The sequence below is a fragment of the Lepus europaeus genome, chromosome 9 (assembly GCF_033115175.1).
Source record: "Lepus europaeus isolate LE1 chromosome 9, mLepTim1.pri, whole genome shotgun sequence".
NCBI classification, from domain to species: Eukaryota; Metazoa; Chordata; class Mammalia; order Lagomorpha; family Leporidae; genus Lepus; species Lepus europaeus.
Window position 1 is genome coordinate 102,474,409 of NC_084835.1, and position 288,358 is coordinate 102,762,766.

The following is a 288,358-nucleotide window of genomic DNA, read 5'->3' on the forward strand; positions in this document are numbered from 1 at the left end:
CCTGTTCCTGTGTTGGGAGTCCTGGTTCCTCTTCTAATTCCAGCTTCCTAGTAATATATACTCTGGAAGACAGAAGGTGATGGTTGAAGCAGTTGGGTCTCTACCACCTGTGTGGGAGACCAAGATTGAGTTCTGGGATCCTGGTTTTTAGCCTCACCTAGGTTGGGTTGTTGTGGGCATTTGGGGAAAGAACAAGTAGAGGGAGGAACTCTATATATTTTTCTGTCTCTGTTTCCTTCTCTCTCTCTCTCTCTCTCTCTCCTTATAAATAAATTTTTCAATTAATAAGTTAAATAAATTAATGAATAAATATTGTCCTGGAAGTATTTAAAATTTTTCAATAATCCACAACTTTGGTAAAACATTTTAGCTGTGAAAGAATTATCTTCAAGGTTTATTTTTGAACCACAAGAGAATGACATAAGTCAACTTCTCCAACTCCTATATTTGCCACACTTGGTTCGTAATAGTTTTTGCCTTTTTCTAAATATCAAATTCAGCATCAAAGTACCAAGATTTCCCTAATGCTAAGAACATTACAAAGATACATACAGCAATTTTAGGAGTAGAATTTCAAAAACTTCTTGAACAGGAACATTGCAATAAGAATGTGTCTCAGATGACTAACTTAAGAAAGTATCATTTGTCATTTAGACTTTAAAATCCCATACTGTTTTTTATAAAGTTCTTTCTATTACTGAATCACCTTATTTCATAATAAAGTGATTTAAAAGAATTTCTTAAAATGAAACTTAAAATCTATATTGATAAAAATATCAGACTCATAAACAAATTTTGACTATGCACCCCAAATTTGTTCTCCCTACATGATCAAATAAATAACAATCTAAACCCCCTTATTAAACTGCAGAAACTGAAAAAAGGCAAGAGATAGTAACTTAGATGATTACCTGTATTAATGAGCAAGAAGAAATATATTTACACATATAAGCGAATAGATAAGTTAAATAGATCCCGGTTCTGGAAATTCCATTTGTTTCCAATTTTTTTTACTATAATTGATATTTCTGTATTAATTTATATTCAAAATAAGAAATAATTTTTCATCAGTGCTCTATTGAATAGTACCCTTTACTCTGTATGGAACCCATTTATCCTCCATTGCATTACTGCCAGAAAGAAATTTATTCTACAAGTCTCTAACAGAAAGTGGGCATTCTAAAGTATTGGTAGTAAGTACAAAAAAGAAAAATACTTTGCATAAGAGCTTTGTAAAATTGTCACTGGTGTTAATGGCATATATAGTTGTCTTTTTTATTGACAGCAACATAATGACTTCTGACATTATTACATGAAAATTGAGATAATCTCAGTTCCTGGTACAAGTGCAGCAGATACTTGGTAAGTTAATGGACATTTAAAATACCCTTAGCCTTTGAACAAAAAACTCTCAGCAGAAAAAAAAATAGAAGCAGAATCCTTTGTATTTAAGATGTTTTAACTCTGTTACCAAGAGAGTTGGGAAAAGCCAGTGGACATGACTCTCCATTTTCTCCTCTGAGAATCATCTGTTAGGATGGACAGGCTCCTTCAGTGAGTGCTCAGTATGATGAGAAAGAGGTATAGACAAGTGACAAAGGAAGGGGATTCCCATTTACACAGATTCAGTGCTCAATGGAGAGGTAGATATTCTGCTTCTCCCTTGTATTCCCAAAGTTCTCAACTGAGAGCAGTCTGAGCCAGATGATCTTTATGGTCTTCTGGTTTTTGTTTCTTGGGATTTTTTGGAAATATTTGAAAGGACATAGCAAGTGAGTCAATTAAGTATTATCATGAAGAAATCAAGTCTCCCTTATGTGGCAGTTTGGACTGAAACCCCAGCAATGATTTGTACAGGATTCAGAAGACGATACACTGTAATGGCCCAATCAAGTTAAGAACTAGTTAGTGGTTTATCTATTTATGGCATTATGGAAATGCTGAGTCTGTTATGATTACCATGGTTCACACAAAGATGTGCAATCATTCGGCTATTTAGTAACTTAAATTTGGAAAGTGGATGGAAGAGGGATTGACATTGAACTCCAGAGAAATCCCGCTTGAGCTGGGACATGTGCTAGCTATGTGAGATATTGGACAAAATACTGAAATTTCTATGACTCAGTTTTTGTATATGAATGAGGATGAAACCCATACCTATGCCAGGTGGTCATGAGAACTAAATTAATATATACAAAGTAGTATAGTACCTGGAATCCTGAATATATATTAGTTATGATCACACACTCTAGCCCTATTAAACTCCCTATAAAGTTTAAGTGCTAGATGCACACATTGTATATCTTTCTGAATGCCATTATCAATGACATTTCAGTAGTGTTGCATTTTCATTAAATAAAAGTTGAGAATAATCAACGTGAGCTTCTGTAGCTGTGTTAAAAGGCATGCCTTTTGCACGTAATTAATTAGGAATAGTGAAATGCCACCTAACTTTTGCATGAGCTATTCTGGAGTAAAAAATTCTGTAGTCTTTTTGAGGGATGAGATTTGAGTCTTACATGTAAGGTAGTTCTCAGTTGAAAAGTATTAAAATGATTTTGATAGAGGTCACACACCAAGGTGTGTGTTTGAGCCTCATAATGCTGGAAAAATCATTGGAATGGCTGTTATCATTGATTTAATGGTTCACATAACAATCTTGATTCCTGGCTTTTCAGAGAGAAGGAAAGACCTCATAATACACCTCACAACAGTGGTCAGGTAGAATTGAGCAGAGGTGACCCCTTTAGAGTGTAGGAATTTTCTCCAGAACTCCACAGTCTCCAGCATTCCCCATTGCGTTTATGTCTGTGGCTCCTTATTTTGTATAAAATAATGAAAAGGTAGAGACAAATGACCAGCAACCCTGTCGTATGATACACAAGTGGTAACTTCCTCTGAATTACATGGATGACTATTAAATATGTTTGTTATTATTTTGGCTATTTCTATTTATTAGCAATTTTAAGGTTTTTTTTTTTTTTACTTTTTTTTTTTCAAGATAAGGCTTTCCATTCCTTACTGCAGCATAGCAATCTGGTCTGTTTCTTGGACCAGCTTCCAAAATTTCTATCTTTATATGAGGGTAGAAACTGAGCTTTTCAATAATTTTTTAAACTTCGCCAGTTTGTGTTAATATTAGAGAATTTCTGATGTTACTGTGATATGATTGTCACTTGCCTGAGGCCCCTTCTGGCTGGGCTGCAACTATTCTAGGTCCCCAGTGCTGATGAGAGAATTTCATCATTCACTGGTAAATCCAGCCCATAGCTACAAGGCCAATATTATATTGTGTTTGTACACGTATGGATGGGAGCATAACATAAAAGTTAATATTTCACATTGGGATCCAATGTGAAAGTGAGTTCCTACAGAAAACCTACATTTGTTATTGTTGACCTTTTTATTTAAATAGCTTTACTGAGGTATAATTGAAGTACAACACACTGTGCATATTTAAAACACACAACTTGATTATGTTTTCAAAGGCATGTATACCATGCAACTATCACATAATCAAGATAATGACTACCGTCATAAGCGCAAAAGTTTCCTTGTGTCCCTCTGTCCTCAGGCAAACCTTGGTCTGCTTTCTAACACTACTGATTAGTTGGCATTTTCTCAGATATCACAGTATGGACTATGAAATCATATAGTATGGACTATGGAAACACAGTATGGACTAGTTTTTTGGCCCCATCCCTTTCACTCAATACATGTATGAGATTCATCTAATGTAGCATTGTGTATCACTAGTTAATTTCTTCTTATTTCTGAGTAGCATTCCATTGTATGAATGTTACCGATTAGCTGATCCACTTTCCTATTAGTATGTATTTGAATTATTTCCATTTTTTGGTGCAGTGAAAAATATTACTATGATCATCCATGTCCATTTCTAACTATAGATGAATGCAAGCTTATAGTAGTATCTCAACTTCATTCCAACATATAGGAATCCTCCTGGCCTTCACCAAGTTCATACCTGTTAATCTTTCTCCAATGCTTAGGGGAAAAAAAAAAAAAAAAACCAAACTAGACCAGTTTTTCAAATCTGGCCTAAATTCAAAATTATTAACTAAATTCTTGTTTTCATTAATGCTAGTGTCATCCTTGTCCAGATCTAATATCATGTTCTAATAAAAAAATTATTGTGTTGACTGATCAAAAAAAAATGGGTCAAGGTAAGCATCTAGCTTAGCATTTAATACATGAAATATGAAGCTCTGTATCCCTTATCTCAGTGTCTGGGTTTGCTTCCTGCCCCCAGCTCCTGATTCTAGCTTTCTGCCACAGCAGACCCTAGGAAGCTCAGTTATGTGGTTCCTGCTATCCACAAAAAGACTCTTGGGTTCCAGGACCGGTGCTGTGGTGCAGCGGGTTAAAGCCCTGCCCTGAAGTGGGCACCGGTTGTAGTCCTGGCTGCTCCTCTTCCAATCCAACTCTCTCCTGTGGCCTGGGAAGGCAGTAGAAAATGGCCCAAGTCCTTGGGCTCTGCACCCAGAAGAAGCTCCTGGCTCCTAGCTTCAGATTGGCGCAGCTCCAGCCATCTGGGACCATCTGGGGAGTGAGCCAACGAATGGATGACCTCTCTCTCTGTCTCTACCTCACTCTGTAACTTTAACTTTCAAATAAATAAAATAAATCTTTAGGGGAAAAAAAAGGATTTTTGGGTTCCATTCCTGGCTCTCGACTTTGGTCCTATCCCAGTCATGGCAATTGAGGGCATTTGGGGAATGAACCAGAGGATAGGCACTCACTCTGTCTCTCTGCCTCTCCATTTTTTTTTCTTTAAAAAAAAAACAGGTAAGTTCAACGTAAGAAGTTGAGTTCAAATATCTGTTCCCAGGTATTTTATCTTTTAAAGTTTATTTGTTTTAATTTATTTGAGAGCAAGAGCAAGCTCTTCCATTAGTTGGTTCACATCCCAAAGGCCCATAGCAACTGGGGCTGCGCCAGGCTGAACTCAAGACCCCAGAATTCAATCCAGATCTCCCACGTGGTTCAGGGACCCAAGTACTTGAGGTGTTACTTGCTGCATTCCAGGGTGTTCATTAGCAGAAAGCTGGATTGGAAGAGGAAGGGGGACTCAGCCTCAGGCAGTTCAAAATGGGACGCAGACATCCAAAGGGGTGGCTTAATCCACTGTCACACGATCTCTACCCCATTAAAAATCATTTTTTGTATCTGAAAGGCAGAGTGGTAATAAGAGGCAGAGAGAGAATAAGTGAGATGTTTTAAACAATCAGAATAGTGCTTGGTGGAAACATGGTCTCACACAGCCCTTCAGTCTGTACCTATCGTGTAGAAATTCAGTTATTTCAGAGGCTCTGAAAATGTGACAGAATAGAGGAGTGTGGTAGTTAAGGTAACAGCTTTGCCACAGCCGCAAGATAGTAGTCCTGAGCAGGGTAGAGTGACAGTTATGTTCTACGATATCAGAGTCTGAGGGGAATTACTGCAGCCTTTGCTCTGTTTTAGAAACAAGGAGGTAGACTTTTATCTACCCTGCCCATTTTCTAATATGAATAATACCTTTGATCGTAACCACATCAGGAGAATATATTCCAGGCCCATAAAACTGTGTGCAAATGACTCATAGACACATAAAAGCAAGCAGGCATTTGAGTGTGCAAGTCCATAGGGACTGAAATTGCTTATAGGGACACACCGCTTCTTAAAAATGTGGAAATGTTTGATTCATTCCTTCGTTCTGAACAGTTAAGTGTAAAGTACAGCCTTTACTCATTTATGGTGACAGACTAAATAATCTGTCTGTACTTTCCAAAGGCCTAAATCTAGAATCTAATAAGGAGCAAATGTTAAAGTCCTGTATGTTGCCAAATGGTCTGTTGGTTCTCAGTATTGACTGCCCAAAATACTGATTTAAGGAATGTAATAGAGTTTCCCTATAACTCAAAAATAGCTAGGGGCCGGCACTGTGGCATAGCCAATAAAGCCACTGCCTGCAGTGCTGGCATCCCATATGAGTGCCGGTTCGAGTCCCAACTGCTCCACTTCTGATTCAACTCTGCTATGGCCTGGGAAAGCAGTGGAAGATGATCCAATTCCTTTGGCCCCTGAACACACGTGGGAGATCTGGAAGAAGTTTCTGTCTCCTGGCTTCGGATCGGTCCAGGTCCGGCCATTGCAGCCATCTGGGGAATGAAGCAGTTGATGGAAAACTCTCTCCACCTCTGCCTTTCAAATAAATAATCTTGAAAGCAAGCAAACAAGAATGGAAGGAAGGAAGGGAGGGAGGGAGGGAGGGAGGGAGGGAGGGAGGGAGGGAGGAAGGAAGGAAGGAAGGAAGGAAGGAAGGAAGGAAGGATAACTGACATTTCTAAATTCAGTGATTTTTTAAAAACACTCTATTTACATAGTGATATTTCTGAATAGATTGATTTACTTCTTGCCTCAGATAATACTCTATCATCTGCCTTGCAATTCTCAATACTGCCCATGCAATAGAAATACATGGGAGACTTATGTTTATTCTTGTTATAAAAATTACTGTTAGCCGTCCCCTTATAGATTCTTGTTTGATTGATTGGAATAAAGCTGAGCATTGCTGGCCTTCTCACCAGTGCCTCGGGGGCTCTACTGTGAGATCCACTGATCTATCCTGTAATTGAACAACTGATTTCTCTTCTGATTTTTCTTTCTTGTTTCTGCTTCTCTTTCCCATTAATGTTCATATCAAGTGCTTATTTGCCTTACACATTGCTCAGGAATTCCTTTCCTGTTTCCTGAGAAAGCGTCAGAAGCCTACTACACAACCACCCATCTCAAAGGATGTTGAATTTGGGTGATCCTCTGGAAGGCTGAGAGATGCTGAGAAGGTCTGAGGAATACAGCATCCGTGTGAATTCCTGGACCTGGCCGAGGAGCTGCAGAGTTCCAGGGCTTCAGGGACCTCAGCTAGGCTGTTATGGCACTCAGGGGTTTTGCAGAGGATGGACTGAAGCATGAAGATGTAGGGAATACAGAACTAGTGATAGGAGAGCCTAGACAAGAACCGTGGTCACAGAGCAGCCAGGCTTTCAATACCTCTCTTCCATCCTGGGGCCAGCCCTGCCACAGGACAGTATATGGGTCTATTCATATTTGTGTCCACGCAGAGAAAAGTCATTTTGCTCAGTGTATGTGTGATTCAACCCATGTTGGTAGTGTTTTTCTCTGTGTCGAGGTTTCTAAGAAAGTAGAAAAAGTATTTTGACAGTCGCAACATTTCAAAGCACCATTTGCTGTGAAGTAGATAGGTCTTGTATGTTATGAAACTTCCAAGTTTTATATTATTCTATGATCCAAAGTTAATATTAAGGAGCCACCCAGTGTTTGAACACTTGTCACTAGTATTTATTTATAATTCCAGTGTTTTCACCCATGTTATTAGGTATAATTGTAGTAAATCTCTAAAACATAAATTTCAAAATATTAAATATCTATTTCTTGAGTGAATTATTGAAATTAAGAGGTTACAAAAACATGAAACTGATCAAAAAAATTAGATGAAAGCAAAAATTAAATTGTACATTTTTTCAAAGTTGCATCTAGTCACTATAGGATTAATTACTTAAGAAATGATTTTGTTCATTTTTTCTAGCTATTGACAGGTAATTTCTCTTTTGAAGTAATTTCTTATTTTAGTTTACATTCAACACTAATTTAAAAATTAGCCTTTTCTTAGTAATAGATTGAAACTCATTTTTAGGCTGAAATTGTGACTCATTCACTTCTAAACTGATGTTTATTGATGTCGCTAGAATTGTGGGGGGAAATATCATATTTATTTTGTTTTCTTTGGACCACTTAATTTATCATCAAGGACAGAAAAACTTTCCTTTTCTAACTTAATGACACTTTAGCTTTTACTAACCATGTGTTTTTCTTGTACTTAGAGAGACACAGATAAATCAACTAGAATTTTCTTAATTCTTAAGAGACCAAATGAAGTCTGTTGTTGTTAATTTTTTTTTTCTTTTTTCTTGACAGGCAGACTGGATAGTGAGAGAGAGAGACAGAGAGAAAGGTCTTCCTTTGCCGTTGGTTCACCCTCCAATGGCCGCTGCGGCCGGTGCATCTCGCTGATCCGAAGCCAGGAGCCAGGTGCTTCTCCTGGTCTCCCATGCAAGTGCAGGGCCCAAGGACTTGGACCATCCTCCACTGCCTTCCCGGGCCATAGCAGAGAGCTGGCCTGGAAGAGGGGCAACCGGGATAGAATCCGGCGCCCCAACCGGGACTAGAACCCGGTGTGCCGGCGCCGCAAGGCGGAGGATTAGCCTGTTAAGCCACAGCGCCAGCCCTGTTGTTAATTTTATAGATCATAAATACAACTTAATATAAAAATTACTACATAAATTTTCCTTTACCTTTAAATATATATTGTGCTTCAGATTGATTTATGCATGAAAATAATTATTTGTTTATCTGAAAAGCAACTCATTATTTTTTATTACAAAAGCAAGGTATAGTTTAAATATATGCAGGAAAAATAACATAGAATGGAGAAAGTTATTTTTTTAAAGATGTATTTATTTGAAAGTCCAAGTTACGGGCCAGCGCCGTGGCTTAACAGGCTAATCCTCCCCCTTGCGGCGCCGGCACACCGGGTTCTAGTCCCGGTTGGGGCCTTGGATTCTGTCCCAGTTGCCCCTCTTCCAGGCCAGCTCTCTGCTATGGCCCGGGAAGGCAGTGGAGGATGGTCCAAGTCCTTGGGCCCTGCACCCGCATGGGAGACCAGGAGAAGCACCTGGCTCCTGGCTTCAGATCAGCACGATGTGCCGTCCGCAGCGGCCATTGGAGGGTGAACCAACAGCAAAAAGGAAGACCTTTCTCTCTGTCTCTCTCTCACTATCCACTCTGCCTGTCAAAAAAAAAAAAAAAAAAAAGTCCGAGTTACACAGAGAGAGAGAGAGAGAGAGAGAGTGAGAGAGAGAGAGAGAAAGGTCTTCTGTTTGTTGATTCACTCCCCAATGGCTGCAGTGACCAGAGCTGCACCGATATAAAGCCAGGAGCCAGGCGCTTCTTCCTGGTCTCCTATGTGGGTGCAGGGACCCAAGGACTTGGGCCATCTTCTACTGCTTTCCCAGGCTGTAGCAGAGAGCTGGATTGGAAGAGGAGCATCCAGGACTGGAATCCGGTGCCCATATGGGATGCCAGCACTGCAGGCAGTGGCTTTACCCACTATGCCACAGCACCAGCCTTGAGAAAATTATTTTTAAGTTGGAATATTATCCTACTACCAAGAGAAAGCAGTGAGAACATCAACCAGCTGGAGTATAAATGAGTAAGAATTTCTCTTTCAAAGACCTTTCATTCACTTTCTCAGATTTTCCCATTGATTATATTAATTTTTTAAGATTTATTTATTTGGAAGGCAGAGTTACAGAGAGGCAGAGGTAGAGAAAGAGAGAGAAAGAAAGAAAGAGACAGAGAGAGAGGTATTCCATCACTGGTTCACTCCCCAGTTGGCTGCAATGTCTGGAACTCTGTCAATTTGAAGGCAGAAGCCAGGAGCTTCTTCCGGGTCTCTCTTCTGGGTATAGGGTCCTAACAACTTGGGCCATCTTCTACTGTTCTCCCGGGCCATAGCAAAGAGCTGGATTGGAAGTGGAGCAGACAGCACTTGAACCGGCGCCCACATGGGATGCCAGTGCTGCAGGTGGCAGCTTTACCTGCTGTGCCACAGCGCCAGCCCTTGATTATATTCATTTATAATATTTTATCTTTTTCTTTTACTTAAGAAAAGATTATAATCTCTCTTCCCACCTTACATGTATTACCTTAATGTCTTTCACAGCAGTATAACATTACACTGTGCAATTGTTTATTCTATTTAACCCAATTTTTATAAATGGACATTTGTTTTTTCCAATTATTTGTTGTTATAAACCAAGTTATAATGAGCAGAATTGTGTGTTTGTTTCTATTCACCAGTACAATTATTTCCTTAAGATAACTGAAAGATATGAACTTCAGCCTGAAAAAATGTATAGAAGATTTCTAAATCTAAATTTCTTTATTTATTTAAAAGAGAGAGAGTGCACTACCATCTGCTGGCTCACTCTCCAAATGCCTGTACCAAAGCGAGGAGCCAGGAACACAATCCAGGTCTCTCATGTGGGTGGTAGGGACCCGGATATTGGAGCCATCACTGCTGCTTCCCAACGTCTGCATCAGCATGAGACTGAAATAAAGAACTGGGGTCGTATGGGGCAATATGAATGCAGGCATCTTAAGCAGTAGATTAGCATTCCCATATTTTAAAGTTGATACAAATTCTACATTGCAAAGAGAGCTTATATTTGCCAAAAGTGTATTAGTGTGCGCCGGTCTCTGTCTCTCCCCATCTCAACAATACTGTGTTCTACTTTCTACTTCACCTAATTTATGAAGACTTTCTTGTTTTAACTTGTATCTACTAGAGTGTCACTGCAAAGTTCGCCGTTTGCAGCTGTTTGAAATCTTTGAGATACATCATTTTGTATTTGTGTCCGCTATTCTATTGGTGTCTGCCTTGCCGTATCTATCTGAAATACTGTTGTAGATGACAGATGTTATGGCTTTGGCCCACGCTTACCTCCCCAGAGTCATCCATAATCTCCCTAAAAATATGATGTTGTTTAAATTCGTCTCTTGTTTATATGAGTAGTTTTTCAGTTGTAGTCATTTTCTCTGGTTATTACTCAGATTGATGCCCACTTTTAAATGACTATCTATTCTCATAGGTGCTCGGACTTTATCGCATGGTTATTGTTAGCTCATACATAATAAATAAAATACTGAATCTGCAGCAGCAGACCAGAAATCCATCAGCTGACCCAGGCCATTGACCTTTTTCTGGCTCAGAATGGTTTAATTTTTTAATTCATTTTGCTTCTGTATTTTAATTTGGTTTGTTTTTGTATTATAAAATTAATTTTCAACATTTATAAACATCATTATAAAACTAGTTAAGAACAATATAAATTCCTATTAAAAATCTGGAGCCTTCCCCTCTCTTCAAAAATTAGAAAATCTGTCATCATTGTGTTCACTGCTGTCCCCAAGTGCCCTATTGCTTCATGAACAGCTTCATATTTCTATTGCACACATGGGCCCATTGACCTTGGAGCAGAGTTTCTCAGCCTCAGAACTATTGACATTTTGAGCCAGATAATTCATTGTTGAGGTTAAGGAGGTTGTCCAGTACATTTTGAGATGACTAGCAGCACCCCTGGCTTTTACCCACTAGATGCCAGTAGCACAGCCTCTAGCACTCAGTACTGATGACCAAACGTGTTTCCAGACTTTGCCAAAATTCCCGGAGAAGGACTCTGGTCTGTCTACGAGAACCAGTGCTTCCAAGTTAGGACTTCTACTATAGACTCCTTAAAACCTGCACAAGTTAAAGGCTCAGTCAGTCGTTTTTTCTTATGCTCCATTAAACAGATCTCCCTTGGCACTTTGTGAAGTAGGGTCTCAGGGAACTGAGGATGAGCTCTGATTTGGGAAGGGAGAGTATGTAGAGAGCCAAGTGCCAATGGACTTTCCTTCAGAATACCTAAGCCAGGAACAATCAACTATTAGGCATCCTGGTGTTTCTCATTAAGATACTTTTTAGAACTTTTTATTGCCGGCGCTGTGGCTCACTAGGCTAATCCTTTGCCTGCGGCGCCGGCACCCTGGGTTCTAGTGCCGGTTGGGGTGCCGGTTCTGTCCTGGTTGCTCCTCTTCCAGTTCAGCTCTCTGCTGTGGCCTGGGAGTGCAGTGGAGCATGGCCCAGGTCCTTGGGCCCTGCACCTGCGTGGGAGATCAGGAGGAAGCACCTGGCTCCTGCCTTTGGATTGGCGCAGTGTACCGGCCATAGCGGCCATTTTGGGGGTGAACCAACGGAAGGAAGACCTTTCTCTCTGTCTCTCTCTCTCACTAACTCTGCCTGTCCAAAAAAAAACCTTTTTATTACTATATAGAAGACATATGTTATGTACTTCATAGATACAATTCTAAGACAACTATACTTCCCTCCCTTAATCCTCCCTTCTTCTTTCCTTTTTTTCCCTTAATTTTTGCAATAGCATATTTTCAATTTACTCTATAGTCACAGACTTAATACACCACTAACAGTAATGTACAACTGGTAAAAAGTAAGAAGACCAAGAATATAGACAAGGGTTATAAACAATAATCAAAACACAAGATGTCCATTTATTCTTATATGTTGTGTGTTTTTTTTGTGTTCTATATTAACAACCACAAATCAGAAAGCATGTGATATTTGTCTTTTGGAAACTGGATTATTTTATTAACATAATGGTCTCCAGTTGTATCTATTTTCTTACAAAGATAGGATTTTGTGTGTTTTTTTATGGCTTAGTAGTATTCTATCATGTAAATATACCACACAAATTACTTTCACATGCTAATTTTGTTTCTTTTTGGTAAATTCTCAGGAGTGGGATGGCTGGATAATATGGAAGATCTCTTTGTAGGTTTCTAAAGAATCTCCATTCTGTCTTGACTTAAAAATTCTCTAACCTGCAACCTCTGTGTCAATCAGCAGGTCTACCACAAAGAGGAAAGCCAAGGATCAAAGTTATTCAAGGTACAATGCAGTCAGGCCCTGGCGAAGTTCATGGAATCCTTCATTGTTAGTGGATAATTAGTCCATTTTAACAGAATCACAGGGAAATATGTTTTCCTTTCCAGCAAGAGTTTCCAGTGTTAGTTAAGATATTGCCAAAGAGGGAGAAAACTGAGGGCTTTACCCCTGGGTTGAGTTGAGTTGCCTTCTTTACTCCTTAACCTTGGGACATTGACTTTTGTTCTTATTTGGGAGATAGTCACTATGATCTCATTTCTGGTGGTCTTTGCCCACCAGTGTGGTGCCTGCTCTTACATCAGGTGTGTGGTGATTCAAGATTTAACTCTTTCCTAGGACTTTTGTTCCAGGAGAATCCTTTTTTGTGTTGATTGGATGTACAGATGGGTCAGCATCTGTGAAATTTCCTCTCAGGCCAAATCCATCATCTCTATATGTTTTTCCAATATCTGAAGGTTTCTTGTGCAATTTTACCCTTCCTTGTTTTCTTATTTCTAAATTCTTTAGTTATTTCACTATACAAAATATAAAGCCAAAACATAATGCAAAGCCCAAAATAAGTTGAAATGTGTAGGCTCAATTCACCACCTTGAAACCAGGAGAAGTTAGAGGAAATTCCCTGTCTGGCATGGGAGACACAAGGATGTTTTCCCTTTGGATTATGAAAGCCAGCTGGACTAGAATCAGACTAACTCCTAAACATAGCAAAGATATTGATTATGGATTGTACAGTACTCGATGTTGTTCCAATCTAAAATCTATATTGATGGGGCATGTGCTGATTTGGAAAGGATATGTTGATAGTAAGAAATCATGTGAGGAGAGATATCATTACCAGTTTTTCAACATCAGTCCTTTGCTCACATAAGCATTTTAATTTAAGGCAGCACTCATTTATTCATTGATTTACTTAATTAATATTTATTGAGTGTTTATGTTATACTTGGCATAAGAGCTGAAATACCTGAAAGAAAAAAGAAATACAATGTTCCTTGTCTTATGAATTTACATCTGGAAGGGGAAGAAATACTAATCAAGTATGCAAATAAATAAATAGCATAATTTCACATAGTGACAATGGTTATGATGAACATATAGGTTGGGGAGATGAAACACAGAAACTAGGGAAGAGGCTATTTCAGAGAAGGCATCCGGACATCCACCTAACAGATGACTTTGGAGTGAAGCTGTGAATGACAGGAAATAGCGAGCTAAATAAAGATAAGAAGGAAACACATCCAAGATAGAAAAAGCATGGACTTGGTTGATCAGAGAACAGATAAGTAGACCAGTTTGACCAGGATAGAGTGAGAAGGGACAGGAGATGAGAGAAATCTCAAGCTGACAGAAGAAGTCAAAAGTTTTGGGGTATGTTTTGGAGATAGACCAATGCTGTAGGTTGATAGGGAACTGATGATTGGGGTGACATCTTGGTTTTGGACTTAAACTGGTTGGATGATGAAACCCTTCACTGTGATGATGGCGATTTGATCAGGGTAGCATTGGAAGTCCAGTTAAGAATGGGGGTATCAGTACTCCTGGAAGTTTGGGATTTCCGTTGGTAAAATCAAACACTTTTGGAAGGTTGGATTTCTGGAAATGACTGCATTAAACTGTCATCAAGTTTTGATGAAAGGGAGGGTGGGTAGTCAGTCTTATTTGGATCCTACTCTTCTTCCTTGGTGTCTTTGGGATCTTCCTATTCAAAACATAAGCAGCATCATTCATGACCTGGGGGCTTGTTAGAAATGCAGAACTTTGTATCTCACCATAATCTTATTGAATCAGAATTTGCATAATAACACAATTCCCCCTTGAGATTTCTATGTACATTTTAAGTTTGACTAGTAAGAACTGAATTTCATAAACTGGAAGCATCAGACAAATCCAAATAGAGGAAGATTCTCCAAAACAACTGTCTGCTCTCCAAAAATGTCAAGGTCATGAGGAGTCTACAGAGCAGTTCTAGATTTTACAAAGCGATGTAATAACTTTATGCAATACATGATCCTGAATTCAAAATGCATCCATTTGTGCTCAAAAATATTTCTGAGACAGCTCACCAAACTTGAATGGGGCCTCTGTGCAGAGGCAAATGATGCTTACTTCTTTTATATCCACTCTTCTTAGACTGAAGGACTCTAAAAAGTTTGTGGAAAAAAAGAATTGAAAGAAAATTGTATTTTATTGCAAACATTTTTGAAACCCATGCATAGTTTTTTCATAATATGCATTTTATGTGAATTTTCTAAAGATCTCTTGTACACACTTGAAGAGTATTTTTGGAAATTTGTGTTTGTTTGTTCTTAGTTTTGACATCTATGGGGCATTACATGTGCCAGAGTCAACAGGATGAAGGTTTCTGGAGGACTCTTCATTTCCAGGATGGGCACTTTGAGCTAGTGGGAAGCAAAGCATGTCCAGGATCATAAGGCACTCCGGCATAAGCCACCCTCACATTCTATCCTGGTAGTGTCCCAAAAAGTGAAAGGAGATCATATTAAGTGTAAGAGACATAACCAGAAAAAAAATCATATAAACTTAGGGATCACTGGGGTATTCATTTCCAGAGAAGAATACACCAGAAAATACTTTAAGAACACGTACAACTCTGTATCCCTTTGTGTTGTGATTCATTTTGTAAGATAGAAGATGGTATAATGTTAAAAACTTTATAATTGCCTTTTACTGTGCTAGTCAGAATTTGTGTCTTTCTATTTAAAAATCATCATAGTACTAACCAGATATATCTCCAAAGCACAAAGATAATGTTTAGAAGCCAATAGTACTAGAACAACAACAACAAAAAAATACTGACAGGGATAAAGTATTGGTGATTCCATATGCTTTTGGAATCCATAGCATATTTGTCCTGACCTCAGTGTGGTTGAAAACCAGTTTCTGAAAAAAAAAAAAATCCTACAATTCAATAAGGTTGATCTGAAAAATTCTACCATAAATTATTTGTAAGTTTAAGGATCATGCATTATAACACACTGAAAAATGGAGGGCAGAGAATTCTTAGGAATCATTCATAGAGCTGATTATTATCAACAGGTTAATCCCATATTTTCTAAGCAGGTACTTTTAGCTATTGGGTGAAATTTAAGTTCCTAAATTGACAATGAGACTTCAAGAGACTAGATCTCATGTTGAATAATAAAAGCCCTTCACTGATGTATTTAAGTTATACTCTCCTGGAAATTATAATTCTGATTCCTAAATAAACAGATTGGATCAAAGTCAGGCATTTATTACTTATAAGTTGTGGAAAACTCACTACATGTGAAAGTGCGTGCTCCTTTTTTCCAAGTTGCCAACTGCGAACCATCTGATTTAGCTGCTTCATCATGACCCATGGTGATAAACACAAATGATGTATTCAGTCCATCTGATTTGCTTACAAGCTGCGGATTTCCTTCAAAGATATGAGACACTTTTTTGCAGCTTCCCTTTTTGTTCTGATGCCCACATCCTGTGCTCTGTAGAGAGTCAGTTTTTGAAATATTTTACCAACCGGCACAGATAAGCAATGCACTCAGCCTTAGGTCAAGCACTAGAGACTGTGACCAGTGTTTGAATCATCTTTGAAAGGCAGAATCCACCTCTGGGAGCCCCATTGTGCGAGACCTTAGGAGGGGTAAAGAAGGCTTTGCATAAAGGAGCAGTGTATCTTTTTTTTCTCCTTGCTGCATTTTGATTTCAAATATACAAACATTGAGCACCCAGGTGAAACACAAAACATGACAACATCCCTAACCCTCTTGGACACTGATATTTATTTCTCATTCATATTTTTAAAAGCTTTATTTCTTGCCTAATTCAAAAGTTATTATTACAGGCATTATCAGAATGAAAGCTATTATAATGATGGTTCTGCAGTTCCAGTTCTTTCTTTTTTGTTGAGTCTAAGCAGCTTAGCTATTTAAAATGCATGCGTTTCTTTCATCAGATACTTGAAATGTTGGGTGACCCAGACATGCAGAATGTGGTAGGAACAGGGTCACAGTCACCTGCATGTACCTAAAGAAAAATAAATATTTTCTGAGACTTCTATCAAAAAAAGAGAGAAGTTATAAGGGACTTGTGGCATGGCTGATGGGATCCACTTGGTGTCATAACTGCTTCTGCTTATTTAATGTAATTTTAAACATATTGAAAAGTTTTATGTGAAAAGTTTCAAAGATTTCTTGCTTAATCAAATGGTTGAAAGAGCCTATTAAAAATTATTTGAAAGATAGAAAAACAGAGAAGGAAAGAGAGAGAGAGAGAGAGAGAGAGCGCTTCCATCTGGTGATTCACTGCCCAAATGTTCACAACAGCCAGGGTTGGGTCAGGCAGACGCTGAGAACCAGGAAGTTAATCCCATACTTGCGCCATCCCAGGTTGTCTCCCATGGTACACATTAACAGGAAGTTAGAACCAGAAGCGGAGCCCAGACTCAAACCCAAGCACTCTGATATAGGATGTGGGCATGCCAACTAGCATCTTAACTGCTGCACCAAGCATCCTGCCCAAGTCCTGAGAATAAACTGCTGAAGTAAAGATATTTAAAATATTGTATATTTTAAGAATCTGTGGCTTTTTAATGATTGACTAACAAAATTCCCAATAGTAATGATTAAAATTCTTGCAAAAAAAAGTGTGTGATTTTCACACAGCCATATCTAAGCATTTCATTTTGATTGATATACTTGGCTTTTGGCCACATTGATAAGCTGATATGCGTTCCCTTGGAGTCTGAGGGAACAATTGATAATTAAGACTGAATTGACTTTTTCTTGGAATAACTAGTTCAGCTACTGCTTCTGATAGACCTCAAAAGAAATTCAATTTTTTTGCATTCTTATATCCAGAAATAATATTCATTTAATGATTTTTTTTTTTTGCATCTTTTGCTGCTCAGTGAAGAAAGAGCCTGGCATTCTCCCTCTATTTACTAAGTCTTGGGAAAACAAGAAGTCACCAGAGGTGGCTCAGGCAATCAATGAATCAATGAGCAATAGTAATTCTATTCCCAATCAGCTTCCCAAAGTCATACCAATTAAACATACTGTCTACAGAAAAGGCAGTGTCCCATTTTGCATGCTCAATGGGGGAACTGGTATAATAGCTCACTCTTCCAGAACAACAGTTGATTATGTTTACTCAGGCATACAAGATAAGTGCTCTGCTCTGTTTCTGATAACTCTTCCTAAGTATTCTCACATCACCCCTTTGAGCAGCTATGGCTGCTCCTGCTAGGGCCATCTATTGCTCTCAGAGTCTGTATAACCTGGAAGGGGAGAAAACCCAAGTAAGCCTGAAATAATTCAGATATTACATGATCAGTTTAACATAGGGTCTGTTATTGTCAGCCTCTTCCAGAGAAAACTGTTTTAGAAGGCAGGACTTGATCTGAAGCTATAGGAGTAAAGGGATGAATCGAGTTTAGTATTATGAAGGGGAAAGCAACCTGGACATGACATAAGATATCAAAGAGGAAATGAATGTACTCTAGTAGCTCTGAGGAGATGGGTCTGATTGATGTGCATTTGCATTAGAAATTACAGTATAAAGAACAACCTATTTTAAAAATGGAATGCAAATTGTGTTTAATGTAGGAACTAAGAAATCATATTCTCAGTAGTGACGGAAAATTATAAAAATTACAATCAAATACTAAGATAGCTGAAGAAAACCACAATGAAATTTATATATTGTATTTATTTATTCATTTGAAAGTCTAAGCTAAACAGATAAGTCATTGCTGTAAGGATGGGGTAAGATACCATGGAGGGATTTGGGGGGAAGAATAGACTGTTCTATCTTGATTGTGGTGGTGCTAAATGACTATATACATTTAGCAAAACTTGCAGAATTGTACATTAAGATGAATGAATTTTATTGTGTTTTAGTTATTAAAAAGTAGAAAAATAATATTTGCCAACACATTTGAGGTGAAAATGGAAGGATTACTAAAATTTAAACCTTCAAAACATGAACCAAAACTATCAAGGAAGACAACATAAATAGAAGAAACTGTATAGGGGCTGACGCTATGGCATAGCAGGCAAAGCCAGCGCCTGCAATGCTGGCATCCCATATGGGCACCACTTCTAGTCCTGGATACGCCACTTCCAATTTAGCTCTCTGCTATGGCCTGAAAAATCAGTAGAAGATGGCCCAGGTGCTTGGGCCCCTGCACTCACGTGGGAGACCCAGAAGAAACTCCCGGCTCCTGGCTTCAGATCTATGCAGCTCGGACCATTGTGGCCAATTGCAGACTGAAGCAGAGGCTGGAAGACACCCCACCCCTTCCCTTCTCTCTGTGTAATTCTGACTTCAAATAAATAAATAAATCTTAAAAAAAGAGAAACTGTATAGAAGTGTCTCAGAACTACATTCATGTAATTTTGTGTCATAACATCTTTCTGATATAAAAAGGACAGATTAGTTTCCAAGATGTTTTGCTACTTATTATCAAACTGAGAGATGGTTAAATGAATGGGAAATATGAGTCACTAACACCCTGTTTAAAGTGTTAACAACTAGAAAACATAACATAACATGAAAGAATTGCACAAATGCAACTCAATATGAAGATAAGCATCCTGAATTGTTTAATAGCAAAACTGAGTAAGTTTAAGCCAAGTTTTATAATCAGTTAGATATTAAAACTCATTCTGAAATGCAGGACCACTATTGTGGTTTTGAAAATTTAAGAAGCATTTGATTCTATTTTAACTCTCCTTTTCCTGCCTTAAGATATCATCCATCACACCAGTGTCTGTATTCAGGAGTCTCTGCCAAAGTTTGTGGGCACTGATTTTGAAGCTAAGCCTTTCCTTGAGGGTTAAACTTCTCTTTGCAGAAGTTGTGGTAAGTTTCATTAAGTCTTCACATTGATGCTCTAAGAACATAATCTCTGGAAGTAGAAGCTTTATAGAACTGACCAAAAAAACTTGACTGGACTCACTAAGTCCCCAGACTTGGATAAAACCAGCTGATTTATTTCTTCCATCAATATGAGTATCATTTGACTGCAAGCTACTACAGGCCCATGTGACTGGTGGTGAACACGTGGAGGTAATGCTACCTTTGAGAGGTTCACATAACACCTGTGATTTCTTGTTAGTGATGTTTCTGTAGCTTCAATGTTGAGTGAGAAACTGACCAAGTTTATCACACCCTGGATACCAACCTCCACTTAAAGGCGAATCCGAACATGGGATATTTCAATGCTGGCTGAGCACACCAATTGTGTAAACCACTTTCTCTGAGCTAGTGGGGAAAGAGTTCATAAAATGAGTGAGACATTAAAATGTGCCTTTTTTACTTCATCACCTCGGGAGATATCATCTATCTCTGAACACAGGAATATATGGTACTTGGTGTTGATTGTTTAGATTCTTTTTCTTGAACCCAGTCTTAATAATTTGAAACTTCTTGATTTTCAGCATTTCTTAAATTAAAGCTTTAAGAATAATTGATCTGAAAATATGCAATGTGAGAACAAATAGGTATCTTCAAAATAAAAATGGAACTAGGGGCCACAATGGGGGAGAGGAGTTAAATGGAGGGAGAGGAGTTAAATTAAAAAATGATGGTGTCTTTCCTTTAAAGTGTTGATATTATGCCTCATTTTATGTCTGTATTTTTTGTGACAGCTTTATTGAAATATAATTGACATATAATAAGCTGCAGGTCATTAAAATGTACAGTTTGATATTGTTATCACATGAACATACTCATGAGGCTGTCACCACAATCAAGATAGTGAACATATTCATTATCCCTAAATTTTTCTCCTGTCCATTTGTAATCCCTCACCCATTCTCTGTTCACTTTTGGTAGAACTTACATTTTCAGATTCCATTGTGAAGCCTATCATTTAGTATGCTCCGAATCCCTTTGTTTAAATGAAACTTAATTCTACAGAAAATTGTGTGTGTTTATTTATTTTCTTATCAAAAATACCTGTCAAAGTGTATCTGTGACAAGTCACCCAATGAAGTAGTCGTTATTATAATTATCCTTTTTATGTAAAAGGGAAAACAAGGAATTAGGTTATAGTACTTTTCTGATCTAGTATCTTTCTGAAATTGGAACTCAGCCCCTCATAAAGTTTGTAGGTACACATCAAATACCTATGGAATGAATGACAGAAACAATCAAAAATACTCTAGGATCCCTCCGCTGTAGTTGTAAATTCCTCCACTAGGAATCATGACTTCCACAGGAACTTTGCTATTGGATAGCCTCTGTATCTCTAGCATCTAGTCATTTTTACATAGTTATTGCTTTAAATGGTACCTGACACCAGTGCGTCTCCTAAGGAAAAAACATTGATTAGAATCTGCACTGTTTTATCACTTTTCAGTTAGCTTAATGCATTCTATCACCCACCTCAGTTGTTTCCTAACATGTTAAGTGGGGGAGGAGGCATGCTACATAAATATGTTCACTCAAACCTGTATTTCAACATCCTATCCCACCTGAGAGTTTTTGAGGCACATGGTGTTTCCAGAGCTTGAGCTTTTGTGTGGATTCTGAGTGAATCTGTCCCTCTCCTCTGTGTCTTCCTTGCAGGGTCTTCATGTGAATCTCTTATGGTCTGCTAAGGTAGAAAGCACTCTCGCACCTGCTTCCTGGTGTCAAAACACCTGCTACACCTTTATCCTGCTATGGCCTTCCTGAATAAACACCTTTCCATTTTCTTCATTGACAGATTCTGGAGTTCAAGAATGGGGAAAAAATAAACATGTGGTCTTCAATAGGATTTTAGAATTTGGGTAGCACTTAGATCAGTGGTTGACGAATAGAAATGAATTGAGAATATGAGTTCCTGAGTTCAATGTTTTATTACATATCTTATATTTCCTCATCTATAGAATGAGTGCCTTACAAGAGATGGAAATTTACAGAGGTTCTGGGAATAATAATTTTAGTCGTTGAATTTTTGTAAGTAAAAAATTTTATTACCAAATTACTAGGATGAGACAGGTTAAATAAGAAGAGAGAGGTCTCGTGACTTCAGAAACTTTAGTCTACTGCTGTTTGTTGTGGATTCTAATAGGTAGTAGTGGGAGGAGCACTCCCTGAAGTAATCTGACCATGAACCATTCACAGGCACATAGAGTTATTACTACCTCTCAGATGTATTGTTCCTGAGTTTGGAAAATCAGTCCTAAATGGTTGTTTTAAAATTTTGAGATTCTGTGGCTCCAAATTAAGCAGTAAGGACATTTTAGGAATTAATTTTGTTAATAACTTTTATTTTTAAAAAAGACATTTATTTATTTGCAAGTCAGAGCTACAGAGAAAGGGAGAAACAAGGAGAGAGATAGATCGTCCATCCACTTGTTTACTCTCCAAATGGCCACAATAACCAGGCCTGGGCCAGGCTGAAACCAGGAGCCAGGAGCTTCATCTGTGTCTTCCACTTGGGTGACAGGGATCAAGTAGTTGAACCATCTTCTACTGCTTTCCCATGTTTTTAGCGGGGAGCTGGGCTAAAAGAATAGCCAGGACAGGAACGGGTGCCCATGTGGGATGCTGCCATTGCTGGCAGTGGCTCAACTTTCTGTGCCACGATGTGGACCCTTGCAGATTTTGTTTTGTTTTGTTTTACTGTATCCTATTGCCTATTGCAAGCAGAGGTAGGAGGAGCATTTTAAAATATGGTATATCTTGATAAGTATTGGACATCATATTATAACTTTTTCACCCTTCATTTTATAATTAAATCTCTACATAAGACAGAAATTATTATGCTAATTTATCTCAACAGGTTCTGGAAGGGGACAAGAGAGATCTATATTTTAACTTCTTTAGGTTATAAAAAATTACATAGAGCAGTAGAGTAAAATAAGTTATATTCTCTCTTTTTTTAATTTTGCAAGTGATTTTTAATTTAATTTTCCCAGTTCTTTACATTATGACATCTTTCTTACATACTTTTAAAGCATCGGACACATAACTCATTAGAAGTTTAAAAGGAAAAACACATTCTTTCTTTGCAATAACATGACATAACATTCTCATATAAGTCATGGATAAGGCCATAAATGGAACTTGGGACTCTCAGACCTGACAGCGGAATCTTTCCTCTCTAGGCACCAAACACAGTGCTGTGCGACCCTGTGTGTATTTAACAAAAACTGGCTTATACCTTCCATGCTCTTTTTAATCGCTTAGTTCATATGCATTATGAATCTATTTTCATTTAATTAAGTATTCTTTTACAGTGATACTTTAATAGATTCAGTCTGTGCTTACTGGATGAACAGTATTTAATTGAACCAAATCCTCTATTGTTAGAGCTGCCAGCTTTCACTGGAGAGGGCCAGAGAGTAAATGTTTCAGACTTCTGTGCCGTGGGCAACCACATAGTCACAGCAATCCTCAACTCTGTCATTGCAGTGGGAAAGCAAAGATGCAGATGGACAATTCAGATCTATTTTGGGGGTATTAAGAAGACTGTGAAAATATTTTTGATTGAACTCAGGATATAGGGTTGAACAGAGTAGGGGCATGTGGAATTCTTTATGTGTTTTTGCTTTGTTTCGTCAGTTACGGTAAGAAGACTGTTCAAATCAATCCTGCACAGTGATCCCACCTCATTTGAGCAACTCAGTACTTCAGAGAAGCTTACCCTTGCTGGATGTTTTTAAAAAAATTTTAACAACTAACAAGACATGCTTCTTGAGTAAGCTATATCCATTCCTACTGCAGAAATAAAAAGACAAGGATTGCTTAGCATCGGGTACAATTTCTTTTCCTGTCATAGGAATGGCATTAATAGAACAGCTGCCAAGTCAAAATGTTAATATTCTAACAACAAATTCACCTTTTACTAATTTATTTTTTGACAGGCAGAGTTAGACAGTGAGAGAGAGAGAGACAGAGAGAAAAGTCTTCCTTTTCCGTTGGTTCACCCTCCAAATGGCCGCTACGGCTGGTGCGCTGTTCCAATCTGAAGCCAGGAGCCAGGTGTTTCCTCCTGGTCTCCCATGCAGGTGCAGGGCCCAAGTACCTGGGCCATCCTCCACTGCCTTCCTGGGCCACAGCAAAGAGATGGACTGGAAGAGGAGCAACCGAAACAGAATCCGGTGCCCCAACGGGGACTAGATCCCCGGGTGCCGGTGCCACAGGCAGAGGATTCACCAAGTGAGCCGCGACACCGGCCGAAATTCACCTTTTAAATATGCATCTTCCTAACATTTAACAGAGTTAACCCATCGTCTTGCCTGAGAATATATTCTTCAAATAGTTTATATTAGAGGATATTGGATGAGGTTATGCTGAGCAAGTTAAAATGTTTACATGTCTGTGAATGCTTCTCTGAGTAGGGAATGAAGGAGAAGTTATGTTATTGTTTTGTTCTTGGCATTTATTCAGTTATATCAGTGTTTCTCAGCCTTTGCCACCACCATCTTGTGCCCCCATCACTACCCACTTTAGACATTTTTTCCCAATTAAATTTTTATATCAGATATATTATATGTTTATGCACCATATGTATATCTGTGCTTTATACATAAAAAGAGTAAGATTTTTTTCACCCTCCAAAAACAAATTTTATCTCCTGAAAGGCAATATCATTCCCATTAAAAATCCATGGATTATGCTTATCTCAATTTTTTTCAAGAGATTGGACTAATACTCCATGATGCAGAACTTCAGCAGTGGGATCACTGCTGAGAGGACCCCAGAGTGCTTGCAGATCCTCCCTTTGTGTAACTGGGATGAGAAACAGGAGCTCTTCTATGTACACACGTAATCAATGTCACACTTCTCAGCTGTCATGACATGACATCATAGTACCTCCATTGGCTAGAAGACATAGATTTGCATTTCACCAGCAGCACATAGTGGCTGCTTTCCAAGCACTAATGGGAAATTTCCTTGCCTCTGGGTCTAACAAAATCTTTTTCGAAAGGGGCCCATGTTGTGGCATAGTGGGTAAAGACACTGCCTGCAATGTTGGGATCCCATTTATGGGCACTCGTTCATGTTCTAGCTGTTCCATTTCCAATCCAGCTCACTGCTGGGAAAAGCATCAGAAGGTGACCCAAGTGTTTGGGCCCCTGCCACCCATGTGGGAGACCCAGATGAAGCTTTGGCTCCTGGATTTAGCGTGGCCCAGCCCTGACCACTGCAGTCAGCTGGGGAGTGAACCAGCTTATTATGGGTGCAGTGAATCCAATCTATTTGATTGCCTAAACTTAACAAACGTAACTAAGTTTATAGAAGGTTTTTTTTTTTTTTTTGTAACAATCTAACTTCAGAATTAAACCAGTCTTTCACATTCTTTTTTGCCTTAATTGGATTTTGACTTTGTATTTCTGTTAAATTATATTTAATATACTTAGGAAAATTTTGATGAAAACAAAAATACAACGAAGTATATACCAATCATAAGTGTAAGGCTACAACTTCTTAAAACAAACACACCTATGTAACCAGTACAAAAGAAGAACTAGAACATTACCAGAAGTCCTCTTGCGCCTCTTCTTGGTCATTACCATCTGACTCCGCAAGATAACCACTATCTCAAGGTCTAATGCCATGGACTACTATTGCCTGACTGTAAAATTTATATTTATGAATACTGACAGAATGCATTGTTTTGTATCTGGATTTTGCCATTCCATAATACTCCTATGAAACTCAATAATATTTTTGCAGGAAGGAAGAGTTTATTTTCATTACTGTATGATATTCCTTCTGAATATATGTTAACTTAAATTTTATTTTATTTTTAATGCACATAGCTATTGTATTCAGTTTGCAGTTAATACATACCTTTTTACATATTACAAAGTTCTGGAGACCATTTATTTAAGATAAGCCATATCGCTGCTTGAATTCAGTTGTCCAAAACAGTCAAATCAATTGACACTCCTGCTGGCAGTGAACGAACGTTTTAGTTGCTCCGTGTCCTAGCCAGTGAATAGCTGTGTGGCTCCAGCTTTAGCCACCCATTGGGGAATTTCGTAAAATTTACTCTGAGTAAGCTAAGAACTGTCGAACCTCATTTGAGAAACACAATCAGTAACAATAATCTTACCTCCAGTATTCCACAGAATTTTTATTATATAAATTGCTATTCTTTTAAAAATATTTATGTGCTGAAGGATAAGTAGCAGCAGCTATGTTTTTACTTAACTTGATAACTTGTTTAAAATGTCATTTACATTTCCTTCTGCAGATTAGTCACAACATAGATTGGGTGTCCTAAATTATGGCTTTAGTAAAATTAATCAGTGTAGAACTAGGAACTCTGGTTATAAATGAGTTGAAATAGCTAACCATAATGTAACAGATAACTACACAGAACTATTTAATAGAATGGAATACATCCTATGTTAATAGAGAAAACATGTACGCATGAAAAACGGTCCAAAGCAATTCCGAGGACTCCAGAAGACAGCAATGATGACACTCAGAACATTTCCAAAAAGAAAATTTATCCATTATTCTTAACAAAGAAGTAGTTATTAAAAATGGTATTTCTTCCTTACAAAAACTTGAAAATCACAGGAAGTAGTCACTCAAATTTAACTGAATTTCTAAAAACTGCAAGTAGATATTGAGTAAAGAACATTACAAAGGGATACTTTAAAGAACAAACAAAGAAACAAAATGTTTTTTGTGGAGGATGAATAAATAAAGGATTTAGATCAATATTTTAGCCAATGAGATTCAAAATGTAAATTTTAATTTTCAAGGCTAAATTGTATGTTTGACTTCCATTACATCATTTAGGGGTTTGATATTCTATGTAATATAATTAATTTATCAGCTAATTAAAATGCACTCATATAAGTATTAAATTTGAATGTTTTTATTATATTTGAATATCTAATTCCTGATCTTTAATTGGTTTAGTAGATATAATTTAATTATTTATGTGATGTCATAAACTCATCAATGTGAAATCCACTATTTTAATATGCTAAGATGTAAGTAGCAAACAACTGTGGAATTACTGTGTGTAATAGAATTCGTTGTTTCATAATGTGACCCAAAAGTATTACCGCAGATTGCAAGAGCATTCTTTAATTAAGGTGTTTAAGATGCTTTCTGGTCACCAAGGACCAAACTGAGGGTAAAAAGCCCAAACCAAATCAAGAACAGATGAACTATAACAATAGTCGGTAGGCATGAAACATGGGATCATGAGTACTATAGGTGGATTCAAATTTGGGATTTTTCACAATTTTTCAATATTTTTTAAGAACTTTATGATATTTTAAAATCGGTAACTATATGTCAAAATGACCGAAGGATTAATGTGTAAGGAGTTGTGTATTAATTTTTTTTTAATTTTATTGCATGGCTATAATAAACTATTAAATAAAACATGTCATTTGTATTTTATTTTAAACTCTAAAACAGAACAGATTTAAGAACAACTTTATTTTGACAGTGATAATCTCAAGGAAGAAGATGAGGTAAAGTTAAAAACTCATGCAGTTGGAAAAAGTGGAGTTCAAATTGTGGTAACCAATGATTAAAAATCTTAAAGGCAGCTTTGTTAAGTGCAAGACTGAGTCTTGTATTTTCTGAGTATTACTAGTCCAGTTTCACCAGTAATGAGCTGAGACAAAGCCAACAGGGTCCAACAATAGCCAGATCACTCCTGTGATTTTTTTTTTTTTATCTCTTATGTTGAATAGTAGGAGAGAGGCTGCATTATGTATATTTTAAAGTGTGACATAAGGCTATAATAACAAGTGAAAAGCAGTCAAACTTTGTTTTCCAAATTTTCACTGAGAAAACATATGCACATTTATACCCTTGCATGCCTCAAGGAATTCCCTTTATTTGCTTGTAGACACTCTCATTGAAAATCACATCTGTTTTGAGAATCCCTTTTATACAGAGCTTTGAATAATTTTCACTAATCCTTATTTCCAACTTTAATATCTCAGTTATAAAAATTAGATATACTGAACTATAAAGCAAAGAATGGATGAGAGGCTTTAATTCCCTCTCCTATGAAATCTTCCTTGTTAAGAATTTTAGGTAATTAACAGATTTATTCATTTGCTAACTTATTAAATAAACATTTATTCTTGGGACAACAGTAATGGCATTAGTCATGGGGAACTTTTACAATCAGAGTATGTTAAACCTCTCTGTTTTTAACATGTAAGATCAAACAATTCACCACAAATGTCTTTGGATAAAGTTTGAAGTAAAATCCAAGCCTTTAGATTTAAAGTTTGTATCCAGTTTAATCTATCGAGACTTTGAGAAACCATCAATTCTATAATTTTACATATCCAGGTTTCAAAATGATATGTCCATTCTACTACAGGTAAATCTTTTATCATAGCTCCTTGGCATAGAGTTTAAGAAGTAGAGGTGTTTGAAACCTGGATTGGTAAGAAAACCTTACACCTATCCAAGTATCCCACTTATTAGAATCCTTATCTAGGGGGCAATCTTTGTGATGCAGTGGTAAGCTAATGTTTGTGATGCCCACATCCCATATCGTAGTGACTAGTTCAAGTTCTAGCTACTCTGTTTATGATCCAGCTTCCTGCTAATGCACTTGAGAAAGCAGCCTGGGTGGATGGATGCCACCCACGTGGGACACCTGAATGGAGTTCCTGGCTCCTGTCTTCAGCCTGGCCCAGCCCTGCCTGTTGTGGGCATTTGGAGAGTGAATCAATAAACGGAAGATCTCTTTCTTTGTCTTTCCTTCCGTATGTGACTCTGCCTTTCAAATAAAATTTTATGTAAAACTAAAGAAAAAAAAACACAATATATCTATTTGGTTAGTTGTATTAGTTACCATTGAAGTATTCATTTGATAGATCTTATAGATATCATTGTCATTCCTGAATACCCATCTACCTTCTATATGAAACAATGTGGAGAATCCTGTAGGGATGTGTTAGGGTTCATCATGCTTGAATCATTCAGTTCCTAACGCTGTCACTATTCCACTAATCTCCGCAGTATTTTCAGAGAATGTCTGTTCTATTGGATATATTCTCTTTGGTTATGTTCCATAGTTTCCATATCTCTAAATTCACTCTCGTATCATAGTTTCCATCTATTTATAGGTCAGGGTGGAATGACAAAAAACAAAAACAAAAAATAGAAAAATATGACATGAATCAGAGTCTCCTATTGGTTCCACCATGGGGAACAATTTGGTCAAGGCATAAATCCTCACTCTAATCTTTGGATTGTAATGACTTTCTTGTTACACAGCTATTGGTGGTATCTCAGCATCAATATTCTATTATTCTAGAAATGTTCAACTTGTTGGGAGGGAGCCATTCTGATGTGCAGAATCCCACATCACCCATGATAAGGTGGCCCCATTGGAAGTTGTTGATCAAAACCAATTGTTTACAATGTATGATTCTGTCAGTTTGATGTGTCCCAGGAGAGGTGCTTGTAATAGTTAGTGTTAGTCTGGTGGAATATCAGGCAGTGAAATTATCAGATTTGAGATTATTGGTGCCCAAATGGCCTAACAAATCCAGCATTTCTATATGTGTAAATGTATGTGTGTGTATGCGTGTGTGTATAAATAAAACTTTTGGTGTTCTATAAAAAAAAGTCTTGGGGGAGGGGAGCCAGGGAACAGGGATGAAGACGGTCTCAATTGCTACTACCTTCTGAAAGGGGCATACACAGGAGAGTGGTTCCTTTTTTCTTCAGTGCGGAGACTGTGGTCATTGGAACAGTGGCCGGTATTGGATGCCTCTGAGCAGGAAGATGATATGGATATGGGTTTGAACAAATCATCTCAGTGACTGAGGGAGGCATGGCCCTAGAGCTATAAGAATTGTTATGAGGGGAGTGACAAGGGGCACAAGCCAAGGTAGCCATGAGGATTTTTGAAACCTATTGTTTCAAAGATCATCCACTGTCAAATGTTGGATGCTCTGTCAAACAGCTTGCAAACAGCATGCCAGAGGAGACTGGATTGTTTGACGTAGAAACAAGACTCTTCCTCTAAGAATAAACAGACTTCCCCCCCTTTTCTGTTGTTAACATATCAAAGCCCCATCAATTTGGTAAGGTTACTACTGCCAAGGAGTTGATTTTGTCTTGAACCTGGAAAGATCTTGAGATATTTCATTTAAGCTGTCTTGCATATCTTTAAAAAGTGTATGCTAGTAGGAGTTGGATGTGATAAGTCCTCCTACCCATCAAGCCTAACCCAGTGGCATTCCTAAGCTGGCTAGGAGAGTATAAGGTGACAGCTCTTTTATGGTGAATATTTGTAGTTAAAGGAACTGGTAGAGATTAGTTATTGGGAGCTTCCTTAACATTGGGAGACAGAAAGGAGTGCAAGTTTCAGTCCAGTGAGTGGAGAGAGGCAGAGGTAAGTGTTTATTTCCACAAGGGAAAAAGGTACCCTCTTTATGTAAACAAGTTGTCAGCTGAGTGGAAAACAATTTTTGAAATACATAAGTGCCTCATGCTGTTCTCGGTTTGTTCTCCCAGAAGTTGAGAGTTGCAGTGAAAGGTTGTAGTGGGTTGTTAGGGTTAACTTGGATAGCTCCTGATGATTTATTTTCATAAATAATAAAATGTTTGTAGGTATTTTATGAGGAGCCAATTAGAAGAATTTTTATATATGTTTGGAAGAAGACATTATGTCATCTGAGTTCCTGAGATGGGTTATTAAGGAAAAAACCCAGAGTGATGGCCTGCACAGAACTGGGAGTTAGGTTTGGAGGACTCAGACACAGAGTGTGGGAGCCTGAGAACACAACTGCTTTTATGAATTTGCCAGTAGCCTGGGGGGGGGGAGATTTAGTAATTTACTCTGTGTTCAGAGGGGACAATAATCTTGATCATGACTTCATAAAGCTCAAGAGAAATATCCAGCAGAGTGGCACTGCCCTGGAAGGGAGTCCTTGTGCTGCAAAAAGGAAACTTGGCTAGGAATGGTGTATGATGGTAACTGGGCCAAGGATCGGCACTTTGATATAAATTTAGAGATTCAGAGATGCTTGAAATATTGTCCTCAAGAAGCCTAAAGGTCCATTCCACTTGGACTGTGGGATAATTTTGGAGGAGATTTCTGCTACATCAGAAAATGCTTCTCTTTTTCCATTTCAGCAGAGAAGTGTGCTATGGTGTTCACGCAAGTGGGCTGTGAGGCAGAGACCATAATATAGGTGGGGGAGGATAGGCAGAGGCATAGCCAGCAATCCGTTGGGAGATTTGCATTTGTATTACTTAAAAGTGAGAAGATGAAACTGAGTGTTGAGACTAAGAGGTGTGTGGCAAGAAAAGTTCTGTAAGGGGACTGGACAGGAGGGTGATAAGGCAGAGGTCAGGAGAAGCTGCATGAGAATCTTCTTTGGGTATGAAAGTTAAAATTGGTGGAACAACTCATTGAGACAGAAAGGTACTCGGGAGTATAATCACGAAAATCGCCCTAAAGGAGAGTCCCAAAGGAAAGCGGAGATTTCTTGTTATGGTTAGAGGGGGAAATGTCAGCTTTTGAGGAGGGCTGGGACAAGATCATAAAACTGTCCTGGAGGAGGAATGGGTGGGTCTCATGATTTTTTGAGCAGTTGTGTCTTCCTCTCTAGAGTCCACTGGAATCGTTGGAGCTTGTGATCACCACCTCCTCAGGGCCTTGCCCTGGTTGTTACCTTCCTGGGTCAGGGTGAGTTTTAACTTGGAAAAGTGAATCCAGGAGGGAAATCCTTACAATTGGCAGCTGTGGGGATGGTTAAAAGGACCAGCAAGGCCCACTCCAAGAAGGCTGAGTTACAGTGACTTTGGGGTGATGGCTTTTACATAAGCCCAATCCTCTGGGCTAACTTGTAAGAGTGTTAGGGTAGGGTTTAGGGAGCGAAGAATCCATGAAGCAGTATAGGAGTTGGTGTGTCAGAATTGATGCTGAAATGTACTCCCCAAGAGAAGATGAATAAGGAAAGTTCCCTAAGATGAAGGTGTGCACTTATGTGGGTTTGAAAGGACTTGTCTGGTGCAGGAAGCAGGGTGTTATAAGGGAAGTTAGTTGGCTTAAGTAGTCATGAGGATAATGGTCTAGTAATTATAGGTTGAAGCCCTTGTAAGACGTGTAGTTTGATGAAATATTGAGGTTTGTTGTGGAATAAGAAGTCTTTAAGGGATATTTTTATAGGGTATGATAAAGGCAACCAAAAGATATTGAGTGTCCCAGATGCAGGGGTCTACCTGGTTGGAAAGAATATCTGAAAGTAGTAAAATGTTTGGGGTCTCAGGAGAGGAGGCTAGCAGTAGGAGAGTACAGATATTTACAGTTCTATCTGCAATTCCAACAATCATCCTAGGCTATCCCCTTAATATAGGTGCCCTGGTGCCCCAGCTGAAGGAAAGGTTTCTTTAGCTCAGGGCCAAAAGGTTTTGTGATTCTAATCCAAGAGTCCTTCAACCCTCTGGCAGTCTCATCGTCCTTTTTTGTGAGTTAAGACAGTGCCCATGAGGAAAGTTATATTCTTTTAGTTACGATAGAACATGTCATTCATATTATACCATCATCTATCCATTTAACAGGGTCCTCGTGGACATTCCATCTCTCCCTTTATCTGATTTAGGTCTTGCATTGCAAAGGAGATTCCTATTTTGTTGGGGGCATTTGGTTTTGCAGTCTCCTGTATGTAGGTGGTACATTGTAACAGCTTCTATGCTCAGAGCTGAGGGCTGATTTTAACAAAGAATATACTGGCCCTAAGCACAGAACACAAAGATCTTAAGTAGGTTGACAGAGAAACTTTTATAGTTTAGCAAGCAAGAAAATACAAACCCTCTGGGTCAGAGAGTCCAGGAGATTTGCCCTTGTTAGTCTAGAAAAAGCTTAAGAGGGAGTTGAAAACATGGACTTGTAGGGGGTCTATGCAGTGGTAAAAATAGCAGTCTAAGACAAACCATCTTAAGATCATTTTTGGGCAGGTTTTTTTTTTATTTTTTTCAAATAGTGACAAAAGGGGTAGGGGGAAAGAAGCAGGTGGCATCCTTTAGTAGGGAAAAGGTAAAGATCCTATAGAGACAAATGGAGACCAGGCACTGGGCCTCCTCTGTGGAATATACATGACTTTCCCTCCCTGTCTCACCCTTGCTGGCATTTGAGACTGAGTGAGAAGGAGTGATGAATGGGAAGGAGAGAGAGTGAATGAGTGTGTACAGCTCTTGTGAGATATTCCTGACAGTGGGTGAGTGTGGCAAAAAGACACTCAAGAAAGGCCAATAGATTAGGGAAAGGCGAGGGTGATTAGTTGAAAGGAAGAAGTGGACAAGCCTCAGTCTCCATGAAATATTGGCAAAGGGATTTTGGCTGCCTCTAGAGAAGACAGGAGAAAGGATAGAAGTAGGCTAGGCATGGAGCATTTCTCAGTATGAGGTTGCCCAGGACTTATCACTGGTCTCATTTCTTTTTCCTGGATGGCTCTGCCAAATATGTTATGAGAGAGAGAAAGAGAAAGAAAGGTATCATTTAGACTGGGATAAGCAAGGTTGCATAGTGTAATGGAAAGAATACACCTGACAGGACAGTCAGGCATCTTAGCAAAGGATTGAAGGTGGCCGCAGCCCAGATGTGGGTTTGTTTCTTTTGGGTGTAGTGGAAGAAGAAATAATAACATAAACATCAGATGGGTGAGGCCATAGGAGTGAGTGAGGTACAGGATTGCCTTGTTGTATTGGAAGGAACCCGAGGTATAGAAGTGTTAGCAGTTTTCAAGTTGAGGCAGATCAGAAAGAGAATGGGTCATGGACATTAATGATACCCTCCATCTTAGCCACCTGATGCAGGGGCAAGATAGAGATGGGTGCTGGGGGATGGGCAGCTGGAAGCTGCTGTTCTGAGTGTGACCAGGTGGGAGGGAAAGAGGGCAGTAGAGAGAAGGGGATTCAGAAGGAGAGAAGGATTCTTCTAGGGCAATTTTTGGGAGCACAGATAGGTAGTAGGGGGAGAGAAGGGGAGGGAGCAGGGAGAAGAAGGAGGCTGAGATGAAGATGAGAAAGACTTTACAGAGGGTGCAGAGGTAGGGGGCCATAAGGAAGAGGACAGGGTTGAGGCTATGATCAGCAAGACCAAAGTCAGGCTCAAACTGTAGATGCTTAGGGGCTAGAGGTTTGTTCTTTTCCCTAAGAGGTTCAGAGGTTGGAGGTTTAATCTTTTCCCTGAGTTAGTGGTGCAGGATGGACAGGGTGAAGGGTAATTACAGAGAGAGGAGAAGCCCATACATAGGGAACCTCAGACCACATTCCACTGCTAAAAGGGGGATAGGGAGTGTCAGGTATCCCCAGATCTCTCAGTCCACTCAAACATGAGGAAACCAGACATCCATGGACAGAGAGAGAGAGGTTGGGCCAGAAAGGCACAGTTCCCCTGGCTGGAGGAGGGACCTTGACTAAGCTGTAGGATTTTAGAGATGAAATGACAGATGAAAACACCAAGTCCTCCAGGGAAAACTCAAAAGAACTCACCTGGACTCCCAGAAATGTGACTGGTGTGGTGTGTTGAAGGAGCCATGGAGAGGCAGATTAACCATGCTCCAGTTGCTTCAAACATCACCTTCTGGGTTTCGGCACCAAATGTTAGGTTTGGAATTTTTGGGTCTGAAGAAAGGAGTGATAACCAGTTAACAAAGCACACCTGTTAGAAAGAACAGCATAGTAGAACAAAGTAAGGATTCGGCCTACATGGATAGCAGGAGCGGGGGTCTGAAGTGAGTCCTTAGCCTGCCATGCAGCAGGCAGAGGTCCTATTTAAGCTGCTTGTTGACTTGCAGACTTGCAAGACTTGCAGAATGGCACATTGTCTGTAATAAGGTGGACTTGAATGTGCAGACAGCTCCGCTGCCACAATTTATAAAATATGGCTCTGTCAATCTGGTGTGTCCTGGTAGAGGGTCTTGTAGAAATTGGTGCTGGTGTGATGGAATACCAGCAGTCAAATGATCACATTGGAGATTAACTATTTGTACCACAACAGCCTAACAGATCCTAACAGCAGCAGTGGAGATTTTAGGAAGCTTTGTTTCATAATATTATTTAGATTTTTCATGCAGTTTTGAAAATAGTACATTTAAAAGTATTTATTGTAAATATTGTGCAAATTCATTATGGGTCTATAAACTTTTACCATACTGACATAAAGACTAGTAAATGTTGCACAAAATTATACTAAAAGACTAATTATTAACAAACTCTTACTATTTCTTGGAAAAACAGTTTTAAAAAGTAACCATAAGGCATGTGAATCTTGACTATGATCAAACTTTTGTCTACTACTTGTTATTTTTATATTTTCACCTCATTTAACAGTACCTCAAAAAGTTTGTGGAAATGCAAGTTTGAAAATCATGCAGAATTTTTTCATAATATGCATTTTCCATGAACTTTTTGAAGACTCCTCATACTTGTGAATTTCCCGATTTTATGCACCAAAATAATATAATCTTTTAATTCTGTTTCTCTGTGAACTTTTGAAGTATCTTCAGATCTGATCAAATATGTCAAGATCATTTTTTAAATTATATTTTTAAAAAGAGATGATTATCTTATGTTGGAGTCTACATAGAGCTCATTGAAGGGAAAATTCAAGAAAAGTATTTTCATCTGATTAAAGTATATTTTGGGGGAAGAGAGAAGACATGAGCGTGATATTGTATCAATCAGTCCTAGTTTCCATGCCTGGAAAGATCATCCTATAATTCATTAAAAGGCAGACAATAGGATTTAGGGAATATTTACTAGTCGTTTCTGAGTATATGCCATCACAATTTAAAGTGTTTGTAATTAAATAGTTAGCTCAAATAACAAAAACACTGATGTTCAGTAATAACCTTTGGAAAAATGAGGGAATCACCTTATATTTGTTTACACTCATACATAGGTGTACCGTTATACTTCATTTTGTAGTTCACTGTGAAATTAGCAACAAAGCCAATCTAGTCATATGTTTTATTATGTGCTTTTTTATGTGTTTTATACTTATGTTTCTCATACAGTTATATATATTGAGACCGCATGTATGTGTGTGTCTATGTATTGGCATAGTGTCTGCTAGAAAATACATGATGTTTTTTCCTATGTGCTTAGTTTTAATTAATATGATGATTTTCTTTTTCTAAACAATTTGAGACATTGGTTAGACATGTTATGATTATTCCATCATTACAGCATTTTGTCTTTATAAAGGTCGACTATCAGTCACAGACAAATCATGGCATAGCCACCCTACCATGCTTCTTGGCAAGTCTGGACTTGCATGAGGGCTATGTGTGAACACACTCTTGAAACCATTTAGACCTCTTCCATAGCATGTTCATTAACACAGGAAGAAACAATGAGACTAAATTGCGATAATCTCTTCATAAGGTAGAAGTATATCTTCAAGTCACATTCCAAGAAACTGAGACAAAATGAGGTTAGAAAAGTGGGAAGGTTAAGACCTCACCATTGAGTAAATATTCTAGATAAAATGTGGGCATATTTCCAGTTTAATACACAGATGACTGAAGTAGGCCTTCATGTGGAACACATTTAAAGCAATTTTCTAGAAGCATGTCTCCTAGCAGATACACTTGTTGAAGTGACATCTTTGAAAGTAGGAAAGCTAGCGTGACCTGGCAGTCCAGTCTCATGCCTTGTTAGTCATGCTTCCTGGTTTCTTCAGATGGGGAGGGGTTGATTTTATTTGTGATTAGAAAGACTGCACATGAACTGAAAATCAGCAGGAGGTGAAGGCATACTCCTTGGCTTGACTACCAGGCAAAGCCTTCTCGGCAATCACAGGAAATGGGTCAATTAGGAAACCTCTGATCCTATCAATGTGGGGGCTCAGGGAAAGAGACATTTTGGAAAGCATTTTGAAGGATGAAAGACAGTATCATGAATGAAATGTCAGTAGCTTATGCCACCAAGAACAAGAGGGAAAATTCCCAATGCATTTGTTGTTTAAAGCTTAGACATGCTCCTGTCTCTGACAGCACATCTGTTTTTCCCTTGTGCTTTAGACTGGATCCCCATGCCTTGCAGAGTACCAGGCAGAGGATGCTTAATAAATCTTTGCTGAATGAGTAAATCATTGTGCTAACCACTCAAATCTATCTTCATTCTGTATCCCAACTTCATTTTCTCCATTATTTATAGATTGCTATATTAATATATACAAATGCTTTGATATAATATGAGGCTTTCTCTATTAAGCGAGCACCCTTGGTTTCCTATGTATATTTTAAAGCTATTTTTAGCATGAAATCTATTTTTATGAAGGTAATACAGCTCATATTTTGAAACAAAATAGTGTTAAAGCAGCCACAGATCTACTCAAAAGCCCTGGTCTCAAACATTTGATTCATCATTTCTTACTGTTCTTGCACATTTCTAAATGTTTTACTTATCATGCTATTTCTCTGTCAATTTCACACATTATTTATGGACATTATTTTATAATTGTTGAGGATTTATCTATCTTCCACACACATCTACAGGGCCAGTCTCGCTTTCTCTGCACCTTCCATGTCCAGTTTTACTGCACTTGAGAGTTATTTCAACTGTCGGTGTTCTCATTATTGTGATTATAGCCACATCTGAACAAAGTGGCATGCTTTATTTCTCTCATAACTTTTTGTTTTTCTGGGAATTCCTTTTAAAATTTGTTTAGCACATGTTGTACCTCCTGTAAATTATTCACAACTGCCTCCAAATGATCATTCAAACCCGAACAGTCAAAATAGCTCAACTGCTGTTAACAAAGAAACCCTACAACCTCAGTGACTCCATGCAAGTTCATTTCTTGCTCATGTCACAGTCCAGTGTGGCAGCTGGGGTTTCTATGTCACAGAATCAACCTCAGCTCCCCTAAAGCCTCACAGCTCTTCATGGAGTCTTTGCATCTAGATATTAATAAGCGCCAATAGAAAGAACACAGGCTGGGGCCGGTGTTTAGCCCGGTAAGTAAGATGCCCACATTTCATATCAGAATGTCTGGGTTCAAATCTCTGCTCTGCTTCTGATTTCAGGATTCTTAATAAGGTGCACCCTTGGTGGCAGCAGTGATGGGTCAAGAAGTTGGGTCTCTGCCACCCACATGGGCTCCCCTCCTGCCCAGCTCCATCATTGCTGGCATTTGGGGAGTGAACCAGTAGAAAGGAGCTCTGTTTAACTTGCTCGCTCTCTGTCTCTGTCTTTCTCTCTCTCTGTGTCTCTCTTTCTCATGTGTGTGTCTGTGTGTGTGTGTGTACCAAACAAATGAGAATTTAGACAGCATGGAGGCTGGCACAAGTCATTTTACGGGCATGTTCAATCCGGTCACATTCCACCAGTTGGAACTCATTACATGCCTGTGCACCTGCATGGGGCTCAGAAATGAACATTAGTAGGGTGCTCATGAAAAGCACTGGCAGTCTGCACTGTACAAACACTTATCAATTTTTAAATACACCCTTATTTCAAATAACCTGTCATTCCCACCCCGCCCCCTGCTTTTTTTTTTTTTTTTTTCCCTCTCTCTCTCTCTTGGAGAACTTCCTATTGCCAGCCATTCCTCTGCTTCTCTTTGGTCCTGCCCCACAGTCACTGCTCTGGAGAATTCCTTTACTGTCTCCTATTTGCACCTGAGTTTTCTGGGTTTTCAGCTCTTCTGTCGCTTGATTTATCATCTCGTTTGGAGGACCTATTCTTAAAAATGGCACACGGAAAGTGTATCTTTTTGCGTCCTTGCATGTCTGAACGTGTCTTTGAATACATTAGACTGACAATTTGATTGGATATACAATTCTAAATTCAAAATAATTTCATTTGAGAAATGGGAAGGCATTCATAGACACTTCTGGATCCGTGATTGTGCTTGAGAAATCTCTTACTATTCTCATCCTTCATCTGATCTGTTTCTAGAAGATGGTCGGCTTCCTCTCCTGGTTCTTGTGTTTCTGTTATTGAAGAATGATGTAGGTTGGTATGTTTAATTAATGCATTAATTCATTTAAAATTTTATTCTCCTGGAATTTTAGGGGGGTTTTGATCTTTAAATTTTATGGTATTTATTTCTGGAATAATGTTTACATTGTTTCTTTTATTTAATTTTTCCATCTCTTTCAACACAAAAAATAACTCTTTTCTGGAACTTTCTGGTATTTTCAAGCATCAGAAAACATTTTTCTCCACTATTTTTTATTTATGTAACTTTTAATTATATTTTCCTGAAGACTTTTTCAACTTAATATTCAATACTGTCAAAAATATACTTTCAATTTCAAGAGCTTTTTTTCTTGTCTTTGTATAAGTTATGTTTCTTTTATTTTCTCTACAAATGGAGTAAAAAGGCATGTGTTCTGTTCATCTTGTTGAACCACAAATTACTCTAGTTTATTTTCTCCAGAAAATAAACCTCTCGTCTCCTGGAATCTAGATTTAGCAGATGGAGGAACTTATGGTTGGTTGATTGAATGGCAGTGGGAATGGAGTTTTCTGTACACAGACATCTAACGAAACCCCTGTGTTTACCCCACCACCTGGCCTCCTTCTATGCTGGTATTTCTGCTCAGGTTTTGCAGGGGGAATTAGTTTCTTCTTGTTCATAACCCTTCCTGCAAGGCACACAGTGTGTAAAGTCTGCTCTTGCAGATTAGGAACCGAGCAAGCCTCCATCTGATGCATGCTCTTCCAAACATCATCTATTGATGTCTCCTCTCCTTTTAATTGTCTTTATGGCTTATTTAATTTTTAAAAATTCCTTTATTGTAGTCCTACAGGATTTTGGGGAAAGGGAAAGAACACATATCGTCCATGTGTCATTTTTAACTGGAAGTCCTCTGTGTCCATTTATATATCTGTTTATTACCTCAATGCTATATTTATTGAATTGGAAATTACATCTATTTAATTAGTGTACATAAACTCCAGACACAGGAAGCCATTACTATTATTATGACACATAATATTGTCACCTTGTTTTCTCTGGTTCTCCAGGATGCTTTTTGTGCTCTCTCACTGGGTTAAGGTAGCCTTTGTGAAGCAGCTAAGCCATATCTTCTCATAGGCTCCCACCTTGTTCCCTTCCCAGGAACCCCTCTTCCCACAGGGAGGGACATGTTCCACCACTCCTGGGTGGTGTCACAGCATTCCTGGCTCTTAGCCTCGCAACCTGAAAGACAGGACTGTGTGTGGCAAGGCCTCCATGAGACCTGTCTCTGCATAAGCAGAGCCTAGAAGATAGGTGACACACCTACCTGGGGAAAAGGGACAAGGAAAGTAGATGATAAATGTGTGTGTGTGTGTGTGTGTTGGACTTTTCTCATAGCAGGAATTTTTCCAGAAATAGTAGGGAGGCAGCACAATACAGTGACTGCCAAGGGCACAGCGTCAAGATCAGTAAGTTTTACCTTTACTGGCCTTCATGAGAGTAGGTGAGTTGTCGGGATTTTCTCAACCTAGCTTTCCTCATTTTTTAAATGGAGACTAAAAATAGACTCTTTGCCTATTTCAAAGCAATATTGTGAAAGTCACATGCGATGATCTATGAGAAAGGGCTTTATAAACACTATTGACATAGAAACAATAGATTTTTGGATTAAATTGAGTAGTAGATACATTACCTAGGTTAGGAATATAATTATTGTTGCATAGCACTGAGAATCATTTTAAATCAGTGTGATAACAGCGGAATAAAGTCAAGAGGCAGTTATGCTATCTTCTATCTCTCCCAAGGCCCATGGACACATACTTGTAATACACATAGATATGGCTGATGGTTGCAAGCTGTCATCAGTATGGATTCCCAGTGTGTACCTTTTGAAAACCTACAGCCTGAGTCAGCTGTACTTTCACCTACTAGAGCTAAAACAAGTTTTACAATTTAGACTGCACTTTGTCAGACTGGAGTAGATTGAGAGGCACCAAAGTACCAGGGACGGCCCATAAGTCTGTAGAACGTAAAGGCGTGCTTCTTTACTGATATGAACTCATTACTCACAGAAACACCAGGAAGGCATTGGTACGATGCCTACTGTCAAGATAGGAACATTGGCGGTACATAAAACAGGACTTCTCCGTAATTGTCTAACAGAATAGACAGATTTCTGTAGGAGCCAATGTTTTCTCGAAGACTCCTCTAGCTTGCGTTGCTGCTGTTTGAGTGTATGATTGAGGCTTGGTTTGGGCTGCTCCCTTGCCCCTTCCACAAGAAATGCCCTGGGAGATGCTGGCTAGCTGGTAAGGTCAACCCCCCCTCCCCCCCCATGCTACGCTGCTAGGGCATCAGGTCAGAACTGAGGTAAACCGTTGACATTTAGGCAGTCATCTCATTCTTTTTCAAGGCAAACGCAAGCAACAGGTTTGGAACTTCTAAGTTTTCTCCCCATGGCTATTAAACTGCTCTGTATTCAAGCTTGTTTTCTTACATTTCCCATCCATCTATAAATTAGAGATGGTGGAATATGCCCACAATGTGATCCCAAGACGGGCAGCCAGGGTCTTTGATTTGTGGGCAAATCTAAAATGTTCAGAACAGGGCTGCCACCCACTAGGCACCCTGGACGTGTTTGTGTGTGCTCATTATTCTGTTTAATGGTAACCTCTTGATCTCTGAAGTGAATTCAGGAAGCAAGGCTAAAGATGATGCATAGTGATTAATGGGCTCTTGTGAACACATCCTAACTTTGAAAACACTAGTGTCTTACCAGCTCCCCTTTTATTTCCTGGAGGCCCTTCTCTACCCTCCACTTGCAATTTAACTTCTTGCTGTCTGCGTAGATGAGACACCCGCTCCGAGGAAAGGAGAGCATGGCCGGGTCCCCTTGAATAAGAGATATCCAAGAAGACATGAATAAAAACGAGCTCGCTGCAAGGGTTAGAAATCCCACAGTGTGTGTCTTATTGCAGCGGCTGAGTCACTGGCCAGATTAGCCCGAGGTGAGCTCGGCACATCCGCGTTAGGACTCGGGACACGCCTTCTTCTCACACAAACCTCCCAGAGCCCAGTCGCCTTGGCGGACTCCGAGGGGTGGTGCTACCAGCCCTGCCACTTACAGTCCGAACGCGAAGGGGCTGGGGACTGACCGGCGTTGGGCCGATAGGGCGCCACAGGTTGGAAAAAGAAGGAGCTGACCCCATGACTGTCGCCCTGTGAGGCAGATCCTGGGTCTTGGCTGCAGGCAAAGCGCAAGGAGTCGCGGGGCTCTGCAATTTGCCCCCAGCCCTCTCGGCGCGGAAACTTCGCAGGCTGGTGAGTCCGGGAGGGCGGCCGCCGCCGCTGGAATGCGCTGCCACCCCCGCCGGGGCCCCAGCGCCGCCTGCGCCCGGCGGGCCTGGGTCGGTGCCTCGGGCGCCCGGGCTTGTGGGCGGGCGTGCGCGCGTGGAGCGCGGTTTCCTGCAGAAAGCCCCGGGGGGGAGGCAGGGGCGGTGTGCGCCGACGCTGGCAAACTCGAGCTGGCCCTCTTTGTTTTAGGGTTTGCTTACCCAACAGCTGGCCGGGACACAAAGCAAAGCAAAGCAAAACTGGGCACAGCCATGCGAATTTGCGTCCATTGCTTCTCAAAACACAACCACAATAATGCTAAGAATAAGAGTGATGATGATGTGTTTAGAGTTTCATTCAAGGAGAGGTGACTTGGTGAGGCAAGGCAAGCAGCTGACAGGTCGTTTCTTTAGCCACGAGAAATCATAGAGCAATTCTTGTGTTCCAATTTCTTGCTCTTCTACTATCTGATTCCAAGTGTTGCAATGCCTAGGCTGTGAAGGTGTGTGTGCTTGTTCAAATGGTCACAATAAATTAGCTTCCAAGGTATTCCCACCCAGTGGAGCGCTACCTAATTAAGCCTCTGAAAACTACTGTAGCAGGTGAGCTGCGAGCAGACTGGGTTCCTAAGAAAAACTCGTGTTTGCTTAAAGCCATCATGCATGTTTACCAGCCTTTATGTCCAAATCTAAAACTAAAGGTGTAGCATTCCAGTTGTTTAAATGGCACATCGCTACATGAAGCCCAAATGCATGATACAGAGTTTACCAGCAAGAAAAATATTATTTAATATAATATAGCAGTGAAATTTTCTTTAGTTCTGTTTAAAAGAAAAGTATTTATGGTTCTTAATATTTAAATTCAGGCACTCAGCTTAAGATATGTATAAACAGATTTAGATTAATTTTATGGTTACAAGTTTTGAAAAATTGATGGAGAAAGTGAACTTCTGCATGTTTATAAAGTCAGATATTTAAGTTTATTGACTTTCCAGGCTATTATAAAGTCCAAATTATAGAGTGAGAGCTATATTTGTACCCTTCCAACACCCCCTCCCCCCAGTATTTATTTTTCATAGTTTCCTAGTATAATTGTCTGCCCAGACAGCTTGAGCCGTTCTTGAAGGCAAGAAGGGATTCTTATGGATGACCAAAAAAGGGGAATCTTAAATTGTCTTGACAGATATTGGGACAAATAGTTTGATATTAATGAGTTTTTTCCTCTTAAGAACTGACTGTGGACTCCCAGTGTTATCATTATTGCTTTCAAAAGGAAAACAAAACATTGCAGATGAAACTGGATGAGCCTGTTCTCATGGTTGCCAAGAGGGAATAAAGAGAATCTGTCGAATGTTAGCAAACCACAACTCTCCTTTCTGGGAGGCATTTCTGAAATAGGCATGTTTGACCTGAGAGAGTAACTCTAATAGAAGAGAACTGATCTAGTGGGCTCTTTGGAATCCAGCTGAATCGCAAACTACCTGCTGGGTTCTGAATTGCTGTTTATTCATTGAACTCTTCTTCTTCTGGAAAAAGTGGAAGATATCTGAAGTCCCTGGTGGTTCAGAATAGAAATCTGCTCTTTGCTCACTCACACCCTTAGACACCTTCGATTAGGTTTCTGGTCTCACTAACCAGTGGAGCATGAAGCATAGATAAAATATTCACATAAAGCTCATCTCACAATTAGTCCAGTTTCTTGTGTTGATTCATCAAGGCAGGTTAGTCAATAGTTCAGCTCTTGAGCAACTGGTTGTAATGTTGAGATGCAAGAAAATAATGACAGTGAAAATCAGTACAAGCCAGGTGTTTGCCATGAGAGTATGTCACTTTCTAAAGATTGATGCCACTGAATGCCAAAATGGGTGGTGATTCCTTATTCATTTATATATATATATATAGATATATGCATGTATATATATATAAAAGAAATATTTTGTGTGCATATATAGGACTTAAGTTTATACTATAGTAGTAAGAAACAGCTATATCTCTAAGCATAATATGAATCTTAGTGTAAGCCTCCTATTATGAAAGCACTACTTAATTTGTTTCACACCCTTGGCAGCCAATTATTCATGTTCTCCAAATATGTTTTCCAGCCTTTTCTCACCAGCTTTATTTAAATGACTGGGACTTGTCTATATTACCAGTAATAACATTCAACTTAACAAATAGCCCCCAAAAAGCTGTTTTCAACTAATCAACTGCTCAGTATCTGGAGAAAAATGATACTATATTAACTTGTTTGTTCATTTATTCAATAAATATTTATGAAGAGTGTCAAACACCATTCTTGGCTTTATTGTGGACAAAAACGAACAAAATAGATAAATTCCTGCTGCCATTGAGCTTGCCTTTTATTTGGGAGGGAAAGAGTAGGTAAGATGTGCTAGTTAAAGCTATGAAACAATAGCAGTAAGTGCTATGGAGAGAGTAGAAAGTAGAGAAGGCCTGCAGAAAGTGTAGGTGAAATGGAACAGAGGGTATAGACTTGTGGTCAAGTGCCCCTAGAAAGCCTTGTTGAAATGGTATCTCAGTCTTGTTCTAAAGCAAGAAAGGGAGTGAGCTATGTGAACACAAGGAGGAAGAGCATTACAGAATGAAGGAATAGCAAGCAGAGGATTACCTGGTACCCTCCAGCAACGGCAAAGAAGCCTGCGCACCTGCAACACTAAAAGTGAGGAGAGGGGGCCAAGAAACGGAGAAGAGGCCATAATGAGGGATGCTTTAAGGCTTTTGGTTTTTATTATGAAGGAAATAAGAAATCATTATGGTTTAGAGATAGCCTGTTGAACATTTTTCAGTGAGTAGTTATTGAGTATGCTACAAATTTTAATAGTCTAAGTACTATGGATGAGATGCCAATATAACATGTAAAAGCTGTGTTATCACAGGAATCCCCTTCTAGTGTCGGGAAGTAGACACATACATACATAAACAAATGAGCACTCTGCAAATTTCAATGTTCTTAAGGAAGCCATGTTAAAGATTTATTTATTTATTTGAAAGGCAGAGTTGCAGAAAAAGAGAGGGAGAGACACAGAGAGATCTTCCGTTCATTGATTCACTCCCCAAATGGTCACAATGGCCAGGAGCTCCTTCCAGATCTCCTGTTTGCGTGGCAGGGGCCCAAGTACTTGGACCATCTTCTGTTACTTTCCCAGGCACATTAGTAGAGAGCCGAATTGGAGTGGCACAGCTGAGACTTGAACCGGTGCCCAAATGGGATGCCAGCATCTCTGGCAGCAACTTAACCTGCTAAGCCACAATACCAGCTCCAGGAAAACATGTTAAAAGGTTAAAATATTAAGTGACCTAGAGGAACTGCTTGTGATTCAGTGAGTAGGAAAAATCTCAGGGGAGGTGATACTTTTTCTTTTCAGTTTGATTTTATTTTAAATTAACATGGAATAATTCAGTACTAGTGGGGTTTTTTTTGTGTGTGTGTATGTATGATAGTTTAACACATGTATACAGGCAGTCTTCTGTGTCTGTGGGTTCTGGATCTGTCAATTCAACCAACTTCAGATTTTTTTTTTACTTTTATTTAATAAATGTAAATTTCCAAAGTACAGCTTTTTTTTTGGATTACAATGGCTTTCCCCACCCCATAACTTCCTTCCCACCCGCAACCCTCCCATCTCCTGCTCCCTCTCCCATCCCATTCACATCAAGATTCATTTTCAATTATCTTTATATACTGAAGATCAATTTAGTATATATTAAGTAAAGATTTCAACAGTTTGCACTCACCCAGAAACACAAAGTATAAAGTACTGTTTGAGTACTAGTTATACCATTGATTCACATAGTACAACACATTAAGGACAGAGATCCTACATGGGGAGAAAGTGCACAGTGACTCCTATTGTTGGTTTAACAATTGGCACTCTTGTTTATGGTGTCAGTAATCACCTGAGGCTCTTGTCATGAGTTGCCAGGGCTATGGAAGCCTTTTGAGTTCGCCAACTCCGATCTTATTTACACAAGGTTGTAGTCAAAGTGGAAGTTCTCTCCTCCCTTCAGAGAAAGGTACCTCCTTCTTTGATGGCCCATTCTTTCTGCTGGGATCTCACTCACACAGATCTTCCATTTAGGGTTTTGTTTGTTTGTTTGTTTTTGTCACAGTGTCTTGGCTTTCCATGCCTGAAATACTCTCATGGGCTTTTTAGCCTGCTCAAATGCCTTAAGGGCTAATTCTGAGGCCAGAGTGCTGCTTAGGATGTCTGCCATTCTATGGGTCTGCTGTGTATCCCGCTTCCCATGTTGTATTGTTCTCTCCTTTTTAATTCTATCAGTTAGTATTAGCAGAAAATAGTCTTGTTGATGTGATCCCTTTGACTCTTAATCCTATCATTATGATCAATTGTGAACAGAAATTGATCACTTGGACTAGTGAGATGGCATTGGTACCTGCCACCTTGATGGGATTGAATTGGAGTCCCCAATTCTACCGTTTGGGGCAAGTCTGATTGAGCATGTGCCAAATTGTACATCTCCTCTCTCTCTTATTCTCACTCTTATATTTAACAGGGATCACTTTTCAGTTAAATTTAAACACCTAAGAATAATTGTGTCCAACCTCAGATTTCATCCATTTGAGTAAGATTGTGTCTATACTGAAGATATACAGACATTTTTCCCTTGTTGCTATTCCCTGGACAATACAATATAACAACATTGTATTCTATATGATAAGTAAGATGTAGATGGTTTGAAGCATGGGTCTGCATCTTTATATCTAAAGGGGTCCTGAAACCAATCTGTACATTGTGTAATGATCAGATGAGGATGTTTAGCATATTAATCATCTCTTATTGTTTCTTTGTGGTAAGAATAGTCAAAAGCTAAGAAAAAAAATTTTTTTTTGACAGGCAGAGTGGACAGTGAGAGAGAGAGACAGAGAGAAAGGTCTTCCTTTTTTCCGTTGGTTCACCCTCCAATGGCCGCTGCGGCCAGTGCGCTGCTGCCGGCGCATCACGCTGATCCGAAGCCAGGAGCCAGGTGCTTCTCCTGGTCTCCCATCTGGGTGCAGGACCCAAGGACTTGGGCCATCTTCCACTGCACTCCCGGGCACAGCAGAGAGCTGGCCTGGAAGAGGAGCAACCAGGACAGAATCTGGCCCCCCGACTGGGACTAGAACCTGGGGTGCCGTCGCCAAAGGCGGAGGATTAGCCTATTGAGCTGTGGCACCGGCCAAGAAAATTTTTTTAAAAGACCATTCCATTACTTGGCTGGCCTGGGAGGAGAGCTGGCCAGGTAAAGGCAGGGGGCATCTCTAACAAGAAATTTACAGTTCTGCCTGCAATGTTGCTGACCCTACTTGACCACACCCTCAGCTGCAGTGGTCACTTTGGAAGTTGGGCTGAGTGAAGGGCTTTTCAGCTTAGAGCCAATAAGATCTGTGGCTCTGACCTGGGCATCCTTCGACTCCAGGGCAGGTCCATTTCCAGTGATCCAACTCTTGGCAGAGCTGCCAGGGCTCTTCACAAGCTGACTTCTGCTGAAGCCCAGGCTTACCACATTGAAAGCCACTGCAGTGGACTGGCCTGTTGGGTCTCCTTGAGGGCAGATCACTGTATAGATCAGCCATTAATAGGCCTGCCACCCATTGCTTCTGATGCCTAGCTTTCTTTTCCTCCTGGTTTGTGTTAAAGCAGACCAGAGGATGCAAGTCAAGGGAGTGCCCGTGTCCCATCTCTAATCTTCGGTGGCCTGAACTACAAGTCTATAGTCACAGGCATGTTCTGTAGTAGTTTTTCTAAGGTAGACAATGCCCATGAGGAAAATTATATTCTCACTTTAACACTTTCTTTCCCTTTGGTCTGAAAGGGAGGTTTTTTCTACTTACTGTATACTTTGCTGATGGCGAAGTGAATCTAGCTATGAGATTATTATTTAAGTTCTTATTTTGGCTATGCTATTACAGAAAAATGTTAGCCATCTCTTTTATAAGGTCTAAAGATTAAATTGTGCGTCCTACAGATTCCTTCATAATAGATTTAGTTTCCTATCTTGAAGAGAATAGAGAAATGAAAGAACAAGTTGGGCTTAGAAAAGAGAAATGAGGGAGCAAGTCCTAGATCGCTTGCTGACAATAGCAATATTACATGAATACTTAGCAAACCGTTTCAATCATTAGATAACAACTTAAGAAAACATTTACCAGAAGGTCCAATGCCTTCTATAAATTTTAAGAATCATGTATTTGAAAACACCTCTTAAATATCTAACATGGTGTAGTTTGTTTAACCAGTAAACTTAAGCACAACCATATAAAATGTTTTTAGTTTCTTTCTACCAACAAGTTTAAAACATATGATACACAGATTCAGGTCACTCAAATTAAAATGTATCTTTGATTGATTTTAGCAGCTTAAATTTATGGACAATCTTATCTATAAGCCATTTAAAATAAGACTCTTAATAAAATTTCCCCATGTGGACATACAATATGTACACACATATAATATAGCATAATAGACCAATATAGCAATTTTAATAATAGCTTTTAAAATCTTTAACTCTTTTTGTAGATTGCCAATTGATTTGAATTGCTTTTTTAGCAACCTCAGTTAACCATACTTTCTCTCAGTTGGTACTGTTAATACATTATTGGCTTCATCTGTTTACAGAGCCATCCCAAAGTACTGAATACAATAGAAGTGGCTGGAAAAAGTCCATAGGAACCTATAGGAGGACAGCTAAACACAGAACCAACAACGCTTTAGTTTTATGAGCAGCAAATTATATATAACTGTGGATGACAAAAGACTTTAAGTCGCCATGTTTAAAATTATAAACTCATAGACCAAATTTGATCTTGTTATAAGGTGATTATTCAAATCTTTGAAAATAAGCACATATTTACATAACCCATAGCTCTTAATAAAAATTCAGCTGTTTTTGAACAATTAGCATTTTACAGACATCAAGAGATGTAATGAAAGTCAACAGAGTGCCTTCCCCTAGGAGGTTCACACCTCCCTTAGGATATACCCCATGTGAAGAGATAGGTAGGTCTGGGCCTCTTAACTTACAAGGCCTAAAGCCCACCAGATTATTATCAAGCCCCTTCTATCAGGTTCTATTTGCCTCTCAATCAGAAAACTGAATTGTAGCTTAGACAGCACCTTTCTTAGCTCTTCTAATAATGACTCTGTCCTTTGTTCTAGACCCTGTCTAGCGTACTTGGGCCTCATTCCTTTGTAATCATAACCTCTACTCTACCACCAATGGCTCTACTCCCAACCTGTGTGTACTGATGGTCCTCTTCCCCACTTAATGCTGTATAATTGTTCAAACCTGGTAAATGCCACTCTTAGGATCATTGGTTACTATTCTCACTCTGTCTTTTATGACCTTGTCTAAATATGATCAGAGTCGGCAAACTTGGAAGGCTTCCATAGCCTTGGCAACTCATGACGACAGCCTAGGGTGGTTACTGGTGCCATAAACTAGAGTGTCAATTTGTTGGGTCAACAACAGGAGCCACTGTGCACTTGCTCCTCATGTGGGATCTCTGTCCTTAATGTGCTGTACATTTTGATTTGATGCTATAACTAGTACTCAAACAGCATGTTTCACTTTGTGTGTCTATGTGGGTGCAAACTGTTGAAACCTTTATACTAAATTGATCTTCTGTATATAAAGAGAATTGAAAATGAATCTTGATGCAAATGGAAGGGGAGAGGGAGCGGGAGAGGGGAGGGTTGTGGGTGGGAGGGAAGTTATGGGAGGGGAAAGCCACTGTAATCCATAAGCTGTACACTGGAAATTTATATTCATTAAATAAAAGTTTAAAAAAAAAAGTCAAAAAAAAAAAAAAAAAGACCATTCCAGCTTCCTAGAAGAGAACGGGTTGCCAGAAGACGAGAGTAGAAGAGAAACCACTTAAGAGGCTGTTCCGGCAGACCAGAGACGATGGTGGCATAGATTAGGATGAGCTGTGGTTCTGGAGAGAAATGGATTCAGGAAATATCTGAGGGCAGAGCTGACAGAACTTGCTAATGACTTGGATCAAGAGTAGGATGAAGGAAAGGAAGGACCAAAATGATCACTAGGATTAGTACTGAAGATACTGGGAAGATGGTCAGGTCAGTTCTTAGGATGGATAAAGTTAAGAAGGACGTAGATTTGAAAGGGAAATGAAGCATGCACTTACAGCCCATTGAGATATTTTTATGCTTCCAAATTGGGCTTTTGCAAATATGAATCTGGGGCACTTAGAGGAAGCCACAGCTGAATATAGACATTTGGCTATGGATGCTGTTGGGACCTTCGGTCTTGAGCACATCTCCTAGAACAATTCTAGAAACAGGAAATAAATAGATGTCCAAAGACCAACATTTGGGCTTCTCCAATATTTAGTGGATTCAGTAAAAAGACAGTCAACTTGGAAGTAACCTAGAAGAGAGTGTCATGATGACCCCAAGCCAGGAAATTTTTCAAATAGAGAGAAACAGTCCATGGTGTCCGATGTTGCTAAGATGAAGAGTGAGACCGTACGGAGTCACTGGTGACTTTGATAGGAGATGGAGTTCTGAAAATAATACGTCAGAAGAACTAACTTTTATAACTTCTGAAAATACTGCTTTACCTAATCACAAAAGGAAACTGAATAGAGAGACCACTAGAAAAACTGATGAGGCTGCATGGAAACTCCAATACAATCCATTTTTTAAAATGCCTTCTAGAACTGATAAACAAAGGAACATGCGATTAGCAGTACTTAAAAAGGTATCGTATGAACTGTCAGCCTAGTTTAAAGAAGAGTAGAACCCAGAGTGGGCTGCAACATGGAAAAAAATGTGAAGAAAAGGGAAAAATCCTTTTGGCATTATTCAGAGCACACCAGTAAATTCAGAAGGGTCATCTGACATCATGTTAGTGGACATGAGAGAAAGTGAAATAATTCAGTTTCTATTTTGCTTCCCTTTTCTTTCTGTATAAAAGAAAATCATGATCAACAATGGAAGCAATAGACAACACTCAAAGTTACAATCTAAGAAAGTTGAGAAGTTAGTATGACCTACAGTAGCTTCTTTAAATTGAAAAGAATAATGAGTGCAGTGGTCAAGAGAACCTGCATGAGGAAATAGCATTTCAGTTGAGAACTGATGGATGCCTAGGTACTAGTCAGGTGGAGAACTGGGATAGAATAAACTGAGGGGCAAACACATCTTCCAAGGTCCTAACCTGGAAAGGCTGGTGAATTCAGGGAATTGAGAAAATAGTGTGAAGAGTGGAAACCAGGAGGCACAGAGGGGTGCAAGGAGAGACTTGAGTCACTACTTAGGAACTCATTTCCGGGAAGGGATAAGAGGAGGACGACCAAGAACTGCCCTGACCCTGGACTTGCTTGTCTGAGATGTTGACAGGATTGTACTGAGAAATTAAACTACATGATTTTGAAACTGTCTTCCAAAACTGTGACAAATACAAGAGCATAATTTGTTCAATATTTTATAAACATTCTACATCCAAGTTTAAAATTGATACTGAAAGTCATAAGAAATAAAGTACATCAAAATAAGTTAAATAAACTATAATTGTTTAATATACAGAAATTCAGGAGCATTTTTAGGCAGATAAAGCAATATTCAAGGATAGTCCTCATAATTTTGAGAATAATTCCATAGAACTCAGACATACATGTCATAAATTGATGGGATTTAAATCAAACAATTAGGGGAGTAGGCTTTAACCTAGTGCTTAAGATTCCACATCTCACATTGGAGTACCTGGGCTCAATTCCTGGATCTGACTTCTGACTCTAGCTTCCTGCTAACATGGGCCCTGAAAGGCAGCCATGATGGCTCAAGTAATTAGGTCCCTGCCACAACATGCGAGACCTAGATTGAGTTCCCAGCTCCTAGCCCTGGCCCTACCCCAGCCTTGACCACTGTGGGCACTTGGAGAATGAACCCGCAAATGGAAGCATTCTTTCTCTCCTCTCTCTCTCTCTCTCTCCTCTCTCTCAAAATGAATAAAATAAAACAAACCAAACCATTAGGAAGATCAGGAAGTCTACTATTAATCAAATGCTGTCAGTATTAAATAGATTTTAGCTATGGAAATGGCATTTAGTCTCCTTAAGATCTTGGTTTTCTGTTGTGTAAAATAAGAGGTACAAATTCATTTTTTAACATCTCTACTGTGTTGCTCTATACCTGGGTAACCTATAATTCTTGCGTTCTTTCCCCCTCTTCCATCCCTTTGTGCACCTATCCATTTAAATGGTTGGACAGATAGATGAATAATAGATCAATAGATAGATAGAAAGATAATGGATAGATGGATAGACAGCTACAAAGAAAAATTCATTTAGAAAGTTTAGGAAAATATGTAAGACTTTATTTTAGGCTTCTTTTCTGTAGCACATAAATTGATTCTCAATTATACTGAACTCAGGGTCAACCCAATCTGTTTTCTTCTTGTTTCTCCTTAGTTTATTCAGAAAAATAAAACTTTGTGTTAAATCTGACCTGAGGGATACACCAGAATAGGAATAATTAGAAAAATCAAAATAGTTTTTTTAACTATATTTGTTCAATCTAATTTAGGTAAGGTCATGAGAGCCTGAGAAATTAATATAAAGATTTACTTAGTTCCAATGTCTATGGTTCAGAATATGTTATTTTCACAATAAAATAGATTATTAGTAAATGTTTCTGATCATGTCCAAGTATTATAAATATAGAATTAGATTTATCAAAGAGGGGAAATAAAAGTTCGTGCTTAAAAAAATTAGAAACTTTTTCTGGTGTCAACAGTTGCCACATATTGACTTAGTTATCTTCTTGGATTAATTTAAGCCTCTGATTTTTTGAAGTTTTATCCCCAAATGCTGCAAAATACATAAGCAACATGATCAGTTTATCAATTTCTTATTTCCTTGAATGAATTGAAGATAGACACCAAAACTAACCACATGAAAACTGTTATTCCCAGCTCATATGCCTACCTTATCCCAGGAAATCTTTGCTCTTGATAAGCCCTAAGATTACTAATACTTATACTCAAATTGTACCTGTCAAGGTTCAGAGGCAATGGGTCCTATTCTAGAAGCCATGCAGAAAACAATGCTACAAACCTTAGGGGGAAAATTACTGTAGTGAAAATATTATCATATTTATAACTAAAGTTAAGACATAATGTACAAGGTCAATGGGTTATCATATAAAAGGCCAATTTAATTATCAGCTGGAAATGGAATGCTGGTTGATAGGGACTAAATAATACCAATAAAATGAAATGAGCAAGTTTGGCTTTGCTTTTCTCCTGAGAGCCCATTGGCCATCCTCAGATGCTTCTTATTTTGAAACTGGCCCTTACAATTTCCCCTCACTTAGATTTTAATTTTTCACCTAGCTACTAGGAAAACCAAGCAAATAAAAGTAGAATGTGGACCTCATTAGCACTACTTCTGGACACCCTAAATTCTAGTGCCCTGTCCCTGCTGCAAAATTTACATACTTAATGAGAATTTGTTCCATCAAAAACTACAAAGAAGTGTGGGAGGGTGAAATGGAAAGTGGAATGTGAGGCCTCTTGTTCAGTACAGCTTGACCTGCAGTGGTAGTTACAGTACCTGGCAGGCAGCTCTCCTCTGCACACTTTTCTTCAAAGAAGCTAAGTGTGCATCTGTTTCCTATGCAAGTGCTAAGGGACTCTTTGAATTCTATATTGTGTTTTTTGTGTAAAATGACTACAAGATAATAATTGAGTTTCTGTGAAGATGAATTTCCCTTGAATTATAATGTTTTGCTTTCTAATCCCCAACTGTTTTTTGAATCAAGTGTTTCTTTCATGGTTCTGACTCAGCATCCACTCGTTTCAAGTACACTTCAACTCTTAAAGTAAACTAGTGCATAAGGTCAAGGAACCAGAAACCAGTTCTCTTCCAGTTTCTGGCAGATGTGGAATTGGAGTGACTTTAGTGAAACAAAGGTTGAGGTGTAGCAGTAAAGTTGATTCTTAAAATCAATACAGTAGATATTCTAGCACGTAAGGGTATTGGTTTGACATCTTGAGAACAGAGAGCTAATTCAAAATAGAAAATGAAACAATTAAAACTCATAAATGTTAATTATATACTCAAAAAAAGTTATTCTGTTTGTACTACAGTATTTTGTAACCAGTAGAAATATTTTTGTTTATCTTGTTTTTCCCAGAATCATGTTTATTAAAATTGTGCAGAAATTAGAATAGAAAGGTTAAAAATGCGTCAAAACTGTTTTCTAATTGTTTTTTTCCACAGTAAATGTGCATTATACTGATCACTTGACCCAAAGATATACTTGAAGAGATAAATATATTTATGTTGATTAAACATTACATAATGTAAACACCTGTCAAAACATCATACAATACCACGTAAATATGTACAACTCTTTTAAGTCTGTGGAAATTTTTTTAAAAACTACATAAGAGGGGCCAGCGCTGTGGCACAGTGGGTTAACGCCCTGGCCTGAAGCACCAGCATCCCATATGGGCGCCGGTTCAAGACCCAGCTGCTCCACTTCCTGTACAGCTCTCTGCTGTGGCCTGGGAAAGCAGTAGAAGATGGCCCAAGTCCTTGGGCACCTGCACCCGCATGGGAGACCTGGAGGAAGCTCCTGGCTCCTGGTTCCTGGCTTCAGATTGGCACAGTTCCGGCCATTGCAGGCAATTGGGGAGTGAACCATAGGATAGAAGACCTCTCTCTCTCTCTCTCTCTCTGCCTCTCCTCTCTCTGTGTAACTCTTTCAAGTAAAATAAATAAATTTTAAAAAAAAAAAAACTATGTAAGAGAAAGAGTATAAGAAATCCAAGAATTATTGATATTTTTTGATGAGTATAAATTCTGACTTTTACAATAGAAACTTTAGGAAAAATATCAAGTTGGTTAAAGTTGACAATAGTATTTATTACAATAAAAGATCTATTCACTATGTTGAACCCTGATAATAAGAATTTACTCTCTGGTATAACTTTTGTCTGTTTGAAGCTTTTATTTTAAAAATTCCTTAAGTGTGTACTGTGTGTCTAACCACATTTGGTACTTTGGTTGCAATGATGAATATGTCATATGAATTTACTTCAAAAAATTCATAAAAATGGAATTGAAATATAGGTTTACTTTGGTACAAAAATTAGAAATAGATAGGTAATATTTTCATAATATGCATTTTATGTAAATTCTTTAAGAACTCATCATATTTCCTACTCTTAAGAACTTAAATTTTTTTTAATAAATAAGAAAAATAACTTAAATTGAAAAAAGATACACGAGCACATAATTTTAATATGAGCTTGTAAGATTTGGTTTAGTGGTTTGAATGCAGAATGTGGTAATAAAGAGGAGGATAAATTTAAAGGAGTTTAAAACTCTACAGACATGAGGTAGGAGTGGGAATTTTAAGAGTCTGAAGTTTTCTAAGTGACTGCAAAAGTGGGAAATGAGAAGTTAGATTGGAGAAATAATTAACGAGAGTGGGCATCCACCAGATATATGGGGAAAGGAGAAATTGTTTTGAAGTCTAAATTACTAGCTTTAAGAAGGCAACCGGAAGGGGAATAATGATCCCCAACATTGAAACCAGGTGTAGAATAGGCAGAGCAGGTTGAGGGAAGATGTCCTGCTTTTGAGGTCTCTCTTGTCATTCAGTCGGATGCACTCATAAATTGGCTTCTGAAATGTAGACCTCTCAAGAGAGGCTAGGAATAGTAACTGGTAAATACCAGCAAGGAACTGATTGTTAAAATCCATGAGGCCAGGTGCTGGATTTCAAGGAGACCTTGGAAAGAAGGAAGAAGAGGATAGAACTGATGACTTTCTATATTTTCTACAAACTCCTCTGCTTTTACTGATACTGACATGTAAGTTCTGGAAGGACTTAGAGGAAATGCAAGATTATTATCTAATTATATGTATTTATAATTAATGTTGTTCTTAAATTGAAAGGATGTATGCCTGTAGTTCTTAGTTTCTGAATATGATATAATTTTTCCCTTCCAAAGGGACAACCACATTAAATAACATTCCTTTCCTATAATTATTCACATATATTCCTTCCAACCCAACACGTGAAAAATTACAAGTCCCATCTAATTAGGAATATGATCTGTACTTCAGAATGGAAGCCTAACAGATTTTTAAAGTAATTACATCTATTGATTCAGGCTCATCCTTATCTTGCTCTAATAATTGATATCCAGTCAATATTATTTTTTGAAAAAGACTTATTTGTTTATTTGAAAGGCAGAGTAACAGAGGCAGAGGCAGAGAGAGAGGTTTTCCATCTGCTGGTCCACTCCCCAAATGACCACAAGTGCCAGAGCCAGGCAGATTCGAAGCCAGGAGCCAGGAGCTTATTCCGGGTCTCCCACTAGAGTGCGGGGCCCCAAGCACTTGGGCCATCTTCTACTGCTTTCCTACACTGTAGAAGAGGGTTGGATCAGAAATGGAGCTGCTGGGACCTGAACTGGTGCCCAGATGGGATCCTGGCACTGCAGACTAGGACTGTAACCCACTGTGCCACAGTGTCAGCCCCCCAATATTAATTTAAGAGCGAATTTACTCCTACTGTCTTTATTTTACTCAATAGCTCTGTTTTAGCTCTGCCATGACTGAATTTATGATGTTTAACCTCAAAACCTACATATCAAGGCATAATAAAATGCATTTTGATGTTCTATAAGAATTAAAGTAATGATTTTTGGTAGGCTCCAAAATATGTAATATATTGTCAAGTGATTGACTTGTAAAAATGTGTCTAATGATTGACCAAATTAAGGAAAGTTTTATTTCTAAATCATCTTTGCCACTCCATCCTCATATTAAAACTTTTTCTAGTTCACTGTAGAATGTTGGAGAATGTTCTCTTACATTTACAGTAATTCTTTATACAACTGTTCTGGGGCTCCTTCTCACCCTCCATCATAAGTATTTCTGATTATTAAAGAATTAGTATGAGAACATACTGCATGCTTGCATGTCCAATTGAGACATTCTCTGTTCTTCCTGGATTTCAGATGTGCAAAGCTTTCTTTGTTGTGGATTCATTATTTGAGATATCTGATTCTTAACAAATGCACTTTTCATAAAATCTCCTTTTAATATGCCAATAACCAAATTATTTGAGTTCTTATTATTCTAGAGGAAAAAAGCAACCCCCCCCCAACTTTAAATGACTCATATGTGAGTGAGACATACAATCCATGTCTACAAATATCCCAGTCAAGATTTTTTATTAGAACCATGTTGGCTTTAATCCTTCTTTTCTCCTCAAGTATTTGGTTACTTACATTATTCATTAAGTGACTACTCAACTGTGGATCTTCTAAATTATGCCCAATTGTAAATTCATCAATATTTCACATCCTCTTGGGAAAGATTAGTGGATTTTTTTCTCACTTGAGTCTTGAGATAGATAACCTAATAATATGAGAATAAATCTCTTCTAGAATTTTTAGACTTATGTGTAGTAACAAATAGGAAGAAAAATCACAAGTTCTCTTACAACCTATATGAACATTTGTGAATTTCTTTAAATGCTGACTATTTGACATGGTTGTCGAGGGTGAAAAGTTACATTGACATTGAACCTTTGACTAAATAAGGACAATAAGCACCATCATTTTTAGCTTTGAAGTGTTATCACCCAAAGCATGCATCCATTAAATGGACCAGTTTTGAAGTGTAGGAAATTTTGTAAGAACATCAAAAGCTTTATCATTGGGTTTTAATAAGCATTTTTGCAAATTTTTATTATTTTTGTTTAAAATAATATTTTATATATAATGGGTTAAAATTTCAGGACATTCACACCTTATACATGCAAAGTATAAAAAAGATCAAAGAGGATTAAAGTAAGCAAATATTCCTCCCTTTCTAGCAATAATCTCTCTGAGTCCAGTTTCATTTAACACAATCACCAAAAATTGATGCTGGGATGACTTAAAGACAAAATTGAACCAAATGATATAGATATTGTGCTTTCTCCAAACTAGAAGGTCCCAAGGAAAAGGGAAGAAAAATGCAGAAATAAAGGTTTTATCTAGTAAGGGCATTTTTACTGGGCTAATGTATTATCTAGCATCCTCAAACACTAACAGCATCCCTCAAATCCAATGCAATCAAAGAAAAATCTCAGCAGCAGACCGGGTACTCAAAAATATCATTTTGGCTTTCAGGCAGAAAATACCACTTCATTCCTTTCACTTTAAAATTACCTGGGTCTAAAATGAACTGATGCTAGAATTAAAGAAAGAAGTGAATATTTTTATGACATCCACTCCAATGATGAGTTTCCAAAACTCTAAAGGTATTTATAAACAAATCTATAACATTATTAAAAAAAAAGATTTATTTATTTATTTATTTGAAAGACAGAGAGAGACAGAGAAAGAGAGAGAGAAGTCTTCCATCTGCTGGTTCACTCCCCAAATGGCAGCAATGGCCAGACTTGTGCTGATCCAAAGCCAGTAGCCAGGATCTTCTTCCAGATCTCCCACGCAGGTGCAGGGGCCCAAGGACTTGGGCCATCTTCTACTGTTTTCCCAGGCCGTAACAGAGAGCTGGATCAGAAGTGGAGCAGCTGGGACTTGAACCAGTGCCCATATGGGATCCCAGCATTGCCAGCGGTGGCTTTACCCAATATGCTACAGTGCCAGCCCATATAATATTCTTAAGAATAGTTGCTTTTGTCATGAAACTTTAAAATGTGTAAACAAAAATGCTTTTTTGGATTTTTTTTTGGAGAAATTATATATCCATAGCTTCTCCTGATTAATAGGAAATAATGTAGCTTTTTGTTCATCTGCTTTTTATTTAATTTGTAAGGATTTTCTTATTTATTTGAAAGGCAGAAAACACACAGAGGGAGAAGACACAGAAAGAGAGCTCTTTCAAGTGCTTATTTACTCTCCAAATGACTACAGGATCCAGGACTGGACCATGCTGAAGCCAGGAGCAAGAACTCCATCCAGGTCTTCCATGCCAGAGGCGGGGACCAAAGCACTGGGGCCATCTTCCTCAGCACTGCCAGGCACATTAGTGGGGAGTTGGCTCAGAAGTGGAGTACTGAAACTCAAACTACCTCTCTGGTATAGGTTGCTGGTGTTGCAGACTGTGGCTTAACCTGCTTAGCCATAATGCTGGCTCCAATAATAAAATATTTTATAAAGCCAATTATTCCCTAAGGTGCCTAAATTCCTGTCTGAACAAGCAATTTTATTATCATGGAAGATCGTCTTCTTGAGTCATTTCTCTTTGAGGTTCAATGAGAGTAGAGCACAGAGCTTTCTTTTTTAGTGCAAATTATGAATGAAATCACTCTCTCTTGCAACTTCATCTCAGAGCCCATCTGTTTTCTGTCTTTTGATATTTTTCTACAGTGCTTAGTGCCATTTGCTTCTTCCAGTGTAGGAAATTAGTGGCTCTTTGACCAATCTTTCAGATGAATTAATTTCTGCTAAAGTAGCTATGGCTAAAATGGCTCATAAGTTACTGTCCCCAGTAAATGCATTTGCAAGTATACATGTGAGGAATATCAAAACCAATGCCTAATGTTAGAAATTCCAGGCTTAAAAATAGAGTTTTAGAGAAACAAAGAACTGTATCAGTGAAAGCTAATGTAGCCTTTGTGGATGCTGCTATTATAGCCTAGAATTTCTAGAGGAGCCTCCCCTTCAAGTCTTCCATTGCACCAACAGCTCTACCATTCAACAAGTATCTAGAACTCTGGGTCTGACAACTTGGTTACTATGCCCTCTTGTAGAAAGGTTCTTGGTCTTTTTGCACAGTCTCTGAAGTCATTCCCAAGAAGTGAATTTGCCATCACAAACAATTTGGAGCTTCTTCACCCATGCTCTTCAAAATACTTGACTATGTGTGTGTTGGACATTGCATTCTGTTTCCCATCTGTACGTAAACATTGCAAGTGCATGTAAACACATTCAGTTGGCAAGGTGGCAAATGCTGCAGTAATCTGCAGACTAAAGTGCTTCTCATAGGAACTCATGAATCAGCCTGACCATTTTTTCATTAAGAATGGTGGCATTTTTCCCCAGAGCCAGTTTCAGCCATCTAGACCTAGAATAATAATGGGCTTACAAATAAATGCAGGATCTCCCAACAAGTCCACATTTGCAAACTAAATAGCCATGCTCACAGATTCATGATACAAAATGATCCTTTGTGGGGTCAGCATTGTGACGTGGTGGGTTAGACCACCATCTACAATACCTGCATCCCATATGGGTGCCCATTTGAGTCCTGGCTGCTCTACTTCCAATCCAGCCCCCCGCTAATGCACCCACGAAGGCAATGGAGGCTGGCCCAAGTCTTGGGCCTGTGAACCCACATAGGGGATGTGGATGGGGCTCAGGGCTCCTGGCTTCGGCCATTGTGGCCTTTTGAGGAGTGAACCAGTGGATGGAAGATCTCTCTGTCAGTCTTCTCTTTGTGGCTCTTCTTTTCAATAAATAAATACATCTTTAAAATAAAAAGAAAGGGGGGTGGTGCCGTGGCTCACTTGGTTAATCCTCCGCCTGTGGTGCTGGCATCCCATATGGGCGCCGGGTTCTAGTCCTGGTTGCTCCTCTTCCAGTCCAGCTCTCTGCTGTGGCCCGGGAGGGCAGTGGAGGAGCACCCGCATGGGAGACCAGGAGGAAGCACCTGGCTCCTGGCTTCAGATTGGCACGGTGCGCCAGCCGCAGCAGCCATTGGGGATGAACCAACGGAAAAAAAGAAGACCTTTCTCTCTGTATCACTCTCCCTGTATCTCTCTCTCACTGTCTAACTCTGCCTGTCTAATAAAAATAAATAAATAAATATAAAAGAAAAAGAAAAGAAGCTTTTGTTTGATTTTGGTAATGTTAGAGAAATCCTTATCACTATATTGCCCTCTGAGTTATTACTTTCAGAAATAGACACCAATATTCTATTCAGTCCAGTATACAGTCTACCAGCCATGAATGGACTTATATAATAAAATGATTTAAAATTGAGGATTTTAAAAAAATCACAGGAATTGCTAAGATAATACAGGTTGATGTTCCTTAGAGACAAAACATACCATATTGATTACAGGGAACAAAATGGAGTCTGATATTCACCATATTAACATGTTTGGAAATATTTTCAAGCAACATGGTAGGTCAAATGTTTAATGGCAGAAGACTTCCATAGAAGAATTAGCCCTACAGTGAAACTAATGAGTTCATCACAGAAGAATCTGGTCCTGATTCTCCACACTTGATCTTAGCCAAAAGGCTGAGAAGTGATAGGTCCTGGTTCTCTATCTGTACTTTCATCATCACCAGGCAACCATCAGTTTCAGATCGGTGATGTTTAGGAAACTGATGTGGAAGTAGTTGCCCTACTCATTAGTAGACAGATTGTAGAAACACTTTCTTATTTGTTCCACAATAGGGAAATACTGTGTCAGATAGCTATTGAAATTATTTGTAAAATTTTATGAGTTTTTCTTTGCAGAACTACTAGACACTCAATCAAATGCACTGAATAATAATTTCTGGTCTTTTTTCAAGGGCATAAGATTTTTTAACTACTTTCTAGAAAAAAATTTCTATAATGCTTTGAGAAAGACAATTTCAACTAGTTTTTAGGAATAACCCGAGTTAGCAGGACCTTCTGAAGTCCATCAAAACTTAGATGACAATATGAAGAATAGCAAAGAATACAACCATACATGTCAATAGGATAGGTGACATCTTTTTCCTATGGGACAAAGCAGAAATCAAAACATCGACTGAAGTATGCTTTATGATATCCATTATTGTTAGGCTTCATCTGTCTGCACTCACTCTTAAGAGCAAAATGCTCATTTAAAAGTATTTTATGCATGGGCATTTAGCCTAGCAGTTAAGATGCTTGCATTCCACATCCAAGTCCTTGGCTTCATTTCCCAGCTCTTGTTCCTGATTCCAGCTTCCCGGAAACTATCTCTCTCTCTCTCTCTCTATCTCTCTCTCTCTCCCTCTTCCTCTCCCTCTCTCTCTCTCTCTCTTTCTCCTCTATCTCTCTCATTCTTCTTCTCAAATAAATGAAAATTAAAGCAAAACGAAATAGAAAAAATATAAACATTCTTAGTTCGCTATCCTGAGGCAATAATTCACCTTTGATTTGCTAGTTTCAGATAAAAATATTTGTTTCACATATCTTCAATTCGTAACATTTGTGTGTTTCTCAACAAAGAGTTTCTGTAAACCTCTAAAAGTCAGTCGCTGTCCTTCCAATTCACTTCTGTGATTGCCACAGGGTTTTGTGTCTGCAAGTAGCCGAATCTGACCACAGCTCAATAGTAAAAATTTCTCTGATATTTGCGAAAGTCAGTAAGACATATTAGTGCCCTGCAGAGTTGCTACTTTTTAAGACTTTGTGATAATAACTTGCCTATAATTTTAGGTTTTTGAATAAAACTTTTTGTTTAGGAATGTTAAATTACCCAATATTAAGACTTCTGACTCATTATAGATTATACTTGAGGTAGTTTTTTAAAATGGTGGCAGGGATATATATTTGCCCTCCCTTTCCTGCTTTCTCTTCTAATTCCCCAGTGGCTATGGTTTATATTAAACACAGTGAACGACCAGCGTGGCACCTGCTAATCAATCAAAGTAACAGGAATGTTTAATCCAAACTGATGTATATGTACTGCATGTCTACTGGGCCAGGGGACTTATGTCAAACAATTATAAAAGAAAGCATAGCAGACTAGCTTACTTGGAAACTACACACATTCTCATGACCAGGTCAATCTAAAAACTCAGTTCCAGTACTTTAAAACACAATATGGTAACATGGAGATTATTTCCAAACTAAAATGGGAGATATTTATGCAAGTCTTCTTGGAGATATTTTTTCAAATTATATAAAATTTGTCTGCACTGAAACTATGTGTTTTTATTAAGAAAAACATGAATTTCATAGCCATCATTCCCTATTTGCGACTATCTGTGTGGATTGTCCATGCAAACAGGTATAGGATTACAGTCTAATGGAAGAACAGGAAAGGTAGGCACCACCAAACAGGAAGAAATCATTCCATAAGCCTGAGATGGCTAAGAGAAGAGGGGCGTGGTGCCTATTAGTCAGGGTGGAATCTGAGATAGAAAGGGTGCAACTGCAAGCACTGAGCCAAGTTCATGAAAAAAGCACAGCATATGATTATGGTGTGTCTCTCCATTAATATTCTCTTCAGGACATAGCTTGGTGGAAAAATACATTGAATTAGTCACCAACCATAACAAGTGGATGAGGGTTAAAATATCTCCAGAGTCCTTCAGTGATAACAATTCCAAAAAATATTTTCACTGAATGAAAGACCCATGAGGTTTAACTAGTGTTGAAGACAAGGCAATCCAAGTCCAGAAAGGAAATCAATTGAATTTTCACTTACAAGCTTATTATTTTTAATTTAGAGCTACTTCTTATGTAGAAATTTGCTGAGATACTACCATGTTGCAACACTGACTGAATAGGCTGAGAGAGTGTCATTAGTCCTACAAAATTCATATATATCTTTCCTAACCTGCCTTAGTATGAACTGTTGTTTAGGGAGCATTTTTATGTTAGTGTCACTGGGAAAACACAGGCTCAGAGGTGGGCGGGATAGTATAATAATATTTTTCATTATCAGTGTTGCAAGGATTAATATCTCCTTAGAACCTGATATGACAACTTTCACTAACAGGTTGGCCAAAGCTCATTATGTGTTACGCCATTTCTCCTTTAGAAATGAAAGCACCACAGCACTTGGTTATATAGTCTGATGCATTTTTCTAAGTTTAGAGTAAGAATCTATTTGGGAAGAAAAACGTCCTGAATTCCTCTATCTGTGCCATAGTGGATGTAATAAAATAGTCACTTGGCCTCAGAATCAGCCCTTAAGGCATTCGGATCTGGCTCAAGAGCCCATGAGAGTATTTTAGGCATGGAAAGCCAAGACACTCTGGCAAAAAAAAAAAAAAAAAAAAAAAAAAAAAAAAAAAAAAAACAAAACCTAAATGAAAGATCTCTGCGAGTGTGATCCCAGTGGAAAGAACAGGGCCATCAAAGAAGGAGGTACCTTTCTCTGAAGGGAGGAGAGAACTTCCACTTTGACTGTGACCCTGTCGGAATAAGATCGAAGTCGGCGAACCCTAAAGGCTTCTATAGCCCTGGCAAGTCATGACTAGAGCCTAGGGAGATTACTGACGCCATAAACAAGAGTGTCAAATTGTTAAATCAACAACAGGAGTCACTGTGTACTTATGTCTCATGTGGGATCTGTCCTTAATGTGTTGTCCAATGTGAAGTGATGCTATAACTAGTACTGAAACAGTATTTTTTACACTTTGTGTCTCTGTGTGGGTGCAAACTGATGAAATCTTTACTTAGTACATACTGAATCGATCTTCTGTATATAAAGATAATTGAAAATGAAAAAAAAGAAACCTGATGTTAAATTGGAAATTGCATAGAAAATTAATCAATTTTTAAAAAAATATTATGTAGGATCTCTGTCTTTAATGTGCTGTACACTGTTATTTATTGCTATAACTAGTACTCCAACAGTATTTTTTCACTTTGTGTTGCTATGTAGGGGCAAATTGTTGAAATCTTTACTTAATATATACTGAACTGATCTTCTGTATATAAAGAGAATTGAAAATGAATCTTGATGTGAATGGAAGGGGAGAGGGAGCAGGAAAGGGGAGGGTTGTGGGTGGGAGGGAAGTTATTGGGGGGGAAGCCATTGTAATCCATAAGCTGTACTTTGGAAATTTATATTCATTAAATAAAAGTTAAAAAAAATAGTCACTTTGCAATAGCAAAAAAGTAAAATTGTGAAATAGTTTAATGCCCCATCTTGTTTCTCCTGTTTGTTTGTTTGTTTTCCTCATGGACCTAAGGCCCTTTTGGAACTCCCTGACTGCTCTCCTTGGATCGGTTTCTCTTATCTTTGCTTTGCTCTCTCCTGTTCCTAAAATGTTATCGAAGTGTAGCCAGTATCAGTTCCATTCCCACAAGTGCCTCCCTTCTACTCACTAATTGGTTAGAATGTAATAATGCTAATTTTGACATAACATACTATGATTCATTGATTGCACGTGTGTAAATCTGCCTACTCCATACATTTATTTGTAAACCCTGTATCAGTACTCAATCATTTGCAGACATGCACGAAAGGGTGAAGAATTTGAATTGCCCAATTCACAAATTCTCAGTGGAGGACAGACAAGCTGATGCTCTACATTTGTTTCAGATCTTATACTGTAAGGAAGCATCCTTTTCACGATCCACATAATGCCTTACTTTTCACATTCTTGTGGTTTTCCTTCTTAAAACGGTCCACAAGTTTAGCGTGTCCAGTGTCTTTAAGGGCAAGGAGGCGCTGATGTGCCTTTTGGAGAAAGTGTGTATGTTAGACTACCTTATTCAGGCATGAGTTAGAATGACATTGGCTTTCAGTTCAATATTATGAAACAAAAAAATAGATGTCTTTAAAACATAAACACACTGATAATGTAATTACGTATTGAACATCTGATGAAAGTGTTTTGGCCAGAGGCTCAAGAAAACCTACCCTATATGTGTTCTAGGAGTCATGGTTCAAAATTCACCAATTCCATGTTTGTGTGGCTTCATAGAACATGGCTTCTGTGAGTAACAAGAATCTGTTTACTTCCTTCTCTGAAAAGATTTGTGAAAGTTTAGGGTTAGGGATAAATATGCAAATACCTAAAGGAAGAATAAAAAACAAGCAAGAAGCAAGCCTTGTAGTCCAGAAGTAGAATAGGGAATGTAGTTCAACCAGAGAAACTTGGATGCCTGTTATATTAGAACGAAATTCTGAACTCTCAGTTTTCAGGCAAGGCAAGACAAGGAAGAGGAGTGCTATAACTTTCTGTATCAGACTAACGAAAGTTTACCACTTGAGGGGCATAACACTTTTTCTATTAGTACATTCTAAGAGCAGCTTTATGCACAAAGTACATAATGGACAATGTTTCTAAACAGTTGATGTTTATAAATGAGGTAGAAATGGATTTTATCTGACTGCTTTTTTATTGAGATAACAAAACCCAAAGCACAGATGCTATTTTGTTGTTCTCTGAAGGCATTTTTACAAGGGCAGTTATGCATGTTTCCGGGGCTATGACATTAAATGCCTTTCTATCACATTTTATGCTAGCATTTAAATCCAGAGTACATCCCATGACATGATCCTAATGGTGGAAAATCTCAGTTCTCTGGTAAATTGGAGGGATATGTGTTGAGCAGACTGCTGTTTGTACCTCTAAACCAGTTGTACGAAAAGCACATCTGAACTTGCCATGCGTTAAAGAGTCAATGTGGTTACCCAGAGAAATGGGGCAGGCTGCAATATCCAACCTGTAACACACTACTCCAATAGGAACATGATGTTAGTTAGCAATATCATGTTAAGTATGAGGTCAGGTACATGGGACTCTTCAAAAAGTTTGTTTAAAAATGAATTTAAAAAATAAGTTTATTTGGGTGGGAAAAATTTTTGAAATGTATACATGGTTTTTCATAATATGCATTTTCCACATACTTTTGGGAGATGCCATGTATACATGGATTTCAACATTTTTGTATCAAAATAATCTTGTCTTTTAATTCACTTTTACAGTAACATTTCTAAGTTCCCCTGTATCTGAGATTTCCAACCCTAAGACCTTGGTTCTTTTAAAAGCTTCTGTCCACTTTTAGTTTATTAATTTACCCTACTACTGATACTAAGAGCTTTCTGATGTGATACAGAGGATGGTACAAAATACTGACCCAAATAGATAATAATGTTAACATTTCTTGAAACAAACAAAAAAGATTGACCAAAATCTTATAAACTCATTTATATCTTGTGCATATTTCATGGATTGATTGTGATGCTGGAATGCTTGAGCTTAAATCATCCTCATTTTCCAAACCTTTTCAGAGTTTCTAAAATTAAGTGTGTGTTTATAGCTGTCTCATAACTTAGCAATTTGTGTATAGTTTTTATATTGAGTCTTATTCCTTCATATCATTAAAATATTAAAGGGGGAAAATTTATGGAATTTATTCAGAAATAGATGTACATATATTTCCCCAGACTCTGCGGAAGAAGACATTTAAGTGAAAACAGGCTGCTGACCTACGGGAAATAAAATATTAGGGCTTCAGAAAAATGGAAAACCATTTAAACCATCGTAGTTCATAAAACATGCAAACAATTTGATTCCCTTATTTTGTTTAATCAAGAAGAGTAAACAAAAACTTGATCCAATTAGATATAACAAATATGATTAAATGGAGATGCAATTTGATTTATTGGAATAATATATGAGTTTTATGCAGATTAATGGCAGGCAGTCCCTTACCAGGACTCAATGCATTCTGTAAAGTATCTACTGATCAAATATGTGAAAATATTTAAAAATTTTATGTTGGGGGTTGAGGGGTATGACGAGCTAATCCTCAAGTACTTGGTGATTATTAGACACAATCTTTAATGATATCCAGCACTTTATCTATATTCTTTAATTTTGTTCTTTAAAAAAAAAATGCTCACTTTTATAAAAAATAAAGAAGAAAATGGGTAGAATATTCAGATAATGGCACGAACACTTGCAAGTAAAGATGGTGGCAACACTGCCTTATTAGCCATCAAGTGACCAGCAGTACGTGTGAGGGTGAAGGTGATGATGGGGGGGGGTGGCGTTATTTAAAGTGTTCATTAATGAGTTGATTTTTCTGAAAAGCCTGGATTTGAAGTCATAATACTTTCTGCTGGCAGTGTTGAAATGTACTGGGAGAAAGCATAAAGATTGAATATGGGTGAATCAAAATTTGCCTTAAGCTCCCCATGCATTGTTCATGGCAGCTGGAAAAGGCTGGTTTTCTGTCCAGGACCACTCCCATCCCAACCTTGGTCAGAATTCCTGACAACTATTCACACAGTGAAACTGTAGATCTCCTCTCAATGTAATGATAGCTTTTTAACAACTGTTTTTAAAATTGTTAACTTCAAAGGTTTTTCAGTACTAATTTTCAATAGTAACATCTAAAAGAAACATCCTTCTTCCCACTCCCTACATTCACTTGCATTATAAAGCAGGCAGATCGCTTGGGAATGTATAGAATATACAAACCAAAACAGAGTTTGGATAAATAGAATACAAAAATAGAAAATTAAATAGCCCTCTAGCACATTCCTGCCTCTGATAAGCTAGGAAAATAGTACTGCTTTGATAAGTTAAGGGACATTCTGCTTCTCCCTAGCAAATATTTACTTGTTCTTTTAAAACAATAATTATCTTAGAGGTAGGCTCAAGTTAGAAACTTAATCTAACTAGGTAAATCCTTTATAATTTAGGAAAATGTCCACTTCACACATAAGCCACCAGTAATATTTTGTTTTCAGAGCCCTAGTTCTGAAGGATGGTTAGCTAACTTCTAAATGATCTCGTTTTGTATACTGTCTAGAACCAAGTGAATTGGGTTTGGTCATTTACAAAAATATCCTCCTTTCTGAAATAGCATTTAACAGATAATTGGTCTACAAAGTCCACTCTCAGTTTTATTCTAAATATGATTACGTTTGCAAATATGTTATTTATAAATATCTTTACTGTAACACAAGCATTGCACAAAATGAAGTATACTTGTATATTTACTTAAAAACAGTAAAACAGAAGATTCATCCCTGTGTCATTTATCTTTTCCTGCCTTCTTTCCTCTCCCTCCTCCCACCCTCGCTCCCTTCCTTCCTTCCTCCCTTCATTTCTGAGGCAAAGAGAGAGAAAACAGAGACAGAGAGAGAGACAGACGGAGAGAGATAGAGACAGAGAGAGATACCCCATCAGCTAGTTCACTCCTTAAATGACCAAAGCACCAAGAGCTGGGCCAGACTGAGTCCAGAGCTAGGAACCGTGCAGCATCCTATGTGGGTGACAGGGAACCTAACTACTTGAGTCATTCCTGGCTGCTTTTCAGGAAGGACTTTTTAGGAATACATATTCTAGAAGACAGCAAAGAGTGTTGTGTTGTGTTAAAAGTTGTAAGTTGTGAATTCTGACAGATGTGTTTTTAAATCCCTGGCTTGCCAATTATTAACTGTGTGGTCTTGGGCAAATTACATACTCTGTGAACTTTTGTCTTTTCATTTGCCAAACCCAAGGATTATTCTGAAGAATATATATATATATGTATATATATATATATATATGCCAAGCATACTAACTTACTGGAGGTTACTAATATTAATTTGAATTATAGTTTAGCAACTCAACAAGTGATTGTTAATATCAATTTTACTTACATTTAACTACATGGAAGAGTTGGGCAAATTTCTATTTAATAAAATAAAGAATTTGGACAAATTTCTATCAGTTGATTTTCTAAACATATCACATGTATTAGTTTTGTCTTCCCCATATTGATTTTTAGCTACTATTTGAAATTATTTTTAAGCTTTACCATTTCATTTGTTTTACAAATAAGTAATACATCCATGTGGTTAAAAATTCAAAAGGTACACAAAGTGCACAGTAAAGAGTGTTCTTTTTTCCCTTGTCTCCTGCCTTAGTTCTCCTGACCAGAAGCAAATATTCAAAAAAATCTATTTTATGTATATTTAGTATTCACTTAGATACATATATTCTCATTTTCCCCATTTAAAAAAATATTTAATTTATTTATTTGAGAGGTAGAGTTACAAATAGAGAGAGGGAGAGATAGAAAGGTCTCCCATCCAGTGGTTCACTACCCAAATGGCCACAATGGCCTGAGTTGAGCCAATCCGAAGCCAGGAGCCAGGAGCTTCTTCCAGGTCTCACATGTGAGTGCAAGGGCCCATGCACTTGGCCCATCTTCTATCTTCCCAGGCCATAGCAGAGAGCTAGATTAGAAGAGGAGCAGCTGGATTAGAAGCAGTGCCCATGTGGGATGCTGGCACTGTAGGCAGAGTTTTAGCCCACTACACCACAGTACCAGCCCCAATTTCCCCCGTTGTTTTTTTTTTTTTTTGTACAAGAATTAGCATACTATTTAGGATTGCAGAATAAAATGCAGGATATCTAGTTAACTGTGCAATATTTGAGGCAAAGGCACACTCAAAAAATTTATTTTATCTGAAATAAGTTTAGCTAGGTGTCTTGAAATCTATTTGCTAAATCTAACATCCCAGAATTACTATTCACATTGTCTTGCATATTGTTTATCTGCTTTTTGTTTTGTTCCCCCCACCATGACCACCTCTATCTCCATTAGATTTGCCTGGCATAGTGTTTTTTGTTTATTTATTTTTTTAATTTTTTTTATTTGACAGGTAGAGTTATAGACAGTGAAAGAGACAGAGAGAAAAGTCTTCCTTCCGTTGGTTCACTCCCTAAATGGCTGCTACAGCCAGCGCTGCACCGATCTGAAGCCAGGAGGCAGGTGTTTCCTCCTGGTTTCCCATGCAGGTGCAGGAGCCCAAGCACCTGGGCCATCCTCCACTGCCCTCCCGGGCCACACCAGAGAGCTGGACTGGAAGAGGAGCAGCTGGGACTAGAACTGGCGCCCATATGGGATTCCGGCGCCACACAGGCAGAGGATTAACCAAGTGAGCCACACCTGGCATAGTGTTAAAACTCTCCCTGACCAAGCTGCTCACTTCAGACCAATTTCATCAAAATCTCATAGATAATTGTTTGGGAAGTAGCATGTTTTTCAATAATCGCTTTTAATTGAATAATTTGCACAACAAACACACCCATTTTAAGTAAATAGTTCAATGAGTTTTGACAAATATATACATTTGGTTTTATTTTGCAATATATTCTGGTTATCACTTAATGGTGATCACTTAAAAATCAGTACTTAAATTGTAGGATGTTTAGAGTAAGCATTACACATATTTATGTTACTTCTCTATTTTAAGTTTAATGCACAAAATGTAAAATGCTATTAATGAGTGTTTGTAATTGAAACGCCCATTACTTAAAAATGCAGAATTTGCTAAGATATATTTGTTAGCAGTAAATGATACCCAAAGCTCATCTCCAGCTGTTCCAGGACTCTCCACTGGCTGAGTAGTATGACAGGTGCTTCCCCTATGCTGTATAACCCTACTCTCCCTACTCATCCCCATCGGCTGGGCGGGATATGAGGCAGATGAAAGAGATATTTCAGGACATGTGTATAGCATTAGAGGAGCTAGGGTTTGAAGCACATACTCCAAAGTAAGGTCATATCCCAATCCGGCCTAATTTTGAGATTCCAAGTTTCTTAATGCTACTCAGAAACTCCTGTTTTTAATTTGAAAAATGATTCTCAACAGCTGGTTCTCTTTCTCAGTGGATGACCATCTCAGCTAAAATTTCTTAAACAGGGAACTAGCCCAGAGAAACCACACAGGTAAAACCCTTCAGGTTCAAGAAACTTTGATCTCTGTTAAAGTCTTCACAAGGTACTTCTGGATTTTGTTTTTATTAGTTCACCTGCTTTGGATCACCTGAACCTGAGGGTCTTTAAGTTGAATGGATGAATTGCAGATTGTGATGTAGGGGGAAAGGAAAGAATGCCTTTTGCTAATGAACCTTAGCATTCAGCTTAAGTTACATGTCTCCTATGGATGTCTCGATGTGTGACTAAAATGAAGGAATTGAATTAAGACACTTGATGTGGCTATCTTATTCCTCTAAATGCCAGGTATTTGCTTTGTCTTCATTTATGGACATGCTTTTTGACATGCATGATATAGAGAGACCACAAAACCATTCTAGTTTCTACGCCAGAGAACACAATGTGATTATCTGTTTCAAGGTCATTTCCTGATAATGATATCTTCCAGTAAACTCGAGGGAGGAGAGAAGAAACAGTTCTGTTCCCAGCTCAGCTGTTTGTATCTCCATCTTTACAGTATTTTGGAAGCCTCTTGCATGTAGTTAATGCTCAGTAAATGTTTATTGAGTTGTCTTGAACTTTTCTTTTAAGACTGAAGCTATGTTGTATTCTGGGTAGTTGGCAATGTGAGAATGTCAGTGTGGTCACAGTTATGGGATCAGAGAGCTTAGAGCTACAATAGAAGTTGAAATTATTCTCATTTTGATGATCTCAGTTTAGCATGAAGCTTATTTAGAAGATCAACTGAACTTGAAATCTTCACAATCAGTACAAAGTTGATAAGAAAGGACTCTTTAAGATCCCATGAATTTCAGAGAAAGAGCTAGACATCTGATAGTTTATGGAAAGCTGTAGATCTGCTAAAAATAAAATCCATGAAACCACAACTTGAGTGACTCCACTAGCTTGGAATTGGGTCTTGGCCCAGAATCCAAGGGATAATGCTGTGACAGCAACATGGAGATTTTAAGTACTATGTAGTTTTCTCTAAGGACTATGGAAGAAGTAGAGAGGTGGAAACTAGGTTAAGTTTGTTGTGTTTTGTTGCTTCTATTAATTGGTCAGAAGTTTCTTGAGTCTTTTGTTTTTGAATGATCACTATGTGTTCTCTTTGTGTGTGTTATAGTTAGTACACCTACTATTGTTTGAAGGTTTAGCTCTTACAAAATCAGAATGATGCGTAGTTTTTGTTGGATGTTCGCAAAATCCTTATATTCCTTCCAGTGTTCTCACCTCATTTTATTATTTTCAGCCTGCTTTTTTTTTGTGAATTTTTTGTAGCTGTATGCCTTTAGCTTTGATTACCTGTAGAATCATATGTCTACATTTTATATATCCTTTATAAATTCTAACTGAATAACTTGATAATACTCCCTTAACTCCTCACCATCTTTCAACCATAGCTTCAGACTTAGTGTGTTAGCAAAAATGCAGACTATTATACATTCAATTAAATGCCACTGGTAAAGGGCAGACTGGTTTGCCCAGGTTAATTATTTACAGCAGCTTTCAGACTCTGAATAGTTCAACAAATGTGGGCTGAGACTAGTTACAATACATATATTTACAATTTGTAATGACATGTTTTGGGTCAGCTAGGAACAAAATTGCAAGGGAGGGGAGATGGGGGCATCACACTTTTTAAAATTTTTAAGTGTGTCTCCATATGGTCATTGAATTATTACATTAACTTTCTCCTCTACTTTTTCATTCAGAAATTTTAATGATAGAAACATTCTCTGTTCCAACCCGTTCTTTGCCTCCTTGTCATTACCCAAACAAATATGCTGTGCCTGTTTTCACTAGGTGCTCAATCAAAACTTGATTTGGAAGTTTTGGTGATTGTGGGAGGTAAGGTGTTTGAGTTTACCTAATCAACACTGATGGCTGCAAATAGTTAATATATTCCTCCTGGGTAACTTCTTGCCTTAATGCATTTGACATCGCTTCTTTTCACTAGCTCTGTTAGGAAAGTCTATTTGGTGAGCACTTCACACACTGTATCTGAGAAGGTGATGGAGGCCAGCAAGTTCTTTAGTATACCTCAACACACTCTACAGAGGCCCTTTTGGAAAGCAACTATGGAAAAAACAATATAGGAAAGTACAAGAGGCTTTCCTGTCAGTTTGCCTTTTGCCTTTGGATCACACATAACCTTTATTTTAAAAATAAGTGGAAATTGAAAAATAAAGCAAGTGAACTTAAGTGCAAAATTTCCTGATCCACTCTAAGAGCTCTATAGTATAGGTTCCAAGAACTGAACACTGGTGAAATTCACCCATGGATAGACCCGCTTTCAGAGCCCAGTTCTTTACCAGGTAATTAGTTCATCATCTGTTGAACAATCAAGTAAAAAAAAAAAAAAAGAGAGAGCAAGAACAATGGCAGTACACACACTCCATTATTTACTTTACATTCCATGTGACAACACATCTTATGGTGACAATGTTCTCAAAAAAAAAATTTTTTTTTGGACAGGCAGAGTGGACAGTGAGAGAGAGAGACAGAGAGAAAGGTCTTCCTTTGCCGTTGGTTCACCCTCCAGTGGCCACCGCGGCCAGCGCACCGCACTGATCTGAAGCCAGGAGCCAGGTGCTTCTCCTGGTCTCCCATGCGGGTGCAGGGCCCAAGCACTTGGGCCATCCTCCACTGCCTTCCCGGGCCATAGCAGAGAGCTGGCCTGGTAGAGGGGCAACCGGGACAGAATCCGGCGCCCCGACCGGGACTAGAACCCTGTGTGCCGGCGCCGCAGGCGGAGGATTAGCCTACTGAGCCATGGCGCCGGCCGATAATGTTCTCTTGACTTCTCGAAATGCTAGCCATTTTTATACATGATTGTTACTTTTGTTTGAAGTGCAGACTTTTACTGTGTATCAAAAGTTAATGTCGAAGAAAATGTGATGTCTCATTAGTAGCAGAGTGGCCATATAACTATAGAAGTGAGGGATTGAACCAATAATTCTCTTGAGTGGGGTTCCCTCCTCAGTAATCTTACCCTGGAGCACTTAGATAAGGGGTGCTGCAAAATCTCTCCTGGAAAGAATGGTTAATAGGCAAGAGCCTGTGAAAATGGGAGTGGGGGAAAGTTCCATGCGGAGGGCACAGTGACTTAGCCACCTGGAGGAAAAGAAAAACACTGGGCATTAGGGATTAGCAGGTACCTGGCAGAGCCAGATCATACAGCATATAGTACATCCAAATGAAGACTCTTCTGAGGGTGAAAGAAGGTACCATGAACCCGACAGAAAGTGTAAACTAGATCCATCCTGAGCAAGTGATTGCTCAGCTGTTTCAGTTGTCTTGAATGGAGAGAATAGGAGAGTGTCCTATGTAATTTCATTTGATCCCTACAATAAACTCCATGTGGCAAATGCATAGTAGGTGCCCAATAAGTGTTTGTTGAGTGAATTAATGAGTAAATGAATGAATCTGGGGGGATATTAATATTCATGCTTTATAAATGGTACTGTGCTACAAGTTTATTGTGAAGACTAACTCCAGTGACAAAACCCATAAGCTATCTTCAGTTTCTTAACTAATATCCCATAGTTTTTGCTTTTTCAATGTTTTTATTAACTATCTCACTTATTTTTTCCATTTCCTTCTTTGTTTCTCCCTCTCTCCTAGATTTAATGTTCTACATACAGAGGTCTCATAAATTTATTTGCTGTACTAATTCTTATCAAAGGCATAAATCAGAGACCACTGACAGCTTGGTGTTCTAGGCAGTGGATTGATCTTTCCTTTGAAATACCCTGAAGCACATTTAATGCCCAATCTCAGAAGGGCCGTACTGTCAGAATTCTTTGAACAAGGCTAATAGTATGTGTTTCCCTTCTTGCACCTTTTACAAAGAATCCTAAACTCTGCCTTCTTTCTCAGGAAATAATATAGCTAGAGTATTCAGTACCTGAAATGCTTAGGACAAGACATTTTTCACATTTCAAAAATTTTCAGATTTTGGAACACTTGCATAAAGTTTACTGGTTGAGCATTCATAACTGGAAAATCTGAAATGCCCCCAAATCTGAAACGTTTTCAGCATCATGCTTGGATCTTAGATTTTCAGATTAGGGATGCTCAACCTGTACCCCCTTGCTCCCAGGTTAAGACTGGAGAATCAGTTCCATGATTCCCAAACCCATCCTTTACAATAGAATAGCTATGCATCAAATTCTCAAAAAGAATATTCCACTCTTCTACTTTAAATTATAGACACAGAGAAAGTTCAAATGTGTATATTTTAAAACATTTTAGTGCAAATCGCATGTATTTCTGGTCTACTCCATACACATTCAAAGCAGACACATCTGACAAAACAGAGCACTGACTTTTCGAGTGTGCACACCCAAACATACTTGAGGTGCCTGTTTGTACATGGGTATGTGCATGTGGTCATGCCATCATGCATGTGCAGTTGAGCAAGTGTGTGCCCTCATGTGTCTATGCATGCTCCTGAGCAGGTGTGTACACTCACTGTGACCCTTCCCATCCCTTCCAGTCAGTACCCTATGCAACCAACCAGTGCTGTCACGTTGAAGAAAAAATGGTTTAGTTTGTGTCTTTATACTCATTTCTCCTATTTTATCCTATTTATTTGTATCATTTCTGAAAATGTAAAGCTACCTAACATGAGATGAAGTATTTCATTTGATAAGATTGATTATTCTAAGAAGGCATTTCATCTTCAGTTGGATTTATAAAACTTTTTTTTTTTTAGGATTTTATTTATTTATTTGAGAGGTAGAGTTACAGACAGTGAGATGGAGAGACAGAGGGGAAGGTCTTCCTTCTGTTGGTTCACTCTCCAAATGGCTGCAATGGTCGGAACTGCGCTGATCCAAAGCCAGGAACCAGGTGCTTCTTCCCGGTGTCTCCTATGTGGATGCAGGGGCCCAAGGACTTGGGCCATCTTCTACTGCTTTCCCATGCCAAGCAGAGAGCAGGACTGGAAGTGGAGCAGCCAGGATTTGAACTGGTGCCCATATGGGATGCCGGCATTGCATGCGGAGGATTAACCTACTGCGCCATGGTGTGGGCCCCCAATTTTTTTATTTCAATCCTAGAGAAAATCAGCTTTTTCAGATGATGTTGAAAGGTTTAAGGTGTACAATACCATAGCCCCAATGGTTGCTTGTCTAGGGGGAAAGACAATGGACTTAATATTAGCTCATGTTTGTTGTTGTGTAAATGTAAACTAGATCAGTAACTGCTGAGTAACAGAGAAAGGCAGTGCCCACTTTCTTATAAAATGTAAACCTTCTCCTAGTCACACACAGTGGTCTAATTCAACATGATGTATTAAACAGAAATTCATATTTGAATCAAATGTGAAGCACTCTTATTTTGTTGATTCTATGTGATTAGAATTTAAACTCCTGAAATTTACTACACAAGCACTTAAGTTTTATAGTTATTCTTCTTATTGTAATAACAGCACCCACCAATATAGGCTCATATTACAGCAAGAAAACTGAGAATCTTGGAAAATAAGATAGTGAAAGAAAGATTTAGATTTTTTTTCTTCTTCTTAAAATTGATGACAATCACATAGGAAGAACACTCTGACCTTGTAAGAATAAATTGATTCTCAAATTTCTTTGTGATCAGGGATCTTCCGTAAACTGGAATGTATCAAATGTAGCCAACTGTCTTCTTTGTGGATTTTGTTTTCACTAAAATGTTAACATTTACCTTTTGATAGATGATTTAATATAGTAAATTATATTTGTTCGTTTTTGCTCAGAAATATCAGAAGCTAAAAACATGTTTTAAAAATCTTTTCAAAAGATTTATGTATTTATTTGAAAGGCAGTGTTCCAGAGATGCAGTGGCAGGGACAGAGGCAGAGAGATAGAGAGCTCTTCCATCCTCTTGTTCACTCCCCAAATGGTAGCAATAGCCAGAGCTGAGCTGATCCAAAGCCAGGAGCCAGGAGCTTCTTCCAGGTCTCCCACATGGATGCAGGGGTCCAAGCACTTGGACCATCTTCCATTGCCTTCTCAGGCCACAGCAAAGAGCTGGATAGGAAGTGGAGCAGCCGGGTCTCCCACCGGTGCCCGTATAGGATGCCAGCACTGCAGGCAGTGGCTTTACCCACTACACCACAATACTGGCACCCATATAAAGATTTTCTTTTCATGGAAATTAGGGTCATGTTTTTCCTTGGCCACGAGCAGGCCTCTAGGAGGTGACTTTGGAGAGATGAGATGTCACATTGCCAGTCTGTGTTTCATCAGCAGGCCACAGACTTGCCTCTTCTTTTAGGTCAACTCCTAAAGGCACAGGCAAAGCTAATTACACAAGAACTGCTGTAAACACATCTTAGTCTGTAAGAACACCAACTCTTGGTGTTTGGGGTTTTTTTTTGCTGAATTTACAATTCTTTTTCAGTGCAGTAATCATGTGTATGAACCATTAAGAGAATACAAGGGAATTTCAATGCATTTGTGGGAAAATGTAATTAAGATAAAAGTTTATTTTGGTACAAAGCATTAAACTTTTGATATCTATGTGTAGTGTTTCAAAGTATACATTTTCCATGAACTTTTTCAAGATCCCTCCTATATTTGCACATGAAGTTCCCCTTTAAGTTAAGGAAAAGTTGGACAAACGCATTAGGCAAAATTCTAAGTAGCAATCACTTACACTTCAGAACATTTCAGCCAACTGTTCACACTTTTGTACACTGTATGACTTTTCTAAGCCATAAATAGTTATTCAGTAAAATTCTGTCCACCAACTCTAACGCATATCCTAGAACTGAGAACCATACTCCTTCTCTAGAGCTTTCTGTACATTGCCAGAACCTTAGCAGGCTCTGAGAGAAGCACAAGCAGCTGCTCTCTGCTCTGTTCTGATTAAACTTTAAAATGCACCCAGCAGCTGGAGAGGTTGTCAAAGCTGTCTCTGTCTCTTTGCTAATGGCTTTTTCCTATTAGTAACAGCCAGGGGTGAAACTTGACAAAGACAAAACTATAAATGTTTTATATTCGAAAATGCTAGGTGAGTTTAAGACATAGTAGAATCATTAGGTTACGGCCAAGAAGTAAACAATAGATTCATTAAAGCTGTAATTAGTCATTGTTGACATATTGCATTTTTAATCAGAGCTCCAGCAAGGTAGGAGGTGGCTGAAATAATCCAGGGCTTTGTTAAATAGAAGTAAACCAGTGGTCCAAAATTTATCCATGCCTTTTCCTTGGGATTTCTATACTACCTTTGTTCTGAGAAATTTGGTGACTATTTTAGACTATAAAGTAGCCTATGTTGATTATGATTGCTTAATTATTTTGTGTTCTTGTTCCATTCAGTTCTTGGTTAAAAGATATTTGGTTTCTTAAAGTGGCAAGTCAAAAGAGGAGAGAAATTCATGGTGCCTGAGTGCACTGAGCCAGAGAATTTACAGATTACGAGGGCAGATTTAAGAGTCTTAGAATCCATGCTTGAGTAATTTGCCACACGAATGATTAAATGGCTAAAACTGAATCTAGAATCCCAAGGCTGTGGACCACAGTGCCTGCCTCCCACTATGATGACACTAGTGAAGACGCAACTGAAAATCCCATGTAGTCAGCCAAGGCTCCCAAACACCTTCTCTGCTTTCATCTAATCCAAGTCTCCTGTAGCCAGTGACACTGGAGGCACATCCTGCCTACAGCAACAACAGTGCCTTGCTCATTCCAGTCCCCATCTCTCCACTTTCCCCATTGAACTTGAGCTCTCAACTCACCTCCTTCATGAAGCCCTCCTGATCATTTCCACCCCTACAAGCAGATCCCTTTATGAAATTTTCTGTTTTCTCTTAACAGGCTAGCAGCCCTAGATTTTTGGGGGGTGGGCCTCATTTCAAATAACTTATTAAGTGAAGGGAATTTGTCCCCAGTCACTTAAGAGTAAGAGCCATGTGTAATGGCCTTCTTTTTTCTCAGCTCAGCCTCAGATTATATATATTGCAGAAAAGTTCCACTTCAGAAATTTCCACTCACATTAGCATCTATGTAAGATACAAAGAGCCCCTGTGAGACAAGTAAGCAGTTTCCTTGGACTGACTGCATTCTCTGTAAAGATGTCTCCTTTGCAGCATATTTATTAAGCCCGTAAACTATGTCCTATAAAATATCAGCTAAAACAATAACCAGCTAACACTATTTTCCTGACGATGTCTAGGAAATTTACAAATTCTTTATTATTTGAGAGGCAGAGAGGGAGAGAGGGAAAGATGGAGTGAGAAAGGGAGAGGGAGAGAAAGGGAGCACAATCCAGCTTTTATAATCTGGCTCAGTCTCCAGTTGCCTGCACACTAGGTCAGACTAAAGCTGGGAGCTGGGAACTCAACCCAGGTGTCCTATGTATATTACAGGGACCCAACTTCTTGAGCTATCAGCTGCCCCCTCCCAGAGTGTACGTGAATAGGAAGCTAGAATTGGAAAAAGACCTACAACTCAAATCTAGGCACTCTAATACGGGGTGTGGAGGCCCAACCACTAGGCCAAACACCTACCCTTTCTTATTCCTGACATTACCTGGCTCTATGAGTTACCTCAAAATTCTAAGTGACAAAGCGGGAGTAATATGACACTTATCACATTTTCAGAGTTATCTGCCTACAAATCTGTAGGCGCTAATTTGGCTTCCTCATATCTCAGGGAGGCAGAATTTGTGAGCAGATATTTTGATTAGTCTGCCCTTTCTCAGATAATGAAGCAAAGCAGTAGAACTTTGGCATGGCTTCCTCAAAGCAGCAGCCAGCTAGGAAAGGAAACCAATTTGCAAGATTATTAGACCAGTGTCTGAAAACTTAATAAAGCAACTTATTAAACTAGCACATGAGATGTGGGAGAGAGAGGGATGTTGGTTAAAAGCTACAAAATTTCAGGTAGCTCAGAGTAATAAATTCAAGAGAACTATTGTACAACCGGGCGACTGTGGTTAACAATGTTTTGCATTCTTCAAAATTGCTGAGAGTAGACTTTAAAAGTTCTTACTAGAAGAAAATAAGTATATGAGGGAAAGCACATGTTAATTAGCTCAATGTAACCTTTTCTCAGTGTTTACATATTTCAAAATTACCTGTTCTATACAAGAAATGCCTATGAATTTGTCAAAATATATATTTTTTAAAATACAACACAAAATATATACTTAAAAAGCCAAGAAGCATGTCTTTGAGATGCTGTCTTTTCTATATGAAGATACTGCTTAACAGTAGACGCATCCATTTAAAGTATAAATGCAATATCCTTTCCTTTATCACACAACTCTAGAGACACAGGGATGGAGCAGGGTAGAAGCTGATGATGTGGAGCAGGAAGTATCCCGTTACTGGTGCTGGTTAGTGCATTAAAGCAAGTGTCAGTGGTAGGCAAGGAAGCATCTTCCCAGCGTGGCACTGTCTTAGGAAAAGATACATCTTCACGAGTATGGGCTGTTCTTTCTTAGCAGCTGTTCAGCAAGATTGATGGTTACCTCCAGTTGTTTGAATTGAGAATCTGTCACTACTGTGAGGAGTCCCTGGGCAAAGAGCAAGAGCAGTGGATCTCAACTTTGGCAAGGGTGGGAGAGTCATCTGGGAGCATTAGAAGGCACAAATGTTTGTGTCTCAGCCCCAGGATTCTGGTTTTCTTGGTTTGGGATATAACCTAAGCACTGGGGAATTTTGAAAACAGCCTAGTTTGAGAGCCTTTGAGTTAAGAAACCCAGTTTCTGGGCTTGGTGTCTGATCTCAGGGAAGGCTTTGTCTTCTTTGTCTATATAAGGGGTCTTCAAAAGGTTCATGGAAAGTGAGTATTTTAAAAAAACTATACATGGATCTCAAAAATGTTTTTGCAACAAATGTATTGATTTTTTAATTCCACTTCTCAATGAACTTTTAAAAGTATCCTTGTGCTTTAATCTGTCAATTCTGCTTCATTGCATCAAAAGTTTTTCCATCTTGGAAAAGACTTATGCAAAAGATTCTTTCTATAAGAAGGCTTTGGAGAATTTCAGGGAGTTTATATGTTTTACATTTTTTTTTCTTACTCCCAGCTGAAGTCCTGGCTAAACGGATGTAGGAAAGTATTAAAAAAAGATTTGACTGCCTTACAAAGAAGTAAGTCATACTGCTATTTACAAAAATTAACAGGAAAGATTTTCTGGTTAAAACCTAAATCTTCCCCAAAGTTCATGAAGCTTAGTTTTTTTGTTTCTTTGTTTTTTTTTTTTTAAATCCAAACATTTCTATAGCATCTTTAGTGCACGTATTTTCAGTGAATAACATTGTAACATTTAGGGGCTACTCTTAATTTCAAGGAAACAAAACAAAATATACACAGGAACATATTTATCTGTGGCTGGGAAAGCTCGCTAACAGCGTTGTCATAAGGGTTTTCAGTGGTGGGTTTATATACTCTTCTATATCTATATCCCTAGAGTGTGTGTCCTTTTTCTTTTTCAAAAATATTCTTTCTTTATTTGAAAGGCAGAGAGAGAGAGATCTTCCATCTGCTGGTTCACTCCCCAAATTGCCTCAATGGCTGGGTCTAGTTAGGGCCAAAGCCAGGAGCCTTGAACTCCATCCAGATCTCCCACAGGGGTAGCAGGGGCCCAAGTGCTTGGGCCATCATCTGCAGTTTTCTCAGGCATATGACCAGTGAGCTGGATCAGAAGTGGAATTGAACCTGTGCTTATTTGGGATGCCAGCATTGCAGGCGGCAACTTAATACACCACAATGCTGGCCCCAAGTGTGTGTTCTACAGGCCACTTCCATTGGGTTACAGGTAGGTATTGTTTGGATATGTGTGATATTTACTAGTAAATGACTGCATTATAAACAAATATTGACAACATAATACCCAGCTAGTTGTGCTGAGGCAACAATTATCTGTGAACTTTAAGTTAAATATAATATTTATGGTTTACTACAGTTTATAATAATAGCTCTATTGAGTTATAATCAATGTGCTATAAATCTACATTTTAAAATGCACAATTCAGTGGTTTTTTAGTATATTTTAAAACTTGTGCAATCATCACTATCAAATCCAAATCATTATCATTATTCCCCCTCAAAGAAAATACTCATACCATTAGCAGGTGCTCCCCATGCTTCTCCTCAACCCCTGGCAAACAGATTTACATTCTTTGTCTCTGCGGATTTGTCTATTCTTGACATTTTGTTTACCAATGAAATCATAAAGTGTGGAGCCCTTAGCTTTTCTGGCTTCTTTCATTTAACTGTATTTTCAGGATTCATCCTGGTTTTAGCCTGTAAAGTACTTCTTCTCTTTTTCTGACTAAATAACAGTTTATTGTACAGCATGCCACAATCAGTACATGGATGCTTGGTTTGTTTTCTCTTTTGAATTATTGTGAATATTGCTGCTATGAACACACATATGCAACTTTTTGTATGGATATGTTTCCATTTCTCTCCTAGAAGTGGAAATACTGGGTTATATGCTAAGCCTACATTTAAGTTTTTGAGAAACTGCTAAACTGTTTTTCTAAGAGGCTGACCCATTTTACATCCCACCAGCAATATTGAAGGATTCCATTTTGCCACATCCTTGTGAATTCTTGCCTTTGTCCATCTTTTTGTCATTTCCATCCTAGTCGGTGTGAAGTAGATGGGGGCTTTGACTTGCCCTTTTCTAGTGATGATTGCTATTTTCGCATATTTTTGTGTGCTTATTGGCCTATGGCATATGGTCTTTGGATAAATAGCTATTCAAATCTCTTCTCCATTCAAAAAATTTGTCCATGAGGACAAGCTGAGATCCCAGGGGAGAAATGGAACTTGCCTATGTTTCTCACCACCTCAAACCTAAATGCTGCAGGTGAATTACCAAGGATGCTGGTTACTTCCCATGGAGTTGCACACACTTAGCCCAGAGTATGACCCTGGACACACTTTGGGGTTGCACACATTTATGTATCCAGGTGGCTGTACAGCGCTACGTTCTCTCTGGTTATTAAGAGACATTTCAGGATGTCACATTTAAAGATATTTCTCAATTACTTTAACCCATAAACAGAAGTCCTCAGAAAATTTCTCTGAACCTGAAACAGCAACTTTGTATAGTACTGTTTTGTTCCTACTGACCATTTTATACATCTGAAGTGAAAAATGTGAATTATTTTAACTAACCCTGAGATTTGGGTCTTGTCTGCTAAATAATGGTTTTTAAAAATTTTTTAATTTATTTCCACCTACTCCAAAGGCAGAGTGACAAGGAGAGGGAGTGAAGGAGAGAGAAAGAGATCTCCATCCCCTGGTTCACTCCCAAATGCCTACAACAACCAGGGATAGGTCAGCTGGAATCCAAGAGCCTGAAACTCACACATAGGTGGCAGGGACCCGAGTTACTTGAGCCATCTCTGCTACCTCTCAGGATGCACATTAGCAGAGGGCTGGATCGAAAGTAGCTGGGACTCTATTGCAGGCACTGAGATATGTGGTGCAGGCATCTCAAGTGGTGGCTTAGCTCAATGCACTACAGCACTCACCCCTAAGTCATGATTGTAAGCAAAATTAGGATTTTGTTTTCAGTACCCATGGGTACATGTGAGCATCAGGATAATGCTAGGCCTTTGCTTTCATGTCCTTCTCAGAAAAGTTCTATTTAGAACACCTGTCAATATTGCATTGCAACTAGGAACAAAATAGCTTTGTGCTTTGCTAGCCCCTGCTGAGTTGTAATAATACAGTAGTGGAAAAATACATGAAAAGAATTGATCTGAATGCATCAATATTAGTAAACAGAGTGATTTAAAATCTTACTCAATTCAAGTGAAAATGTTTTAGGTCAAGGAGCCATCTTTTTCCAGCCCTGATTATGACAGTAAGAATGTTCTTTGGACATATTTGGGTTGTAGCAACACCAAGTCCAGAATTCCAAAGTCCACTAGAAACTGATGCCATAGCACCATTTCTCTTGGTGAATGTGTAGAAACTGAAGTGAAATTGCAGTGTGAGAGTTTATAAACCAGAAAACTGGTGTGATTGGATTTAGAGGATAAAGCATAGTGCTAGAAAGAACTGTCTAAGGGAAAATGGATGAAGGTAGAGTATAGGAGAATGAATGGGGAATGCTATATTATGAAAATTAAAATAAGCTTAGGATTATTATTAAGTACTTTCATTGGTCTTCAGTGACCTTCCATAAGTAAATACAAATATGCAGAAATATCAAATGAGAAGGAAATATGTATCAAGACAGGAAATTTTTAAAAATCATGAATACTTTGCACAAGTACTTGTGAATTCCTAGATGAAATGGTTAATATTTGGGGCCGGTGCTGTGGTGTAGCAGGTTAAGCTGCCTCCTGCAGTGCCAGCATCACCTATGGGCTTGTTTGAATCTCCCCTGCCCCATCTCTGATCCAGCTTTTTGCTAATGTGACTGGAAAAGACGTGAAAAATGGCCCAAGTCCTTGGGCCCCTGCGCCCATGTGGGAGCCTCAGATGAGGCTTCTGGCTCCTGGCTTCCACCCAGCCCAGCCCCTGGACATGGTGGCCAGTTGGGGAGTGAACCTGCGGATGAAAGATCATCTCTCTCTCTCTCTCTCTCTCTCTCTGCCTCTCTGCATCTGTCTCTCCTTCTCTGTAACTCTTTCAAGTAAATAAAATCTTTTTTAGAAAGGTTAATATTCTACCAAATTATAACTTTGCAAAACTGATCCCAGTAAAAACATGGTTAAATGGACCAATTACCAAAGAAGAAATGGAGAAGTTATTTTTTAAAAGCCCCCACCCGAAATCACCACAAGAAGATATTTTCACATACAAATTCTTTCAAACATTTAAAAATCAGAGCTCCACAATTATACTTAGGATATTTCAGGGCACAGAAAAAGAAGGAGAACTTTTATATTCCACGTAGAGGATATGCAAAGTTCAGAATCAAAGGTTATTTTCCCAGAAAAAGACAAATTCTACTTGTGAATACTGATGAGAAAATTAGATCAAATATAAGAAACAGATCCCAACAGCACATTAAAAATGATACAGAATGAAAAAGTGAAATTTATTTCAGAAATGTACTGGTAGTTTCTACATAAGAAAATCTATTAAAATCAAACTAAGGAGAAAAATTAATTGGGAGATCATCTCAACAGAGCAAGAAGGGACAAGTTAGAAAAATCAATTATCTCTTGTTAAAAGCAGCCAGCACCTTGCTAAACGGGAAAACACTAGAGAACTTCCAACTAAAATAAGGGACGAAGAAGTCCACTATCTGTGCTAATCTTTAATTGTGTTATCAAATGGACAAAAAAAAGCATAAAAATCTGAAAGGAACAATTAAAACTCTAGTATGAAAAATATGATTGCATATCTGGAAAATTCAAAATAATGAATTGTAAAGCGACTATCATAGAAATAAAACTTAGCAAAGTATTAATTAATAAAACCAATTCACAATAGTTAATCTATATGTAAACAACAATAGCAAACAGAAGATGACAGTTGAGCCCTAAGATATGAAAGCAAATAAATATTTAAATGTAAAGTTGGCACAGCAGTTCAAACACCATTTGGAATGTTTGCACCCCGTATCAGAGTGCCTGCATTCAAGTCATGGCTTCACTGCCTAGCCAGCTTTCTGCGAATACACACCCTTGAAGGAAGCAAGTGATGGCTCAAGTACTTGAATCCCTACCGCCTTTGTGGAATACATGGATTGAATTTTGAATGATGGCTTCAATCTGGCCCAACATCAGCTACTATGGACATTTTAGGAGTGATACACCAGATCAAAAATCTCTCCTAGTCTATTTCTGCCTCTCTCTCTTTATCACTCTGCCTTTCAAATGAAGGAAATAATTTTTAAAAACTTAAAGAAAAACATATTGCTTGAGAGAAGAAATCAAGAAAAATATCTTTGGTTTTAAAATTAGTTTAATATGTGAGAATAATGACAGCATTTCAACAGAATCAATCAATTTAAAACTAAACTGTTTTAGAAATTTTACCCTTTCATCCCAGAGTGAGTAGACTGAACTTCAGTGCTTAATAAATTCCTAGTTTATATTTTATTGTGTTAGATTCCTTGATCACAGAATGGAGCAAAAATGGATACCTTTGTACTTTTTCAAATAGATTTGATTCCTCCTACAGAAATATTGACCAACTCTAAGCTAAAGTGAAAGTCATTTGGTTGAGCTAACATTGATTTATACTTGCAATTTGGTTTTAACTTTCCATGTGTGTTCTTGCCAATTAATTCTAAACAGCCTCTTTGCTGAATTTCCTTTTGCAGTGCAGAAGCATCTTAGCTTGAGGTATTCCCATTTTTCTATTTTTGCTTTGATTGCCTGTGCTTCTGGGGTGTTTTCTAAGAAGTCTTTTCCTATGCCACTGTCTTACAGAGTTTCCCCCCAAAGTTCTCATCTAGTATTTTGATGATATCTGGTTGTAGACTTAGATCCTTGATCCATTTTTAGTTCATTTTTTAATAAGGTGTAAGATAAGGGTCTTGTTTCATACTTCTACATGTGGAGATCCAGTATTCTCAGCACTGTTTATTGAAGAGACTGTCCTTTCTCCACATTGCTTTTAGCTTGTTTGTCAATGGTTGGTTGGATGTAGATGTGCAGAATGATTTCTGCAGTCTCTATTCTGTCCAGTTGGTCTACACATCAATTTTTGTGCCAGTATGAGGCTGTTTTGACTATAACTGCCCTGTAGTATGTATTGAAATGTGGTATTGTGATACCTCTGGCTTTGTTTTTGTTTGAGATTGCTTTAGCTATTTGTGTTTCCATGAGAATTTTTTTTTAGATTTTTGTTTGTTTATTTATTTGAGAGGTAGAGTTACAGACAGTGAGACAGAGAGACAGAGAAAGGTCTTCCATCTGTTGGTTCACTCCCCAATGACTGCAACGGCCGAAGATGCACCGATCCAAAGCCAGGAGCCAGGTGCTTTTTCCTGGTCTCCCGTGTGGGTGCATGGGCCCAAGGGCTTGGGCCATCTTCTACTGCTTTCTCAGGCCACTGCAGAGAGCTGGATTGGAAGAGGAACAGCTGGGACTAGAACTGGCACCCATATGGGATACCAGCACCGGAGGCGGAGGATTAACCTACTGCACCATGGTACCGGCCCCTTCCATGATAATTTTAACATATTTTCTAGATCTCAGAATACCATTGGTATTTTGATTGAGACTGCATTGAATCTGTAAATTGTTTTTGGTTGTATGGACATTTTGATGATATTAAATCTTCCAATCCATGAACACGAAAGACCTTCCCATTTTTTTGTATATCTCCTATTTGTTTCTCTAATGTTTGTTATTTTCATCACAGAGATCTTTTAGCTCCCTGGTTAAATTTATTCCAAGGTACTTAAAATTTTTGTAGCTACTGTCAATGCTACAGATCTTTCAAGTTCTTTCCAAACCATGGCATTATCTTTATAAATAAAGGCTATTGATTGATTTTTGTGTGTTAATTTTATATCCTGCCACTTTACCAAAATCTCTTATGAGTTCCAAATTGTGTCTTAAATATAGAATCATGACATCTGCAAATAGGGATAGTTTGACTTCCTCCTTTCCAATTTGTATTTCTTTGATTTCTTCTTCTTGCCAAAATCTCTGGATAAAACTTCCCAGGACTATATTAAATAGCAAAGGTAAAGTGAGGATCCTTGTTTGGTTCCAGATCTTAGTGGAAATCCTTCAAACTTTTGCCTATACAATATGAGGCTGGCTGTGGGTTTGTCATAAATTGTCTTGATCATGTTGGAGAATGTTCTTTCTATGCCCAATTTGTTTAAAGTTTTTTTTAATCATGAAAGGACGTTGTATTTTATCAAAGGCTTTCTCTGTATCTATTGAGACAATTGTATGGTGTTTATTCTTCAAATTGTTAATGTGATGTATCACATTTATTGATTTTTCATATGCTGAACCATCCTTGCATACCAGGGATATATCCTACTTGATCCAGAAGAATGATCTTTCTGATGTGGTGTTGGTTTCTATTACCTAGTATTTTGGTGAGGATTTTTGTACCTATGTTTTTCATGTGTCTGTTGGCCATTTGAATTTCATCATTTGAAAGATATCTGTTCATGTTCTTTGCCCATTTCTTAACTGGTTTGGGTGGTTTTGTTGTTGAGTTTCTTGAGCTCTTTATAGGTTCTGGATATTAATCCTTTATCGGTGGCATAATTTGCAAATATTTTCTCCCATTCTGTCAGTTGCCTTTGAACTTTGTTAAGTGTTTTTCTTTCTTGCAGTGCAGAAGCTTCTTAGCTTGAGGTAATCCCATTTGTCTATTTTTGTTTTTATTGCCTGTGCTTCTGGGATCTTTTCTTAGAAGTCGTTGCCTACACCAATGTACTAAATAGTTTCCCAAAGTTTTACTCTTGTAATTTGATGGTATCAGGTTGTAGATTTAGATTCTTGAATCATTTTTAGTTCATTTTTGTACTTGTTTCATATTTCTGCATGTGGAGATCCAATGTTCCAAGCACCATTCATTGAAGGGACTCTCTTTACTCCAGAGATTGATTTTAGCTCGTTTGTCAAAGATTAGTTGGTTGCGGATGTGTGGATTGATTTCTGGAGTTTCTATTCTGTCTCATTGATCTACATGTCTATTTTTGTGCCAGTACCAGACTGTTTGATTATAATTGCCCTATAGTATGCCTTGAAATCAGTATTGTGATGCCTCCAGCTTTATTCTTGTTGCTTAAGGTCGCTTTAACTATTCTGAGTCTCTCGTGTTTTCATATGAATTTCAGCATTATTTTTTCTAGATCTGAGAAGAATGTCATTGATATTTTAATTGGAACCACATTGAATCTGTAAATTGCTTTCCATAGTATGGACATTTTGATGATATTAATTCTTCCAATCCATGAACATGGATGATTTTTCCATTTTTAATGTCTGATTATATTTCTCAATGTTTTGTAATTTTCATTGCAGAGATCTTTGATCTCCTAGGTTAAATTTATTCCAAGGTATTTAATTATGAATGATACTAATCTTACAAGTTCTTTCTCATTGTTTATGTATACAAACAAAAAAAAACGTGTGTGTGTTTATTTTATATCCTACAACTTTAATAAACTCTCTTATGAGTTCCAGCAGTCTCTTAGGGGAGTCTTGATTCTCCTATATACAGCATCATGTCACCTGAAAACAGGGATTCGACTTTCTCCTTTATTATTTGTATTCCTTTGATTTGATTTCTTTATCTTTTCTAATGGCCCTGGCTAAACTCCCAGAACTATATTGAATAGCAATGGTGAAAGTGTGCATCCTTGCCTGGTTCCTGGTATTAGTAGAACTGCTTCCAGCTTTTCTCCACTCAGTATAATGATGGTTGTGGGTTTGTAATATATTGCCTTAAGTGTGTTTTGGAATGTTCTTCTATACCAAATTTGTTTAAAGTTTTTATCATGAAAGGATGTTGTATTTTCTCAAATATTCTCTCAGCATCTATTGAGATAATCATATGGTTTCTGTTCTTCAATTCGTTAATGTGATGTATCATATTTATTGATTTACAAAAGTTGAACCATCCCTGCAAAGCAGGGATAAATCCCACTGAGTCTGGATGAATGATCTTTCTGATGTGCTGTTGTATTCAATTAGCTAGTATTTTTAAAGTGTTTTTGCATCTATGTTCACCAGATTTTGGTCATCATTATATTTCATATGGCTCTGATGAGCTTGAATATATTGATACTTTTAGCAAATATGTGTTGAGCTTCTTTTTGTATGCCAGGCAGTTTCTTGGGCTCTGTGTATCTGATAATAGATAAAGATTAAGTCCTGTGCTAATAGAAACTTATGTTGAACAAGAAAAGCCAGAGTTAAGAAGGTAGGGAAGGGAGAATCTCTGGACAGCTTAATTTAAGAAATCCAAGGAATGAAAATTGTGTTTCTATCAATACCTAGGAGAACATTCCCTCCCCCAGAGACTGAAAGTATGTATAACTTGAACACATTTAGCATATCTTCAATTTTAAATTGTAATCAATAGGAGTCTTAGATTTTCCTCTATTAAAAATTATTGTTGTCTCTACCATAAGTGATATAATTTTTCCGCACGTGACTTCTTATCTCAAAACTAAGGGGCTAGACCATGTGAGAATTCATTTTTTTTTCCTTTAAGACTCTGAATTCAACAGAGCTATAATGTTGGAAGGATTTCATTTATTTCTCTATTCTTTCCAGTCCCTTCCTACAAAGCACTCTGGGGTTGACATCTTGGGTTCTGTATCCACAAGTCTTCCTGACCGTTGTGGTATAGCTTATGACATCATGACAATAACTGAAGGTCAAGCACATTTCCTGAAACACCACAATGCAGTCTTCTAGCACTTTCTTCCTATTTAGGTCCAAGAAACTAGGAACTGGCGATACTATCAATCACTGTGAAGGAATAAACAATACTGTTAGGTTTGTCTGCCTTGATCTTTCCCAGGTCATTTTTTAGCACAGTTCTTAAAACAGGAAGCCTTGCCAAGGCTTTTATTTTTCTTAGTAGTTCTGCATTTGCCTTGCCAATAGGTAGAATATTGAGGTGATATGATTTTAGGACTCAGGAAATCAGTTGGTAATGAGACAAGCTGAAACAAATACAAAAAAATTACACATGCAGGATGAGTATCATTATCCAAAGAGCTTGGAACCAGACGTATTTCAGATTTGGGTTATTTTCAGATAGTAGGATTTTGCATATAAAAGTCAACTTCTAAAATTCATAGAAATAGAATTGAGATATATGGATTTTATGGATCAAAAAATTTTGAAATCTACACATATCAGAAGCCTTCCAAGGTTCCTGGTAAAATTGTATTATGAAAAAAAAAACTGTGCATATATTTCAAAAATATCTTCATTGAAATAAACATTTTGCCTTTTAAAATATTTTTTTAAAAAAAGAGAAAGATCAAGAGAGAGAGAGAGAGAGAATATTCCATCTGCTGGTTGACTCCTCAAATGACCATGATAGACTTGGCTAGACCAGACTGAAGCCAAGAGCCTGGAGTTCAATTCGAGTACCCCATATTGGTGGCAGAGACCCAAATATTTGAACCACCCTGTGTCTCCTAGGGTATGCTTTAGTAGCAAACTTGATTTAAGCAAGAGGGACTCATACCCAGGTTCTCTGATATGGGATGTATCATACCAAGCAATATCTTAACTGCTCAGCCAAATACCAACCCCTAAACTTATCTTTTAATTCCATTTTCCATGAACTTTCTTAAGTATTTTTGCATATAATTAGATTCGTTGAGTATGGCACCTAAGCCTAAACACAACATAACATTTATATTTCATCACAACTTAGAAATACAGCCTGAAGGTAATTTTATATAGTTTTAATGCACACTTTGACCCCTCACAAGACATCAAGTGTGGAATTTTTCTCTTGTGGCACCATGTTGGTGCTCAAAATATTTCAGAATTTCGAGCATCTTGGATTTTCAGATTTGGAATGCTTAGCATATATATTGAGACAGAGATGGGGCTATTAGTGACATAAAACATAAGAATTAAAATTCCTTTTCAGAAGAAACTTAAAGGTATACTATCTCATATCTAGCTTAATATATCAGTTAACCTACTGGAGACACTTCTTCAATGCCAAGATTTGTACTCAATTAGGTGGAATTTGTATTTGTATTAAATGACACTAAGTGTCTACCATCCTGCACTTAACACCAAGAGATAGTAGGGACCATGGTGGAATTGATCTGTGTGATCCTGGATTGTTCTTTCTGGATTAGACCTTGACTGGGGGGTAGCCCCAGCTTTGCCCCAGGCAAGTTTATATATAAACAAAAGAGAACAAATTGGCTGCCAATCAGGAACACATGGTATGTCATGTACCTGGCAGTTTTAATAATCTCATTCTACAACGGGGAAGTAGTCTCCCATGCATTGGTCCTGTATCTTTGCTCCTTTTCCCTATGCTATAAGGTTGAATGCAAGTTGATCTTCCTCTACTAAGTCTCTTTGGATCATTGCAGTCTGTGAAGATCACTGTTTTGTTTGAATTAAATGCAAAACAGTTTGACTCATTTACCAATTTGTTATGTTTTCTCTTGTAAACTGATGTTGTATTTTCTTGCAAATCTCTCAGTTTAGCCCATGTCTTGACAGAAGCTAGAGTACCTGTTGTGATTTTCATCTTTGGAATTAACACTACGTATTGAAGTCATTTAACAAAAAGTGCTCAAGACAGCCTTTCTTGAGACTGTCTTAAAAAAAAATGCTTTCAGCAAAATTTTAAAATATCTTGATATATCCTGTAAACTACATTCTTTTCATTTTTTTAAAGGAACCACAGTATTCTCCAACTTTGTCTCCTACTTAGCCAATTAGCGGCTTCAATTTCATCCCGTATCATTAAGGCCTGTGCCTAGGGAAGAATTTGGCTCTAGTTACATCATAGTTAGAATAAATTTAAGCTCTTTTTTTTCCTGAAAGAATTAACAATTTCTTTTACTAGTAAAGTGAGAGATTTTGTCACCCTAAGAAGAGTCTTATATGAGCAGTTTGCGAGACAAGAAAAAAGGTAGAGTGCTGGTGATGTAGGCCCTTACATGGGCTTATGCAGCCCAAACTGAGGGGTTGTAACACCTTGAGCTATAGAATCCTGGTGAGCTATTTAGAACCAGCCAAACCCAGAACCAGTCACTTCCAGGTGGTCACCCAATGCAGACATTTTCCAAGAAGTATTTCATGTCAATACTTCAGGCATCTGTATCCTTTCAGTAACAGGGGCTGGTTATTGTTTGCTGCGGTGTTTCTTTTCCTAAGCAATGACTATGCTTTGTCTAGATAATCATAAAGGAAAAATAGAATACTCATAGCAAAAGCCCACTTTGAGACTCTTACTTGATGGAGAACGTCTATCACAGGGGAGGAAAGTATTAAGGCAAAAAGTATATGTTGGCAGCTATCAAAACATCCTATGCCGGAAAGCCAAGATATCATGGAAAAGAAAAAAAGAAGAAGACCTAAATGAAAGATCTCTGCTAGTGAGATCCCAGTGGAAAGAACAGGGCCATCAAAGAAGGAGGTACCTTTCTCTGAAGGGAGGAGAGAACTTCCACTTTGACTGTGACCCTATCAGAATAAGATCAAAGTCAGCGAACCCTAAAGGCTTCCATAGCCCTGGCAACTCATGACTAGAGCATAGGGAGATTACTGACGCCATGAACAGGAGTGTCAAATTGTTAAGTCAGCAACAGGAGTCACTGTGTACTTACATCCCATGTGGGATCTGTCCTTAATGTGTTGTCTAATGTGCAGTGATGCTATAACTAGTACTGAAACAGTATTTTTACACTTTGTGTTTCTGCGTGGGTACAAACTGATGAGATCTTTACTAATTATATACTGAATTGATCTTCTGTATATAAAGATAATTGGAAATGGAAAAAAAAAACCTGGTGTTAAATTGGAAACGGCATAGAAAATTAATTAATTTTTAAAAAATATTATGTAGGATCTCTGCCTTTAATGTGCTGTACACTCTTATTTAATGCTATAACTAGTATTCCAACAGTATTTTTTTTTTTTACTTTGTGTTGCTATATGGGGGCAAACTGTTGAAATCGTTACCTAATATATACTAAACTGATCTTTTGTATATAAAGAGAATTGAAAATGAATCATGATGTGATTGGAAGGGGAGAGGGAGCGGGAAAGGGGAGGGTTGTGGGTGGGAGGGAAGTTTTGGGAGGGGGAAGCCATTGTAACCCATAAGCTGTACTTTGGAAATTTATATTCATTAAATAAAAGTTTAATTTAAAAAAAAAATCCTATGCCAGGAAGCATTCATTAATGAAAGAAATGCATTCCTTACAGACCTAGTAGGATTTAGCAACAGTGTGGTTGAAATTTAGGAAAATCTTTTACAAAAATTGTGAATTGGCCCTGGTGTTGTAGTATAGTGGGTAAAGCTGCTGCCTATAATGCTGGCATCTATACAGGTACTAGTTCAAGACCTGGTTGCTCCTCTTCCAATCCAGCTCCCTGTTAATGCATCTGGGAAAGCAGTGGAAGATGGCCCAAGTACTTGGGTCCCTGCACCCACGTGGGAGATCCAGAAGAACTCTGGATTCCTGGCTTTGGTCTGGCACAGCCCTGGTCATTACAGCCATTTGGAGAGTGAGCCAGAAGGTGAAAGACTCTCTCTCTCTCTCTAACTCTGCCTTTCAAATAAAAAAATAAATCTTTAAAAAGAAATGTGAATCTCACAAATAATATAATTATCCTGAATTATTTGATAAATGTATTGTTGTCTTGTTCTTCATTATTACCCAAAGACATAAAATTTCAATTTTGATTACTAACTAAAAAGACAAAGTAAAAATAAAAGTTTTGTTCCAAAACTATGTGCATGTACGTCATTTTCCTACTGCAGTAAGTTAGAGTTATCTAGTTACTTTTAGATGTGTCCAGGGAATAGACTGTTGCTGAAATTTAATTTTCATCTTTGCAGAGATCTTAAAGTCCAGTGTTTTCTGGATCTTCACAGCTGGAAAAATATTCTTTCTCACATAATAATGAGAGAAATGTTTCACATTCTAGAAAAATCATCATAGAACTTCCTTTACATAGGATACAAAAAGGCCATTTCCATAACCAAGTGATCAGAAAGTAATATCAAGTAGCAAATCTTTTTGCTTAACTGAAGAGTAGGAACTTCACCAAGTATTCAGTAAGTGATGGTGTCATTTAATTGAGTGTGCAAGTATTCTTGGTGTTACCCAAGCAAGTGCTCTTGGTTCATCCTCATCAATAGTCATTGTAACATAGCAAAAAAAACTCAAGGCTGTCAAAAAAAAAAAAGGCAAGTAACATTGTTCATTCAGGAGAAATATTAGCAGAATTACCACAACTCTACCTCTGAATAGGTCTTCCTGTTTTTCAAGACCTGGAAAATAGCCAACCGTGAAGCCAAGCACATCAGATCTGTTACTGGAATGCAGAAGTCTTGGTGTTCCAAAACAGAATAAATGTAAACATTGTTTTTGAAATGATTTCACATGAAAGGTTTTCAAAGATTGCCATACAAGTATTTAAATATTAAATTAAAAGGCTATGTTTTACATACACACAATAGGGAGCTCATTCTGCATGATTAGATACTATGTCCTTAGGCTTTTCCCTTCCATTATCCACGTGTAATTGTAATTGCCCTCTCTGTAGCATACTTGCAGCACCTTGCAAGGGGTTTTCTGTCCCTGTGACTCTCTTCTCTTTCCAGTGTCAGCCTCCTAATTCCAAAGGGCTTTTTAAGTTCTACTGAACAAAACAAAAGTCTGGGGCTCTTTACATTCTACTATTGCTGTGGCAATGGCTGTCTTGCATATTTCATACTGAAGGACATGATGTAAAACGATTTGTACTGAGTGAAATAATAAATAATAAATAAATAAATAAAGATGTCCTCGCTCCTGAAGCTGCTTTGATCAAATTAATTCAGAATTTGACAGAATTGAGGTATTTGATATTGTAACTTTAAAAATTAAATTTATGTGTGTTTTGTTACAAAGCAAAGGAAAATCATGACATGCTTACATTTTCCTATTCTACACAGGCCCAGCAAGACCATCACTATGACCGATGGGGACTATGATTATCTGATCAAACTCCTGGCCCTTGGAGACTCAGGGGTGGGGAAAACAACATTTCTTTACAGATACACAGATAATAAATTCAATCCAAAATTCATCACTACGGTAGGGATAGACTTTCGAGAAAAACGTGTGGTGAGTTAACCTTATTACCATCCTCCTATATAGAATAAGAATGAAATTGCTATGTTTCTTGCTTTGCAAATATCTATTATCACATGAAATCCATCATCTGTCACTTTAATTTTCCTTGGAATATTATTTACTACTTTTTCAATGATAAATAACATTTTTGGAATCAACTTTTCAACTATAAATAACATTTTTCAACTAAAAATAACATTCTTTGAAATATTATTTTCTACTTTTTTCAAGGATAAATAACATTCTGTCAGAAAAATATTGCATGACAAATATTGGAGTGCTGTTGCCTCCAAACGCATGCTAGACAACGAAAATAAATAATTTTGGGACTTGTATGGTGTGTTTTCTATGAATCTTTCGGAATATTTCAAAGTTTTGATTTTTCAGAATCTAAAAACAGTAACTCTTTGAGTTAAATTATTCGATAAGAACAAACACTCATTTGCTTACTCTTAACAAAGAGGTTAAACATATGATTGGCAAATAGCTGGAACATGAGTTTTATCAGCTCTTGCTGCATTTTTTATTTATGTGTAGACTCAGCCATCAATCACTGGCTTATTATGAACAGAATGTGAGACCAACCATGTGATTTTCCAAGATAAGGGCATTTAAGTGAGAATCACAAGCACTTCCTGCTCCTATGCTAGACGCCAGTGACAGGAATAAGGATATTGTGACATGTGAGACGTGTAGCATAGGCACAGACACATTGTCTCAGCCAGATTTACTGCCACCCAAGGTACACTTGACTGCCAACATGGCAGTGGCTTCCAGTAGATATCATGAGTCTATTCATTCCTTGAGAACTGGAAACAAAGAAAATGGTTGTTGGAAGACCATTACCTGAGAAGTTGAGTCATGACCTCTGTAGCAGCCTGTACCTTATCTGAAAGTCAATACATTGCAGTGTAGTCTTAGCAGACTTGCTCCCAGTCTCTCCTAAGCAGTCCTGAGTTCTTCCCTCACCACCCATGGTCCACACAGATCTGGGTTTAAGTCCCAGCAAAATCTTCCCTTGCAAACATTTTCATTAATCCATACTTGGGGAGCTAATTAAAGAGTAAAATGAGTCGCTTTGCTTAAGCTGTAAAAATGATAGTTTTTTTTAAAAAGCAAACTTATCTTTAAAAAGGCTTTGAAGGAATAGCTAGTAAAGGAAATCTGGAAATGTACTGTGTCAACTTATTCACAAATTCTGTGCATATTTCATAGCTAAGTCATTTTTAAAGTCTATTTCACAGTAAAAGTTATTCAGTTATTTGTAGAGTACTTTGCTGTTTTTTTTTAAAAAAATTATCCTATCTCTTATTGCATTTGAGTTTGAAGTTTATAATGCTGTAAAATAGGAAGACACTATGGATCTCAATTTGTAGGTTAAAAAGTAGGATTCAAAGAGATTAAACGAAAAGTTGATATTTGAACCCAGAACTTGGGTCCTAACTCTGATGTTGGCTGCCTCTGTGAGGAAATGACAGAAGGTGTCTAATTTAAGTCTGTAGCATGCTTAAGTTGTGTTGAAAATCATACTTGTACTTGACATTTAAAAGTGAGAGTATATGTGATACTTCTGGGAAGAAATAGAGCAAATATTTATGCTGCACTATGAACTTTGATTATAGTAATCAAGAAAAAACATAATGAACTTAGAGAACTTGAATGTGGACAAAATCCAAAGCAATATTAACTGATGGAAACTGTATCTTTCAGGTTTATAATACTCAAGGACCAAATGGATCTTCAGGCAAGGCATTTAAGGTACATCTTCAGCTTTGGGACACTGCAGGACAAGAACGGTAAGAATCCATCACTTTGTAGATACCTAGAGCTTAGAGCAACTTATTTCAAAGTGAATAATATATGTGAACTTGAAAAGACATGAGATGCAACTCTTCTTTGGGTTTCAGAATAGACATTTGTGCCAGAAAATAAAATTAAATGATTTCTAGTTAACAAACCATTACTAACATTGTGTAGTTGTTGCAGACTTCAAAATCAGATTTTCAAAACTGTCCATGAGGATTTTCTGTATGCCTGGTCATTGCACTTTCTAGCACACACAAAAAAAAAATTCTCCAGAGTTCAATTGAATGAAAGTGGAAAATTAACACTGCTATACTTACTACTTAAAGATGGAGTTAAAGAAATGTCATTGATCTTTCTCCTCTCTTTGTGTTCTTCCACACAACCTCTTTGTTCCATGCCATGTGACGCCATTTGTCCCATGCATTGAGCACACCATTGGCCTCCAGTTACAATCTTTTACTTCCCTCCAACCTACTTTCTCTGATCCTCTGCTTTCATCAGACCCACTTCAAATTCTACCTTGTCTGTGAACACTCAACAAAACGCATCTTCTTCTAAACTCCTGTGACACCTCTTCTACCACCCTTAAGTTACTAAATTTAAATAGTCATTTTGCCATTGGATTATCGTTCATAGCCCTTGTCTACATTTCTGCTACACTGGGTCTTTTTGCTTTTTACTTGTTGAACTCTCTATTTACTGGAGCAGTAAGCCCTTGACTACAATGTAAGTTGGAAGTATGTTAGCTTAAAAGTGAGAGGGAGAAGGGGGAAAAGGAGAGGGAGGAATGGAGATGTTATATTCTCAGAACTATGTCTTTGAACTGTATTGAATCTGTTACAAACTGAAAAAATTAAAACTAAAAATAAATAGATTATATACTACTTAATAATAAGGTGAATATTCCTTATTTCTGTCTGACTGGTGTTCATTGATTCACCTGTCCTCCCCATCCCAGGCAGGGACCTTGCCTGGTTTTTTGGCATCTTCTTTTGTATAATATTTGAGAAAACAGATTCTCAGTAGACAGTAGCATTAATGACTTAGAGCTGGAGGTAACATTCCATTATTCAATGAAAATGGGTTTCTATAGGATGCAAGGTTGCAAAGTGCTACAGACTCCATGGAATCAAGCTTTTCAGTATTAGATGAAATTAAAAATGGCAATGGATTGGCAAAAATGCTATTTAGAAAGCACATACCTCCAAATTCTGCATCGTATGTCTTAGAATGCTTCTGCTTGTAAACACTTGCCTTTTGAAATGCATCCAAAATGTTCTCACTTTTGCTAAGTGTAAACGCCAGGAGAGGTGCTGGGCCTCTCTGTTAGCTTTTCTGACTGTGAATCCATTTACACACACCCTTCAACACTGCTGGTCCCACTGCAGTCATTCCTCACAAGAGTCTCTGTTCATATGTCAGTTTTGTTGTCACAAAGATGTATGTTTTACAGACCAATTTAATCTATTTTTGAAGAAGTAATCTGAGAAAATATGAGCCCCATATGTCCTCACACATGATATGTCAGCCTAGTGTGATGGCAGGCTTCTCTCATCTGTCCCCTTATGACAGCTGTGCCATGAGGGAAATGGGAAATCCTAGGGGCAGTCTTTGGCAGGCTTAGATTATTCACCCCTTGAGAACTGTGCATTCTGTATATGTAAGGTGTAGCTAGGCAACAAGAGAAACAACACCTCACACCTCCATCCTGGGCCTGAGGGCATCTGGCAGTAGAATCCATGGTAGGTAATGGTTACTGATGAAAACCACATTGTGGGAAGAAAGAAAAATCACATAATCCTTATGCAAACCTACAGGATACAAGAACAGTGTTAGCTCTCAGTAGGGGAGACGGAATGATAAGGTGGCCCTGTTTCTTTGTGTGGTCCTAATTTTTCCCTACTCTGAGCACCCTTAAGACAGAATGACATAGGTGGATGGACATGGAAATCTATTATTTTTCTCCCTGGGAGCATCAGGTGATAAAAAGGATACCAGGCAAAATGGTTCAGTGTGTAGCCTGCTCTGGAGCATGAGGGCTCTGTGCTGCTCTGAATGGAAAAATGTTTGTTCCAATAAGACCCCTAAAAGAAGCATGTTTTTGCACAATTGTCCTGTACTGTGGGCAATGAGAAGGGAATAATACATAGTCTGATCCTCAAAAGAGACACACATACATCAGCGAATCAACAAAGCAGTTTTCTTAGACATGGCACTATTATGGTTGAGTAGGAGACAATTTTCTGGGTACAGCTCGTCTCGGAAGGAGCCATCATTCAATAAAAGTACTGTAATCTCTGTGAGCTTCCATGGTAGAAACAAATCCACAAGAAAACACAAATGAGTCAATTTTTAATATTTTCTAACTATATTTTTAGATCATGATAATGTCCTACAAAAGAAATCTTACATTGAAATAAATAGTAGTTAGTATTTCTTCTCCCTGCTTTGGTATTCAAAGAATAATTCCTTATTGAAGTCATTGTACGTCTTTAATACTTTTTTTTATCTTTTACTATTCTCTTTATTTATCCTACTCTCTTTAATTTCACAAGTGTTTAGGAAGCAAATACCACGTCCTGGGCTATAATAATATAAGAGATACATGTTAAAAGCATAGTTCCTTTCCCCTTATAACTTAAAGTCTAGGGTGGAATATGGACAAATAATTGTAAGATAGTCTTAGAGCAGTAACAAGGAAACAAAGTGATATGTAGGCTCACCAGGAACAGATCACCCAGATGTGGCTATGGGGAAGACTCCTTGGAAAAGTGATGTTTCCTCTGGTTCATAATGTAAATACTCATACTCATTGTAGAAGTGAGTGTTATACAGACTAAAGGAAAGGAGAGGAGAAGCAGGAAGAATTAAGGAAATGTTCCCCTCAAAAAGACCAAGCAGGTAGGAAATCCCAGGGTAGGGGAGTGAACTTTCTAACAACTAAAGGAAGATTAGCATGCCTGTGAGTAGTCACAACGTGAAGCTGGATAAATGAGCAACGGTCAATTCCTGTGGAGACTTTGACAACTGATTAAGGAGTTCAAGTTTTGTCTTAAGGATAATGTATAATTATTAAAATATTCTAGTAGAGGATTAATAATTAATGATAAGTGGTCCAGGGTTCCGAAAAATCGGGCATAGGAAGCCTAATGAGAAGGGTGTTGAAGTTATTTGGGCAAGACATTATGGGTTTAAAATAAGAGCGGTGGCAAGGATAGATGGGCAGAATTAAGGTCAAGAGATCTATATTGAATGGATGTGGCAGATGAAAAAAATGGGATTATGGCAACTAGGAGGAGGAAGAGGATACCTTTGGCAGAAAAACAAATCAAGAGGGGGAACCAGTTTGGTTTTGAACAGGTGAGGTTGGAGGTGCCTGACTTTCTTCTAAGTAGAAAGACCCAAAAAGTAATTAGATACAAAATGTGGAAACCAGGAAAGATCTAGATCTAAACATTTTGGCTTCCTCAATACCAAGGATATGGTTGAGCCAGGGAAGTGGATGAGATCATCCAATGAATACATGTAAAATATGAAGGATCAGGAATAGAAACTTGATGAAACCAACACTAAGTTTCTACAAATGGGCTAAAAATAGGAGACCAAAAAATTAAAAGGACATTTAGGATAGGTAGTGGTGCCCCTCCATATTTGAAATTTAAGTGGCTTCCTAAAAACCCACTACCAAATTTGGACTTTGGTCCTTGTGGATAGTCTGCTTTTGCCCATTGCTAATGCAGAGTGGATCTTAGCACGAGTCCAATGTCACTGAAGATGTTGGTGGGCAAGAGGAAGAGCAAGGCACCAGACATCTTTATTTACTTTCTACATAACAGAAAAGATTCCACAAAATCCCTCAGTAGAAATGAAAGTTCTCACTGTCTTTCGTCAAGTACTGAGCCACGATGTCACTCAGCTGATTTGGCCCTCACTGGAGCTGAGCCAATTCTAGTCCATGCCCTTGAACCTCCAAAACTGTCTGCTAAAACAAACAACAGATAAAAAAGAAACACTTTTCTTCACAAGTAGTCTCTTTCAGGTATTTCATTATAGTGATGAAAAGATTGACTAAGCTAACAGTTTATAGCTGAATCTGCTCACTGGACCCTCCTACTGCCTTTGTGACCAGTCTCTGCATGATAATTCATAAGGCCCCGCCGTGGAGGCTTCATCCTTGAAAGGGAAGTTGTGTTGTCTTCCCTGTCATCGTAAGTACCTGGACTAACTTTCAGAACCTCCCCTGTGCTTTGTTGGCAGGTTCCGGAGCCTCACCACTGCATTTTTCAGAGATGCCATGGGCTTCTTATTAATGTTTGACCTCACCAGTCAACAGAGCTTTTTGAATGTCAGAAACTGGATGAGTAAGTGGGATTGAGTAACGTCAGAGATACAATCAGATGAGACACCACAGATTACCTTTGGAAAATGATGAGTGTAGTATTTGTTTTCTTTACACTGGCAACATGATGGCCTTTATGTGGGTCACTCAAGGTGGCTAGGAATTGTATTCTCCTTTGACACTCTTTATTGTAGATGTCCAGTGTGTCTTTATCAACTCCTATAGTTCAGATTGTTACTGTTATTCTTCAAAGACCATTCATTCTACTTATTGGTATGTCTTAAAGGACTTCTTAAAACTGAGTTTTCTATCTACTACAGCAAACCTGGAGAGAGCATAGTGAAACTCAGCAGTGCTTTTGGAGGGAGGACACAGGCACCTAGTATGTGTTCATGGTCTAATGGCAAGAAAGTACTCCAGAACAGACTTGGCAGTGAGGATAAAAGCAGCGTGTTGGTCAGCTGACACTGGAATTTTACTTTAAAAAAATTCAAATATGAGGAAGCCTGTATAGAAAAATCTCTAGCTTCCATGACAGTGTAAATATAAAATTCAAATATTGTCAAATCAATTACTGAAGTCAGATTGATATATATCAATGGAAGTATTAGAATTTTATTTTCAATCATTGTAGCACTGAAGGTATATTTTATTCATATTTTTATTGCAAATAAGAATTTTGACTTTAGGGAGTATACACATGTTGGGACCGATGAATTGCTAGTGGTTCTGAGACTGCTCTTGTCATTTCCAGATTTGTTCTGGCTGTGTTGACCAGAATAATACTTTTTTTTGAAAAAAGACCATGTTGTTGTTCTGTGACTTCTCTCTCACCTGGAATAAAATGCAGAGCTCTTCAATTCCCTACGAAGCCAGTGGATTAGGCACTCAGCCTCTCTAATTCACTCCCATTAGGCTCACAGCTCAGGGTCCAGCCAAGCAGACTCTCATGCTGTTCTCAGAAGGAGTAACACATGCCCGCTCTGGGCCTTGGTCCCCTGGTTCTGTTCTCTGTCCTGATTATTCTCCCATTTACAGATGTGCGGGGTCCTGGGCTCCCTTCAAGCTTTCTGCCACGCCTCCTTTATCTCTTGAAAGAGACCTTCGTTGACCAATCACCTCATCTAAAATAGTACTCTTCTGTCATTGCCACCCCCTGACATAATGTGTATATTTTTCACATGTTTTTCACTCTTTCCACCACTAGGATGTAAGCTCTTTGAAAGTTCAGATTTTCTCTATTTGTGTCATTCTATACCCTAGACTTGTGTGAGTGCCTGACATGGGACAATTTCTTAAAAATATAAGGTAAAATTGTACCTCAAAAAATCCATGGAAATGAAATCAGAGGATTTTCACCTTGCTGCAAAAAATCTTGAAATTCATGCATAGTTTCTACAAAATGTGCACTTTCCTGACCTTTTTGAAGTGTCTGTATGTATTTCATACTACATATCATATAAGACTAATAAATAATATATATATGACCACTTTCAATGTGAGTTCAATGATGCAGTAGCAAACAATGAGAGAAAATATCACAAATTCTGATTTATTAAATTGCTTGTCCCAAGCAATGTTTATCCTAGGATTTGTCTTTATTATTTTTTAATATTGTATATCCTTATCCAAATTGTGGTGGTATTAATAGACTCTGAGGAAACAAGGGGATAATAAGCTTGTTGGGTTCTTTCTGAGAATTTGTTTATCCTTTTTCAAGGCAGATGAGACTCTACTGTGCTCTTATAAATCTCCAGACAGATATTGTAAGGATTTAAAATAATTAATTGCCATGACTAATAACACTTTAATTTCTAGCACCCAAACAATTTGTATCACAGGCTAAGCCTTTGCTGTCTTCCTCTGCTTCAGCCAGGTAGCACATAGCCTACCTTAAGACGGGAAATCTTGCTTTCCTTTTTCCCTGCCTCCCCTCTCCTCCCTTTCCTTACTCCTTCCCTCTCTCCTCTAACCTTAGAAAAGAAAAAAGCAATTTGCCCATTTTAAAATTGTTTCTGCATGAATTCATGGTGGTTCCAAAATGGTCTACTCTCTAGATCATTGCTTTGGACATGAGGACGGGCAAATGTAGTAGCTTCTTCAAGGAAAAAGCAAATTACGAACCTTAAACATACTGCTTCCACTTACATTTGAGGATCAGTTGGCAAGACGCAGCATGCCCATCTGAGAGGGCATTTCCCCAGATGTGGAAGAGCATGATCAGGTGCTGATACAAGGGGCTTCTTACTTGTTATTAGTCATCTTACAGATGAGGAAACTAAGCTTGAGAGGAGTGAGTGACTTGGCTGATATAACTAGTCAGCAACCAAACTGCAGATGAACAATTAAGTTAGCAGTCTGGAATATGAGCAGTCATTTGACATCACTTGTTTATAACTAACTTGCTGGCTCCATCTGCTTTCTTTCCAAGGCCAACTGCAAGCAAATGCTTATTGTGAGAACCCAGATATAGTATTAATTGGCAACAAGGCAGACCTGCCAGACCAGAGGGAAGTCAATGAACGGCAAGCCCGGGATTTGGCTGACAAATACGGGTGAGTCAGTTACACTGAGAATCAGCTACCAGTGGAGCAAGACACAGAATGATGTCAGGAGGAAACCCTTTGAATAGAGAATAGTGTGTAATTTAAATGATCTTCCATAGGAATGTATGTGATGTTTTCATGAATTACTTTTACCTAACATTTACAGACTGCTTCTCTGTTAACAACTATTCATAGAGCTTAACTCATTTAACCTATTAGAACCATCCAGAGGAGATAATAGAGTGATCCATTTTATATATGAAGAATTGAGTTACAAAGAGATTAAGTAACTGATGTAAGGCCACATACTGAGAGCCGAGCTTAAATTCATTCCAGACAATCTGAGATCAGCACTCAAGCCGTTAAACATTATGCTCCATGGCTTCGAAACCCTGAGAAATAATACCTCATAGGAATAAAATAATGCAATCCTTATCCAGCTGAGCCTGAGTAGCAGCTAAAAAAAAACCTCCAAACCCAAACCAAGCCACAAAAACCCATGTAATTATGAATTGACTTCCATAGCAGAATTTGTCCTTACTTTTTAGTTTGAAGTAAATTCATATCTGCCAAGTTTTTACTGAATGATCCTTGAGAGATTTGGCTTAAACATCTCATCATTGAACTTCTTATTCCAAATAAACATAAACTGTATTCACATGAATACCCCTATTTAATGCACACACATTGCTGAGTCATATTTCTAGATAATAGATTGGAAGGGAAGTAATATTTTAGTGGCATAATCACCTGTAGGCATTTTATCCTTCTTCTAGAAGAAAACAGTTAACAATTATGTCCAGATTTAAAATTCCTGACCACCTCCCATATCATTTTCTTTGCCTAGAAAAGTGGTTATATAAACATCCTAAAGGGCAGTTCACCATTTTTTACTCACAGAGAAAAAGTGAGAATGTTATTAGTTCTTTTCTGATTTCTTCGTTTCTTAAATTTTTGCCATCTTTTCTATGTTAGCATACCATATTTTGAAACAAGTGCAGCAACTGGACAGAATGTGGAGAAAGCTGTAGAAACTCTTCTGGACTTAATAATGAAGCGAATGGAACAATGTGTGGAGAAGACACAAGTTTCTGACACTGTCAATGGTGGGAATTCTGGAAAGCTTGATGGGGAAAAGCGAGCAGAAAAGAAATGTGCCTGCTAGACTCTACATAGGAACTGATAATCAAGAACCCTACCCAAATATTACTTTTAAACACAACAGCAGACCACAAAATTGTTGTCGAGTAGACCATGCACAATGATATATCTTTGTTTTTCTGCTAGAAATTTTATTTTAAGAAACCAGAATAGTCAACAGTGTCCAAAAGAATTGACCAGTTATCCTTGAGGCCCCTCCAAACAAGATCAAAGATTTCCTAAGGTGATCTCACCATCATGGATGTTCCACTTTTGTTTTTAAATAAAGAAGATGAGTACATAAGAGAGTAAACAAGAGGAAATATCTGTGAGTTTTGCAGTAAGTTGGAACAAAAATGACCTTGTCACATTGGAGAAGAGGATAGGCTACCATAGGGAAAACACAACTTTTTTTTAAAGGTTGGATTTATTTCTTTTCTAGAATCTGATTATTACTTTCAGATTTGCATTTGGGAAAACATATTTGCTGAAATTGGAAACATAATGAAGAATTCTATGAGATTTATTAAGAATGACATACCTGTGTACACCCAATAACTGTACTAAGAATGATAGAATTACTAATAAGGTCGTGAGTGGGTGAATGTCACACTTGCACTAAAATGTAGTACATTGTGTAATAATGTCATTTTTATATTCTTAATAAATGGCATATAGACAAGAACAGGACTGTGACTGACAAAGTACAAGAGAAATGCCCTGGAGAGAAAAATGAAGTATGGGAACATGGCATTTGGACAGCTGAAATTAAATGTATCTGTTACAGATGTCTAGAAGAGTTACTTAGCCAAATTTCATTCAAGCCAATTAGATGCTGACATTCTGAATTGGGGCTAAGAGACTCTCCAAGGGTTTCCATTTCAAACAAAATTTTAGAAATCAGTTTGGGTGGTGTTAGCTTTGCATTTCATTTTTTTTTTTTTTTTAGCAAATGTTGATATTTGTCACAAAGAGAAATTCACTGTTGCTGTTCACTGAATATCTCTTTTGAAAATTCTGTCAAGAAAAATTATTTAGCCTCATAAGTTGTTAAGATGAAAAATGCTATTAATATGAAACAAATAACAACTATTAATTATGAATTTTATTTTATTTATAAATGTGCTAGAAACCCTAACACATTTCTTCTCCCCAATCCATACCCATGCCTGGGTTTGAATCAACCACAGAAATACAGGCTTTTCACTTGGTAGAACAACAACTTGGTAAAACAATAACAATAATGATGGATCAATTCTATGATCACTCTGATTTTTCATGTCATTAATCATATAGAATTAGTGATACCTCATTCTGTACTACACTATGTTTTCATTTTACCTAAGCCTTTCATTGAACTATGTTTGGGTGGGGAGGGAAAATATCATATCTCACCAAAATTTTGATCAATTATTTGATCTTTCACATAAAGCTACCTTTTCTTCTAAAAACCATCACATATGCATTTTCTAGTGGCCTTATCTTACTGTTGTGTCTAAACTAATATGACATTACTTTTTATCTTAGTTTCTGATACACACAAGCCATACCAATCAAAATATTATTTAAACATGTCAGTTTTATCAATAACAAAGGCAACATAGTTCAAGTTATCTCTTTTTAATGAATATATTATTTTTGATGTGGCAGTTCTTTTCCTATAAAATTTTTGCAAACTTAATTTTTCTGTACTCAGTGCATATTTTTTAACTTATAAAAATGGGAAACCCTAAAATTACAGTCCCCTCTTCAACCTCTCCCTATAATCTCCTTCTACCATTGAGTCAGTTTCAGAAACACAGACAAATCCAAAGGAGTATCTGTTTATAATTCTTAGGATGGAATAGATCCAGAAATGTGTCAAGCATCAGAACAATTTGGAAGCTTTTATGGGATTAGTACCCAGAGAAATTCTCAGTTAACTGCCCAGCTCCTCCGATTTTTGTAACAACGTGCCAGCTTCGAAGATCAGTGGTGGCTGGGTGTTCCAGTGGCATTTCTTTAGGTATGCTCTTGTGACCTCAATGCCTGTGACAGGAAGACAGGATGTGATTAACTAACATTTATGTTGTTTCATCTTAGAGCAAATAGAAAAATATAACCATTTCTGGGCAAAATTTGGTGAACTTTTGTGGACTTTCTTTCAAGTTCTTCGTTGGACTCAGATTGTGATGTCCCTAGCATTTCCATAATAGGGAATGCTCAGGCTTTTATAAAGCCCTCAAGGTATTCTATTTTGACATGTCTTTTGCTTCTATTTATTTTCCAGCTATATGATTGATTTACTTATGCCAAGAATCTGTCATTGTCAGTTAGTTAATGAATATTTTTTCAGGGTTTACTTTAAAATTGTTAGTTGATAGCTGTAGCACAAAGCAGATGATGCCCATGATTATGGAACTCTGCCTATAAAAATAACAGTTATTGGGTAAAAAGAGAAGTCATTTAAGATATCATTCTATTTATAAATAAATGCTTGATCTAAAATGTATTTGCCCTGTAAAACTTGACATCTGACCCAAAATTATATTTAACCATTATTAAAAATTCTTTCTTTCATTATTTCAGGATTCATAGTTCTGTGTAATTTGTTTTACAATGCAAATGTATCTGGTGCCATTTGTATACTGACTGCTTTAAGGGATTCCATATTCCCTCTGTCTCACAAATGCATGCATTTTTAGTCAAGCTGTGTCCTGTTGCTGATCATCTCTCCAATACTATAGTAGATCATGTTGTAGGAAATATTTAAAATGTATGTGACACTCCTTTCTGTTATAGGAACCATTTCTAGAGTGTTTACACAGATTTGATGTTTACATTGCTCTAACTCAGTGCCTCGGATACCTCCGTGACCAAATTTGTTTCCAACCATATAGCTCATTTCCTCTGATTGTATATTATAGGAAGGACTCACAGAGACATCAACACAGCTTAAGGTCTTATAAAATCTTCAGAAAAGGATGCAAGGATTTTATTGGAATCTAGAAGTTATGACCAACTTTTCTTGATCCCCTAACTAATGGAGTGGGCATTATTGAGAATTTTAACTGTGATTAGTTACAAAGTTAACTTTTAATGTAAAAATGTGTCAGAAATAGTCCAGAGAATATAATGCTTGTCTTGGTCTGATGGTAACAAGTCATGGATTTTCAGAGAAAATGCTGAATACTAGGAGTTGAGCTTGTCTTTCCGCAACAATTTTAAAACTCATGCCAGTTACACTCCAGCCAATTTGCTGTCCTTTCCATTTTATCATCTACTGCACTGCAAAAAAACCAAAACCAGCATTTTCTAAAGTAAATATTTTATCTTTTATTTTTAAAGAGATGGGCCAGTCTGTATCAGTGGATGTCTTTGTCATGCTTCTACTATAAATTGTTCTTTGCCAATCTGTACAAATAGGTTAAACTGGACAAGAGTTTTAATCAGGCTTCCCTTGTTCCTTTTGATGACAGAGAAACTTACCACAGAGAAAGATATGACTACGTTAAAAATTAACACAACAACCACAATGTTCTTTAAGCTATAAATTTAGTCCACAGGGAGTCAATAAGTTGTAGGAAGCCCATATATCTTCTCACCAATGGAGTGAGGGCAGCAGTTAGGTAGAGAAACACTAGGCATCATTTGTCATCTGGAAACATGTGTCCATGAAACAAGAGCTCCATTTAAAGTACACATGGAACTGGTATTTAAGCTAGTGGTTAAGACACCTGTTAGGATGCCTACATCCTGCTTTGCAGTAGCTGTGTTTTATGCCTCTGCTCCTGACCCAGCTCCCTAGCTGTTGCAGGCATTGGGGAGTGAAACAGAAGATGATTTCTCTCTCTCTCCCTCCCCCTCTCATCTTTATCTTTATTGGCCTCTTAAATAAATAAATGAAAAAAAATTTTTGAAAATGACACGTGTGCTGTCCTAGTTGTATATCACACCATAAATTTGAGGGAAAATCCTCATTTATGAAGGATTTTGAAATCTTAATAGGAACTCAAAGCATAAAGAAATAATATTTCAATTCTCTAATTTCCTAGTATATATAATAACTCTTTGAAAGGAAGATCTAAGAGGTGATGTGAGCCAAAGTTACAGTACAGCTGCCTTTAACCCTCTTCTGCCAAACATTAAAGCATTAGAAGCATTAAAGCATTAGAAGAAATAAGTGTAGTTGAATATTTTAGATAAAACTTTTATCACTTTTTAAGATACAAGATGCTGTAAATATTTGAAATGCTCATTGTAAGGTATATTTTTTTTTATTGAACTGTGAACAAGATCATGCAAGCTTATTTCTGGGAAGAGTATAAGTTCTGGAACATGAATGCATATAGACTATTATCTGAGTGTTGTCTTAATGCTTAAAGCCAAGATGCTGCTTGTCTCATAGAGTGGATACAAAATCATTGTTGGATATGTAAAGATTTTGACATAACTTAGCATTCTTGGTTATAGACCCAATCACAATGATATTGTTGGCAAAGAACTATAGATAAATAAGAGTTTAAAAGTTATCTAAATTATGCTTTTAAATACAAAAGGATATGTAGATGGCCATACATATATGATTTTTAGGTAGATTTTTAAAAGGTTTGGTAACAGTTTTTCTAACTAGATCCATGGCAAACATTTATTCATTATTTTTATCCATAGAGGTGTAGGCCCTTAGAACTAAGCTAATAAAAACAAATATCAGATACTTAATTGTTAACATCAGAATTTGGGATCTTGGAAACATTTTGTTTAATTACATATAAATCCAATTTTCTCATAAATTTTATATTTGATTAATTTTTCAAGAGCCCCAAAGACTCCTTTCTGTAGTATTCTTTGTACCAACAATCAGGTATTTTTCCAACTTCATTTGTGGAGAGAATATCACTAATGAAAAGTAATTGGCACCAAAATAGTGATACTATATAAAGGAGTATCATTTTGGGGAGGAAAATACACAAAGGAATCATCATTGGACTTAATGGTTAGTGGTTTAAATTTGATTTGCTGGTACCTTCCCTTCCCAAGAGGTCCTAGGAGTTGTGACCAATAACCCTAATTGACTTAGTCTTTAAGAATCATTAGCAAATTCTACAGGAGCCGGCACATCTGATCTTTACCTATTGGATCACTTATTTAACCAGTGGCTGCTATCCTTATGTCTGTTGGCACATCAAAATAGTATCTGGCTTAGCAAATAATGTATGTAGGCTTATCCCTACTCTGTCTCTAGGAGATTTTTCTTTTCAAATATACTTTGAAAGAAAACGTACTGTCATAAACAGAAAAGTCACCAGAAGGAACAATTCAGGGTCCATGGGACCTAAATAGATTAGTGACTTCTCATGGAATTTGTAAACCCTGTGTGTTCATGGGATTCATGCCACATTCAAAGGAGAATCTGTATAAGAAAGGGATTTGTAAATTATGTTCCATGCCATAAAAACACTATTATCATAAGCTGCGAGTGAATAAAACCATCACAGACATCATTTAAACCACTTATTGATTACAAAAGTATCAGAACAGGGACAGCACACTTATTTTAGTACAGGTGTTAGAAACTACAATTGGACAGTCACCTTGATGTCATTGTATTTGATTGAAAATGTTTAATATATCTTGTTATTGGAAAAATTTTGAGTTCTATTTCAATTTGTATGTATCTTGTACTTTTTAAAGGAAACCAATTTCATTCTAGATAGTACATTATAACCCAGTAAAAATCCTCCTTGTGCAAATAGGGCTTTGTGTCCATAGCCTTGTAAAAGACACTAATTATATCTGAAATTATTTTTAAAAATAATCCTGCTTTCACTGATATGTTAAAAGCAGACAGCATTCTAACATAACACTGAAGTGTTTCACTGTACCCCAACAGTGTACCTTTAAGTAATATTGTCCTCATTTTTAAGCCAAGCATGTTTTGTCTAGTGCTATTAATGTAATTTAAGACTTTTAAACATGGAATTTTTATTCTATATGCCCCTGAATAAACTGTGGTTCCTGACAAATACTGTTAGGTAATTATTTTGTTGTACCAAAGTTCTAATGACTACAGAAATAATAGCATCCAATGATTTTGTGGTGTATGGGTTTGAATATTATGGTTGAGAACTGTATTCAGTGATTGTTTCTTGCACACTTTTCAAATAAAAACTGCATTTTTATCAATTATCTTGTGTACTCAAAGCAACTATTTATTGAAATTGAATGCCTAGTGTTTGGAGAACATGAAATCAGTGTCAGCTTGGGACTTGTATCACATTAAAAATGAGATCCATTCAGAAGTAGGAAATAAGTAGTCTGAACTCAGGCAAGTGATTTTTATCCATGTCTCTAACCTTATTATCAAAGACTGGACTTTGCAAATAAAACTTTCTAATAATTTTGATGATGTACTTATTAAAATTAGCAGTTGAAGTATTGTATGGTATATAAACTCTTCCACATATTAGCACCTCTTTTAGTCCCATAACTACAAAGCTTATGGTCTCTTCCTTAGAGATTGGTGCGTCTGGTGTTCAAGACCACAACTGTACAGCTTCCTTTCAAATGTTCATTTGCAAAGGCTGCCTTGTTCCCAGAGCAGATCTTCCTCCATATGTTCCTTAGATAGGCTTTGCCAAGATAATGATGAGTTTTTAATTTAAAGATAAACAACACTCCCACTGCAAGCAAATAAATCCTTGGCACCATTCTCTCAACTTCACTCCCCAGGAGTAGTAATGCTGTTCCACAGAGGCAGAATCTTTTGCCCACTGGGTTCATCCTAAATAATTCAAGATAAATCACTAGGAGCTTGCTTTCCCTAATGGTTTTATAGGATTTTTAAAAAGTCATAGCATGCCCCATGTTGAGGAGAAAGAAAGATACAGCAGCCTAAAATCCACTATCTCAAATGATGAGATTTCGATTTTTAAAACTATATGCAACGTTTGCATTCTTCACAGGGCTCTCTACCATGGATAATTTCATTTTTAATATGGATTGCTACTTGTGGAGAGAGAATAATAAGGATGTAAACATTGCTGTTCTGTTTGAAACTCATTTCAATAACTTGTATGATGTCTTTGGAAATCAACATGATTTGACTAATGCTGTATTATAGGTACTAGAAATGTTTTGTGATATTAGATTTTTATAATTATTAATAGCTTTGGGCTATTTTCTTAGGTCTGAGAGAAAGAGAAAAAATACATGTTCATCAAATGTTAAGAAATAAAAAGCAACAGCAAGATTATACCAGAGGACTTCAATCTGTTTGATTCTACAGGGAAATTTACATTATGGACTGATTCATGAGACAGCAATTTGGGTGGGCTAGCAGGATGATGAATGCAGCTCCTATTCCTGGTAACTTGTGTCCTTTCTCCTCCCCTTGCTTCCAAGAGAAGTTCTTTATGAGGCTTCTAGGACAAGAAGGTAAGTCAAGACAAGACTGTAACAGAACCATCTCAGAGCTGTTTCCCCTTCACTTCCCTGTCCAGAGAACAAGAGCTTTCTCAGTTTATTAGGAACACTAGACAAAGTCAGTAGTTGGGATAAAGAGTCCCAGCAATCATTAGCTTCTTACACAGAATTCAAAGAGCTGGAAGGATTACTAATCGCATCAAAGGAATCATTACCTAAAGGAAATATGAAATACTATAGTGTATGGAAAAGGACTTAGACAAAAGGAGACTTCATGTCCAATCACCAGGGCAGCTGCACTGACCAGGGCACACCTGGTGACTCCTCTAAGGAAGTGGTGCACCTGCATGGTATGCACTGCTCTCCCAGCAAGTCACAAAGCCACCCTTCTGGTCTTTGCTTAAATGTTGTCTTCTAAGACAGCATCATCTTTAAAATTACTATCCTATTTAAAGTAACAGCCTGTAGTTACCATTTGTTAAATTATCACCCCAAATAAAATTGCAACCACACCCTGTCATCCCTGGCAATAACCTAGCACTGTGTTCTTTTTCTTCCCAGTCCATTGGGCACCTCTGACTTCATTATCTATTTCTCCTCACTAAGAATATGTTTCCATGGAGGTACAGTTTTTCCTCTTCTTTGTTCTCTTTCTTTTCCCCCATCCCGCCCCCATTGCCTGCAACTATAGACCTGGCATCTAGAACCTGCCTAGCAACCAGGGGGAAATCAAGACACATTTGTTGAAAGAAGAAATGAGTGAAAACAATTCAGTGTAATTATTTAAATCTTTATTGCATCCTTAATAGTTTCTATCAAAAAATGGAAGGAAGGCAAGAAGGCAGGAAGGGAAAAAGGGAGGGAGGGAGGGAGGGAGGGAAGGAAGGAAGGAAGGAAGGAAGGAAGGAAGGAAGGAAGGAAAATAGGGAAGGAGACACAAAAAGAGAAGGAGGGAGAGAAGAGGAGGGCAAATTACAATGATTATGAAATCAGTTTGGGGAGTTCTCAGTTACAGTTGGATAGTGTAACTATTTGGATATTAATAAAGATTCTGTATTTATTTATAGGTCAGAAGAGAGGTAGAGATTTTCAAAGTGAAGAAATATGAAATAATTTGAGAAGTATGTGTGTTCCTTTTGATTTCATAATTATTTTTTAAATTTAGAATGTAAACTTAATTGATTTGTTTTGCAGTTAATTTGGATCCTGCAGAAATTAGCAGAAAAAAATAAGGAAGATGTTAAAGTGTCTGTTCACTAACAAAACATTTACTGTGCACTGTACAGTCATAATAAAAACACTTATGAATAATGATTTTTATATAAAATAATTTTAATATAAAAAGAAATAAAACCCAAAATGACATACAATATAACATCAATTTTCTTCATCATGAGGCATATTATAAGCAAGTTTTCAAAGTATACCTTATCAGTTTCTAGACTAAACATTTCTTGATCATTTATAACAACATATCTAATCAAAGAATTAAGTGAATTTCTTTCTTCCTTTCTTTCTTTTGTTAGAGGTAGAGAGCCAGATAGATAGCTCTCAACTGCTGGTGACACCCAAATGCCCACATGGCTGGGGCTAGGGCAAGCCAAACCAGGGAACCAGGAACTCAATCCAAATTTCCCATATGAGTGTTAGGGATCCAGCTACTTGAGCCATCACTGCTGCTTCCCAGGAAACTGGAATTGGAAAGAGAGCCAGGACCTGAACCTAGTAACTCCAATAACAAATATGGACATCTTAATCTGCACTGGTATCTTAACCACTAGGTTAAACACCCACCCTAGAACTAAATTTCTTTGCATTTCTAAACTTCATGTATGAACTTAAGGCCTGCTACAGACATTCTTACACAATCTGTTAATACAATTAAAAGTACAGTTATTTGGAATACAACAGAAGTAATAAATTTTTTTTCTATGTGTCCTTGGTAGTACCACTTTTAGATTAACAGATTTCATTCCATGTTGTAGTCCTTTGTTTCATCACTCTGAAATGTTTATTTAGAAAACACTTCAAGTGCAAAATAAATTAGGTCAGAGGAAATAATCCATATATGACAAATAAATGAAATGGCTTCTGCTACAAATATACACACATTTGTATAGGAGGAGTTCAGATCACGCTGGGCTCCTGAAACTGTGTACTATTATTATTAGAAAGTCCAAAGACATTCATTCCAAAATGAACTTGGAGACCTCTTGAGCCGCTCTCACTTACACTACCTCCAGCTGTACTTCCCTGCTAAAAAGATGAGTGCAGTGAAACTTCAACAGAATACAACAGCAGCTTTCCATTTTTTACTTTAGAATAAACTATTCTTACAGTCATCAAGGCTTCTAGGTCAGTTAAACAAGTACATCCCCAAATCGCCGGTGTGTCGTGATGCAGCATGATGATTTCACGGAGCTACGAGAGGAGGCTAAGTGAGCTACAAGTGACAGGGGGATTTTCTTACTGCACTGCACATGCTTCAAGCAGAATTCACGATCCCAATTTCCCTACAAATGTGCTGAAAATGTATTAGGAAGAAATTCTTCAGTGTCACATACAGTTATGAATAAAAGAACATAAATATTTGGATTTTTAGCAAGGAATTTTCCTGAACTGCGTTCTCAGGATGGTAGTGCAGATGAAAGGCCAACTGATTTCCACAAAATAGTGATGTTTGTTTTTAGACGTTCCTGACTATCATCCACAGGAAAATGCAAACAGCCATCAAGGAGATTATGTACTTGATAAAGTTGCAAAAAGGAGGCATTTCTATTGCTGAGAAAATTCCAGACCACCAGTTTGCAAAGTGGAAGGAATATCAATAGCCAGGTTCAAATCCTTGCTTCTCAGTTATCAGCTGAGCAAATTGGTTTACCATCCTTAGGATCGTCCTCTGTAACACAGGCATGAGGCTATGACCTGCTGCTGCTGGCTTGTGGAGAAATGAATCAGCACAAGTGAGGAACTTAGCATTGTTTCTGACATAGAGTAACCAAGCTTTGAGTGTTATTAGATAACTACATTTTAACAATAAATAAGCAACAAAAATTGTTCCAAAGAATGCCATGAAGTGTAAAACTCACACTTGAGTTGTGTAACATTATCATGATTACAGGACTTAGATGGATCTATAAATATGTTACTTCATCTTATTTACATACATCTAAATAGTTTATGTATAATACTGATATTTCACATTCCACATGGAAAGGTTTGAGCCTCCTTCCTGAGCGAGTGTTTAGATCTGTATACCAGAAAGGATGAACAAAGGCCCAGAGGGACTTCACCCTCTAGGGAGACTAAAGCCTCTCATTATTAATTTAACTGAAGTGTATTCTACTTTCCTGAGTGTCAGTATGTTTGCATTTCTACAAGTCAGAGTTTGGTTTTACTGACAGTGCTACAGCTGGACCTGTGCAGAAGATATTACAAAAATGTAAGCACTCTTTCACAAAGACACCAGACATATTGTTCTGATTTGTGAATTCAGATTCTTCCTGACTGTAAGCTACAACCACTGGCTACCAACATTATGTGCTCCACTTCTCCCCCAAAGAAATTTTTATTTAGAAAATATTAATGAATATCAACAGTTACATTAGTAACAAAGGCCACATAAACCATGGGCTCCCCTGTGTGCTTATGTGTACTGGTTGCCCCTAACAACCAATTTTTTATCCCAGAACAACTGAAGGGCAAGTGCTTTCTTAGTTGTGCTAGGGCAGCCATTATTCTCAACATTGGAAAGCAGATGGGTTAGGGAATTGGCTAAAAATAATCTTCTTTTTTTCCAGCCCATAATTTGGTGGAGAGTAAGTCTTCCATTAACAATGGGCCAGGAGATGAGCTTCTTGTTATGAAAATATCTCTCTTATTATTCAACTTTAAAATAAATCATTTATTTGGACATATCTATACCCTTTCTTCTACTTATATACTTAAAAACCACTATCCAAAGGTCAAAGTTGACAATTTCCTTTAGCAAAACTCTGAAAACAAGATTTAGATTTCTTTTTACTTAAAGCAGAATCCATCTCCCATCTTGGGAAAGCATCTATTTGGTAAGTTTTGAAGAAATATATCTTCCCTTCAAATATACACCTGCTTGATTTTCTGGAATGTTATCTTCTTGAAAAGCTCATGATGTGCAATGAATTCCATTCAAAAACTAGCATCATGCCATATTAACATGGACATTTAGAAAATGTTTCAAGGGAAAAATAAGACCCACATCATATTTCTTGATCAGATCTTCAGCCAGCCAGTTCATTTCCGTAACCTAATCAACATCAAATAGGGGGAAGTGCCTTCTGTCTTCAATTCGCTGTAAACAACAAAGCACAGTTTTCAAGATGGAGTATTTGAACTCTAATGATATAATATCTGTACTGCCACAATTAACAGCTCAGCTACTGCAAACTACCTAGTCAGAACAAGTTTGCTTTGCTCTAATAGATAGCTGTTAATAGATTTATTCTGGCCATTATTCCATGAGACACAGTAAACGTATATGGCAAAAGCTTTCAATCTATATAAATTTAGCTACAAGAGCAATGGAAATCAGAGAGGGTACAGATATGTGTCTGCCATTCCCCTCAGGGATGAGAAGCACCAGATCAAGTTAGGGATGAGAAGACACAACCATTGTTCCCTCAGGATGTTCTAATTCCATGGAGTTCTCATAGTCTGAATTTCTTCCCTCACTGTGTGACTTATTGTGGAAAACTCTATGTATTCAAAACTAATGGTCAAATTTTCATTCAATTACCGTTTATACCCATTGTCTATAATCCCACTAAACTAGGACCCTTTTGCTTCTTGTGAAACTTCTTATTTGGTGAAGTATTAAGCCTTTTTACTGTAATGTAAATTTAAAATATGTTATCTCAAAAACTAAAAAAAAAGAAAGTTGGAAGGAAGATGGTAAGGAGGGAGGCAGCGAATATCTGATCTTAGACTTGTATCTACAAATCATACTGAATCTGTTAAAAATTAATTAAAACTAAAATTAAAAGAAAAAAGTGTATTTTGTTGTCATTGTTTGACTATATGGTCTCTAGTGTCACCAAAACACTTCTTTTGATATGAATTCAACTCAAGAAATATCTAGGTCTAAGTTCCAGTGTCCCAGAAAAAAAAAATTATTAAGGCTTCTCTATACTTTCTGATAGATAGCATTGAACTATGCCATATGGGAGATTTGCCAAAGTTAAGTTGTAAGTGTGTATGATTTTTTTGCATTAATAGCCTCTTTTATACTCCAGTCCCGTCTTAGAGTTATAATTCCTCTGTGGATGGCTGACCCCAGGCTTAACAAATGATATTGCCACCAACATTTTTAAAATAGCCAGCAGGCTATATTTCCCTTTGCAAATAAGATTCACATCATTAATACTAGAATTTCCTCCAAAAATTACAAAACAATGAGAATATTAATCTTAAGAAGAAAAGTCTTTAAAACAGTAGACCCTTAACTATTAGTTAAATACTAATTAATAACTGCAGCTATAAATTGGCCAAAGAAGCCATTGTCTTCACCACAGCCCTCCTACAGCCAGCCAGAATCTCGGCAGCCAGTGCTGGAAGTGACCCCTAGTGGTTCCCTGCTGTGCTGCACTCTGGCCCCATTCCCTTCAGGATCAAAGCCCTGGGCTGGTCAGGATGCTTCAGCAGCCCACAGGGACCATTAGCTGGATGGAAGGCAGCACACCATGGGCCAATTGCCCTTCCCATAGAAACCTAGTCCAAGCCCTTCCCCCACTGAAGTAATGTCCTTGCCTTGCTTCTAAAATGTGAGCATTTCATCTTTCTCTCTGGATACCTCTGCAGTTTAGTTTCTTTCTGTTTCTTTAGAAATTGTAGGACTGGTGGCCAAAAAGTTGATAACTGAGCATGTGGTGGCCGGCAGATTTTAAGGGACTTGATTCATAATGGTTTCCTCTCCCATCTCTAATTACATACATCATTAGCAAAGTGAAACACTGTTGCAGGGAGCTCTGAAGAGATGAATTTGTCTGAATTCCTCCACTGATGCTAATCATAGTGAGTCTGATTTTTCCACCTCAGGCTGTGCTCAAGAGAGCTTCAGGAAATGAGATTCTGCCCTGGAGAGGCAAGACTGTGAAATTCAAAAGCTGCTAGGATAGGAAGTTTTTAATCACTTTTAAAATGATACATGTAATTATAGGCTGTGTTTTCTTTGAAGTGATAATTTCCTAGAGTTTATGGAAAGGAGATTTGAGCACAGATTCAGATTCTGCCAAGGAAAAAAAATTAAACATTAAAAAACATGATATGGATGCTTGCAACCATCACTTCAATTACTTTAATGGGTCATTATCAGTGTTTGAAATGATTTGTGATTGGATCATTGTCCTTAGTACTGCAGAAAATAAAAAAGAAATACAAGCAATTCTTTCCATGGTGGTATTCGATTTGAGAGAGAAAACCATGGAGATTTCAAAAAATACCAAAATTTCAATAAATATTAACAAATCATGATTAAAATGTCCATCATGAAAAATATGAGCCACAGAGGAAGAAGGACAATGGAGAACATCTGTAATGTTTGGAAAAGCGCTGAAGTCAAGACCGGGCTTCCTGCCGCCACGGCTGGAAGCCAGGTGACCCATGGCCCAACCACCAGTGTCAGCTCCACCCCTATCCTAATGGGATTTGCTGCTGCTACTTCCTTGCCCACCCCCCAGCAAAGTTTTAAGAGAACCTGTTCCTGAACACATGGCTCTCTTTTTCTCCATCTCTTGGTCTCTCTCTCTCCCTCTCCCTTTCTCTCTCTTGCTCTCTCTCTTATGCTCTCCTTCTCCCTCTTTTCCTTCTTCACTCCTTCCCTCTGGTCTGTCGGGTTTCCTCCAATAAACCATTTCCCTTAAAAAAAAAAAAAAGACTGGACTTGATTTAGGCAAAGGGGAGGAAAAAACATATCTAAACTTATTCATTTGTATTTATACATTATGTTTTGAGGATTTAATGGTAAACCAGATTAACACAGTTCTGAATAGGAAGTGGGATGGACAGTAAAGAAATTCTTACATGAATATTAACAGATTGGAATGTTTATTAAGTGGGTTGAGGTCAACCAAGTTCACTAAACATGGAGCTTGGGGGTAAGAAAGACCTTACCTTGTAGAGACTGCCTTAGATACTTTTGTTTTAGGAGTTTCAGACCAAAGCGCCACCTTGGTTTTTAGTTCTTTATTCTAAAATTAAAAAAAAAAAAAAAAACCTGGAAATCAAATAGCTAGTTCATCCATTAGCTGCAGTCTTACTGCTTTCCTCCAACCTATCAGTTGCCTGGTTCCTTGGCAGTTAAGTTTGCTGTGATTGTTGTTTTAGAACATGGAATACAGTTAGTTGAAATTCACTAAACATTATCTTTGAAGATCAAAATATACTCTGAAAATGCATAAAGTACCCAGGGATTAAATTTTAGAATTTTAAAATTCAACAGCTGACCTATGTTTGATTTTACAAAGTTTCTTTTAGATAGACAGATGAAAAGAACTAAAGTAGAGAACCTTGGTAAAGATACCCACAATATTAATTACACATTTGTCTTTCTTGTGCAATCTTTTGATTCCAAATCCCATGAAAATAGGCACCATCTGTTCTTTACTATACTATTTGTGGCATCTTTAGTCTCGATTTTCTCATTGAAGCTTTAATTTCTTTATTTCTATAGTAGGAACAAATGATACACATCCTGCCTATCTTGTATAAGTTATTGGAAGAAACACATCATATGATCATAATATTTTAAATCTGGGACCATTGTTCTAATTCTAGGAGATAATACAATGGCTAAAAAAGGCACAGTAAGAGTTTAAATTCTTAGAAACAAACCCAAGCACTGTTGATTATAAGCTTTGTGGCCTCATTTAGGTCTAATTTTCTTGTCTACCCAATAGATAGAATAGTTGCCCCTTCTCTCAGGTTTAAAATGAGATAGAAATCGCAAGATATTCAGCTTAGTGCCTGGCATAGATTCTAAGACTTAAAGCAGTTGGTTAAGATTTTCTAGTCTAAGTTTCATTTTTATCACTGAAGGTTGAAGTCCAAAGACTATGTGTTCCCAACATTATCATGGCGGAGGTGAGCATCAAGTTTGGACTTCTCAGTCCAGAACTAGTTTGCCAAGCAATTTCATTTCACAACACTCAGAAGTGAGACTAAGACAGTGAAAGACCACGACCAAAGTTAAGTTGCTAGTTGCATTCAAGCCAGAAGGACAAGTCTGGATAGACAAGTTTGGGATTGAAATATGGATGGGTGGAATGATGACAGAGCAAACTGAGGTATTAAAAGAACATGGCCACGCCATTGCCTGTTAGAAAACTAAGGACTTGGAGAGTCACACAGTTAAATTTTAAAAGGTATCCTCTAAGAGTATGGTGGTCTGTAGTAAGCTATTGGTTTGCAGCAAGCCAACAGGAAAATTCTTAGTTTTGAGAAATAGACGTTAGAATTTTGATAGAAACTAGATGTTAATTAGTATGAGTACCTAGCCAATGCATCATTTGTATTAAATAAATGAAGTTACCAAAATTCAAAATAACTAAGAAACTTTCCTCTGGTACTGAACCTACGTTATTTTTCTATACAGCCAGAGGAATTAACCTGGTCCTTTAATATTACAAATAAGAAAATGGTGATGTCCAGAAAACACAGAGATTCGGTAATTTTAGGAGGGGTCTCTGGTATGATAAATATAAACAAGAAACTTTCAACAGGAAATTAATCAACTATCTCAACCATACACACACACACACACACAACTCTTCAATCCCTGCATGTCATCATCTCCAACCCAGGAGAAGGAATGTGAACAGGCACAATAAAGCATAATATCTTCTCTTTCAGTACACCACAAGCATGTGGATACCAAAATAATAAAAGACAATCAGAGCAACTCAATACATGCCATACACGGTAGGTAATTCATTACTGAAAAAAGGTAAGAGCAGAAATCAGTGTGACCGAATAGGATTTTTATACACCTGGAGCTCTAACCTTGACCTTGAGGCTGAAATGAAACAGGCCTGAGTGGAAAAGCAGGAGAGAAAAAAAAGACTAAGGCAACCACTATTAAAGTGAGATCCTTCACTAGGCTAATCCTCCGCCTGCGGCGCCAGTACTCCATGTTCTAGTCCTGGTTGGGGCGCCGGTCCTGTCCCGGTTGCTCCTCTTCCAGTCCAGCTCTCTGCTGTGGCCCAGGAGGGCAGTGGAGGATGGTTCAAGTGCTTGGGCCCTGCACCCACATGGGAGACCAGGAAGAAGTGACTGGCTCCTGGCTTCAGATCAGTGCAGTGCGCCAGCCGTAGCGGCCATTTGAGGGGTGAACCAACGGAAGGAAGTCCTTTCTCTCTGTCTCTTTCTCTCACTGTCTAAATCTGCCTGTCAAAAAAGTAAAAATAAAAATAAAAATAAACTGAGATCCTGGGATCAGCAGTATCAACATCACCTGGGAGCTTGTTGGAACTACAAATCCTCAGTCTCCCACCAGACCTACAGAATCAGAAACCCGGGGTGGTCTTGTTTGTGCATTGGGAAACTCCTAAGATAATTCCAACGCCTAGCCAAGTTTGAGGACCAACAGACTGATACGGTTTCCAGTCTAGATTGCATACTAACAATACCTGGGGAGCGTTAAAATCTACTGATCAGGGAACACACACAGCCCACACTGAAGTGTCTGGTTCAAATGTCAGCTCCACTTCAGGTTCCAGGTGATGGCTCAAGCACTTGGGTCCATGCCACCCCTGTGGGAGACCGGATTGAGTTCTAGGTCCCTGGCTTTCCTTCTAGCCCAGGCTAGGGTGCTGCAGGCATCTGGGGAATGAACCAGCAGGTAGAAGACCTAAATCTCAAAATGAAACTACATAAAAATGTTTTAAACATAATTTTTTTTTTGTTAAAAAATAATAAAATCTACTGATGCCTGATGCCCGCATTCTGTTTTGCTTCATGGAAACGTGGGTTCAGGAGTTTTCAAACTCCACAGGTGATTGTAAAGTGTCATGATGATGAACCAATGAAGGAAACAGAGCAAATTCAAGAAGGGGATTTTGCCCTTTGTTTTCCCAGCATCTGAGTAGAGTAATAACTAAAAGATAAAGCCAACATCCTCAGACGAATTAATCATTTCTCCATGGTATCACAAGAATTAAACACAAGTGTTACTCAGGCAATATATTTCAGAGTTAATAAACTGGTAATAATGATGTTCCTCATTTAATGGAGATAAATCTAATATACACTCCAAATAAGTGCAGGCCAAGTATGTGGCTGAGAAAAACTCCTCTCTGTTCAGTATTTCACAAATTAGGAAAATATTGGAAACACAATTCTATGATGACAATCACAAATGAAATATTATTTAGGAACTATTTGACTTTTTTCCAAAATACACTTCAATTTTCTTACATTGTTCAGTCCCAAATAATACAAAAGCATAAGAGTGACTGCTATACTGTTCTTAATTTATTTCAACTTCTGTGCTGACTTGTTTCATCTACCAGACTTAGGCATTTATTCTTGATTCATATACATTTCTGGTTTTCTCTTTAACTAGAACAGACATATGCATGAGTTTTATTGCATCACTAATTAACAAAATTACAAAACCCTGGCCAGAATATTCCTACTATTATTATGACTCTGTCCAAGGGTAGTTTACTGACATCATTTCCCAAAATAACATATTTTTGCCTACTTAATCTATTACTAACTCACTTTGAGAGTCAAATTAAATTTAAGGATGATGGTGATTATACTATAAAGTAGAATCATCTTCAAAGTTCAGAAAATGGAGTAATTTTTGATGATACATTTCCATATGAGATCATTAGTGAAGAAGCTAGAAATGCATTAAAATAAAACGAATGGCAGAGTTGTAAATTAAGATGATGAAAGATATGCAAAAGCAGAAAGAATGTAAATAATTTCAGTAGAGTTAAGCAGAAATTTTCTGGTGATATTTAAAAGAAGATTGTGAGACTATGGTTTTTTTAAAAAGATGGTTGCACGAGCGAAGTGTATGTTCCAAGAGGTGGGGTTAAAACATTACTGGGATAAAAAGAGCAAACAGGAAATAGATATTTGTTCCAAGACTGGAAACCGTGAAGTGAAATTTTAAAAATATAATATAGTTGCTGGTTCAAGATCTAAATAAGTATAAATAATTATGCAATTTTAAAATAACATTCACTTTTTTTTTTTTGACAGACAGAGTGGACAGTGAGAGAGAGAGAGAGAGACAGAGAGAAAGGTCTTCCTTTTCTGTTGGTTCACCCCACAATGGCCGTTGCGGCCGGTGCACTGCGCTGATCCAAAGCCAGGAGCCAGGTGCTTCTCCTGGTCTCCCATGTGGGTGCAGGGCCCAAGGACTTGGGCCATCCTCCACTGCACTCCCGGGCCACAGCAGAGAGCTGGACTGACTGGAAGAGGAGCAACCGGGACAGAATCCGGCGCCCAGACCGGGACTAGAACCCGGGGTGCCGGCGCCGCAGGTGGAGGATTAGCCTATTGAGCCACGGCGCCGGCCAACATTCACTTCTAAACAGACACTGTATACACACATACATATATATTTCACATGCACGTACATATACATATATGTACCTACATAAAATGTGCATATATGTGTACACACATACATTCCATCACCCAGAATAGCTATTGTGGGGCATGAAGAGAAACAAATGCTTAAAATCAAGTGTACTGAAGTTCAGCTACCTACTAGCTGAGTGGTTTTGATCAAGTCTCTTTTTAACTTTTTTGAATCGCAGTTCTGTGCTTTGCAAAACATGGTAGGTACTAACTTTCTCCTGGAGTAGTTTAGAGGAAGAAACCAAATGAAATATACAATATACTAAAAGCAGATAAATGATTTTAGCATGAATGGATAAGAAAATGGTACTCTCCATAAGGTTTAGAAGGTCAATGGGTTGGAAAGGATTCTTCAAGCTCTGGTGCCCACTGTTCATGAATGAAATCAGTCTATCCTGTTATCAAAGAGTTCTAAAATACCCATCTTAAAGTTGCAGTGCAAGACACTTCACCCCTGCATATGTCATCCCAGTTTAAGAGCTTTGTAATAAAGCACTAATTAGGGATATGGTAGAAATGGAATCACTATGCTTCAGACACTCCCTTTATTTAGATAACTAGTGAAATACCACTGTCCAGGGATGTCCATGAGGGTGGCACAAATTTCTTGCTCTGTCATACTACGCTTAGTGTGAATCAGCAATTTGCTGATTTTCAAAGATTGAAGAAGAATACAATGGACCATGTAAATTTCCCTAGTGTGATTATTGGGCCAGCAATATGGGCTTATCTGTGCTAAGTTGCCAATTTATTTAGGGCAATAAAATATGATTTGGAGAAGATAAAAATAAACAGACACAATTAAAAAACAAAAAATTGAATTATAAGCACTAACCTATTGATACCTTAATATGTGATGATAATTGGCACTTAATCAGGTATGACCAGAGCCCTGAACCATAAGAAGGTGAAAAATCAGAGAAAGATGCCAACGCTAAACAAACTCTCCACTCTACAATAATTAAAGCAGTAGGATAGTGGAGCCAAAATAGGCAGGTCCATCACTGGAAGTTTCCAACGTAAACGGACATTTCCATTGCATTCATTAGCCAGTAAACTCTACAGCACTATGCTCATGTCTATTTCTTCAACATTGCTTTCCTGAATTTAGTATCTATTTCAATGAAGCCACTCAACAAACACTTGTAGAACTAATTACATAATCAGTGATGTGAACAAATGAATGAAATGAATAAAAGTTTAAAAATACAATATAATAGGTATAGTATGATGCCATGTATATTCTATAGCTTTAATATGCAGACACAGATATGTTATAGGTGCTGATTTCCATGGAAATATGCACAGCTGTGCTGAGAAATAAAGATACACAACCATGCTCAGTGATCACCCATGGATGATGCCTTTAGGGGCAATTTTATTATTTTATTTGTTTATAAATGTCCTAATTTAGATGGAATGAAAATTATGTAAAAGTATAACAAATATGCATAATATATTAACGCATAATAATATATATAACAATATAAAATAGTATTTTATCAAATAAAATTTGCCCAAAGGCCACTATGAAAAGTGGCAAAGATTTGCCTTTACAGAGAATTTCTTAGAATGAAAACACTCCAATTCAACATGAATCACATAATCTAGAGGTCCCCTGATATAAATTAGCCAGCCGTTACTGGGCACTTGAGTGAACAGCAGTTCTGAGCCAATCATTCCACAGTCACTGCATTTTCAGCTGTGCAGAGCTGTGAGCAAGTCTCAATCAAACCAACGGTTCCATAATGCCTGCAGTGGATGAGGGCAGAAGGAGAGTTCAGTGAGCTCTGTCCTCCAGAATTAAAGAATGGTTCTCTAGGGAGGCAGAAATGGAAAAGAGAGCTACAAACTTCAAGCTATAACAACATTCACCACCTCTTTGTGCTTTCATGACTTTGTAGCTTCTATTTCCGAAAAGAAGAAAGACCATGGTGTTGGGAGGGATGGTGTAGCCGTGTGCCGGTTCCTGAGAACAAGGTCCTGTTCACTGTCTCTTGGAGAGAAAGAGGTTCCAGAAGACAATGGAAGTTTCCAGTAGACATCAGAGTACCTCCATATTCCACTGGAAAGGACACCTCTGGAGTAGGCAACTACAGAAAAACAGATCACTGAGGGATACGGAAGAAAAGGCAACCAGAGCTGGGCAGTCAGTGATGAGTCATCTGTGACAAACAGAAGGGTAATGTGAGTGAGAAGCAGAGCTGAGCAGGAGGCAGCCCTCCGAGGTGCCGGAACCCCATCCGGGATGCCACGTACTTCCTGCAAGACTGGCAGCTGACAGCCGGCAGTGGTTCTTGAGAAAAAGAGAAAAGAGTGGGATGGGAGAAAGTGGACTCATCACAGTGAATCAGAAAGTAGAATGCTAAGTTTTACATAGCGAAAAATAAGAAGATTCCAACAAACTTCTAAATTGGGTGAGCCCTGAGGCAGGCTTCAAGCTATGATAGATGTAGAAGAAGGAGGAAGAAAAAGAACCTCTTGGGCCAGGAAAGAAACATTCGAAGGAATAACAGCAGAAGATGGAGAGCCTGGTCATCTGATAAGACAGAATGAACTTGAGTGGTTTTGACCAAGGTTCCAATTCCATAGGGAGAGAGGCCACATCTGTCTCCCCTGTTGAACAAGTATTCTTGAAGCCCTGGATGAACTTTTAACAATTTTTAATAGTATTTATCCAATACATGTATTTAACATTAATAACATCAGTAAGTAGATAATATAACAAAATCATGTTAATAATTTAACGATTGCAAAAACCTCCCCAAAGCTATTTCTTATGCATAGAAGGTGCATATGCACACTCACAAAACAACACTCTTATACAAAAGGACACACGCAAAAAAAATTCATAGACACTTGGACAAAATCACACAACCTCATTCCCACATAACCATCCTCAGACATAGTGTCATACTGGCACAAACACATACACACACAAATGTACAACCAATGCCCTCCTTACCTGAGCTTCAAGTTTGTTAACTTTTTCTTTCAGATGTTCAATTTTTTGATCTTGTTCTTTTAAATTACTTTTTAATCCTTCCATCTAGGGATTAGAAACACAATTGAGAAAATTTTGTCAGGCCACAGGAAATAGTTAATGAAGTCAGAAAGCATACAGCTGTCTGAGGTCACGTGATGCTCATCAGATAAAAACATGGAATCCCGAAGCATTAGCCAAACTCGTCAGGTTATAGAGAATGGGCCAACGAGGCACCTAGGCATGAAAGCACTCAGACAGTGCAGTGAAACATTTGGATAAACTATTTCTGCCCAATTGAGCAGCAGTGCCTCCCAGGCAGAAAGTAGCATTGGTCACCCTCTGCTGTCTCTGCAACTTCATGGCCTCATCCTGCAGACCCGGCTGCTGGTGTGCAGGACGCAAGGCCACTGTGCGGCATGGAGGGGCACCCAGAGGTGAAGACCTTGTCCCCCAGCCACATGACGGGGTGAGCCTGCTTTGCCAAGAGGCCATGTAGATGACTGGGATGATTTGCAGAACACTGCAGAGAAAAAGAGACATGAATTCTAAAGTCAACTCTGCGGCCGCCAGCTCTGCCTGTCATTGAACCACTCTGGACCTCAGTTTCTTAGCTGCTAAATGAGAGTGCGGAAAGCTCCCACTCCCTCCAAGGTCCTTGCTGCCTCTCAAATCCCACCACTCAATTCTCTGGATCTTTGGTGATCCAGCTAAGCATACACAAATGCTGCATGTATATTGGGAAAGTACTGGAATGTAAGTATTCTTTTGGAAATAAATATTAGTAAAAAAAAATGAATGGAGGCTAAGTTTAAATCCAAAGCAGATCCCCAAACAGATCAATACATATCTTGAAGTAGATTTTCAATATGCATACAGTGTACCATCTAGTTGGATGCTATCACAATTGCTACTGCTTTCTCTGTCAGCCAGGATGTTCCTAGAGAGTAAGACCTAGGCTATCCTCTACCCTAAAACACCTCCCATATCAATTTACTGCTTATAAGGTTATAAAGATGGTTCATTTCATACTCAAGCAGAAGATGGAATTTCTAATCTACAAAATCTTCTGAAGAAAAGTGTGCATTTTCTGAGAACACTCTTTACAGAAACACTGGAACATCTAAAAAGCAGCTCAGTATAGTTTCCCCAACTATCTTCAATGAGAACAGGTGTTAGCATTACAGACAAGAGAGGGCACTGAGAACTGGACCATTTTGCAAGAGAATCAGAAAGGATATGTCAGTGGAAGATATGTCTCCTTGCTTCTAAAAACCAGTCAAGGCACTTGAACTTGGCCTCCACAGTATAAACACACCATCTACCAGAGAAATGCACTTAATTAATCTGACCTCCTGGATGATGCTGCGCAGGTTCTGATGCTGGGAGTGAATCACAAACTGCAGATGAGAGATCTGCTCCTGCAGAATGGAAATCTCCACTTGAAGATCCTGGCAACTGAGAACACAAAGGAAAAAAGAAAGAGGAAAATATTTACTGTTGCCTTCTCTGACCATCCCCTACTTGCCTGTGCTACCAGACCCTCTTCACATTCTCCACTACTGGGCATCAGTTTGGTGATACCCCATGCTCCCATATGCCTCACAAAAACTCCCTGTTAAATCTAAGAGTGGAAAAAGAGAGGGAGGAGATGAACAATTTGGAACATGCTCAATCGGACTGGCCGCAAATGGTGGAGTTAGAAATGTGCCAGGGGATTCCAACACAATCCCATCAAGATGGCATGTACCAATGCCATCGCACTAGTCCAAGTGATCAATTTCAGCTCACAATTGATAGCTCTGATAGGTCTAAGAGTCAAAGAGATCACACAAACAAGACAAGTATCTGCTAATACTAACTGATAGAATCAAAAAGGGAGAGAAAGATCCAACATGGGAAGTGGGATACACAGCAGACTTATAGGATGGCAGATGTCCTAAACAACACTCTGGCCTCAGAATCAGCCCTCAAGGCATTCAGATCTGGCTGAAAAGCCCATGAGAGTATAGCAGGCATGGAAAGCCAAGATATCATGGAAAAAAAAAAAAGACCTAAATGAATGATCTCTGTGAGTGAGATCCCAGTGGAAAGAACGGGGCCATCAAAGAAGGAGGTACCCTTCTCCGAAGGGAGGAGAGAACTTCCACTTTGACTATGACCCTATCGGAATAAGATCAAAGTCAGCGAACTCTAAAGGCTTCCATAGCCCTGGCAACTCATGACTAGAGCCTAGGGAGATTACTGACGCCATGAACAGGAGTGTCAAATTGTTAAGTCAGCAACAGGAGTCACTGTGTACTTACACCCCATGTGGGATCTGTCCCTAATGTGTCGTCTAAAGCCAAGTGATGCTATGACTGGTACTGAAACAGTATTTTTATACTTTGCGTTTCTGTGTGGGCGCAGACTGATGAGGTCTTTGCTAATTATATACTGAAGTGATCTTCTGTATATAAAGAGAATTGGAAATGAAAAAAAAAAACAACCTGGTGTTAAAATGGAAATGGCATAGAAAATTAATTAATTTGAAAAAAAAATTATGTAGGATCTCTGTCTTTAATGTGCTGTACATTGCTATTTAATGCTATAATTAGTAATCCAATGGTAGTTTTTTCACTTTATGTTGCTATATGGGCAAAATGTTGAAATCTTTACCTAATATATACTAAACTGATCTTCTGTATACAAAGAGAATTGAAAATGAATCTTTACATGAATGGAAGGGGAAAGGGAGCGGGAAAGGGGAGGGTTGCGGGCAGGAAGGAAGTTATGGGAGGGGGGAAGCCATTGTAACCCATAAGCTATACTTTGGAAATTCATATTCATTAAATAAAAGTTTAATAAAAAAAAAGACACACTGAAGATAAGCAGCTATGAAGTGGCCTCTCTTTTGCTAATATGTGAAGTTGAATGACATTATCAGTTCATGTCAAATCTCACATCTGACCATGTGCAGCTTCCTACAGCAGACAGCTGAGTCAGGTTGTACTGACTAGGGCATCAAAATTGACTTGTCTATGAACACCCACAGACCTGGAATCCGCCAAAATCTACAGGTCAGGTGTGAGTGCTTACCCTAGCAGTTAAGATGCTTGCATCCCATGCCACCATGCCTGGGTTCAATACCCAGATCCTGCACCTGACTCTCCTGCTAGCAAAGACCCTGGAGGTAGCAGGAATGATACAAGTAACCAGGTTCCTCCCAACCAACTCGGAGACCTGGATTGAGTTCCCAGCTCCTGGTTTTAGCTGCACGCAGTCCATGGCATTGGGGGCATTTGGGTTAGTGAACCAGATGGTGGTGGACCTCTCTCTCCTCCCCTAAAATACATATATATTAAGTTCACAGATAAACACATGAGGAGAGTAGGATCAGAACATGTGAGCAGGAAAGGAGATTTTGGCTGGTTTCCAATGGTACAGGTTTAGTATTTGTTGGAGTCTGCTTGTGTTTGTCTTTTTCTTGTGTGTTTTGTTTGTTTTCCTTACTACATTTGGTAATTCTATCTGTAAGCAGGAAAGGGCAAAGAAATGAAAAGAAGTTAGATTCCTTAAATTCCAACTGACACTTTGAGTCTACATCAAAGTAGAAAAAAGGGAGAGGAGGCAAGTTTGAACATTGCTTTTTTAAAAAGATTTATTTATTTATTTGAAAGGCAGAGTTACACAGAGGCAGAGAGAGAGAGAGACAGAGAGGTTTTCCATCCGCTAGTTCATCCCCCAGATGGCCACAATGGCCAGAGCTGCGCTGATCCAAAGCCAGGACCCAGAAGCTTCTTTCAGGCCTCCCACATGGGTGCCAGGGCACCAAGGACTTTGGCTATCTTTTATTGCTTTTCCAGGCTACAGCAGAGAGCTGCATCAGAAGTGGAGCAGCCGCGACTCAAACTGGTGCCCATATGGGATGCCAGCACTGCAGGTGGCAGCTCTATCCATTACACTTGCCCCAACCCTGCTGTTATTTTAATTTTTTATGCAATGAGCATATACTACTTTCATAATAGAAGTGCAATTAAGATTTAAAAAGCCATATTAAAAATTATCCAAGAAAAAGTAGATTAAAGGTTGGAGTAGCATTACTATTACAACAGAAGCTCTGTTTCAATTGGTTCACTGGAGTCCTAGAAGGTTACAGTGAGGAGAGAAAGAGGCAAGGGTTCTACTGGAGCATAAGAGTACCCTGGATCTTGGAGAAGAGATGGAGACAAAGAGGGGGCTTGAGAGAAGTATGGAAAGCAAAAGAGAAGGTACAACAGGATGAGGGAACATGTGCAAAAATCAAGTGTGCATATCCTAAAAACATGTCAGATACAACTAAAGTCCACGTCAAACACCACCTCCTCCATCTTAAACAACAAAGCAGGCAGCTATCAAACTAAGAAAGGTAAAGCAATGCAGATTGTCAACTCAGACTGAAGAAAGACTACTAAATTCAATTGAGCCTTTATCTGTGTCTTCTACTTATTTAAGGGAGCCTGTCCTAACAGAAAGCTTACCCTGATCTTTCTCTTCTTCGGAGGAAAGGCAATGGATAATTCAAACTAAGTAAATGAACATCCCATATTTTTTCTTTCTTTGGTTCATAGGAGGAAATTTTGAAGAAAAAACAAAAAAGCTGGAAGTCTGAATTGAGAAATATGTGCTGTGCCCTTGTGGTTGGAACAGGCAATAGAAGCACCTCTGAAATATTTCCCGCATTTCTAAAATTCAAGCTCAGGGAATGGCTGCCTCCACACCAGCCTACATTGACAATAGACTTCAGTCATCTCTGGGCTCCATGTTCAGAGGCTTCCTTTGCCAAGGTCATAGGACTCCCACGGGAATCTCAGGTTTCCCAATGGGTGAGGCTCAGAACACTCAGGATGGGAGAAAGAGAACCCAGACTGTGGAGGTTTGCAAATGCTTCCAACAACAGTGAGAGCGGCTCACAACCCACAGACACTCTTCAGAGACAAGGAATCCTCAGAAGATTGGAGGAGGTAGGCAGGGTGCAAGGGCAAGGGAGGAGGCTAAGAAATCGGGGATGGTGCTCAGAACATTTCAGGATGGAGTTGCTGAGAACATTCAGAGGATGAGGAAAGTGAAGAGCCTCCACAGAGAAGACAAGTTGAGGCTCCAGAAAAGATGACTTGAGGACACGAGGATCAAAAGAGCGTGGATGAATAGGAATCTGGCCCACTGCTGGGGCTGAATGACAAAATTGTTCCAGGGAGGAAGGAAGAGGAAGAAAAGAAAAAAGAAGAAAGAACAGTAGTGTCCAACGTAATGGCCAGACACAAGATTTCCTAGGAAACAATGAGCAAGGCCCCAGGGTGCTTTGCAGAGGCCAGCAGCTTTGAGTAAGCACCAAATAGAAAAACACTGTGGGAGCCGGCATCCTGGCTCACTTGGTTAATCTTCTGCTTGTGGTGCCGGGTTATAGTCCTGGTTGCTCCTCTTCCAGTCCAGCTCTCTGCTCTGGCCCAGGAGTGCAGTGGAGGATGGCCCGCTGCTTGGGCCCCTGCACCCGCATGGGAGACCTGGAGGAGGCACCTGGCTCCTGGCTTCAGATTGGCGCAGCGCTGGCATGGCCGCCATCTGGGGAGTGAACCAATGGAGGAAAGACCTTTCTCTCTCTCTCTCTCTCTCTGTCTCTCTCTAACTCTACCAGTCAAATAAAAAAAAAAAGAAAAGAAAAGAAAAGAAAAACACTGTGAACTGCTAAGGGTGAGTGCTCAAAATGGCTTCCATTGTGTCCCATGACCCAGAACCCTGAAACCAAGGGGGAAATAAGCCTTCAGAGGAGGTGAAAGAGTTGAGATTATGCCACCACAATACTAAGCTCAGAAAAATTCCCCATGTGTTCCCTGAAGGTATGACCATACATTGCACTATAAATAAATAAAAATTTGAAATAATCTCAAGGTGGAAGGACATATTTTTAGAATTACCCTTGAAAACACAGGGCTTTGGGTTTATCTTGTCTCCATTAATATACAAGAATAGAGAGCAATGGATATTGCAGAAAATCTCTATACGTTGATAATTCCTTATCCAAAATGCTTAGGACCATAGGCAATTTAGATTTCAGATGGGTTCAGGTTTGGGAATATTTGCATATATATATATATATGTGTGTGTGTGTGTGTATATATATATATATATAAAATGAGGTATTTCAAGGATAGAGCCAAGTATAATCATGAAATTCACTTATGTTTCATTTGCCTCTTCTACACATGACCTGCAGTAATTTTAAACAATATTTTTGGAACACCTGGTTTTTAACTGCATATGAAGTCAGGTGTGGACTTTTCCACTTGTGGCATGATGTTGTTTATCAAAAAGTTTTGGATTTTGAAGCATTTTCAGATTTCAGGTTTTTGGTTTAGGGATGCTCAACATGTGTTAAGATCACTCAATAAATCTGAAATGTAGTTATCCACTTAAGTTCTTTAAATGTCAAAGTATACACCCAAGTAAGCTGCTACTTGAGTTTGCTTTAGGCTTTGTTGCTTATCTTTCCACTAATTCACTTCATGGCAATGATGAGATTCAAACCAAAAATTAAGGACAAAAATGAAGGACCACATCTGGAAAAGGGAAGTAAAGCCCTTTAACAAATGTCTGTATCTAGTTTTAAGCTCTCTCTCCCAATACATCAATATTAATGTTGATTAATGTTTTCCTCTACAATGCAATGGGATAAAAATATGAAGTGCTAAAAATTAAAATAGATTTGAAAGACTTCAGCTTCTATGAATATGTAGAAGATGTAATTCCCCTTTTAAAAGCCTTGGGCACTGTATATGAACACACATAGGAAGATTTTAACCAGCGAGAGAAGGCTGATGGGCCCAGGCATCCTAGGAACCACAGAATGGTGAAGTTCTTGAGTATTCTTTTTGCCCAGACTTGGAGCTGGAAAACCTGACAGCCTAGAATGCTAGTAGGAACAGACCAACCAGCAACGAGAAAATTCAAAGAAGGGGGAACAAAGAGAAGCCCCAACAGAAAGAAAAGAGAGTATGTGTTCTCCCCTTTTGAGGGTAGGAACTGAGGATTCCTTCTGAACTCATCACTGAGGGAGGAAGAGGAGATTACCATGTATGGCTCTTTCCCTATTCCATTCCTTAGCTTTCAAGAAAGGAAGGCAATCCTATCGTCAACTTTCAGATATATGGAATAAATGGCTTTGCCTTTAACTAGCAGCACAGGAAGATGCCATGGTAAGTTCTTGACAATAAGTACTAACTCCTTCTCACTGCTGTCCAATTTTAGCCAAAGTCCTGCTATAAGGAAACGAAGATGAGGGGGACTGTGACTTCATTCATTCTTTGGGACACTCTGGGAGCTACCTTTGGAGTAACTTACACATGGAAGAGTGGCACCAGAAGTACTTGCCACATTTCCCTCTGTTCCTTACTATCACAATGGCTCTGATTAAACTGTTCTTTGGCACCATGCTATCATTTTGTAGATGTCCTGAGGCAAAGACCTTCTATTAAATTATAAGGATGCAGTTCAAAATATTATTCAGGATTACCTTTGGAAACACAGTCTGGTAATTTTTCTTCCTGGACTTGTAGGTATATTAGAAACAACTGAACACCTCCCAAAGAATGCCTTGGTTGAAAACACATGGAGTTGTGAATTACAAAACTAATCATAATTGAAATATATATTTTGTAGACCAACTTCATTATATATTTGTTCTTGAATCTCCTTGGCCTCATAATCTAGTTCATTTCTAACTGAAGTGATCATGTTATGTATTATATTGTTTTAATATATAACTTCAAATATCCATAGAACCCAGGATTCATAAATAAATAATTATGAAGGGTATGAACAGCATGAACATATCATATTTACACAATTCCACACTGTAACCTTTTTTGGTTCTTTATTAAGTATATTTATTACCATGGTTTCATGCAGTATGATGTTTATGGACGTGAAATTTCCAGAAGAAACCAAAAGAACTAGATACTGAGATAAACAAAGAGGTAAAAGAAGTAACTGGAAACTGTATCACATACCCAAAGATCTACTTCCGGCAAACTATCCATTTTCTAGACTCTGGAAATATGAAAAATCCAACATAGAATTCCCATAGAGAGGAGACAGTAAGATTAGAGGAACCTTAGACCATATTTTAAGCTACAAAAAAATCCAACCCAGTCTATAGGGAAGCAGATTGCACACACTATGTCAGATATCATATTTCACTGGACCTCCATGACTGTAGACAACACTGACTATTGGTACCCAGTGGAAAAGAGGTCACGAGAGTTACACATTTGGCAGGCATTAGGCGCTGCACTTGGGGTGCTTGCATCATCCCATATCAGAGTGCCTCATTCAAGTCCTGGGGACTCCTGATTCAGCTTTCTGTTAATGTGTGTCTGGGAGGCAGCAGATGATGGTGCAAGTTCTTGGGTCCCTGCCACCCTCGTGAGAGACCCAGACTAATTTCCAGGCACCCAACTTTGACCTGGCCCAGCATCAGCTGTTATGGGCGTTTAAAGGGTGAACCAACAGATGGAAGATACCTCCAGACCAGATCAAGGGAAAGAATCAGCTTCAATGTAGCTGTAGCTCAGGGAACCGTACAGTGAAATGCATGAATATATCTTCTTCTCCATTGTTTTTTTCAGTTGTGGCTCCAAGAGGTTGCTTGAGAGAACTCCCAAACTGCCATAGATTAATGTGAAATTTAAATCACAACAGCATGCTTTGCTATGCAACCTCAGCTTCAAGACAACCATCTTTCTTCCTCTTAGAAGTTTGCTATCCTGGGCCGGCACCATAGCTCACTAGGCTAATCCTCCGCCTGCGGTGCCAGCACTTGGCACTCCAGGTTCTAGTCCCGGGTGCTGCTCTTCCAGTCCAGCTCTCTGCTGTGGCCCAGGAGGGCAGTGGAGGATGGCGCAGGTCCTTGGGCCCTGCACCTGCATGGGAGACCAGGAGGAAGCACCTGGTTCCTGGCTTTGGATCAGCGCAGCATGCCGGCTACAACGCGTCAGCCTTAGCAGCCACTTGGGGGGTGAACCAACGGAAAAAGGAAGACCTTTCTCTCTCTCTCTCTCTCTCTCTCTCTCACTAACTCTGCCTGTCCAAAAAAAAAAAATAAATAAAAAAGAAGAGGAAGAAGAAGAAGAAGTTTGCGATCCTGATGCTTATAAATGGAGGAACCAACACAACACTGTTGATTTTTACAAACTCCAGTTGTGTTTCCCCCAAAAGATGACTCTAAATGGACCTGTGTGGTTTTGGTGTAGCAAGGCAGAGGGACAAACTAGGAAATGGCTTTCTGCTCATTGCTATGTGCGGGAAGAAGAAAACCAGGGCAAGGGCAAGTCTCCAGAAAGGACAGCAAAAAAGCAGAAGCACAGACGTGCCTATCGCTTGGGACACTGCAGCCAAAACTCCCAAGGGGCCCAGTCATCTTTACAAGTTGCTTAATCAATTAGAATCTCAGTCCTTTCTGGAAGGTGGACAGTGGATGGAGGGATTCAATCAAGCAAGGCAGCTGGAGTTATTGTAAACCGCTAAGCAGTACACATGTGTCCCAGAAATGGCAATCAACATAGGGAGTCAACCTTATTTTTTTAAAGATTTTATTTATTTATTTATTTACTTACTTACTTACTTATTTGAGTGGTAGAGGTAGATTTACAGACAGAGAGAGGGAGAAACAGAGAGAAAGGTCTTCCATCCACTGGTTCACTCCCTAAATGGCTGCAACAGCCGGAGCTGGGCCAAACTGAAGCCAGGAGCCAGGAGCTTCCTCCAGGTTCCTCACACAGATGCAGGGGACCAAGCACTTGGGCCAACCTCCAGTGTTTTCCCAGGCCATAGCAGGGAGCTGGATCAGAAGAGGAGCAGCCGGGACATGAACACACAGTGTCCATATGGAATGCCAGCGCTACAGAGGCTTAACCTACAGTCCCACAGCACATTATTTTTAAGAAAACAAACCCTGGGGCCAGCACTGTGGCACTGTGGGTAAGGAATATGATTCATACTGATTTCATTTTCTTGACACTTAGCAAAGTGAATGAATGCCTCTACACACAGCTCAGAAAAGGTAATAAGTGAGATAAATATTTGTGATGCTGACAATCCATGAAAATTGCATGAGCTTGGATGTTCCAATAACTTTCTGGAAACATAAAATAACCATTTCCCTCAAGAAATTTCTAAAGCTTCCTGAAGAGTTTTTTGAGAATTCCTATGAAAATTGCTCACCCATAATAAAACTGAAATTATAGATCAGTTTGGATTTTAAACTGTTTATACTGTTGGTTCAAAGATGAACAAAAACCCTATTGTCAATAAAAAAGAAATCAGTTTTTAAACAAAATAATCAAATTCAAAGTCAGGTTGCCTGAACTCTTAATGGAAGGCATCTTGTACAAGCCAGTATTTCTACTACATGGGAAAAAAAAAACCTGTTCTATTTAAGAAACAAAAGTAAGTCAAAGATTTACTAAGAATTAAGTTACAAGTACTTGTGATTCCAAAATGGAAGAATGATTTCTGCAGCTCTTCTTTCATTCTCTATAGAAAGCACGATGCTACAAAACTATCCTAGAAGTCTACAAGTATTCACAGTTCATAGGGAAGAAGATTTTAAAAGTTAATAATTACTGTTATTTCAGTGTTTCAAATATGTGTATATAACTGCCATGGTCAGCTCATTTCTGGACTATGTCATACGCGGGCCAAAATGCATGAATATGAACCAGACAGAAGGCCCAACATATGAGGCGAGATGTGAACAAGAAATAACAAGGAAAGAAAATGTTTGGAGGAGATCAATAAACTGAGAAAGAGAAATATTGGAGCATATAATATGGAGGAAACGACTAAGAATTTAGCCATTCTGAGGCTCATATAATAGTGTCTGATATCTTAGTGAACAACAGTTCTACACTGACAAGTTAAAATCTTGAAACAGATTTGACTTTGAACTTCATATATTTAATCATAACATACCATGACTATGGTGAACTTAGAATTCAAAAAGACAACAAAAATCTCAGAAAATGTGATGTGAGTTATTACATAACTGTCTGGAGAATTTGAGTCGTAGAACTGTTGTGATATCCATAAATCTACTTCCACCTCCAGCACACTAACGGCTGAGACTGCTTATAAATTATGAGTATTGGTAGGTAAGTCAAAAGAACGAAGAATGTTTTCTGTAGTTCTTCCTCCCATCTCTACAGAACTGAGGCGCACCCCAGGTAGCAGCTGCTGCAGGTCTTGTGTGTGCTGCACCTAGCAACTGTGGGAACAGTCGCCTTCTTGTCAGCAGAGGCAAATGCAGCAGCTCAAGTGCAGCTAGTGGGGAGATCACCATCTTGTCAACAGAAGCAAACATGGCAGCTCCGGTGCATAAAAGCAGCAACAGGCAGGGAGAAGGGACCATTCCAACATTAGTACTGGCTGCAGAGACTCCCGTACATGCCCAGCACAACTGTGAAATGAGTAGGGCTGCAGCCAGCAGGCATTGCACACACATGTGATCCAGGGATTTTACTAGAGGGAGAAATCCATGCTCCCCACTGACTTTGAGTCTGGCTGGGAGGATTGCCAGGGGGCTGGGTACCTACATATGACTGTAAGGTGGCCCCCAACTCTCAACATATCACAGGCTCCAGGGCTCCAGGGCTGAAACTACCTGGGTGGAGCACACATAGGCAGCTGGCTCTAGGAATGTCTCAGCCTCCCTGTGGGAAAGATGGGCTAGAGACGGAGAGTGCATCCTCTGTAACCCAGGACTGTGGGAGCCCTGAGTGCTGAGACTGTCAGAATTCTGTGACTGCATGATGTAGCTAGGTCTCTGGGCAATCACTGTGTGCCTCTCCACACTCTTAGAGCTCCCTGATTGCCTGGGGTGGGTCACTGCAGTGGGATCTGTGCTCACACAGAGGACTAAACAGATCCTTTGTGCAGTTCATGTGGAAGCACAGATGAGTGTTGCACCCACTGAGGGCTAGCACATAGGCACTGAAGAGAGGACATGAAGGTGCAATTATACCAACAGAGGGCTAACATACAGGCATGGGAGAGAGGACATGAGGGTAAAATTACATAAACAGAGGTGACCATAGCCCCCTTCTGTTAACAAGAGGAAGTCTGCCACATCCAACTTGGGTGTCACCCTAGATACTTTTCCCACCCTGGAGCCCTGATCAAAGCTCCCTGACCACACCCAGCACACACCTCTGGGTATTCACTGAAAGAGCAGACATTTCACTAAACTACAGAGGCATAGCCCAAAAGCCATCAGAGAAAAAACCAACAAGTATCTCCACAAGTGCCTAAAAATAAACACAAAAATTCAAGAAACAAGATTAAGGAATCCGACATGACCCTCCCCACACCCCAAAAGGAACACAAAAACACTTCAATATTAGAATGTGAAGATGCAACGATTGATGAAATGCCTGAAACAGAATTCAAAAGATTAATCATAAGATTACTCAGAAGCAATGAGAAGGAAATCCACAAATTAAAGAAATCCATACACGACATGAATGAAAAATTTTCCCATGAAATTGGGATTTTAAAGAGAAATTAAAAGGAAATATTAAAAATGAAGAACTCAATAGGGCAAGTAAACAATGTGATGGAAAGCATTAACAGCTTTGGTGAGACAGAAAAAGAATACTTGAACTAGAAGACAAATCTGTGGAAATGTTTCAGGTAAAAAAATAAGAAATTAGAAAACTTAAAACAGTGTTGGGGATTTATGTGATACTATCTCAAGTGTTTTTTTTTTTAATTTTTTTTTTTAATTTTTGACAGGCAGAGTGGACAGTGAGAGAGAGACAGAGAGAAAGGTCTTCCTTTGCCGTTGGTTCACCCTCCAATGGCCGCCACGGTAGGCGCGCTGCGGCCGGCGCACCGCGCTGATCTGATGGCAGGAGCCAGGTGCTTCTCCTGGTCTCCCATGGGGTGCAGGGCCCAAGGACTTGGGCCATCCTCCACTGCACTCCCTGGCCACAGCAGAGAGCTGGCCTGGAAGAGGGGCAACCGGGACAGGATTGGTGCCCCAACCAGGACTAGAACCCGGTGTGCCGGTGCCGCAAGGCGGAGGATTAGCCTAGTGAGCCGCGGCGCCGGAAACAACCCAACATAAGGGTCTTAGGAGTTCCTGAAGGTGTGGAAAGAGAGAATGGATATGAAGGCCTATTTAGTGAAATAATTACAGAAAACTTCCCCAATTTGGAGAAAGAAAGGGACATCCAATTACAGGAAGCACATAAGAACTCCTAATAGACATGACCAGAAAAGATCTTCACCATCACAATTTGTAGTCAAACTTTCCACAGTAAAACAGTTTCTAAAACATGCACAAGAGATAAGCCAGATTACTTTCAGAGGATCTCCAATTAGACTCACATCACAATTAGACTTCACATCAGAAACTACAGGATAGGTAAGAATGGAGACATAGTCCAAGTCTAAAAAGAAGAAAAACTATCGACCCAGAATACTGTACCCTGCAAAGCTCTCATTTATGAATGAAGGTGAAATAAAGACCTTCCATTACAAACAGAAATTGAAAGAATTTGTCACCACTCACTCACCCAGCTTTACAAAAGATGCTTAAGGACATGCAACACACAGAAATACAGAAAGGTAGCTATCATTATGAAAAAACATGAAGGTAGAAAATCTCCCAGTAAAAGTACAAAGGAAATCCATAGTAAACAATAGGAATATTTGTGGGAAAATGGCAAGGCCGATTTGTTACTTATCAATAGTAGCATTGAATGTCAATGGTTGCAACTCTCTAGTTAAAAGATACAGACTGGCTGAATGGATTAAAAAACAAGACCCATCTATTTGATGCCTACAAGAAACACACCTCATTAACAGATACACACAGAGTGAAACTGAAAGGAGGGAAGAAGATATTCCCTGCTATTGGAAAGCAAAAAAGAGCATCTGTACCCACCCTAATACCAGACAAAATAGACTAACCTAAAAACTGTAAAAATAGACAAAGAAGGGTGCTTGGAATAAATCAAGGATGTTAAAGATCTCTACAATGAAAGGTATAAAACATTAAAGAAAGAAATAGAAGACATTAAAAATGGAAAAATCTTCCACATTCATAGACTTGGAGAATTCATATCATCAAAATGTCCATACTATCAAAAATGATTTACAGATTCAATGTAATCCCAATCAAAGTACCAAGGACATTCTTCTCATCTAGAAAAAAAAATGCTAAAATTCATATGGAAACACAAGACCCAAATAGCTATAACAAGCTTATACAACAAAACAAAGCCAGAAGCATCACAATACCAGATTTCAAGACATACTACAGGCAGTTACAATCAAAACAGCCTGGTACTAGCAAAAATAATCAAAATCAATGGAACAGAATACAAACTCTAGAAATCAATCCATGCATCTAAAAGCTACTTGTCTTTGACAAAGGAGCTAAAATAAATCCCAAGGACTGTCTGCAACAAATGGTGCTGGGGAAACTGCATTTCCACATGCAGATGTTTGAAGCAAGACCTCTACCTTACACTTTACACAAAAATCCACTCACTATGGATCAAGTCTATGACCCAATGTCATCAAATTACTAGGGAACACTGGGGAATGTTCTGTTAATGTGCTCTCTGGGAGGCAGCAGATGATGGCACAAGTACTTGGGTCCCTGCCATCTCATGAGAGGCTCAGACTAATTTCTAGGCACCTGGCTTTGACCTGGCCCAACACCAGCTGTTGCAGGCATTTGTAAGATATCTCTGCATGTGTCTGTCTGCATTTCAAATTAAATGAAAATACAGGAAAATTCAATTAAAAAAAAAGAATCACAAGTATGAGAGTGGAATAAGTCAGGTTCTAGCCATCTCCAGACCAGAAATTGCAGTTGTCCTGCTTTCTTGGGAGGCCAAAAGCTTCTTGTCCATTGGCCAGAATACCAATGAAGAAGAAAGAAACCAGGAACTGATTTTACTTAGGAAGTAGATATGCAAACCTTTTAGTGCATGCAGCACTGGATTTGAGTTGCAGTAGCTTGTTTTCCAAAGATAGTTTTCTTTCTAGCAGTGTTCTCTTTTCCTAGGAGAAAACAAGATACAGTTTTTGCTTATTTCTGAGGGTGTGTGTGTGTGTGTGTGTGTGTTTGGTAAGGCATTCGTGCAAACTGTTCAAAAAGAAATTTCTTGTAATTTGAGCAACAAAGCTTGAACTGAAGAGCAAATTTCATGTAAGCAGTTCCAACCCACCCCCGAGGAGGTGTACTCGCGCATTTTCCTGTGTTCTTCACAAGTAGCTCAATGGTAGGTAAACGGTGGTTGTCCTCACTCCAGTACCCACCTGAAAAGATTTGGCACCTCCTCAAGCCCACTGCTAAGAAACCTGTGCTGGCCGGCGCCACGGCTCACTAGGCTAATCCTCTGCCTTGCAGCGCCGGCACACCGGGTTCTAGTCCCGGTTGGGGCACCGGATTCTGTCCCGGTTGCCTCTCTATCAGGCCAGCTCTCTGCTATGGCCAGGGAGTGCAGTGGAGGATGGCCCAAGTGCTTGGGCCCTGCACCCCATGGGAGACCAGAAACACCTGGCTCCTGCCATAGGATCACCACGGTGCGCCAGCCGCAGTGCGCCAGCCGCAGCAGCCATTGGAGGGTGAACCAATGGCAAAGGAAGACCTTTCTCTCTGTCTCTCTCTCTCTCACTATCCACTCTGCCTGTAAAAAAAAAAGAAAGAAAGAAACCTGTGCTAAAAAAGAAATCTCTCCCATGTCGCTCTGTCCATTGCATCCCAAATAAACAGCTTGTCCAGCCCCGTCAAGAAGTGGGCTCTTCCACTATTGCACACGCTCTGCCCACATTAGGATATGTTGTCATTCTCCAAGTACACTCTTGCATTTATCCTGACACCTCTGCCTGGCCACATGGCATCTGTCAGAGAGTGGTTAATTAGTAAGTGCATTTTATATGTAGGAACAAAGCCACAAATGATAAAAGTACTACCTAATTAGTATCCAGGAGGAACTATAACAGTAAGAAACAATACCTGAAGAAAATGCCTTAACTTAATTAGGAAACCACACTTTTTCCAATCAGAAGAAAATAGATAAGTTTAAGAAAAATCAAGCTATGATGACTGCATTCATTTTAGATTTGAGGGTAACATACCAAAATAGGGAATTTAGAATTTGGTTGGCCAATACAAATTGTCAAGTCAGAGCACTGAGGAAGAGACAGGAAAAACAAATGGGGATGGAAATGATCGGAGAAGAGGCTTTTAAACTATCTGAAACACTTACTGCTATATTTATATGGGTATTACACAAGGCAGCACTATATACTTGTATCAGAATGTCTTTGAACATGGACCGATCTGCTCTTGAAATTTTTGCCAAAGTTTTAACTTCTCTGGGCCTAATCACATCTTTGACCATCTGACCCAAGAATGTTAACTCTTCCAGAGAATTTCCTTGGAACTGACTTGGTTATTTGACTAGGGCCCAGATTCTGTAATGCTGTATGTGAATTTGTGGGCTTCTATCTGGTAGAAAAGATAGTCCCAAAAGTTATGATTTAATTGCCTTCAAAATATTAATCAGTTTTTCATCTAACCTGGTAATTCTACTCTGTATTCCTTTTTTGGCCTAGAAGTAGCCAGTTTCTAAAACTATTTTATTGAATCCAGCCTTATCATTTTATTGTTTCCCCCCAAATTGATGTGTAAATAAAACATCTGGCATGTATTCATTCTATATTTGTATGAGTCACGTTTCTTTCTGAACATCCGCAATACAGAAATAGTATCACTTATATTGAAATTCTGTGATGAATAACGTATCCATGGTTGCCTGGCTCATAGTTGGCCCTCAATATCTAATCCTTTGAAGGCACTGACTTTTATGCCTTCTGTTACCTTTAGAAATTTTACTTTCTCAAATGGCTTGTTTCATTCTTGCACCATAGAAACTGTCCCAGGTTAGTCCTCACTGTTTTCAAATTATTTCTGAAGTATCACAGGTACAGCTCACGAGCTTATGATGCTGTTTGGATGATCAAAGAAGCACATCACAGATAATGTATTTCAGTATGTAGGATGGGGGGAAGTGGTGTTTAACAAACACGTTCCCTAATGTAATTGTACTTGATTATTTTCATAACAAGGATTCAAGGATATCAGGCATCTGGTTAAATGAATGGCTTGGACTCGTCACGTCTCCTCTTTCACAACACAGAAAATCATTATGCCAGCTAGTGCTTCTAGGGAGCATCTTCCAAAAAAGGAAGGGAGCTCACAGCACCATCGAGAGGACTGCCAACTGTGGCCAAGGTCACACCTCTAGGGAGCTCAAGGTTTCCTGTACCCTTATACCCAGCCCCAAAGAAGTCAGGGGCATGGTGAAAAGGGTTGTGAACTAGAAACGGGACAATGGCAGAATCGTGTCTTGTTCACTCTGTCCTCATTTATAAAATGAAAAGAAACCAAGTGGTCCTAAAAGTGCCTTTGAGCTCTAAAATTGTAACAATGATTCTGGAAACAAAATGATGCAATGGAATTGCACTGCTAGCAAAAGGAACATATGCCAGATTAAAATGCTCTTACTGGGCATCTTTGCTGCTTTTGCACTGTGTGTGGAATTCATTCTCACTGCATTCCTGATTACACTGCGACAGATGGGGAAGGTTTTAAGTAATGTGTTCATTACCAGACCTCATGCCACTAATGGCTCTTTATTGGAGCATAGCCTGACCCAAGTGAGGAGCCAAGGAAGCCTTCTCCAGGGGTCCCCACAGCCAGGGCCCTATTTACCAGCTTCCGTGCAGATGCGCTTTGCTCATTTCCACCTCCTTTTTGCAGGCATGTCTTTTTTCACATTTATACAAAGGTTCAGTGTCCCGGCCTTCGATACCCCACCCCCATCAAGAAAGCTTCCTTTAAAGTCTCCTCTCAGTATTTCCTTAAACCAAGAAGATGCTGCCATGCTTTGTCTCTTATGGTTTTATTCATGAATATCTGCTTATTTCTTTTATAAACATAAAGTATCTTTCAACAAAACATTTTTTAAAAAACTCTTACACACTGTTCCTCTACCCATCCCTCTTATTTCCATCTTCCAGAGGTATCATTAGGCTCTTCTCTAGGGAGTCACAGGACTGGAAGGTCGCTGCCCATCCCACTGAGGTATAGGCAAGCTGTCCACCCTCTTTGTCACAGAAGTCCTAGAGAAAGGCCCAAGTTGTAGGCCAATAGTAAGGTAGACTAAGCTATGAACTCAATAATGTCCCACCAGTGTCTGAGCCACTGAACTTTCTTCTAGCATATAGAGCTTACAGCTTCCATAAAGGACCCCATGGAGGATTTTACAAAAAGATGTGAGCCCCATGCACTCCAGATCTTGCATAATAATGAAGCTATGCATGGCCAGTGTTGTGGCACAGTGCTCAGGCCTGGCCTGTGACACCAGCATCGCATTTGGGTGCCAGTTCCCTGAGGAAAAAACAGTAGAAGATGGCCCAAGTGTTTGAGCCCCTGCCACCCATGTAGAAGACCTGGATAAAGTTCCTGGCTTCAACCTGGCCCAGCAATGGCCCTTGTGACCATCTGGGGAGTGATCCAGTGGATGGAAGATCTGTCTCTCCCTCTCTGTAACTCTGACTTTCAAAATAAATAAATCTTTTAAAAATGAATAAAAATAAGACTATGACTGCTTCAACTACAAATGCATATCCAGCTTCCATCCCTGCTCTGCAGCACGTGGTAGATGCTCAAATACTCATTGACTAAACCATCGTGTCAACACACCCCAGAATTCTGAGATGAACCCAGGTAGGAGAGAACTCCTAGGAGCTGGATATAGAAATTATCTTCCACAGTTCTTTTTGAGTTGTTGTTGCTGTTATTGTTTTGCTAATTTTCAAGCACTGAGAGGCAGCTGGTGTTACTGGATTTGAGATAGGGTGATCATGAATCTAAGCTTAAATTTCAAGCTGGTTAATCATGTTGTTTGGTTAAACAACGCTGTTCCCTTTCCAAAATTGTCTTCCTTCCCTAAGTGCAAACATTCTTCCTGCTATCTTTGTTAAACTATGCATCACAGGAGAAAGTATGCTGATGTTACAAAGTATTCAATAAAATATTACAGTTTTTCCAAAACAGCATCACTATATATTGATATGCCTGGATAATTCAAGCGAGCAAGTACATTGTAGCTCGGTAATTCTATTTAAGTATAAGAAGCAGTGATCCACTTTATAATACAGATGTACCTGTGTTCTTATCATAAGATTCAGTTAAGTTTGAACTTAAGTCTCAAGATTTCCCCAGGGGACCACCATTATGATGACAAACTCAACCAAATTCACAGCATTAAAAAAATACCCCTGAAATGTGGTAATTTTGAAGTGGAATTTCTAAAACAACATAAGCCATGCCGAATCATATAACAAATTAAGGCTGAGAATAGCAGAGGCAAATCAGGGAGTTAATACAATAAATACGAGAATAAAATGTAACAGACAGTCTTCCCTATTTTCCAAAGCCTATATTCTTATCTACTCCCAATTCAGTTTCTCTTGTTTTGCTCTTAAAATATACTAGCTCTTTTTAAAATCCTAAACAACAAGGCTTGCAAAATTAAGCTTCTGTGTACTCCTCTTGTCTGTGTTTGGAATGCCAGCATCTTAAAAGAACACAGCATAAAATTTTTATAATTTTTCTTTTTTTGCTCTTCTATAAATGTATCTTTTGAAAGTTTCAATATCTATAGAATGACTCTTTTTTAATGGGAAAAGCCTCTCTTAGTGCAGCCATAGGTTTTCGCAAATCCAAAGTGAACCGGGGTAGCCAAAAATGGATACTGCACTAACTCGAAGACATCAACACGCAATGGCTACAGGCTCCTTGTATTTTTGCTCTTAGTTGGTGAACTTTGTGATCTTTTTCATTATTTCCATTCACAGCTACACAGTTCTTCTTTCACGACAATACATTTACTAGAAAAAGGAAGTGCAGTCTTGCAGAGCACTAAATCAATAGCCACAATACAACTCATTAAATGTTTAAGAGGAGAAACTGACATTACAGGGTACTTCCCAAAACTGAATCCTGCAAAGAATCCTTTCACTGACTATGATCTTACTTCATTTAACGTCCTATTTATTTCAGTATTATGTTTTTTCATCCTCCACCTATCCCTGTTGGGGAGAAGTTCTTTTAAGTCTCCAGGGGCTGACCTTCTCCATTCTCTGTACAAGGTTCTCCAGTTCTGTGATGTGACTCTGCTTTTCTTCAAGTTTTTCAGCAATTTGATTCAGATTTTCAACATGTTGTTTTAACTTCTGTTCTTTTTCAAGCTTGTTAACCTTTGGTCAGAAAAACAGTTGTCAGACTCTTGTTTTTATTAAACTTATACACAAATTATTTCCTTCTAGAATGTTCTAATTAGCCTCCAGAAATAAAACATTCACACTTGTTGATAAATGCACTCTTTTAGTTGTAGTTTCCTTCAAACTAAACCTGCTATATGTACCACACCAACATTAAATCAATAGGGAATTAATAATAATGTAAATATTATTCCTAGAATGTTTACATTCGTTACCATAAAATATACTTCCTGAATTGGTATAAGGAAAAGTGAAATTTTTCTCAATAAAAATTATCTAGAAAAAATTTTATATATTCACTAAAAGTGTTTTATTTTAAATCAGATAGTGTCATAAAAGCAGAATAATTGTCATTAGGAATCATGGGGTTACTTTATAACCTATAGCAGGAGTTGTGCTGAAAGACCATAGAAAGTGGACTGTCCACCTGGCAGCCCATAAACCATGCTGGGCATGTTTCAACTGACTTCCAACTGACACACACACACACACACACATAGCTCCATGTACATTTAACAGAACTCAAGGTTTCACAAAAAAATTAAGATGTCTCACTTCCCTTGAAAACACCAGGTGGGCATTCCTGCCAGGATACTCCAGGCTGAAGCTGAGCCCCCACCTCATAGTAATAGGTGCATCCTGTCACCACACACACTGCACCATGCACAGTGCACCTGCCGGTCACATCACCCAGTCACTTCACTCACTTAGGATTCATCTGCACCTTGCATACAGGTGAGTTTGGACCAGCACCACCAGAACTGAGAGCATGAGGGGTGTCAGCTTTAGGCAGTGGATTGCTTCCAATGGTCCACCAGGGACCTTCCTAGGCGTGAACTGGCAGAGACCCAGATTAAACAAATGAACTTCCCTGGCAGCTGTTTCTTAACATGAGTTTCAACACACACACACATACACACACATACACACCACCTTTTTTTCTCACCTGGTCCTACCATAGGAGGAGATTTCAAAAAGTATGTACAGTAGGGTAACTACAGACACAGTTAATATTCTGTATATTTCTCTATAAAAAATAAAAACTAGAAGATACATTTTGGCTGTTTTCAATATGAAAAAAATGTTAATACATATATTCATCCAGAATGGAAATTACACAATGCTTGCACCTACCAAAATATCACATAGTACCCCATAAATATGTATGACTTTTATATTCATGGGAAATGTGTATTATGTGGGAAAATATGCGTGGATTTCAATAATTTTTCTACCAATATAAATTTATCTTTTTTATTTGAGAGGTAGATCTTCCATCTACTCATCCATTCCCCAAATACCTGTTACAGGCAGGGCAAGGTGGAGGCCAAAGCTGGGAGTCCAGAACTCAATCCAGATCTCCCACCTACATAGCAGGAGCCCAGCCAGCTGAGCCTCACTGCCGAGCTCCAAGGTTAGCGTTGATAGGAAACTGGGATCAGGAGTGGAGTCTACAAACAGACCCAGGTACCCTGATATGGGATGCTGACGTCTTAACATCTCAAACACACCCCTTTTATAGAAATTTAGCTTTTAATTTTATTTTTCCATGAACATTTTGATTTGCCCTCATACATTTTTCAAAGTTTTCTTAGTCCTAGTATACAGACTTCAGATTTTAGAGCAGAAATATGTATGTACAAATGTGTACATGTTTTATACTTATTTATATATGAGCATATATGAAAACATAAAACTCAATAATATATATTTAAATATATATTTGCATACATATTTTTATTGTTTGTTTGTTTAATCTGAAGAAGGTATTCTAGAACTAAAATAACTGGGAACCCATAGGCCCAGCCCTGTCGATCTAGAGATAGGGAAACCCAGGCCAGAAAGGCGGAACGATTCAATCTGGATCCACTCAGTCAAAAGCAGAAGCCACAGAGCGGTCAGTGGCCAGTCTGTGCTCTGCAGGGACTCTGGGTGAGAACAGCAACACAGCAGCTCAGTGACCTCTGGTGTTGGCCTAGGCCAGCAAGGGGAAGTCAGCAAAGAAAACAGATACCCTGTCCCTTCCTCAAGCCTGCCATGTCACCTGACCATTGCTTGTCTCACATCCCAAAAAGAGGGACTCCTTCACTAGTGGACGAGCTGCTGGTATGGTACCTGGAGTGAGTGTTTGCTGTCCTCATGCTTTCTCCTCGTGTCTTCAGCTTGTGTTTGGTAGTTATCAAACAACTTCTGGGCCACATTTCTCAGGGCTGCTGCTCCCGCTTCTCTGGAGGCTTCCAGCTAGGAAACAAAGTCACCCTTCAAAGAACTCCATGTGCCCAACAGCTAATCCACTTACATGCAAGCCTTTCACTACTGACACCCACAAAAGTACTGTGTCTTCATGAAAGAGAAATGGGCCAAGGTTGGAGCATTAAGGGCAAAGAGCTGAAGTGTCACAGACTCTTTTAAAATTAAATATAAAGAAATAATCCAGGATGGCTGCAAAGATTTGCCTTCCTGGACATTCACTGCATTAAGTAGACCCCAAAAAGGAGAATGTGAAGCCTTCAATAATAGATTAAACAAATGATGAGACATTTAACTGTGAAGGCTACAGTTAGTACTCAGTAAATACATAAGCAGTTTTGAAAATTTATTGTGATAAGAACACTTGACGTGAGATGTACTCTTTTAACAAACGTGCAAGTGTACCACAGGGTATTATTAACTACAGCACAATGCTGTGCTCTAGACCTCTGGGACATATTAGCATAAATGAATCTCAATCCATCGAAACCTTTGGAAGATTACCCCAAGGATGACAGTAGTCTCCAAAACGACAAAAAAGCGAGATTCAATGTCTGAAACCTAAACATGCTTCTGCACGTATATGAGAACCCACAGGTGAGTGTGGATGCTTCTCTGTCTTTACAAACCCAAGAATTCCACAGCTATCTTCTTAGCTCAAAGGCTCAAAATACAAACTGTGGCATTTCTCCTTAACAGTCCTACCTTGATTTTCAATATTTCATTCTCCTTGTTCATCTGTAAAAGCTGCAGATCTTTTCTTTTCACCTTTTCCCTGAGTAAATCCGAACCGCAACAGGTGGGGTCCGTTTCAGAATCAGAGCCATTTTGAATGTTTTCTTGGTGCTGAAACAAACACAGAAATCACAGACCCAACGGTTCCTGCCCTCTACACAACAACAGGTATCACTCAGTCCCACAAATATCAAAGCAGATTCAGGTCAGTACAAGCAGAATAAATCTTTGGAATTTCAAATATCAATGGGGAATTCAAGAGGAAGCAGCTGGCAGCTTGCCTCTGTCTTTGCTCAAATTTGCACAGATTCTTGTTATTAAAAGTGATAGAACTACCTCTTTTATATTTCCTACAGTTTCAAACATATTGCTAAAAGTTTCTAGGTGGAAAATAATATTCACAAGGCCAAGGTTTTTTAAAAAGAAAAAACAAAGTTATGAACATAAATACATTTGATCTTTATTAAATTACAGACTAATAGCATCAGGCCTAACAGTTGCAATATATGATACTCAATGTTAAATGATGCTTCTCCATAATCACCTCATACTACATTTCCAATCAGAGCTATCAGAACTATTACTGCCCATATAAGTCTATATAAACTCAAGCTCATTGAAAATATACCTGGAGTACTAATTTCATCTGAAATCATGGACATATGTAGGTGGAAAGGACTATTAGAAACCATCTAAATTAATCCATCCATTTTACAGATATGGAAACTGAGGACCAGTGCCCAAGATAATGCAGCAAGTGAAAAATCTCCTGGCCCTGGATGTATTGTCCATCTGTAATTTTCGCTCGTTCCATTTATTCCCTAGTAGAGAAATGATGATGCGATCACACATACCCTGCGATTACAGCAGCAACTTCTATTTGTTAAGCACCTGTCATGTTCTAGGTCAAAAACACTCCAAACACTAGAAGGAATTATGTTCTTCATACAGATGATGAGTTTGGAGATGAGAGAGTTTAGTAAGACCAAGGTTATACCTAAAATAACTGCCAGAACAAGAATGAGAATCCAAGTGTGCTAAACTTTAGTTCTCTGCACTGCAGTAGCCTGACTACACTTATAGACATGGAAAATGAAAGGAACAGAGTGCCTGCAGATAGCATCCTCTCTCGTCGTAACTCTGCCACGGTCTTGTTTTATATGGTTCAGACCCCTATGCATAGTGTCTCTCCCCACTGACAGTAGGGACTTTCTTGTTTTAACTTGTTAAAGGACTCTTGCAGAAGGGAGTTACTGGCCATGATAGATGATGACAAAGGTCCTGGAACAGGGCTTCTAGAACTTCCCTATGAAGGAGTTGGTGGGAGGTCTGGTTGGAAATGTACATTCTGCTGCAGGAGTTCCAGGATGGAGGCTTGCAGTTGCTTTTCTAACAAGCTCCCACGGATACTGATGCTGATAATCCTGGGACTGCAGCTACACCTTGAGAGTAGCAAGGCAAGGTCATGATCGTGAAATCCCTATTAGGCCAGGGGGCTGCTGTTTTGGTGTGAGGTTGGTTTGCTGACCTTCCATGGTTTGAGGTGCCTTAGACAGGCACTTAGCAGATTTTTGTCCCGATCTCAAAGAAGCTTCCCTATCAGGGCCACCAACAATCCACACATCGCCATGTCCAGGAGTTAGTCCTCACTTGACTTAACCCATGGACAACATTTGACAGAGCGGCCTGCCATCCATCCTGGAACCCTTTGCTCACTTGCTCTCAGTGGCTTCCTTCCTTCCTACTCTTCTTCCTGACTCACCAACCCCTCTTCTCAGCTTTCTGGCTTGGTTCTTCTGAACACCAAGACACCAGAAAACTCAAGACAGTCTTTGCATCATTTCTCTTTTGTTTTTAAAAATATTTGTGTATTTATTTGAGAGAGAGAGAGTGACTGTCGGGAGAGACAGAGAGAGATCTTCCATCTGCTGGTTCACTCCCCAAATGCCAGAACTAAAACAGACCGAAGCTAGGACATGAATTCCCTCCAGGTCTCCTATGGAGGTGGCAAGAAGCCAAGGACTTCAATCATCATTTGCTGCCTCCCAGGTGCATTAGCAAAAAGCTGGATTAGAAGCATGGAATAGCCGGGACTGGAATGAGGTGCTCTAATAAGGGATGCAGGAATCCCAAGAAGTGGCTCAATCCACTGCTCCGCAATGCCTATCCCTTATCTCTCTTTTCTTTCAACACTTGAATGGTAATTCCTTCCAATTTCAGAATTTTAAATACCGTCCATGAAACACCCAGAAATATCCACCCAGTAACTATGACCTTGTAGCCCTGACCTTTACTGTCAACTCCAAACTTCTGTGTTCAGCCACCTATTTCTTGAAAGTCTAATAGATAACTCAAAATAGCCCAAACTGAACATTTATTCTTCTCCATCATTCCCAAACATAGCTTTTCCCCCACAATTTCATAGAACTTAATTTAAGAAAATAAGTGAAGCTAATTGTGGTAGCTTGGGAGGTTGAGGATGAAAGGGGAGCAAGTTTATGCACCAGACACTGTGTTCTGGTGTAGCCTGGCCTCACCGTGTAGCGGATAACACTGATGACTTACACTTGGCTCAGATGAAGATGAACCTCACATAACCCAGACAAGTCAAAATGCAGATCTTGAGACCTTAGGTATATGAGATTATTTCAAGAAGTTCATGGAAAATGAAATAAAAAGATAAGTTTATTTTGGTGCAATATAAATTTGAAATCAATGCATACAAGTAGTCTTCAAAAGACTCATAGAAATACATAATATGCAACTAGTTTGTATGCATTTCAAAATTGTTTTGCACCAAAATAAAATCTAATCTTTTAAGCCCATCTTTCCATGTCCATCTTGAAGTACCTTCACTTAAGGCTAGTCTTAGGTATGGAATTGCATTTAAGTTTGTTGACTGCCTGGCAAGGCCCTCACGTAACTCAGGCCTAACTTCAACAGAGTGTCCCTTGGAAACGTTTTCCCTTACTGGGAAACATGGCTGCCATGTATCCTGGCTGGGCCAACATCTTCCCATACACTTTAGATAAGTAATTTAATATTCAAGTAAGGTCTTATCACCGAAACTGATTCTACTATTGATGTCCGTGAAAACACATTTCACACATATGGCAATTAACATCTTTAGATAGGTGCAAAATACTCTATCATTTATTGTTTAAAGCTTTGAAGAGAATAATAATTACCAAAAAGTTACTTAAAAGAGGCCTATATGGTTTTATGCTAATTTTCAAAAATACAGGACAATTTTGATAAGTTTATTACCTTTGCATTTAGTTTGTGATTTGTACTGCTAGGTCCTACTTCATTTTTAAACATTTGATTCCGGATCTTTTCCAGAGTACTTCGAATCTAGAGGGAAAAATCATTTTTTCAAAGTCATTTAATACCAAATGCTATCTGTCTGTATATCAGCTATAGAGTACTTGTTTTATCTATAAACTAAAACATATATTCTCATGTCAGATATAAATAACTGCAGTAAACTCAAACTTGCATTTCGGCTGATATTGCTTAGACTGCTGAAAATAAGCATTTGGTCTTTATAACTCTTCAAAAAAACCCCTAAAATATAATCACTTAAATTTATATTATGCTACAAGATAATTATCATTGAGTAATTAGAACTTAATGCAATGTATTTAGTTCTATTTTTCTATACATATATATATAGTAATTTAGTACTAAATTACTGTTTAGTAATTACAATAAAACAATTACTATTTAGTAATCACTACAAAATAATTACAATCTAGTAATTACTACAAAATAATTACTAATTAGTAATTACTACAAAATAATTATTATTAAGTACTACAGAATAATTAATAATAGGAGATCATACACATTTTTGCATGTAACATATGCCCTATGTCTTGACTGACCGATGGAAGGCACTCATAGATGATTTAATTAACTGACCTAAACAAGTTATGAATGATCAATGTCAGAATTTATCCATCTGTTCCAAGAAACAGTTAATATGAATACAAACTTTTGTCAGCCCTATCATCTCGGATTCTCTTAGGACTTCAGACTTTTAATGAAGTAACAGCAATAGCTACCCGAGCTGTGAAAAGGGGCAAGGTGACGCTCAGCAGGAAACATAAACATCTACTTAAGAACACAGTGTCAGCCCTCATGAAACAAGTAGGGAACATTATAAAACAGTAGGAAATCCAGTACTGAATGGTGTGGCACAAATTAAGTGCTGATAGGTGTTTTGAACCCTCCTGAACCATTATTCAGTTTTACTAAGGGAAGAAAATCATTTTACTCCAAGTGTAAAACAGTTTCATCTCCTCAAGAGAAATGACTAAGCATGTGTTTAACTCTCAGCTATCAAGATGGTTCTTGTCCAGACTCGGTGTATTCCTTTTCATATGCTCTACGGAGAGGGAGGCAAAGTCCACCAATGGATTTCAGGATTTATCTTCTTTAAAATGTATTTAAAGGCAGACACACACACATACACAGAGAGAGAGAGAGAGAGACAGAGACAGAGACAGAGATACAAAGGGAGGAGGGAGAGAGAGACAGAGAGAGAATCTTCCATCTGCTAGTTCACTCCCCAAATGCCCACAACAGCTGAGGCTGAGTGAGGTCAAAACCAGGAGCCAGGAGCTCCACCTGAGCGTCCCACATGCATGGCAGCATGTGCATTAGCAGGAAGCTAGACGGGAAGCAGAGCTGGGACTCGCACCAGGCACTCATGTATGGGACGAAGGTGTCCTGAGCTGTGCTTAACCCATTGTGTCATAAGACCTTCCCCTAGAATTTATCTCAAACACTCACATCATGCTAGTGGAGCTCACATACCTTTTTCACATATTCAGTTTCTTCAATAATGTGAGCTGATGTGGAATCATACAAGGCAGAATTCTCTTCTGTCTTACCCCTTGCAGGAACTTCTGTGGTCACTGTGGTCACTGTAACTGTTGTCATTGTGAATCCTGGCATTAGGAAAACATAAATCCATTAAGTAGAACAGACTTTTTTATTACATGATTACATGATTGTATGGTTCATAAACTTAAAGAAGTTATTACTGAAACCAAATACACTAGCAAAATTATAAATCACTAGTGTATATTCATATATTCAGGAATCAATTTAATTTAAAAGTGATAGCACCTGAAACCATCATTATTTAATTTTTTTTTTTGACAGGCAGAGTTAGACAGTGAGCGAGAGAGACAGAAAGAAAGGTCTTCCTTCCATTGGTTCACCCCTCAAATGGCTGCCACTGGCCCGCACACTGTGTCAATCCGAAGCCAGGAGCCAGGTGCTTCCTCCTGGTCTCCCATGTGGGTACAGGCCCAAGGACCTGCGCCATCCTCCACTGCCTTCCTGGGCCACAGCAGAGAGCTGGACTGGAAGAGCAGCAACCGGGACAGAATCCAGCGCCCCGACCAGGACTAGAACCTGGTGTGCTGGCGCCACAAGCAGAGGATTAGCCTAGTGAGCCACGGCACTGGCCCATTAATTAAATTTTGAAAATTAAATAATCCAAGAAAGAAAAATGTGAGATTCCTCTTTTTATTTAGCATCATCTTAGTAAAACTTCAAGGAACTTTTTTATAGATTTCCTGCTAATAAATTCAAAAGGATTACTAAAATTCACAAGCTTATATTTTGCAACTCCTTCTGAAATCATGTATCGAAGCAATAATCATGAACCAAGGTTAAAAACATTAGGTGAAAGTTTAATGAAAACACATTATCTGAGAGAGTTCACTAATCAATCTTAACACAACTAAAAGTGACCATTAATTGTCTAAAGAAACACATGACCATTAAAATATGAATGTTGTTTGGATCCTGACTTAAACAATTATCTCTGAGGCTAGAAAAGAGCTGGTGATAAGAGTGTCAAATTGTTAAGTCAACAACAGGAGTCACTGTGTACTTACATCTCATGTGGGATCTATCCTTAATGTGTTGTCCAATGTGAAGTGATGCTATAACTAGTACTGAAACAGTATTTTTACACTTTGTGTTTTTGTGTTGGTGCAAACCGATGAAATCTTTACTTAGTATATACTGAATTGATCTTCCGTTTATAAAGATAATTGAAAATGAAATAAAAACTTGGTTTTAAATTGGAAATTGCATAGAAAATTAATCAATTTTTAAAAAATATCATGTAGGATCTCTGTCATTAATGTGCTGTACACTGTTATTTAATGCTATAACTAGTACTCCAACAGTATTTTTTCACTTTGTGTTGCTATGTAGGGGCAAACTGTTGAAATCTTTACTTAATATATGCTAAACTGATCTTCTGTATATAAAGAGAATTGAAAATGAATGTTGATGTGAATGGAAGGGGAGAGGGAGCGGGAAAGGGGAGGGTTGCGGGTTGGAGGGAAGTTATGGGGGGGGAGCCATTGTAATCCATACGCTGTACTTTGGAAATTTATATTCATTAAATAAAAGTTAAAAAAAAAAAGAAAAAAGAGAAAAGAGAAAAGAGCTAATGATAAAGAATTGTTATAGTTTTGCTAGCCATGGACATTCTTGGAAAAGATCATATCTATTAGCCACACATACCGAAACATTTGCAAGTGAAATGCTAATACATTAAGACCCGCTTTAAAATAACGGAGGAGGTGGGGATGGCATTTGGCACGGTGGTAAGGATGTTGCTCTCAACCATGCTGGGGTCCCTGGGTTCAAATCCTGGCTTTGCTTCTGATGCCAGCTTCAGGGTATTGGGTACCTAAGAGGCAGCCTGGTAGCTTAAGGACTTGAGTCCCTGCCACCCACATGGAAGCCCCAAATTGAGTTTCTGGATCCTAGCTTTGTCCTAGCCCTGTACAGGTTGTCATGGGCATTTGGGGAGTGAAGCAACAGATAGACGATTCTCTCTCTCTCTCTCTCTCTCTCTTTCTTTCTCTCTCTCTCTAATAAATAAAAATAAATGGGAGAGGAGAAATGGGATTAATATAACTAGAAATAATTTAGCAAAATATAGGTAATTATGGAAGTTAGGTGATCGGAAGACATGTTCGTTGTACTCCTCTAACTTTTGAAATTTCTATGACAAATAAAGAAGAATTTAAAAATAGTCTACAAGCCGGCACCGCCATAGCTCAATAGGCTAATCCTCCACCTGTGGCGCTGGCACACGGGGTTCTAGTCCTGGTCGGGGCGCTGGATTCTGTCCCGGTTGCTCCTCTTCCAGTCCAGCTCTCTGCTGTGGCCTGGGAGTGCAATGGAGGATGGTCCAAGTGCTTGGGCCCTGCACCCCATGGGAGACCAGGAGAAGCACCTGGCTCCTGCCTTCGGATCAGTGCGGTGCGCTGGCCGCAGCGCACAGGCCACAGCGGCCGTTGGGGGGTGAATCAATGGAAAAGGAAGACCTTTCTCTCTGTCTCTCTCTCTCTCACTGTCCACTCTGCCTGTCAAAATAAAAAAAAAAAAAATAGTCTATGATAAAAGGTAAGGTAGGACTGTTAGTTTCATTTTAGCAGTAAGGAAGCCAAGAGTGCCACAGTTATGTTAACTTACCCCAGATCACAGTAAAACTAGCTGAGCTAAAACTCCAATCTTGTTCTTTTTGATTCCAAGTTGAGGGGTATTTCCATTGCATTAAAGTTGGCTTCCCTACACAAAAACAACCACAAGAAAAAAAATTGTTTTAATCTAGCAACAACCTATTTTGCTAAAAGACACAAAGAAACTTTTTATTTGGCTGTATCACTTTGAAACAGGATAGATTCTGATGATACCACAAGTCCTCATTTATCCTTTAATCTTCAATGAAATTGACGAAGCACACCAAGAATTTTCCACTTTATTATAAATTCTCTTAGACAGCCGCTATGTTTCTATAGATTTATGCCCGGCAGCAGCAACCCTGCAAGCCTGCCTGTGTACAGTTAGAGTGGAAGTGCTTCTCGTTCTCGGCCTCTGGATGTCCTTCCTGGGTTAAGTTCTCGGTCCACAACAACGTTTAAATGCTAGAAGTGAAAGAAACCACGAAGACAGTTTGGAATGTTCTTGGAAACCAGAAAAAGGGTGGTAAGACCAAGGGCAGGGGTCAGCAAACCACAGCCTGTGAGCCAATCTGGCTTCCAGCCTGCTGGTGCAGCTTGTGAGCTAAGAACGGTCTCAATATTTTAAATGTATACATATATATATATATATATATTGTTTTTTGAAAGGCAGAGTAATAATGAGATAAAAAGAGCATTAACTTCCATCCACTGATTCACTCTCCAAATGCCCACCAGGTCTCCCATGAGGGTGGCAGGGACCCAAGTACTTGAGCCAGCATCTGCTGCCTCCCAAGATGTGCATTAGTTGGAAGTTGGATTGGGAACAGAGGTAGGACCCCAGCCCAGGCCTTCTGATATATGAGTCTCCCAAGAAGCAGCTTAACTTGGTGCACTACAATGCCTGCCCCAGTTCTGACACTTTTGAATGGTTGAAGGAAAAAAAAAATCAAAAGAATAACATTTCATCAGCTGTGCTGAAAATGCAGTGTTTTGTCAAGTTTTGCTTTAAATCATTGTCAAACAAATTGTTAAGAATGATGCATTACAATAGCTTGAATGGTCTGTGACTATTTTAAAGTTTACCGCATATGAATGAAAAAAATTTTAAATTTTTAAAAAACAGTTTGTTGTTTGGATTAAGCTAAAAACCAAGATTTTCCTTTTGGTAGACATTTTTACCTTAAAAAAACAAACACAGTGTGTTTACCTTCTTTGGTTACTGGGTCAAGAAAAACTGTAAAATCATATTTATAAGGTAACTGGAATTATTTGAATATTAATTAAAATTAAATAATGAGGAAAAATTATGTGAAGCTCAAATACTAAGGAACTTAAAGGAGTTCCTGGATAATGGAATTAAAGGATAAGTTTAGTTTGATGCAAAAAAATTTTTGAAATCCATGCATTCAAGAGATCTTAAAAATTGTGAAAAATTAGTATTATGAAAAAATTATTCATGGATTTCAAAACTCCTTTGCACAAAAATAAACTAATCTTTGAGTCCATTTTCCTATGAACCTTCTAAAGTATCCTCATATAGTGCCGATAAATGAAGCTTTAGTATAATACATCCATTGCCACTCATCTGTCTGCACACTGTCCATGCTGCTTCGGCAGAGTTGAGCTGTGGTAATGGCTGCCCCAAGGTCAGACAGAGAAAAAGAAACTTACCCTGGAAATGGAATGTGGGCCTTATCTGCCTGCCTATGAATGCTTCAACTGTAGCTGTTATCCACTTCTATGTAACCATTATGGCTTCTGTTTGCTAAACCAAGCAATGGTGTTAACCCTTGCCAGACAGCATACAGCTCAGTATGTGTGGGGAAGAAAACCACATCATCAGTAAGTATGTACCCATGGACAGTATTGTATTAATTCCTGTGGCTACCATGTAATGTTAGGATATCCAGTCAAATGTATGCATGCAGCCATAGAAGGGAGACAAAGAAGCTAAAACCATATATAAGGAAATACCCCTCTTTGTTCAGGGCTTAGCCTTTTGGATAAAATTCCAACTGGGCCTTATGCAGGCATCATCCTTAGCCTCATCATCATAAAAGACTGCTTCCTGGCCTTGATGTTTCATCTCTGTTCACAAGTCCTGTGCCAGAGTTCTTGCAACAGAGAACACCTGTGCCAACACTCGTGCTGGCCCTTCCAGGTTATGGCAGAACATGAGGACAGGACCAGCGGGATGACAGAAACAAGGTCAGCTGTCTGGCCTGAGTTCGGTTTTTCCTCCAGTTCAGTCCTCCTTCATCTGCATCTAACTGACTTTTGTTTCTGTTTTAGTTTGCTGTGTGTTGTGTGCACTAACAAATAATAGGCATTTCGTCACAAGAATGAACCTCTTTGAAAGGAATCCCACAGCTTTCTCAGCATCTTCCCTACTTTGAAAACTGCATTGACCTCATGTCACATGTCCTAAATTCTACGCCTTTCCTTGCCTTTCAGTATCAGTATCGAGGAATCCTGCTTCACAATCACTGAGACTGCTCAAAACTTCTACCTCTTCCACTCATGAGTCAAGACATCTAAAAATCAGTTATATAAAACCTTAGCCTTAACTTACATACCTGTAAAATAGGCCTACTGATACTTAGGGTTGTGAAAAGCAGTTGTTTTTTTTTTTTTAAAAAAAAAACAGTTGGTTGCACAATGCACCCAGTGGATAGCAGCTATCAATACTGCTGCTTTTGTCTGATATTATTAATTACCATGGAAGGCAAGCAGCCCATAAGAGGGGAGGTACTTCATGCCTTTCTGGTTACAATGCTTTATATCCAGATGAAATTAAATTCCATTCCTCTCGTAGGTTCATAAACCTTTGGTGTCCACAGTCCGTGATGTGTATGGTAACCCCAAGGGGAACATAAGGTAGCAAAGTCCGAATTGCCATATGGCATTGGCATCCTGGGGAAACCCAGGCAAGCATTTTATTCCAGCCAGAAGTAGATTAAGCAGATAAAATTTTCAAAATAAAACACAATCAGTTAATTAGAGTGAGGAAAGACTTGTATTTGCTTTATGCTAGAATGGATTGAAGAGAGTTTACAAGTGGCCTCACGCCAAGAGGGCTTATTTCCCAGATCAGGCTTTGCAAGCCGCTCCCCAGGGAGGAGGGGCAGTGCTCAGCAGACAGGGCTCTGTCACCTGAACTTTCACTAAAGCAGCTCTGCTTTGTTCTGTCTCACACAGATTTTTTCCACGAGGCTTTCTCATGCGAAAGAACAAGGGTCCCCTAGCTCAAAGGTTTAGAGGCAGCCTAGGTTCACGGCCTACTTCTGTCACTAAGAGGCTGTGTGACCTTGGACAAATTCCTTAACCATGTGTTAAGGAACGTGCCTCAGTTTCCTTAAGAGTAAAAAATGCAATCGGTAATAATTATTAACAATAATAATCATCATGGTGTTGTTCAAGCGTTTGGCATATGCAATGCATAATAAATGAGTTGTGCGTGTTTGTCTAATCAGTAAGTAAAATATGAGATTATTATCCACAATTAAGGATAACAAGCAACCTGAGTGGCTTGCTTCCCTGCAGCGGAGAACCAAGTAACATTTTAAGTAGGTTACACCTGAGTGGGACTACAAAAGAAATCTGCTTGGGAGGATTTAAGACTAGTTCAACCATGGTGCCGACACTTAATTGCTAATACATCAGGAATCTGTCAACATCCCCAACCAACAACACTAACATTTAATGAATGGTTTACAATTTATAAAACTACCCATACACATGATTGTGAACTGTAATCCATGGCATAAAGGAACACATCACTGGGCAATCAGGATAATGTCATTCAATCTACCGTTCTGTACAATGACATGAGAATAGCTGAAGAATTGCATGATAGATACAGATAAGGCAGTGTTACAGGCTGGGTTACGCTGTAGTCCCATGAGAGACCTAGGTCATTGTAGATATAGCCGGTTAAGCAGAGGTAAGGTCCTCCAGTGACATGTAAGACAAGCAGCCCAGATCAGAGGAGGTAACTCCATGCCTATCTGGTTGCCATACTTTATACCCAAATGAAATTCAATTCCATTTCTCTTTTGTCCATAAACCTTTTGTTGAATAAGACTGAGATCCTTAGAGAAAGGGGAAATTTGGAGAGAGATGAACACACAGGGACCACACCAAGTGAGCTGCAGGCAGAGATCAGAGTGATGCTTCCACATGCCAAGGTAGGCTAAAGGTGGCAGCCAACCCCCAAGAGTCAGAAGAGAGACCTGGAGCGGATACTCCTTCACTGCCCTCAGAAGGAACCAGCTACAGACTCACTGATATCAGCTTCCCAACCCCCAGAGCCGTGAGTTGACAAATTTCTGTGTTTACCTCACTGAGTTTATGGTACCTGATTGGAGCAGCTCTAGGAAACTAATACAGGCACTGCCCACAGTCCCACAACTCAAACAAAGGTGTCCCCTTCTTTTTGTTTAACCTTTGATTCATTCATGCTTATTGTATTTATTGAATACTGCTGTTAGGAGCTGTGGCTGCAGCAGTGAGCCAAACATCTCACATTCACAGGACTTTCTGTACAGAGGGGAATCAGACACTAAACAATAAGTAGAGGAAGCAGTCAGCACCCTAAAGACAAGCAGATCTGGTGACACGGAAAAAGGAGGTGCTGTTCTGGATGAGTCCTGAGGGAAGCCACTCTGGGGAGGTGGCATCTGAGCAAGATATGAATGACAGGAGGCACACGCCAGGTGTCTGCCTGGAGGAGAGGGCTCCGGGCACGGGGAAAGTGAGAGCAGAGGCTGCTGAGAGGAGTGTTCTAGAACCAGGCATCACACAGCGTCACCTGCCACCTTCTCTAATGTTGCAGGGTTTTTCTTTGCACGCAGACTGAAAGTTGTTGAGACTTCCAGTTTATCTAAGGAGTTCTCTTTGTAGCCCTGGCTGGTCTGGCCCTCTACAGGCTGAAGGAAAGTCAGGGTACAACAAAGTCTGCCACAGTGTCCCATGCTGCAAGGGTAGCCCCAACAAGGGGCAGTGAAGTCCAGCGGTCTCAGCTCCTCTCTGCAGGTGCACACTGCGTTCCCCCCAGTAGGGTGCTTGGCAGGTCTGGGCTGCCCAGTGCTTCGGCCTCCAGCCACAGGCAGGGACTCACCACCTGTTTGAGTCTTGCGGGACAGGTCTCTCCCTCAGTGCTCCTTACTCGCTGGAGCTGGAGCACAGGCACAACACGAGCCTCAGCAGGCTGGGTGCTCCCTCTGGAACCGCCACCCGGGGATTGGCCATTAGGCTTGTTGAAGCTGGAGGCCATGAAAAGCCAGGGAAGGGAAGGGGAGGAGTCTGATGAAGAACGGTGCTTTGCATCAGGGGGCAGCAAGGCCAGTGACACCCAAAGCACGCTGACCTGCTCTTTCCACTTCCTGATCTTGCCAAGTGCTAACGCACCTGTCCTCCCCTTCTCCTCCCCTAGTCTTCCAGCTTTCCTTCCAATTCTGGGAGTTGCTCCACATCCTTCCTCTTCCACCAAGTCAGTCGGGGCCAACTTCTCAGTTTGCTACCAAGAGCTCACATGGATTCTGCAGTTCCTGTGTTCTCAGCTTTTATTTCTAGGGCTGAGCTGACAGTACTGTGTCTTCCTTTTTGATTACTATTACATAGAGTATAGACATCAGAAACCGAAAAAGTAAATTACAACAAAAGTACCACGAGGATAATTAGGTTATGCGGAAAAAGGAGCTCACGTTATCTCCAAAGCCTTGAAGATGATGACCACGTCCTGAATATTAAGTAGCACACCTGCTCAGCAGCTGCATTACACAGCACAATGGTGACATCCAGTGTCAGCTGGCTAAATCTCAGGTGACTGTGTACCTGAAACTCATGCACAATATACCAAAGGCATGCATGTTAACACGGCACCCAAATTCTGTTTTCAAGTAAAAGTCATGATTTTCTTAAGCAGCATTACATACATATTTATATTAGAAAACTCTTAGATATGAAATAAAAACTATTTATTTTTGGAAGAAAAGGATTGAAAAATTAGCACAAATGCATGTATACTATTGACAAACTCCATGCATTTTACCAAAAATTATTTTCCATACATTTTCAAAATTATCATTACAACATTGTGCTATAGTCATCATCTTCAGCATATATACAGATTTAATGTGACCAAGACACAGAGCAGGATGTTAAGTCTTCAGGATTCAAAATTGACCTCACCACTTGAAACCAAGTATTTTGACCCCAAGTCCAGATATCTTTGAAATGAAATAATCTGTTTTCCTAATCCAGTGGCACATATTGAAAAAGCAGTAGACCACGGACAGGTGTCACAGTCACTCGCTGTTTTAGGTTTATATATTTCAAAGATTAAATCTGACTCCCAAGTTCTTAACTAAAACAAAAGAAACAAACTTGACTGGAAAACCTAAGCTCCTCCACAATTTTTATCTTTCGCTGTTTAAGTCAGTGTAAACTCCTCTAGTTTCAGTCACTGTCAGAAATGATGGATGCTCACTGATGCGGTTCCTATGCTGTGGTTTTGGGTTGCCCTGGAGGGCTCCAGCTTGCCTAAATTCCAGGAGGACAGGAATGCGACTTATTTACACATGGCTGTAATCCTCTGAGGAGACACAGCAGAGTCCTGTCCAATAGATGTTCAATAAACATCAGGTCATGGAATGAGCAAACACTCACAAACTCACAGGTGCACCTCCTATGCTGTAAAGCTGCAGGTATGCGCACAACCCCCCCAGGCGCACGTGTGCGTGTGCACACACACATACACGCACACACACCCCACACACACACACCAACTTTTGTTTTTCAAACACATGTAGCTGGCTGCTTTTGTGCTTAATAAGCTGTGAATCCATTTAAACATGTTATTAACTTCATAGTAACACTTTGCCATTATGAAATGTTTTCAATCAATAATTGACCATGTGACTTTGAGATAAATATCTCCCAAAGACTTTTAAATTCCCTTCAAAATCTTCATTGTTTACTTTGTCAGTCATTGTCCCAAACACAAGTACGCCTCATTTTTCACCTTTGGCCAAAATTTGGTTTACAATACAAGTCTACAGTAAACACAATACAAACAAAAAAGCTAACAATGAACATTCCTTATTATTAATTGACAAAATAGCGTCTGTATTTGTGTCAAAAGTCTCTTTCTAGTTAGGACAGGCAGTTCGATTTGTTTTGTAAATGCCGAAGGCTAAGAGCTTTATGATGTTTGCCTAGATCCCAGGGAGCATAACCTGTTCTCACTCCTTCTGTAAATACCTGAGCCACACAGGGATATCCCCTACCTCCGGCAAAAATTCCTATGTCAGGAGCCTCCAATCTCAAGCTGTGGGTGTGGGGGGAGGAGAGAGGACAGCCCAGCCACAGCAGAACAACAGCAGCAATTGTGCCTGCCTGGGCACCTGCTGCTCCAGCCAGGCTCACATTCCTGGGAAAGCTGACTCCTGTAATATTTGATCGCACTGGGTAAAATCAAAAGGACAGATTATCTTCTCCTTATTCAAATGCAGAATCATTGCCTTTTGTATTCTGATACTCAATCCTTTTTATATACTTTTTCAGCAAAAAACTAAGAGGAGTTGGGATTCCTGAAATAAAACAAGTAGGACACAATGGTGCAGAGAGACAGCTTTAGTCGCCATCAGGGCAGGCTGCTTGTTCCGATCCTCACGTCCATTTTTTCCCCTTTTCTTTTTGAAGAAGGCTGAAAATTCAGTTATGTCACTTTCCATTCTAAAAGCCAGACCTGTACACGTGCATTAGCCTCGCTGTAAGATAACACTGTCCCCTTGCAAAGCTGCCCAGGCCTCTCTAACTGTCAGCTCCAATAGCCGGTGATGCCCCGTCAACAGAAACGGCTGCAAAGTGCCCAGCGGCGGGCCGTCTCCCGTTACTACACCCGCCAGCACAATGAATGAAGAGCTAGACAAACCCCTTCATTTAGCTTTGCTCTTAAACACTGCGGGCGCAGGGACCTGTCCAGACCGCCAGCTTGGATTCCCTGACATTTTCCGGAGGGCTTTTCTCCAAGGCCCCTGAAATCAGCAGACAGAAATCGCGGAGACCACTCAGGATGAACGGGAATGTGAAATAAAATATCGGCCCTGCCCGAGGGATCGTATAACAGGCACCTACGTAAGTAATCAGGTGTGCGCCGGGAGGACGGATAACTTTCTCGGAGAAAGGCGGCTCTTAAACTTCTCACCCCGGAATCCAAGCCCCAGAGAGAGTTCACAGCGAGGAATATCCTCTTCTCCAAGGACCTTTACCAGGAAATGTCCTTGGTGCACTGAGCTCCAGCGGAAACCCGCTCCCGGCGCACCTGGACTCCCACTCACCTGGCGCGCGCCGCGGATCGCCAGCGCTCGCCTACCTGGGAGGGCGCTCGGCCAGCCCGGGGTCCCAGGCGCTGCTCCACCCTGGGCGCTCAAGCTTCGGCGCCGGCGTCGGCGGGCAGGGAGCTGCGGGAGTGGGCTCCGCCCTGCGAGGCGAGGCCAGGGCAGAGTCCGGCGCCCGGGTGGCTCCGGGGAGGAGCCTCGTCTCCTGTTGCACCCGGGACGCGCACGCCCAGTGCACCAGGACCACACACCGCCCCTGCACTCTGCTCGGGAGAGGTGTGTGCTGACGGGGACCGTGGCTGCTGCTTTTCCAGAAGCTCTATTGGCACCCGAAATACATAAACTTTTGGATTTTGTTTTTCATAAAATTTTTATTTTGGAATAATTTGAGACCTACCCAAAAAAGTTGGGAGGATGATACAAAGTTCTCTGTAGATCTCAGCCGGTGTCCCCTAATGTCCACACCTTACATAACCACCACACGCTGTCAAAACTAAGAAAGTAACAAAGGTGCTGACGGCTGACTGGACGCCCGGCTCCCTGCAGAACTCCCTAGATTTCTGCTGAAGTGTCAGCTTGGTGCAGACTCCCACGGCACAGACCACACCGCACTTGGTCTTTTCGTGGCTTCCACAGCCTTGGTAGTTTTGTGGGAGCCCCTCACTTGGTTTTGTTGGATGTTTTTCTCACTGTTAAGCAGTGGCTACCTGGTTTGGAAGGGATGAGGTGATCTCAGGGGGCGGTGATTTATCTCTGCGGATGTTGACATGGCTATAGCAGTGGTTCTTATATTTTTCTACTGTGAAGTTACAATTTCCTGTTTTCCCCTACTCTCTTCTTTGAATTGAGTCCTGAATTCAGACCAGGCTCAAGAGAGGGAGGGATTAAACTCCACCTCTGAGATGAGGGGGTATCTTCAAACATGTCATTATCTGCAGTTATCCTATAAGGAAGACTTGTCCCTTTTCTCTCCCTTGTGTGTCTGTTCAGTCATTTCTTTCTATCAATATGGATTCGGGTATATTTATTTTGTCCTCTGGGCTATAAATCAATGCTCCATCATTTATTTTATTGCTCAGATTGTCCCAACTTTGACCATTAGGTATTCTTTCTGGTTGGTTGCTGGGAAGGTTCATAAAGTTTTAGGGCTTTGGATAATAGATAATGACTTCCACCACCTCGCCCAAAGTTAGCAGATTTGGAAAAATGCAGCCCAAATCTTTCAGGACACATGGGCTTTTCAGATTTTTCCTGGGAATCCCACAATTCTTCATTGCCACCACAGTCAGAGAGAAATTATTTATTTTCTTCTCAGCTAAGCTACTTGTGGACTGCAGCCCAATCCAGAGAAGTGCAAGTTGGTGGTTCTTGGGTCATACTGTGTTAATTCATCCTTGTGGTTCTACCGAATAAATATATGTGTATTTATGGACAAATTGTGTTCCAGATTTAGCTGTGGATGTTTATCACTAGTTTAAACATGGAAGAAATCCAGCTGCTGGGGACCATTTGTTCTGCTGCTGCAGTTTGCCACTGTCTGCCTTTTCAGGTTGGTCCCATAAACACTACATTTCCTCCGTCTGAGCCTGGATCTTGCCCAGCATTTGATGCACCCCTGCCTTCTGGTCCTGCCTCCCTCTCTTTCTAGCCTCCGTCCTCTTTGGAGAGGGAAATCAGTCATTAGCTCTGCTTATGCCAGGAAAACAAGATGGATGGCCCAGTGTGTATGCCAGTACCACAGAGATACATGATTTTTTTTGTCTTAGAACTATTTTTTACAAAAGTACTAACAGTAGTAAGAATTAAAGGCAAACAGTTTTTAAGTCTTACCATATGCTGTGGACTGAATGTTGGTCCCTCTAAAACTCATAGCCGGGGTCTTTGATAGGTAATTAGGGGATGAAAGCGGAACCCTCGTGGATGCATTCAGATATGACCTGTCTGTCATGTGAATACGCAGCAGGAAGGCACCCATATGCAAACCACGCAGAGGGCCCTCACCAGACACCAGGTCTGCAGGCACCTTCAACTTGGACATCAGGCCTCCAGAACTGCTCACCCTCCAAAGGCCGCTGTGGCCATTGGATCAATGAGTGTTCATTGTTTAAGCTAACTTAATACCCAGTCCATGGTAGTTTGTTACAGAATTGACAACTAAGATACTATCCCAGAAGAAACTGACACTATCAGGGGGGAAGGTTGTATTTTGTGTACTTTTCTAGGGAGCAGAGGGAATACTGTAACTGAAGGTAATAATTTTATTCAGTATGAAATAGTGATTGCACTTCATAGTTGGGGAAGTATACTACTAAGTAATTTTAATAAATCTGGCATGGAAGGGAGCAGGAGACCACTCAGGGTTAACAAGAGTGTGGAGTTAAAAAATATTAGCAGCATACACACTGATACTCAGGTGACATGGTTTGGAGTTAAAGCTTTGGGGGTTGTGGGGAGAGGGAAGGATGGGATGTTTACAGACTTTTATAGCCTCAGTTTGATTTCTCCTCATGGAATATATATTTGTACATATACAAATCATTTAAAATTTTCTAAAGCTGTCTTTCTTCACACTTTACCTAAGATTATCACATCAAGAAAAAGTATTATACTTTTTAAAGAAAAATTGGAATGGCTTTGGTTGAGTTTGACAGAGATCCAACAGAGACCATCAGAGATCAGTTGGGGACTAAGACATCCTCAGTCTAAGCTTGGCACCCTCGCAGGATAAATCCCTTATCCTTTACCCTCTGTGTGGGGTCAACTAGAAAGTGGAGGGACTTAAGGGTACATCAGCCGGTGCCGTGGCTTAACAGGCTAATCCTCCGCCTTGCGGCGCCTTCACACCGGGTTCTAGTCCCGGTTGGGGCACCGGATTCTATCCCGGTTGCCCCTCTTCCAGGCCAGCTCTCTGCTATGGCCCGGGAAGGCAGTGGAGGATGGCTCAAGTGCTTGGGCCCTGCACCCGCATGGGAGACCAGGAGAAGTACCTGGCTCCTGGCTTCGGATCAGTGAGATGCGCCGGCCGCAGCGGCCATTGGAGGATGAACCAACGGCAAAAAGGAAGACCTTTCTCTCTCTGTCTCTCTCTCTCTCACTATCCACTCTGCCTGTCCACAAAAAAAAAAAAAAAAAAAAAAGGTACAACGGAGAGCAGCAGATGCTGGCTCGCTCCTGGAGCACAGTACAAATTGTCACTCATGTTGAAAGAGGATTTGACTGCAAACAGAAAGCCCCACCTTGTAACATTCAGAGTTTCTACCTTGTGATATTTGGACCCAGGCTTATATTTGTAATCACTGTCTATTTCTGTGTAGCTGTTATTTTCTAAAAGTTTATAGAAACTTTTCTCCTGTCATTTTAACTTAAGCATGCACATACACAGACACTTCTTTGAAACACCTCATGACCTCCAGTTTAAAGCCTAAATCCCTCCTATGGGCAAGAAACCTCCCCCACTTCCTGCTTGCTCTCTCGCCGAGTTGTCTTCCAGCGAGGCTAGATGGCTTATCATGCTCCAAACCCTCCCCTGTTTCTGACTATATTCCTTTTTGCTCTGATTTCCTCCCCATTCTATCCCCATGGACCAGAATGTTCCTGTTATTCATCTTCTTGTTGGCAATGGAAACCCCTTTTCAATTTATTTTCTAAATGTAGGGAAACCTCCCTGATTACCCCAGCTTTTGTGGGATGTCCCACTTAGGTCTTCCTTTAGAATGCTGGATACAGTGAACTTGAGATTGTATTAGTGTTCTATGGCTGCCCTAACAAATAACTATAAACCTGGTTGTTTAAACAATACAAGTTGGGGTTGACACCGTGGCACACTAGATTAATCCTCCGCCTGCGGCACCGGCATCCCATATGGGCTCCGGTTCCAGTCCTGGCTGCTTCTCTTCTCTCTGTTGTGGCCTGGGAAAGCAGTAGAAGATGGCCCAAGTCCTTGAGCCCCTGCACCCATGTCGGAGACCAGGAAGAAGCTCCTGGCTCCTAGCTTTGGATTGGCACAGCTACAGCCTTTGCGGCCAATTGGGGAATGAACCAGCGGAAGGAAGACCTTTCTCTCTGTTTCTCCCTCTCACTGTCTGTAACTCTACCTCTCAAATAAATAAATAAAACCTTTAAAAAAAATACAATTTGATCATCATCAAATTCTGTAGGTTGGAAGTCTGCCACAATACTCACTGACCTAAAGTCAATATAGACACATGGCTGTGTTCCTGATGGGTGCTCCTGGGAAGAATTTGTTCTTTTGCCTTTTCCAACCTTTCCAAGAGGCTGCCTGCCCTTCTTGGTTGCTGACATTTTTTTTTAAGGCAGAGTTACAGAGAGAGAAGGAGAGAGAAAGAGAGAGTTTTTCATCCTCTGGTTCACTCCCCAGATGGCTGCAATGGCCAGGCTGAAGCCAGGAGCAAGGATCCAAAAGCTTCTTCTGGGTCTCCCATGTGGGTGCAGGGGCCCAGGTACTAGGGCCATCTTCTGCTGCTTTCTCGGGTGCACTAGCACGGAGCTGGATTGGAAATGGAGCAGCCAGGACTCGAACTGGCACCCATATGAGATGTAGGCTCTGCGGGCAGTGGCTTCACCCACTATGCCACAATGCCCAGCCCCAAGTTTCTGACCTCTGCATTTAAAACTAGCAGCATCCTCTCTGATGCTGACTAGCCCTCTTTTACTTGCAATGATCTTTGTGATTTCATTAAGCCAACTGGGTAACCCAGAATAATTGTCCCATCTCATGATCTCCAATTTCATCACATCTGCACAGTCTCTCTGCCCCACAGCTTACCCACAAATCTCAGAGATTAGGATGTGAACATCACTGAGGACCACTATTCCACCTATAACAGCTGTGTTCCCAGCTCATCGCATAATTCCAACATTAATTGGTTTGTTTATTAAATATTCTAATATCTAACACACAAAATCCAGAAGGCTTTGCTAACTGTGGAGGAGGCATGGTCCCAGCTTCTGGGTGGTGCCTCCACCTGCCTTCCTCTCGTGTCCTCTCACCTTCCCATGATGCGCCCATATGCCGCCCTAAGGTGTACCTGGCATTAGACAGTTCTCCAGGTTCTTTCCTCTCCCCAGTTCCTGCAGCTCCCCTAGGCCACCTGGTAGTTCTTGGAAGGAGAACAGAATGCAAATGTGATCATTACAACATCCACTTGACAGAATTTAACTCTATGGGACCCTAGATCTTGCATACTGAGATCTAAGCTCACACTTTGATTGCTGAAGAAAATGCAGTGCACCAAAATGTCAATTATCCATTTAGAACAGCAATCCTTCTACACTATGCCAGCTCCTTTATTGAGTGTCAGGGCCCATTTTTACCATTGTAAATGTCATAAGTATGCACTTTAAATGAGTAGGTTATGCATACATACATGGCTATAACTATAAATGCAGTTATATAATAAATTAAAATGTGTCCAAGCAACAAATCACCTCTGAGAAGCAGCACAGGTAGTAAGAACTGGAAGACTAACAGACTATTACAATCAGTTGATGTGGTAGGGAAGGCCTCAAAAGGCAGTAGGGTTGAAGTTGGACTTTGAGTATAACCATTGTGTTAATCTGGGAAAGCACATTTGAGCATAATTATCTTGTTATTGTGGGAAGCCTTTCAAGGTCAGACAGAGCCTAAGGCAGAGAACAAATAAATATTCAGACAGACTGGGGAACCACCCAGGAGAACAGTACAATTTGACCATAGGAGATTAATGGGATTAGAGGTGGGAGCAAACATTTAGTAACTGACAAAAGGTCCAGGAAATGTGTTTTTGTTGTCTATCTATGTGAAGAAAGGAAAGAAAAGAAAATCATTGTAGGAACTGAAACTCTGGTTGTTGTTCTGAGTTCAATGGTAAAACTCTTAGCAAATATTCATGGACAATATATGAGCATCTACTTGTATATGCAAGACTGTCCAACCAGGTGTAGCTTTTTCTAAGGTTCCCTTCATGTAATGAACACAGAAACCATGACATAATCAATGGTGAGATTCAAAATATGTATCCACTGGTTGAGCAGTCACATTAACCAGTCAGAAAAACTGCCAGTTGTAATAGACAGCTGTTACCAACGAGCCAAATGCATCAGTGAAAAATGAGCCCTGGATACTATTATTTAAAACTGTTTTCCTCTTAGCAAAACTAGATGTCCTTTCAGAAATGTCCTTTCAAAGCCCCCGGAGGGACCTAATAAATTCTGATTTCTGCATCCATTTTCAGCAGATGAATTCAGTTTGCTCCACTATCAATAGCTGCATGAATACATCTCTATTCCTTCAGCACTGTGATCCCTTCTCCCAAATGAAGGAAGCGTAGAGAAAGGTGGAAGGAGGCTTGACAACTGAGACAGTGATGTTAAATTCTTTTCTTGAAGTACATCTAAGTTTGCAGGTGGTAACTAAAGGCCAGAAAAGGCTCCTGGAAGATTGTGCCAACGTTTATTGCTTATTGGTTATACATGGAGCCTGAATCTGTTCACCTCCTCTCCTTGGTCTCTCAATCTGCCTTCAGTTGGTAAGGACACTATCGATAGCAACTACAGCAATTCACGCTTCATTATTTGTTTATTTTTAATTTACTCTGCTGCAATAGAAGAAAGCCTAATGGATTCTCAAGCCACGTGAGCAGAACTTTCTTACCTGCCTTTCAAGCCTGTTCATACTCTTCTAGTTAAAAACCCAACATGGAGGATCCTTTTTGTTTGTATTTTAAGGCATTCTGTAATAGGCTGTGGGATTTGTCTTCTTAGCCTTTTGTGAGAGCAGTGTTTCACATCCAGAACCCTGTGTCTGGGTTTCTTTTCTTTCTTTTTTTTTTTTATGTTGTGTTTCTTGATAGTTTGATGAGTGGCTTGTTATAAAAATAAGAATTTTAGAAAAGAAAATAATGAATGTCCTTAGGTTAGCTCAAAGCAGGTGATAGGCACATGGTAATATGGGAGATGGAGCACTCGTGGGATCTCAACACAGAAAATTGCGATGACTGAGTCTGCAGAAACTTTAGAGTGTCAGTGAGAGCCTGTGGAGCCTCATTCCCCAGCTCCACACAGCACGAACCTGGTCTGGCTGCTTGTTTTCTTCACCTCTGCATCTCTGAAGATATCTTATGTCTTCCCACTATCAAAGTGCTGCCCTCCCCTTTATAAACCTTCAGGCTATGGCGTGTGGGGTCTAGCATTCAGGTTAGCTGGCTGACCTTAGACAGCTGGCATAACCTCTGCGGTCTCAGTCTCTGGAAAATGGGCTCTCACTCCATGAATCCTTGCAACCACCATTATGGCTCCTCCCTGCTAGATTGTTCTTGTCCTCAAGACGGACCCATCAGAGTGAGGGTCTTATAGAACCTCCTTCCTTCTGTAGACTGAGCTATTTCCAGCAGGTCATATCAAAGTCACTGGCCGGGCTATGGTTGGACTGTCATTGGAGTGAGTGCCCATCATTCTCTCTGTCTTCCAGAACTCAGTGACTGCACACTGGTTACCTATGAAGCTAAACAGGGCTTCCCAGAGTTCCTCCATCAAGCAGTTTTGTGTGCAGCAGGCCCTTAGAAGGGAACCTTAGGATGGACTCTCCCACCAGGGCCTGTCCTCTGAGCCCAGGCTCATGTTTCCAATTGCCCCCTCAGTGTCATTGCCTGGGCATCTCACAGTCAAGTCAAACACTGAATTCATGATCTTAGCACAGACATGCTCTCCTCTCACTCTTCACCACTCAGTAGGTGGCAACTTCATCGTCCTAGTTGTTGGGGCCCTGAATCTTGACATCATCCTTGAATTCTTTCTTCCTGTAGTATTTCCCATATATCTCCTATTCTGTATCTCGTCATTTAGAAACAACAGTCAGCTCTCTCTCCACTCTGGAATAAGCTGAATTTCTTGTCCAATTAATAATAACTTCCAGCTAGTGCCCCCCTGCTCCCAGTACTGCCTGTTCTGGCTAGAGCTCAGGTGGTCCTCAAGAACATGAGTAAAGTCATGTATCTCAGCACTGGTTCCCCATCTCTCTCCAGGAAAAGCCACAGTTCTTGCAATGATCTACAAAGAGCTCTCCCTCCCTGATCTTGCCTCCTGCTCGCATTTCTCCCCCTCCCCCTCTGCCACAGCAGCCTCCTAGCTTTGCATTGAATGACACAGCACACCCTAACCTTCTGCCCTGCGCATTGATTGTTCCTCAGCCTGGAACATTCTTCCCTCAGGCCTGTCCCTGCTGCACTCTCTCATCAATTTCAAGTCTTTGAATTAATGTAACTAGAATCCAACCATTTAAATCTTATAAGTGTATGCTATCATGAAAATAAACTGAAAAATAATGTATTAAAACTTAAGAAAAGATCTATTTGTAACAGTTAAAACAAGCAAATTGGTTTAAAATCTGGCAAAAGGAACACATTTGCATCCTGTCCCTGAAAGCAGAAAGTTACCAAAGATCACAGCTTATTTTTACTGGCAACAAGAGTCCCTTCTGTGTGCACCCACTGAGGCTTCAAATACCCCATGCTTGAGACCTTCAGAGACACTGCTCCCCTCTCGTCAACCTTAAAGACATTTGAAAATAGTGACATTTACTTAAAAAGTTAGCTTAACTCAATAACTACCAAATGTCTTTGGAGAGAACTGCTCTGAAAGACGCGCTTCTATCAGAGGCAAAATCGAAGCTGTAGGGATGGAGAGCTGCTCTGTCTGTTCTGGAACTGATTTCTACTCTTGGCTTCCTGGGCTCTTCAGAGGGGTCTGCTTACTCTCTGCCCTTTGATCTCTGCCCTCCCATGGCCTCTCAAACTATGCTCCAGCTCTTGGCTCACCAGAGAGAAGAGATCTCCTGTGTCCTCCTGGGACTTCTGGTCTCGTCATGAGCTCTTGCCCTCGGGAAAGGCCCCATCCTCGCCAGGCCCACTCCCACTTTCCCCCTCTCTGTGTCTCTGTGCTGCACAGCGGGTCTGTGCCACAGTATCTGCTGTCTTCTTTGAGGAAAGGAGGCATCTTCACTTGTTGTTCTGAGCCCAGGCCCCAGACGGTCCAAGTGGATGACACAAAGGTCAGTCCTCACCTGAGCTCCTGGGCACCCAGCCCCCAGCCCTTCCCATTTCCAACCTCTGATCTCTCTTTGGGTCCTCCCAGTAAAATTTTCCCCCAAGCTATGAAAATGTCCCATTTGGGGCTTATTTGCAAAATACACATTACTGCTAATTCGTATGATAAGAGAATGACCTTTCTACGAAGTCCCTAAGACTTACTCCAGTATTTAAGGAAATGATCCTCTGGGTTTGGCAACAGCAAAATGATTCAAATATGTCTTAAGTACAACATTGATCCAAATTCTACCAAATACAAGGGGTGGAAGTTGTTCCAGAGTTCCCATATACATTTTTTTCATTTAATGATGTAGCTTAATGTCCTGACCTGTACAATAATATAAATATACTTTTGAAATTGAAACAAGAATAGCAGAATGTATTCACTTACACTGCACATTCTTCTAAAAATAACTTGAAGTAGAATATCATAAATATTCCCAATTACATGAATAGTTGGAGGCATGTAACATTTACTAAGAACTGAGAAATTAAAGTGAAGTAAATATCTGAGTGAAATTAACTCAGAAAGGAGGGGCTCCAAGTATTCAAATATTGATTTTCACTGTAAAGAAATACTGTGCCTGCCTTACAAAATTAATTAAGCTCTGTGTTAATTAATCACTACAGCTCTATAATGAGAGGCTGCCAATCACCCGTCAGATTGTTTACAGATGAAATCCTAGCCTAAAATTCATCTGGTTAATGATCTAAGTTAAATTTAACCCTTGTCTCGGGACCTCAGATGTGATTCCAGACCGCAGCCGTGTGTACAGCTTCAAGATCCTCTATGTGCCTCTCTGCTTCTCCAGGGACACTGCCAAGCCCCAGATCTCACTGAACTTCTGGGCCCATGGCTGGGACTTCTCCGCACCTTCCTCAACTGTGAAAATAAAGTTGATATACAGAAAGTCTGTGAATATTATTAGTTAATTAATTAACTTTATTTGACAGCATGAGAGAGAGCGAGAGAGAGAGAGAGATCTTACATTACCTGATTCACTCTCCAAATGCCTGCAGCAGATGGGGCTGAGTGAGACTGAAGTTGGGAGCCAGAACTCAGTCCTGGTCTCCTAAGTGAGGGGCAGGGATTCAGCTACTTGAGCCACTTCTGCTGCCGTCCAGGGTCCCCGTTATCAGGAAGCTGGAATGGGAAGCAGAGAAGAGACTTGAACCCAAAAGGGGTCTGGTCGCCCCAAGCAGCATCTTAGCTGCTGTACCACATGCACATACCTGCACATATTTCTCTCCTGTCTTACAGACTAATGCATGTAATAAAGAAATTCCAGCACCCAGGGTTCTAGTTCTGGTTGGGGCGCTGGTTCTGTCCTGGTTGCTCCTTTTCCAGGCCAGCTCTCTGCTGTGGCCCAGGAGTGTGGTGGAGGATGGCCCAGGTCCTTGGGCCCTGCACCCGCATGGAAGACTAAGAGGAGGCACCTGGCTCCTGGCTTTGGGTCAGCACAGCACACCGGCCTCAGTGTGCTGGCCATAGGGGCCAATTGGGGGGTAAACCAAGGGAAAAGGAAGACCTTTCTCTCTGTCTCTCTCTTTCACTGTCTAACTCTGCCTGTTGAAAAAAAAAGAAAAGAAAAGAAAAAAGAAATTCTTTTCTGTTATTAACTGTAAAATTGCTAAACTATTTGACATCTTCATTACTAAAAAGTTTCAAAATTTAGATAAATATGCCACCAGACTATGACAAAATACCAATATGTCTTCTATTATCATGCCAAGTTTATATTTTCCTTAAAACTTTTGGCTTGTTACTTCTTGGTGGTATTTCTTCTCTTTTATTCACATTACTTACATAGAGTCAATTTCCTTGAAAATGAAAGCTACAGGATTCAAGAAATCTATCCTAGGAAACTGTCAATCTCTCTGGCCCTTCTGATTTTAGAAGTAGATTAAACTATGCCCTAAAGGGACTTCTTGGACTGAGTCATTGACTAACTTCTTTATATGATGGAAAAATCTGTCCAAAGGAAAAATTCAACGGACCCTCCAACATTTTAGCTACTTACATCAAATGAACAAAAAGATTGTTTTGAGTGGTACAGAATGTGTATTTTTGGCATGGGAGTTCCCTTCTAAGTGGTTTCCTCATGGAGCAATGACATAGGAGTGAGGATAATTAGAGCAGGGTAAGGAGTTCAGGAAAAGGAAAATGTCACAAGGTAAAACTGGCCTGGGAACTAGATCGTGTCTGTGGTCAAGGATGAGTGAAGGCTTCTATGGTGAGCAACCCACAGTCAGGCAATGTTTTCAAGTTCAGGGTCAGGTAATGGATTCAATGCAAATCTGTTCAATAAGGAAGCCATGGGGCCAGTTTTGTGGCATAACCAGTAAAGCCGCTGCCTATGATACCAGCATCCCATGCTGGCTCGAGGCCCAGCTGCTCCACTTCAATCCTGCTCCCTGCTAATGCACCAGGGAAAGCAATAGAGGATTGCCCAAGTGCGTGGGCCCCTGAACCCACGTGGGAGACCCAGAAGAAGCTCCTGGCTTCTGGCTTCAGACAGGCTCAACTCCAGCCATTGTGACCCTTTGGGGAGTGAAGCAGTGGATGAAAGATATCTCTCTCTCTCTCTCTCTCTCTTTGCAACTCTGAGTTTCAAATAAATAACTAAATCTTTAAAACATTAAGACAGGGAAGATAAAAAGATATCAGAAGATTTAATAAATATAATGAGGAAGCTGTGAGCCCCCTATTACTGAGCATTTGAAATGTGGCTAGTCTAAATTGAGATGTGATATATGCACAGAATACATCGTGTATAGCTGATCCAGTCAACTCACATATGTATTTCCTCATACCTTGTCTGTGTGTGTGTGTGTGTGTCTAGAGGGCTCAAATAATACAATGCATTGTTATTAACTGCAGCTACCATGTTATGCTACAGATCTCTTGAATTTACTGCTCCTATTTAACTATCTACTTTTCAAGTCTCTGCATCTGTCGTATTTACTAATGTCTCATTGACTAAAGACAAGCCCAGAGTCAGTGCAAAAGGGACTACATGAAGGCATGGACCCCATAGTATGATTCTCTGTCAGCACCAGAGATGGGTAATGTCAGGTCATTTATTGACTAAGATAGTAGGATGCAAGTAGAGAGATTGTAGGAAAGACGATCTGAAAAGTGTATGTCATCATACTTTGGAATGCCTGACTCTCCACAGTGAGAAAAGTACAGGCAGTTTGGCAGGTCACAGGCAATCATTGCATGCTTCAAGTAGAGATGTCCAATATGTATAGGCTGGGATTGTTAAGCTGGAGAATGAGTCAGCGCCCTTGGTAGCAGGAAACAGAAACTGTGCCCCAAACAGAAATATTTGAATTAACTGGTTGGAAATGGAACCAAGGGTAGAGAATCTGCAAGAGTTTACTGGCCTGAGCTGGATTTTTCAGAGAATGGCTCAGCAAAGTTCTCTTGCAACATTGTGCTCAGAAGGGCCCAACCAACACCAACAAGAAAGCTGCAAGAAGCAAGTCTGGATCAGTGTTTTCAACATCCATTGAAGGATGTGCATAACATGAGCAGGAGGCCCCTTTTGCTCCCCTTTTCTACCTCCAGGGTACTCCCCTAACCTTTGCTAGGAAAGCCCTGGCAAACTACTTCTTGAGGGAACCGTGCCTTCCTGCTGCCTACTCTGCTTATCACAAGTAAATAAAGCTTTGCTTTGAGCAGCTTCTGCTTGAGGATCATTATTTGGCGACATCCACAGCAAACGGACTTCTTGTGTTTGCTAATGGGAAAAGCTCACAGAATGAAAGGAAAAACTGAACAGCCACGTCTCTGGAGGAAGAGAAACCTGGATGGCCCTACTGGACTCGGGATCAATGAGCAGGAGCCAGTGGGCATCTCTGCAAGGCCCAGCTGTTAGAGTCGACTGCAGCTGTCTCTATTTCCTCCACCCAAGGTTCAGATTTCCAAGAGAAGGAACCTTATGGTCTACGTGTGTCAGTTTTTCATCATTTGACAAACACTGGAAAGAAGATCTAGGTCAACAGTCTTACCAAGAATGCATGCAGTGGGCGCAGATCATTTAGCAAGACATCCCTGAAGATAAGTATGAGTGGGAAGGCACTGTAGCAGAATTCATGTACAGAGATGAGACACCAAGGCCTTTACCAGGAAGTAGTCCTTTATTATTATTATTATCCTTAATATAATAATAATTATTATTATGCCAGTATAAGGCCTAATTGGATTTTTATCCAAAAGCCTGAGCTTGGAACAGTGAGCAGTATTTCCTTATATATGGTTTTAGCTTTTTTCTACATACATACATTTGACTGGATATTCTAACATTACATGGCAGCTACAGGAATTGATACAATACTGCACATGAGTTCAGAGTTACTGATACTTCTTTCACACACACACTGAGCTGTATGCTGTCTGCCAAGGGTTAACGCCATTGCTTGGTTTAGCAATCAGAAGCCATAATGGTTACATAGAAACAGATAACAGTTGAAGCATTCATTTAATGCCGTCTTGTTGCTCAGATCACATTCAGCACCAGTATCCCACCTTCCAGCCTCCAGTCCCATTTCCCATCAGCTCTTGCTGCCTCAGCCTCACCCTTTGTCTTCACAATGTGGCATGGTTTTCCTAGTTTGCCATTGAAAACAGTTTGGAGATGTCTAGCCCACTGATTGGATGCGCATGATTCATTCACCTGCCTCTGGAACTCCGCCAAGCAAGTCCCTTCCCTCCTGCTCTCCCCTGCCCATCACACTTTACCAAGGCCACTTCTCCAGGCCCCACAGACCCATCAAGCAGGATCTGGACAACCTGAGCAGAACCGTGCTCTCGGAAGATCGAGCTCGTAGAACGTAGGACGTTGTCTAGGTGGCTACTGTCTAAATGTGCAAAGACTAGGGATGGAGGGGGTGTGGAAATGCCAGGCAAGTGAGAGCAGACCGTAGTCTGTGGCGGTGAGGAGGGCAGGAACGCAGCTCAGGTCACTGCAGTCTTGATCGAGGGGTTAAGAGGTGAGAAGGAAAAGAAGCAAGGACTGCTCTTTAAAAAATATTTGGTGAAAGCAGTTGCAGTGAGATCTAAAAATATAGTCCATATGGTAGCATTATCAAAAATGATATATAAACACTTTGAGCATTTCGGTTTAACTAAAAACATGAGTGAATATTTACTCTCCATTATTTTTACAGCAGGGCTCAAGTCTTTGAGCGACGGAACACTGATGCCTCATCTTCACCTTGATTCTAAATGGCACACTCCAAAGGGCGCAGTCTAAAATGCTCAGCTCTGGTTCTTTAAAAGAAAAGTGCAGCTCTTAAACCCACTTGGGAACTAATCTAAGTGCAGGACCCTTATAGATTGTTATTGATTTTCTTAACTCATTCCTATTCTTGTCTATTCCTATTTTGAGAGAAGATTTTTAAAAGTTACTTTAATTGACACACAAAATGATATATTTTTATGGAGTGCAGTGTGATAATTCAATACATGTATGCCTGTGCTGTGTTGAAAGCAGGGTAATCAACCTTTCCACCTCCTCAAACATTTATTATGTTTCAAGTCTATGATCGCCTCTTCCAGTTCTTTATTAAAGACAGCGTAGGTTGTGGTAAGCTGTAGGCACTGCTGTACCCACAAGGGCATACTCTTCTTATCTGACTACATTTTGGCACCCGTTATCCAACCTTCTTCTGTGCCCTCTACCCAGCCCCTTACTAACCTCCAGCAATCACTTTTCTCTCTTATTCTGTGAGATCAAGCTTTATATCTTCCTCATGTGCCTGAGAATATGCAGGACTTGAGTGTAAAATGGTTTCAGCAAATTCACCTTTGAGTTCTTTTCAAAGCCTTCAACTTATTTTTCTGGGTGAGCTTTGGCACAGTGGTTGAGGCACTCCTTAGGATGTCCACATCCCATGTTGGAGTGCCTGAGTTCAAGTCCCAGATCCAATTCTCTCTGCTTCCAGTTTCCTATCCCTCCACACCCTCCGTGGCAGCTATGATGGCCCAAGCTCTTGAGTACCTGACAGTGATATGGGAGACCTGACTTGATTTCCAGACTTCTGGCTTCAGCCTGGCCCAGCCATGACTATTGTGAGCATTTGAGCAGTGAACCAGTGGATGGGAGATCTGTCTCTCATTTTCATAAAAATAATTACTGGGGTATTTTTCAGTTTACCTTATCTTTAAATAAATTAAAAACTAAAAGGTGGAGTTCAAGTGGCATAAACACAGTTGGGGGGAAAGGCTGTTGATAATGCATAACCAACAACTCACTGGTGGGGGCTGGAGGCTGGGGTTCTATAGGGCTGGTGTCCTGGCCCCCCAGATCCGAAGGCAGGAGGCAATCTTCAGGTGTTATCCATAGAGTGGGCACTAAAAGTTCCATTCTGTGAAGAATGGCAAAAAAGGGCCAGAGAGCTTCCTCTGTGGATCATATGCTGGCCTAAGATTAGCAGGGTACCACTCCATGCATAGCTTAAAATGTTTACTGATTATTTGCAAGATCAGTAGTTATATTAAACCATATGGAATTTCTTCTTGTTGCATTGTTGCTTCTGTATACAAGTAAACTTCAATTCCAATGTGTACTCTGTATGTACTTTTTTTTTATTATTTATTTAAAATTTCCACTAGCCTGCTTTTCCATCGTACAACAGCTACTGCAATTGTCCCAATCTGTTTTCCTATTTGACTCTATGAACAACTGTGAAGTCAACGTGAACGTCTATCTGCATCAGCACTGAATTCCTAGGCCTCTATCAGGAAGCCAAATATTTGTTTAATGAGCAATGATGTACTTTGCCCTTGCGAAAGCCAAGTTTCTAGCTCTTAGCAACTATACTTTCAATAATGCTAAGCCAATTTAAATGTGTGAATAACTAATAGGTTATATTTTAAATAAGAATATGCTAATTAGAGATTTTTTTCATTAGACAGTGACTATATCCAGCCCTTTTTTGTTTGTGATAATAAAATTCTTCGTATTAAATGAGGTGAATGTGTGTGGTCTCTCGGGATGCCTGGTACAAATTTAGACAGTGAGAACAGCAAATACGACAGCAGGTTGCCACCTAGTGGACATTTAATGAAATGTCTAGACATCAAGTTTTGCTGACACAGCCTGGTAGCACACAGCAGTGATGGGACCATAATGCACAGGACTGATGAGAGGCCCTCCTATACAGCTCTCTGGTTCCACACGATCAGCTGAGACTCTAGACTCATCAAAATTGAATTTTAAAATCAAGGCTTGAAATCAGGAGGTAAAATGCTTAACATTCATTGAGGACCTACTTTGTGTCAAGCACGGCTAAAAGCTTCAGCTGAATTACCTCATATGACCCTGACAGTAACACTTTTATAACCACTGGCCCCTTTTACAGATTAAGAATCCGAGGCATAGGGCAATTCAGTAACTCACTCGAAGTCCCTTGGCCCCCAAACTGGGGAGCTGAGGTCTGAATGCAGACCGAGAGCTTCAGAGCCCAGGTTTCCCATCCAGAGAAACCTCCCTCAGTTACCACTGGTGCTGGACCTCACTTTATCAAATACAGTATCTGGTGGGGGAGTGGCTTCAGGTTCTTTATTGAATGTGTTTGATACTTGGAAGTCACACTGGGCTTCCAAGAAAGCACTGGGTCCCTGTGCTGGAATTCAGTGGTGGCATGGGAGAAGGCACTGGCCCCCTACTCCTGCCTGACGGAGCCGGCCTGACACCAGACTTCCAACTTCGTGGTTGCTATTTAGAGAATGATCATCACCTTGTGAAAGGGTGACAGTGAGGAAGGGTTGAATGAAACAAAGAATTGCCCTCAACACTGGAGATGGAATTTGCACTTGACAAAGGAAGGGAGTGCTTGCCCTCCAGTGCTCCCCCTATGCTGTGTCCAGATCTTTTTATAGCTCTTACACCGTAATGAAGATTTTAGTCTCTTCACTGACTCCTTACCCTCTCCATCACCCTCACCACTGCCCCCAGACAAACTCCTCTATCAGCTACAGAAAGGGCATTCAGAATCCAGACTTCTGGACCTAGTACTACCTTTTTTTTTTTTTTTTTGACAGGCAGAGAGAGACAGAGAGAAAGGTCTTCCTTTGCAGTTGGTTCACCCTCCAATGGCCGCCGCGGCTGGCGCGCTGCAGCCGGCGCACCGCGCTGATCCGATGGCAGGAGCCAGGTGCTTATCCTGGTCTCCCATGGGGTGCAGGGCCCAAGCACTTGGGCCATCCTCCGCTGCACTCCCGGGCCACAGCAGAGAGCTGACCTGGAAGAGGGGCAACCAGGACAGAATCCGGTACCCCGACTGGGACTAGAACCCGGTGTGCCGGCACCGCAAGGCGGAGGATTAGCCTAGTGAGCTGCAGCGCCAGCCACCTAGTACTACTTAACACAGGGTATCTCTATGTGATATAGCTGACACCTCAACCTTTTCATGTGCAAAATGGAACTCTTAGCCTTTCTTCAAAAACAACACAATTTCCTGTTTCAGCTAAGGACAGCTCCATCCTTCTTAGGCTCAAAGCCTTGAAGTCAACCTTGACTCTCTTGTTTCTCTCCTGTTCCACATCCTACCCACCCACAAGTCCTCTATGCAATACCAAGAATTTACCTCCTTATCAGAACACCATGGCACAGCTGCCACATGTCACCTGGATTCCTGCAATAGCCACCTCACTGGTCCCCACAGGGCAGATGCTCTGCATACAGCACACAGCTGTTCAGATGCTGGCTGCCCTCTTGCTCAAAAACCCACAAGGGCTCCCAATTTCCAAGTCCAAGGCAAAGTACTCACAATGGTCCTCAAGACGTCAGAGAGTTCTGCCCCCAGGTACCCTTCTAACTTTTCATCTCTGCTTCTGGATAATAGGCAGAGAAGACAGACGTGTCTGAGAGATGTGCTCTCGTGATGCACCAGCACTGGTGTGTCAGAAGCAACTGCTGAGCTACAGCCATACACCAGTGCTCACTTTGCATGACTTTAGTGAAAAGCTAAAGTGTCAGCTCCTATCGCAGTAATACTCCAAACCACACCCCCTCACTAGTAGCCCACAACAAGGAGCAATTTTTTTTTTGTTTGTTTACATGTTTGCAGGGCTCACTTGAATGGACTGGGCTCACTGATCTTGGCTGAGTGAGTTTGCGCATACATTTGAGGTCTTATTTTTACCTTGGTCTTTTCTAGAATGATAGGGCTATTCAGTTCTGTCCCTATGACTCTGCTCCCCCAAGTAGAGCTTATGGCCAAAGTAGGGCAAGCAAAATGATTCCGGGCCTTCTGGCATCCATAGTTGGACTGGCACACTCTCTTCTGCTGTTTTCTATTGTCTGAAGCAAGTTAGCCTGAATTCAAGTGGATGAAGGGAAAGAATTTACATTTTCACTGAAACTGCAACAATCACATGACAAAGGCTGTCACTTCAAGAACAGATGAATATTTGGGGCCAGGAACATGACCCACTACCGCACCTTTCCTGGCCCATACTCTACTCAGACCTTGATCGAAAGTCCTACTCAAGCTCAGGCTCAAGTCCCCCAAGCCGTCACCTCCCAGGTTTGTACACTGGTCAGGCACGTCTGGGTTCAGTAGACCTCTGACCTCAGCTCACTGCTGTATTGGAATTAACCACACTCTGAAACTTGACACTGTAGTCATTTAATAACACTTGAATTGTCATGGAAAATACATTTAAGGGATAAACAAATACCTGGGGGAAGAGATGTTCGTAGAGCATGACTTATGCCCAGGCCCATGGTGAAGGCTGAAAGAGGGATGCAGTTACCACCAGACGACACGTTGCTAAGGACCTGAGAATTGGTTGAACGATAGAGCCAAAGACGGACTTTCAATAGACAAGAAAGAATGTACTACAGAATTCTGGCTGAACACAAACCAGATAAAAAAACCAAAAGACTTGAGGCTCACATTCTTGCAATCACCCCACAACCTACATATATACCCCTCTTTTGTGGTACACAGGTTCTACACAAACCTGCACCATTAATACCTTCTCCTCTCCAGCGGCCTCCAATGTCACTTTCAATGACTTTTTTCCCTTTGAAATCTCTCTCATCACATAATTTTTTTTCTTTTTTTTTCCTTTTTTTATTTATTTTTTTTTATTTTTGACAGGCAGAGTGGACAGTGAGAGAGAGACAGAGAGAAAGGTCTTCCTTTTGCCGTTGGTTCACCCTCCAATGGCCACCACGGTAGCGCGCTGCGGCCGGCGCACCGCACTGTTCCGATGGCAGGAGCCAGGTGCTTATCCTGGTCTCCCATGGGGTGCAGGGCCCAAGGACCTGGGCCATCCTCCACTGCACTCCCTGGCCACAGCAGAGAGCTGGCCTGGAAGAGGGGCAACCAGGACAGGATCGGTGCCCCAACCGGGACTAGAACCCGGTGTGCCGGCGCCGCAAGGCGGAGGATTAGCCCGTTGAGCCATGGCGCCGGCCTCACATAATTTTTTTTGAAAGACTTATTTTACTTGAAAGGCAGAGTGACTATTAGAAGAGATAGAGACCCACAAAGAAACAAAGAGACACACACAGGGAGATGTCAAGAGATCTTCTATCCACTGGGTCACTCCATAAATGCTCATAACAGCTCAGGTTGGGCCAGGCCAAAGCCAGGAGTCTGTAACTCCAGCCAGATCTCTCTATTTGGGTGACAGGGGCCCAAGCAGTTAAACCATTGTTTGCTGCCTCCCAGGTGCTTTATCAGGAAGCTGGATCATAAGCTCAGAATAGCTGAGAATCAAACTGGTACTCCCATGTGGAATGCAGGCATCCCAAGCTGCGTCTTAGCCTACTGTGCCATGACACCTGCCCCTGTCCTATTGTTGACGTTTGTATCAATTCTATGAAGAGAATTTGGGAAAAGCAATGTTACCAGAGTATGATTTGGGCAGCCATGTGGCCTAACAGTTAAGACACTACTTGTTATGCCCACAGCCCATGTTGGAGTGCCTGGGTTTGAATCCAGGCTCTACTCCTGATTTTAGCTTCCTGCTAATGCAGAACCTGGGAGAGAGCAGTAGTGGCTCAAAGAATTGAGTCTCTGTAGTCCCCATGGCAGACCCGCATTGAACTCCTGGCTCCTGGTTTGGACTTTCTACCAGGTCCTGCTATTTCGGTATTTTGGAATCTATTTTGGCAGATGTGAGCTCTCTCTGCCTCTCAGATAAATATTTTATATAGACAAAAATGTAAATGTATATATGTGAATCTATATACCCTTGCTTTATAATAATAAAATTATGATTATAATTATGATGAGTATGGCTACCACAGAGTAGGGACCTGACTTTCAAAGAACTCGTGATTGAGTTGGACTACCATGCATGAGTCCACAGTAAACAGGACGAGACAGAGTAGATGTGGAGCTAAATCCAATGGTGTAGACAAGGAGCTCTGGGGAGGAAAAGTACAACAATTAAGAAGACACAGTTCCTGCCCTGAAAATTAGCCACTACCCCAATGGATTTTGGAGTTGCAGTGCTAATAAATCATGTTTCAGACAAAACTAAAATCACCACTTCTTGATTTCTCAGCCTCAGAAACCACTATGCACCTAATTCTTACAGCACTCAAAATCTGTACCACATAATTGAACACCTAATTGTATATTTTCTAGTAATGCTTGCTGTTTTTTCAGGATGGTTAGTCTTTTACTCCTACCAGATTGCAAAGCCACTAAGGCCTGGGAACATATGTGCCTACATAGAATTGAATGAGACCTTCGAGATCATTCTGCATAATTTTTTCATTTCTACAGCTGGGGGAACTGAAGACCAACAAATTGTGAGTTGTCCAAGCTCATACAGCCATTTTGGGTTTAAAAAGTCTTTAGAACTCTGTTTGTCTCCATCTCCCCTTGACTGATGTAGAAAGGAGAGTGGGCACAGCTTTTTCCAGGGATTTTGTGAAAGTAGATTGTTCAGAATTTACCCACCTTCGACGCTAGAATAATAGCAGGAAGCTTGATGCTGTGGTTTCGGTAGGGATTGTCTTGAGAACGTGGATCAGCATCACTTTGGTCAGTAAGACTTGAATGTAAACAGCAGGACTTGAAACCCTGATAAACTTTCTCTCCCGGCACAGGAGCCACTAGCCTTTCTCCAAGTGAGACAGCTGATGGCATAAACTCTGGCCCTGAGTGAGACAAAGCGGTGAGGACCTGACCTGGGTTTGAGTGGGAGCATTCTATGAGACCAAGTCTGGGTCTGGAGGAGACAGTACTGTGATTTCTCCTTAGAGAACCAAAATAATACATCTTGAAACATCCGTTTCCCCGTACCTCTTCATAATCTCTTCCTACCATGTCTGCCCCAAGGTCTACACGCAATCAGAGATCTGCTTGCTGTCACTCTGGGTTGGTGCACACAGTCTTGATTTTATACAAAAGGAATCATACAATATGTAGTGTTTTTGCTTGAGTTCTTTTGTTCAGTTTAATCATTCTAAAATTTGTTCATGCTCACCATGAAATTCATTCTTTTTTGTTACAAAATACTATCTCATTATATAGGTGCATTCGAGTTTGTTTATCCACTCACCTGTTGACAGATATTTGAGTTCCTTCCAATATTTGCTTATGAGTATGACAGCTAAACCTACTACATGTATGAATGGATTTCAACCTTTTTCTTTGCACGAAAATAAAATTATATTTTGGTTTCATTTTCCATGAACTTTTTGAAATCACCTTATACTCATTTGTAAATTCATGTACAGTTGGAAACTCAACCAAGATCTCCCATGTGCGTGGTGGCATTCAATTACTTGAGCCATCACCACTGCCTCCAAGGGTCTGCATTAGCTGGAAGCTAGAGCCAGGAGCCAGGTGGATATCTAACTCAAATACTCTAATATGGGACATGCGAGTCTTAACCAAAGTTTTCATGATTAAGGTAAAAGCCTCCCCCAAAGTACAAGGCTTAGTACAGATACTCACTTTCATTTCTTTTGAGTGAATACCTAGGAGTGGAATGACTAGATCATATGGAGATTATACGTTTAACTTTTTTTTTTTTTTTGACAGGCAGAGTGGACAGTGAGAGAGAGAGACAGAGAGAAAGGTCTTCCTTTTTGCCGTTGGTTCACCCTCCAATGGCCGCCGCGATTGGTGCGCTGTGGCCGGCGACCGCGCTGATCCGATGGCAGGAGCCAGGTGCTTCTCCTGATCTCCCATGGGGTGCAGGGCCCAAGCACTTGCGCCATCCTCCACTGCACTCCCTGGGCACAGCAGAGAGCTGGCCTGGAAGGGGGGCAACCGGGACAGAATCCGGTGCCCTGACCGGGACTAGAACCCGGTGTGCCCGCGCCGCAAGGCGGAGGATTAGCCTAGTGAGCCACGGCGCCGGCCATATACGTTTAACTTTTAAAGAAGCTTCTAAACTGTATTTGCAGATTATCGATACCATTTTACATTCCCATTGGCAGTTTTGCCTTCAGTTCTTCCTCATTCTGACCAACACTTGGTACGGCAGGTGTTAGTAGTATCTCATTGTAGTTCAAACTTGCATTTATCTGATGACTAGCAAGATTGAATCTCTTCTCACGAGCTTATTTCTAAAATACACATTTTCTTTGGTGTATTATTTGTGTGTTATCTGTATTTCTTTGGTGTATTATTTTTTTATTATCTCTGTATCATTGGTGTATTATTTATTATTTTAGTCGATTGTTGAGTTGTTTATTTCCTTTATCAAATATATGATATGCAAACATTTTCTCATATTCTGTAGCTTGAGTTTCATTCTATTATCTATGTCTTTCCAAGAGCAGAAATTTTTTAAGTTTGATAAAGTCCAATTTATCACTTTACTCTTTCATGAATAATGATTTGGGCCTTGTGTTTTAAAATTTTTTAAAAAATCTTCTACCCCAAGATCAAAAGATTTTCTCCCATGACTTTTTTTCTTTTTCTAGAAGTTATGTGATTTTAGGTTTTAATTAGGGCTATTATCCATTAAGATTTAATTTCTGTGTATGATATAGATATTCATTGAATTTTTTTGCATGTGGGTTGACAACTGTTCCACCATGATTATTGAAAAGGCTTTACTCACTAATAAATTGCTTCTGTACTTTTGCTGAAAATCAGTCATCCATGTATATGTGAAGGTCTATTTCTGAATTCTGTATTTTAGTCAAACTTTAGATGACTTTGTCTATCTCTATGCCAATATTACTGGTTTTGCTTGCTGGTGTTTTATGATCAGCCCTGAAATCGGACGGCCTTAGTCTTCTAACTCTCTTGTTTTGGCCATTCTAGGACCTATGCATTTCTATACAGACTCCAAAACCAGCTTGCCAATTCTTGCTAAATATCTGTTGGGATTTTGATTGGGATTACAAGAAATCTATAGATGAGATTGAGATAGATTTATATTTTACCATTATGAAGCCTTCCAACCAATGAACATAATATATCTTTTCATTTATTTATGTTATTCTTGGAGACTTTTCATTTAAGTCTTCTTGAGTTTCTCATGGTAATTGTAGCAGTTTTATTTTCATTTCAATGTCCAATCGTTCACTGTCAGTATCTCAACATGTAATTAACTTTTATATTTATTTCATACTCTGCTACCCTAGAAATACCACTCCTTAGAATCTAATCTTTTGTATTATAAAATCATATAGATTTGTAGAATATAATAGTGGCAGCAGAGAAGTACAGTTTGTTTCCTTCAAATCTGCACGTCATTTCATTTCTTTTTCTAATTGTATTGTGCTACCTAGAATCTCCAGTAACATGCTGGAATCAAATGTGAGAATGGTATCCTTGTCTTTTTGTCATCTTAGGTGAAAGCATCTGGCCACTCATCATTAAATACAATGTCAGTGGTTCCATTTGCATAGATAATCCTTTTACATTTTATTTAATTTGCTACTATCCAATGCTCAGAGAATCATGAAGTCTTTCAGTGTTGCTGATGGGAACAGACACCATCCCTGACTCACCTGGAATTGCCCGGTGAGCTTTGAGCAATGTTCTATTAAAAAGCAACCACCTTTTACGGAGTTGAAAAAATTCTTTTCTATGCCAGTGAATTTTGTTGGATGCTTTTTCTGCACCTCTGTATGCTATATTGTGTTTTTCCTTGTTTAATGTGCTAATATGATAGACATTAATTGATTTTAGATGTATTTTTATTTTCTTTTTTAAAGACTTATTTATTTAATTGAGAGGTAGAGTTACAGACAGAGAGAAAGGTCCTCCATCCATTGTTTCATTCCCCAAATGGTCACAACAGCCAGAGATGGCCAATCTGAAGCCAGGAATCGGGAGCTTCTTCTAGGTCTCCTACATGGGTACAGGGATCCAAGCACTTGGGCCATCTTCTACTGCTTTCCCAGGCTATAAGCAGAGAGCTGGATCTGAAGAGGAACAGGCAGAACACAAACTGGTGCCCATATGGAATGCCAGCGCTACAGGCAGAGGTTTAACCTACTATGCCACAGCATTGGTCCCTGATGTATTCTTTTTCAATAAATAATTGGGCATCACTGTACAAAAAAGGTCTGAAGCCTCACTCAGCTTCAGCAGGCAGCAATGGAGCAAGTGATGAATGACGCCCGATCCGGCCTGGGAACTAGAAGAAGTTAGGCTGCTCCTATGCCATGAAGTTGCCACTCTGCCTCTCCGTGGCGATGTCTTCACTAAAGCTCTGCTTTCTTTCATCTTCCACCTTGTAGCCAGCAGCTGATCACTTCTGCTCATGAATTCCTCACCTGTTCAGTGCTGACTTATGAGAGTACCTTGTGAGCCCCCAATATTATGTGAAGATGAATTTTATTTCATTTTATAAGTTATTTAAAAGAAAATTTGTCCTCTGCTCAGTGCTGGGAGGCAGGGAGAATCTGATATACAAATTCCAGGCCTCTGAGTATATTGAAAATGGGGCTCCCAGTTCTTCTGGATAAATGTGTCATTTGTTACTCAGTTTGGAACCTCTGGGGTGTGATTGATCTGGAGATTGATCTGTGATTGATCTGAAGTTGTAGAGTGTTCACTAGATACTGGAGACAGGCAGTATTCATGCCTCCACCGCCCCTTCCTTTCTACCCACACTGCCATTCCTAGGCTCACTGCAGAAAGCCACTGAGTGGGGAGAGATGTGTTCACAGTTTCTACTCCTGGAATTCAGAATGAATCTCTCCCTATACTGGGGGCTTGGGACCATTAAAATATCTCTGAAAGCACTTTACATTGATGTATTAGAGTTCACAAGTTGTTTGCCTTGGCATCTGCCTGTTACCACCACTACTATTTCTCTGGGAAAACGTACAGTATGCTTCAAGTGACTAAGTAACAAGCATTTTTAGAACTCTACCCATTTGTAAGGTGGAGACAGTTTGAATATTGAATGGTTGCATAATGCTGGGGCCAGCACTTGGCACCAAGGTTAAACCACCACTGGCAATGCCTACTCCCCATTCTGGAGTTCCTGTTTCAGTCTTGGCTCCATGTCTAGGTCCAGCTTCCTGCTAATGCACACTGTGGAAGGTAACAGCTCAAGTCCTTGGGTCCCTTCCACGCATGTAGGAGACTCAGTTTCAGTTCTGGTTCTCTGGCCCAGCCAGAGCTGTTTCAGACATTTGGGAAGTAAACCAGTGCATGGAAGACCTCTCTCTCTCTCTCTCTCTCTCTCTCTCTTGCCCTTTTCTTTTCTCTCTCTCTCTCAAAAAATAATTTACAAAAAATTTTAAATTAACTAAATGCTTAATGTTAATACATATATGACTATGCCCTAAATACGTTTAACAATATGTGAAAGTTGCTGAGACGGCAAAGAAAAAAATAAACTTGGGCTTCTTGTGCAGCAAAATGAAAGTTGTAGGCAAAAAAAAAAAAAAAAAAAAAAAAAAAATCACAGGCTGCTACTGAACTCTCTGAGACAGCTAAAGTTGAAATTGATTCTGGCAAGGCCATTACGGGGGTAATTGTCCAAGAGAATGTTTTCTTACACAGGAAATTAGAGACAGAGAAAACATTATTAAAAGTAAAAATTTGTAGATTTTTGAGTCCGCCAGAATGTGTAGCAGCTATTTATCTCCTTATGGGATTAACAAGTAAATTGAATTTTAGTGACTCAGAATATGAGTTGACTTTCAAGTTTTAAGAACCTTTGAAGAGAGAGAGAAAAGGCAGAGAGATTCAAGATGTTGTTTAATACAGTGAACGTGCCCCCCTCCCCCAAAAAATCATGTTTTAAGAAGTTACAGAAAAAGGTAAAGTGAAGGGTTTTATTGCTTATATTAAATGAAAGATCAAAATGTTTTGATTGCTGCTTTTAAAAAATCTGGCCGTGGTTCTGCACCAAAACTCACCATATGTACGTGATTCTAGAAGTTTGATATGACAAGATATGAAAAAGATCTGTCACTAAGTCTTATGATGAAACCCTGTGGCCAAATGGAGAATTGAGTCAGTAATTCAGGAATATAGTATGTATTTGGGAGTGTGTATATTTGTCGGGTACGTGTGTGTGTATTTTGAAGACAGAGAGTGGCAAGATAAAGGAGTTAATTTGAAATAAAATTCTTATTTAGTTACAGAAATGTTTCATTAATTTTACCAGGTAATCAACTTACTTTTCCTTTGGTGGTTTGGGGTGGAGGGGGCTTTTTATCTATGTCCGTTAGATTTTCATTTTCACATGCAGCCATTTTTGCAACCACAGCCTTTACTTTGCATTGATTTCAAGGAATAATGATCATACTCTGTCACGTAGAGAGACATTTTTGGACAAGACAGGATATACATTCATTAACAGTTCATTTATTTACCATTATAAGTTTTGCATAAGTGAATTTTCCAGACAACCAAAATTAAACCCATTAAGTTTTTATTTTAATCATTTCAATGGAAAGGGCTCAACTTGCCTCATTTCTTAAAAGAATTCATTCATGTAGGATTCCAAATGAGGAGCAGATAAGTGTGAGAAGAAAATCCTGATGCCTAGCGGGTGGGAATTAGAATATAATGTGCCCTTTAAATCATGCATCATAAAATGATACTTCTGCATGACATTCAAAGATATTGAAAATGGTTACTCTACAACATGGAATCGTAAGGGAAGGACATAAAGCTGCATGATGCTGTCTCAATATTAATCTAGATATAGAGTATATGCAGGAAAATATATAGCATATCAAATCAGTGAATTGGTTCTCTTTGGATGGAGAATTAAATATGATTTTTCATTTTCCCTTAATCTTTCCTTTATTCTTCAGATTTTTTATAATAAACATTTTTCATAATAAGGTTGTTTTTCCAAAGGTTGTTAGTTTTTTAAATTATGTCAGATAGCATGTTTATCCCTTATATAGCAGTGCCTGTTACATATTAAACAATGAATTAGTGCTTTATGAGTAGTAGATGGTCAGAGAATATTCATTTTGTGTGAAAACATTCTCTCGAAAATTCTGAGGGCACTTCCATAGCAGTCTGTTCTTGGACCATTTCACTTCAGAGAAAACTTTCTTCTGCAGACTGAGATTTTTTTCCAATGTGCACTCAATTATCACAGGGGCAAAGAAGCCAGGGAAAGATTTAATATGGGCACCTGCTTCCTCCTCTCTTACATTCCAGAAAGCAAAAGGAAGGGCATCTATTCACAGTTATCAACCAAAGAACATCCTTCAGATGTGCTATGCTAACCCAAAATTTCTGCAAATGCTCGAAGTTCTCTGATTTGCTGCCTGCTCAAATCTTGTGGATGAAAAAGTAAGTATTTACTTTGGTATCCCCATTGAATAATCTATGTTCTCTACTAATGATTTGGTCTTCTGTTCAATTCTCTGTAGATAACCAAATAGTAGCAAGAGGGAGCAGGCATTTAGCCTAGCAGTTAAGATGCACCCCATGCTCATCAGAGTGCCTGCACTAGATCCCCAGCTCGAGCTCTTGACTTTAGCTTCCCATAAACGCAGATCCTGGGAAGCAACCATGATAGCTCAAGTAGTGGAGTCCCCGCCGCCCAAACGGCACATCTGGATTGCATTCCTGTTTCCTGACTGCCCTGCCACTGTGGGTGTCTTCCAAGTGAAAGATGAACGATCTCTCTCTCTCTCTCTCTGCCCCCTCCCAGGCACACAACCTTTATTTCTTTACCAAACAGCATATCAGGTGGGCACAGAGCCTTGCCCCTGCTGAGCTCCATCTCTCTGACTCTGCTTCTCCCAATGCCCCCCTCTGCATCCCACCAAACCTGTGAGAGGGGAGGCAGGGAGGGTGAAGAGGACGGACCCCGGAATGTGCAGCCCCACTGACTGACAGGCAGGTTGAGGGGACTTTTGATTCTGGGGGCCTGGACCAGGATGGGTATCTTGATTGACATATAAAACAGTCCCTTTGTACATGCTGGGCAGAGACACACATGGTCGCTGCTGCTATGCCTAGCTAGTTTTTCCTAGCCTGCCTCTCTCTCTCTCCCTCCCTCCCTCCCTCCCTCTTGTATAAATGAATATTATTTTTAGAAAAAGAAGACAGGAAGACAGCAAGGAATTTATCTTGGCTAAAATACTTGACCATGGTTTCTGAGGGAGTGACATGTGGTCTTTAAGATCATCAAGGACTGACTGATCAGCAACAACAGCACTGTCACTTCTTTGTCTAGAACCAGTTATAACAAACTCGAAGGCCATTTAGGCCATGTTGCCACTGGACTTATAGCCCTCTGCCCTGTAGTCAGTTTCAGTGTATAGAGGCAGTGTATAGAAGCAGATTAGGGTTTCTAGGATAGACTCTAGAGGTAGACCACAAGGATAGCCTTTATTTTGTCCAAATAGTCTCTGTAAGATTAAACTTTTATTATTTATTTATTTGATAGTGACAGATCAAGAGACAAAGAGATCCCTCATCCACTTGTTCATTCTCTAAATGCTCTCAACAGCTGGAGTAGGGCCAGGCTGAAGCCAGAAACTGGGAATTCAGTCTGTGTCTCTCCTAAGAATGAATGGCAGGGACCCAACTATCTGAGGCATCCTATGCTGTGTCCCAGGATGCGCATAAGTAGGAAGGTAGAATTGAGAGCTTAGCCAAGACTCCAACTCAGACACTCCGACATGGAATGTGGGCATCCCAGGCAGCTGCTGTGCCAAATACTCACTGCAAGAATTCCTTTTACCTTGTGTTCTTGAGCAAACTAAACTCTCTGTGACCCAGTTTGCTCATCTCTAAAATAATACCAATAATAGAATCGACCTCATAATGCCTTTGAGGAATTAAATGAGATAATTCATGTACCATGCATAACACAGTTCCTAGGTCATTTAAGTGTTTGAGAAATGTTATTATTATTAGCTTTTCTTCATGAATAACAATGAACATAACTCTGCATGGAAACATTTATAAATTCTTCATATGCCAAAATGTCATGGGATAACAGCAAGTCTGTCCTGGCAGATAGACGGGGTGCAGAACAGGGGCCAGCAAACCATGGCCTGCTCTCTCTTGGTACAAATAAATTGCTATTGAAACACAGAAACATGCATTCATTTACAGATTCTCCTATGCTTCTTTTGTGTTGTAAGGGAGAAATTGAGTAGTTCCAACAGACTGCTTTGCAAGCAAAACCAAACATGTTGACTCTGTGGTCCTTGCAGAAAAAGTTTGCCATCCCCTTGTCCAGACCATAAGGCAAATACAAAGAACATACATGGGAGTTAAAGGAATTGCAATGCTCACAAAAATACTAAAAGCAGAAAAGACTATGAGAAATTACCCCGATTCATTCATCAGCAAGCAAAAAGGTAGCAGCAGCAAGTAACTAAGTGAACTGAACAACATGAAGGAATGAATGTAGTTTGCTTAGTAGAGGCTGCAGGAAGGAATCCTATTGAGGGGAAAGATAAGAAAGAGGAACTCAACATTAAGGAAACAAGGAATGACATCTTCATTCTGTATAGCCCTCTGTTTCAACACAACAATAAAACACTTCCAGAAGTTAGTCAGTGATGCTCTATATAATTATTAAAAGTATATATACGGGGGCCAGCATGTGGCACAGCGGCATAACACCCTGGCCTGAAGTGCCGGCATCCCATATGGGTACCGGTTTGAGATCTGGCTGCTCCACTTCTGATCCAGCTCCCTGCTATGGCCTGGGAAAGCAGTAGAAGATGGCCCAAGTGTTTGGCCCCTGTATGCATGTGGGAGACCTGGAAGAAGCTCCTGACTCCTGGCTTCGGTCAGAACAGCTCCCACCATTGCGGCCAAATGGGGAGTGAACCAGTGGATGGAAGACCTCTCTCTCTCACTCTCTCTGCCTTTCCTTCTCTCTCTGTTTTTCTCTGTTTACTCTGATTTTCAAGTAAATAAAAAAATCCTTTAAAAAAAAGTAGGCCGGCGCCGCAGCTCAATAGGCTAATCCTCCGCCTGTGGCGCCGGCACACCGGGTTCTAGTCCCAGTCGCTCCTCTGCCTGTCCAGCTCTCTGCTGTGGCCCGGGAGTGCAGTGGAGGATGGCCCAAGTCCTTGGGCCCTGCACCCGCATGGGAAACCAGGAGAAGCACTTGGCTCCTGGCTTTGGATCAGCGCGGTGTGCCTGCTGCAGCGCACCTGCCACAGCGGCCATTGGAGGGTGAACCGATGGAAAAGGAAGACCTTTCTCTCTGTCTCTCTCTCTCTCACACTGTCCACTCTGCCTGTCAAAAAAAAAGTATATATATGGGGCTGGTGCTGTGGCATAGCAGGTAAAGCTGCTGCCTGCAGTGCTGGCATCTCATATGGCCGTCGGTTCGAGACTCGGCTACTCCACTTCTGATCCAGCTCTCTGCTTTGGCCTGGGAAAGCAGTAGAAATGGCCCAAGTCCTTGGGCCCCTCCACCCTCATGGGAGACCCTGAAGAAGCTCCTGGCTCCTGGCTTCAGATTGGTGCAGCTCCAGCTGTTGCAGCCAATTGGGGAGTGAAAGATCTCTCTCTCTCTTCCTCTACCTCTCCTTCTCTTTCTGTGTACCTCTGACTTTCAAATAAATAAATACATTTTTTCAAAAAGTATATATATGTGCATGCATCAAAAATGTTGGTGTTAGCTAAAAGATGACTAACACAGAGGGACTAGAATGCAAAGAAATTAGTAAAATCTAGTTTGTTAGTCAAAAATAGATGACAACCTCAAGGGAAATATAAGAAAATACACAAGAAAGTCCACTCTGCCCAGATACAATGAATGGATAATGTTCTATACACAATTTTGAGGAAGAATATGGGCATTAACACTTCCTCAAGACAAAAAAATATATAAAATATCAAGTCAGAACTACTGTCCTGAGGAAGAAATCATTGGCTTCATTGGATAAAATTGTCGAAGCTACGAAGTCTCCCAGCATTTCATTCCACGTGGGTGTCAACCATCCATATATGAAAGCACCAAATTGTAACATTTAAATAAGCAAACAGCATATTTTTTATGTATTCAAGACACAATCCTGTGTAGATGGCAGGGACCCAACTACCTGAGGCATTGCTTCCAGGTCCCCAGGGTTTATATTAGCAAGAAGCTGCAACTGGGAGTCAGAGTTGGGAATTGACCCCAGACACTGTGATGAGGGATGCAGGTATATTAACCTGAGCCCATATGATTCTATTCCATCTGTAATATTTAAGGCTGTAAACCATATCAGTTATAATTAATATAAACTCATTCTCAAACATCGAATAACTTTCTTCACACCTCAGCTGAAGGCCACAAGGGTCAGCTGGTGTGTGGACCTGAGAGTCTAATCAGAAGCCAATCACACAGCACTAACTGAAAAGGGAGTAAAGCAGAGGTGCACTTGTAGACGTACCAACTGCTTCTATAGAACTTAAACTTCCCACAGAATGATCAACTTTTCCTTCACTTGAACTTCTTTCATGAATCTTTGGCAAAAGACAAAGTAGCTCAGAGAGCAACTTATACATTAAACTAAGCTAATGGAATCAAAAGAGACATATTACTAGCTATTGTCTCCAGGGAAGAAAATTCTTGCCATGTACTATGTTCCAATTTTGGAACCAATGGATACCTGCTGAGACATTCAGTTCATTGGATGTGTTCGGCACTGACACTAACTTGTGTGATTTCTTCATTGATACTGCTTTCATGGTTCCATCATCATTACAATGCACTTGGGAGAAAGACTGGGGAAGAGTGTATGGAAGCTCTGCTCTGTCGCACATATGGTTGAACACATCAAAAGCAGTGAGGGATGCAAGGTTGAAATTAACTCTGTTTCGACTAAACCATCATCTCCTTTGGACTCGGAGTAAGATGCATGAACTAGGGTTCCTGTAGAATGTTGTTGCTTCTTTTCAATCTGTGGGGCAGGGAAGGAGGAATAATAATAATATATCCAATAATTGTTGCACTCTGGATATGTTAACAGTTTGCAAAAGTGTTGACTTAAATCCATACTTAGTGATGGGGATAAAAAAAGACTGGAAAGATCTAAATTCATCAAAATGTGAAGATTTTGTTTTCTTTGGCTCATGAGAATGTAGATTTTTCTTGTAGATTTTTCAGAATTTTTCTAAGAAGCATATGTGTGGAGAAATATATATAATAACTTGTATTATATTAGTTTAATTTCTCCTAGCATATTTGTACAAAAGAGAGAAAGAGAAAATTAGCTTATTTCCTGATATGACAGATGGATGTCTGGGAACTACATTTTAAAAATGATTTTAATAAATGAGAGCAGGCAAAATAATAACATTTTTCTGGCATTTAAACCTAATATAAATGAGTAAAAAAGGCGCAGTCTTACCTTAATTAAATATTTCTGCCAAAAATCATTCATTTTTATTTGTCATGTGGATAAATAAGTGCTATTTTCTCCTACTCCTACCATTAATTCTACTTCTGTTCCCTTCCTGTCATTTTTACCTTTCTCTCTTTATTTCTCCCCATCTCCGTCTTTATTGTTCAGATCAAACAACAAGTACAATTGTTCAAATATAAAATAAAAATGTTTGCCTTTTGAGGTAAGAGGCTTACCATTTTGTACGTTTATTTCTCATATTGCTTCCTACTCATGAATTATGTGTGTGTGAATTGTTCTATTTTAGTCATGAAAGTGAAATAGATATTATACTAATTCTAGAAACAGGTAGTAACTAGAATATATTTGCAATTAATGAGAATTTTTCGATATGTCTACATTACAAGTCAACATTTAAAAACACATTTCTGAGCATATGTACACAAAAATGTGTATTTTAGTCCATTATAAGAACTCTAAGTACAAAAATTGCTGTATCTAAAACAATTTGTACTTTTGCGCTTGCCATTTTCTTGGTCTATTATAAACAAATGCACATTTTATAGAGCACATTTAAATGCATTATTTTCACATTTAAAAATGTACTCTTTTTTAAAAGAGCATTAAAAGAAGCGTTAATGTAGCCATCTTACTAATTTCATGCCAGCAAAGAGTGAATCAGTTGAAAGTTGGGAATTCAAATAAAATATTCTACCTGTGTTACCAACATATGTGATCTGAACTTTCAGAATAACAGTGAATCAATTGGGTTGAAGATAATAGGACAAATATAATCAGACTAGAAGACCATATGCAATATACAGTATTAGTCCTATACATTTGCAAGTCAGAGAGATCCGTGGGCCCTATCCAGCTGTGTTAGTCATTACGGCATCTTGGGACTGTTTCTGATCGACCCTAAGGCTTAGTTTTCTCCTCTGCTGGATATGAAAAACAGTACCCATGTTATAGGACTTCTGCAAATGAAACCATGCACAGAAACATTGGACTTCATCAGAGGCCTGAATTAAAAGCTCCCTAGGGCATCTATCACAGCCTTCTGTGGTTGCTGCCTGTGTTAGTCCATAACCCAGTCATTTAGCCTTCAAAGCAGAGTCCAGCTCTTCCTGGACCATGTTCTAGCCTGCTGATCTACTGCTCCAATCCCCTTGATTTTCCTGAAAAGTCTCCAAGCCACAAACACACAATGACACAGCCTCAACTTTGCACAGTATCTTGATAGGCAGACTGATTGAAAGGCAGAAACAGATTGATGTGACAAATAAACATACTGCCTTCAAAATCAACCAATCTTAATGTAAAATTTTTAGCATACATCAGGCTCCTGACTCCTTCCCCTCCCCCTCTTACCTTGCCTACAAATTAATTTAGTCTTTTCCATTTTGAATATTTAATCATATTACGAGAAAGTTCAGTCTTAAAAAAATAATAACACAATCTGCCAGGCACTGAAACTTAGTAAAATGCTATTAATTTCATATTTTCCTTGTTAACTTCCTAAAAATAGTTGAACTCAATCACATTATAATTGCATAGATTTAACATTAGCCCAGCTGGGTACTTTTCTTCCTGCACACTTAGTAACCCCGGAGCCATGAAACTAATCCCATATTTAGTGAAGTGAACAGAAGGAGCCAGAAACCAAGGCACGCAGAGGTCCAGCCTCAAGCTGACCCCTCTGTACCACTGTTCCACCAGCCCTCAGCCATGGGGCTACCCTCTCTGGTCCTCTGATGGGGATTAACTGACTTTGCTGTGCCTGGGTCATTGCTTCAGTTACTTGCCCTGTGCTCCTTCCAAGGACAGGATAGTGGCTCCCTCCTGCTGGCAGCCTGAGAGTGAACGTCTTCTTAGAGTTGTTTTCTACACTCCCTCAACCAGACATGGGACACACCTACCTGGACTTCCAAGCAATATTTCATCTCTGATTCCTGGGCCAGCTGCCACACAGTGTTGACTGTCTGGACTGTCATTCACTCCTGTTACTCTATGCCAAATGGCCTGAAGTGGCCACACCTCTTTTGTCACCTTCATTGGTGTGTCATGCAATCACCATGACCTCCATCTGCCAGTAGTGCATCCATTTCTCACGCCTGAGCATTACTCAATCAGCCTCTTTCCAGCACCTTGGCTTTTTTGGCTCCTTCTCTGACCCAGAGGATCCAAGACACAATTGTTGCCGTTACAGTTTTTGAGCCCAGGAGTGTCTCAGTCGACGAACAACTCAAAAGTCTTACTGCTTTCACTTTAAAGACTTCAAATTATATGGATTTTTCCTCTCCATTAATTTGGTTCTGAATCTGTAAATGCCATCTGGGATTCTTTAAAAGTTTTCTCAATCAGTGTTTGTGGTTTAAAAAATACTCAACTTGCCTCGATGTTGGCTGTTCAGAGAACTGATGCTCGGATCTTTGATGAATTCTGCACCACCTGAGAAGCACATCTCTGTTTGCTAATTCAGAGAGCACCGTATTTGTAAATGGATGAGAGGATGGGGAAAGTAGCCTTGAACCAGACCCAAGTAAAACAGGAAAGGGATAATATTAAGATTGCTAGAGAGGGGAGATCCTGAGAGGTGTTTATGCTCCTTCAATCCAAATCATATATACACATACTGTATATGTGTATCTGCCAGGACTTGAAAGCGAGCCATCTCTACCTTCCCTGAAGAAAAGGAGTTGGAGCCTCAGCAGGGGTAAATGAGCTTCCTGCAGGTTTAAGAATCTGTTCCCTGATCCAAACCGGGGTGCTTGAACAGTTCTGATAATGAAATAAAATGAATTTTCAACTGTTATCGAAATGCTGCTTAGCGGACCCAGACAGGCATCGCCATTGGTGCTCACACAGAAAAATGAGTTTACCACAGATGTTCCACGTCTTAAAAGTCTTCCTCCTATTTTATTTTGAGCAACTTGCTCTGTAAGTGGGTCCTTGGCAAGGTTATCCACGTCTGCGCAGCAGAAAGCGTGCCGAGCTGCCTCCCACCCTTCCCGAAAGCCATTGCGGTGGCACAACTGTTAGACTGGCCGTCGGACCAGGTTTGTGGTTGGGTGAGGCTAGGGCAAGCTCACCTGGAGAGTGACAGCCCACAGCCACCTGCATACACAAACACGTACTGTGCCTCACCCAAACTATGTTAAGAACTTCCTGATTGGAAGTTCTACCTTTGTAGGTCTTTGCAGGTTCCTGGGATTGAACACAGAAGAAAACTACGTTGCTCTAAGCAAAATAGCCATATATGAAAGCTAGCCCTCAAGCTGAGAAAAACACTTGTCATAGATAGCAAAGCTTTATCACTTTTTTTTTTTTTTTTTTTTTTTACAGAAAGAGACTGTTCCAACTATTAAAAACTTCCAATCTCTGCTTTCACCTCATTGGACCCAGAGCAAGATCTAGTCATTCACAAATGAAAATACACAATTGGCCAATATGCACAGAAAATTATTGAATTCCTGGGATTCACAAAAATACTATTTTCAAATTAAAGTGGTATCCGTTTTTATTGATTTGAAATGAAATATCATAAAATATTTAGTGCTTGTAAGTTTATAAATGGCAAGTATTCACTAACACTTCAAGTAGAAGTATATAAACTGGTTCTTCATTTTAGACGTCAATGTTGGGCCGATGCTGTGGCATAGTGGGTAAAGCCGCCACCTGTAGCGCTGGCATCCCATAGGGGCCCCGGTTCGAGACCCAGCTGCTCCACTTCCGATCTCTCTGCTATGACCTGGGTGGGCAGTAGAGGATAGCCCTCCTCCTGAGCAGCAGAAGGCATGCTGAGCTGCACCCACGTGGGAGACTCAGAAGAAGCTCCTGGCTCCTGACTTCGGATCAGTGCAGCTCTGGCTGTTGTGTTCATTTGGGGAGTGCACCAGCAGATGGAAGACCTCTCTCTATCTCTCTCTCTCTTTCTGCCTCTCCTTCTCTCTCTGTGTAACTCTGAATTTCAAATAAAATAAGTAAATCTCATAAAATGTTAATGTATTTAGTTTGAATATTAATTGATTCACTGGATGAATATTTATTAATATGATAAAATGTTGACCTTATTACGTTAAACACTTAAGCTCTTAAAAACATACAACCTGTTTGTTCATAATAACACCAATAAATACATTTATAAGAAAAATATTCAAAGTAACAGATCAAAATACTATGGTTAATAAAAATTACAGACTTTTGGGTGATTTCATTGTTTTTCTCTCTTTTCCACATTTTCTAAATTGATCATTTTGTTTGTATCACAGAAAAATATGAAGCACTTTCTTTCTTTATATGTTTAAGAATATATCTATCTACTATGGTTTAATACAAGTATTAATATCTACTTGTTTAAACAGTTTTAAATCTCACTAATATTTAAACTGAATATGGGCAACAGAGATTTTCTGGCTGTGGCAACTTAAGTCTGCATGTGAGTTATGGAGCGTGACAGTCATATATGAACCAGCAACCTCATTACTCTGTGTAATTATATGTACTGTTGTAAACCCTGGTTTTCAGTTTTCCCCTGGAGTATGTTTTTGTTTAAAAGGAAATCACCAGCACATCTCATTATACATGACACCATCATTCTACTCTTTCAAAAAATGGCTTGGATTTTGAAATTGAGTCTTCTGTTGTAATTGTCCAGCCTTGAGTTTGTTGATATCCTGGGCACAAGCTGTATTTCAAGGCAAAATTTACACATGGTCAGAATGAGGACACTGCCAATGCCTGACTTTACAGAACTCTTCAATTTAAAGTGCATTGCAGAACTCCCACAATGAAGAGTGCACCTGGCCCAGGATCGGCATGGTACAAATGAAATAATGCAGGAAGCTTCTACTCCTCGGATATGAGGATGGACTTGCAGAGCGCCTGCTGTGTTTCCAGAAGGTCTGATGTGACCTTGACTCACCAGACTTTATCTCCCACACACGTGACTACTGCTGCAACTTTGAGCACCAGCAAACAGCATGGTACTGATTTTGGAGAAAACTGCTATCTATGTTTTACTATGAATCCTGAAAGGCAGTGATGTTCTGTGTCTCTTTGCATAGTAAACTAAAATGAATTCACTTACACAAGCAACTCTCTGATCTAGTTTTGGTGTCAATGTGAATTTATGATTTGCTGGTCATTCAATATTGTGTGTGTTTCATGTGTATGTGTGTATGCATCTGTATATGGTTGACTATTTCCTAAGTATTTTTGTTAATTCTTACGATAGTCTCCAATTTTACAGTTCTGTTTTATATATAAAAAGGAAAACTTAAGTCTAGGCAGACATTAAATAATTGCCACAACTGCAGAACTAGAATAGAAGAGGTTAAGTGGGCAAGTCAAATCCCAACTTCATCATTGACTAAAAACATGACCTAACCCCTCTATGCTTCTCTCTCTTTCCATAAAGCTATGTGAGTTCTTGACATGATAATAGCTTACAAGACACAAAGCAGAGGCCCACAGACCTTTTAAGAGTCTCAACTCAGAACTGGGAGACTATCACTTCATCCACCTTCTATCGGCAAGACCAGCCCAGATTCTAGGTGGGGAGTGGTGGTAAACAATGTGCTTCTTGGCTAGGGAGGTAGCCTGCACTTGGACAGCAGCTGGGAAGGATTGTGGGTGGCCTTCCTTACAGGCAACCCATCATAGAGCTCATGTTGGTTACTAGGCAGAGAAACACCTCAGTGAGCCATCCTGCTGGACAGAGACAATTGATAGGACAAGCAACTACCTTCCTGGGATCTTCAAAGAGACATATATACTGTATCTAGAAGTGGTTGTGTCTTTTGCGCTCAGGAATTTTTAAAAAATTGTACAGATGTTTCATCTTTGCATTACCTTTGATGGGGAGTGTGGTGATTCTGGGCCCACATGGCAGAGGAGTAATAAAAAAAGCAGTCTTCCAGCCCGTGCAGATGATATGCGTGCACATTAACAGAGACACATGGGAAGATTGGAGACCATGTTGGAAATGAGCAAGGGCTACAATAGCAAAAGAAAATGGATTATTAGGTTTTGGGGGATAGTTTTTAAGCATTCTCCAGGGATTTTCAGAAATGCTGAGTAAAAGATGGGCTTCTCAGCTATCAAGTAGACTGGGAGTTTGAATTATTGTGATTAAAGTGATAGGAATGAAATTATCTTCTTGGGTTATTGAATTCTGACGTGTACTTGCCGTGTATGTAAAAAGTTGTGGGCAGTGTCTGGCTCAAACTAAAGACTCAAGAAATGGGAAAAGTCAAGAGCAGGGGTGGAGGGCTATAGGATTGGATTTAAACATTAGTATACTTAAGTCTATACTCTTATCATTTGTGTTTTAGTGTGTTGTATGGTTATAAGAACTCCACATGGCTTCTTAGTATCCTTGGATAGATGAGCCACTGTTTTCAGTATCTAGGGTTAACTTACTGTCCTTATGAAATTCTTTGCAAGGATGCTGGTAAGAATGTAGAAGGAAAAGAAGCTCTCACTGGGGTAAGATTAAAGTGGAAGAGGCACAGAGATGTATCCCAAAGTCAGGAAGATGGTGACTTAAAACAGCCATGGCTTGATGTGAGAAAGCCATGGCCTTACAGCTTAAATACAAATTAGATCCTGAACTCAGGTTCTAGCAATCTTTGAAAATTCAAGAAACTTATAGCAGCTTTTCTTGTACCTTATTGTAAATTGTAGCAATCAAATCTATTCCTGACTTCTCTTTCATGGACTGGGAATCTTAGGTTGAAAAGAAGCAATGTTTTAAAAGCTGTATCTAGATCTGATTGGGAGCTGACTTTGTCCAGTCTGAAGCTGTGGAAGTCAAGCAAGATGTAGGAGAACTACTCACAAACCTCAGAGGAAGGCCAGAAAGCCTGCAGCTCATACAAGATCTCTACCCATATATTGATGACATGCATCTCCCAAGATTATTCATTTCTTAGAATATCTCTGGCTCACAAATCTGCCCTTTCCAATCTCCTCAAAAGCCCTCCACCACCACTCCCAGAGTCTTCCCTTGCACTCTTGGAAATATAAATCAGATTCATGCATCACTGAATTGAGAGGATATATAATACATATACCTAATAGAAAGTATTGTCAACATGTATATATTCTTTTAAATTTAGTTATGTATTTGAAAGAGGCCACACATTATGAAAAGAGCAAAAGAGAGAGAGAGATCTTTCATCTGCTGGTTTACTCTCCAAATACTTGCAACAGCAAGCATTTGTTTGCTCCTGCTCCTGGCAGGAGCCAGTAACTCAGTTGAGGTCTCCCATGTGTGTGCCAGAGACCCAGGTTCTTTATTCATAATCTGCTAGCTCTTACAGTACACATGAGCAGGTAGCTGGAATGGAAACTGAGGCAGGATTTAATCCCAGGCACAGTGATATGGGATATGAGTTGTCCCAAATGGTGGCTTAATCTATTGTTCCACAATGCCCACCCAACATGTATGTTTTCACCAAAGGATACTTTTAATTGTATCTAAGTTATATTTCAATAAATGAAACTTCAGGAGAAGTCTACTTTGGATGAAGTAGGATTTTTCTGAGTCTGCATTAAGAACATAAGACTGACTTGCAAGTCAGCCTTGGGTAAGTAGATAGGCTTCTTTTTTGAAATCCTACTAGCTCTCATTGACTTACCCAGAAGGATGCCTAGTGAACTAGAGAATATTATATTTTTTCTGTAAGCAAAGAAGTAGGGGTTAAGATGGGGGAATATGGGGTACTGCATAATGGAGAAACACTAGGTAGATTGATGAAAAGCCTGAAAGCAGAAAATCCTGGGAAAAGTCCTTACAATTAGCCTCGAGGAACCTCAAGTCTTGATAGCTAGGTGATTTGCCATAAAAGTCTCAGAAGTATCCTTGCTCATAATGCACTAAGAGTTTAACTGCAAGTGACCCAGAAAGTTCCCTGATGGGAGGACTTAAGGAAGACAATGGATCTACAGATTTTGGGTCATAGAAGCAAAAGGCAAGGAACAGAATCCACAATGACAGGAACCAGACTGATGTTCAAGAGAACAAATGAAAGCAGGGTACCCCAATAGGGACCTCTCAGTGCAGACCACATGGTCATTAGCAGAGATCTCTGAACATCCACAGAAACTACCTGAGTATGGACAGGGTAAAAATCTAAATCACCAAACATTTGCTCAAGAGATCCAATGATCCAACAAAGACAATCTGACCTTCCACATCATCCAGAAGCTTATATTTTCCTGTAATTCCCCACCTGGCTCCAAGGAACACTTAGAGCACTTGCTGTCCTGCAGGTGAAAGAAGGGAATGTTCTCAAATTCCTTGCAGCAGGAACTCACTGAGTTGGCACCAACCTTGACCTGCAGATGAAACAGCACATCTACAAAAGGAAAAGTGATGATAGCTACATGATCAACCTGGAGAGGTCCTGGGAGAAGCATCTGTTGGTTGATTGTGCCATTGTCACAGTTGAAAATCCTGCTGATGTCAGTGTCACATCCTCCAGGAACATGGGCTAGAGGGTCAGGCTGAAGTTTGCTGCTGCCACTGAATTCAGTCACTCCCATTGCTAGCCACTTCATGCCTGGAAACTTTGTTCACCAGATCCAGGTAGCCTTCTGGGAGCAATGTGGTCACTGATCCCAGGGCTGATCACCAGCTTCTTACAGAGGCATCTTTTGTGAACTTGCCTACCATAGCTCTGTGTGAAACAGACTCTCCTCTGCTCTGTGTGGACATTGTCATCCCATGAAACAACAAGGTAGCTCACTCAGTGAGTCTGATGTAGTGGATGCTGGCCCAGAAAATTCTGTACATGCATAGTACTATCTCCTGTGAACACCCATGGAAGGTCATGCCTGATCTCTACTTCTACAGATACCAAACAGATTGTAAAGGAAGAACGGGCTGCTGCTGAAAAAGCTCTGATCAAAGAGGAATTTCAGGGTGAATGGACTGCCATGACTCATGAGTTTACTGCTACTAAATTCCATACTGCAGGCTATAACACTCGGCCTGCCCCAGAAAACTGGGCTGCAGCTCCTACTGCTCAGGCCACTGAACTGAGTGGTCGCAAGATGCTTTTCCAGACAGGCTCTGAAACAAAATGACACTAATTCCTAAAAAATATAAAAAAAAGATGATCTCAGCCTAAGGATTTTTATATCCAGTTAATTGCAGAAATAACATCCAGCTTCCTTTCTTGACACCTGGTAAGGTAAGTATTTATTTAGAAAGGTTATTAGATTAATTGTGTAAATTAAAGAATATATCGAGAGAAGCTTCTGCACAAAAAAAGGAAGTACTCAACAAAGGGAAGAGGCAACCAACAGAATGGAAGAAAATATTTGCAAACTATACATCTGATAACAGATTAATATCCAAAATATAAAGAGCCCAAGACATTCAACAACAACAAAACAAATAATCCAATTAAGAAATGGGCTGAGGATATGAATAAGCATTTTTCAAAAGATGAAATACAAATGGCCAATAGACACATGAAAAAACTCTTAGGATCAATAGCCATCATAGAAATGCAAATCAAAAGCCCAGTGAATTTTCACCTCACCCCAATTAGAATGACTATAAGCCAAAAATAAATTAATAACAAATGCTAGTGAAGGGGGGAAAAGGTACCCTCATAGACTGTTGGTGGGAATGTAAACTAGTGCAACCAATTTGGAAGAAAGTTTGGCGATTCCTCAAAATGTGAAAGTAGATCTACCATATGACCCTGCCATACCACTCCTGGGAATTTACCCAACAGGAATGAAATCAGGATATGAAAGAGTTATCTGTACTCACATGTTCATGGAAACTCAATTCACTATAGCTAAGATATAGAATCAAACCAGATGTCCATCAATTGATGGCTGGATAAAAAAAAATGTGATGTATATACACAATGGGATACTATTCAGCCATAAAAAATTAAATCCTGCCTTTTACAACAAAATGAATGCAATTGGAGAGTATTATGCTAGTGAAATAAGCCAGCTCCAGAAAGATACATATCACATAGTGTCTCTGATTTGTAGCAACTAATATGCAGAATCCAAAAAGTATAATGAGTAACATCTTAAGATTTGATTATTGTTTATAGTCCTTGTCTATACACCTGAGGAACAGTTGTTTTTCTACTTACTACTTATTGAATTCTTTATTTAATAGAGGATCAAGCTTGTGATTATAAAGTAAATTGAAAGTATATCAATGAAAAATTAGCAGAAAAATAAGAACAGAAGGGAGAGCGAGGGTGGGAGTGTGTGAGGGAAGGAGAGTGAGAAGTATCTTATGGTCCAAAAACTTTACATCTGAAATACATGAAATCTATTCAACTTATATAAATAAATCAATAAATAATTTTAAATATAGAGATATATCTTCTCACATTTGAGCTATGAATATAAATTTTTAAATAGATTTTTAGGATATATTTTACCTACCACAAAGTGTACCCATTTAAAGTACAAATGTGCAAATTCAACCTCGTCTAATACATTTAAAGAGTTGTACAACTTTCATGCAAATCTAATTTTGGAACATTTTTACTATTCCCAAGAGAAAGCGTTCACCCATTGACAATAAAATTTTTAAACAATTACCTAATAAAAAGCCTGTTGATGATTTGAAAAAAAAAGAATTGAGGAGGAGGATACATTAAATGGGTTCATGGGCACTGAGCCTCATGGAGGAACAAGATCCAGGAACAGGCAGTTAATCGTGTCTCTGATGTCCCTGTTGTCTCTTGTATCTCTTCTGTTGTGTTTCCTTTGCCCAGAGACAAGATTCCCAGTCTATTCCATAGTCACTTGGCAGCAGCTTGGAAGTCTTTATACATAACAGCAGTTCTAATAATCTTCAAGAAGTCACTTGACTTTCTGGCTCCAGAATCCCAGGAAGCTAGAGGCAGCTAGCCTTTCATTACCACCTAGTGGTGGCTTGAGGCATAGACTCTTAGGTGGTGCAAACCAATCCAAGAGGCCATTGACAAGTATCAGAGAAGGCAGGCTGAAGACACTTTGCAATGGCTTACTCAGCATCTTTCTCAACTCTCTTTTTCAAATCTCCCTCTACTATGGAGGTTAAAATTCTAAAATCTTGCTCTCAGCCTCCTTTGCAATTTGAATTAACCTCCTGTTTGCAAAAATCCTTGAGCAGGGAAAAAATGGCAAAAGAAAAAGGACAAAAACCCTGGAGGAGACAATGTCCTTTGAAGTTCAGCTGTGGCCTCTCATTCCCTTGCCCCACTCCCTCTTTCTCTGCTCAGAATTCAGATGTGGTATTTATGACTGTGACTGCCAGTTTGTAATCATGAATTTACAACAAAGGGGACAAAGACTACATACCAAGACCTGCAAAGCCAAAACATGGAATGACCTCGGTCCCTCTGATGGTATTAGTCTGGCCTGAATTTCATGAGACAAATAAGGAAAAAGATATCTCCATGTGTTTCCTCTGCTGTTAGATTTTCTTTTCTTGTAGCCAAAGCCATTCACAAAGATGAAGAGGAAATCATTGCCATCTGAACAAAAGCTAGGTGATGTTTCTTATATTCCTGAATGCCCTTATAATTTTATTTATTAATGCATTCATCCAACAAATATTTATTGATCATCTATTTTTCTGAAAAACAGTCTGCAGGTGCTGGGGAAACATTGAGGAGCTAGATAAAATCTGTGATATTAGCCCTTCTAGAAACTCAAAGTGTGTAACCACCTCTTCCAATTGAGCCTCCTCTTTGTTCAATGTTCCCATCCTTGTGAGATTCGATTTACAACATAAAAAGGGACCTGATTAGGGTTGATAAACCACATAGACTTATCCTGAAGATAGGAAACTATAGTTTATACTTCTTTTATGTCTAGATTTTTGTACTTGGTAGTTACACAATAAAAAAAAAAGTTCTCATCAACTAGCTTCTTGGTCAAAGAGAAAAAATTAAAATTTTTGCCAAAAATACCTTTCCAACAGCCACTACCTCATGTTCATCTATCACATTTTCTTCAAAGAGGGTCAGAAACATGAATCACGTCTCAGACTTTTCTGTCTATCTTGAGCCTGTTTCTCTGGCTTATTTATTCTACACTCATGCATGTTCAATTTATTTATACTGTCCTTGGTTGATCTTTGGTTTTTAGACTCACTAGTGTTGGTAGATTCCTGAAAAATTCCTCATGCTTAATGTCATTTTTTAAGCTATGCTTCAGCATAGGGCTCTCTTTGTTCATAAGAATTCTAATAGTATCTCATCACAGCTGCATACAACCTATACAGGAATGTGTCCATCACTTTTTCAAGGAGAGGGTTACACGTGTGGTTTCCAAACCACTATGGAAAAATGTAAGTGTAAAAAAAAAAGCTTATGTTGAGATTTTAGTTCCTTGATGCCAAGACAGCAGCAAAGCTGAATCAGAAATAACATCAGAATGAAGAGGAATGCATTTGATTTGAGCAAAGTGTGGCAGCTCAGTATATGAAAGCAACCCACTGTTCAACATTGATTGACTATTAGCATATTATAATTTAACCTCATATTGCAAAGATTCTTCATGTAAATGGTTGGGAAAAATCTGTAGGCAATTATTGTTAATAACAAGCAATTTACAGCATCCAGGGATCACAAAACCTGTTACAAATTATTCAACAGTATCATTCAAAGCTCACCATCATGAAAGGGAAACACATAGAGATTAGGTTGTTTGACAAAGACGTCACTGCCCGTCACTAGGGACAGCACTGTGACAAAAGGTTGGGGATCCATGCAACTCATACTTAAAGCACCCAAATTCCTTACACCGTAGCAATCCCATTAATACTGTTCTCCTCTCTAACCTTCCATTCCCACACTACATATTCACCAGATTTTTCTCTGTGGTCCATTAGCCTTCAAAGAGTTGAGCAAATATATCCAAGGGCATCAAGATGGATACATGGAAGTGGTGGGATGTGAACACCTGCATGATGTAATGAAGAAAAGAGAACTGAAAAAAGAACAATTATTCCCCAAATAACCGATGATGGTAATCAGTACATAGGATACTAGATGCTGTTCACTTGGGCCCAAATGCTTTTTTATGCTTCTCTATTATCTCTCTGTCAATCCATTTCTTTGGTAATGAGTCCCAAGTCAAAGAAAAAAGAAAGTAATGGAAATGAAAATTAAGAGAATCTTAAAATCCACAGAAACAAAGGGAAGATGTTCATATTATCCTGCAGAGAAAATGAAAAAATCATGAAACACAGATGCATTTGTGGAGGGTGTATGATGGCTGGCAAACATGAGGCATTTGCAGGGGGACCAGGATCACAGTTTTAACATCAACAAGAAGGACAATTACAGAATTAGGTACCATGTGTAATTAAGGTATTTAAGGGAATGTCAGAAATAGAGAGGGGGCATGTTTTCACTAAGGGAAATTATTCATTACATCTGATGGCTAATCCACAAGTTGTTATTACATATTTTTATTTATTTGAAAGGCATATCAAAGAGGAGACAGGAGAGAAGAGGGGTGGGAGAGGGAAGAGAGAGAGAGAGGAGAAAGATCCCATTCAATGGTTCACTCCCCAAATGCCCACAGCAGCCTGGGTTGTGCCTGGCCAAAAGTGGGAACCAAGAACCCAATCCAGCCATCCTATGTGGATGGCAGGAACCCACATCCCTAAATCAGCTCTGCTGCCTCTCAGGATCTGCATTAGCAGGAAGCTGGATGTAGGAATCAGAGCCAGAAAACAAACAAAGTGCTCTCATGTGAGACACGGGTATCACATCTTAACTTGAGTCTCAACTGCCAGGTTAAACACCTGGCCCAGGGTATTCATAATTTGCCACTATAGGAAACAAGGTTAAGTAGAAATCTTTACACACACAGCATCTCAGAAACTTTCCTTGGCTACAGTCCACTGTGAATTTCAATGAGGAATATATTATATTCAATATTTTCCAAATGCGCCTGAAATGGGACTCATTTTCAGAATGCCTACTATGACTGTGGTAAGACATTGAATCCATCCTTCAAAGAATATGCAGAATGCAACTCAACTTCTTCTGTCAGGCTGAGCATCATTCCTTACCATGTGTAAGTTGAAATTTATAATAACTTTCAGCTCTATTTTACAAAGAAAAAAAAAAAACGCTTTGCTCTGCTTTTCGGCTGATGTGTTACTTCGGTCTTCTTTAAATCCACTCAGAACCTTCCCTTCCCATCTAATTATGTATAGTAGAGTTTGAGCACCACACATCTCGTATCTGTTTCCAGACTCTGTAGACACAGTAGCTTGTATCTAAAATTCTTTGGCATGATGGTCAAGGAATAATTAAATTAATTCCTGTAATATAAGGAAGCACATTTGGACACTAAGATGTATGCTGTCTGTGTCATGCTGAAATACAGTGTATGTCAAAATAAATGGTAACAGAAACACAGAAAATCCTGATGGCCTTCCCCTCCCTCCCTAAGGAAAATTTCTTGTTTTCATGCTTTGTGTTGCTTTTTGCAACGACCTTGATCTTCATCATGCCTAACTCCCTTTTTTATTGAAGAATTAACATCAAAGCAAAATATCTGACAGGGTTCTTACTTTCAACAACTTTTTAAATTAAACCCAAAGAGTTGCTTTTTTTCTCAAATTGAAAATATATGTGTTCACCATACGCCCCTGAGTTTCAGCATCTTCAACCACACACCCCAGTGCTTATTGTTTTAAAAACCAAATATACTCACACCTGAAATAACTACAAAGGCTCCCTCCCCAGGCCATGCCCAATCAAACACGCCTGTTCTAATCTGCTACTAATTGATCACACGTGCTGTACACATGGAAACGAGTGCATTGCTGTCCAGAGTTCTCTAATGACTTCCAGAGCTGGACTCTTCAGAATCACGGCAAGCATGTGTTGAGGTTATAATTGGAGAACTGTGCCTCTTAACTGCTATTTATTTTTAATATGGGCTCTTTGGAAAGGAATGTTTTCTGAGATCTCTGCTACTTTAAGCACAACCCTCAGACCAGCAGCACTGGCAAACCACATGAGCATGGTAGAAATGCAGAGCTGAGGCTCCATCTGAACCTCAAGCAGAATCTGTAGTTCAACAAGAAGCTCAAGTGATTACTGTACTCATTAAAGGTGCAGAAACCCTGAGTTGTGTGTGGCTATTGATCACATTTCCCATTCTAGGCTGAAAGACCACTCACATTTATTGTCCAATTAATGCCTTTTCTCCATTCTACCGAAATAAAAAATCTAATCAACAAATCAAGTTATTATATTGTGTTACTAAGAAATATGGAAGAGTATGTAATGGTTTCAAAGTTCATTTAAGAAATGTTTCCTATCCAAAATTATTTACTTTGATGTGGCTACAAATTATGGAGATGCCTGTGGACTTCATGTTTTGCAATGACTTTAGGAAAATTCATCATTTCAGTCTCATGGAGAGTAATAAAAACGGTGACAAAAAAATACCTCCTTTCAGGCAGTTTCTTCTTGATCTTCCTCTTCATCAGATGGCTGGGACTTTGGTAAAGATTATTGTAAGCCAAAGACTTGAACTGATGGGAGAAGTACTTAGAACATGTTTAACAACAGAGTAGAAAAGCCCACCGGTCTGCATCCCTTGGTGCGATGTTTCGGCTTCATGGCTTATTTATAAAAGTCTCGAATTTGGCCTAGCCTAAAGAAGAAAGTCATGTGCTGATGTGATGAAGCAAGGAGCTGAAAGGAACTAGACATCATGAGAAGAGAAACTTTCAACTTCTAACAAACTTCAGATGCTGTTCATTCAGTTGTGTTTTACTCCATTCAGATTAGTTGCTGGACAAGGCCTGGATACCTATGGTGCTGCCATGACCAGAAACAAAATTTTTTCTAACCCATCTTTGAAATCTGCCCTCAAAATGATCTCATAAGCATCACTCAGAAATGATGTGATTTTATTCTCATTAGCTGTTTTAAAATTTTTGTAAGACTTATTTATTAATTTGAAAGTTTGAGAGAAAGAGAGAGAGAGGGAGAGAGAGAATCTTCCATCTGCTGGTTCACTCCCCAGCTGCAATGGCCAGGGCTGGTCCAGACTGAAGCCAGGATCCAGGAGTTTCATCCAGGTCTCCCACATTGGTGGCATTGGCCCAAGCACTTAGGCCATCATATGCTGCCTTGCCCAGGCCATTAGCAGGGAGCTTGATTAGAAGTGGAGCAGAAAAGATACCAACGGGCGCCCATATGGGATGCTAGTGTCACAGGTGCTAACATCACCCACTATGCCACAACACTAGCCCCTGTTTTATAACTTTTCAAAATTTTATTTGTTTAACTTATTTGAAAGGTAGAGTAATGGAGATAGACAGAAAGCTATTTTCTACTGGTTCACCTCCCAAATGCTCACACTGGCTGGGACTGGGCCAAGCCTGACTCAGGAGCCAACAGCTCAATCCAGGTAGATGGCAGGTATGCAACTTGAACTTGTCACTGCTGTCACCACTGCCTCCCAGGGTGATTATTAGTAGGAAACCAAAATATGGAGCAAAGCTTGAACTCAAACCCAGGCACTTCAATATGGGATGTGGATATTCCAAGATACATTCTAAACACTATACCAATCCTGGTTGTTTGAAATATTAACTATTGTCATCCCTCGTATTTCACTTAGATTCTAGTTCAGACTTAGTTCAGGCTTCTAGTATTTTGAACAACTTCTTTACAAATGAGAAACCAACTCTAATATAGAGCTTATGCCATCTGATTGTTTAATAGTTTGCATGCCTTGGAAGAGCATGGGGTATCTCAAAAAGTTAATGGAACAATGGAATTAAAAGATAAGTTTATTTTGGTGCACAAAATTTTGAAACCCATGCATAGTTTTTTCATTTTATGCATTTTCAATGAACTTTCTGAAGAGTTCTGATATGCATGGATTTCAAAATTCTTTGGATCAAATCAAAACTTATCTTCTAATTCAATTTTCTACAAACTTCTTGAAGTATCTTTGTACATGAATTGTCAATCACAACAAAGCCTTATGAGCATCAGCAAAGACATAAAATTTCTGAGAGTCCTGAGGTAGATCCTGGTACAGCTTTTTAGAGTCCCAGTAATCTAGAGGAGAGCATGGTGGCCATTTATATTACATCAAGACTCAGATAGCTCAGATGCAAATTTCAGTCCTGTGTAGTCTTGCAAGTACCATCCACACTACACAAGGAATGCTAAATATTTTTATTAATCACTTATCCAACAAGTAGTTAGGCCTCAGAGGACAGCGACATGAAGAAAATCCTTCTCTGTGATCATTTTTCTCAAATGATCAAAGCATTCACTCATTAGTCTCTTCCTCTGCTGCTAGATTTCAAAAGATACTTTATGTGCATCCTCTTAATTCTCATCAGAGTCCCAGGAAACAAGTATTAATTCTACCTACTCAAAAGTTGAAGACACCATGGCTGAGAAGATTAAGCCACTAAACTTACAAAATTGGCGAGTGTCAGAGATGGAGTTTGAACATGGTTGTTTTCTGATCTCAAAGCCTGAGTGAGTGCTTAACAATTGAGATCATCCAGTGGGAAGTGGAAATAAGGCATGACACAACCAAGGTTCATAAAAGCTGGTTAAACAAATACATCCGGGAGAGCTTGGTACCATAACAATCGGAGAAGGAGAAAGCCTATCCACACCTGCCAGGCAGACATCAGTGAGGTTGTCCTGAACTACGGAACAGCAGAGGTGTATGGGAAGAGCTCTCTTGACAGAGAAAATAATAGAGATTCAATAAGAAATTGCTTTTACCTTTCTCCACAGATTTCAAATAATTACCCCCATGTTTTAGTCTAATTAGTTTTCTTCCCTATGAGGATAGAAATAGGATACTAATTTTAGATTTTCATTTTCAGAAGAGGAAAATGACACTTGGAGAACTTAACCTTTCAAGATCAGGTAGAACATCAATAAAACCACCACCACAAATTTGAATCTGAGATTCCATTTTAATCCACAATCTGCTCACAATAGAAGCTAGTACAGATGGGAGCGGCAAGATGACAGAATAGGAAGGGAGCACACTGATAGGCCGGGAAGAGACAGTTTAATAAAAGTGGAGATACTGCAGGGTCAAGGAAGAGTAGGGGAAGAAATAGCAGAGGAAATGCTTCCAGAACTAGTGATTCACAGTGGACCTGCGTGGAGAGTGTGGGAGCCCAAGTTCGGGACACCAGCGGCAGAATCAACACACCAGTGCTGGAACGCGAAGTGAGCCGAACCTCCATAGCCTGAGACACCAGCGGGCAAGCAGAAAGAGGAGACTAGAGGGAACGAGGCTTGAAACTCCATGGGGAAAAGTTCACCAGGCTAACTAGAAGAGAGAGAGAGAAAAAACAAAAAGTGACTGATACGGACATGAGTTTCTCTCTCTCTGCTCACCTCTCACGAGCAAGACAAAGAGCAGGTGCCATTTTGGACATACGTCATAAGCAGGGCGACCTCAGGTTTGCACCGGCCCTGAGCCTAGCAGAAAAATCTGACTCTGGGGGGAGGAGTGAAATAACAGGAGATTAGGATCTAACTTGGCAACCCAGTGGGAGACTGCAGGAGAATTGGAGCCCACACTGAGGACAGCAGAGATTCCCTGTGTGGTCCTTGGGAAAGAGCTTCCGATCTCTGGCTCCTGTGGGTATATCATTCGCCTGCTAACTACCTCCAATTCCGTTCAGCTGTGTGGAATTACTTCCCTTTTGAATCAAAAAAAGAAAGAAAGAAAGAAAGAAAGAAAGAAAGAAAGAAAGAAAGAAAGAAAGAAAGAAAGAAAGAAAGAAAGAAAGAAAGAGAGAGAGAGATTTACCACACCTAACCTGGGAGTGTCACCTTTGGCACACCCTCAACCCTGAGGAAGCAAACAGAGCTCTCAAGCCACACTCATCTCAAGCCTCTAAGGCTCCATCGAAAGCAGACAGTCCACTTAATCTAGAGCCATAGTATAACAAGAAAAAACACCACAGTGAAGAAACCAAATATCTCCAACATGCCAAACAACAAACGCAAAAACCAAGGTAACAAGAACAAGGAAGACACTATGACACCCCCAAATGAAAAAGACACCCCAATTCAAGATTATGAAGATGATGAGATAGAAGAAATGCAAGAAGCAGATCTCAAAAAATTGATAAGAACATTAAGAAGTTCTCAAAAACAAATTCTTGAACTACAGAAATCCCTAATGGACAAGACAGAAAATCTCTCTCATGAAAATGAAATATTAAGGAGGAATCAAAATGAAATGAAACAACTAGTAGAACAAGAAACTGTGGTAGTGACGAGAAATCATAATGAAATGAAGAACTCAATAGAACAAATGACAAACACATTAGAGAGCCTTAAAAACAGAATGGGCGAAGCAGAAGAGAGAATATCGGAATTAGAAGACAGAGAACAGGAAAGGAAACAGGCAAACCAAAGAAAAGAAGAAGAAATCAGAAATCTAAAAAATATTGTTGGGAATCTACAGGATACTATTAAAAAACCCAACATTCGGGTTCTAGGAGTTCCTGAAGGCATGGAGAGGGAGGAAGGATTAGTGAGATACTAGCATAAAATTTCCCAGGTTTCGAGAAGGACAGAGACATCTTAGTACAGGAAGCTTATAGAACCCCTAATAAACATGATCAAAAGAGATCCTCACCACGACATGTTGTAATCAAACTCACCACAATGAAACATAAAGAAAAGATTCTAAAATGTGCAAGAGAGAAACATCAGATTACTCTTAGAGGATCTCCAATTAGACTCACAGCAGACTTCTCATCAGAAACCCGACAAGCTAGAAGGCAATGGCAGACATAGCCTAGGTACTAAGAGAGAAAAACTGCCAGCCCAGAATATTATATCCTGCAAAGCTCTCATTTGTGAATGAAGGTGAAATAAAGACTTTTCATAGCAAACAGAAATTGAAAGAATTTGTTGCCACTCATCCTGCCCTGCAAAAGATGCTTAAAGATGTGTTACACACAGAAACACAGAAAAATGGTCACCAATATGAAAGAAGGCAAAGGAAGGAAAGCTCACAGCAAAAGATCACAGGAAGCTCAATTTCTCTTTGACATAGAATTAAACTCTGATGCTCGGTTAAAGCAATGTGTTAAAGCAATATATTATGTTCTCTTGATGTCTGTTAAATTCTAATTGTTCAAAAACAACTGAATTTTTACTAAGAGCTATGGGTTATTTAAATATGTGCTTATTTTCAAAGATTTGAATAATCACCTTGTAACAATGATCAAATTTAGTCTATGTTATGTCATGATTTTAAGGAATCTTATTTTTTTTTTTAGACAGGCAGAGTGGACAGTGAGAGAGAGAGACAGAGAGAAAGGTCTTCCTTTGCCGTTGGTTCACCCTCTAATGGCCGCCGCGGCTGGTGCACTGCGGCCCTCGCACCGCGCTGATCCGAAGGCAGGAGCCAGGTGCTTCTCCTGGTCTCCCATGGGGTGCAGGGCCCAAGCACTTGGGCCATCCTCCACTGCACTCCCTGGCCATAGCAGAGAGCTGGCCTGGAAGAGGGGCAACCGGGACAGAATCCGGCGCCCCGACCGGGACTAGAACCTGGTGTGCCAGCGCCGCAAGGTGGAGGATTAGCCTAGTGAGCCATGGCGCTGGCCCGATTTTAAGGAATCTTATTTCAACCAGATATTTTGGATTTTGAGCCTTCTTGGCATTATTGACAGGCATTCAAAAAATCAAAGTTCCAAACCATCTGGACTCTAACATTTCCAGTAAATCTTAGACTTTGGTTTTTCCAGTTTGGGCCCAACTAAAAAAATTGAAGGACCTATGTCTCTCATCTTATAGAGACACCAACTAATCAGGCTATTTGAATTGTATTAGAAGTACTGTCAAGATGTGACATGGTACTAAATTTTAAGTTTCTATAATGGAAAATGCTATTAATACAAATGTTTGAGAATTAAAAAGTCTAATGATCTTGTGTTACTAGACATGATAATTATCTTAATGAGAAAGCCCCAGAGGCCTAAAGGGTTAAATACTTGTAAAATCCTACAGGTGCTTTCAAAAATACTCTGAAGTAAGCAAGTGCCTCTTGTTGGTTGATGAGTTTATAATTTTAAACATGGCAACTTAAAGTCTTTTGTCATCCACAGTTATATATGATTTGCTGCTCATAAAACTAAAGCGTTGTTGGTTCTGTGTTTAGCTGTCCTCCTATAGGTTCCTATGGACTTTTTCCAGCCACTTCTATTGTGTTCAGTACTCTGGGATGGCTCTGTAAACAGATGAAGCCAATAATGTATTAAAGGTACCAACTGAGAGAAAGTATGGTTAACTGAGGTTGCTAAAAACAAAAAGCAATTCAAATCAATTGGCGATCTACAAAAAGAGTTAAAAATTTTAAAAGCTATTATTAAAATTGCTATATTGGTCTATTATTTTATGTTATATGTGTATACATATTGTATGTTTTATACTTGTTGGTAGAAAGAAACTAAAAACATTTTATATGGTTGTGCTTAAGTTTACTGGTTAAACAAACTGCACCATGTTAGATATTTAAGAGGTGTTTTCAAATACATGATTCTTAAAACTTATAGAAGACATTGGACCTTCTTGTAAATGTTTTCTTAAGTTGTTATCTAATGGTTGAAACTGTTTGCTAAGTATTCATGTAATATTGCTATTGTCAGCAAGTGATCTAGGACTTGCTCCCTCATTTCTCTATTCTAAGCCCAACTTGTTCTTTCATTTCTCTATTCTCCTCAAGGTAGGAAACACAATTTAATCTTTAGACCTTATAAAAGAGATGGCTAACATTTTTCTGTAATAGCATAGCCAAAATAAGAACTTAAATAATAATCTCATAGCTAGATTCACTTCGCCATCAGTGAAGTATACAGTAAGTAGAAAAAACCTCCCTTTCAGACCAAAGGGAAAAAAAGTTTTTAAGTGAGAATATATGTTTTCCTCATGGGCCTGTCTACCTTAGAAAAACTACTACAGGGCCGGCGCCGTGGCTCACTAGGCTAATCCTCCGCCTTGCGGCGCCGGCACACCGTGTTCTAGTCCTGGTCGGGGCACCGATCCTGTCCCGGTTGCCCCTCTTCCAGGTCAGCTCTCTGCTGTGGCCAGGGAGTGCAATGGAGGATGGCCCAAGTGCTTGGGCCCTGCACCCCATGGGAGACCAGGAGAAGCACCTGGCTCCTGCCATCGGATCAGCGCGGTGCGCCGGCTGCAGTGCGCCTACCGCGGCGGCCATTGGAGAGTGAACCAACGGCAAAAGGTAGACCTTTCTCTCTGTCTCTCTCTCACTGTCCACTCTGCCTGTCAAAAAGAAAAAGAAAAAAAAAAGAAAAACTACTACAGGACATGCCTGTGACTATAGACTTGTAGTTTAGGCCACCGAAGATTAGAGATGAGACTTGGGCACTCCCTTGACTTGCATCCTCTGGTCTGCTTGAACAAAAAGCAGGAGGAAAAGAAAGCTCAGCATCAGAAGCAATGGGTGGCAGGCCTATTAATGGCTGATCTGTACAGTGATCTGCCCTCAAGGAGACCCAACAGGCCAGTCCACTGCAGTGGCTTTCAATGTGGTAAGCCTGGGCTTCAGCAGAAGTCAACTTGTGAAGAGTCCTGGCAGCTCTGCCAAGAGTTGGATCACTGGAAATGGACCTGCCCTGGAGTCGAAGGATGCCCAGGTCAGAGCCACAGATATTATTGGCTCTAAGCTGAAAAGCCCTTCACTCAGCCCAACTTCCAAAGTGGCCACTGCAGCTGAGGGGACGGCCAACTAGGGTCAGACACATTGAAGGCAGAAATGTAAATTTCTTGTTAGAGATGCCACCTGCCTTTACCTGGCCAGCTCTCCTCCCAGGCCAGCCAAGTAATGAAAGTCAACAGAGTGCCTTCCCCTAGAAGGTTCACACCTCCCTTAGGATGTACCCCATGTGAAGAGATAGATAGGTCTGGGCCTCTTAATTTACAAGGCCTAAAGCCCACCAGATTATTATCAAGCCCCTTCTGTCAGGTTCTATTTGCCTCTCAATCAGAAAACTTAATTGTAGCTTAGACAGCACCTTTCTTAGCTCCTCTAATAATGACTCTGTCCTTTGTTCTAGACCCTGGCTAGCGCACTTGGGCCTCATTCCTTCGTAATCATAACCTCTACTCTACCACCAATGGCTCTACTCCCAACCTGTGTGTACTGATGGTCCTCTTCCCCACTTAATACTGTATAATTGTTCAGACCTGGTTAATGCCACTCTTAGGATCATTGGTTACTATCCTCACCCTGTCTTTTATGACCTTGTCTAAATATGATCAGAGTCAGCAAACTTGGAAGGCTTCCATAGTCTTGGCAACTCATGACGAGAGCCTAGGGTGGTTACTGGCGCCATAAACTAGAGCGTCAATTTGTTGGGTCAACAACAGGAGTCACTGTGCACTTGCTCCTCATGTGGGATCTCTGTCCTTAATGTGCTGTACATTGTGATTTAATGCTATAACTAGTACTCAAACAGTATGTTTCACTTTGTGTTTCTATGTGGGTGCAAACTGTTGAAATCTTTACTTAATATATACTAAATTGATCTTCTGTATATAAAGAGAATTGAAAATGAATCTTGATGTGAATGAAAGGGGAGAGGGAGCGGGAGAGGGGAGGGTTGCGGGTGGGAGGGAAGTTATGGGAGGGGAAAGCCATTGTAATCCATAAGCTGTACATTGGAAATTTATAATCATTAAATAAAAGTTAAAAAAAGAAAAAAGAAAAAAAATGAAGCTAGTACAACCTCTTGGCTGTGTGTGTGTGTGTGTGTGTGTGGCTGTGTGGTTATTGGACTTCTTGGTTATTTTAATAGCTGCTAGTGTAAAAATTACAGCTACATCATTTAATTGGCAATTGATCAAGAACTATCTTTTGATATTTCTTCTTTTGTTGTCTTAAACTCATATTTAAGACATTAATTACAGTTCAATTTTCACGTATGTTCACATGTTGAATCTTATTTTTCAACTAAGTTGGGAGTTTCTCTAATTGTAAAATTGTACTCATGAATTCAACATATTCAAGCCTCAGTGATAACTCAAGGAGAAACTTAACTTTGTGTTAAAAGTTAGAATGCATTTTTGTAGTGATATTCTGTATAGTTGTATACAGAGAGTTATGGAAAAGCAAGATAGCAGGTGTTAAAGAGCTTGGTTTAAATCACTAACATGGAAGGTGAGTCACTATGCCTGTTTTCAGATGAAAATAATACACATCAAATACACATCAAATGATATCCTGGGTAGTAGTTACAATAATTAGTCTCATTTACAGATTAGAGAACTGAGACACAGAGAAAGTAAATGCCTCAAGGCCATGTAGTTAGTAAGGGTTGACATTTGGATTCACATCCTTGTACCTCACACTTAGTGTGCACTGCCTCCTCAAACTATGGGTAACAAAAAGGAACATCAATTCTATTAGTATCTTATTATAAGAAGCCCAGGCCTTCTTATAGTAAGAGGAATATGATGTAAGTCATAAAAGAGCCAAATATAAACCCTACAAACCTACATTGACCACTGCAGTTTTCCAAGGACATTCCAAATATGAAAATTGGGACATTCCATTCATTGCCTATATTTCAGTTTTAAAAAGTCATGATTCATTTTACACTTTTGATAAATTTGTTATTTTTGGCTTGTCTAAATTGGAAAGAAGTTGTTAAAGAAGTGAATTCTCAATCTGAGCTATTAGAAGTTTCCCTAATAATTATTTTAAATTTAAATTATTTAAATAATATATTATATAACATATTTTAGTGACCTCATTTCTTATTATATATAATCATTGTTAAGATGTCCATACTATAGTCACAGCCTCTAGTAAAATCAGCTTAATGAAGAAAAATAATATTTCAATAATGTTACTGCTAATGTCTATCAGAGACATTATGAAAGTATATATAGGGCCTGCATTGTGGGCAGTGTCAGCATCCCATATGGATGCTGGTTCATGTCTCAGCTGCTCCACTTAGGATACAGGTCCTGGCTGGTGGCCTGGGAAGGCAGCAGTGGATGGACCAAGTGCTTTGGCCCTTGCACTCATGAGGGAGACCTGGAAGAAGCTCCTGGCTCCTGGCTTTGGACCAGAGACTGGCTCTGGCTGTTGCGGCCACTGGGGGATTGAACCAGCAGATAGAATATTTCTCTCTGTGTCTCTGCTTCTGTTTCTTTCTGTTACACAGCCTTTCAAATAAATAAACCAATCTTAAAAAATAAAGTCTGTACAATTTTAGGAACATGTGTTTATAAATAGTATATTAAAATCCAAAGCTAGAGACAGTTCAGAAGTCATAACTTACATTTATAAGAATATTTGATATTCAGAGGTAGATTATAGATTTATTTTAATAAAATATGTAGTTTAAATGCTTATTCACAGATGCTAACATTCTGTATAATTGAAACTGCACTAAAATCAGTTCTATTTCAATTGACAACCAGAATACAATAGCCCTATAGTGTCTTACGGTTGTATAAGCTTTCATAAGTCACCTGGCCTCTACTATCTATTTCATTCTCTTACGAACCCCAAAGAAGCAGTTGTGAGTCTCCATCCCTATTTCACAAAATAGCAAGCTAAGAATCCGAGAAGTCAAGCATCTTTCCCCAGGCCCCATAGGCAGTAAGTAACTGATCTATTTGTTCATGATTCCCATTCTCATGGTATTCCTGATGTGTCATGATGCAGAATCTCCAAAATGTTAGCATAGGTCAATAGTAGAATTTGAGTCCTATTAATATCACTTGTACCAAGCTTTCCAGAAAAGGACAAATGAGCAAAGCCTATAGTCTGCCTGTTGTATGCTACACTGTGTCCAAACACTTTTGTCCTCAGGCTATCAAAAAGCTGATGGACTGCAAAGGAACATATGCACTGATTCTTCTTTGAATGCGTGTGTACAATCTATGGATGAGCACTCTCATTTACTCCAGAAAGTACAAAACTAGGGACAGAAACCCTAGATTTCTCCCTCAATCAAAGACTGGGACAGAAGTGCTCAAGTCCTGATTTCTGATAGATGAAGAGAAGTCGTGCTGAGACACACATTCCCTTTCATTAACTCTTCCAGCAGCTTCATTCCTAGAATTAAATCTTGATTTTGGACCCTGTGGACAGCCATGACTGGTACACAAAGAAGTTGTCCCTGATGATCTGTGCTCAGGTGCAGAATAAACTAATGCTCTTCCTAATGTGTTCCCCTTTCTAATGATAAAACAGAGTTATAATCATTGTTTAAGTAAGTTTTTCCCCAGTTGGATAAGTACAGTCCTTGAGTGAGGATCTCGTTGGTCCAAAGCACACGGTTCCTGCCTGTTAATGATCAGCCCCCCTAGTTTGCTAATCACATGCTCATCTCTCTATGATGGGTTGATATTGGCACTTGGCTCACTTATAAAGACTTCATTGTCAATTTTTCAAATTAGCAGTTGATTGGCATTCAGCACAACTTCTTTTGAGGGGCGGGGTCTTTGTATACAACTAATTAAACTGAGGAATTCATCTGTTCAAAAGTTGCAAGAATTAAGACTGTGAAAAAATAACATTTTTCCCCCAAATTGCTATACTCATATGTACAAAGTTTCTATATAATGTGATGAAATAATTATTGTAATTAGCATCTTAATTTGAATTTAGATGCAATTTGTTTTTTTTTTCTTTTTAGAAATCTAAATTAATTCCCTGGGAAACTGATGAGAATTTTTCAAAGTAGAAATAAATGCCTGTAATAAATCAAGAGATAAGGGAACAGGCAGAGATTATTCTGCAATTAAAGTTTACTAAATTAATTCCACTTAAACTCCTTGGAGTTTAATGTGAAAAAACTATGAAGTATGTATCTTCTTGTATTAAAAAATTCACACACCAAATATTTAAAAGCAAAGAAGGGAAAAGAATCATATAATCAATATTTCCCTAAACACTAATCAGAAAATAAATGTTAATATTCCTCTCACAGTTTGATATTAAAAATATAAATAAAAAGCACCAAACTTGAGTAAATTAAATGGAAGCTTGGACAGGTGATTGGAAGTTGAATGTGAATATTTGTTTTACCCAAATGAATGTAAATTTCATTAGTTGATAATTAAAAGGAAATTATATAGACATTACAATTACTGCCAATGGCATAAATTATGAAGTTGTATGGCAAAGCAATTTAGGAACTCATATTGTTGTTACTATTGTCAAACTGGTTACCAGAGAAACCTAGGAAAAATAATATACTCTGTGACTATGGAAATGAGGCCTTGATGTGTTGCTAGGCTGTTAAATCTAATGTCATTGTATAAAACAATAATGTTAAACATTATTAGTTTTTTAATTATGTCAGTTAATTAGAATTGTTCCTGTTAATTGCCTATGATTCATCTCCAGATGAAAAATGCTCAAGTAAGAGCTTTGGCTTTTTCTCTCCAAATGTACCATCTAGAATAAGGTCTGAATTTTGTAACTGAATTTCCTAAGTATAACTAGCAAGAAACAATAGGAATCATGTTCAAACTCATCCATAATGAAAAGAACTTTAATAATATATATATATGTGTGTGTGTGTGTGTGTGTATGCTTTTAAAGGAAGGTACTCAAGAATAGAGAGTGTAATTTTACTACTCTGGTCTCAAAGAGTGACCTTTGATTCCCAAATGCTGGTTTTATATCAAAGATTTTCACCAACAAGTCAAAAGAAAACATGATGAGAATAGACTATTTGACATGTGCCTAACCTATAAATAGCAAAACATCAAATTTCTCTTTTTTTTAAAGACATTTATTTATTTGAAAGGCAGAGTTACAGAGAGGCAGCGGTAGAGGCAGAGAGAGAGAGAACTTCCATCAGCTGGTTCACTCCCTAGACGGTGGCAACAGCCAGAAATGGGCCAATCCAAAGCCAGTATCTTCTTCCAGGTCTCCTATGCGGGTGCAGGGGCCCAAGCACCTAAGCCAACTTTCACTGCTTTTCCAGGCCATAGAGAGAACTGTATCAGAACTAGAGTAGCCAGGTCTCAAACCAGTGCCCATATGGGATGCCAGCACTGCAGGCAGCGGCTTTACCTCCTATACCACAGTGCTGGCCCTAGAACAAGTTTCTATGAACCCCAAGCTACTTCTCATATTTCTTGACTGTTAGGAATATTTATATTTTTAAATTTTACTTATAATATTCAATATATATTGTGTACCTTAATATGTATGATGGGTACTTCTATTAGCTAAACTCTATATAGAGAGTTTAGGCAAACTGCGAGTATAAGCTTCCCCTTGTGGAGTACTGCATGTCAACTCATTGAAGCACCAGTATGCCATTTACAGTCATTCAAAATCTTCAAAACTTTACACCATACCATAGCTTCATGGCCAAAATGCCAACAATCTAATTTAACTTCCTCAGGTCCTCCCTTCTACAACATGAACAGAATACTTATTTATTCAGATCCATCCTTCACTGTAATTCCAGTGCCTAAACAATGGTTCTGAGTAGCTAGCTACTCACTCTGTTTACAGGATGGATTAGCTGACCATTACTGGAAAAGAAAATAACAGCAAATAAACTTCTCAAGGCAACTTTTGTTCCACTGATATTAGAGGTTTACAATATAGCATCAAGAGAGCTTATTATGAAGAAAAATCATTTGAGAACAAATAGACTAATTGTTCAGGGATATGGGAAAGGGAGACTCATGACTGACGGTGGAGCACAGAAGCCACAGAGTTGCAGGCAGGGGCTCCATACTACATGGGACCTTCCTGAGCCCCTGAGAGAGAAAGTAGCTGTGGTATGTACATGTGAACCAATGAGACTAAAGGGCATTGGAGGTAAAGCATCCCTGTGGATTTGCACAAATATCTGGGAGAGAAGCTCATCAAAAAATTAGTACTTTCTGGTGGTCAATGAATGGAGCCAAAGGTGTTCAAAGCATTAATATTTGTCAAATTCCTTTAAATCTGACTCAAACAATGCTCAGTGAGAAGTTAACACCTGAGAAGCATGGATGTGCATTTTTCTCTCTTAATTTCTGTTTAGCTTACAAGTTACATTTCCCCATCTAACTTGTTCTATTCCTGGGTTGCATCTCTTTCCTCTCCATCCTCTCAGAGCTTCAAACACATCAGATTCATGGATTTTTTCCTGGATTGATTTACTAGTGTGAAAAAAGCCCAAACAGCTACCAGTTGACATTTCTGAATTCTGGGTTAACCTCAATAGCATGTGGGTACTTCAAAAATTCATGGAAAATAGAATAAAAGACATTTATTTTGATGCAAAAAAATTGAAACCCATGTATAACTTTTCATGATGCACATTCTCCATGAATTTTAGAATATCTCTTGCACAGGGCCAGCACAGTGGCTTACTTGGTTAATCCTCTGCCTGCAGTGCCGGCATCCCATATGGGCACTGGTTCTAGTCCCGGTTGCTCCTCTTCCAGTCCAGCTCTCTGCTGTGACCTGGGAAGGCAATGGATGACGGCCCAAGTACTTGGGCCCCTGAACCCTCATGGGAGACCAGGAGGAGGCACCTGGCTCCTGGCTCTTGGCTTCGGATTGGCATAGCTCCAGCCTTAGTGGCCAGTTGTGGGGTGAACCAATGGAAGGAAGACCTTTCTCTCTTTCTTTCTCTCTCTCACTGTCTAGCTCTGTCAAATAGAAAAAAAAAAGTTAAAAAAAAAAGAATATCTCTTGCACAATCCACTGAGAGTATAATCTATGATTCAGACTACTTTTTGTCCAACATAATCTACATTAGTTTCTTTGAAATGGCTGGCCTTTATAGGCTTGATGCAGATGAATTTCACAAAAATATTTCTATAAGTTTTTATATACTAATTGATGCACAATCTCATTAATATTGACCTAATGTTTTATTTAATGCAAATTTATGTTTGCTATTCATATGATCTTGCAAAAGATGTTTGTTTAATTTGGAAGTTTCATCCTTTCCTACATATAATTTACCTTTCATGTTTGATTTTTAGGCTCCTTTATATCAGTTAGAAATCCAACAATACTGGGAGGAAATAAACATGAGGAGTATAGCCCAATAGTTAAGCTTACCAAGCTGTAAGTATGACTCTGCAATTTACCATTAGGCTCTGACCTCAGAAGTTAGTCTGTAACTTCTCTGTGTCTATCCATCTCTCCTAGAAGGAAGGGTTTGCAGACTGTAAAGACTAAATTAGTAGATGTGTGGTACAGCATTAGGGAAACCTCTGATACAGGCTGAGTGTTCAATCCACAATAGCTGCTAATGTTAGGACTGTTTTAGTGTTCGGTCTGTCAAAGAATTAACCATATTCTAACCTAAAATTCCTTATCACCTTCCAATCACTGGTGGTAATCTCTCATTTTAAATAATTTTGACTGAGGATTTTGGGCACTCACATACACAATTTTTCTTTGTCTGGAAATACCCCTGTCTTTCATCTCCTTCACCCAGTTCAGTCATACATTTAAACATTCAACAAATATCTGCTGATTAGATCTCCCATAGGGCTTGGTGCAAAAGCTTCAATGAAAACAAAGTAACTAGCAAAGGATCCCTCTTTTTTTTTTTTTAATTTGAGAGATAGAATTACAGACAGTGAGAGAAAGAGAGAGAGAGAGAGAAAGGTCTTCCTTCCGGAACAGACGGAGCTGCGCTGATCCGAAGCCAGGAGCCAGGTGCTTCTTCTGGGTCTCCCACAGGGGTGCAGGGGCCCAAGCATCTGGGCCATCTTCCACTGCTTTCTCAGGCAACAGTAGAAAGCTGCATTGGAAGAGGAGCAACCGGGATTAGAACCGGCACCCATATGGGATGGCGGCACCACAGGTGGAGGATTAACTTAGTGAACCACGGCACTGGCCTCAGGGATCCCTCTTTTCGGTAGCTTCTAAAGCAATTGGATGGGGTGGGGGTGGAATCAAAGTTAGTTATACAAACAAATATGTCATGAGATGTTGGGTATGTGTTACTGTGGGTGTGGGTAGTGGTACTTGACTAATCCAGGGAATTCGAAGATGACTTCTTTTGAGAATCAAAGTATGGATATAGTTCAAAGGATAAGTAGGAGCATCTTAGGTACCACAGGGAAGAAAGAACATACCAAGCAGAAAATCTGTGCGTGCAAATTTCTTACAGTTAATCTGTGACTCTTCAGTTATTGCCCTGATGAGATCTCCCTTCTAAAACAGACTGGATCACTTATCCTGCCTGCTTTGCCTTCCCGAAGAACCCTGTACTTTTTTCTCATAGCTTCTCACAATGATTTGCAATCATGTATTTATTTATTTTTCTAACTCCCATATTTGCATTACATCCATGTTTGGCCCATAGCTGGTTCCCCTTGATTATTTGTTGCATTGGTTGGGAAATTATTTCATTGTGTCCTCCTTCAAAGGATAGGTCTTGACTTACAGGTTATTTTTGCTTTAACTCTATTGTGCCTATCCTGGTAGAGTAAATCAAACGTTTTCAACAACCCAGAATTTTCTGGAATCATTTCCTTTTGGAAAAGCCCTCACTTTTGGGGGGTATTCTCAAAGTGCCTTAGTTATTATAGAGTATGGAAGAGTTTTGAGTCCAATCATCAAATATATTACAACCAAATGGATTCATAAACAACAAATCCTTATAGATTTTAACAGCAGGAAAGGGCTTAAAAGTTCATTTAGATCATAGCACTCATTTTAAAGATGAGCAAAAGATCAGAATAAAACAAGTCTTTCCATTCTACATGATACGTGCAAGTTACAGTCTTTAAAGAAGCTTCCAAAAGTGTTTATCACGCATCTGTAGGGTAGCTTGATTAAAACAAGACCCTGTTTCACAGATCCTTGCCCTGGTTCTGAACAAATCTGTCATCCTGACTATTCTATTTCCATTTGGATCTCAACGGAAAGGAGCACTTTCTGTTTTTAAACAGCTTCCTTGATTTGGTTACAGTGATTTCAATTCAGTGGCAGGAGGAACTAGGACAATGAGAAGATGTTCTAACACCTGCAAGACTTTGGAAATCTTCATTTGTCAAATCATTTATCTGGAATCTGAACTCCTAGGTTGGGACAGATGTGTCATTGAAGCTCAATATCCCTGCTTTACACAGGAAGCATTAAGGCTTCTTATTCAAGGAGAAAGGATTAGACAATATTAACACAAAAAATAATGAACTTTGTATACATTTGCACCTTTCTAACAATTTCCTAGCTTTCTCCACATGCTATTCAGTAGTCAAACTGCCAAACAGACTTTCTGTCCTTCCAAAGATGGTCTCATTCCTTGAAGTTTCAGTTTTTGTAATTTGGCTGATTGGAGAACTTGGCTGAGCAAAGCATCATCAGAGATGATTTCTCTTGTTGCAAATTCAAAAGGCTTCAGCACATAGCACAAATGATCCATTAGCGTCCATTGTCTAGAGTTCAGGAAAACACCTTCTGCAGCATTGTGCACTAATGTGTGTGGCTTTTTTCTTTCTCTTTATTCTCCTTCTATGGGGAATGAACGCCTTCCAACCTATAGAAAGACTTGTTTTCAGTATGTGAGCACTTTATGTATGACTAACTAAAGTTAGGGGAGACTGTCACTTTTCAGAATTTCTCAAAGAATTCTGACAAAATGGCAGTAACAAGTTCCATAGTGATTGAGAAGCTGCAGCATTTCTGAGTTTAACAGAAAATCATAAATCAGATAAAAGCACCAGAGGGAAAAAAACAGCTTAGTATTTATTGATCATGGTAAAATATTGTCAGGTGTGCACGATCAAATAAAACACTGCCTTTGCCTTTTCCCAGTTTGCAATTTTATTGTAACAACTGAGCTTAAAATAATACATTCCAAAAACAGAAAACCAAAACAACTTTGACAAAGAACACAATTGGAAGGCTAACATTATCTGATTTTTAGTATTAGTGTAAAGCTATGGGGTCACAATGGTGTGACACTTGGTGTAAATACAGGAGGATATATGACGGATGACCATAAGAATCCAGAAAAAGCACATAGATCATGGACAACTGATTTTTAACAAAGACACAAAGGCAATTGGTGGAGAAAAGATAGTTTTTCCATCACATCATACCAGGACAAATGGATTTTCAGAAGAAAAATCTTCTACCCATACCTATCACAATAAAAAATTAATTTTAAGGGATCATAGGACTAAACATAATAAATAATGCCACAAAATGTCTAGAAAAACAGGAAGAAATCTTTGTATCTCAGGTTTGGCAAATATATCTTATATTCAATGCCAAAAGCATGGTTAAATTGATAAATTAGACATCACCAAAGTTTTAAACTTCTGTTCTTCAAAAATCACTGTTAAGAATATGAAAAGATGAATCCAAGAGTAGAAGAAAGTATTTGCAAATCACATATCTGCCAAAGTACTTTCATACAGATTATATAGAGAATTTTCAAAAATCAGTAGCAATAAAACAACCAATCTTGTTTTTAGTGTACAGAACCTTTGTGCTGACTTCATGAAAGCTATTAAAATAGTGAATAAGCACATAAAAAGATACTTGGCCTCATTTGTCACTAAGAAATGAAAATTAAAATCACAACAGATACTACTACATCTATTTTAATGGCCAGAATTTTGTTTTTAATTTTTTTTTTGACAAGCAGAGTTAGACAGTGAGAGAGAGAGAGAGAGAAAGGTCTTCCTTCGTTGGTTCACCCCTCAAATGGCCACTATGGCGGGCGCTGTGCCAATCCGAAGCCAGGAGCCAGGTGCCTCCTCCCCGGTCTCCCATGCAGGTGCAGGGACCAGGAACTTGAGCCATCCTCCACTGCCCTCCAGGGCCGTAGTAGAGAGCTGGACTGGAAGAGGAGCAACTGGGACAGAATCTGGTGCCCCAACCAGGACTAGAACCCACAGGCAGAGGATTAGCCAAGTGAACCATGGCGCCGGCCGGCCAGAATTTTAACAACTGACCTCTCCACATGTTGATGTGGATGTGGAATTACTGGAACTCTAACACTGCCAGTGGGAATGTCAAATTGTAGAATTATTTTTTGAAAACAGTTTGGCTGTTTATTTAAGAGTTAAGCATACATTCATCATGATTTGACTATTCCATCCCTAGGCATTTACACAAGAGATAATGAAAGATCATGTCCCTATAAAGAGTTGAAGATAAGTATTCATAGTAGCTTCATTTCTAGTAGTTAACCTGTTTATCAACAGGTGAATGAATAAATCAGCAGTGGCATATCCACAAAGTGAAATACTGCTCAGCAATATAAAGGACTGAACCCAATACCAGGGATGAATCTCAAATAATTATGCTTAGTGAAAGAAGGCAGATAAAAAATGTATATGTTTTATTCAATTCATAAAAATTTCTAGTAAAAATAAAATAATCTGTAGTGACAAAAAGCAAATCAGTGGTTGCTTGGGCAGTAGAGTGCAAGTATAGGTCAAAACACACACACATCTGTGTGGGAGTAATAGATGATTCAGGATGATACACTCATTAGCTTAATTGTGGCGATGGTTGAAAGAATATACAGATAAGTTAAAAAATCAAAGTGCACACTTTAAGTATGTGCACATTTCTGAATGTCAATCATGCCTCCTTAAAGTTGGTAAAAAAAAAAAAATAATGAAGTTGGAGGAGGATGGTTCAGATGTGCTTTGTGGGAATTTTAATAGGACCAAGGGGAAAGTTTTCCACGAGAAATGAGATCTTGCTCAAATCTGAATGAGTGAGAAGAAAACAGAATACAGATTGGCTCCTCAAAAAGTATTTGAGTAAAGATTGTGTGGAAAACTCAGTGCTAGACATAGTCCCAATGAGCTTTTTCTTTAATGAGATAGGCAAATGTTGCACTTGAACATAATTTGGACAAAAACTGAGTAGATGTTTGCACAAAATGTTCTGGAAGTGCAGTTGAAAATAGGTTAGCCCTACCAGAAGGCTTATGGAGGGCGTCATAAGACACAATCTAAACTAAATCTAATAGGATGAGAATGAGTTATCAAGAGAAGAAAGACAACGCCAGTGTTCCAAGTAGAAAGAACTTCAAGATCAAAGGTATAAAGATGTGCACAACACATCCCCTGAGAGAGTATGTCTATCAGTATTAACAGATAGTAAAAATGAGATGGGGAGTTGACATTTACTCATCCACTCAGTCTGTCATTCAACCAATACTTATTAAGTGGTTTCCACAGACCAAACTCAGATTGCAAAACAGGAAAGGTGACTAACCTCATAAAGCACCCATGTTGAAAGGCAGCTCATTCTAGCTGATACTCTTGCTACACCCAAAGAGGCTCAAGGAGACCAGATTCTGAAGTGCCTTGAATACATACAAGATGGCAAAAGTGAGCCCTGGAGTATTTTAAACAGAAGAATAGCATAGTCAGTGCTATTCCTAAGACCATATTTTTAAGGTCATGAGGATTTAAAAGGATGAATGGATTTCACAGGGACAAGAGCAGACAAAACCTCTTAGCTCACTGTTACAAGAACTTAGATTGAAAACAGGAGAAGAATGTATCAGAGGGCAAAGACAATGATGAGTTCAATTAGAGACATAGTTTTGAGGCAGCCATGTGTCAGCTGGCCATAAGTGTTAGTCTAAGACCCATTAGAAGGGCAAGACCTAGAGACAAAAATGTGCTCTGAGAATCTGAATCAGGAAAAACACTGAAGACTGAATAGCCAAAATTCCCTGTTTCACATCCATTAGACATAGGTTGTTCTAGTTTTTTCCTAGAACATAGCTTACCCTGGCTATTCTCCATTCTTACTGACTGACTAACTCACATGGTAACCTCAGTTATAAGGCACTGCCCCCAGGAGATACCAATGTGATGCTGCAGACCTAATATCATCAAATCAAGCAATCTTGAATCCAGAACTGATTCTCCTCACCTTACATTATTGCTTTAGAAATATTATTTTGTAATGCAAGCTCTACTAATATATAAGCTATCCAAAATGATTTTGAGTATAGAATTAAAAGTACAAAAATTCCACTGTAGATTTAATAATTCCCCTTAAACAGTCTTTACTTATTTATAGAAACAAAGATAACAGACAAGTAGAAAGAACAAAGTATTATTTATGTGTGCATCTCTGCATATGGGGGAGGTATTTTTCTTTATGCTCAATTCTAGGTCATAAAATTTAGACTCAGGAGATTGTATTGCTTGTCTCAAAGTTCTTCAAAATGAACAAAGATGTAAGCAGTCACCCGTGCTTCCCATAAACCTCAGACTTAAACTGCACGTCAGGGCCTTCAGCTCTCTATTGCTGAAGTGTCCGTATTTCAGGGCTGAAAACCTGATGTGGAATCTGAAGACTTGTTGTATTGAGAAGCTAGTCCAAATATCTCAACTGCTACAATGACAGAAAAATTTCTGGCTGGGCCTTCCATACATGTGGATAGTGCATGAAAACAAGAAAAGACCATCACAACCAAACCAAATCTTTTTCCAGTGAGGTTAAGTCCAATATTCTTGACAGAAAAATGGCTGTTTCAGCATCAGGAAAAAAACAAAGGTGAAAAACTCCAAGTTGTTGTTGTTATTGTTTTGGTTGTGATGGTGGTGGTGATCATGGTTCTCCTTTTCCTCCTTCTTTTCTTTCTTTTTTTAAGATTTTATTTATTTATCTGAGAGGCAGAGTTGCAGAGAAAGAGAAAGGGAGAGATATAGAGAAAGGTCTTCCACCCACTGGTCCGTTCCCTAAATGGCCCCAATGGTCCGGGACAGGGCCAGGGAGGTCTCCCAGTTGGGTGGGTATTGCGGGGCAAGCACTTGGACCATCCTCCACCACTTTCCCAGGCCATAGCAGAGAGCTGGATTGGAAGAGGGGCCTCTGGGACACCTACCGGTGCCCACATAGGATACCGGCATCACAGGCAGAGCCTTAACTTACTACACCACAGTGCTAGCCCTTCTCTTCCTCTTTTTCTTCCTCCTTTGCTTTACCTCCTTCTATGCCTCCATGAGCCTCTCTCATAACAGTGAAAATGTAGAGCTGTTCTCCAATTTACCTGGTTAGAAGGACCCTAAGTCAATTAGATAATGCTCAATTCCAAGGCACTTCAAACACAATGCAACTATCAATTAGCTTCTCTCTCATGCAACCAATTACATTTTTTCTGAGTCTGTGTTAATCTGCCTAGTGACAAGTTTGGTTCTCTATAACCTTCTTATGACCAGAAGAGTTGGAATACTTTATAGGACACTGAACACAGCTGACCCACAAAGATCCTAAGTGATTGGTACTGGGAAGGCTGTAGGTTGGAAGTTTGCTGCATAAAGTTACTGTTTTTGCTTATACTAGGGGCCTTCACACAGTTCGGAAAACAATGGATTGAAAGATAAGTTTATTTTAATGCAAAAAAAAAAATTTAAATCCAATCAACTTTTTTTCATAATATGCATTTTGGATGAATATTTTGAAGACCTCTATAGGATAAGGAGAGCCCCAAACTCCATCCTGCACTCTTGCACTAATGGGAGAACAAGAATTTCATTCTCCTCTTCATGCTTAGAAGTGGCTCTCTTATTGCTATAAAAATATTCTCTCATTGGTTCTGTTGACTATTTTTACAAACACAATTTGTTTCAAGTTCAGATGAGCTAAAGTATGTTTGCATTTTACAGTGTGTGTGACAAGATAACCACAATTTCTTTCTTAGCCCAGGGCTTCATAGCAGAGAATGCTTCTGTACATTCAAGTAGTGATTGAGACCTTTGGGGAGTCGGGAGATTGGAACACTAATCAACCCAGAAATCATGTGCAATGGTACTTCGCAGAGAATGTATTACTTCTCAACGAAGTAAAAGAAAATGCTTTGTTTGAATTCTTGGTTTCTACATAGGCTCCATCACTGCTTTGGAAAGAAGTTCCGAAAATTTCACTACTCAGAGTGTGAATATGGTTCTTGGAATTACAGAGAACCAAAAGGCATTAACTCCAGGAAGTATAGATGCTATTTTTACTTAACGTGGCAGGAGGAGATGCACACCAGCTCTCCTGTGAGCTTATTCAATTACCAGATTGAGGATATCAGTCCTACAGTCATTCTAAGGGAAAGGTATTGTATATCTCTAACACCTTCTGCAGCCAGGCATTAAAGGGGACAGGTTTCCATTGTTTCTCATAGATTGCCCAATACAACGCAGGCATTTTGGAAGAAAATGAAAGACTAAATAACTAAACACCAAATTGCAATTTCCATACTTCGATCTTCACATGCTACTGCCGCATTGGGCTCTTTAATATTCTACGACGCCTGTGACAACTACTTCTCCAAATGTTGGATATGCAATTTCGATCTCTTTTTCTCTGAGTCTTTGTACCTTTTAGTCTAAAAACAAAGAGGAACAAAGATCCTAATTATACCCATAATCATTATTATCTGAAGAAGTTCCCAGTAATTAAATTTTAAAGAAAATTTATTTAATGAGCTTTCCACAGTCACATCCAAGCAATACACATTCAAGTAGATAGTGATTAGGATGAAATAGCACTAATTTGAATGACTTGATAAAAGCTCCTACTTCACTACTATGTTTTTAATAATTGTGTAATTACATAGAGAATTATTCCTGTAAATATCGCTTGTTTTATATAGAATGGAAGACATGAAGATGTGTTCTATCTGGAGCAAATTTCCAATATTTTGAAGCTGTATCTTCTTGTGTCAGCTAAAAAGTTAATATGTACGTCTTAATTACACAAACACACACACTCTCTTGCATGGAATATACACCTTTCATTTGCATGAGTTGAGCATAAGTGCTTAACTTAGAAGAAGATGTGGAGGGAAAATAAATCCTTTCTGAAGAAGTGCATGGTCATTACCCATGAATGAAAATGAAAAGCATATTTCAGTGAACATCCCCTGATTATCCCATAAGAGAGGCATGATAATTGGCATAGAGCACGTCGATGCTTGTTGCGTCTCCATCATGTCCAGTGATTCAAGCAACTCTAGAAATGCTATCGTGTAATATCATGTATTTGTTCTCAAAATTTCAGGACAAAATAAAATGCTGATCTTAACTGTGGAAAGATGAAGTACAGCTCAAAACAGACCTCATTCATTTGAATATTTGTTTCACATCACATGATGAAGAGTCTAAAGGATATTTTATATACTCAAAAATTAAGGAACATGTACTGGTGAAGGAAATATAGGTTTAAATCCCTGTTTTACCATATGGTGTGACCCTGAATCACTTGCCTTCCCTGGGCCTCAATTTCTTTATCTACAAAATGGAGCAATTAAAGACCTGATTTCTAAGGACACTTTGAATTTTCAACTATAATTTTCTTAATACTATGAGCTCTATGATACATCCCATTTATAAATAGGAACAACTTGCCTGATATACTCTTCTCTTTCTAAAATGAAAAATATAAGGTGATAGTTCTTAGTTTCAAAAAGAAACATTTAAATACAAACCATCTAATACAGCTCAAGGTGCCAAATATTTATCTTTCAACATCTTACTGAATACATCAATGCCACAATGTTATATTAACTTTTTAAATAGGTAATAGAGACAATAAGGTGAAAATAGAAAACTAGATAAGACAGGTAGGACATAAAGATCTGATGTCAAGGAAATCAAATGCAAATGGTCCTGATTTCCTAACATCCCACCAAACCCCAATTTTCACCCTTACACAATTGTACCCTTATGGAAAAAGAGGACAGATTAAAAGGAAAACTATAAAACCCTCTGAAGTTGGTGGAACCCAACTTCTCATGTGCTGGTATCTCATCAGAGAAAGTTATCAGTCATCTTGATGTGATCTTTAACCTGTAAGGAGGTATAAATGGTTTCAGTGCTACTGGGCTGGGATAAAGAGAAGCCAAGTAGCTCTAATGACAATGCATGGAACTCCATCCTAGAAGGAAACTTAGTGTAGGCCCGGCCTAGACAGCCACAAGATTCTCTAAACTGAAGGAAAAGTGCTGCTGACTGCAGCCTGACAATGTGCAGTTATGCACTGGTAAGATTCTGCCCTGGTTACAATCAACATATCCTGACAACTGATGCCAACACAAGAGGATGGACATAGTCAGATCTTCTGGAAAGTCCACGGTTTTCCTCAACTCAAATGCAGGCTTAGTGAGGGTTCTTCTTATTCTTCTCCTTGACTTGTAGACAGGGCACAGTGACTGATGTTGGGCTTTGACATAATTCACTTAGAAATTTCGGGAATCTAGGACTCGGCCATTCAAATAGAAAATAACTCCAGGTTAAACTATTGGCAACACAAATCCAAGTTCATGTTGGATATTTATGTAAGATTAGAAGAATTAAGGAATTCAGGTGGAGCAAGGTCAGCTTGTCCTCTCTACTACAGCAACTGAACTCTAGTTTTTAAAACCAATTCAGCAGCCACCTTAGGACTCCAAAGGCAAGCAGTATTCAAGCCAGATTCTGTAATCAAAGTAGGGCCAAAGACCAGGTGATAAGGAGATTATTCAATTACTCTCTCTTAGCCATATTCATGAAAAAGGGGTCCATTTAGCTAAGCCCTCCAGTTTGGTATGATCCTTTGGTGGAAACTACATAAGGCTGCATAAAGAATATACCCTCAAAACTGAGCCAGGGGCAAGAGTCTGGCCTATTAATTAAGATGCTGGTTAAGATAACCATGTCCACATAAGAGTGCCTGTATTTGTCAGTACGTGGCTCTGCTCCTGACTACTTTCCTACTAGTGTAGTGGTGATGACTGAAGTAATTGAATCACTGCTTGGGTTCCTGTCTCTTGGCTTCAGTCCTAGCCATTACAGGCATTTGAAGAATGAGACAACAGGTAAGAAAACTCTGTCTGTGTCTCAAATAAAATGACTATTTTTTCTAAGTCTGGGCCAGATTAAAAGACAAAAATCAATCTTTAAAAATTATAGATATTAAAAATTTCATGAAATATCTACCACTTAGAATTTCCTGCTTAAGTTCCCTTTCAAATTTATAGTTGAGGAAGATATTAAGTACTTTCAATCCAAAAATATGTTTACATTTGCTTTAAATTCCATACCTACCACATTTCACATAATTGCATTCTAGTCAGTACACTAATCTTCATTTTAAAGTATTTAGTGAGTTCTTAAGATGCAAAATAATTAACATATTATGAAAAGGGCAATTCATTTGGGGATGAAATTTGGATCAGAGAATTTTCTTTAGTAAATACATTATTTGAACAGGCTAGATTCAGTATAAGTCATCTTCAGGTTTTCCTGTTTAATCTCAAACATAAAGAAAGCAACTTTAAAAAGAAGAAAGATCTGAAAATAAGATTAGTTTCCTAGCAATTCATTGATGATGTTGAGGAACTGCCACTTTCCTGGATGATTTTATTTTCTATGCCCATGATGTGTGAGAAAAATGCCAGCGCACGAAAAAGAAAAGCTGAAGAAAATGGATTTTGATTAGTAAGGAAATGGTCCTGATTGTGAATTTCCAGTTAGTCTCATTCTTCTGGCTTTCCTTTCAAGTGCTGTTTCTTTCATGTTTTATGCTCCCTGAGCTGTTAATGTACCCTAATTTGTGGGCTCTGCTTTCAACGCAAGCATTCACTACCTATACCTGTACTCTCTATCTCTTTTATCACTCCACACTCTTTTGATGCTGATAATTATTTAGATATGCTTTTTATCAAGCCACCGAGGTTCCCTGAAAAGACACCTTTCTTCCAGCTCATCGGGACACCTAATAGCACATTCATCTTCGTTCAGCACAGTTCTATCAGCATTCACTAAACAGCCTACTGTGTGCTAGGCAGCTGGTCAGCATCGCTGCAGCCACTGGGATCTCAATTCAAATGCAAGTGCTTCTCAGTTCTGCTTTCTGCAGGATATTCTTACTTCCAATACCTCATTTCACATCAAAGACTTAATATTTTGGATAAACAACAGATTAGCTCACATAGCAATAAATATGTCTCAAAGTCATGTAGAGGCTGATTTTGCACTGTGAAATATACACAATGACCACAACTGTACATCATCACTGTTTCAGTGTTTAAGTTCAGCAACTCAGTCATTTGGCATTTAATTAGTTAATAAACAGACCGTTTCATTGAGAGCATGCATTAGCATCTAACACCGGCTGGCAGATGAGCCTTCTTGATTGATTAAAATATACATTTAAATATATTCCCTTAATTTATATCAGTTGCAAAGTGAGGCAGTTATCTTTATAACTGAGAGCATTAGCGTAAATTATTTAGTATCTTCATTCTAATTTGCACCATATTATAATATCTATCTTGATCTCAGAACTAAATAAGTCATCTCTCCCAAATTATAAGCATGCTATGAGTCCTGAGATTTTTATTTTGCTTTTCCATCTTTGCCTCACAATTATTGAAAGAGCACTAGAACACCAAGGAATAACAGTGCACTATCTAAGTGGAGAAAAATAAGCTTTAAAAAGTGCTGTGGCCATTCTCACATAAATGAGCAGCTTGGGATCTGATTTTTGTTCACTTAAATGTTTTTCATGAATTGAAAATAGAGAACAGACGGAGCTCTCTCAAGATGTAAAGGGTTCCTTTCAGTCATTGTTGCCATTTTTTTTTTCTTTATTCTCTAGAAAATCCTTTTGTCATCTATCACTTATGAGAGTCAGGCAACAGGCTTCGCACTAGGACCTCAGATGGGATGATGCAAAAGGAAACACAAGAGTGAGTTACAATCATGTTAGAGAAATGAGACACGCAAGTGATAAGAAAAATAAAATATCACACAGTGTTACTTGTACAAATACATATATATATATATATAAAAGACATACATTTTAGAATAATTTTCATTATTCTAAAAATAACACTCAGTTTTGCCAGCACCATTTATTTAAGAGATTATCCTTTCTCCACTGTGTAGTCTGCATACTTCTGTTAAAAATCAGTTGACTATATGCATGTGGATTAATTTCTGGGTTCTTTATTCTGAAATTATAGCCCTACCTCTCACCATGCTCAAAAATCAACTTAAGATAGATAAAAAACCTAAATGTAAGGCTTAAGACTATGACGTTACTGATAAAAAGAGAGGAGAAACATTTAAAGATGTGGGGGTAAGTGATGACTTCTTGGATAAGACCCCCAAAGCACATGTAAGAAAAGCAAAGCTAGATAAATGGGATTATATAAAACTCAGAAGCTCCTGCACATCAAAGGGAACTATCAATACAGGGCAGATACAGCCAAGAGAATGGGAAAAATATTTGCAAGATACTTATTCAACAAAGGGTTAGTATCCAGACTATATCAGCAACTATAAACACTCAACAACAACAACAAAATGCAATCAAGAAATAGGCAAAGGGGTTCAATAAACAGTCTTCGAAAGAAGAAATACAAATGGCCAGCAAATGTATGAAAAAATTCTCAACATCGCTAACCACCAGGGAAATGCAAATCAAAACCATGGTGAGATATCACCTCACCCCTGTCAGAATGGGTACTATCCAAAAGACAGAAATTGACAAATGTTGGAGAGGATGTAGAGAAAGGAGCACTTTTATACACTGTTGGTATGAACATAAATTAGTTCATACACTGTGAAAACAGCATGGAGATTTCTTTAAAAACTAGAAATAGATTTGCCATGTGATACAGCAACCCTCTCCTGGGTATATACTCAAAAGATATGAGCACATTGTATCAACGAGACACCAGCACCATGATGTTTATAGCAGCACTGTTCACAATAGCCAAAATTTGGAATCAACCAAGGTGTATATTATCAGATGACTGGATAAAAAAAAAAGTGTGTGTGATTGTGTGTGTATGTATATGTACGTATAAAATGAAATATTATTCAGCTCTAAAAAAGAATGAAATCCTACCATTAACATCAAAATGGAGCAACTGGAGGACATGACGCCGAATGAAATAAACCAGAGGAAGACAAACACTGCGTGTTCTCCTTTATAAGTGGGAGTAAAATTTAAAAAGAAAAAAATCAAAAACAAAACAAGGGAGAAAAATGAAATAAATGTTTTTTGTATCAGTATTGCTGCAAACATAGTCTTGTTAAATTTTGTCATACCTTTGTCAGACACATGATTAAAGATGGTATACTGCTATAGCTTTAATTGTCTATCATTATTTTAAATTTACTGCATATGAGTGAAATGGTCATGTTTTCATTGATTATTGTTTATAGGTCTTACCTATATTCCTGCTGAACTATGGTTTTTGCACTTTCTACTTTTGGAACACTTCATTTATTGGAGCATTAAGCCTTTGACTATATTGTAAGTTAAAAATGTGTTAAAGAGAGAGAGAGAGAGAGAAACAGTGAGGGAGAGAGGAAGGGAGGGAAGCAGTGAGAGAGGAAAACAACTATCATATTCTTAGGATTGTATCTATGAACTACCTTAAATTTGTTCTATTTATATTAATAAATAAGTGAATGAATAACTAAAAGAAAAAAATTATGTTCATCCATAACAAAACACATGTTAGCTACAGAAAATATAGAAAAGTATGAAGAAAAATTCAATCACCTATAATGTCCTCATTCATAAATAGCCATTACTGAAATTGTGTTATTTAACTCTCTAGACTTGTCTGAACATTTCATTTTTTCAAACTGGAATGATACTAACCTTTTCCCACTCAATGCTGTATCATGAACACATTAATATGTTGTTAAATATTATTCTAGAACATTATTATTGGATGAACGTCATTCCATCATATGAATGTACTGTCATTTAGTTAACCAGTTATCACAGCAGGATATTTTTATCATTCATCATTTGCAAATGTTTAATGCAGTGCTTTAATAGTTTAGGTAAATCTTTGTGCACATTCTGAATTAGGGAAATATATTATGTTAGACCTGACTAGTGCTCACTAATATCCAGTTCTCTACCGCATGGGAATTTGGAAGAGGACACTTCTAAATCCCCACCTGGGAAGGGGCACGTGACTCATTTGAATCAATGAAATAAAACATTTAGGGGCTCACTTGGTTAATCCTCCGCCTGCGGCTCCGGAACTCCATATGGGTGCCGGGTTCTAGTCCGGGTTGCTCCTCTTCCAGTCCAGCTCTATGCTGTGGTCTGGGAGGGCAGTGTAGGGTGGCTCAAGTGCTTGGGTTCCTGCACCCGCATGGGAGACCAGGAAGAAGCACCTGGCTCCTGGCTTCGGATCGGCACAGTGCCGGCTATAGCGGCCATTTTGGGGGTGAACCAACAGAAGGAAGACCTTTCTCTCTGTCTCTCTCTCTCACTAACTCTACCTGTCAAATAATAAAAAAAAAAAAAAAAAAAAAAAAACATTTAATAGACAGACAGTCCCTGATGTATCTGTCTTACTAGCATGGTAGCTGATAAGAACCTATATTCAATACTGCAATTGTATAGAGGAGCCTTACCTTCCTGTGTCCCTGAGTTCCTATTTTTTTTCTCTTTTTTTTAAATTTTTAGGGGCAAATGTTGTAGCATAGCACATTAAGCTGCCACCTACAGTTCTGGCATCCCATATAGGCACTGGTTTGAATCCTGACTGTTCCACTTCTGATCCAGTTCACTGCTAATGTGCCTGGGAAAGCTGTGGAAGATGGCCAGAGTCCTTGGGCCCCTGCTACCCACATGAGCAATCCAGAGAAGCTCTTGGTTCTTGGTTTCAGCCTGGCATAGCCCTGGCTGTTGTGTTCATTTGGGGAGTGAACTAGGAGATTCTCTCTCTCCCCCCACTCTCTCTTTTATATTTATTTATTTGACAGGTAGAGTTATAGACAGTGGAGAGAGAGACAGAGAGAAAGGTCTTCCTTCCGTTGGCTCGCCCCCAAGATGGCCGCTACAGCTGGTGCGCTGCGCCGATCCGAAGCCAGGAGCCAGGTGCTTCCTCCTGGTCTCCCATGCGGGTGCAGGGCCCAAGGACTTGGGCCATCCTCCACTGCCTTCCCGGGCCACAGCATAGAGCTGGACTGGAAGAGGAGCAACCAGGAGTAGAACCTGGCACCCATATGGGATGCTGGCACCACAGGCGGAGGATTAACCAAGTGAGCCATGGGGCCGACCATCTCTCTCTCTCTCATTCTCCCCCTCCCTCTCTCTCTCTATCTCTCCCTCTTTTTCTGTAACTCTGACTTTCAAATAAATCTTTTATTAAAATTTATTAATATAAAAAGAACAGATTTCATGTATTTCGTAGGTGCAATTCTAAGAAGATAACCATATTTTCTTCACTCACTCTCTCTCTCCCCTTCCCTCAATCCCCCTCCTTCCTTCCTTTTTTTGTTCTTTAATTTTGCAAAAACATAATTTCCATCCACTTTGTAATCACAAGCAGAGCTACCAGACAACTCATGTGGGACAGCAAGTAGAAGCAAGAAAGGCAGAGTTACAGAGAGTGCATGAGGGAGACAGAGAAAGAGATCTTCCATCTGCTAGTTTGCTCCCCAAATAGCTTTCATGATCGATTGGGGCTGGGCCACGACAAAGCCAGGAGCCAGAGCTTCATCTGGGTCTCCCACACAGTGTAGGGGCCTAAGCACTTGGACCATCTTCTGCTGCTTTCCCAGGTGCATTAGCAGAGAGCTGGATTATAAGTGGAACAGCTGGGACATGAACTGGGACCCACAGAGGATGCCAGCACTGCAGGTGGCAGCTTTACCTGCTTTGCCACAACTCCAGCTCAGAGAGACAAACTCTTGTTATGTCAAATCACAGAAGAGTTAGGGTTGTTTTTTCTGCAACATCACTTAGCATAATATGTGCATTGATATTTTAATTATTAATATAAATCACATACCACTTTGAGACTGGGTTTCCTTTTGATGTTTGACAGCAATCATATGAGTTGTAGGATTTTAATTTTCCCTGCAACTTGCTATTTTTTTTGACAGGCAGAGTGGACAGTGAGAGAGAGAGAGACAGAGAGAAAGGTCTTCCTTTGCCGTTGGTTCACCCTCCAATGGCCGCCGCGGCTGGTGCACTGCGCTGATCCAAAGGCAGGAGCCAGGTACTTATCCTGGTGTCCCATGGGGTGCAGGGCCCAAGCACTTGGGCCATCCTCCACTGCACTCCCGGGCCACAGCAGAGAGCTGGCCTGGAAGAAGGGCAACCGGGACAGAATCCGGAGCCCCAACCGGGACTAGAACCATTGTGCCAGCGCCGAAGGAGGAGGATTAGCCTATTGAGCCACAGCGCCGGCCACAACTTGCTATTATCCTTAAAGTCCACGTTGTAACAGCCTTCATTGACCACATACTATGTGGTAGACATTTTGTAAGCACAGTATGTGAAAATTGTATCAAGAAGAAATTCATTTTTCCTTTCAAGGCATTTATTTAAGCTAATTAACCAGAGTTGAGATTATTTTTAGAAACATTAAATATGACTTTCATGTACAGGCAGTAAATAGAGCTAGACCTACTATGTCTTAGCAGATGGTCTTAGAAAATCTCCTTTAATGTTATAGTTGGATTTACTCCATCACTTTTAGCATTATTAACATTTATTAAAGACCTCCTACATATATAATATTGAGTTTATCTGAGTATAGAATGATGCTTTTGAAATTATATCTTTAAAGCTTTTCCCAGGCAGCTGCCGAAGATGGTGGAGAGGCAGGTCCTGGTGCTGGACGGCCCGCGCCACCTCTTGGGCCACCTGATGGCCATTGTGGCCAAGCAGGTGCTGCTGGGCCGCAAGGTGGTGGTTGCGGGATGCGAGGGCATCAACTTTTCCGGCAATTTCTACAGGAATGAGCTGAAGTACCTGGCCTTCCTCGCAAGAGGATGAACACCAACCCCTCCGGGGGCCCCTACCACTTCCAGGCCCCCAGCCACATCTTCTGGCGAACCATGCGAGGCATGCTGCCCCATAAGACCAAGTGGGGCCAGGCTGCCCTGGACCGCCTCAAGGTGTTGATCCCGCCGCCCTACGAAAAGAAAAAGCAGATGGTGGTCCCCGGAGCGCTCAAGGCCGTGCGGCCGAAGCCCACGCGGAAGTTTGCCTAGCTGGGGCCCCTGGCCCATGGGATGGGCTGGAAGTACCAGGCCGTGACGGCCACGCTGGAGGAGAAGAGGAAGGAGAAGGCCAAGATCCACTCCCGAAGAAGCAGCAGCTCATGAGGCTACGGAAGCAGGCCGAGAAGAACGTGGAGAAGATCAACAGATTCACAGAGGTCCTCAAGACCTACAGACTCCTGGTCTGAGCACAATAAAGACTTTGCTCCTCACGTAGCCTGGCTGCCCTTCCTCCATCGCCTCCTTGGGGCACACGAGAGCCGTAGTGACCGCTGCAGGGCGCAGCTCCTAGGGGCCGTGTGGATGGGGCTGGTCTGGCAGACACGAGGGCTGAGCTGGAGCCCTCACTGAGGGGCGCCCCCACACTGGAAAGGGAGTGGGGGTCTGGCTGGTTCCCATACTCTGCAGCTGTTAGAATGGGGGGAGAGGCTTGGGCGCCGTGAGCCTGGTGTTGTACGAGGTGCATGTACAGGTGTGCAGACCAGAAGAGGGCAGCCACGGGGCACACGCGCTGCCCTCGCAACTTCCTGTGTTGTGATCAGAAGCAAATAAATTATTTTTGAAGAAAAAAAATAAATTATATCTTTTAAGATATGATTATGCTCTTTATTTGTGCTAAATAGAAACAATTTTTGGTAAGGAAGATTTTGTTTCAGATTCCACGTGGATTTAGGAAAATTTTAAGTATCTAAATTCATAGTTTCTCTCTAGTATCCATGTCCTGACTTAAGTATGATAAGAGTCTTTTTTCCAAGTTCAAAATTTAAAATTTAGTATAATTAGCATTAAATGTCTAATACACAAGCAGATAACCCCAGAGATTTCTTTACTATATTCTGACATAGCCCCATGACAAACTTACAAAATAAAAAAATACTAATTTACTTTATTTCCTTCGCATTTGATATATCAGTCTAGGCCCAATAAGGAGACAAAAGCTAACAGTAATTTGAATAAGGACAATGTCATATGAAAATAGAGTTGGAGTCATACAGACTCTGTTAAAGAAAGCAACAAAGAACACAGGAGTGACTGGTATGGGGAGAAGTTATTATAACCTAGGACTGAAAGAGTGTGTCTACGGAAGAACTCACCAAACAGGCCTGAGAAACAGATCTCACTGAAGAGGGCATGGCTGTGGCTCACTGATTAGCAAGAAGGAGCTGAGGCACTCTGCAAGCAGGATTTTCTGGAAGTCTGTCCTCTGAAACGCTGGGGAAGCCATCATGGGTAAGTGTCGGGCTTTGGAACTCACCAGAAGAGTGTTGGGAGGTAATGTGCATAGCCTGGTGCCTTGCTGGCAGCATCAGAGTCTGAAGTCAACAGAGGAGGTCCCAGAGAAACTTCTGGCTGCTCTGGGTCAAGTTAAGCTGCAGATATGGGGCTCTGTGACCTACTTCTTCTGCAAGAGAAAGTTCTGAAGAATCTGTACACTCCACAGGGATTTGACAAGCAGTGCACAGTAAAAATCAGAAAAAGAAACTCCTTTTCATCCAGTGTCCCTTGAGGACAAACCAATAGGACAACAGGTACCATGTGCCAGATGACAAAGAAGAAATACTTGCAAAGTTCACTTCTTTTTTTTTTAATTTTTAAAATTTATTTGACAGGTAGAGTTATAGACTGTGAGAGAGAGAGACAGAGAGAAAGGTCTTCCTTCTGTTGGTTCACTCCCTAAATGGCTGCTACGGCCTATGCTGCACCAATCCGAAGCCAGGAGCCAGGTGCTTCTTCCTGGTCTCCCATGCGGGTAGAGGGCCCAGGCACTTGGGCCATCCTCTGCTGCCCTCACAAGCCACAGCAGAGAGCTGGACTGGAAGAGGAGCAACTAGGACTAGAACCCGACGCCCATATGGGATGCTGGCGCTGCAGGTGGAGGATTAACCAAGTGAGCCACGGCACCGGCCCCGCAAAGTCCACTTCTATTAGTACAGAGCAGCAGGAAAGTAGGGCTATTGGAGAAAGAGGTAACAATCCATCAAGAACTGGCACACTTGACCTCATGAGTGGGCCTTCAATGTACCATGGATTTTCATCACAACTGAAATGAGAATTTCATAATTGCCCGTTTCTCTATGTAACACTCCAAATTTCCTGTAAGACTCTTGGTAGTCATTCACTCAGCAAGCATCAATCAAGTGCCTTTTGTGAACCTGTAGTGTCCTCAGAACTCAAGAGTAAAAGATAAAAATTTGTAATCAAGGCCATCAAAGATCAGCCCAATGAGTTAGAAGGTAAGTGCATAAGTTAGGGAAACAACGGGCTGGACGCTCCATCAGAGATGTGTACCCTGGGCCTTGTGAACCAGAAGAGAAGCTGGCAACTCCTTTGTATCTTGGAAGATGACTGGGGGTTTTCCAGGAAGGCAAGAATGACACAGCCCCCTCTCTGAGGGAGCTGTCCATGCAAATGCTCAAGGTCAGGAAGACAAGGAGTTTTTGGCTGAAGAGCTTGAGATTTCCTGAGGCTGCCAGCAGCCAGGTTGGAAAGTCCTTGTTTGGACAGAAAAACTAAGTCTTGACTTTAAATATTATCCTTTCTCTGTTTTCTGGAACATTTTTAGAGAAATATGCTACTTTCATTTGTCATCCTGAGGATTTGAAGACAATAAAATGAAATACTTGGATCTGTACTTTTTAGAAGAAATCAGAGTACAAAAGAGAATAAACAGTATTCAAAAAGAAGTGACTCGTTAGCCTCATGTTCTCTCTCCCCCCTCCCCTCATCACTCCTCTCTCTCTCTCTCTCTCTCTTTCTCTTCCTCTCTTCTTTTCTCTTTTTAATTCAAATGTGACTCTGGAGTGCAACCAACATAATATATTGGAGGATTAGAACATCTGAGCCACATCACTGATGAGCTTGCTTTTCATCCAAAGCAAAGGGAAAAATTACTGATGAATTAAATGAATGACTCATGGAAAATGACTGAGCATGTAACATTTGGGTAAATGTGGCATGGCCACTGTACTGAGCTATAATTCAATTTTGAACCACAGTGGAAGCCAATACAATTCCCTGGTATTACAGCTCAGAATTTCAGGAGAGCTAGCAAAGGTTGAACATTACATTATGGAGGTCTGAGGAGCTGCATGGAGCTGAAGAGGAAAGAAACCCTGAAAGATGGATTTTCATTGTCAGAGAAGATTCTGTTCCCTTCTTTTCTTGGCTTTAGGGAGAATGTACATCCTGAGAACTCAGTGGCTAGGGAGGAAGCTCTTAGACCTGAAACTCTTATCAGAACCTAGAAGTCAAATCCTACAACAAATCCTTTTCTGACATAGGCAGGTGTTGTCTCCAGTACTTCTGAATGGTTCTGGAAAGGCCCCTCTAACCAGCCATAAAGGCAGGCAGGGTTCAAGGCTGGTTTTGAGCTATAGGTAGAGCAGGCAATCACTTATATGGAATAGTTTGAAAAACAACCCTTTTCTCACAAACCACTCACTAGAATAAATACCCTGTCCCATTTCCTGGCATTTCACCGTATCACACATTTCTTTATGTATGCTGTAAAAATAGAGTGTGTGATTGAGTTAAACTACTGCCCTCTAAAGAGATCCCCTACTCCAAAAAAAAAAAAAAAAAAAAAAATCCACATATCTCTAAAAGAGCTAGCAATGGCTTACTGGGCATGTACTAATTCACACCTTGTCTAAATTGCTTTTAAAAATGTTCATTTAGTTATTAATTTAAATTATTTTAAATAATCTGTTTGCCTGATGAGAGAACGAATGCACAGAGAGGTGAATTTTCCTGTTGAAGATGATACTTGCAGGCAGCCTGGCTTTGCTGACCCAAGGTCTTCTATTGACTCTTCACTTGCCACTAGGACCTTCATTAGAGTTGTGTTGTAAACAAGACCATGATGTAAGCACTGCTCTAAGCATTTGATACACATTATTTCATGTCCTCTTCAAATCTAACATCTTCTAAGATAGAAAAATATCAGATATATTTTATGAGAGGTAAAGCTGAGGTGCAGAAAGGTGAAGAAATGTTCCAAAGAACTTAGGATCTAGTTCTGTCCGATTCTCAATCCCACAACTAAAGCAACTTTCTCAATTCTTCCAACCACTGGCCACTCACTCCTAGGTATCATACTAATTTTTGCCATATGTATTCTTATGCTGAGCATTTTGTGGAATTTTATTTTTTAATGTTCTTAAGGATTTTTTTTTATTTATTTGAAAGTCAGAAGTACAGAGAAAGAGAAAGAGAGAGAGAAAGAGAGATCTTCCATCCATCGGCTGGTTCACTCCCCAAATTCTGCAACATCCAGGGCTGGGCCAGACTAAAGCCAGAAGCCAGGAGCTTTTTCTTGGTCTCCCATATGGGTACAGGGATCCAAGCACTTGGGCCATATTCTGCTACTTTTCCAGGTGCTTTAGCAGGGAGCTGGTTATGAAGCAACAGGGACTCAGACTGGTACCCATATAGTCACAGGCTGTGGCTTTACCAGCTATGCCATAATGTAAGCCCCATGAAATTTTCAGATGTAGAGTAACAATGAAGTTGGAAATGGGGAGCAAAAGACTTTTCTTAGAGGTGTACTTGCATAACAAGCCCATTGTGTTTAGTGGGACTAATCTCAATTCTGGGAGGGAGGTTAAAATACCACTGAAGCAATCTCTTAGTAGCTCCATATTTTTAGAATGTTCCTCCCTATATCCCCTTTCTTTCCAGTTGAGGGCAATCTTCCATCTCCCATCAAGCAATTTTGACCTCTTTACTTCAAGATACATACTCCTCTTATGAATGCATAGACTTTATTGATAAACCCATCAATTTGAACACTATTCTGCATGTAGAAAAAGAGAAGAGAATAGCTTTTTTGAAAGATTTATTTGTTTTTATTTGAGTCAGAATTACAGAAAAAGGAGAGAGACAGAGACAGAGACAGAGAGAGAGAGAGAGAGAGACCTTACATCTGCTTGTCCATTCTTCTTATGACTAGAATGGCCAGGGCTGGGCCAGGCTGAAACCAGTATTGGGTAAAATGCTGTGTTGTACAGATATGAATCTCATGCATTCTACCACATTAGCATCTCTCATATCTTATGCTCCTCACAATTCACTATGTCTGACACTTTCTGTCATTCAAGCAGTAGTCATGACACAATGATCATGTTCAGTTGTTATCCTCTGTGGTAGAAGGGCAGGACAATTCCAACCCCTGGACACACAACACAATTTACACGTAAGGGCCAAGTGAAGCACTGAAGGAAATTCTGATTCGTTTTTGAAAAGTTTTTTTGACACCTCAGTATCACAACTTGAACCATGAGTAGGAGCATCATGGGACAAATCTCACACATGAATAGAACATTCTTTGAGGAACTGCTATATCATCATTGCCACCTCAGGCCCAGGGGATGATGCTGTAGGAGAAGCACAGAGGTCAACGCCTGTGAGACAAAAAGTGGCGGTGAAAGGTCAGATATGCAAGAGTCCAGGAATGTGTAACATACTTGTTCTTCTATATTTTCCTTTTATGTAGGCCAAGGAGCATACTTCTTCCTAAGTGAGCATAGAACAGCAATACTACTTTCAATCAGTGATATGTTAGATTTTGGGATTGTCTTAGTAGAGGCTGCTAAATTGCCACAGTGTGGATGCCTTAAAGAGCAAGCATTTATTTCTCACACTTCTAGATGGTGAGAAGACCAAGATCAAGGTGCCAGCAGGTCCGGTGTCTTGTGAAGTCCTGTTTCCAGGTTTGTAAATGGCTATTTCAGGCAATCAAAGCCAAAATTGACAAGTAGAATTACATTAAAATGAGAAGCTTCTGTACTGCACAAGAAACACTCAGGAAAGTGAAGAGGCAACCGACAGAATGGGAGAAACTATTTGCAAACTATGCAACTGATAAAGGTTTAATAACCAGAATATATAAAGAGATCAAGAAACTCCACAACAAAACAAACAATCCAGTTAAGAAGTGGGCAAAGGACTTAAGCATCTTTCAAAACAGGAAATCCAAATGGCCGACAGACACATGAAAAATGCTCAGGATCACTAGCTGTGAGGAAAATGCAAATCAAAACCACAATGAGGTTTCACCTCACCCCAGTTAGAATGGCTTTCATACAGAAATCAATAAACATCAAATGTTGGCAAGGATGTGGGGGGAAAGGTACCCTAATACACTGTTGGTGGAAATGTAAACTGGTAAAGCCACCTTGGAAGAGAGTTTGGAAATATCTCATAAATCTGAATATAGACCTACCATATGACCCAGCCATCCCACTCCTGGTAATTTACCCAAGGGAAATGAAAGCAGCATATGAAAGAGTTACCTGCACCCCCATGTTTATTGCAGTTCAGTTCACAACAGCTAAGACATGGAATCAACCCAAATGCCCATCAACTGGAGATTGGATAAAGAAATTATGAGATATGCACTCCACAGGATACTGTACAGCAGTAAAAAAAAAAATGAAATCCTATTATTTGCAACAAAATGGATGAAACTGAAAAACATCATACTTAGTGAAATAAGCCATTCCCAAAAAAACAAATACCATATGTACTCTCTGACCTGTGATAACTAATAGGGTTCCTAGAAGGTAATTGACAGAAGTGAAATTGACACTTTGAGAAGCAACAACTGTGAACAATCCTTGTCTCAATTGTTGAGGAACAGCTTTTTTCCATACTATTTGTTGTACTCTTTACTTAACACAGAGTTAATCATGTGTATAAAGTTAATTGAAGGTAGATCTTAGTAAAAAAAAAAAAAAAAAAAAAAAAGAATAGGAATAGGAGAGTGAGGAGGAAGAGAGGTGGGAGAGTGGGTAGGAGGGCAGGTATGGAATTACCATGTTCCTAAAGTTGTGGTTATGAAATGTATGAAGTTTGTATTCCTTAAATAAAAGGTATTTGGGAGGGAAAAAGTAAATGGCTGTCCTCTTGCTGTGTCCCGATATGGTAAAGAGTAGAGTGAGAACAAGCTCAGTGCCTCTTCTGATAGGGCGGTTAATTTTGTCATGAGGGCTCCCCCCCACCTTTGTGACCCAAAAGCCCCACCTCCCGATCCCATCACCTTGGGAATTCAAATTTCAACATACAAATTGGGAAGGATAGGAGCAGGCGCTGTGGCACTGTGGGTTAACGCCCTGGCCTGAAGTGCCGGCATCCCATGTGGGCGTCAGTTCGATACCTGGCTGCTCCACTTCTGATCCAGCTCTCTGGTATGGCCTGGGAAAACAGTAAGAAGATGGCCCAATCCTTGGACCCCGCACCCACGTGGGAGACCTGGAAGAAGCTCCTGGCTCCTGGCTTTGGATCGGTGCAGCTCCAGCTGTTGCGGCCAATTGGGGAGTGAACCCTCTCTCTCTCTCTCTCTCTTTCTCTCTCTCTCTCTCTCTCTCTCTCTACCTCTCCTTCTCTCTGTGTAACTCTGACTTTCAAATAAATAAATAAATCTTAAAAAAAAATTGGGAAGGATAGATTCAGCCCACAAAAGGAAAATATACTATACATATTTTAATCTTCATGATGACACTAACAGGCAGGTAGATATCATTGTTTTCAGTTTAGAGAAGCAATAGAGACTGCCTATGAGTCCAGACTGAGCCTATGCTATGTCAGACCTCGTAGTCCTGCTTTTTCATCACTCCATGTGGCCCTTACAATGCCTGGAGATCAGCCAGTTATCAGTTTTGTGCATTTCACTGGCCTGGGTTTCAGTTTCCAGTTCTGTAAAATGGAGATGAAAACAACTACAGTACAGAGTTGCTGGGAAGATTAAATGGGATCAGATTTCACATCCTTTCAAACCTGGAGCTTTGGGAGACACCAGCCTTATCATGAGTTAACACCTGCCACATGGGAACTCTTGAAATGCCTGCCTTTTGTTAGAGCCTCGTTAGACATTTTCTCATGTGAATGTCCAATCCCAGCTAGATGGTCAGCACTTTGAGGACAGGAATTTGCTTTTGGAATAAATCTGAATTTCTTACAGCATACTATGCACCCAACTGGCATTGCATGAATGTTTGTCTAAATGAACAAACAGCATTTGAGAAGTTGTGAAGCACTCAGTGCTACTGATGTTATTGCCTGTGAACCTGTTGGAACAGAGGACAGGCTGGGAACAGCGTATGTTGGTGATGATTTGGCTGCAAAAAGAGTGATACTTTTTAATAAAACTGCACTAGACCACATTTTCCCCCAAGATGATATTTATGACATTTTAGGTAGCAGGAGATGAAGACTCTTGTGAGAAGAAATAATGGAGTGGGAGACAGAACAAAGAGTTGGAAACACTGATTTTTTTACGACTGCGTGACTAGGGGAGAGTGCCACTTGCCCTGTGATTCATGACTTTCTGTCGTGTATTAAGTCATCTGAGACTCTAGAGAAGGAGCTTTTGTCCTTAGGAAGCAATTTTCAGGCAAGTTCCAAAATCATGTCAAATAATTATCTTTTTAAATACATGTTTATGTATTGTAATTAACTCTAGAATCGGTGTTTCTAATCCCCAGTGCCTCAGAAATTCCCTGGTACTAAGTTAGTTATTTAGGGAAGGGCATTCATTCTGGGCCTGTAAATTTTATTTAAAATTGAGCCGTCTTCCTGCTGTTTGTTTAACAGTCCCTGTGTTCTGTGTGGGGAAGTAATGCGTCTCCCCAAATGCACCTAACTCACTACCAGCGGATGAGTAGGACACAGGGGCCTCCATATGTAATACCAAGAAGAAATTTGTGTCTACAGACACATGCTGACAGTGCAGAATTTTTTATAGCCAAAATATATGTGATTTTGCCTTCTGGAGCTCCTCAGCCCAACTTAACACCCATTCCACAGAGAGGGTGCCTTGAAGCTCACATTCTTGGTTGCTGAATCAAGAGTCTCCACAATTGTTCCCATTTGTGGAGTACTTAGAAAGGTATTAGTAAGTACAGCAATGGGGAGTCGGGATTTGTTTCATAATTCTGATGTACTATAGGAATGGGGTATCCATATGGAAATAGAAGGGAATTGAGTATGAAATATGATTTGAGGAATGGTCCCAAGTCCTGGGGTCCCAAATGCTTTCACTATTTGCTTGCTTTTACTTTCAAATTCCCTGCCATGAATATCATTCCTTTGGATAAGGTCCTCTTTCTCAAGTAAAAATGACACAAAAAGCTAAGTATAAAGCTTTAAATGAGTAATTTCATGTTTATTTATTATTTTTACATCTATCTAAAAGGCAAAGTGAGAGAGAGAGAGAGAATGATTGATTTTTCCATTCCATCTACTTCATTCTGCAAATGTCTGCAACAGCCAGACCAAACCAGGAACCTAGAACTCCATTTGGATCTCCCACCTGGGTGCCCAAACACGTGGGCCATTGTCTGTTGTCTCCCAAGATGCACATTAGCAGGAAGTTGGATGGCAAGTGGAACAGCCAGGACTTGAGTGGACCCTCCAATATAGGAGGCAAGTGTCCCAGGCTTAACCTGCTATGCCACAATGCCTACCCCTATACTTTTTATCACGTAGTCGTGAATGATCATGAAACTGCTTCCCTTGCATCAGACCTAGGACTCATTGAGACTGGTCCAGAAATTAGATACATGTTTAGGTTAAAGCTCAAAAAATGGAGTGGGATAAGGGAGCCCATTAAGGAGGACTGACTCAGTTAGGGGAGCAGCTCACCTTGGGATCCGTGAGAGACTTCCAGATGGCAGAGAGTACTACAATAGGGAGAAAGTCGAGCAGCAAAGAACAATTCGATTTCTTTCATAAGCAAGGCTGGCTCAGAGATTATACATTCTTTTGAAATAACAATATATAATTCCAGTGGGCGACCGTGGTGTCTTGGTTTGCAAGTGTGGCAATGCAATATTAAGATAATGGGAATTCATAGCCCATTTCAATAGTAGGGTCAGCCCTGACAGCAGATAACAGCCACACACAACCCAGTCTACCTTCCTGGATGGTGGAGTACTTGCAAAACCAATTACTGTAGGCTGTGCTGCAATACAGAATTCAAAAGCTATAACCAATTGTTATAAAAAGAAAATTGAGCCACATGCCACAGCTTTTTTTTTTTTCTTTCCATTAAATCATAGCAGAGTATCTTTGGCCTAATGTCCCCTGTGAGACGGGTTGGGGTGATTTGTGTAGAAATTCTCACTTGACAAGCAGCTGTGAAAGCAAGCTTGCCGGGTTGACAGGCAGAGCAGCGCCCCATCCACCCAATAACTCAGGAACAAAAAGCAAATCAATAGACATAATATTGCAAAACACTGCAGCAGGATAAACACAGCTCTCACATCTATTTGATTTTTCTCCCTCATCTGTCAACACAATTGAGAAGTCGCGCTTGCTAATTGTCTTCAATTGGCAGACTCTGAGACTTTGACTGGAGCTGCGACACTTGGATGTCACAGTCTTTGCCGCTCATGGTCGCCAGCCTGGCAGCCTTGGAAGCGGCCTCCATTTTGGGCGGTCTGCGTTCATCTGCACGACTTCTCTCTGTCTGGATGAGGCACACTCTCCATTATGCAGTTCTTCTCATCATTAGCACCGACTGAAGAATCTGTGCCATGTTCTCTGTATCCAAAATATTTGAGGGAGGCAAAGAATCCCAGGAAGTCAATGAAAATGCGCTTCTATTGCCAGCTAGCATTTGCAACTGCCAGACTTCCTTGCATGCAAATTAGATTACCCAGCAGAGAAAGGACAGAGAGGGACCGGTTTCAAACTAAGCTTTCTTTTGTGGCTAAATGGCTATGTTTAAAAGAGTACCTTGATTCGCTCCCTAAGAGGTCATGCACTATTGACTCCCTCATTCACCCTTTGCAAGGTCCCAAAGACATCATCAGATTTTTAAGCCCCCCAAAGACGATCACACTGAGCCCACCCTCTTCGGTGTACCTGAGCACTGTGCTTAGCAAACAGCTGAGGTTTGACAAATAGTGGCTGTCCTGACCAAGAGGTGTTGGAACTACAGAAAACAAAAGAATATTGGCCCAGGAGTGCATGGACCTGCAATTTTCTAGAAGGGTAGGAGCACTGGCTCCTGCTCTCTTTAACACCCTGGAGAGTGTCCTGGCACTATGTAAATCTGTTTGGCAGTGCTTATCCAAACTGTCTTTGCAAGGTCCTAAGAGATACATCTGTAAGAACTTGACAAAGAATCCAGATAAAACAAGCTTGATAGGTGAACTAGAAGTAGGCAGTCTGGCATCCTCCGTTAGTTGTGTTTGCACGCCACCACTTCACTCGTCAAAGGCCTTTTCCTAACTTCCAGGAGTGGTGCTGGAAATTTTCCTGCTCACGTATGTGCCTCCTTCACATTCCTGAGGTCACCGAGCAGATAACTTGTTGTTTGGCGAATTGGTGCCTTGAAGCCCCTGCACTCTCAGGACTGCTCCACTTTTCCCAGACCCATTTGCCTCACAACCTCAATCCCTCCCTTTTTCCTTCCATCTCAATCTTTATGAATACATACACACACACACTCACTCACACTACCTCTTATAGGCAATTCCAAACATACTAGGGAGACACATTGTCTAATTAACAGCCATGTACTCAAAGCCAGCTTCAACTAATATCAGCCCATGACTAACTTATTTCACTCACTTGCACCTCTTACACTGATGATATCATTATGAAGCAAAGCTCAGATACCATAATCATTTCATTTGCAAATATTTCAAGATCTACCTCTAGGATGAAATTAAAAATCATCTCCCAGAAATCCCTAAGCCCTCCAGAGAGAGTTTGGCCTCCCTGCTTTGTGCTTTTGTGACGCTTTGGCTGTTCCTACCTAGAACCAAATTGGTTTGTTTCCTGATCATCTCCCTTGCTGGCTGGTAAAGCCCTGGAAGCATGAGTGGTCAGTGTCCCAGGCAGCTCATTGAAATGCACTGCATTGAAACAATGAGTCCCAGGGGATCCTGGGTGCTCCCTGGTCAGCCCCTACCAGCGCAGGCACCAACGGAAGAGTCAGCCCCTTGGAGATAAACTGTCCAGACAGGGTGAGGCAACAAATCACATGTGGTTTATAGACTGCTGGTTCTTATGGGTGGGTTTGTTTGCTTGTTTGTTTTTCAACTAACCACTGTTTTAGTGCCTGGCCCCAAAGGCGGTGGCAATCGCCAGTTCCATTTCCCGCATCCTGCGGTGGACCTCATGTTTTTGCACTTCGGATCCAGGCACTGAATTTTTCTGCCAGAAAACACAGCTTTCGGTTATAAAATTGCAACCACTGAAACTAACCGCTGCCCATTCCCATCTAGATTTCTCAGCTGCAAAAATCATTGTCTTTTTAGGTAGTGTTTGTACATTTTATCAGTAAGCAGCCACCCTGTGCTTTCCATTTTTGATTTTGAAAAAAATAGAGAGGAGGAAAAAAATGGCTTTTATGAGTGTTCAAAGCTTTACATTGCAAATCTGATACCTAATTGTAATTTTCCTGGTAGTAATTCTCCTTAAGTTTTAATACATGTCAAATGACTTGGCTATAAAATCACAGAGTGAAGAACAATTTTGATACTCCATGTTACAATAATCATTTTACATAATAACCAAGGAGATGAACTGTGGTTTTGTTCTTAAGATTTATAATAGTGTTATTTTGTGAAATAGAAAAGGATGTCTTCAAATGAGATCTATGAGAAATGAAAGAAAAATAGTTTTTTTTGATCACTGATTGTAGACGGTTGTCCATAGGAAATTATGTAGAACACCATATTGTAGAATGGAAATTATTCAATCCTGTGAGACCCAGGTTCAAGTGGAGAAGGTGCCCAGAGTGGCTCTGTGACCTTGGACATGGCCCCATAACACCCTGGGTCCAGGGTTGCAAGGTAAAATACAAGAAGCCAAGTTCAAGTTAAATCCAAGCTAAACAATTAATACTTTATCAGTATAAAAATATCCCAAATATTGAATCAGATAAATGTAACCTTAAAAATTATTTATTGTTTATCTGAAATTCAAATTGAAATGGGCATTGTATATTTTTATTCACTAAATCTTGCAACTCAACATCAGTTTCAGCATCTTCTGAAGCCTGCAGTTCCAGTCCTAACCATTCCTTTATGTTTTCCTTAATCCATTTGCTAATCTGAATTTAATAAATATTTAAATTGTTAAATGCTATTTCTATTTCTGATTAATTTTAAAAGGTGTTTTGAATGTATCACACTCTTTCTGAATATGGAATAATTTCTGGATAAAAATCTCAAAATATTGGGATTTATTATTTCAAAATGAATGCCCCAGGTTATTTCAGAGCCAAATAGTTGAAAACAAATAACTAAACCTTTCCTTTTGTAGCCATTTCTCCTTAAGTAAACAGCCATATGAGTTTTGTTACCTGTCCTCCTAAGTTCCAAGAGCAGAGAGGAGATTCAAGCTCAATAATTACTGGTAAACATCATCATTACTAAGGGAACAGAAATTCATGGCCAAAGTCTAAAAAAAAAACAAACAAACAAAACAAACAAACAAACAAAAAAACAGCTCAGCACACATTAACTATTTAAACCATGAAGCTAGTTGTACATTGTTTACTATACCAGTTATACCTCAAATTTAGTAAATTTTTAACACTACAAGAACTGTTGACTTTTCAATTTTAATTTTACAGGTCTTATAGTCCATTCTAAGCTGTTTGCATTAGTGACATTTGTAATCAATGATAAATTGTGCCTACACAGACAATCTTGAGAATTAAATAACAATTAGAACAATATTTACATAAGGTCTGTTTTGTGGTTCCCCTCTCCCATTATAGAATATGCTTTGTGATTTGCTCTTAATCATAATTTATATCCTTAGTGTTTGAGCACCTAATGGATTATAGAACATTTTTTAGAAGTATTTATTTCTCACAAAGCTAATGGATACCAAATGTGATTTTCCTAATTCTAAGAAAAATAAAGCTTGTATTGTGTTCATTTAGTGTTATTGGAGAGAACGTTATTGAGACATCCTTGATCTCTGTATTCTAAAGATTCAAAATGGAAATCTAAGCCTCATCAGGACAGGTGGCAAGTAACGGAATCTTTCCCGAATTCCTGGTTTTAATGATATTTTAAATTCTGTCGGTACCCCAGGCAGAGAAGGATAAAAAACAAGCAAAGTACTGATGGTGTATGAGTTAATGAGAGGATAACTGATAAAATTAAACCTTTGCAACCTGCTGAGCTAACCCAAACTTGCTAAGCTACTAGAACATTAATGAGTAAGAGATCTTAATTAAATTGTTTGTAATTAACTCTCCCAAGAGTAAAAAGTGTGAAAGTAGCACAAAGTGAAATACCTGTGGCACTTACATGCAATAGAAAAAGTCATTTTCACACAAATCATATGCAGAGATACAGATAAAATGTATGTATGCACATACGTATATCAGTGCTGTACAAACTCTGGTGATTTCTTTTCTCTTGAAATTTCTCCAAGCTACAATTTTAGAATGTTAATATTAATATCTGTTATATAATGTAAATGATACATCCTGTCTTGTCAGTGACTACTGTGAATCCTAACATGAACTAGGGATTTCCAATTAAAGGAATAACATTTTCTATCTAAATTTCATGAGATTTAGATCTTCTGTAGATTGTAAGACAAATTTACACAGCAGAAATCCCTGGTTAGGAAGGGACTAATGGGTAGTGATGTTCACCTATGTGTCAAAAGGATCTCTGTTTTTTCCAGAGGATCAATGCAGCCAGTCCAGTGGTAGTTGCCGCATCCAAGTCTAATGACAGCCTGGCATGACACGTGGATCAGAACCCACCAAGACAACCAAACGCACACCATACCCTGAATCATGAACAGCTTATTCACAAGTTCAGGCATTGCAAGAGGTGCTGAGACACAAAAAATGCAAAAGACCTGGCTCTTGGCTTAAGCATCTTGCAGGCTAGCAGACTAAAAGATAGAGGGGTACAAGCCTTGACCAACAAAGCTCAAAGTCTTAAAGGTTTTATTCATTTCTGCGTGTTTTAAAATGTATTTATTTGTTTGAAAAGCAGAGTTACAGAAAGCGAGGGATAGACACAGACACACACACACACACACAGAGAGAGAGAGAGAGAGAGAGAGAATCTTCCACCCCTGGTTCACTCCCCAAATGACCCAATGGCCAGGTTGAAGCCAGGAGCCTGGAACTCCATCTGAATCCCCCACAAGGATGGACCAGGTGCCCAAGCACTTGGACCATCCTCTGCTGCCTTTCCAGGCACGTTAGCAGGGAGCTGGATAGGAAGTTGAGCATTCAGGATTCAAACTGATGTCCATATGGGTTGCTGGTATCACAGGTGGCAGCTTAACCCAGAGCCCCAAAAGCCCCATTTCTGTGTTTGCTACACGTTTCTGTTGAAACTACATTGCTTGCTATATGAAAACCTATAAATTCTGATCAATTGAACAGTAATGTAAGTGGCTATGTTTCCTGAGCTATGAGAGTCTAATGTAAAGTCTTAATATTATGAAGGTGTTAGGGCTGGCCCTGTGCCGCAGCTGGTTAAAGCCCTGGCCTGAAGCGCTGGCATTTCATATGGACGCTGGTTCGAGTCCCAGCTGCTCCTCTTCTGATCCATCTCTCTGCTACGGCCTGGGAAAATAGTAGAAGATGGCCCAAGTCCTTGGGCCCCTGCACCTGCGTGGGAGACCCGGAAGAAGCTCCTGGCTCCTGGCTTCAGATAGGTGCAGCTCCGGCCATTGTAGCCATTTGGGGAGTGAACCAATGGATGGGAGACCTCTTTCTCTCTCTCTCTCTCTCTCTCTCTCTCTCTCTCTCTCTCACTCTCCTCTCTCTGTGGTGTAACTCATAGTGGACAGTAACCAAGGAAAGTCTCTGAGATGCTGTGTGTGTAAAGATTTCTATTTAACCTTGTTTACCATAGTGATAAATTATGAATATCCTGGGCCAGGTGTTTAACCTGGCAGTTGAGACTCAGGTTAAGATGTGATACCCGTGTCTCACATGAGAGCACTTAGGTTTGTTTTCTGGCTCTGATTCCTACATCCAGCTTCCTGCTAATGCAGATCCTGAGAGGCAGTAGAGCTGACTTAAGAAAGTGGGTTCTTGGGGCCGGCGCTGTGGCACAGCGGGTTAAAGCCCCAGCCTGCAGCACCGGCATCCCATATGGGCACTGGTTTGAGTCCCAGCAGCTCCACTTCTGATCTAGCTCTCTGTTATGGCCTGGGAAAGCAGTAGAAGATGGCCCAACTCCTTGGGCCTCTGCACTCATGTGGGAGACCTGGAAGAAGCTCCTGGCTCCTGGCTTCAGACTGGCACAGCTCCGGCTGTTGCGGCCAACTGGGGAGTGAACCAGAGGATGGAAGACTCTGTCTCTGTGTCTACCTCTCTCTGTAACTCTGTCTTCCAAACAAATAAAATAAATCTTTAAAAAAATATATTATGTAGGTGTGACCCAACCCACCTATACTATCTCTGACCTTGACACTGAGGTCAGCATCCCTCAAATCTGAGCAAGTCTGATAACGCATTAAGAAACAGCATATGGAGCTGGGAAGACTTGGTTAATGTGGGTCCTCTCCTGTTCCCTCCCTCTGTCACCATTGCCAGAATAAAATTCAAATGGTCACCACTATCTCTGTTCAGTGGACCCTTCACCATCTCTGGCCTCTAGAGGTCACTGAACTTGAGAGCCAAGGGTGACCCCAGGGAACCATATCTGCTCCATTTTTGACATCATTACTTTTGATCTCAGTACTATCTTTTTATTAACTGTTGACTAAAGTAATGCTAAACCAGAGAGAATGGATCCTTCTTGGGGTCCAGTGAGCAGTCTCTCTAATCCGGGAACCTGCTGACTTTCAGTCAAAGATGTTTGGGAAGCAGCCTCATTGCACTTCTATTACCTTCAGTTAAAAAAATGAGTAATGCCCTGGCATATCAGATCATCCAGCAATAAAACATTTTTGAGTGCCTGTTGTTTTTTAGCAAAGGAACCAACAAAGTGCTCTCCCTGCTGCAGAACCGCAGTGCATTTTGTTTACTTATGCACCCTCAGATTTCAAGAGTATGTGCTTCTCTGCATCACCCATGTCTGCACTCCCAGGGTGCTTCAGGCCTGTCCCACGGTCCCAGCTCTCCTACCCCAAAATCTACTCAAAAGCCTATGTTCACCCATAACTTTGTATTCCTGGATCATCTCACCTCTCAAGTTTCCAGGCTCAAGTGCCAAGCTAATTTTTTTAAGTTTATCTTTCTAGGGGAGTTCTGTTGCCCCTTTTGAACATCTGAACTTTGGCCAGGTGAGTTAATGTCCCCAACTTCATCTCTGACATTGAGAAAGCTGTATTTCTGACTCCCAATGACTTGCTGTGACATTGAATGGCATTGTCCATGAACTTTACTTCAATGCAGTCTGCTAATATCACTCATTCGTGTCTTTTGCTCATTTACATTTAACTTGCTGAGTCTCATCCCATCTGTTGGAGGCATCAGTAGGGTATAAGCCTGGGTAAGAAAGATGAAGATTCCTTCTTTTGCCTGAATGTCTTCAAGCTTGGATGTCTGTCTTCTCTGTCTTTAGATTCTAAATCCAACTGGGATTCATACAATTGGCTTTCCTGGTTCTCAAGCCTTTGGACTCAAACTAGAACTATGCCACTGGTTCTCCTGAATCTGTACTTCTCAGAATCTAGAATCTTGGGAGCCAGTGCTTTGTAATGATGCTCTTTATCTACCTGCCTCTATCCACATCTATCCATCCCTCCACCTACCCAATCAGTTCTGTTTCTCTGGAGAGCCCTAATACAACACTGCAGGTGTCTTTAGGTTTTTGCAGGAACTCTTTATGATTATTGTTATAAATATTTTTCCAGATGGTAGTCTGGCTTTTGATCTTACTAATTTTTTGTTTTGACTTTGTAAGCTAAATATTTTTATATAGTTACCTACATTTTTCAAGACTCCCTCTTACCATCTGTGGAACTGAACAAACACATTTTATTAGTTTTCTAGTGATTTCTATACTTTATTATTTTATACTTAGATTTGAAAAGAGATCTTTTTCCAAAGATCTACCCTCTGATTTTTTATTTTTGTAAATTTTACCACAGTGTTAATAGTCTACAGATAGGAATTATAAAAGTTCACCTCAAACAATGTTTAAAAGTGAATACACATATGTAACAAGCACACAAATCAGAGACTAAAAATAAAAACAAGGTCAGGTACTGAGACATAGTGGGTTTAAGATGCAACTTGTCAAGTCCACCTCCCATATCACAGAGCCTGGGATTGCATCCCACCTCTGTCTCTGCCTCTGTTTCCAATCCAGCTTCCTGCTAATGTCCCAGAGAGGCAACAGATGATGGTTTACGTACTTGAGTTCCTGTCACCCACGTAGCAGGCATGGATGGAGTTACTAGCTAGCTGACTAGCTAGATAGTAGATCTATAGATCTTCTCTTAAATGTTTAAAACAATAGAACTCTGGAAACCTGCTTGTGCCTGCCCTCAATGGTTACCACTCTCTGACTTCTAACAGTATTGATCACTGCCTGCCTTTAGCCTCCAAGTCAATGTAATTATATGGTGCATGCTTTTATGAGGTTTGCCTCTTCTAGTCAGCATTATACTTGTGAGATTCAGCCAGACTTCTTCTCATTGCCATGTAGTATTGCCTTGAATTGATAAACTACAATTCATTTATCATTTACCAATGATGCACTCTTGGGGTGATTCCATTTTTGGTTGTCAGGAGCAGTGCTTATGTGAATATTCATTCCAATGGATGTCTTTCGTGAATGCATGTGTGCATTGTTGTTGAGTAATTGCCAAGGACTGAAATTTTTAGGTCAAAAGGTACTTCTCCCTTTTTTTTCTTCTTTCAACAGTTTTCCTTACAGATTTCATCAATAATCACCTATTGGATTATTCTCTGAATGTGAGCAACTTTTCACTTTAGATCCTCCCCTCTCGGTTTACTTGAGTACCAGTGAAACGACACACTAATCATGAAAAATGTTGTCGAGTCCTACAGTTCCTGGACTGCTATCTTTTTTTTTTTTTTTTTTTCTTTTGACAGGCAGAGTTAGACAGTGAGAGAGAGAGACAGGTCTTCCTTCCATTAGTTCACCCCCAAATGGTTGTTATGGCCGGTGCGCTGCGCCGATCCGAAGCCAGGTGCTTCCTCTGGTCTCCCAAGTGGGTGCAGGGCCCAAGCACTTGGGCCATCCTCCACTGCCTTCCCGGGCCACAGCAGAGAGCTGGACTGGAAGAGGAACAACCGGGACAGAACCGGCGCCCCAACTGGGACTAGAACCCGGAGTACCGGTGCCGCAGGCAGAGGATTAGCCTAGTGAGCCGCGGCACTGGCCAACTGCTATCTTCTCTGTGTAGACTGCCTCCCCTGGTCCCTCTCAGAGGCAAAGGAAAATTACTTGCACCTAAGTTTGGATCCAGACAACTCCCTAGTCTCCCACCTGAGTGGCCTAGCCTGCACTGCTTGTAAAATGCAAAGACTACTTTTGTCCATTTAGTTAAGGCCTAGAGGCGGATGAGGGAAGAATGAGAGTCTCCTCTTTCTGGAAGGCCACACCCTGGTCCCTGTCTGGCTTTCTAAGGGGTGTGTGTGTGTGTGTGTGTGCATGCATGTGTGCAGGGTGGGAAGGGTTTAAAGATAGAAAGGAATGCCTGCTTTGAGGGAAAAATCCCAAGGCCTGCTTTACCACACCAGCTGCATGAGAAACCAGTTCTAAGATGGAGACGATTCAAAGAGGAAATGGTCCCTACATGCGGAAGAGAGAGCACAAACCACTCCGCTCCTCCTTGAGCCTTTTCCCCAAATGCCATGGTCTGCTTATGATTCTGACCGCATCAGCCCTGCTTCTTTGGTGGAGGGTGGGGAGAGGAGCTCAGGTTTCACCCATACCGCTAACCAGTAGTTCACAATGTGTTAGCACTTACCCGGCACACCTTCAACTTAGCATGTCTAAAATCAAACCCTTATATTTTCCCCAAACCAAATCCCCTTTCAGACTTCTCAGTTTCTGTCAGCTGCAAAAAGTACAATCACACGGCTCAAAACCTTAGAAACAATTTCAGATTCTTTATCTAGTCAGTTAAGAATTATTTTTATTCTTCAAAACTGTCTGTCTTAAAATGCCTATTGTGCCCACTTGGTATCATTTTTTACTACCTCAAAAGTGGATTACTGCCAAAGCATCCTATCTCCCTAACTCAGCCTACTACTCCATTCAGCTTAGCTGCCACCTTAACATGAATCTTTAAAACAAGGGTGACTTCCTAATGTTACTCATCTTATGACAAAGCTTTAGAGCCTCCATCAGAGCAACAAAAGCTAGCAGGACTTATGGACATTTGAACTGTTAATGAGCAGCTATAAATAATATAATGAAATTATGCTTTTCAAACACAGTATAGATAGGCTGCTGTTGAACAACGAATTCTAGAATAATCAAGACTAGAAGCATTTAACCATTTTAGAATTCAAGTTTATAAGTACACTTTAGAAAACAGTTTCAATAGAATGTTGTGAGCAAAAGCTTGATTGCAGATTGTGGAGAGTGAAGAAGAAATATCTTTGGGGCAGCTGGAACGCAGGCCTGTGTAGGATATGCAGGCAGTGAGTTTTGAATAATGTGCAGAAGCAAGCATTTTCCTTTATGGACTCTCAAAATGTGTCCTCTAGCACTGCCTTTCTTCAAACAGGGCATAAACCTGAGTATTTAATCAAATTTCTCCAGGATTAAAATAGGCACTCCCTGTCTGTCTCTACGACTTATGTCCAAAGCCGATGCAGCTAATCCAACCACAGACACACTCGCTCCCTGTCAGTCTCCACTTAGTTCAGATCTCCTGATTCAACCCTGGCACTTCTCCCCTTTTCCATTCCTGATCCACATCCCACCATAGATCCACGCAGGGAGTCTATTGGGAATTCTGCAAGGAATGAGAAAGATATAGCTGCCTTCACTGATCCTGTCTTTCTTTCATCTGGCTTCCTGAAAACATACAGCATCTACTCTATGTTAAAAACATTACCATGCATTTTTGTGAAAGGAAAAGTAAACATTATATATTGCTTATCTTCGCAGAACTTACTCTGTAGATAGTGGTTGAAGATTCTCTAAACTCTTTCTCTCTGCTCCCTCCCCAAACATGCAAGTCTTAAATTTTGGGATTAAATATCAATTGCTTCTTGTCTCTTTTCCAATTGTGCCTTATGTGGGTATTATAACGTCAAATAGGTTGTGGAATGTTTTAAACCTAATGGGCCTCATTAGCTTTAGGTTTCTGCATGTAGCGCTATCTTCCCAGGAAATCCAGACAATTTGGAAGACTCCAAGCAAGGTGAAGCATGATAGACACGTAGAGAAGCTAGAATAGCAAATAGAAGCAGCAGAGGAGGGAAGCACCAAATCTGATCCCCAGTTGTCCAACATTTTCTTTCTAGAGCCAATATTTTAGGAGAGGTATGCTCCAAAGTGAACAGAGTAGTCGTATGGCTTACACTTCTGATGGATTCTTTGCCTTTCTAGACTACTAAGCTTATATTTCCATTTAGACCTCCTGAGAGACTCCTAGACCACAGCAGGACACTCTGCAAGAGCTCAGACTTTGGTGTCTCTCAATAGAGTTTCAGCCACAAAACACGCAAAGAGGTAACTATGAATATGCTCCAGGGAATGCCTCACACGCACCATCAATGAGCCCTGGAAACAGAAGAGTCAGGAGTTGAAGAAATGTATGTTTTCTTTATTTCCTTTGCCACTCAAGAGCTGGCAAGGCATAGTAGTGTCATTGTGCTACCATCCACCTCTTAATTCTCCTCCAATTAAGAGTTGAGGTCTTTGAACACTCCCCTTGAATCTGGGGGCAGGAGAGCTTTGTGACCACATTGATCCATAGAGTCTTATGGAAATAAAATTTGTGACTTCCAGTGTTAGTCATAAAAAGCCAAACAACTTCTACCTGGCTCCGATGGGATGGTCAGTATGGGGAAAACCAGTGATCATGTAAGGAATAGTTGAGCAACCTGTAGCCTTTGTGCTAAGGAGACTACATGGAAGGGCTTTGGTCAACAGCCCTGGCTGACCCCACTTTCCGGCCATCCCAAAGTCATCCACTGTATGAGTGCGATTTTCCTGGTCCCTTCATTCATCTAAGAACCAACAACTGACATTGGTAGAGACCAAGAAGGACAAAGAAACACCCAAATGAGCTTTGCCTGAATTCCCTAACTAAAGAATCCAAGCAATATGAAAATATAGGTGCCATATGGCCTCTAAGTGTGGGGGTAGTTTGCTGTGAGGGAATAGTAACCAGAAGAGAAGGACCTACAGCCTGAGAATACACGTCAAAGGCCCCATTGGGGTGATCTGGGGCAGAGAGGAATGGTGGTTCACAAGTTGACGTTGCTGAGTGGGCCTGAATGCAGAGCAAGGAAAATAACAAAGATTATTCCACTGGCTTTTGAAGTAGCAGTAGTGCCACGCCCCTTACACTCTCAGGTTCAGTGAGCCTACAGAAGTAGCGGCAAGGATCTCAGAAATCCTGTTTTGTGTCTCTACTCTGTTGCTTCAGGACTGTATTAGTTTGTAAGGTTGCCATAACAGAGTACAACCAAGTGAGAGGCTTCAACCGTAGAAAACCACGGTCTCATGGTCCTGGGACGTGGAAGTCTAGGTCAAGGTGTCAGAGGCATTGGTTCTTTCTTAGGACAGTGAGGGAGGGAGACTCTGCACTTGGCCTCTTCCATGGCTTCTGGGGGTTGCTGGTATTCTGTGGTGTTTCTGGGTCTGAACAAGCATCATCCCAAACTCCCCCTTCATCTTCTTGTGGTGTTCTTCCCTTGCACAAGTATATGTCCAAACCTCTCCTTTAACAAAAGCACCAGCCATCTTGAATTAGATCCCACCCTGATGACTTCACAGTAATAGCAAATTACAATGGCAGTAACCCTATTTCCAGATAAGGTCACCTTCTTAAGTACTAGGGATTAGAATTTCAGCATACAAATTGCAGCTACGAGGACACAAGTCCACCCATACCATGGGCTGTGTAACCATGTTCTGTTATGAAAATTAGCAATAGCACCCTCACTATCACTTCCAAAAGATGCTATGAGAGTTACATAATGTAGGCACACTGGAAAAGTCTGTGTTGGGTGCCAGTGCATGAGTGTCCTTGCTCCTACCCCAAGCAGTTCAGCATACAAGGTGTGAGATATGATGGTCCACAGGCCAGGAGCTCAGATGCTGTGCCTGTGTAAGGGTGTGGGCTGAATGGGAGTCTCAGTGGCATTTTGTGAGGGGATTTTTTTTTGGCTGGTGTTTCTGTGCTGCGTGGGATGGAGTGCATTTATGTTATTTTCACTTCCTACATAAGCAATGGCAGGTGCACCATTATGGAGAACTTCATCCCTCTTTGTGTGCCTTGGGGTTTTGTGTGTGGTCAAGTGGTACCGAGGGAAAGTTATATGTTGAACACAAGGGGGCACACAGCAGCAAAAAATTCAATCCAGTTTTCCCCCTCAGCCTGTTCCGCTGGGGCTTAGCAGGCTCAGGAACAGTCATGTCTTTACCTTCGGAGATACTAAGACAGGGGTCCCAGAGATCAGGATACAGAGGTGACTGCTGTAATTCATCACCTGCAACTATTTCCATTCTGCCTCATCCCTTGTCCAGTGGACACATAACCCCCACAGCCCCAGCAGCAGGTGTACAAACTAAGAGTATATCTGTGACTGCCAGGAAAGAGGTGTTTATGAAGCCTTTCTAGAGGGGCCTGAATTTGCAGGAAAAACCCTACTAAAGGAACACAGATAGGCACGACTTTTTCATTTTATTGAAGCCAAGCAGCTTCTGAGTCAGTGCCCACTGACAACCCAAACAGAGCTCAGATCTGTGCTGAAAACCTGGGCCCAGTTCCCTTTCAGGAATGTGTGCACCACCTAGATGTTTGAAAATCAGAAAATCTGAGTCCATCGATGAAATCAGCCCGCATAAGAACATCTGGCTGCCCTGGCTTGGGCTCTTCCAAGGAGATTCATCAGAATTCTGGGCCCTGAGGCTTTCTGTGGAGTTTCCCTCCAGCTTCACTGGGATAAATTGAAGATGAGATGACTGGAGCCACAGCTCGAGAAGGCGAAATCTCAAGGAATGGTACTTCAGCTGCCATACTCTGGGGCTGTTATCCCAACACTGACATCAAGAAATGGAGAGAGTCAACTCGAGTAAAAATTAAATCATCAATTTGAATCACAGCATATGCACGTGTCCCTTATTCTCTCCAACTAGGTGGGCATTCTTCTGTAGCTTTATATAGCCTCTCTGTCTTCCTATCCCCCTCCAGAGGTGGCGTCTGTTTAGGTTCACGGCACTCAAAGTACCATGACCCAAGGACCAGCAGCACCTGGAAGATCATTAGGAAGTCAGCATTGTACCCTGGACCCATTCAGTCAGCCATTACATTTAGCAAGGTCCTTCCTCCTACCTCCACCTTTATCCCCAGGAATCACAGAAGCATCTATTAATTAATCCTCAAGGATCTATTCCCTGGTGGCCCTCCAGACCCAGAGCTTGGTCTCAGGATCAATGACTCAAGAAGTATCTTGGCCAGCTGGCCTTGATTCCTATCTAATTTCTTCTGGGTAAAAATAACAAATAGATTACACAAAAGGTTCTCTAGCCTCTGAATTGTCAGCCTCATATCTCCTCATCCCCATCCTAAAATTGCCTTTGGACTTCCCATTTCCTCATTTTTGAAGCACAAAGCATCACTTATTAGAACACAAATAGAATCATTGCATGGAACAAGAGACCCAGCTGCATCTGTTCACATATGGTCTAGCACCTCCTTTCGAATGTGGCTAATATCGTTTCTTGTGGCCTCACATTAACCTTCCAGAGAAACATTTGTACATGCATCAAATGCCTATGAAGTGATGAAGAGAAACTGATGGTTTCAGAGGGAGAGAGAATGAGAGGCTTTGGAAATAAGGGTGAATGAGATGTCTCCCTGTATTCCCATTTGTAACCTTTGAGGTGTGAACTTTTACAAAGAACAGGATCAATTTAAAGCAAAAATCTAACTGAAAAATTATCCCATCTCTTCATTATCCTACTCAAAGAGATTTGCCAGCTCCCATCCCTGTTCCATGGTTGTGAGCGTTTTTGTTGATAAACCAACCGTGCTTGCAGTGTGTCACTCAGCCCCGGGGGCAGAACCAACCTTTGTGTATAGATGAACAGATGCATTCTTGGAGGTGGAGAGAAAATTAATTTGAGGATGGTAAAGGAGGAAAGATGGATAAAAAGGAAATAGCATCTATCTCAGCACAAAGATTTAACCTAAAAAGAGGTAGAGGTTTCTACAAAATGGAATTTGTGAGATAAGCTTCTCTACTTGCCCTCCTATAACCTGTGTTCATTTTCTTCCAAAAATCACTGAGTGATGCTAACAGAAGCCAAAATGTCTGCAGTCACCCGAACCTCATCTTCCTTGGATAGCTCCCCAAATGCTGCCCTAAATCATGGCTAAGCATTTGGAGATTCGCTGAAATGATCACAAGACCTCAAGGTAGCATTTTATAGAAATATTGAATGATATGGAATATAGGACAGAAAAAGGGTAAAAATAAAGTTACTTTCTGGACCTTCTTGGAAGAGATCCCAAGCGCATGACTTCATTTTGAAATGGCAGGAAAAACAAAACACATTGAAACGGGGCTTCTGTATCAGCCCCAACTTAAACGGATGCAGAGAGAACTGCTGAAGTGTTCAAAATACTGCCAACTGGCACTTGCATATGCAAATGAGTTACAAATGTGAGGGTCCAAATTTTGGGTTATGTGTGCCAGGACAGAGGGGACAGAGAGAGCATGTGTCTATTTCCAGGCTGCACCTTTTTTAGAAGCTGATTTCTACATTGTCAGCTTCTCTGAAGCCATTATCTCACATTTTGAATTATAAACATCATTCTAATTCCATAAGCTGGTTCACATCTCAGAGACAGCTCTGTGTATCTGGAGGTGGGACATGGGTATCCAGAACCACAGTTCAACACTCAGATCCTCACTGGCAGCATCCCATTTTTCTTTCCTTTTTTTTTTTTTTTTTTTTTTAATGATCATCAAGATCTGATGTGCTGGCAAAATGAAAAGTACAAATGTCAGTATTAGTGAAGACCCACCGAGAAAGATACGCTACTTTTTTCTTCTCCTCAAAAAAAAAATCTATTATAGTCTTTTAAAAGTAAGATGTTAGCCTCAAAATGTCTCTTTCCTCTTGGCTCCCTGTACAGAAGTTCATGCCAGGGCTAACTCACAGGCATCCTGTTGGCCTCTTCAATCCCAGCCTGCCGCCTCTGGTAGCCTTGATCGAGTCACACACCGGGACTAACTTTGCCCAGGGGACAGCACTCACTGTCCGTGTGTTTCTCTGCTCACCTTGCCCTGAACATGTGTTGCCTGCCCCACTACCCACCAAATTCTCATGCCCCCCTACAGACTACAGAGCACAGAACACTGAGTTTTTGCATCTACCTTAAAACCTGGTGTTTGTGTCCTGGATCTCCTCTGTCCACCTGGCCTCTGACTTGATCCTTGTTTTACATGAAATTTCCCAGGTTCCTTTTTTGTCCTCTGGCTCCTTCAGGACTCTCTGGACACTCAAAGTTCTATGATACTAAGCCCTTGTATCATCAAAGTTGTTTCTGATTCATGTGTTTGCATCCAGTTATTGATCTTTCATTCCTTAAGACTCAGTTTCATTCAATGTGGTTATTATTTTGATGATTTAGCTAAAGAAGTACCTTTCTATTTGTTACTATCCCCAAACCACAAATGTTACAAAGAGCAATGAGATCCAAAAACAAATATGCATCTAATAAAAAATTATAAATATTTAATTATGCCTTCATCCATGAGCCATGAGTAATAATTCGCTTGGGGAAAGAGGAAAGGAGAATTTGCAATGTCCACCTTCTGCAAGTCTCCATAGCAGACTGTACTGACAAGGAAATGAATTCTCAGCTCTTTTGGACACTGTGATTCTCCTGCCCCTCATCAAAGATAGTATTAGAAGTATATCCTTGGGCCGGCACCGTGGCTCACTTGGTTAATCCTCTGCCTGTGGCGCCAGCACCCCTATGGGCGCCGGTTCTAGTCCAGGTTGCTCCTCTTCCAATCCAGCTCTCTGCTGTGACCCGGGAGTGCAGTGGAGGATGGCCCAAGTGCTTGGGCCCCTGCACCTGCATGGGAGACCAGGAAGAAGCACCTGGCTCCTGGCTTCGGATCGGCACAGTGCCGGCCGTAGCGGCCATTTGGGGAGTGAACCAATGGAAGGAAGACCTTTCTCTCTGTCTCTCTCTCTCACTATCTATAACTCTACCTGTCAAATAAATTTTTTAAAAAAAGAAGCATATCCTTCCACACTTGCCCATTCCCTGTTGCTACTGCTGAGGTTCAAATGTACATCACTATGAATGTCAAGTTGACAACAAATACAATACACACACAAAGGAAGTTTGTAACTTTGCAAAGTACTAATAAAAATGAATTCCCTTATTTTTTTGCACCAACTGTTGTCCAAATTTGTCTCTAGAGACTCAGCTCATAAAATGTAATTTAAAGGGAAATATTTACTTATTAATTAGTGTTAGGGAAGCATCAATCGCAAGCTCAAAGTATTAATAGGTGTGGGTCTGGTGATTCTAATTAAGCTATACTAAGATAGCAGATTTCTGTTTACTCTGCCAAATTTAACATTAGCAGCCATTTCTGGCTAATGCTACTAATATCCAGCTTATGTAAACATGAGCCATCATTCCTCTTCAACAGTGATAGTTATAGCCTGAAACTGGTGATTGTAAAAGTAGGTGGGAAATAATGTGAAGATGGGGAAGAGCAATGAAGGTGGAAGAAAGAGCAAATTCACAGGAGGGAGTCATACCTGCTGACCCAAGACTGCTGCCCCTAAGACTGCTGTCCCAGGCCATGACAGAGCTGGAATGTCTGGAAGGGAAGACACAGCATAGGCACAAGATGGAAGAGGGCACCTCTGTCTCTGGTCTGTAGAAAGAGTACTGAGCTCCACCAGGAAAGTGGCCAAGTAGGAAGGTGGGTCCAGTGTGACCAGACTTTTCAATGTTTCCAGAGAAGTTGGAAATCCACTTTTAAAATGTTGGGGCCAGCGTTGTGGTGCAGTGGATTAAGCTGCCCACTGCTATGCTTGCATCACATAGAGGTACCAATTCAAGTCCTGGCTGCTCCATTTCTAATCCAGCTCCCTGGTAATGTGCTTGGGAAAGCATCTGCAGGTGGCCCAAATGCTTGGGTCTCTGCCACACACATGGGAGATCTATGAAGCTCCTGGATCCTAGCTTCAGCCTGGTACAGTCTCAGAGGTTGTAGCCATTTAGGGAGTGAATCAACAGATGGAAGTTCTATCTATCTATCTATCTATCTATCTATCTATCTAATCTTCCTATCTCCCTATCTCTCTATCTCTATCTCTCCCCATACCTGTCATGCTGCCTTTCAAAAAAATAAATAAATAAAAGTGTAGTCCTCAAGTCTCTGATTAAATTTAAAATGAGTTGGTTGGCACAAATATACACATATTTGTGTCTGTGTCACTCTTTCAAAATGTTAGCAACTAGCCAATCTTTATTAAAACATAGATTTGTGCCTATAAGCAAAAATACACCTATAACTTTGGATAGCCTGATAATCTTAAGGTTTGAGACATATCTATTTTTAAAAAATAGAAGAAAAAGATTATTAGGAGTCAGGAAACTGGATGAAAGAAATTTTCCTTTCTTCAGCACATATTTGCTAATCATTGCAATCACTTAAAGAAAGAAGCTATCAAAAATTAGGGTGGGGGCCGGCGCCGCGGCTCACTAGGCTGATCCTCCACCTTGCGGCACCGGCACACCGGGTTCTGGTCCCGTCGGGGCACCGATCCTGTCCCGGTTGCCCCTCTTCCAGGCCAGCTCTCTGCTGTGGCCAGGGAGTGCAGTGGAGGATGGCCCAAGTGCTTGGGCCCTGCACCCCACGGGAGACCAGGAGAAGCGCCTGGCTCCTGGCTTTGGATCAGCGTAGTACGCAGGCCGCAGCAGCAGGAAGACCTTTCTCTCTGTCTTTCTCTCTCACTGTCCACTCCGCCTGTAAAAAAAAAATTTAAAAAAAAAAAAATTAGGGTGGGAAGAAAATAAAAGAGGGAGGAATGGAAAACAAGAAAGAAGTTCTCATAGAAAGTTCTGGAATGTCACATTCATCACCTCAGGGGTCAGTCTAGGGGAGAATCATAGGCTTTACTGAGGAAGCGAGATTTCTAGGGCAGGAAAAGCATCAGTCTTCCAATGAAAACTTGGCTCATTTGTTTATTAATTTATTTCCTTCACATGTTTACTTTTATTTTTAGAGTATCTGATATACTTGGAATCCCAATATATCATCCCTTAGGGAATTAAAGTCTGCAGCTTCCTGTCTTCAAGTCTCTGATTAAATTTAAAAGGAGTTGTTTGTCATGTCTGGCTTGCATGTATACGACCTCGAGTCCTTGTCCCTTGCTCTCCCAAGCCCTTCACTGCTGCCCTGTAGAACTCCTCCAGCTGCAGCAAGGAGGGGGCTGGCTGATGGGGTCACGTGCACAGAGGAGTGGGACCAAACCTACCCTCTGAACCTCACTGCTGAGGAGTCACTCCCCAGACAGGATTCATTGTTCACCAGACCTTGTTACTCCATGCCTGATTTCACACTTCGGAATACAAAGCACATTCGTTTTCTTGGGCTACTATAATGAAGTACCAAAAACTGGGGGACTTCAACTCCATGAAGTTTTTTTTTTGTCTTGACTTCAAGACTAGAAGCCTGAGATCAGGGTGTTGGCACGGTTGGTGACCTCTCAGGCCTATGAGGGACATCTGTTCCAGCCCTCCCACCCCTGTCCACTCCTTATCTTCTGGGGTTTACTGATAGTCACTGGCATTCTGGGACTCACGAACTCATCACTCCAACCTCTGCCTTCATCTTCATGTAGACTTGGGGTCCACTCCTATTCTATGTTCTTTGAGGATAAAAATACAGGTGTATCTGGGAGTCAAGGACAATTCCAATGCTCCCCAGAGCTCCTACACAATCCAGGGACATTGGAAAAACTGAGAGCCACCTCGGCAGGCATCTCCAGAACTGTCCTTGGTCGCCAAGTGCTCTGGCTCCCTCACCCTCCCCACCTTCACCCAACAAAGAACCAGATAGACAGCTCCTTTCCCAGTGAAATTTCATGAAGTGGTCGAGTGCTCCTCTTCTGAGCTGCAGTGTCTTATTCCACATGGTAGTGAGCTAGAAAGAAGTAACTACCTGCTATTTATTGCTGCCAACTCTCCACACTCGTCTACCTTCTAGCTCTTTATCTTAGGGGGTGTGTCTGAGATCTTTCCTAGGGCCACAGATTTGTCTCATCATTATGTATTTATTTTTAGCTATTCGGAAGTGGACTCTGTTCTCTGTCAGATGCCCCTAAGAAGTCGGAAACTGTCTGGGCCCCGCCTGCATTCTCCGATTCCTTCCGGAGCGTTGCTCTCAGCCGCTGCCAAGCAGAGCTGAGGCGGCACCTGGGCAGTGAGACAGAGGGTCCTGGATGGGCTCCAAGTCCCCGGCAGCACTCCCTCCCCACCCTCCTGCTTTCTGAGTTATCACAATACGCTTCCAAAATCATCCCCAGCCTGCTGTCGCAACACAAATACAGCTCACTACTCACTCAGAAGTACAGCTTGTAGACCACCTTTGTGAAGTCAGAGGACTTGTGGTAGCCAGAGGAACCCATAGGAATATTTCCATGTTTTGTTTGGATGGATTAATATTTTTGTTGAGTGCAGGTCTCGTACTACAGGTCCATAGGTCTGCTCGGGATAGGGAGTGTAGGTTTCCTGCCACATACACATCCATAGCTCTGCCCAGGGTAGGGAGTGTGGGCCATGTAAATCTAATTCAAGGCTTTCCATTGACATTTCTAGGCCAGGCTCTCTTTGTTTTGAGTTTGAGAACATCCTATAGGAATGAGACTAATGTTCATCTTTAGATTTGCCTAACCATGGTTATGCATGCAAATTGATAATGCCAGAAAGAAAGTTCCAGAAAGAACTCTCAGATGGTTTGTTTCTTAATGTTGCTGTAACAAAGTACCTCAATTGGGTGGCTGAATACAATAGAAATTTATTCTCAGGGTGGACTTTTGGAACAGTGTTTAAGGGTTAGGCTTGGGACACTGCCATTCCGTATTGGAATACAAGGATTTGAGTCATGTCTCCACTCTAGATTCCAGCTCGCTGATAATGCAGACCCTAGCAAGTAGCAAATGATAATTCAAGTAACTGGGTCCCTGTCATCCACATGGGAGACCAGGATTGAGTGCCTGGCTCCTGGAGAATTAGGCAATGAACCAGTGAATGAGTGCTGTCTCTCTGTCTCTCAATAAAATAAATGAAAATTTTTCAAAAAAATTATTCCCTCATGTTCTCAAGGCAGAAGACCCTGAAATCAAAGTCATAGCAGTACCATGAGCCCCCTCAAACCTGAAAAGGGAAATAGAAAAGATCTTCAAAAAGTTCTTGGAAATGCATACTATAAAAATGTATGGATTTCAACATTTTACATTAAAATAAACAAATCTTCTAATCCAATTTTTCCATGAAGTTTTTCTTTTGCACATCAACATGGATGAAATTAAGCAAAATAAAATTATGGAAGAATACATACAGTATGATTTTACATATGATATAAGGTTCAAAAATAGGAAAAAAATTCAAAAGGAATTTTAGGATGTTGTATAAAATAAATAATAATCAACAAGACAAGTTAAAATTGTTAACAAAAAAAGCCATAACATGTGTAGGATAACAGGTATACTATTTTTTTTTCACATCCTGTCTCTGTATTAACTGCCGTAAGTAAGAGAAAAACGTGAAAATTGTCTTTTTGGGTTTGGTTTACTTCACTAAGCATAACTTTTTAAAGTCCTTTCATCGTTTCCTTCCTCTGCCTAGCTTCTGGAGGTGGCCAGAAATCTTCGCATTCCTTAGCTTGTAGCTCCACCACTCCAGTCTCTGCCTTTGTTGTCAGATTGTATTCCCCTCTCTCCCTCTTCATATAAGGAATATGACTAAGTTTCATTGTAAGTTCTAATCTTAGTTTGATTCACCTTTAAAGATCCTATTTCTAAAAAAGGCAATTCATGGATACTGGTGGTTAAGACTTATCTTTTGCAGGGACACAATTCAACCCATAGCATTGCTTAGTAGTAAGATTATGTTCAACTACTTCTAAAACACATTTTTTTTCATTTATTAAACTTTTATTTAATGAATACAAATTTCTAAAGTACAGCTTATGGGTTACAATGGCTTCCCCCCTCCCATAACTTCCCTCTCCCCCGCAACCCTCCCCTTTCCCGCTCCCTCTCCTCTTCCATTCACATCAAGATTCATTTTCAATTCTCTTTATATTCAGAAGATCAGTTTAGTATATATTAGGTAAAGATTTCAACAGTTTGCCCCCATATAGCAACACAAAGTGAAAAAAAAATACTGTTGGAGTACTAGTTATAGCATTAAATAACAGTGTACAGCACATTAAAGACAGAGATCCTACATGATATTTTTAAAAAATTAATTAATTTTCTATGCCATTTCCAATTTAACACCAGGTTGTTTTTTTTTTTTTTCATTTCCAATTCTCTTTGTATACAGAAGATCGATTCAGTATATAATTAGTAAAGATCTCATCAGTTTGTACCCACACAGAGACACAAAGTGTAAAAATACTGTTTCAGTACTAGTTATAGCATCACTGCACATTAGACAACACATTAAGGACAGATCCCACATGGGATGTAAGTACACAGTGACTCCTGTTGCTGACTTAACAATTTGACACTCCTGTTCATGGCGTCAGTAATCTCCCTAGGCTCTAGTCATGAGTTGCCAGGGCTATGGAAGCCTTTAGAGTTCACTGACTTTGGTCTTATTCCGATAGGGTCATAGTCAAAGTGGAAGTTCTCTCCTCCCTTCAGAGAAAGGTACCTCCTTCTTTGATGGCCCCGTTCTTTCCACTGGGATCTCACTCACAGAGATCTTTCATTTAGGTCTTCTTTTTTTTTTTTTTTTTTTTTTTTTTTTTTTTTTTTTTTTCTGTTCCATGGTATCTTGGCTTTCCATGCCTACAATACTCTCATGGGCTCTTCAGCCAGATCCAAATGCCTTAAGGGCTGATTCTGAGGCCAGAGTGCTGTTTAGGACATCTGCCATTCTATGAGTCTGCTGTGTATCCTGCTTCCCATGCTGGATCTTTCTCTCCCTTTTTGATTCTATCAGTTAGTATTAGCAGACACTTGTCTTGTTTGTGTGATCCCTTTTACACATTTTTAAATACTGACAATAGCCACACTGAAAACAACTTGTCTTAGAAAACATCCGTGGCTCCCTAGCATCTACATTGTATAAAAATACCAGCATCTAAGCTGTGGATTCAAGCCACCTTTCCGCTGACATCTTCTAGAAACTGTAAGATCTTATCCTGGGTGCTTTTCCCACACACAAGTGTCTTTTAAGACCTCATCCAAATAAATATCTCCTCTAAAATCTTGTCTGATTGCTCACTATTGAACATGTTTAATATGCCATGAAGAATGGAAATCGATGAAAAACACAAACTCTTACTTCAAGGCATCCTTTACTGAGTGGTGATCACATGAAACAACTCCAGTGCTAAAAACAAGCTACTGAAATCATGGAGGAAGAAAAAGTTTAGTCAATGAAGCAATTCCTTCCACTGTACTGTACCAGGAAGAGTAGGTTTCAATAACTATTTGTTAGGTAACTTAATGAATGACCAATAACACATCAGCCACATAGACTATCACATAAGAGTATGGGAGATGCAAATACATCCATAATTTTCTATCAGTCTACAGAAATCATGCACATAATTTCAACCATCATGCATTTCAAGTTCTGCTGAAATAATATTTCAAATTAAGTGGTTTGATTTTCTTTGCTTATGGTGACACTTCAGTTATCCAGATGTTAGTCTCAACCAACTAGAGAACAACTCAAAATTAGAAGTAAGAAGATTACTCACTAACAACAATATGTACCACACAACCTCTGTCTTCATGACATACTATAATAGAATTTTGCGCTTTGGTTTTCCATATCTTAGTAAAATAAAAGAACTAATTTTTTAAAAGATTTATTTTATTTATTTGAAAGAGTTACAGAGAAGAAGGAGAGGCAGAGAGAGAGAGAGAGAGAGAGAGGTCTTCCATCGGATGGTTCACTCCCCAATTGGACGCCAAAGGCTGGAGCTGTGCCAATCTGAAGCCAGAAGCCAGGAGCTCCTTCCAGGTCTCCCACGTGGTGCAGGGGCCCAAGGACTTGAGCCATCTTCTACTCCTTTCCCAGGCCATAGCAAAAAGCTGGATCAGAAGTGGAGCAGCGGGACTAGAACCAGCACCTGTATGGGATGCCAGCACTGTAGGAGGCAGCTTTACCCGCAATGCCACAGCACCTGTTCAAAAGAATTAAATTTAAAATGTCATGGCGACACTGGAACAAATGGACATTTATATACAAAACAAAAAAGAATCTCAGACTAAAATCTCACATTTTATACAGAAAATAATTCCATTAATTCAAAATAGATCATACATCTAAGCACAAAAATTATAAACATTTTAGGAGAAAGCATTAAAAAGCTTAAAATGTTGGGTTAGGCAAATAGTTTTAAAATCAATATCAAAGTTATAATCTATAAAATAGGAAAATGTTAACTTTGACTTCTTTAAAATTAAAAATTAAATGTTTCGCTCTGTCATTGCAGAAGTGCACATTAAAGCTACCATGATATCCTTCACACCATTAGAATGGCAATAGGACCAAGTCATGGCAAAGATACATAGTAGTCAGATCTCTGATATTTTGCTGGTGGAAATGTAAAATGGGATAGCGACTGTGCAAAAGAATTCCTTAAAATGATAAAACATGCATATACTTACCATAGGACCCAGAAATCCCACTGCTGGATTAGCCTAGATAGATGCAAGCTTTATCACATAAAAACATATACATCAAGGTCTAATTCAGCTCTGTTGATAACTACCTTAACTCAGAAATAACTCAGATTCCTTCACTGGAAGGACAGATACATCCTGTGGATCCCTGTAATAGAATACTTGCCAGTAAGAAAGATGACTTCTTACTGTAGACAATGGTTTGTATGAATTTCAAAGGCACCCTGCTAGGCATAAGGAGCCAGTCCCAAAATATTACACATTGTATGATTCCACTTATATGACATTCTCAAAAAGACAAAACTAGGGTGGTAGAGAACAGAACTTCTTTCCCAGGGATTAGGAGGTAGGTGTAACTACAAAGGCACAGCACAAAGGGTGTTATTTTATTTTATTTTATTTTATTTTATTTTTTTGCAGTAATGAAACATTTCAGTATCCTCATTGTGGTGGTCATTACCCAAGTCTATACACAAATTAAAATGTATAGACTTGCCTCCAAAATAGTTATTTAGTTTATGTTGTTTTAATAAATTAAATTTTAGAAATGGCATGGAGAAACTTTTTTTAAGATTTTTATTTATTTATTTGACAGGTAGAGTTACAGACAGTGAGAGAGAGAGAGAGAGAGAAAGGTCTTCCTTCCGTTGGTTCACTCCCCAAATGGCCACAACGGCCGATCCGAAAGGAGCCAGGTGCTTCCTCCTGGTCTCCCATGCAGGTGCAGGGGCCCAAGCACTTGGGCCATCTTCAACTGCTTTCCCAGGCCATAGCAGAAAGCTGGACTGGAAGAGGAGCAACCTGGACTATCACCGGCGCCCATATGTGATGCCAGCGCCGCAGGCAAAGGATTATCCTAGTGCTCCATAGCACTGGCCCCGCATGGAGAAACTTGATCCCTGTCATTCCTGGTGGTTGTGGATCCCTAGGAGGCTAAAGGAGGGAACAGTTTACCATGGCAGTCTGGGGCTCTGATGATTCTGTCACATCACAGCCCCACACATCTCCACACTCCTGTGGTCATCCCTGCGTTCCAGCACAGCAAAGACATGTTGTTGATGAACATACTAAATCAACAACGGCGGTTGTGTATTTTTTGGCATGAACATTTTCTTTTTGGGCGAAAAACCCAGTATGTTTCTGTGTATGTGTGTGTGTGTGTGTGTGTTTCAGGCTGACATTAGCTCTTTTATGCTCCTGTAGAGCTAGGTTTTCAAAGGATAATTCATGACAGAACATCCTTAAGCCAAAATGTCATAGTAGCCTCCTAGAGGTATCAACATCACTAACCTGTGAGAAGGGAGGTGGCCTGGTTTGAATGTGGTTTGTCCTCTCTGAAATTCATATTTAAATTTGATAACCATTGTGGCAGTGTTGGGAAGCTTGGATTTAAGGAGTGATTAGCTCATTAAGAAGGGTTAATCCCCTTAAAAATTGTAAGTTATTACAAAGCAAGCCTAGCCTCTCTCACTTTCTCTTCCACAGGCACCCACTTGCCCACCTAATTTCCACCACATCATGAAGCAGCACAAGGCCTTTACCAGGTGAATCTAAATAAACCTCTTTCCTTCATACAGGGCCCAGGTTCATGTATTCTATTACAGCAATGGAAAAATGGATTGAGATCAAGGGCATAAGTCAAATAAAGTTTTACTTCAGACGTATGGGACCAAGGCAACCCAAAGCGTTAAGGGGAACAGTCCACACACAGGGTGAAGCACACAAGAGGGTGTCCCAAATAGGAGCACGTGGGGACAGAGAGGTGCCCAGCCACAGGCAGAATCAGCACTCAGGCAACTCTTTCCTCCTAGGTCACCTGCTGTTCTCTCACCAGCCTGGGACCAGCTTGGGAACAGAATTGTTAAGCGGCAGTCTGCTGCTTGATTGCCCTGGAAAAACACAGTGAGGTTGTTTTTTAAAAGGCTATATCCATGTCAAATGATTAATATTAATGTTTTTACCTCATAATAAGATACACTTCATTTCTTGACTAAACCAGTTATAAGGAATAGCTCAGCTACTGAGAGAGGCAGTTAATTGATATGTTACTATCTCTGCCTTAGGATTTCTATAACGGCAAAATAATGAAGTATTATTTAGCTTAACATAATCACTGGAGCATCTCATTGGTCTTAGAGAGGAGAGACGCAAGCTAGGAACACTGTAAAGGAATGATCAGTTTCTTATATATGGCATTATATAAATAAAAAGTGGAATTAATTCAAATGACAAGTGACCTGTTCTGTATCTTCATTATGTCCTAGGACTGGTGGTACCATGGAAATCAATCACTCAAGAACACTTGCTATGATAGAGGCTATAAGAATCTAGGGTAGATCTATATAAAATAACTTTTAAAATAAGATTAAGGTATATTATGATGTTTTATATTTCATGAGACAGCAAAACTCAGTTAAGTGGGGAAAAAATAAAAGCAAATAACATTTAATGGGACAAGAATACTAAGTCAGAATGGACTTTTCATTGACTCAAATGATATCTCTATTTCAACTCCACTGCCGCATTTGGCATCTGTCTGTCTGCAATATAATGTCTAAAGGAGTTACTGATTTTTAACCAAATTTAATAGTCTGCCTAACAAATGGTAATAAGATACAACTTAAATCCCTTTTACAGCTCAGTTTTGTTCTCAAAACAGCTGATAGAATCCGGTAAAACAATCTTAGAGAAAAAGAAATTGTGCCAGGCTGTTTTGCAAATAACTACTAATACTAACAAAAGTACGGTGTTAACAAACCATGTGTATGACCACGGCTTGTTTGCAAATTTGGTTTGCCACCCTATTCATGAACTAGGAATCCCACTGGGGTAAATTCTGTATCTTATCAACGTTTCTCTACTATAGGGAACAAATCTGTTGAAACAAAGATATAAGAACCTAAAAACTTTGCCAAAGAATTGGAATGCTGTAGACTGAAGCTGTAGGACAGGCATTCCAAAGAGTGTATGATTTCAGTATAACTTGATCAACCTTTATAACCACTGCTTGGGGAAACCAGGAAAAATTGAAGCAGAGAAAGTGAGTTGTGAATATTAGAAAATTAGAAGTTCAGGAAGATAAATAAGGGACCATATTGGTGATTAATCTATATCAACAACAATGAAGCAGTTGATAGAGACATTTCAGGCTCTCCTTAGCCAAGTCATCGGATAGAATCATTATCCATGAGGTCAACTAGTTCAGATGGAGCCTCCATGCTTTCCAGTGTCATTACTGAGTGGGAGCTGAGCTTGTGTCCTCTCTAGGAGATAGACCATAGCTATGACCTTTAGGTTCAGGATCATAGCAAAGGAAAGAAATATTCACCAAATATATCCGAATATTCACCAAATGCAAATTCCTGGAAGTGTCGACTACAAGCTGTGGGACACAACACTACAGAGGCAGTGTGACAACATGGGAAGAAAGGTGTTGATTGTTGGAGTGCAGTCATGCTAATGCGGGCTCTCTACTAAATTCTGTGGGCTATTTTGAAAATATGAGAATGTGTCATGGTATACTAGTTTGATCTTTTCAACTGAATCCTAGAAGGACAACAGTAAGCCCAGTAAACACAATGCATCTGGATTTAATAAAACACCCGAAAGTAAAGTGTTTTCCTAAAATGTGATTTCAAGAATTGGACTGAATTGGGTGGGATGGAGGCCAGCCACAGAAGCAGAAACTTGGCCAGCAGTCGATGCTCGATGGGGAATGGATGCAGCCAACTTTGAGGAAGTAGGGAACAAGGGGAATGGGGTCAGGCCTGTTTCACCAAAATATTCCTTAGTGGTTTCAAGAGGTTCTGAAAGGAGACATATATAAAATAATTAACCCCGGAATGCAGAAAGGGAATGGAAAGATACTCATTCCTGAGGGAGGGCAGCAAAGTTACACATTTCATTGAGAACAGGGCTATGAAAAAGACACCAATTCCGCAACTCAGCTTGTTCCATCCTCAGCCATGTCACTCAAATTCTGTGTTCTCCAAACACCTCTGAGCACCCATTCTCCTTGTTTATATATTCAGTTTATGTTTTCTATTATTACCTCAGGCATATTGAGTGCTTTCCTGTACAGGGCATTTTAAGCTTAGTTAATCCTGATAGCAGCAGCATGGGATAGGGATTATTCTGTTTAAATAGATGAGCAACAGAGATTTCTACACAATAGAAGTCTAGGACACAGTCCCAAACGGGTACTCGTCAGACCCTGCCTTCAGCTGCCAGTGCCCAGAAGCCTAGTCCCAAACTTCCCCTGATTGTATTGCCTCTTATTATTCTCATATTTAATCTTTCCTTTTTAATTTAGATAGTAATTTAAAAAAACATTTTTATCTACTTTGTCCTCGTCCTTTTTCATGATGGACAATCCATGGATATTTCAAAAGAACCCCGTGTGGACACAAACAACCCTCAGACAGAGTAAGAAATATATTTGGTTATTAGAATGTGGGGAACTGCTTGCTCTTAACCACAGTCCTAGTGGGGTAGGGGGAGGGAAGGCAGGCTTGAAGAAGTACCTAATGCTTTCCTAAGCACTGTTGGATTCATTTCTGAAGGGCAAATACTTTCCAGGGATATTGAAAATCCTATGGGGCTGGAAGGTCCAAAAGAGCAAAAGAAGAGTTGAGGTCTTAAAAGAGCCTTTGGCATTAACCTCCACTCTTCAATAAAATCAACATGACATAAATTGGGTCTTTGGATCAGACTTCAAAATGGAGCATTCAGCAATGTCTCTGATCTTTGTAACATGTTTTAGTTTTCAGCTGTCACTCTGTGTTCAGCTGCTGAGGTCTCCAAATGTGATTGGTTCCTTGCCAGAAAATAATTGTGCAGGTCCATTCTTAGCTTCTCTCCGAGTGAGCTGTGTGTTCACAGAAGAGGCATGTTGTTTCTAAATAAAGGCTCCATCTTATTAAATTCTTTAGCCTATGGCCATTTTTTTTTCTAGGAGAAAAAAAAAAAAAAAAGATGTTCAAGTGTTTTATTTCCAAAAAAATAATTCTAATTGCTGTCCTGACTATACATGATTCTGTGCCCAGGTTTTCTGGTTTAGACTATGAAGAGGAGTTGAAAGCCCCCAGATCAGTCTGTTATCTATAATAGCTTTGAGTACCTTATTGGCTTTGATTTCTTTTGGAACCTGCTCCATTAAACTTTCCAAGGATAGCCTTGCCTATGTTCCCAGAGTCAAAGAATACATTATTTTACCCAATTTAAACAAGAACCCCATAAAAGTCAATATGGCAATATGCTCTCCAAATGGTTTACTGACCTCAGTAACCTTGGGATTGGCTATGTGTTCCAGGAGGCAATTAAATGCCGAGTAGAGAGTATTTAAGTGACATGATTAGAAAAATAATGGAAGTTTCTTCCATGCCCCAAAGTATTTCTTTTACAAGTCAGCCCTAAAATGTATGAATGAAGGTTTATTTTTTTGCATAAAAGATTTTTGTGAATGTGACTCCCCCAGGAGGGATTAAACCATTTTCAGTTATTAATAACTTGTTATGAATGAGTTGAAGGCAAT

At 39.7% G+C, this 288,358-nt stretch overlaps 2 protein-coding genes and 2 pseudogenes across 7 annotated transcripts; 3 read left to right on the forward strand and 1 right to left on the reverse strand.

Annotated features, from left to right (window-relative positions):
• The first annotated feature begins 41,557 nt into the window (after positions 1-41,557).
• Positions 41,558-111,897, forward strand: RAB27B (RAB27B, member RAS oncogene family). The gene is made up of 6 exons (XM_062201691.1): positions 41,558-41,774; positions 95,738-95,909; positions 97,629-97,714; positions 101,982-102,085; positions 104,495-104,618; positions 105,585-111,897. The coding sequence occupies exons 2-6, from the start codon at positions 95,757-95,759 to the stop codon at positions 105,772-105,774; spliced, it is 657 nt and encodes a 218-aa protein (XP_062057675.1). The 5' UTR covers positions 41,558-41,774; positions 95,738-95,756; the 3' UTR covers positions 105,775-111,897.
• Positions 111,898-114,550: 2,653 nt separating this feature from the next.
• Positions 114,551-167,080, reverse strand: CCDC68 (coiled-coil domain containing 68). 6 transcript variants are annotated; one of them, XM_062201692.1, is made up of 12 exons: positions 166,982-167,057; positions 158,650-158,745; positions 155,956-156,089; positions 154,402-154,488; positions 151,105-151,245; positions 150,265-150,390; positions 147,997-148,125; positions 142,772-142,854; positions 129,120-129,225; positions 127,750-127,833; positions 120,300-120,376; positions 114,551-117,483 (listed from the first exon to the last, which is right to left on the reverse strand). In XM_062201692.1, exons 2-12 carry the CDS (start codon positions 158,729-158,731, stop codon positions 117,426-117,428), a joined length of 1,107 nt encoding a protein of 368 aa, XP_062057676.1. In that variant the 5' UTR covers positions 158,732-158,745; positions 166,982-167,057; the 3' UTR covers positions 114,551-117,425. The 6 variants fall into 6 exon arrangements, with proteins under 6 accessions (XP_062057676.1, XP_062057678.1, XP_062057677.1 ...); XM_062201694.1 differs by having other exon boundaries at positions 167,017-167,051; XM_062201693.1 differs by lacking the exon at positions 166,982-167,057 and adding an exon at positions 166,779-166,892.
• Positions 167,081-194,916: 27,836 nt separating this feature from the next.
• LOC133766368 (small ribosomal subunit protein uS2B-like) lies at positions 194,917-208,898 on the forward strand (annotated as a pseudogene).
• Positions 208,899-247,385: 38,487 nt separating this feature from the next.
• LOC133766619 (large ribosomal subunit protein uL13-like) lies at positions 247,386-247,986 on the forward strand (annotated as a pseudogene).
• Positions 247,987-288,358: the final 40,372 nt, after the last annotated feature.

Bases quoted from the DNA above. Each gene is read 5' to 3' on its own strand.
- RAB27B (XM_062201691.1), top strand. From the start codon at position 95,757: ATGACCGATGGGGACTATGATTATCTGATCAAACTCCTGGCCCTTGGA. The intron at 102,086-104,494 runs GTAAGTGGGATT...TTTCTTTCCAAG, and splicing joins GAATGTCAGAAACTGGATGA to GCCAACTGCAAGCAAATGCT. The intron at 104,619-105,584 runs GTGAGTCAGTTA...TTTCTATGTTAG, and splicing joins GATTTGGCTGACAAATACGG to CATACCATATTTTGAAACAA.
- CCDC68 (XM_062201692.1), bottom strand. From the start codon at position 158,731: ATGCAATGGAAATACCCCTCAACTTGGAATCAAAAAGAACAAGATTGG. The intron at 142,855-147,996 runs GTCAGCCCCTGG...GTTTTCTCCTAG, and splicing joins TTGTACAGAGAATGGAGAAG to GAAAAGAGAACACTGCTAGA. The intron at 129,226-142,771 runs GTTTGCATATCT...TTGTGTTCTCAG, and splicing joins AGTGCTGCATGCACTAAAAG to TTGCCAGGATCTTCAAGTGG.